General features: G+C 41.1%; 2 protein-coding genes, 1 long non-coding RNA gene and 3 pseudogenes across 10 annotated transcripts; 3 read left to right on the top strand and 3 right to left on the bottom strand.

Annotated features, from left to right (window-relative positions):
- Positions 1-16569: 16569 nt before the first annotated feature.
- Positions 16570-23188, top strand: LOC150067148 (uncharacterized). The gene is made up of 3 exons (XR_016539471.1): positions 16570-16866; positions 17374-17500; positions 23090-23188. It is a non-coding gene; the product is annotated as an uncharacterized LOC150067148 (long non-coding RNA).
- Positions 23189-50431: 27243 nt separating this feature from the next.
- On the top strand, positions 50432-249707 carry Ppm1h (protein phosphatase, Mg2+/Mn2+ dependent 1H). Of its 7 annotated transcripts, XM_090327900.1 has the most exons (11): positions 113233-113305; positions 114397-114454; positions 126834-126996; positions 139820-140164; positions 146681-146793; positions 179708-179792; positions 194527-194645; positions 215839-215902; positions 219664-219771; positions 232904-233055; positions 248918-249707. In XM_090327900.1, the coding sequence occupies exons 2-11, from the start codon at positions 114441-114443 to the stop codon at positions 249063-249065; spliced, it is 1311 nt and encodes a 436-aa protein (XP_090184026.1). In that variant the 5' UTR covers positions 113233-113305; positions 114397-114440; the 3' UTR covers positions 249066-249707. The 7 variants fall into 7 exon arrangements, with proteins under 7 accessions (XP_090184027.1, XP_090184032.1, XP_090184033.1 ...); XM_090327884.1 differs by lacking the exons at positions 113233-113305; positions 114397-114454; positions 248918-249707 and adding exons at positions 50441-50787; positions 239382-241348; XM_090327891.1 differs by lacking the exons at positions 113233-113305; positions 114397-114454; positions 248918-249707 and adding exons at positions 50441-50787; positions 237348-237564.
- LOC150067147 (THO complex subunit 7 homolog pseudogene) lies at positions 69523-70071 on the bottom strand (annotated as a pseudogene).
- On the bottom strand, positions 109086-112730 carry LOC150067146 (ATP-dependent RNA helicase DDX3X pseudogene; annotated as a pseudogene).
- Positions 249708-274229: 24522 nt separating the features above from the next.
- LOC150067144 (NADH dehydrogenase [ubiquinone] 1 alpha subcomplex subunit 1 pseudogene) lies at positions 274230-274611 on the bottom strand (annotated as a pseudogene).
- Positions 274612-279300: 4689 nt separating this feature from the next.
- On the top strand, positions 279301-280351 carry LOC150067143 (uncharacterized). 2 transcript variants are annotated; one of them, XM_090356979.1, is made up of 2 exons: positions 279301-279533; positions 279855-280351. In XM_090356979.1, the coding sequence occupies exons 1-2, from the start codon at positions 279398-279400 to the stop codon at positions 280007-280009; spliced, it is 291 nt and encodes a 96-aa protein (XP_090213105.1). In that variant the 5' UTR covers positions 279301-279397; the 3' UTR covers positions 280010-280351. The 2 variants fall into 2 exon arrangements, with proteins under 2 accessions (XP_090213105.1, XP_090213103.1); XM_090356977.1 differs by having other exon boundaries at positions 279301-279554.
- Positions 280352-288358: the final 8007 nt, after the last annotated feature.

The following is a 288358-nucleotide window of genomic DNA, read 5'->3' as shown; positions in this document are numbered from 1 at the left end:
CCCCACTTATTAATTGGGTAGTTTCCTCGAAGAATTGTTTCAGGGTGGTTTAAGTTTTTGAGCCCTGAATATATTTTAGATATGAGTCCCTTGTCTGCTGGATAGCTAGTAAAGATTTTCTCCCATTTTGTGGTCTTTCTATTTATCTTGCTAGCTAAGTCCTTTGACATGCAGAAGCTCTTCAGTTTGATGAAATTTCATTTATCCTGTCAGAAAGTAGCTTCTGATATCACTTCTGGACTTAGAAAGTTTATTACAGGACATGGGATCTGACGTTTCCAGAACAATCTAGAAGGACCAGGTAATACAACTCAGGGAACAAAGAATAAGAGTATTTCCTTTTGAACAGTGTCATCCCCTCCCTCATTCTCTCCCAACTTTGTTGATAATTCATGAACTGAAGACTGACTAATGTGTTTTCTGTCCACTGAAGATTGGCAACTGTGTTTTCTCTTGAAACTATCAAAATTGATTATGTATCACCTACATTCCTTTTCTCTTCTCTCCCTCACTTCTTTTTATTCTTTTTTTTTCTGTCTTGTGATTGTAGCCACCAGTAAATTTTGGTATACTAAGTATATACATTATATATATACATCGTGTACATATATACATTATTTACATTATATTAAGCTTTGCCTTGGGCTCTAATAAGGAATCTGGACTAAGTACTCTGTCTGTGTAAGTGTGTTTCCATATAATTTTTATGTCCGTGTAGGAAGATACTATTACAATAAGAAAACAACTCAAAGAAACTTGCTAGCCCTTGTTTATAGGATTAGCAAGCAAAATTTGAATGTGCATTCAGGTCTTTCTTTTTCCAAAGACTACATCTTTAACCTCCATGGTTAAAAATGATTATGCTGCCACTTACTATAGGAATTAGAGACTGTTAGCCAAGCAAGGTTCTCATAGGAGGCTTGTCCTCACGGTGTTAAATTGTAATAGATAATATGTTCAACACACTTACAAATATGCCTGAAAATTATTCAGAGGCCTTTCTAGGCACTCATAGAATCTTCATATCAATCTTATGAAGGAGCTGTAATTACACATATTTCACAGATATGGCACAGAGAAGTTCTATAGCCTGCCGAGGGTCTTTCAGCTACCATAGATTAGATTTTTTCAGGACTAGGCTCCATGTATCTGTGCAGTCCATGTTCTGACCAAAATGTTATCAGATGTTCTGCTAGTGTGAGTGGAGGGAGCATGAATGAACACCACCAGAAGCTCCTTGTTTATATCTGGGGGCCTGCTCTCTATATATAATAAATGCACATTAGACACCTGCATCAGCCTGTAGGTGGGTTTGTGCTCACAGTATCTAGTGATAAATAGATTTGATGTGTTGACTACCAATCAACAAACATTTGGGGGAGTGTTAAGCAATCTTGGATGAAAGAATATTTTTGCAGAATGGAGGGTTTTTCAGGTGGAAAATAGTACAGCTAAAATTGACTTGTATAAATCATTTGGAAAAGTCAATTGTGTGATATGAAAAACCACAAGATTACAGGATTAACATGTAAGATCATAATAAAGGGGTAACTTCAACTTGATTTTTTGAAATAGTTACAGAAAAGTGTTTCTAAAATGGAATTGAGGGAAGCTAAAGGATCTTCAACATGAGAAAATCGATAGCTATATAATGTCATAGTGTGGAGCCTGAAGAAGGCTGCACAGCCACTGCTGGTGGCGCATACCTGTAATCTTAGCTACTCTGGAGGCTGAGATCTGAGACCGCTGTTCAGAGCCAGCTCACTGGGGAAAATCATGAGACTCTTACCTCCAATTAAGCACACAAAAGAAAGCCAGAAGTGAAGATGTGGATCAAATAGTAGAGCACTAGCCTTGAGCAATAAAAGCTCAGGGATATTGCCTGGGCCCTGAATTCAAGCTACAGAACTAGCACAGATGATGATGACGATGAGAAGAAGAAGAAGAAGAAGAAGAAGAAGAAGAAGAAGAAGAAGAAGAAGAAGAAGAAGAAGAAGAAGAAGAAGAAGAAGAAAGAGGAGGAGGAGGAGGAGGAGGAGGAGGAGGAGGACTGCATTACAGTTACGTTGTGTGCTGTAAACTAGTAAGAGAGCTAGCATTTTAGCTCTATGGACTTCCCACAACTGTTATCTCCCTCATCTCTTATTTTTTTACAGAAATAGTTTAATTATACCTATGACATGGGTGAAGGTGTCACCAAACCTAATTAAGCTAAGGTATACATGCTACTAGAGTAATCCATAAATGCCAATTGCTATTCGTTAGCCATAAATGAAGACTATGAAATGCAGGAGGTTCATATAATTTACCTAAGTGATGGGTTAAGATTCATGGCTTTCACCCTGGGTTTTCATCTCCACACTAAGAGAAACACAAAGATAAGATAAAATCTTAAAAATAAGGAGTAAAATCCTGAAAATAAGGAGTGAAGAATGAAAGACAGTTTAGTTATAGGTTAAACTTCAGTAACTCTTCTTCCTAGGCATTTTTCACTGAGCTTGATGTTTGGATTTTTTTTAATAATGTCCATTCTTTCATGTGTACCATTCCTTCCTTAGGATTCTGCATCTCCCATGTATATCTAATACCAGACACAGCAGGAGGCCTAGCCCACTGTTTCCTTAAAAAGAAAGATAAAAATGGAGTTCATATCATGATATCTTTCTTTAATTTCTCCCTTGCCAAAATTGGGGATGGAAAGGAAACAGTACCCAAAGTAAGGCATATTTTTACAATAAGGTTAATTTAAAACTTGTTTTTAAACTCTTTTTCAGGATTGTGCAATCCACTGAAATAATACAACTGCTTTCAGCTAGCACTAAGTCATGGCTGGGACACACTGATGCCACAGAAGGAAGCTGTTGTCAATACATGAAAAGAATGTCAGCCTGATATGTTGAGCAAACATTCCTTGTAAGCAGTTACAGTTTGTCCAAGCTCCTCTTCTCTTGACTTTCATGGAAAATGTCAGTAACTTAGATATAAAGAAACAAGTAGCAAGAAGAGGTTAGATTTAGATTTTCACGTATTACTTAAAGTTCTTGTTTTATTTTGACCCACTAGTTTGTAATCATCCATAATATTGGTAAATATATTCTAAAAGATATTGAGATATAATTAAAATATTTCATTTTAGTTGTTCCCTTTAATCCTTAAATCATTTATAAGCACTGCTAAGGAAAAGGAAATAAGCTAATTTTGACTTGCACTTCTATTTTCCCTTCCTTTTCCTTCCCTCTTTTGAAATGATCAAAAGCAATACATCAGTGACACTCAAACAGAAAATAAGAATAAGAAGCAGAGTATATAAATAGCCAAAATAGATAGCTAGACTGTAGGAAAAACATGGAATGATTAGCTAGTAATGTGTTGCAATTGGTTGGTTCATTAAACAAGAAAAAACAAAATGGTTCTAACTCAGTGATGTTGAAATTTTAATTTGTGCTTTATCCTTGATATTTTAAATCCATGAAGCACATATTATAGCTAGAAGATAGATAGATAGGTACATGTATGGATGGATGGATAGATAGATAGATAGATAGATAGATAGATAGATAGATAGATAGATAGATAATAAATAGTCATCACTGCTGAGAGATTTAGTGAAGCCTGAATTTCACATTAATGTTTATTTTTCACAAAATAACTCAGATTAGCTGGAAAAGTCTAGCCACTACTGTTTTTCTAACAATTCTGATGGACTCAGCTTTTAACCAGCTGTCTATGGCTATTACCAAGTAGTGTGTTCAACCAATGTTTGTGATACTCATTATCATTTGAAGGAAGTATTCAACAATTCCTTCATTTCATTAATACAACCTTTGTCTCCACCAGAAAGTGTTTCCTTAGCTTCTTAGTCTGGATTCTCATCAGAGGTGTAATTATTCCCAAAAGGGTTTTAAATTTACTAAGCAAGGATTTCCAACTATCCACTGAAATGAGGAAGATAATCTAGTGAATGGAACTTAGAAAACCACAGCTCAGGTCATGGATACCATCCTGAACTTTGTTAGACTCCAGTGCATTCCATTCTCTAAGGTCCATGAGAAAAGTGCTGAGAAGATCTGGATCATCTGTTAAAAGAGATGAATAAACCAAATCAGTGATCCATACCATGTGGTAAACATTTTAGAACAAAATGTTTAGAACCTAAGCACAGATCTTCTCAGTGGGAAACATCTGATATGACATTGCTTCTAGGTGTGTTGGTGGATTTTAGAAATCTGTGTGTGTGTGTGTGTGTGTGTGTGTGTGTGTGTGTGTACTACTTCTGTCTGGTTTGTGATGAATTAATCTGCAAATCCAGGGTATTTATGTAGGAACAGTAAATACAGCCAGAGGCCTAAAAAGCCAAGGTCTTTTTTTCATGCACTTTATTTTTCAAAGATTTGCATGTGTGAAAGAAGGTATTTGGGGAATGCAATCTGAACAATCTTAATGACTCAGTTGTGCCAACAAAACCAAGTATAGAAGCTTGCAAAGTTAGTATCTTCTGTTTTAAAATATCTTTTTGTATTTTTACCTTAACTCTTATATTTGTCTACATGTAAACTAAAAACCTATACAAGGTTTATAGCACTCAGAGTCATCTCTAAAGTGATCACATTGCTTTGTTTCTCAAACATGATGCCTTTCTATAATTGCTGTGTGGGTATATGTACATGCATATCTGTGTTGACAGGCAACCAACAGCCCTTCCTACATGAAATATGGATTCATTTCTCTAAGTATTCCATCTGAGTATACATCCTGGAACATATGAATGGCTCTCTGTTTCTTCTTATATTTTGATCCTCATGTGTGACATCATTATCACTGTTGGATAAGTATTACTGACTGTAAACAAAGCATTAAAAAGCTAATAGATGTCTATGACTTCCAAAGACCTACTTTTGCAGGCAATATGTGACATGATGTTCTCTTGCTTTATGTTGGATCTCAATGAGTTTTAAAACCATCTCTTCATAGAAGGCTTTCAGTGTGTGAAAATACTTGGGGGTGGGGGAGAATCGGAGACAGCTTACATTGAAGGCATGATTGCATGCTCTTAGTTTAAGGTCTGAAATTTAGAGGAAAAAGAAACAAAGAATACATATAGAGAGAGGAATTTAGGAGAGGAAAAAAAGAAAGAAAATCTGTGGAAGAAGGGTATAGGAAATGTCCATGGCACGGGGCTCTTAAGGTAGAACCAGTGCACTGAATCTACCAAGGAACACTCACAAAGCACTTCTGCACACATTATTTCACAGAAACTGGATAAAATTGAGAATACTTGGTTCTCAGAGATGAGAAGAGCTGGGAAGGCTGAGTAATCCTCACAAGTACACACAGCTTTGAACAAGCATCTGACACCTTCATCCTCATTGCCACCCACCCCATGCCACATCACCATTTTCCTCCTGATCAGTCCCTATACTATTTATTTTACCAGTGTTTACAGATACTACAATGTAATAAATATATTCATAAGGGTAAATACCATTAGAGAGGAAGGAGAAACATTCTAGGTATTAGGCAAATGGTCATAATTTTTCTCAACCATAAATTATAGAAGTGTGTGTATATGTATGTAAATATGTGATAATGAGACATTAGATAATGAGGCATTTTATGTTGATATATTTCACAGTTTTATGCAGACTGCTTGAAACATAAGACAAGAATGATGATGGAAAATTAAAATATTCCAGCCTCTCCTTTGTGCTTCACACTCTGTGAGGTAGGATCAAGAACTGTCCTTGCTTAGCAGTTCAGGACACAGGCACTAAAATCCAGTAACTTGTCTAAATCACCCATCTAATAGGCTAGAATAGCTGGCTCAAAGAGTGCTCTGGATCAACACCATATAATGCAATGTATAGACTGGTGTTTTTTGTTTTTTGCTTTTGTTTTTGTTTTTGCCAGTCCTGGGCTTGAACTCAGGTCCTGAGCACTGTCCTTGGACTTTCTCAAGGATAGAACTCTACCACTTGAGCCTCAGCACCACTTCCGTCTTTTTTTTTTTTTAATGTATGTGGAACCCAGAAATCAAACCCAGGCCTTCGTGCATGCTAGGCAAGCACTCTACCACTAGGCTAGACTCTGGCCCTATAAATTGTTTTTTAATCTATGTTTGCTTTTACTGGAGCTTGACCTCAGGGCCTGAAGCTTGCATAGGTTTTTCACTCAAGGTTATCACTCTACCAGTTGAGTGACATCTCTGTGTTTAGCTTTTTTCTAATTAACTGGAAATGAGCCTCTTACATTTGTCTTTCTGAGCTTGATTCAAACCTTGATTCTCAGATTCCAGCCTCCTGAGTAGCTAGGATTACGGGCATAAGCCACTGGTGCCTGGCTAATGTATAAACTCTTAAAAATATAATTTTAGGTGAGTTTATAATGAGCTAAATCATTTTAACTATATGTGTCTATTCTATTATCAGTTCACTTAATTTTATACTATGTTTTTGAAACATTTTTAATTGGTAGGTTCTTGAAAGTGACTTAATGCCTGTAATTTCCCTAGAAATTTATCTAGAAATATTTATGGTGTCTTTTTCTGCTCATTAAAGTAGATAACAACTTTGGTATAAAAAAAGAAAGAGAACAAAACATTATAGAAATGCTCAAAAGACTGTTATGGTCCTTTGTAAATTTAACCTCTTTCCCCTGTCTTAGATGATCATCCTTAACACCCACCAATAATTAGTTCTAAGCTTTCAGCAAGGCACATTTACAGTGCCCAGTAAGTGCAGCCACTTAAGACTTTTCCAGCAATGACAGCAGGTAGACCACTCCCAAACAGAGCTGGTCACTGTGGTACATAGCCCATCAAGGGCTTTTATTTGCCTTCATCCTTCAGCCAACTCCCCTTCCCCAGGAAGGGGATGAACACCTACAGGCCTGCTCTGCTCCTATTACCTGTATCTAGGTAACCTCTGGCATTTGCTGTAACTGTCCTACAGAAGACGGAAAGGAGACCAAGTGTGGAGAGATGCATGGAGTAGTAGGAAGAGAGAGGAGGAGGAGGAGGAGGAGGAGGAGGAGACAGCAAGAGCAGCCAGACCAAGAAAAGCTCTGCACTCTTCAATTCAAATGCAGAAAGCCATTTTCTCTTGCAGGGAAACAGGTTCTCAAGACACTCCCACAGCAAAATCTCCCAACATAGTCAACTGAGATTCAATCCATCCAAAAAAAATATTCTTTATCACTTACTATGGACTGGATGCTAAGAATATAAAGATAAACTAAGTAGACACATTTTCTTCTCTTTTCCTCTTCTAGTTCGTCTTTTAGTTTTCTTTTTTCACCCCAAGATGGCTTTAAATTCTGAACCTTTCTGCCTCCATCTTTTAAGTGTTGGGATTATAGGCGTACACCACGATACTCAGATAGGCATGTTTGCTAACTCATAGTGAAAAGACAGATATTACTTAAATTGCCATCTGAATTGAATGAAATAGAAAATTAAAACTGCAGTAACCGTTCAGAAGGGAAGTCAAGTGGTACTATGAAAAGGATCTCACGTAGATGATTTATTTTGTCATTTGCTATGACTGGGAAGGAACTTCATAATATTAAAACAACTCTCATTTGATTTCTTACAAAACTCAGTAAATAAAGGGGAGTGTTGTGCCCTTGAGATGCATGATGTCCAGTTACAGAAAAACCTGTCAGACTGTGACAGACTTGATTTTATAGAGTCAGGGCCCTCGGCAAGGCTGGGCACTTTGAATTTGCCCACCTGTCAGCTACAGCTTTTGATACTGATAAATAACAAAGCAGAGAGGGATCAAAGAGCAGAAAGGCATAGCAAATAAAGAATCAGGCCATTTAAAAAGCTGGTGTGTTTTGCATAACATCAGAGAAGACAGAGCTGCTTGTACTAAAATGACAGTTTAAGTAAACATACACTGCTATCAAAATACCCAGGGCTTAGAACTAAGGTAAAGGCCCCAAAACAGCCAGCACTACCTCTGCTTCTCAAGATGACATTGAGTGATCTCCCCCTTAAAGAAAAACTCCTCCAACCATGAATGTAAGAGACAATGTATGACTGTTCTGCTGATTCACCAGAGAAGGAATATGATTTACATGTTATAATGATTATGATATGAAATATCAATACGCCCAGGAACAATTAGTTCTGATGGCTGTTTCCATTTGTTTGAACATCCTATAGAGAGTTTTAAAAGGTGCAAAAGATAGTAATCTATGGGTAGACATTTTGATTTCACAAAGATGACATCAAGTTGTTAGGCCAAAAGAAAAACAGAAAAAACAGCCACAATGACCCCATATGGCTTTTGCCAAGAGAACAGGACTTTTTAGATGAGCTGTGTTACTGGAAGGCTAACATCACCTCTAAATTTCCATTCATATACTAACCTCAAGAGTAGACCAGGTTCAGGGTGGTTTTGTTGGATGGTTTATCCAACCACTATAATGCATTCTGAAAATCAGCTCTGTTTGGTACCACATGCTTTCTCCTCAGCAACTCACATTCTTCAAGTAAATCTATTCCATTATATTCACATTCAAAGGCAACCTTTCAGTCAAGTGAACAATCAATTCACTATCATACATTCCCTAATAATATCAGGATTTCAAGTCAGAGAAGTTGGTGCACTCTGTTGGCAAGTGCAAAGCAGGCCTGGCTTACCCAGAAGTTAAGGCAGTTGTGCCAGGAATGGCTGCTGGAGGGGCTGGGACTTAACCAGAAACCTGACCTGGCGACAGCCTGGGGCCTCCCAAGCTGTCCAGAGCCAGACTAAATAATTAGGAGTGCGAGAGTATATTAAGACTTAGGCAGACATTCCTGCTGAACAATTTGGAGGGAAGGGGAAGAGACAACCAGATGCCATACTTTAACAATCTAATATCAGGAAAGAAATAGGTAACAGCTAGGGTCAGGACTGCCTTGCTGTGGAGACGGTCTAAATGGAGAACATCTGAAAAGAACCAGAGTCAGAAGCTATAGAGAAAGCATTAACGTGATGTAATAACGGCCAGGCTTCTTCCCTGAACTCTGGGTTGCGTTAAGTGTACCATGCTGTCAGGTGGGATAGTTTTCACCATCACCAAGATTCCCTCTGTATCCCCATCAGGGAGTGGACCTTAGACTCAATTATTCTAAAGTCAATGTGGTTGAACTAGACTACATTTGGCAGCTTCCTACTTTGCTGAAAGAGAAAGTGAGTATACTAAGTCTTCTGTATAGGATAAGTAGAATCTACTTTGATTTTCCCTGTAGAAAGCAAGTAAGGGCATGGCCCCAGTCACGTTTGAACAAGAGGCATGATCCAATGGCAAGAAACTCTGTTAAGAGTAAGAAAACATTGTTGGTTTGTCAAGATTTATGGCAAGTCCTACTCTTCCCAATTCAAGCTAAGTTAAGCAAAAGCAGCAACTCGTTATTTTGCACAATTAGCAAATCCAGTGATAATTTCTGCCTCAAGTGTAACTGAAGAAAAGCGTTCTTGACTGCCATTTTGGAGTACTGTTTCTCTAGGTTAACTGGCTTATCAAGTGAGCCTTTCCTACTCATATAATAAAAAAATGGATACCCATTCTGTAATTGCACTGCTAGAATTCAGCTGGCATTGACATTAACATTCAAAGAATGACTTAGAACTGGGGGCAGTCTCAGGCCAGTTCCTGAAACATTCATTATGACCATTTTTTCCCAGAATTATGGTATATAACTTCCACGGACAGTGAGAAGCTAATTAATGGCTTCAACAAAATGGAAGCACAGGCCTCTCTCCTGTGGTAGCTAGCAGGCAAAGCCAACACTACTGGGTTGTTCTGAAAGGCTGCAGTGAGTGATTAGAATCAGTGGCAGTGGTTGAGGTGAGACTAGCTGCCCAGCTGTCAGCAGTGACAGGCCAGAGGCAGCATTCCCAGCGACACTGAGCAGTGAAAGAGAAAAGCAATCCACAGTGAAATCTCTTTTATGTTAAACTCCATTGCCAGACATGAACTCTCACTTCACAGGTCACAAGGTTCACAAGCCACAGTCTAGTGTAGGATTGTTTCCTAGGAAGTTAACATGGCTACTGAAGACCTTCAATGGAAGCAATGAGTTCTGCCAAACCAAAGGGAAGAGCAAGAAAGAACAATTAAGCATGCTTCTGAACCATTGAATCATTTGCCTAAATCCTTTTTCTCTTTTACATTTCTCAGACAAAATTAGTACCTGTCAACAAAAGGGAATATGTTTGAACTTTTCAGGAATGCATAAATATTTCATGAGGTTCCTTTTCTAATTGTACAAGATCAAACAAAGAAAAAGACAGCTAAATCAAGATCTAAGATAATAAGTTAAAAATGATTTCCCTTCGAGCTAAATCTCCAAAGAGAGCTTGTATTTTTTGATTGTTTATTTCTACTTTCAGACATTACCTAGATTTTAAAACAATGATCACATAGGTTAGAAAAGCCAATTTTGTTTGTTGTCCTTAATGTACCATGTTATCTCTCATCTCTTTTGCTGTCCCTTGGTTATGTCATATTGTTACAGTATCTCCCTTTGTTATCTGATATATTGGATATATTTGTATTTGGCTATTTGAAATTGGATAGGGAAGGGGGAAAACAAGATAAGGGGTGAAGGTGGGGGGGAGGGAAATGGGGACCAAGACATGAGAAAGGGTATCAATGCATGTGAATTAATGCACCTTCTATCTGGCAAATATAATGTAACCCTTCTATTAATTACAATAAAAATATATGAAAAAAGTAAAGCCAATTTTGTGTGAATATTATTTGTGAGCCTGACATACTAAAATTATTCCATATGCATTGAGGAACTACTCTGTGACAACATTTGGGAACCCTCTGAACTAAGTGTTTCCCTATATTTGCACTCGCAAATTTGCCTCCATGTCTGTAGGACATGACTATCCCTCTGTGATACCTGATGACGGGACAAACAGTTTGTATTTGACAGTTTGGATTTCTCTTCATGAGAAATTATGTGCATTAAAGCACATAAACTAGCACTTCAACTAGGAGACCACATTATAGTTCAGATCTGAAATGCCTCCCCAAAAGCTCATGCATTAGAAACTCCATCTCATGCAGCCAGGAAAGGTGGCACCTGTCTATACTCCTGGCTATAGTGGAAGCACAAGTAGGAGGATCCCAGTCCAGGGCCAGTCCCAGGCAAAAAGTATTAAGAATCCAAGAAATAACTAACACAAAAAAGAGTGGAGGTCATGCCTCAGGTGGTAGAGAACAAGCTGAGCAAGTAAGAGACGCTGAGTTCAACCTCCAGTATTGTCGTATTGTCCTCTAAACCCCCAAACTTAATAACATGACACTATTAGAGAGTATCAAAAATCTTTAAAAGACAGGGCCTGGTAAGGGGTTTTAGGTCATTTGGAGACATGCTTTCAAAAGGAATGCTGGAACCACAATGCCTCCTCTTTCTTATTTTGTTATCCATCCATGATGAGTTGAGCAGCTTCCCTGTCTCTCTCACAGCTATATGTTTCCTCAGCATAAGCCAATTATGCCAATCAACCATGCACTGAAACCTCCAAAATTAAGCCAAAATTACCCTTTCTTTATAAAGTTGTTTTCTCAGGCATTTTGATATAGTGATAGAAAGCTTACTAGCATAGCACAACCCATAGAGCCAGAGAAAAGAGTCTACAATAATATTAAAGTACTTCATATGCATGTATTAAAATAGAATAATAGAATCAATTAAAATTATTTTAATAGGGTAAAAAGGAATAATGAAGAGCTATATCAAAGTGTGTGTATATATGTAGGCATATACATAAAATTCATGGAAATAGCACCATGAAACCCTTTATACAATTAATATTCACCAATTTGAAAAAAGAAATCAATGAAAATTTAGATGCTGTACAAAAAGAGCAAAACCCAGAGACGTAGCAAGTAGCATGAAATTTGAACTTTGCAGTTTCTGGATCAGGTAACTTATCCCTATAATTATTACTCTTTTCCTACTAGAAAAGAAACCAGTATATTCTGTTTTTTATCTAAACTCAATGGAATGAGCTTCTGTTCTGATTATAAAGTCATCCCAGCTTGATGAAGCACTACTGTTCTTTGTCCATTATGAAATTGTTTAGTAGGAAATTAATGAATGAAGGACAATGATAGCAAATGTGCAAGATTTGTAAAAATGTAATCCTCTTTTAGGAAAGACAATTTTATTTAAAATAGATATCTTAAGTTAAATTCAAATGTATGTGGCAGTCAGGTAGCAAGAAACAATGTGTGTTGGTGTAAGACAGTAATTCCAGGACACAAGAAACAGAAGCAGGACGTTCAGAATTGAATTCAATCCAGCCTAGGCTATAGCAAATCCTGTCTCAAGATTAGAAGATTAGAGGAGATGAAAATAGGTTGGAGATAGGAGAAAACAAGGCAGGACCCAAGTTGTTTCCTTTACCTATGTGTGTCCTTCCCCTGTATGGTTTTATGTGATTCTCAATGAAAGATAAAATGTTTGATGAAACTAAAATTTTAAAGATGAGAAAGTGTGGTTATAGACTAACCTTGAAATGAACACAAAAACAGTAACTGGACAAGCCAAGGTCTGGCCTTATATATTCTAGAAGAGGATATCACTGGGACATGCAAGAATTCCTGAGGCTCTAGTCAGAGTGGGAGAAGATCTTCACTAACCATACAACAGACAAAGGCCTCATATGTAAAATATATGTACAGCTAAAAAAATTAATTTCTCCAAAACAAATCTTCAAAGAAACAACCATCCCATTAAAAAATGGGCCGAAGACTTAGAGAGTCTTCTCTGAAGAAGAAATAAAAATGGCCTATAGACACATGAAGAAATGCTCGACATCTCTGGCCATAAAAGAAATGTAAATCAAAACAACTCTAAGATTCTACCTTATTCCAGTTAGAAGGGCCAGGATCAAGAAATCTAATCACAACAGATGCTGGTGGGGATGTGGCCAGGAGGGATCACTACTGCACTGTTGGCGGGAGTGTAAACTCATTCAATCACTATGGAAAGCAGTTTGGCAGTTCCTCAAAGGACTAAACATAGAGCCCCCCTATGACACAGCAATTCCACTACTTAGCATTTTCCCAATTGTCCAGAAACAAGGACATACTAAAGCCACTAGCACAATGATGTTCATTGCAGCACTATTTACCATAGCAAAGATAGTGAACCAACCCAGATGCCCCTCAGTAGATGATTGGATCAAGAAGATGTGGTACTTATACACAATGGAATTCTATGCTGCTATCAGAAATGATGACATCGCCCCATTTGGATGGGTTTGTAAGGAAATGGAAAGACTTGGGAAAAAAATCATATTAATTGAAGTAAGTCAGACCCAATGGAACATAGGTTCTATGGTTTCCCCCATTTCTAATAATTAGTACACACCTAGGACTCTCCTAGTGGAGGAGTACAATAATGCAAAACTTAGATACATAAGGCCATATACGATGAGGCTAAATGAAAGGATTTCTAGGATATAGAAACAAGAGCTTTATAGTGTATGATTGCTGTTCTTAATGTACTATGTTATTTCTCTTCTGTTTTGTTGCCCTTTGGTTAATCTCAATTGTTACAGTATCTGACTTTGTTACCTGCCATATTATGTATATATATATATATGTATGTATTTGTTAATTTGAAATAGGCAAGGGAAGGGGGAAAACAAGATGATTGAAAGGAGGTATGGGGAGGAAAATGGGGACCAAAACATGAGAAGGGGTATCAATGTGTGAGAAGTAATATACTTTCTCTCGGTAGAACATAACTGTAACCCCTCTATACATTACAATAAAAAATGAAAAAAAGAATTCCCAAAGCTCTGAAAATATGAAGAATTTGAGACATGATGAGAGTACAGCAACAAAGTGGGAATATGTGAGTTGACACATGGTATGTTAGCATGTAATACATGCTGGATGTTATTTATATAAGGATGTGAGAGGACAAACACCACTCATTACCTGAAAGAAAAGATTTAAAAAAAATAGAGGTGACTACATCTGGCCTGAATCCCAAAGGATTCTCCCTTTGGGAAAGAAGGGGTAAGCCCTTGACTAGCTTTCCAATTTCCATGTCAATCTCAGGAACTTGAAAACCAGGACCAAAAAAGTTGTTTAAGGGTTTCACAAAATAGGAAAACTCAAAAAGTGGAAAATCAGCAAAAGTTTATTTGTTACAGCAGGACAAATAAGAGAGAAATAGCATCGAAAGGAGAGAAAGAGGGAGAAATAGAAAGGAGAAAGAGGCATCCCTGGCATGCACTGGGGATGAGCAGACAAGGTCAAGAAAAGAGTCCTCGTCCAGGTGCATTCATGCCCTCTGAATTCCGAGATTACCTCATGTCTCTCCCACTACCTGGGGCTTTTCACCTGGCAACCCCACATCATCTTGCTAAATTTCCAAGCATGGAGCCAGTGTGTTTAGGGTAGATCTGTTACCCCACACGCAGCTAAAATGGGTGTTATTATTACTACTCAAAACCCAAAACAAGGGGCTTAAAATGAGCTTGTTATCATTCAAAGATAGACATGAACACAAAGGGTGCAACATTTTGGGCATTCACCTCTAGTCAAAGAATCCATTCACCAGGCATACCTGAGTCTCCTCACTCACACAAGGAGATTGGAACACAAGATCCAAAAAGAAGACAGAGGTCATGGAAAGAACATTTGCTGTGCTCAGTAAATTTTCAGCTTTACTTCCTGGTTGTATTCATTCCTGAACCTATTCTTTTAAATATTTTTATAATATTTCTAATTTCCCTGTGACCTCATAGTGTTTTACTCTGCTTCACTAGCTAGTCTCCTTCCTTTGGCCCTTGCTGATTTTCAGGATAGTCCTAAACAAAAAGACCCTTTGAAAACATCAGCCAGACCACATTCCTCTTGTGTTTATAATCCCCCAAGGGCTTGCTGTCTTACACAGAGTACAGGCCAAATTCCTTACTGAACATGTAAAGCCCTTTCATCTACCCCTGTTGACTCCATGCTCACCTTCTCTGTCTCTGCTTGGGCTGTTAACAACCACACTGGCTGTCTCAGATTTCCTTCAGCATTCCTGGCCTGGTCTCAGTACCCTTGTACTTGCTGTTCTCTCTACCTGAACTGTTCATCTCCAAATATCTGCATGGTTGGAACCTTGAGTTCTTTCCAGATCCATGCAGATTATTTTCATTGATGCTTTTCTGGACTCCATTGTCTAAACTTTTAGTCCCTTTTCCTGACATGTCCTATTAACACTGCTGTGCTTCCTCCCCTAGCCCCTTTATTACTGATTACTACCTAACATATAAAATCTTTGTTTGGTTACATTTATGTTGTTAGTCTTTTACATTAAAAATATGGGTTCCATGTGAGCAGAAATGACTGTCTGTGTGAGGTTACTGCTGTTTCTCAGAATCTAGTACCGTGCCTCTTGGTTGAAGCTTATATTAAATGATTGAAGTAAGCATATTGCATGAATGGACGGAAATGTTACAACCAAACCATTTTGATACTCTACACTAATTAAGAAAGAGAGAAAATGAGATCATATGCTATAGTTCTCTGTTCATGGACTAAGAAATTAATGCATAAGAATACTGAAGCTGCCAATACCAGTAGGACCAATACTAGAACACCGTCCCTACCTCTCAACACCCAGTCCTTTCCATACTAACAGAATGCTTTCCAATATTAAATTAAGAATGCTCCTTCCTTCAATGGGAAAAATCTCTGGCAATCAATAAATGACACTTTCCCTAAAATTGACTCTACTCAAACATTTACATTATCATTTTGCATCTGTTTATGTGCATTAAAATAAAAACATAAATTATCATTGAAGTATTTTATGGAAGACTAAAAAACGCAGAAACCCCTAAAAGTTCATCAATAGAAAATCAATTAAGGTAGTCACAGTGTCTCATGACTATAATCCTAGCTACTCAGGAGGCTAAGATCTGAGGATCACGGTTCAAAGTCAGCCTGGGCACTAAAAAACATGAGACTCTTATCTCCAATTAACCACCAGAAAACAGAAAGTGGCACTGTGACTAAAGGGGTAGTGCAGTAGCCTTGAGCTGAAGAGCTCAGGCACAATGCCCAGGCCCAGAGTTCAAGTCCAGTGACTGACAAAAAAAATCAATTAAATGAATTGCTTTACACCATATAATGTAGTATTTCAGTAAACACAAGAGATTGAAGTAGATAAGAAAGTACTGTTTAGATAGCATATCTCCAAGATGAGTCACATATCCTCCAATATTTCCATAATCACAAAGTACTCTGGAAACTAAAGGGCATTTGTTTTGTGAGACTTATTTGATAAAAACACCTAAAAAGTTAGAACTTCAATGTAATCATTTACCTATTCAGGAATTAGTGAAGCAACTGATTGTACCCATATTCCAGCCCACTTGGCAGCAAATATGTGTAAAGTTCTAGTTTATCTTGCTTAGTGTGAGTAGAATACTCATGTCCTCTAGTGGGTGGGGGAAAAATCCCTTCTTTATTGTTTATTTTGTTACTGATATTAAGTTAAGACTAATTTTCCTTTTCTCTTAACTTGACAGACAGGCTATGTGTGGAGGCATCCTTGATGAAGATGGAGAATAAACAGAGTTAGAGGAGTTTTTCTCTTTTTCCTTTCAGAAGTCCGATGCAGGAAAACGTAATTTATTTTCATATGAGATGGCCCTCAGACCCCACCAGGAATTTTGTGGAATATTTGCTGCATGCACTATATTACTGCCCTGAACCCCAAGGTTCTGAATTCCCAATGAGGATTTCTAACCTACACTGACTGAGCAAACAAGATGAATAATGTCTGTGGGAAGATCCAATTTACATCATTTAGAAAGACACATTGATATATGCCTTGAAATCTGAAAGGTATGTGTACTTTTCATAAGGAATTTGCAGTGTTTTTCTCTAAGGAATGGGTAGGAGATGTGCAGAGCCCATCACAGGAAGCACCTCTTCTCTCTGGGCCTCAGCAGCAGCAGCCTAGCTCATAGGATGATTCAGCCTCACGTACTTTGCATCCCTACGTGGTCTCAACTGAAGTCTTCATGTGTAGAGTAAGACACTTAACCTTGACCCCATCTTAAGTCACATCCTCTGGGGATGGGGTCGGGGAGGAAGGTGCAGAATGGTCACCTTTTGAGTGACATTGCAGACAATATTTCCCCCAAGGAAGGGAGTGCTGGAGCTGGTATAGACAGTCCAGGAATGAGCTGATGGACAAACAGCACATATCACCCACACATAGGAGAAAATCTGACTTGACTCTGTACCTGCTGCTAACCATCCTGTGTGTTCCTGGTCAAATCTCCTGCACCTTTTGAATTTTGTTTTTTCTCCAAGGAGAGAGGAGGACTGACTTCTTGGCTCTTACAGGTCCAGCTTTTGTCTAATGGACTTCAGACAGTATCTCCCAGATTGAGAAGTGCATATGTACCACGAAGGAATCTTATAAAAATCATAAATTCTGATTCAGTTATTCTAGGATGACCTACATACACAAGTAAGTGATGCAGAAATGCCTGGTTAAGAGAATAAACTTTCAGTTTTGAAAGAGAACCAAAGTAAGCAAACTCTGAGTTTTAAGTTGTATACTTTAGAATAGTGATACTGCTGCTCATACCATACTAGGTGACCCAGTCTACTACATACATTGAAAATAGAAAGTGGACACAGCTGTTAACGGAGTTTGTCCATTGTTGAACAAGTGGTTTTGATTTATCATTAATCTAATCAGTAAATCAACTGATTACAAGGCTACTGAGGCTCTGAAGTGCTTCAACTGAATTTGTAGTTGATAAGCAAAGATGTAAAAAGTTCTCATGACTTACATAATTAATATAAACGTCACAAAATATTTTGAGATGTAGATTCAATCAATTTTCCAATCATATCAGGACATTAAGCAATAGAATTTAGTTCAGAAGTTCCCAAGGGAAAGGCTCTAGATTTTCACATATGGCTATTCAGTTAAGGACACAGGTGCATTTCAATAAATTATTTATCATAATGGAACTGAGGTTCTATAAAGTGAGTTGAGCACAGCACTAAAATTAACAGAATGAGTTTATCTAAGGTTATACTTACATTAGGAATCAAATACCCCTCTGATCAATTTGATGACGTAAAATGTACACTGGGTTTAATTTGAGAAGTATGCTTGTGTCAGATGTCTTCCAAATTATACTTTCAGACTAGAAACCGCATCAGAAACCTGAGATGGCTGAGACATTAATTACCTCAAATCAAACATTCCTCTCCTCTGCCATTTTCCTTTACTCTCTATCTTCTCAGTGGCTTGTTTTAGGGGCACAGGAAACTACAAGAGGTTTTGAATATTGCAGTTCACCTAAAAGACATGAAATAGCTGTTTTTAACCTGAAAAGACATCACTTTGTCCTGTGCAGAAAGCTTAGAACTTCAGTTGTCATGTGATCCTATACAGACAGAGCCACCCATAACTATAAAGTATATGTTTCTAAGGGGAAAGAGACCAAAAAATAATAATAAATGGGTAGATATTCAGTACCACAGAGAAGTCTGGAAGTGCTCATCTGGGAAAAAGAACTTTTCTCCCTCCAAAGAAACACGACAAACCTTAGAGATAGAGGAAGAATATATTTTAAAACTTGAACTGAAATCAATAAAATGAAAATGGAGAGCTTAATAGAGGAAATAATTAAAACCCAAAGCTTGCTCTTTGAGAGAAATACAATTGATAAGTGTCTATCTAATTGAAACTAAGAAAAAATGCACATTAAATATATCAGGAATGAAAAGTGGACAGAATGCAGCTCAGTGGCCAAGCATTTACCTACCATGTTGGAGTCCCTGGGTTTGATCACTGGCACTGCAAAAAAAAAAAAAAGAAAGAAAAGAAGAGAAAAGAAAAGTAAAGAAAAGATGACAGTAAATTACAAAGACATTAAAGAGATAATAAGGTATGTGTGTCAACTGCTCATTACTGTTACAAACACCCCTAGAAAGAGAAAATATTTTGGCTCACAATTTGAGAGGCTGACCTTGTCTCCTTCTGGACCTCTTGGCCTGTAAGCCTTTTAGACCCAGGGCAGTACATGATGGTGAATGATGAGAGCTGGATGAAGGCAAGGAGCAAAGAGAAAGACAGGAAAGGGCTTGAGTCCCAACTTCCCCTTAAGGCCATACCACCAATAAGGTAACTTCCTCCTACTAGGCCCCACCTTTTCTGGGTTCTATAATTGCTCTTCTCACTCTAGGGTGGGAGATCAAGCCATTAACACATGACCCTTTTGGAGACACCCAAACCACAGAATTCTGCTTCTGATCTTCAAACACTCATATCCCTCACACAATGAAAAGTTGCATTTAGTTTATCTTCAAGAGCCTTATTGTCTTACTTATTCCAGAATTGCTTAAAAGTCCAATTTCAAAGTTTTCACCAAGACTTCTGGCAAACTCTGGGTTGTGTGTTCCTGAACAAATCAAAGTAAAAAAGTGAAGGCATGGTTCAAATGGTAGCAAAAACGTCTGGAATGCAAACCCAGTACTAACACACACACACACACACACACACACACACTCACAATAGTCAAAAGAATAAGTTAAATAATCTCAAGATACAATAACATATAATGTTACAATTTGGTTATGAAATGTTCAGAGAGTAAAGATTTTTATTCCTCAGCTTGTGAACGTAATCAGTCATTGAGAGGTAATTGTATCATGAGGGATTTGACCTAATCAATGGATCCATCCCTTGATTGATTCATAATCTAATGCCATGATTAGGAGGTAGTACAAGTTTGGGACATGATCTGGAAGGGCTATCTTCCTTGCGCATAGCTCCTTTCCATCTTACTGTTTCTGCTGACTGCTACTATGTTCGTAACTAAGCTCCATCAAGCCCTCCTCATCACGACATTTTACCTCACTGTAGACTTAAAAACAATGGAACCAACCATACTTGGACTGAAACCTCTCAAACCTCTTTCTCTACATTGATGCACTGAAGTATTTTGTTATAACCAGAAAAAAAAGGTGATTGCACCAAAGCGTCTAGAACTGTAAGTGATTTTGATAAAGTAGAGGATATAAAAATCAACCCACAAAAGTCAATAGCTTTAAATGAAAGGACCTCTAGGATATAGAAACAAAAGCCATACAATGAGTGATTGTTTTCCTTAATGTACTATGTTATCTCTCATCTCTTTTGCTGTCCCTTGGTTATCTCATATTGTTACAGTATCTCACTTTGTTATCTGATATATTGGATATATTTGTATTTAGTTATTTGAAATTGAATAGGGAAGGGGAGAAAACAAGATGAGGGGTGAAGGTGGGGGGGAGGGAAATGGGGACCAAGACATGAGAAAGGATATCAATGTATGTGAAGTAATGCACCTTCTATCTGGCAAATATAATGTAACCCTTCCATTAATTACAATAAAAATATATGGAAAAAATAAAAATAAAAAATAAAAAAGTCAATAGCTTTTCTGTGTACCAACAATGAACATGATAAAGAAATCAGGAGGGCTGGGAGTTTGGCCTAGTGGTAGAGTGCTTGCCTCTCATGCACGGGTTCCATTCCTCCGTACACATATATAGAAAAGCTGGAAGTGATTTGCAATAGAACAAAATCTTGATACATAAGGACATATAATGTGAAGCTAATTGAAAGGACCTCCAGGATAGTGAAACAAAAGCCATATAATGAATGATTGTTGTCCTTAATGTACTATGTTGTCTCTCATCTCCTTTGCTGTCCCTTGGTTATCTCATATTGGTATAGTATCTCACTTTGTTATCTGATATATTGAATTTATTTGTATTTGGATATTTGAAATTTGATAGGGAAGGGGGGAAAACCAAGACGGGTGGGGGGTGTGGGGAGGGAGGGAAACGGGTACCAAAACATGTGAAAGGGTATCAATGTATGTGAATTAATGCACCTTCTATCTGGCAAATATCATGTAACCCTTTTACTAATTACAATAAAAAAAAATAAAACAGAAAAAAAAAAAGAAAAGCTGGAAGTGGTGATGTGGCTCAAGTGGCAGAGTGCTAGCCTTGAGGAAAAAGCCCAACGACAGTGCTCATGCCCTGAGTTCAAGTCCCAGGACTGGAAAAATTTCTTGGATTGGCAGAATTAACACTGTGAAATGCAATATTCATCAAAGTCTCAATGTCTTTTTAAAAATTATCTTAAGTTATACAAAGCAGTTTCTATTAACAAAGCAGTCTATAATGCATCGTGAGCATTGCTATCCCTTGCAGTATTCTTACCCATCCCTTTCAATCTACTTCCCTTCCCTGACTTTTCTTAATTTTGTATGCTATGCATTCTCTCTAATTCTCTTCACTCATCTGCCCTTTTCTCCTTGACCCCACCCTACTCCTTTGAAGTAAATACTTCATGGTATTTATTTTATTGTCCTTTTTTACTTTACTTTTCTAAAAAAAAAAATGACACTATTTGTGTTCTTCTTCATTGAGAAAAACAATCCAAAAATGCACATGGAACCCCAAAGGTCTTGAATTGTCAAAGCAGTCCTGGGGGGAGGCAGAGTACAGGAAAACAGTGCTGGAAGTATCACAATTCCAGACTGTAAAGTACCACAGACGTACAGAAACAAAAGTGACCTGGTACTTACACACCCAAGAAATATGCCTAAAGGCCATTGGAATTGACTAGAAGGCCCAGAAATAAACTCATATACCTTCAGCCACCTGATATTTGATACGAGAACCAAAAAATACATGATAGGGAAAAAGAAGTTTCTTCAACAAATGGTGTTAGGAAAATAATGTCAGCTGTAGAAGACTAAAATTGTATCCTTGTCTGTCACCTTATACTAATACCAACTCAAATGTATTAAAGACCTCCATGTAAGTCTTGAAACCTGAATGTACTGTAAGCAAGAGTAGGAGATATATTAGAACATATTGGTATAGGCAAAAATTTCTGAGTAGAATCCCAGGGATCCAGAAAATAGAGAAAAATGACAAATGAAATTGCATTAAGCTTAAAAGTTTCTGCACAGAGGACAGAGTTGCAAAGCTAAAAAGACAGAATGGGAGAAGATCTTTGTCAGCCATGTCTGAGAAGGACGTAATATCCAGAATATATGAAGAGCTCAAAAAATAAACACTCAAAGAATCAATAACCCAGTTCCTAAATAGGCAAAGGCAACGTCTCAGGAGAAGTAAAAATAGACAATAGACACATAAAGAAATGTTCAACATTTCTCACCACAAAGGAAATGTAAGCCACATGACACTGAGATTCCATCTGACTCTGGTAAGAATGGCCATCACAAAAATAGATGCAACAGGCTAGGAATTTGGCCTAGTAGTAGAGTGCTTGCCTAGCATGCAAGAAGACCCGGGTTCGATTCCTCAGTACCATATAGATAGAAAAAAGCCTTCTGTGCTGAGCTCTAGCCTTGAGAAAAGTCCAAGGACAGTGCTCAGGCCCTGAGCTCAAGCCCAGGACGGGCAAAAAAAAAAAAAAACAATAGATGCAACAGATACTGGTGGGCTTGTATGTGAAAAGGGAAATCTATTACATTATTAGTGGGACAATCACTTATAGAAGACAGTTTGGAGAACCTTCAAAGCACTCAACCCATAACTACCCAATGATCCAATGATACCACTCATACACGTAATGTGTGTGTATGTATACCACTCATATATAACATTTATTTTAGAATATATGTGCTTATATGATATATAATATTGATTTATAAATATATATTTGTGAATATTTACATAGTATAATAAATATGTTTATGCTTTATACATAAGAAGTAGATTCATATGTTTATAAGTATTTTAAACACTTATATTTATAATATAAGAGTATAGTACAATAAATATATATAATGGAAATATATACAATGGAATTTTACTCATTCATTACAAAAAATAATATTATGTCTTTTTCAGGGAAATGGATGGTCCTGGAAAAAAATTATGTTAAGTGAAGTAAGTGAGGCTCAAAGAGACAAGGAATACATATTTTTTCTCATATGTGGAAGCTAGATCAAACAATTCCCTAAAGTATGGTATATACAAGAAATGATTCCAATGTCTAATTCCTTTACAGTTTTGTAAAATGAATACCAAGAAGCTGGAATATGTGCTGTTGGGAAGAGAGGAAAAGAGAGAAGAAGAATGGGGAACTACAGTTACAATACCCAATGTATATATGTGAAAAAGAAATGAGGTAAATCGAGGGGCTGGTGGGGTTGGAAGAGATGGGGAGAAATTTGAAGAGGATGGCACTGACCAAGATGTATACCCATATAGCACAAATGTGTAACAACAGTGACTCAACCAAACTGTCTCAACTAATTTCCATAAAATGTTGCTCAAACTAAATTAACTGATGACTATTTTTTTAAGACTTCCTACCAGATTTTCTACATAATATGGTTTCTGGAAGCTGCTAAGTTATCTACAAACGGCAATGCTCATATCCTTATGAAATACTTAAATATTTTTTTCTCATGGAAAAAATACTTTTCCTATGAAAAAGGCTGTATAGCTCCCACCTCCTCTTTGTCCTTCCCTTTCTTCTCATCTTCAAGATCTGCTACAATAACCAGAGAAACTATAACAAACTCTAGACAGTTATTTGCTCTGTAGTTGTCTTAAGTAACTGATCTTTTTTCATTGTTGTTTTTCATGTGGTCATGAAAACTGAAAGTTTAGTCTCAATGGGAACATTTACAGTAGGAGTGAAAGAGTGGGCAGAGGCTGGGAAAACGAGTATCTGAGCAATCTTACATAGGAGGGATTTTTCCACAGCCCAGAGCCACAAATATGCCTTTAGGAAACTTCTGTTATTCTGAGATTGGCCAAACCTAAGGTAAGAGCCAGGAAATTCTTCAGCAATGTCATTTTTAGTAACCTGGACATTAAAAGTCTATTGAAGAGCCAGGAGCCTGTGACTCACTCCTGTAATCCTAGGTATTCAGGAGGCTGAGATATGAGGGTAGTGGTTTGAAGCCAGCCTGAGCAGGAAAGTCCGTGAGACTCTTATCTCTAGTTAACCACCAGAAAATTGAAAGTGGAGCTGTGGCTCAAAGTGGTAAAGCAGTAGCTTCTAACAACAACAACAAAAAAAAGCTCAGAGGCAGCTCCTAGGCCCAGAGTTCAAGCCCCATGACTGACTGTCTCTTTCTCTGTCTCTCTCTATCTCTCTCTTTATCTCTTTGTCTTTGTCTCTCTGTCTCTTTATCTCTCTATCTCTTTCTGTCTCTCTCTCCCTCCCTCTCTCTCTGTCTCTCTTTCTCTCTGTCTCTCTCTGTCTCTGTCTCTCTGTCTCTGTCTCTCTGTCTCTCTGTCTCTCTCTCTCTCTCTCTCTCACACACACACACACACACACACACACACACACACTCAAAGTCTATTGAAAAGACTCTAAAGTAAAGACTCCACACTTGTAATCCTAGCTATTCAGGAGGCTGAGAGCTGAGGACTGAAGTTCAAAAACAATCTGAGAAGACAAGTTCATGGGACTTTTATCTTCAGTTAGTTGGCAAAAAGCCTGAAGTTGAGGTGTGGCCATGTATAGAACATCAGCCTTGAATGATAAACAAAAAAAATAGAAAGCATGAGGCTCTTAGTTCAAGCCCCAAGGCCAGCATTAAAAAAATAATAATAAAATCTAGTACAGAGAGACAAGAAAAGCTAAAATACAAGACACAGTGAGGGAAATAAGTATTTAAATGTTGAAAGGGTCATATTAGTAGCTTGTAGCTTTATTATAAATAGTGTCCATTTTAATGGTCTGCGATCTAATCCATTAAAAGGTAGGCTATTTGCATGATGATTCAATAACTGTTAGGAGCATCAAGTCTATTTCATTCCCGTAGACTATCTAAAAGACTCAGGACTACAAAAATAGAAAATTGTGCTTGGAAGTAAAACTGATCGTAATCTCCTGTCTACTTCATGCTGAATGTATGAACTCAGTCAAATTGTTCATTTCTGTGAGAATTTTCTAAAGAAGGTAATTCATTTCTGCTTCTCTCCTTTTGGCTCTTTATTTCCTCTTTGTTTTCTTTCCTTTATTTTTAGTGTGTGTGTGTGTGTGTGTGTGTGTGTGTGTGTGTGTGTGTGTGTATACTGGGGGCTTGAAATCAAGCCTTCAGTCTCAATCACATTATCCTTCTGCTCTTTTGTACATAGATGATATTCTACCACTTGAGTCACACCTGTAGTTACAGCTTTCGGTTGATTAATTGAAGATAATAGTGTTTCAGATTTTTCTGTGATGGCTTTGAACTGATATTCTCAGATCTCAGCCTCCTGAGTAGCTATGACAAGAAGCATGAGCCACTGCACCTGGCTGGCTCTTTATTCTTATTGATAGGTAATGAAGCTACAGACTGATTTCTAAGTGATTTTCTTTGTTAGGAAAGGAATTCTTTTACATGTTTATTAATTTATGTCAGAGTAGACATACACAGTTAGATATATTCATAACTATGTTTCCACATAATTTTGGAGGACCAAAGGGTCCAGCAGGCGCTATTCTGAGAATTGGAGATTTGGATGAAAATAAAGCTGTTTCACTATTTACCATAGCAAAGATATGGAACCAACCCAGATGTCCCTCAGTTGATGAGTGAATCAACAAGATGTGGTATTTGTACACAATGGAATTCTATGCTGCTGTCAGAAAGAACGACATTGCCCCATTTGTAAGGAAATGGAAAGATTTAGAAAAAATCATATTAAGTGAAGTAAGCCAGACTCAAAGGAACATAGGCTCAATGGTTTCCCTCATTTGTCATAATCAGTAGAAACCTTGGACTCTCCTAGCAGAGATTTGCAATAGAGCAAAACCTAGATACATAAGGCCATACAGTATGACACTAAATGAAAGGACCTCTAGGATATAGAAACAAAAGCCATATAATGAGTGATTGTTGTCCTTAATGTACTGTGTTATCTCATCTCTTTTGCTGTCCCTTGGTTATCTCATATTGTTACAGCATTTCATTTTGTTATCTGATATATTGGATAAATGTATATTTGGTTATTTGAAATTGGATAGGGAAGGGGGGAAATATGAGGGGTGGAGGTGAGGGGGAGGGAAATGGAGACCAAGACAAGGGTATCAATGTATGTGAAGTAATGCACCTTCTATCTGGTGAATATAATGTAACCCTTCTATTAATTACAATAAAAAATATATTTTAAAAAAATAAAGCTGTTTCTCCTGAAATTTATATTCCAGTGGCAGGACACAGACTCTTCACAAATACATAGACAGATAAATAATACCAAAAATTGTGACAAAGACTGGTTAAAAAAAATAATGAGGGTGCCTGAGGAAAGAGTTGGAAAAGCTCGACGTGAAAGAAATAGGAAATGAATCTTAATTCTGGGGCAGAAGCTACTCAGGCACGTATGTATATTACTGCTATGAATTCCATTTTGTGTTTCTTCTTACAAAGTTTGATTTAATTTGGTAACATTCTTGAAAAAGAATACCTCCTATGGAATACAAATATGAGTTATTTCAAAACTCAATTAAGTCTCTGTTTTCTAAAAATTTGAAATCTAGCTGCAACAATGAGAGACACTAGCAATTTCATGCTGTGTGTTACATAAGAAAATTTATTTCATGCCTGATGATCTAGATTGCCAGAGGGATGGGATTTGAATTGAGCAAGATTTCAGTAAGTGGAGATTGTGGAACTCGAGTCTTTGAGGCAGAGAAGCTGGAATTAATAGAAGAACACATACAGGAAAAGATGAAACCTGTTTGAGGTACTGCAGTAATGTGCGATCTAAGTGAAATTGCATAAATCCCTTTCATTTCCTGGTCAGATATTCAAAAGTTCTCCTACCACCAATTTTCCTTGGTCTCTGTCTCAAAATAATATCTCTGTCCTGAACAATGTCTCTTCTTGCTACCCACAGCAATTCTTATTCATACCAAACCTTTTAGGAATTAATGAATTTCTACTAGATTGCTTTAGTGGAATGTAGAGGGATGTCACAGTACCTTGAACAACCTTCCTCCAATCAGAAGCCTTGTCATCTGTCCTCTTTGTGTGTGTAGTGCTGGGGTTCTCAGCCAGGGCTTTGTACATGCTAGGCAAGCACCTTACCATTTGACCCATATCATCAGGCCTTTTTTTGGGGGGGGGTTCTTCTCTGCCCACCTTGGTCCATCTCAGCTGCTTTCCTCTTCCTCTTCCTTCTTCTCCTTCAGTCCAGGAACTTCACTGTCTACATGGTTCTTGGTTCCAAGTGTCACCATTTTCTCAGTCCTCAGTGCCCCCAGAACATTCTAGCCACCAAGAAGCACTCTATCTATTCCAAGCATTTGTCAGAAAACTCTTCCCCAAATCAGAGGTTTATCATATTGTAAAGGGTGGTGGTCAATTAATCTAAAGTGAGTCTAACAGAACAAATATTAGAAAAGAATTCTGGAATGTGAAGGGCTTTTGGAACAAGTCTCAATTGAGTCCAGAATCTGAGGGAAGTGGACCAGTCATGGATATCCACACAGTCAGAGATTTGACAAGGTTTGCAACAGGCATGAGAAGAGTGGGAAAAGAGAGGGCAGTGAAAAAGAGAAGTATGAATACTGGTGAACTAAGTTTAAGGTTTCCATGAAAATGGAAACTGAATTCAAGAAAGAAGGTCCTTTATGTCATTCAGTATTATGGTTACAAGGCCCAGCCTTCAGCACTAGATAAATCCTTGGCTCATCTAAGGGCTGGCATTTCTGCTTGCTAAAAAAGAAATATGGAGTTAATAGCTCTGCAGGGGGGCCAGGAGTTTGGTCTAGTGGTAAAGTGCTTGCCTAGCATGCACAAAGACCCGGGTTCAATTCCTCAGTACCACATACATAGAAAAAAGCCAGAAGTGGTGCTAAGGCTCAAGTGGTGGAGCTCTAGCCTTGAGAAAGTCCAAGGACAGGGTTCATATCCTGAGCTCAATCCCAGGACTGGCAAAAAAAAAATAGCTCTGCAGGTCCAAGTTTCTTCATCTGTACAATGGAGAGGATAGCATGACCTCTCTGGATATAAGAATTGATACTAATAAGTCATGCAACCATCTTTTATTTCTCTCTTTTTCAAACATACTTACAGGGCACTCTGTTGATCACATATCCCATATGTGACTTGACACTCTACTGCTTGAGCTATACCAATTTGCCTTCATGATATTTTGAAATAGGTCTTGAATGGATGACCCTAATAGCCTGTATGTAATCAATTTATTCATGCTTCCCATGTAGCTAGGATGACAGACATGTGTCACCTGGAGCAGCTATTGACTGAGATGGGAGGTCTCATGTTCCTGTACAGGCTAGCCTCAAACCTTGATCTTCCTGATCTCTGTCTCACAAGTAGCTATGGTAACAGGTATGAAGCACCAATTTGAACCAATTCCTATAATATCCTGTCAATACTTTGCCTGAGTCTCAATATTTTTTTGGTCATTTATATAGGGGCTTAACCTCAGAGCCTGGGCATTGTCCCTAAGCTCTGTTGCTCAAGTTTAGCACTCTTCCACTTTGAGTTACAGCTCCACTTCTGATTATCGTGTAGTAAATTGGAGATAAGGGTCTCATGGTTTTTTCTATCTAAGCTGGCTTCAGACCTCAGCCTTCTGAGTCTCTAGGATTATAGGTGTGAATCACCAGTTCCCTGCTTGCTTCATAATCTTTAGTCTTCATTTGCTTACAATTTAGCATCAAAGCAATCAGCTACTAACTCCTTACCTAGTTTTTACCCTTGTTCTTGTAGCCGCTGAAACTTTCAGAATAACATACAAGTCATTGCTCTGTTCAAAATCCTACAATGGCTCTACATTAAACAAAGTCCCTTTGGCTGTGGAAAGAGTCTTTCCTTGAGCCCCAGTGCCCGGTCCCATCAACTTCTTCCATGTTCATGAACTAAGTGAACACATTCCTGACTAAGGGCATCTAGGATGATTTGCCTTTCTGACCAACTCGTTCTTCCTACAGATAGTTCCACAGTTCTTGTTCAAATCTCCAAATCTCTGATCATATGTCATCTTCTCAGAAAGTCTACCTTCTACCCTGTTCAGATTGTTCCAAGAGTGCAGCCCAGAATCCCTTTATGTGCACTTTCCTTGCTATATTTTTTCCTTTTCTTTTTTTTTTGCCAGTCCTGGGCTTGAGCTCAGGGTCTGAGCACTGTCCTTGGACTTTCTCAAGGCTAGAGCTCTACTACTTGAGCCTCAGCACCACTTCTGGCTTTTTTCTATGTATGTGGTACCGAGGAATTGAACCCTGGTCATTGTGCATGCTAGGCAAGCAATCTACCACTAGGTCAAATTCCTGGCCCCTTGCTATATTTTTCATAACATCTGTCATTTTTTGTATACTATGTACTTTATTTGTTGGCTATGTCTATTGTTTACCGACTCTCTCTGCCTACTACTAAATATGTTGTGTGAGGCAAGACTTTGTGATATATTCCAAATACCAAGTGCAAGTCTTCTTAGTATATAGGATGTATTTAAAACTGTTCACTGAATAAATGAATAATGATGCATGAAAACATCATTATGAAAGCACTTGGCACACCACCTAGCATGTTGTAAGCACTTATTTCATGTTCATCCTAAGAAGGAGATGGGGATGGCTTTGATGCTGATAGGAGGCAAGGAATGACTATTGGCATGAGTCCTGGAATCAGAGATAGTGCCGGACCAGAGACAAATTCCAACCAGAGCCAGCTCTGTGCTTACAGATACGTGGGGGCAAAACTCAGCAGTCACCACACAGACTTTCTACACAGCATGCCAAATTCTATTTCATTAGGTCTGCCCTTGCTTAATACTTTTATACTTCTTTTAAATAAAATTACTTGGATTCATTTAACTTCTCTTCAAAGACATAGATTCCCACCTTTTATCTGTCTTATTGTTACCACTTGAGCCCTGTGAAGTTTGCGCTCTGATGGTCTTTATAAATAGAAGTGAAGCTTATGGCTGAATGTTGGGGATATATCAATCAAGCAATCTTCCTCTACCAGAAAGGCTGTTTTGAATAAAAGTCTGCCATTTCTTCTACCTGGGAAATAAAAGCACCGAGCAACCTATTGCGGGATGATGAAGCTGCTGTAAAAAGCATTGACCTTGCTCAGCACTTGGAAGATTCGGTATCTTTAACTGGAAAAGAATCTTGTCCTTTTCTTATCTGGGTATAGTGGTACATGCCTCCAATCCCAGATATCTGGTACCCTGACGCAGGAGGATTTCTTGAATTCAGCACTCAAGGACAGCCTTGGAAATGTAAGACCCTGTCTCAGATAGATAGGTAGAAAGATAAATGATGATGATGATGATGATGATGATGATGATGATGATGATGATGATGGTGATGAAGTAGATAGATAGATAGATAGATAGATAGATATTAAAAGATACTTTTCTTTGGATCTTGGGATCTATAGCTGCAACAAGACTGTGTGATGTTTCATCTACATTCTCTTTTCCCCCAAAATGGCTTTTCTCAGTGTGTCTACTGGACAGTGATTTCACAGGCCATTAATTAAAGCCTCAGGGATGGTCTAAGAATGTAACTCAGTGGTAGAACACTTGTCTAACCTGCACAGGGTCTCAAGTTCCATCCAGAGCAATACAAAAGAAAAGGTTTCTCAGGGGAGCAAAAGGTGGTAGTAGTCTATAGTCATTTTACCTCAATAAACAATATAACTAACTTTAAACAGATTTATTTACTACAAGCTTAGAAATTTCACCTTCTAATGTACAATGGCAAGTTAATAAGAGGATAGGGAAATGGGCAACTGTTCATAAACTCATTGGCTCAGAGAATCTTTTCTTGAAAGAGCTCCTTGAATGTCCTGTTTCACTGATCATTTCACTGAACCATGAATTCACAGTTATTTCTTAAATAACCACTCTGGGTATATATTGCAGGAATCTGGGGTACAGTGGAATACAGGTTACTACAGTCACTTAAAATCTGGCAGGGAGAATACACATGAACTTGTATTTGAAAGCTGGTGATTACCATGAGAAGTAGAACACAGAACCTAAGAACATTTAAAGGCAGGCACAACGACTCATACCTGTATTCCTAGCTACCCAGGAGGCTGAGATCTGAGAATCATGGTTCAAAGTCAGCATGTGGAGGAAAGTCTAGGAATCTTTCAACTCTAACCACCAAAAAAAAGTGGAAGTGGGATTGTGGCTCAAGTGGTAGAATGCTAGGCTTGAGCAAAAAAGCTCAGGGACAGCACCCACACTCTAAGTTCAAGCCCCAGAATCACTACTATCAGAAAAAGGAAAGAACATTTAAGAGAGGACAGTGTTAGTAAGTTGTGCTTTGAGAAAACTGGGCATAATGGTTTCATGAATAAGTTTTATCTTTAGGTGGATAATCAGAAATAGTTTCAAATTTTACTGTATACCTAACATTGTGCTAGGAATCCTGAGAGCTATATTTGTATAAGACATGAACTTTGCTTTAAAAATAAACTTCTTTAATTGAAATAGAAATCAATATGAATGAAATGAAGTAAACAATGCATGCCAGAATAAAATTTCATGAGCTTGAATGGCTCTCTTTGCCATGAAAATCCCTTCTGCCTTTCAAAGACTGAAGTTCCATAGATCCTGGGAAAGACTCTGACACCGGGGAGGGGGAAGTTATTTGTGTAGATCTCTCATCATCTAAGCTAGTCAACTTGATCTTTTACATCTGCATTCGACACAGCACAGCCATTTAGGGGAGCCAGACAGCTATAACGGGGAAAAAATCTGTTGGCACCATACTGATTGACACCTGGCTCTGGCATGGAGAATGCAACTTTGGGTAAATCTGGAGGAAGAGGAGAAGGAAAGGTGGGAGGGAAGGAAAGTCAGAACAGAGGATGGAAGTAGAGGAGGCAAGGGGAAGTGGAAGGAGAAGAGAAAGGAAGGGAAGGGAAGGGAAAGGCCTTATATAAACTAGTACAGATCTTTTTAGGATTGTCACTGTGTGTGTTACCATCTACATTTAGGCAATTCCTGCCAAATGACAAGTGGATTAATCATAGCAAAAAATCACACTTGGCATCCTCTTGCATAACCAATTTCCAAATTCAGAGACTCACAGGATGCCAAAGTTGGAGATATCTTAGGAGTTACTCAAGACATTCCCTCATTTTATATAAAGAAACTGAGGCCAAAGAGGTAAAATGGCATATGTACTCAAGTAGTTAGTAGGCAAACTGGGATGTTAACACAGTTACGAGATTCTAAGACTCCAATATTAGTCAAAAGTATTTATTTATTGTCATTCATGTATTAAAGGGAATTTATTGTGTGTCTTTAGTACACAGAATCTTCTGCTCGATTCTGAGGAAATTCAAACTAGTTCTCTCTCTTAATTAACTAAAATTGATTTGATCATACGGAGATTTTCAAAATGAATCTTAGAAAATGATATTGCTGCACCCAATTTACAGGAATGCATGAGTTATGCCAGCATACATGATTAAATGGGAGTAGAACTTTAGATAATATATTTTTACTTCAGAAGATAGAAAAATCAGGATATATTTCAGGGGTCCGGAAAGCCTTCATAAAAGGTAGAATTTAGACCTACTCACTCATCTGTCCATTCTGCCAACCCAGAGGAATTTAAGGATGAAAGATATTGTCAGTGACCTTCAACACTCCATCATCTCAAGGGGTAGAGAAAGAAGGCAAGGCTGGGCATGGTGGCAAACACCTATAATCCTAACACTCAGAACACTAATGCAGGAGATTGGAAGTTAAAGGATTGATGATAGCATTGAAAATATAAGTAAAAGCCAGGCTTGGTGGCTCACGCCTGTAATCCTAGCTACTCAAGGAGGCTAAGATCTGAGGATCGAGTTTCAAAGCCAGCCGGGGCACCAAAGGACCTGAGACTCTTACCTCCAGTTAACATCTAGAAAATGGGGAAGTGGGACTTGGCTCAAGGATAGGGCAGTAGCCTCGAGCTGAAGAGTTCAGGGACACCGCACAGGCTTAGGGGTAGGGCAGTAGCCTTCAGCAGGAGAGTTTAGGGACAGTGCCCAGGCTGAGTTCAAGCCCCATGACCCACCAAAAAAAGAAAGAAAGAAAGAAAGAAAGAAAGAAAGAAAGAAAGAAAGAAAGAAAGAAAGAAAGATATAAGTAAAAACAGGACTAGGATTAAGGTAAGGCAAAACAAAATACCTAGGGCATGAATTTTAAGGAAGCACTCATTCTGTGGACCTTACAGATGCATAGTTGACATTTGCCCACACATGAGAAAGGGATGTCTCCTTAAAGTCTGTGCCCTAGATACCTCATTTACCTCCCCTAGTCCTAGCTAATCAGCACTATTTTTGCCTTCCTGCAAAGTGAAAGGATGGTATATCCAGTGAAACAAATGAAACCTTGATAGGATCTTAACAGTAATCACTAAGTTGTTCTGAATAGGTTTTCAAATTCCAAATGAAATGTTGGCTAGGCCTAGGATAGGGCTTTTCAGACTGCAAGGACCCAGCACATGGGCTTTCCAGAAACGACTCAGGGAAGGAGGGCTATGTGGGTGGCATTCTTCCTCCCTTACCTTCTTTCTTCCAAGCTAATTGTGTGTAAGGTGATTCATTTTTTGTTAATATTTTGTTGATTTTTCCAAAAATCAGTTAGGAAAGTCAGCCATCAAGTTGATACCGGATGATTTCTAATGCTTTTCATAGTGGTCCATTTGCTTTTTTACTTATTTTTTTTTTGTCCATTGTAGGGCCTGAACTCAGGGCCTTGTCTGTGTCCCTGAGCTCCTTGACTCAAGGCTAACACTCTACCACTTTGAGTCATAGCTCCCCTTCCTGATTTCCAGTGGTTAGATGGAGATAAGAGTTTCATGTACTTTCCTGCCCAGGTTGGCTTCTTTTAAATAAGGGGTCTGGTTTCTTCCCAGGGCCAATGAGAATTATTATAAATAAACTGGCTGGTGGCACTAAGCAGTAACCTCAGGCATAGGTCTCATGTTAGGTCAGTGGTGATTACATGAGGTTGTTCCCCATGAGAAATGCCGAATTAGTCTTGGTGAGTTGAGTGGAGAGCAAGATTAGATCAAATTGAATTTAATCTAGCGGTATAATGAGAATGAATGATTTATGAATCAGATGGTATCTTGGAGTTGAAACCAAGCAATGTAGATGCAAACAGCTTTGTGCCTACAAAATGATACCTGAGATGGTTCTAGCACTGCAGTACATTCTACCTGTTCTCTAGAAAAATCACTTAGTCAATGATGGCTTACAAGGCACCACACATAAAGTGCTGCTTGAACAAATCTTGACCTAATTTTGAGGTTGATAGTGACATATATTATTTGCCCTATTCTAAAAAGCAAGTTAATGGTTTTAAAGACTCCTGTGTCTGCAATAATCCTAAAATTAAGAAGGTATGTAATGGGAGAGATGATAGGTAAATAAAATATAGTTGTCTCATTTGTATACCATTATTTATGAGGTTATTTAGAGTCTGAGTTTTAAAATGCAGCCAACAATACCATTATGTATAAGAAGAACGGATGTCTTTATGCTCCATATGGTAAATACAAAAAATGACTCAGTTTGAAGGACATGAACTACAAAGTCATTATTTTGATGATGAATCTCAGGTTTGTACTGAAACTGAGAATGATGCTTCAGAAGTAGGAAGAAGAGAAACTGTTGAGGGAGTTCACTTAGAGAAAATCCATTTCCCATTAGCCCTTTAAAGACACCACCATAGTGAGTGCAGTAATTTAAGGTGGTCAGCGTTAGCTTCTTTGGTAGATTAAGAAAAAGTCTCATAGAGGGGTTAGGTAGATTGTTGACATCACAAAACTCACGGCAGAGTTGGGCTTTGAATCCAGGTGTAGTCTCAGAGAAAGTGGTTTTTAACTACATCTCAGGGTGTGGTGGGCAGAGTACAAATTATAATCATTTTCTGAGTGAACCCAGTGTATAAAAATCATAATTCACAGAAAAACACACGTTCACCACTATAGATCTCAGTACTAACATATGATGAATCAATAAATACCAAGTGAAAGTTGAGAAGGTGTAGAGTTGTACTTACCAAGCCCATTACTAATATAGGACTTTTTATGTACACATAAATCCATCATATATATCTATACATATATATGGTACCTCTTAATAGATAGTGATCATACTTATAAGACTTTCTGCTTTATTCTAAAGCCAGTTTTACTCAGGTACCCTGCAGACAGTTCCTCATAGGGTGTACTTCACTCCAATGCTTCATCTAGGATGGTAGACACCCTTCTTACAAGGCAAATTTCCACAATATAGGTATTGGTTTGCAGACAATTTAAAATGTCAATACAATTATTATAGTAAGATTCTTTCTAACTCAGCTTTGTGTGAGAGTAGAGCAGCAAAGTAAGAATCAAAAGAGCCCCTCACATTACCATTTCCATTGACAAATAAGTAAATGTGAGAAGTTGGGCCATTACCCTTGAATCAAATGAAAACTACCCAAAGGGTTTAAAGAGTGGGCTGGTAAATAATTCCTCTGAAAAGGTTTGATGGCCTAACTCATCTCTTCACTTTGGATGAGAGGTACCAACTTCTGAACACAAGCTTTAACATGGCATTCAGAGTCCGTACCCCTTAAAGTTGAACACCAAAAGTACTAGTGAGTAATTCACACATGGGAAAGTTCAAGTCATTCTGCAGAGGAGTCTGAATTGCATCTAGAAAATCCTGGGTGACAGAGAATAATTTGCAAAGGAAGAAAATAGATGTGATTTTCTCATAAGTGTGTAATAAACATATCTCAACATGTGTTTTATTAACTCATGAGAGAGCCAGAAGGGCATTAATACTGGTTCAATGGCATTTGAGAAATTGAATATTTATAGGAATGGATGAAGATAGAATGTGGGAAGACTGAAAGAATAGGAACTAAATTGGCCAAAGTCCTACAGAACTACAAAGCCATAATTTGTGGATTTTTTTCCCAACAGGCAAATCATTTGCATCTCTATCGTACACAAATCTAGAAGTTAAAGGGCAATGTCATAAAAGGTGGGCCCTAATTGATGAGCCATTGCTCCTGTGTGACTTGGAAAACACACACAGCCATCCTCTTGCCACACTCAAAACTGGGTGAGAGGCCAGGAGTGTGGCCTAGTAGAAGAGTGCTCACCTAGCATGCATGAAGTCCTGAGTTCCATTCCTTGGTTCCACATACACAGAAAAAACCATAAGTAGTACTGTGGCTCAAGCGGTAGAGTACTAGCCTTAAGAAAAACAGGCTCAAGGACAGTTCAACCCCATGACTGACAAACACACACACACACACACACACACACACACACACACACACACACACACACACACTGAGTTAGAATCTGCACTCTCAGATCCATAATGATTCACAAATCAAAGCCTGCCCTGGAAGATAAATCTGAGAGATTCTTAGTCTCCAATTAACCAGCCAAACATTGGAAGTAGAGATATGGTTCATGAAGCAGAACACCAGCCTTACCTGAACAGTCTATGGGAGAGTGCCCAGGTCCTGAGTTCTAGCTCTAGTACTTACGTGCACAGCACACACACACACACACACACACACACACACACACACACACACACTCCTGGGTTAGAAAGGAATCGCCCAATTCTCTTCTCATTTACCATTATTAGAAATAAGCAATTATCAAAATGGGCATCTTAAGCTTTTTAGGAGAGGAGAGTCTTAGAGGCTTTGTATTTGCTCAGTGCTATAGGCTTCAATCCAGGGACCCTATGTGTACTAAGCAAATACTCTCCCACTGAGCAGGGTGTTGAGCTCACCCTGTAAAGAGTTTGTCAGGTCAATTTTAGTTGCAAGTCGTTACTCTTTATTATTTTTCATAACAATAAACATCAGCAAAATATCTCCCATCTCTAGGAGAAAAAAAGAAGGTTGGAATATGGAATGTGGTTTTTCAACATACTGGTTACATAATTTCAGCCCCCAAAAGATCACTCCTGGCTTGGTCTCCTGACCAGCCAGCATCATGGAAACTGACAATGTAATTCAGTAAACGAATGTAGGACATGGGCTGGTATGTATGTAACTATGAAAAGGGATTTATTTTATTTGGGGGAAAGGAGAAATTAACTAATAGGACAAGGATTAAATAACCAGGGGGAAGACAAAAGTCCAAGAAAGGCTAATTTCCAAAGATAGCATTTAGAGAGAGATACTCTCTGTGGATAAGTGTGAATACCAGGTGAGAGGAGATATTACAAGCCTCATTTCTAGTATTCTTTGAAGCAAAGATAGATTTGCTTGTTTTCAGCTCTACCCTGTGTTAAGTCAGCTTTTGTTTTTGCTACTAACCTAAGAACATTTCCTTAAAAAGGAAAATGGGGACACTGTCTACTTGACTAAACCATAAATGTGTATTTAGTATAATTTGGTATTGACAGGAAACCAACAAAGAAAGCCAATGTACTGGAGTCATTGTTCTTTGTAACTTAAGATAGCTAAGTGTTTTGCAACAATGGGAAACCCTTGTTCTGTTCCTCGTCACCAGCAGACTATATATAGCAGTCCTTCCTCTGCTAGGATTCTGACATTATATCAATTTTTGTGCCATTCAGTTCAAAGGGGCACATTGGTTGTTAAGAAGGTGATCCTGTTTTTCGTGATCAAAACATGGTAGTTTTATTTACCAACAAGCACAATGACATCTACAAGCCAACTATGCCTTTGTGCCTTTTGTAGAAAAACTAGTCCACTGCAGAGTTGTTGTTTTTTTTTTTTTTCTGGATGGCACTGGCCATGTCCTTTCCTTGAACAGTACCACGAAGAGTTAATTGTGCTAATCTATCCCTGGAACTGGACGCTGACTAAGCAGTAGAGCTTACTAACCCTCGCCCCCCCCCCAAAAAAAAAATAGGAAAAGATACGCCTTTCCCAAGCAAAGTGCCTCTGTGTGGAAAACTGTGGGAAATCAGCTGTGCAGGGATAACACTAGTCCACATGACAAGAAAGACAGCTCAGAGTAGCTTTAGGAAAGAGTGGAATAGAGAGTCATTTTAGGATTATGGTCCATTCTAACATAGAAAATGAGCAAGACATGACAGTTCACATCTATAATCCTAGCTACCCACAATCTCAAGGTTAAGGATGGCCCTGGAAAAGTTTAACTTAATAAGACTATCTCCAAAATATAAAATAATAATGGTTGTAGTAATTATGATGATGATGATGATGATGATGATGATGATGATGATGATGATGGCAGCATGATTCCAGTAGCAGGACATTTGCCTAGAATTATCAAATCCCAGGCTGGGAACGTGTCTTAGTGGTAGAGTATTTTCTTAGCATGCATGAAGCCCTGGGTTCGATTCCTCATTACCACCCACAGAAGTGGTTCTGTAGCTCAAGTGGTAGAGCACTACTCTTGGGCAAAAGAAGTTCAGGAACAGTGCCCGGGCCCTGAATTCAATCCTCAGGACTGGCAAAAAAAAAAAATGAAAAGAATGCTCAAAAACCTGGTTTCAATCCCCACTATCAGGGAAGAGAGTCTGCAGGGGGCCATGCTACCATCACTAAGTTGGTTTTTGTCTTCTTTTACAAACTTTGGTAGTTTCTAAAAGTGTTAGCCTATTGTTTTTATAAAGTAATGTTTACGAGGAAGAGAAAGGTTGCTGGATAACATAATATTAAGTGCTGATGGGCAGTGTTCCTGGAAAACTACAGTAACCTGTGAAATAATTCTGAATTTCACAGTTGGAAATTCAAATGCATATGTGTATGTTTCAAAGGAAGCAAAGATTTTCAATATTGAGCCATTCAAAATTCCATTATCTATTTTCAGTACTCTAAAATATATATCCAAAAGCTACGTTATCATTATATTATATATTATATTATATAATGTTTTTTGTTTAATTTTTGTGTCTGTGAGTATACCAGTATTAGGGCTTGAACTCAGGACCTCTCCCTATCCCCGAGTTCTTTCACTCAAGGCGAGTGAAAGATCAAGCCACTGATCTTTTTCCAGATTTGTGATAATTAACTGGAGGTCAGAGTCTCACTGACTTTCCTGTCTAGGATGTCTTTGAACCTCAATTCTCAAATTGAGTTGTTTTTAAATTTTTCAAGAGACCATACAGTTCTTCCCAGCAGTGACCCACTTTCCATTTCCATCAAGAGTACACAGGGGTCTAATCTCCCGGCACTCATAGGACACCTGCCCTTTTTAGTGTCCTTATGAACTGGCATTGTCCTTTGGCCATTTGTATGTTCTTGGTGACTGTTAAAGGCCTTTTCCCTTTTCTGAATGGGTGCTTGAATTTTTTTTCTACTGTGGAATTTTAGGGCTATGCATTCTATAAATTCTAGATACAAATTCCTTCTCAGACATATGAGCTAAAAATGTTTTCTCTCATATCCCAATTGCTCCTTTACTTTGCTGTAAGTATCTTTCTGTCTTTTCACTTTTCTTTCTTCTTTTTGTCAGTAGTGGACCTGGCTTTCACTTGCCTTGACTGCTTGCTAATGCTGGCCCTCTAATCTTTGAGTCACACCTCCGGCCCAGCTTCTTGCTGGTTATTTTGCAGTTGAAATCTTAGATTTTTCTACCCAGGTTAGCTCTGAACTGTGATTCTCCAAATGTCAGGCTTCTCAATAGAAAGGATTATAGGCCTCAGCCCCCAGGTCCATGAAAAGTGTCTTTTGTTGTGCCAGACACCTTGCACCACTGAAGAATCTTCATGCCCTTGTTAAAAATTACCAGATCTTGGTGGGAGGTGGGGGTGGGGGGTGAGAGGAGGGTAGTCTAGTGGAAAAGTGCTTGTCTAGCATGCATGAAACCCTGGGTTCAATTCCTGAGTACCACATACTCAAGAAAAGCTAGAAGTGGTGCTGTTGTTCAAGTGGCAGAGCACTAGCTTTGATTAAGTGTTCATAGACAATGCCTAGGCCTTGAGTTCAAGCCCCAAGACTGGCAAAAAAAAAAAAAATACCAGATCACTGAAAAGATAACTCAGCAATGGTGTATGTGCTTGAGGCTCTGGATTTAATCCTTGAACCACAAACAAAGAAATGGGAAATAAATAATAAATAAATGGGAAATAAACAAATGGAAAATTATTAGACCATCTACATAAGAATTATTTTCAACTCAATTCTAGTTGACTGGTATATGTGCCTATCTTTGTGCTGGCACAACACATTTTTGTTTACTTTAACTTTGTAGGGATTTATTTGTTTGATTGATTCATTTTGAACTCAGGGCCTCATACTTGCAACACAAATGTTCTACCACTTGAGAAGTATCCAACTCTTTTTTGCTTCCGTTACAGATTTATGCTACCATGCCCATGTTAGTTATTATTGAGATGGGGACTTTTATTGACTCTTTGTCAGAGTTGTCCTTGAATCATGTGTAATACTTCCAATACTTCCAATCTCTGCCTTCCATGCACCTAGGATTACAGACAGGGACCACCATATCCCCCACTGCAGTAAGTTTTTAAAATCAGGAAGTAAAAAAGAAATGCTAAGGCATCCAAATTTCAGACACAATTTTATTGCCCAAATGCATTACACTAACTACTTTTGCTCATGGAGGCAAGGCACCTGATAGTACATTAAAGATGCTTACATAAATTCAAATAGCCTGCCAAAATTAACATGCTATGTATATAGCCTAAGTTTGTGGACTTTTTGCTTCCATATTCTCTTGTGTCTAGAAAGCATTACTAAAATTCCTCTAGTTTGACTTTTAAATGAGACACTTCCTCTTTTTTCCTCCAAGCCATACCCATTCATCGACTCAACATTTATTTGATTCAACATTTATTTGATTGGTTATGCTGTATAGCCAATACTGTAGATTCAGAAGGACTGGGAAAAGTAATTGCCCTGTTTTTTTTTCTCATACAGTAGGTACCAGATAATTGCAATACAATGCAATGTGCTATAATTATGGATATATATAAAAGGAAGCTCTTAACTGCTGAAAGCGTGTGTGGGATAGGAAAACAATCAAGGTAAACACTGGAACTGCAGAAAGAAATATACTTATACCACATTAGGCAAAGGCTAGCAGCATTTTTCCAACAGAGAAAGAGGCCAAATGTCAGAGTCTCAGAAATAGCTAGTGATTGAAGGGCCAAAGTACAAAGTTGTTGCATAGAAAAGGAGTTAATCTGTCACCAGGAGAGAAAAACAGGGCCCAGGAAACCAAGGTCTATGTAAAGAATTATAAGCAATGTGAAAGGGTATCAATGTATGTGAATTAATGCACCTTCTATATGGCAAATATCATGTAACCCTTTTATTAATTACAATAAAAGAAAAGAAAAGAATTATAAGCAATAAGCCAGTTGAAGAGCCTAAAGCTTGGAGGGAAGTACCATCATTGAGTTCTGTGTTCTGAAAGCTCTTTTTAGCTGTTGTGTGGAAGACACAACACCACAAATCTGCCACGGAAGACTGAACTTGTGAGGAGCTTAGCCAAATTTAGGAACAGTGCAACAGATGGGAAGAGAGACTTGGAAAGCTTTTGGAAGACAGAATCAACAAAACTGGTTGACGACTGAATATGGGAATGTGAGAAAAGAGGAGGAATAGAGAAGGCTTTCCAGATTTCTAAATTGATTTAGCAAGTGCTGATGTCATTAGTTAAAATAATAGCACAAAAGAGAAGTGTGATGGGAAGATGAATTCTACTCATGACATGTTAAATTTGTGGTGTCTGTGGGATAAAGAAGTCACAATTCAGTGCCAGATGAAAAATCCTAGGAAGCCAGGCACAAATGATCATATCGTAGCTACTCAGAAGGCTGAGATTTGAGGATTGCTGTTCAAAACCAGCCTAGGCAGAGAAATCTGACAGATTCTTATTTCCAACTAACCATCAAAAAGCCAGAAGTGAAGATGTGTCTCAGGAGTACCAGCCTTGAATGAAAAAGCCAAGCAAGAGCATCAGACCCTGAATTCAAATCTTAGAGGGTACCACATGAGAAAAGATTCATTTTTTTCCAGTCCTGGGGCTTGAACTCAGGGACTGGGCACTGTCCTGGGGCATTCTTGAGGCTAATGCTCTACTACTTGAGCCTCAGCCTCACTTCCCACTTTTTCTATGTATGTGGTACTGAGGAATTGAACCCAGGTTTTCATGTATGCTAGGCGAGCACTTTACCACTAGGTCAAACTCCCAAGAAAAGATTTTTTTTAAAGGTAGATAGATCGATATTATGTATTAAACATTCTATATAGTGTGTATATATTTGCATATTTATTTCTGCCCTTGTTTGGAAATGACTGCCTATTGAGTAATCAATCCAATTTTGGAGTGCAGGAGGAAGTAGTCATTTTTTCCTCTCTGCAGCACCCCATATGCTGAAGTGTTCACATATCTACAAGCAAATCCAGGTTCTTCACTAACTGAAATCCATAGAAATCAAAGATAAAGGGATGGTTCCAACATTTCCAAGTACATGTTGCTTGTGAGTCTCATCCATGGAGAAGGGAAGCAGGCAGGTAACTAGTCATTATTACTGATGCATTCCCTGCACCCCCTATCTGCCTGTCCAGTAATAAATGGTACATTTCCCATAAGCCAGGATCTCCCAGGTGATCTACACAAGAATTACCTAGATGACTTATTAAGGTAGATGAGAGCAGTGTTTCCACCTTAGGTCTCAGTTGAGACCAAAGAATTATTTTTCTAATAACTTTGCAGGCATTCTTGCTGCTATTGCTGCTGGTTGCTGAGAATTTTTCATAGCCCAAATTATTACATACTTGACACAATTACCCCGCTATGTCAGGGGTATTTATTTTAATTCACTAAAGTAGATCTAAAGTAGAAATGATGAAAAATGGGAGATATTTATTATGAACTTCTAAACAGGAGGAGTACCCTCTGCTTTTAAATAAAATAGGAAGTCATTGTCATCATATTTCAATGTGTTTCAATTTTGAAAAGATACCTCTTCAAATATTAGCCTGCAAGCCTTTAAAAATCTCTCAAACAGGTGCAGGTGTGGTCAAGTGGATGAGCACTATCTATGATTTAAAAACAAACAAAAAAAAAGGGTAACTGGAGCTTCAGGCTTTGAATTTAAGATTTCCCCTTACCAGAAAAAAAAGAAAATTTTAAAAATCCATTTTGTATTCATAACATTCTAGAGCACTGTCATTATGTTTCCTATCACAGAGCCAGATGACCCTGTCACTAGAGAAGCTCTAGTCTATAGTTGTTAGTGAAAAAGCAGTCTATTTTTTCTTGTTTTAAAATTTTTATTGTAATGGTGATGCACAGAGAATTTACAGTTACATAAGTCAGGTAATGAGTACATTTCCTTTTAAACACTGTGAACCGCATTCTTTCCCAGTTTTTGCCAACTTCCCTCCCACCAAAGTTGTATAGTTCGTTTATCCCAAATCATGTCTAGTAGGTTTTACCTCTAAATTGGTTCATTTTTGTACCACTGTTTCTGTGCTTTCCCTTCCTCTCCCCTAAATCAGATAAATTTACGTACAAGTAAAAGGATACAGAAATTAAAAACAGCAACAGAAGTGAATAAACCAAAGAAAAGAGAATTGCAAACAGTATAATGAAAAATAAACCCTTGTTTCCATTTCTTGGAATTCATTTTGATAAGCATCATTTTATGACTTTATGCATATAGCTATTGAGCCCTGCGTTCCTCTCCTAAGAATAATCTCCTTTGTTCTCGTTGCGTGAGTGTTTAGGATTACTGCTTAATTAATCATTTCCAGGTATAATTGTTTGTACACAATGAATTGCCCAATTCATAAGGAAATGAAAAGACTTGGAAAAAATGATACTAATCAAAGTAAGCCAGACCCAAAGACACATAGGGTGCATAGTTCCCTCATTTGTAATCATTAGAATGTGCCTATAGATGTACAAGTAAACCAATGGATAGTAAAACAAACGTCTTCAGATGCTTGACTTTGGAATTTCTTCTAACTAGGTGTTCTTCTCTGAGGATACTGGCTTCTCCAATGAGTAAACAACCTTCATTATTATCTTGAGAAGATAATCCTGAGATTAGCAGTTCTAAGATGGAGTTGGACTTACAAATATATTAGTAATTAATCATTTTTTACAGATTTTTCCCCCAGTAAACAGAATTTGGAATTTCGGTATAATTTTAGCCTAACACAGGCAGCTTCCAACTTAGAAACAAGTTCTATCGAAAACTTCACTGAGATCAGGCATGATATCACAAGTCTAGAACCTCAGCATTGAAGAGATTGAGGTAGAAAAACTGAGTTCAAGGCTAGCTCAGACTACATAGAAAGACTCCCTCCCCCCCAAAAAAGAAAAAAAGTAAATAAATAATAAAAACTGTTAGAAAATAACTGGTCTAGAATTTGGAACAATTTCTAAGTGGCATGTTTGTGTTTGCCTTCTGGTTTCTAATGGATTGTTTTCTTTGCATAGCCACAGAAAATTCATAAAACCTTAAGATTAAGGAGTCATCAGTTCTTTGCTTGGACAAAGTAAGGGGGAAATCATCTGTGATGTGAATTTCCTATTTGATATACTGAAGGAACTGTGTTGCAGTGGAACTGTGCTGCTTAACAGATGTTGGGTTAGCATTCTCACCACCTCCCAATTTGACTTTCCTCCAAGGTGAATTAAGAGCCTTGAGCCAGAGCATTAGAAACAATGTTTCCTTTGCAGTGATAATTAGAAACACTGGAAACAATGTAATCAAACCTACACCTTGACTCAGGGTGTTATGTTTATGCTTCCTATCTAGTTAATCACCCACCAGAAAGAATTCTAGGAATTTACCCTCTCTTTTCCCCTTAATCATCAAAATAATCCTGTGAGGTAAGCATTGCTGTCCTTAAGGTTATAAGCAGAGAAAAGACAAAGGAAATGGTTTAAATATTTAATATTGAAAAGTTACAATCGGAAAAATAATAAATTCAAGTAGGGACGTTCTTAAGAATGGTCATCTTACCCATCCTTAAAACAAACTTCTAACAGACTGAATAGTTATGATTTTCTTTTTGTTTTTTATCCCAAGGTTCAGCTCCTATTCAGAGTCTGATTTGAACTAGATGTCACAGGGAGAATTATGAAGGGGGAGGGAGGGTTGAATATATATATAATTCCCACAGCAGTTACAAAAAAAATCTGCTTTCGGCATAGGACAAACGGTGACCAGATAGGACAGCCTGTAGAAGAAGCACCATGGGAAAGCTGGAGGAAGTGCCAGTTAAAGAGGCCAAATGTTCCTAAACCAGGTGTTAACTCAGGGCTTTCCGCATTTGACACATATGCACTTTGCTAATACCTTGAGCTCTATAATGTAAGCCCCTTAGTTTATAAATAAATGGCATTTATAAATATACAGTTTTATTTGCAATGGAGTAATGTCCATCATTCCTAAAAGGTCAAGGGTATCCATCATTACTTTATTTTTCCCTAATTACATGTTTGTTTGCTTGTTTACAGTAAAAGTGATGTCCAGAGTGCTTATGGCTACGTAAGTCAGGTAAAGAGTTCATTGCTTGCTGGGCATGGTGGCTCACGCCTGTAATCCTAGCTACACAGGAGGCTGGGATCTGAGGATCACCGTTCAAAGCCAGCCCAGGCACTAGAATACCTGAGACTCTTATCTCCAATTAACTGCCAGAAAACCAGAAATGGGGCTGTGGCTCTAGGGGTAGGGTGGTGGCTTTGAGCTGAAGAGCTCAGGGACAGAGCCCAGGCCCAGGGGTAGGGTGGTAACCTTGAGTTGAAGAGCCAGCGCCCAGGCTCAGAGTTCAAGCCCTACAACCAACGAGAGAGAGACAGAGAGAGAGAGAGAGAGAGAGAGAGAGAGAGAGAGAGAGAGAGAGAGAGAGAGAGAGAGAGAGAGAGAGAGAGAGAGAGAGAGAGAGAGAGGCATTGCTTTTTTAAAATAAAATAATGCTGCTACCCCTTCTCTTGCATTCTCCCAGTTTTTCCTTTCTATCTCTGTATAGTTCATTTCAGCATAGTGTCTAGTGAGTATCCCTGCTGCATTTGTCCACCCTTTCCCATCATTACTTTACACAAAAGTAGAATTCAAACTATTTCTAAAGCAAGAACAAACTCTAGTTTCATATCCTAGTTATGGTATTTATCAGGTTACCCACTTAGCATGGAGAGACCCAGGGAACTCCATATCCATATCATTACTAATTTGAATATTAAGTGGGGTCAGCAAAATCTGTTGCCAGATCTGATAAGTGAAGGAAACTCTGCTTACAGACAACAAAGGTCATGAAGGATAAAGTCAGAAATAGCTTTAGGAAAACAGAGGCTATGGCTCAGTAGTTGGCAAGTTACCTAACATGGTTAGATTCCCAGCTCCATGGGAGAAAAAAAGGAGCTGATATATAAAAGTAACAGAATTTGGTTGATTCAAACAGGTTATAGTCTTCCTTCTCTGAATTCTGAATTGGATTTTTTTTTAAGAAACACTATTCAACTGGAGGGAAAATTTGCTAGAGAGAAAGGGAGGGATGACATTCTCTAAAAAGAAATGTAGTTGAATAGGGTCTAAATAAAATCTACCACTAATTACTGGGTTTTTCAGACTTGTGCAAAGCTGTACATCACCTTTACAATAATAATTAAACTTGAAAAAGAGAAAAAAGGAACACTATTTCTACTTACTGCTCACGCTGATCTAAAGCGCCTGGTCTCAAGTGATCCTGCATCAGTATCTCAAGTAGCTAATATGAACTACAGTAAGTACTGGCATGCCCAGATATATGCCAGAGATCCATGTTTGTGGTAATGGGGGAGGATTACTGAGTTTGAAAAGCAAGTGCTCTACTAAGGATTTTTCTTTCTTTTTTTTTTTTTTAAAGAAAGCTCTTTACTTTCACAGGGTAGGCTAGATGGTAGAAATATAAAGATAAATATGCATATCCTTACCTTAGAGAACTTTATGCTCTAAAAAGGTACTGATTATAGCACAAGGAACCCAGCCCTGTAATTCAAGGCTGACTCCATTCATTGTTGCTGGTTTGATGCAGACATCATCACGGACAGACATCATTCACTTTTCTCCTCACTGATTTTCAAGTGTTTACTTACTTGCCTTGTGTGTTCATGCACATGTGTGCGTTTGGGCATACACATGTGAGTGTGTGCATATGTGTGTGTGTATTTGCAATCCCTTTCTACCCTTCACCCAGCTTCTCCTAACATTAATGCCAAAGCTAAGCAGTTAACATTGGTGCTACATTTCAACTGTCTTCTTTAATCTCTAATCTGTGGCAGATTTTCATTCTTGCAGGACCCTGACACTTCTGAAATCGCCTGATCAGCTGTGCATCCTGGAACATGCCCCCTCTTGGGTTTGACCCATGGCTTTTCATGATTATACAGAGGCGAAAGGTTTAGAGAAGAAGATACAAGATGTCAATTCAGCTTACTAATGGAGAGGTGAATTGTAATTGTATATGGTGAAATCTTCCAGGTTCCCCCCCACCCCCACAAGTTGTTTTTCCTTTGGTCATTAATAACTATTTTGACTTTAATCTCTGATATTTTGATGGAAGAAATTATTTATAGCTTCTTTTCTTCCAAATAAGTCTTGTTGATGGGATGAAGTCAAAAAAATAGTATGGAGATATGCAATGAGATTATTTGATATGAAAACCATCTAAGCAAGTATAGTTCTTTTATCTATCCCCTAAAAGACTATTCAATTGTCGTCTTCAAATTCATGTTATCCAGAAGAGAAACAAATGAATCAAATGAGATATACTTCATTAATGAACAGTATCAATAGGGTATCAAATAAAGATATACTATCAGTAGGTATCAAATGAAGATAGAGTATCAATTAAGATACCCTATTGATGACTGTCTATATAATCAATAACAAACTCATCAGGGATCTTTCAATTGCTAATCACCACATCAGGAATAAGACAGATACTCCCAGCCATTACTTTTGTAATAGGTGTGGGAGGCACTTATTTTGGGGAGATGGGTGACTAGACACATTTAAATCAGAAATGCCATTTCCGAATCTTACTATAAAAACATCCTAAGAAGAGCAAGAAGGAATTCTTGTTTGTTCACAGGGCAAAATATTCAGGGTTAAGTTTAGTGTGAAAAGCACTGCAATAACTAGATTGCAGAGAAACAGTAGGATAACGTTTTACAGAATGTTGCTGCCAACAATATTAATTTTACCAAATTATAATGTTAAGTGTCCTATTTGAAAAATGAATTGAAAGACAGAAATTATTAACAGTGATTAAACCCTGGAAAGTGTTACAGTCTTAGTTTTTCATTTGCAGTTCCATATAATTACAGCATGACCAGGTGAGACTTTTAAATTCAAAATAAACCAGACAGGAATATTTTAAATGAATATCTTTATTCCATATACACACTAAATCTTTGAAGCAAAGTGAAATGAGACCATATTAAATTAAACTCAGCAAAACTGTTAATGAAATATTCAAAAGACAATGTTGAAAGGCAAATGGACTACCACACAGATTTCAAGCATGTCTTACCATCAGATAGTGTGCTGCGTGCTCAACTACTGTAAATACATGAGCAGAGATTCCCTCACATAATTTATATTTTGATCAACCAAAGGTCCACATATCATTATTTAAAATCCTGACCCTGAGGTAGAAGGAGACAGACAAACACAGAGAGAAGAGCACTGGGAAATTTGAGGTTGGTATAGATGGAGGAAGAAGAGTGAGGGAAGAGGTGACACTGTTCAAGTTCATTTCACTCATCATGTGACATGTTAAATTGAAACCTCTTTGTACATAGATCTGAAGATACCTTTAAAAATGAAATCCTGAGCCCAATTGTACAATTAGAGGGAGAGGGGGAACGGAGATAAAATTACACTTCCATGAAAATTGGGGTATCTCACTGAACCTGTGTGAGTCGTCATTCCTTGGATAATCGTCTGGTACAGAGTCAATTGGAATATGTATTTGTGAAGAGGAAAACACCTTTTGATGAAGGGTAGTGGGTGCTGCAAAACACCCATTGGGGAGGTTTACCGAAGCTTCTCTTAAAGGCAAGAATTCCTTGGCTTCTGATTCCTCTCCAAGGTACTGACTTAGCCTCTTCTGACACCTGGCGGACTATTCCCTGCCCTCAACTCCAGAGGAATTGTTCAGTGTCTCCCTGCAAAGTTATACAGTCCTAGCAAAGGCAAACAGGATATATGTCCTATCCTACTTTTTATTTTTGCATATATATAGTTAAAAACCCAGTGAAGATAACATTTAACAAACGTTACCCTTCATAAATCACAATTATCATTCTGTTGGGTTTTAATATATGATCGCCAAAAAAATATAGTTGGGAAGATTTATTTTTTAACTTCCGTGTTTTAAGTGTCTGTCATAGATGTCTTCCGTTTTATCTGTTCCTTTGGTTAACTTTATACTTTTTTTTTGGTAAGAATAAATAAAACACGGCTGTACTACCTGTTTGACCCTGTAAAGGAGGCCAGCTTTGGAGAGAGAGAAGGGGGGGGGGGAAATGCATCTGTTCCTGTACTGAAGGAAAATAATAGATTCGCTAAACAAACGGGGAATATAAACTTGTTAAGCAACGCTAAAATAGCGTCTGTGATTTCCCTGAGAGCTTTTGTTCAAGTCTTCACTATGAGGCAGGCTTGCCTCTTCGTAGCAATAGGGTTTGGCGCCAGAGAGAGAAAAAAAATAAATGGAGAAGTCACGGGCCAGGTGCCGGGAAGGCTCTGCAGGGTCTCCCGAGGCCAAGTCCCTTCTCACACCAGGTGTTTGGTTCGGTGTTTTTGACTTGGAAGCTGCCGTCCCGTCCTGGATGCACCTGTCCGTCCACCCTCTCTCCCCCAAGCTCTCCAACTTTTCCTTTCCGGGTGGCCCAGGCAGGCTTCCCTGGGGAGCTGGAAATCCGGCCGCAAGGCGAAGGCCAGGCATCACGTGACAGCACCCCAACACCTGTGCGCACCCCTCCCTCCCCAGCCCGTTCCCCCTCCCCACCCCCACACCCGGAGCGCACTGCGCCCCCCTCCCCCGGCCGGGCCCACACTTCCTCTGCCGGCGGAGGTCACGATCGGGGGTGCCGGCTACGCCTGCAGGGGAGGGGCCGGGCCCGGGCCACCGCCGCCGCCGCGGGAGCCGGGGCAGCCTGATTATCACATGACTCGACGGCGGCTGTAGCCGTGGCAGCGGCGGCGGCGGCGGCGGCGGCGGCGGCGGCGGCGGGTCCTGGGGCGCGCGCGGTGGGCGCCGGGGGAGGTGGAGGTGGCGGCGGCCAGCGGGCTGCTCCCCTAGCACGCGGTGCCTCTCCGGCTCCGGCCCATGTCGCTGGCTGGCGGAAGTGTCGCGGGGGGAGGCGGCGGCGGCGGCGGCGGCGGCGGCGGCGACGCGGAGCAGGGGAGGCCGGGGCTCGGCCCCCTGCAGCACTGAGCCTGGGGAGCCGCAGCCTGCATGCCCCGCGCTGCGCGCCGCCGGACCGCCGCCACCGCCGCCTGCTGCTCGCCTCGCCGCGGCCGGGCGCCGGAGTAATATGCTCACTCGAGTGAAATCTGCCGTGGCCAATTTCATGGGCGGCATCATGGCTGGCAGCTCCGGCTCCGAGCACGGCGGTGGCGGCTGCGGAGGCTCCGACCTGCCGCTGCGCTTCCCCTACGGCCGGCCCGACTTCCTCGGGCTGTCACCCGACGAGGTGGAGTGCAGTGCCGACCACATCGCCCGGCCCATCCTCATCCTCAAGGAGACCCGCAGGCTGCCCTGGGCCACCGGCTACGCAGAGTGAGTGCGGCGCCCCCCTCTCCCACCCCGCCGCGGCGCCCCCAGGCTCCCGCCCCACTCCACCTCCCGGCCTCTGCCCGGCCTCGCGCCCGGGCTCCGGGGCTCCCGGCCTTCACCGATCGTTTCCTTCGCCTTTCCACTTCCCTTTCCCCTGCCTAGCCCAGGGACTCGGGGTTGAGGTGGGGAGGAGGAGGGGTGCCTTATGGCGGTGGACAGAGGGAGGGTCACAGGTTATACTGGTCCTGAATCTGTGGGTGACGACGCTTGGGGGAGAGGGGTGTCCAAAGCAAAAGTGGACTGAGCAGCTTTGCTGAAGTTGAAACACGGTAGGAAAAATCTGAGGTCTGTGCGACCACCCTCCCTCCTCACTCCGCCCACCCTCCCTCCCCACTCCACCCGCCCCCCCACACACACACCGGGTGAGGAGCGGCGGGGGCAGAGGCTTGGAGGAGCTGAGGCTGCGTCTGGAGGGGGTGATTCTGCTCCCCGGCGATGGCGGGGTTTGGGGACTCGTGACCCTGCAGTTTCCCCGACTTACAGCCTAGCTGTCCCTTGGCCTCGGGCGGATCGGGTAGTGGAATGCTGCGCGTCCGGAACGCGCCCCACGGTTTCCACCCCAATCCTAGGGGAGGGGGGGGGGCGGGAAAACTTACTCAGGTGTCTTCATTCTAATTCAGCATTTGGGGTCATCAGGTTTGGCGATTGAGTGAGCGTTTGAGTGCTTTGCTATTTTTTTTTTAACCTGATTGAGCTAGGCTGGTGGAGCGTGGACTGGAATTGAGAAGGGGAGCGGGGGGGGGGTGCAGATAAGATTGGGTCGCCCTCCCCTACTCCTAAGCTTCCTCTCCATTGACTACTAATAACCACCTTGTGAATGGTAGGATAAGTAACCGGGGCTCATCAACTGTTTTAAGCTTGACTAAATTAGAAAACTAGGAAAGGGTGATTTGGACCAGACTTCTAACCTTAACCGTGACCTGCGGGTACGAGGTGCACGCCGTACCCTGGTGCCTGGCACACCAGCCTCCTCCTTTCCCTTTAACCTTCTCCGCTTCTAATCTTAGCCCTCCCCACCCCGGGCATGGCTTAGCCTTTTGATTGGTCCATACGGGAACCAATCGGCTCTCCTTACTCCTAGGCGCCGGGATGCTGACCCGATTCTGGTGACAGGACACCCCGAAGTTGCAAGGCTCAGGGATGCTTCACAAGGCTAGAGATGGCTTGGCGGGCAGTCTGCCTGTATTCTCCAATCCTGTCTTTCTCTTTGCCCCATTCCGCACATGTCTTTCCCTAGGCGTGTGTGTTACTGGGTATAGACGCTTGGAGTGTGGGGAGACCAGACTAAGTGGGATGGGAGCTAAAACAGAAATAAGCAAACAAATAATAAAACCCCAGTGCCCAATAAGAAATCAGTGAGGAGACTGGAAAGAGTGAAGATGGCGTAGGGTAGCAAAGTAACTTCCAAAAGAAAGCTAAAAACAAAAATAAGCATCTGTGTAGGGAAAGACGTGATGCAGGGGGAGAAAAGGCCTGCTAAAACACACTAAGCACTTGGTGAGCCTGCGGGGGGTGGCGGGGAAGTGGTGTTTGAAAACCAATCCGGTCCTTTTGCAAGGCAAAATACAAAACCCCAAGTTTTCTCCTCTGTCCCTTAGTGGAGGGGGTAGAGGGTGCTTTGTACTGGAACAGTACGGATTTGTTGTCTTGTGCACTTGGCGCGAGAAGGTCGTTGGACTCACAGTGGGATAAAGATTCAGGCTAATAGTGACAAAGTTGTGCGAAGTGGGAAGATACTAAAAACACCGAGGACAGAAGATACACAGGTACAGTAATGACCAACTATATGCTGTCTGGATCTAGCATGGTAGAGAACGTTAAGGAATCTCAGATGGACAAACTAGGAAGGCAGAGAGCCTGCCTAATCCTTACTGAGCCTCAGTTTTCCTATCTCCAACGGGCTTATCATTTCCTAGACAGGAACATGAGAACTGTTTGATTGAAAACTAGAAAGACCATGGTAAAATGATTGATTTTCACAATTAGTTATGAAAGTAGTACATGCGTGTTGCAAAGACCACATAAAAATGTCAGCTCCTTTCCACTTCTCTCACCCTCTACCTAGTAGCCCAGTGTTTGGTGATTTGTGCTTTTGCAGACCATTTTGATGCCCCCATAAAAACATGTATTTATTCTCTTCCCCCAAAGATTCATACTAAGAATGTGCTTCTGTAACATTTTCTTAAAATGTCATGTAGACATTACTCTCATTCAATACATACAGAATTTCCTAGTTTTTAATGCACAAATGATAATCATAAATGCTAACATAGCTGGTTCTTACTCTTTACAGCTTACAGTGTTTTCAAGTTCATATTGTGTCATCTGATTTTTAGTACAGTTCTATGAAGTAAAGACTATCCTTTCCACTGGTGGATGTGGATTCAGTGGCTAAAGGTCTTGCCCTGGGGCATACACCTGTATTTTTTTTTTGCCAGTCTTGGGCTTGGGCCCAGGGCCTGAGCACTGTCTGTGGACTTTCTCAAGGCTAGAGCTCTACCACTTGAGTCTCAGCACCACTTCCAGCTTTTTTTCTATGTATGTGGTACCGAGGAATCGAACCCAGGTATTCGTGCATGCTAGGCAAGCACTCTACCACTAGGCCAAACTCCTGGCCCCAATACACCTGTATTTTCATCCAAGCAGTCCAACACTAGAGCCTGCAACTCCAAATCCCATTTCTCCGGTGTTGAATTATAATACAGTTGCCTGGACCCAGATTTGGCCAAAACATTGTCTTGACATCTGTTTCATCTCCTTCCTCTAATCATCTAGTGCACACTACCACTTTTGGGTTTTCTTCCTGCAAAGATATCCTTAGTCACCCAAATGGATGAAATAAGAAAAAGAAAAAAAGGAGAAGAGGGGCCAAGAGTTTGGCCTAGTGGGAGAGTGCTTGCCTAGCATGCACCAAGACCTGGGTTCAATTCCTCAGTACCACATACATAGAAAAAAAAAAACAGAATTGGTGCTGTTGCTCAAGTGGTAGGGCTCTAGCCTTGAGGAAACCCAAGGATATTCCCAGGCCCTGAGTTCAAGGCCCAGGACTGGCAAAAAAAAAAAAAAAAGGAGAAGAAACTCTGAGTGATCAGAAGTTGTCATCAGAAACACTGCCTTTCTTTCCCTGGGTTATCTAATATGAGGTAGAAATTCTCTGCCCTTTGTTCTAGAAGTTCCTGGAGGAAGATGAAATAAGAACATTGCTCTGAGAGTGGAGATAAGTGTGCTTTAATCAGAAAGGTTTTCCTTCCATGTCTAAGGCAGTCTAATTACTGAACCTTCCTCGGGACAAAGAGCTACCATCATTTGGTGACTGATTGAGAGACGAAAGTAAGAAGAGTGGCACTCTAATGTTGATGAACAAGCCCTTTATGAAGAGAAGGAGAAAATGTCTATTTTTAAATATGGATGTGAATCTCATTTTAGAAAAAGCATAGTAATGACCCTAACTATAAAAGTCTTCTTTTCCCCCTGTTACCTTTCTGGTAGAAGTATCTCTGGACAGGAGTACAAATAATAAGACTTTTATAGTCTAGTCTTCTCTCTTTTGCCTCATGCCTGTTGAACTTGCTTGCTTGACTGACACTGTACTGCTTGAACCATGCCTCCAGCCTTTTTTGCTGGTTAATTGGAAATAGAGTCTCTTGAACTTTTCTTGGGCTGGCTTTGAGCCATAATCCCCTGGAACTCAGCCTCCTGAGTAGCTAGGATTATAAATATGAACCACTGGCATTCAGCAGTATCCTCCTTTTATGCCTTTCCTTGAAATTAAGTTCAAATAAAATCACAGATATTTTTTGTGGTGGTGGGTTTGGCTTCATGGCCTTTTAATTGCTAGACAGGGGCTTTTACCTGATCAAATCTCCAGCCCTGTCTCCATACTGTTTTCTTATTGTCCTTTTGCCCAGATATGTGCCAGGACTATAGGCCTCCCATTTTATGCCTTCTTCCATAGCTGGGATGACAAGTGCATACCACCACACCCAGCTTCTTCCTTCCATAAAATGGATTTTTATTATTACTACTTTTTTGTTAGTTTCTGCTGGCCCTTCTAATCTGAGCCTCTTGAGTTGCTAGGATAACAGGCTGATACCACAAAACCAAGGACAGTAGTAAAATTTGGTTTTGTGTTTGTTGTTTTGGTCATAGCTTTATTGGTTTAGTGTTTCTGAGCAATTTTGAGTCTATAAAGGTTCTATGTCACACTGGGGAAGCAATCTGTATATTTTGTGTAACATTGTGATTACACCTGAAGGTCCCAAGACTTATGTGCACCTGCTGTTAAAGAAGACAGGATCTTATTCCTGTGTAAGCAATAGGGAAGACTTTATTTAAAATCTTCATAATGCTTAAGGTCAACCCTTGACAAGAAGGATAAATAGCCACAGAGCAGAAGTGAGGGGTTCAGTGGATAGAAAGTTACTAAGTTACATCACTCATGCTAAACTGAACTGACCTAGCAAGCTTAGGCTGAAAGCTAAAGACGTGTGTGTGTGTGTGTGTATGTATATATATACACATATGTATACACATGTATATATGTATGTATATATACATATACACACACATATATATGTATATATATATATCAAAGGCAAAGGGTAAAGGACTTGATTAGAAATCAAGGTTAGAGAATTCCTTCTGAACGGACTTTGCAAGATTCTTGGTAAAAAACTGCAGAAGTGATTTTGATTTGCATTTCTTTTATGGCCAGAGATGTTGAGCATTTCTTCATGTGTCTATAAGCCATTCTTATTTCCTCTTCAGAGAAGTCTCTCTTTATTTAACCCATCTTTTAATGGGTTGGTTGTTTCTTTGTTTTGGAGAGATTCAATTTTTTTTAGCTGTAGATATATATTTAGATATGAGACCTTTGTCTATTGTACGGGTAGTGAAGATCTTCTCCCTCTCTGTGGGCTAGCTACAGTTTAATGCAGTCCCTCACTCCAGTTCGAATGGCCATGATCAAGAAAGCTAATAACAACAGATGCTGACAGGGATGTTGGCAGGAATGTGAACTCATTCAACCACTATTGAAAGCAGTTTGGTGATTCCTCAAAAGAGTAAACATAGAGCTCCCCTGTGACCCAGCAATTCCACTACTTGACATTTACCCAATTGTTCAGAAACAAGAACATACTAAATTCACTAGCACAACAATGTTCATTGCAGCACTATTTACCATGGCAAAGATATGGAACCAACCCAGATGTCCCTCAGTTGATGAGTGGATCAACAAGATGTGGTATTTATACACAATGGAATTCTATGCTGCCATCAGAAAGAATGGCATGTAAGGAAATGGAAAGACTTGGAAAAATCATATTAAGTGAAGTAAGTCAGACCCAAAGGAACATAGGCTCAGTGGTTTCCCTCATTTATAATAATTAGTGCACATCTAGGACTCTCCTAACAGAGGATTACAATATTGCAAAACCTTGGTACATAAGGTATATAGGATGAGACTAAATGAAAGGATCTCTAGGATATGGAAACAAGAGCTTTATCTTGTGTGATGGTTGTTCTTATTGTACTATGTTATTTCTCTTCTGTTTTTTTTTCTTTGCCCTTTGGTTAATCTCATATTGTTACTGTATCTGACTTTGTTACCTGGTATATTGTATATACGTTTATTTGTTTATTTGAAATAGGGAAGGGAAGGGGGAAAACAAGATGATTGGGAGGGGGTGGGAGGATGGAAATGAGGACAAAAACATAAGAAGTGGTATCAGTGTGTGAGAAGAAATGCACCTACTATTTGGCAAATGTAACTATAACCCCTCTATATATTACCCCAACAATAAAAATAAAATAAAAATGAAAATACTGCAGAAGTCCCCAGAATGGGTGTGAGGGTATGTGGCCTAGTGGAGAAAAGACAACTTAAGGAACGTTTGGTCAAGGAAAATGGGGAGGAGGAGGGGAGAGAGGGGGAAGGAGGTTACAGATGTTCAGCCATGCTTTGATTCTTATTTATAGGTATTTATGTATCTTATTTATATGTATTCTTATTTATATATGATCTGCGATTGACTGGGTTCCATGCTGACCATGGGAAAAGCACAAATTGCTGGGCCAAAATGAAAAAAATAAAGCTGAAATAACCTAATTTTGTAAATGCAGAGACAAAAAAAAACAACAAGAAAAAAACTGTTATTTTACAGTTTTCACTAAGCTTTCGGTTTAGATTTCCAGTAGATACTTTTTCTTTAGCCCAGTGACTTTATGCTACTAAATTCTTCTCATGTTAATTTAAAACTTAAGTTTAAGACTTTTGACATCCTCAGTTGAGGAAAACCGGCAGCATTTGGGTTCTCCTCTGTGTGTGTGTGGAAAGGAGCACTCTAGACTGGACGTTTGCAATGCTGGCTTGTTTGATGAGCTGTATATAACTTAACATTCAGGTCAGTGAGGGTTTTATGTGGAATCAGATCAGAAAGTATCTCTTTACTTTGCCCCTGTTTAATTAATCAGTTGAAACTATGTTTAAAGCATGAATCATTTTCAGCTGGGCCCAGACAAGTGCATGCTATCCAAGAAGTACTTGATTTAATAAAGACTTCAGAATGTTGTGCTGGGAAGTGCTCCTGAGAGTTGGGACATCACTGCATGGTGTTTTTTCTTTTCTCAAAAGAAAGATCACACACCATAAATATCAGGGGAAATCAAGGCACTTGTTATGTTGCTCTTTTTCTGGTGTAGTCAGATCAGTTGAGTCTTCTAAAACAGCATTTTCTTTCTTTTCTTTCTTCTTTCTCTTTGTGCTAGCATTAAGACTTGAATTCAAGACCTGGGCACTATCTCTTGGCTTCTTTTTTTCTCTCTCAAGGTTATGTTTGTAATGCTTGAGCCATAGATCTACTTTTGGCTTTTTGATTGTTCATTGGAGATAGAAGTTTCACAGACTTTTCTGCCTTGCCTGGCTTCCAACCTTGATCTTCAAATCTCAGCTTTCTTAGTTATCTAGATGACAGGCATTGGCCACCAGTGCCCAGCTGAGAATCCATTTTATAATGTGTTTTTCAACACCTCTTACCTAAGCTTTTTTTTTTCTTAAAAAAAAGTCCATTTTTAAAGGGGATTTCTTTCTTTTTTTCAGATTAGTAGATTGGCAGCACAAAGTGCAGTGTGGGTTTACTGGTCTTTAGTAGTATGTAGTATGTGTATAGGGTATGTGTGTGTGTTCATCGATGACTTCACAAGCCAGGCCTAATGGAGATTTCGGGGTGGTGGGGTAATTAATCATCGTGGAGTGGGAGGCAGACAGAGAGATAATTAATTGCCTAACTGAGAGGCCAAAGTGGCTTGTGCACTCTACTGGCCTACCAGGGGGTTGAAAATAGATGTTTAAGTTTAAAAAATGATGCTTCTTTACCATGTGACCTTTTTCATATAAGAAGAAAGAAACCTCAAGTGATGGATTGATTTTTTTAAATAAAAAATGCAGCAAATTATGGAATTACTATAAGTATCCTGGTGTGGTGTATTAATAGTCATTTTGTGCCTTTTCAAAAAGGCGAGCATTAACAAATTAGATTCCAAGCATACAGCTGGCAAAAATAAAAGCTGGCATGTAAATGTTTACTGGGAAGCAAATTTGAAGGTATGGTGACTACAGAGGAGAGGCTGTGAGGGGACTGAGGCTGAGAAATCAAAAATGATAACACAAAAAGGGTTATTAGGGCTGGAAGTTTGGCCTAGTGGTAGAGTGCTTGCCCAGCATGCACAAAGACCCAGGTTCAGTTCATCGGTACCACATACATAGCAAAAAAAGGAAGTGGTGCTGAGGCTCAAGTGGTAGAGCTCTACTCTTGAGAAAGTCCAAGGACAGTGCTCAGGCCCTGAGCTCAAGCCCAGGACTGGCAAAAAAAAAAAAGGATTATTAGTGTTTGAGGGTTTTACGTAGTCTTAAGTAAAAATAAATATAAAAATAAATTAATGGGGGGAGGAAAAATGGGAGAAAAAACATGGGAAGGGATATCAGTATTCAAGAAATAACATACCCGTGACCTGAAGAATGTAACTATAACCCCAACAATAAAATATAATTAAAAAAATAAAAGGAATAAACATAAAAATAGATATCATACTTTGTTGTAAATAAATAGCCTGTGAGGATTAACTAGGAAATGTATTTGAGTTGGATGTTTAATGGCTCCTGCCTACAATCACAGCTACTCAGGAAACTGAAATCTTAGAATCACATTTGGAATCCAGCTAAGGCAGAAAAGTTTGAGAGAATTTCATCTCCAACTAACAACCTGCAAAGCTGTAAGTGGAGATGTGGTTTAAGTAGTAGAGTGCCAGTTTGTGGGGGAGGTCTTTATTTTTTTTTCTGTGGGTCTTGCAGCATGAATTCGGCCTGGGCACTGTCCCTAAGCTCTTCAGCTCAAGGTTACCACCCTACCCTTGAGCCAAGTCCCATTTCCTGTTTTCTAGAGGTTAATTGAAGAGTCTCCGGTCCTTTTGTGCCCGGTCAGGCTTTGAACCTGGATCATCAGATCTCAGCCTCCTGAGTAGCTAGGATTAAAGGCATGAGCCACTGCACCTGGCTAGAGTGCCAGTTTTGAGAGAAAAGGCCAAGTAAGAGCACTAGACCCTGAGTTTAGGCCCCAGTCCTGGCAGAAAACACACATACACACACACATTTGGAGGGTTCAGTCCATGCTCAGGTTGTCAAATTGACTTTGGCCTGTGAGCAGCATAGTACATCATAATAGGAGTTCTAACAGAAGATACCTGTTCACCTCATGGTGGCCAGTAAGCGCGGGGGTGGGGGGCGAGTGGGGAGTTGAGAAAGAGAAAAACAGAGAAGAGGGTATGAAATCTCCTCTAAGGGCACATCCCCAATGATCTAACTTCCTCCCCTAGATCTTGAAATCCTAAAAAAACTTCACTTCTCCCAGTAGAGCCACAGAGTAGTGAACAGTGCTTTGACACATGGCCTTAGGAACATTGGACTCTTAGTTGTGTTAGTACATGCTGTGGATTCCTGAATTTTCTCTGTTTAAAAAAAATTAGTCAGACATATCATTAACTCTGAGGCAGTAGGATTGGTCAAATGATAATATTAAACTGGTAACATTACAGCCAAAACCAAGGCATTAGCCACTATTGACTTTGAGCTCTTACTGCCAACAGCCTCTTTTTTTTTGTTAGCTCCAATCCTCCAATATTTAAAGTAGTCTATACTGCTCTCTTTTTTTTTATTGTAATTAGTAAAAGGGTTACATGGTATTTGCCAGATAGAAGGTGCATTAATTCACATACATTGATACCCTTTCACATGTCTTGGTACCCATTTCCCTCCCCCCCCCCACATCCCCCACCCGTCTTGGTTTTCCCCCCTTCCCTATCAAATTTCAAATATCCAAATACAAATAAATTCAATATATCAGATAACAAAGTGAGATACTATACCAATATGAGATAACCAAGGGACAACTGCTCCCTTTTTTATATTCTTGTTTGGAATCTGCCAATAGGCTTGACTTTTGTACTACCTTTGGGTTTCAACCCAGGTTTGCTCAGATTCATGTGGACATTGTTTTATTTGAGATTCAAATACACAGAGCTTTCCACAAGCACATTACAATGACTGTTTCCTTGTTGAAAACTGTTTTAATAGTTTTATTTTCTTGCTTTCCAAAGTGCTTCTTGTTGCCTAATAGGTCTGATGCTTGTCAGCTGCAAGTTTAATTAAACTCGTGCTGAGAATATTTTTCTAGCAGAGTTTGACCCTTGGGCAAAAATTTTTCTTGTAAAAAATGTCATTCATAACTGAATGTGAAGAATTTAAGAATATCTTTAAATGCCTACTAACCTGTCAAAACTAGAGGAAAGCATTGAGTACTAGAAATGTACTTAACGTTTTCTTCATTACAGGTTTGTTCATTGTAGTCACTTCAGATTCTCATAAGCACTATAAAGGACATAAACATTATACATAAATTTTATCATAATTTGAATTGATAATGTCTGTGTGTCTATCAGTATATATTTATTTGCAAATTGAGTTAATTGTATCTATTCATCGGTAGCTTTTTCACTTCAGAGAAATAGTGTACTCTATTAATAATTTCTTAAATTGTTTTTTTGTTGTTGTGTGTGTTTGTTTTTTGTCTTGAGATACAGGCAGGGTCTGACCTAGCCTGACCTAAAACTCATGATCCCAATGCCTCATCCTTTAAGATTATTAGCATGAGCTATAATACTTGGCCTTTACTATCATTTTTAGTAGTTGCATTGCATTCTGATTATAGCTACAGCATATTTTTTTACCTTATAATTTTTCACTACTAAAACCAATCCCTTTTCTTGGAATTCATTTTTATAAAATATTATTTCATAATATTTTATGAAATAAGTATTGAGCACATAAGTATTGACCCTTTGTCAACCACTCCCATACATATCTTCCTTTGGCCTTGGTGTGTGAACATCTTGAATCCTTTGTAATTTATCATGTCCCAGTGTGTGTGTGTGTGTGTGTGTGTGTGTGTGTGTGTGTGTGTGTGTGTGCTCCCATCACATTTTCTTAATCCATTCATCCACCAAGGGGCATCTGGGTTGGTTCCATCTCTTGGCTATGGTAAATGTGCTGTTTTTGTTTTCTTTTTCTCTGTCTTGTTTGTATTTGGGAGGGTAGGTTGGGGCACAGACAAGGTGTAACAAAAGCAAACATACAACAGTGGTACTCACTAGACACGATGTGGAAAGTGAACTACACATCTTATGGTGAGGAATGGAGGGAAAGCCTGGGAGGGAAGGGGGACATGGTTCAAAAAAACTCATTACCTAATTTACCTAACTGTAACCCCTCTGTATATCACCTCTACAATAACAATAAATAAAATGAAAATAAAATAATAAAATACAATTAAAAACAATAGCAATCCCTGGAGTAATAATAAATGTAATAATAATAATAATAAATGTAATAAATGTAGCATTTCTGAAGCCTTAGGTTTGGTCTCTGACATACATAAATATATCATAGTCATGGATGAATGAATAAGTGATTGAATAAATAAACAAGTAAATAACATTCCTGGGATACACAGACTTACAGATATGCCCTGCTTATGTCATAATTTGAAAGTGATGTCTTAGTAGGAATAATAGTCAAATGGGGATTTTAAGAAATATGATGTTTTATTTGAAAAGCCTTCTCGAATGAGTAATTTGTTGAGCTGTGCCTAACTGATGTGAAAAACACTACTAGTTCATGATAGCATTTAAGACTGCATTTTGAATTTTAGAGAAATGTTCTTTAAGGCTCTGAAGTACAGCCCAACAATTCTTCAGGACTACAGGAACTTCGTGGCTTTCATGTAGTCACTGCCATCTCTTATTTCCATTGTTTTAACTTTTAACAAATAATCCTGAGTGAGACACGTGCATAGCCACAGGTTCCTGAACTCCCCCAATACTTACAAATAGAGCTGTCTATACTACGGCACAAATAATGCGCCCGCTGAAAGAGTGGATATATAATGAAGTTCTTTCCATTTCAAATGAAGGAAAGTTCATCTTTGTTCTAAAGCTGATTTAATATGACCTGTTTTGTACCTGGGAGAGTAACAGTCCCCACTATTCCTACACATTTCTACTCCATCTGGAAATGAATGTTTGTTGGCAGCTTTGGTATGCTCAGCACCTGGTTTGCCCTGTGGGGGAAACAAATATGTCAAGCTTTCCAACTTTGTTGTAGGAAGGAAGCATGTAAGAATGGATGGTGCTGTGCAAAGGAGATTTCTTGGTACACAAGAATGAGAGAAACCCACTGACATTTCTGAACATGGGCTCGGTCATGAACCCATATTCTCTGGCCTTTAACCAATTTTTTCCTCTCTGCCTTATTCTTTCCTTTGTGTGGTTTTATTTTTTTTAACTGAAGCAATATACAGCCATCCCTTTTTATCCATGGTTCTGTGGTTTTAGTTTACCCGTGGTCAACTACAATTCAAAAATATGAAATGGAAAATTCCAAGGAAATGCACCTTTCCGAATAGTGTGATGAGATCTCACCCAGTCCCATCCACTCTGTGAATCCCTTTATCCAGTGTATACACACTATCGGTGCTACTCTACTTAGTTTTGGTCATCAGATGCATAATATCAAACACAGTGAACACAGTGCTTATATTCAAGTATCTCTTCTATAGTAGCCTGAGCATTACCTCAGTCCATTCACCTTATCACATTGGCTTTGCATCCTCTTTCCTCACAAAAAGGGCAGTTCTAATATAATAAAATACTTTCAGAGAGAAGAGGCAGCATGTACATAACTTCTACAGTATGAGTATATTATTATTATTAGTTGATTTAATTTTTCCTGTGTGTAGTTTCTAAATGCATAGACTGTAAACATAAATTATAATTGTAGTTTCAACTAGTTGCTGGAGTCCTTGGAACTTATTCCCTGTGGATAAAAAAGGATTACTGTATTCATAAATTGCCTGCTCATTAATCCTTTATGTACACGCTAAAATGTTATTGAATTAGGCATGGACTGGATTGTTCATGCTGAAGCAGCAGTTTGCTTTGGATACAAAAGCTCAGAGCTATCTAAGGCTCCTTCCCCTCTCTGTCCAACCCTAAGTCATTATCTTCTTATGCAGATATTAAAGTCTAGATTAAATTTCAGCAATTAAATACCCATCCTGATGCAGGCATTTATTCAGGTGGTGACTCTGAGGGCTTTTGTTTTTGTTGGCCACCTCTGATGATAATATATTAGAAATTAATGCCAAGAAAATTTTAAAATGCATAAATTCTTTTAACAAGTACATAAGCATATTCTTAATGGAAAAAAAAAGTTGGTATGTTCCCAAACAAAAATGTAAGAAGGTATCTAGCTGGGCGCCAGTGGCTCATGCCTGCAATCCTAGCTAATCAGGAGGCTGAGATCTGAGGATCACACTTCAAAGCCAGCCCAGGAACGAAAGTCCATAAAACTATCTCCAATTAATCATCAGAAAACTGGAAGTGATGTTGTCACTCAAGTGGTAGAACACTAGCCTTGAGCTGAAGAACTCAGAACTCAGGGACAGTGCCCAAGTCCAGAGTTTAAGCGTACCAATTGACAAAAAAAAAAGTATCTATAACTTGCAAAGTGCTCTAATATGTGTCATGATGGCAGAGGTACTTACCAGCTTACTCTGTCAGTTGGTGGCATAAGCCAGCCCAATGTATACATTTGTGAGAAAACGAGACTGAGAAAGAAAAAGAATGGGGAAATAGTTTTGAATTTATATATCCCTTGATGGGTTCCTAAAGACACCTGGCAGTTCCCAGACTGCCCTTTAAGGACTTCTGGTGTAATATGTGGTAGTGAGAGTTCACCATAGCACTCCATCTCATATTTTTACCATAGGGTACAGACAGGAAAACATGGAGCACTTGTATGTAAATTTAGGAGTATGCTTTCTCCTCCAAAGGGCTGCTTAAGATCCTTAGATGACTGAAGGAGGTTAGTATTATCCACTTGGACTGATCAAAATGATAGGAGCCCCAAATGATTATAGACAGAGCTAAAGCACACACCTTTACTCCCAGGCCCGTGGCACTTCTGGGATTACTTCGTAATATTCTGTACTGCTCTTTTTTGGATCATCATCATCTATTGTCTGTCTCCTTCACCCAGTGCTAAGAGAGAAAAGGTACAGAGCTTTGGGGGAAGACAGATTTATTAAACTTAAGCGCCATATGACAGTGGAATATCGTGGTGGTGGGGTCGCGCCATGATAATAATGTGAAGAGGCAGTTTGGGATCATCTTGGCTCTTCCCCTAGCCAGCCTGTGGCTTTTTGGCAAGCTGGCTTCCATTATCAGTCCTCAGTTTTCTTCATTTCAAAGTTAGGTCAGTGATTTAATCCTTTCTGGTTGAACAATGCTGTAGGAATAAATTCCAGGAAATAAGTGCTGCACAGACTAGCTTTTACTGACTTTTAAGTAAGACGATTGTATCTATTTCCTAAAAATTAGTGCTTTTCCATCTGCCTTATTTACTAGACTTTAAATGACATCTCTAAGAGAATCTGTTGGCTGAATATACATTAGGACAAAAGGGGGAAGGAAACTGAAAACCCATTGTCACTTGATTTAGTAGCATTAATTTAGTCACAATGAAAACCAATTCTGGTGTATTGGTAACTTGTCTTCTTGAATAGAGAACAGTCTGCTCTTCTCTACTTTTCATAACACTGAAGAAAATAGCACATGCAGGGATTATAACATTGTTCTGGTGGAAAATACAAACTTTTAAAAGCCTATCCTGAGGCTAACAAAGATGATACATACCGATAGTCACAGCTGCTTATCAGGGAGAAGTAGGAGGATCACAGTTTGAGGCCAGTCTTGGCAAAAGTGGGAAACCTTAGCTGAAAAACTAAAAGGGAAAGGACTAAGATGTATCTTAGTGGTTCAGCATTTGCCAAGCAAGCTTAAGGCCCAAGTTCAAACCCCTATACTATCCCTAGACTTCCAAACGTCTATCCTGCCTTTAAAAGTAATAAAAAAATCATAGATTCCCTCACCCTGATTACCATTTAAAGAGTATTGATGTTGTTACTGTGATTATTGTCTGGAAAAGTTTAAGTGTTTTGTCTATCTGCTTTAAAATCTCATCAATGAAATATATTAAACCAAGCTGTTAATACCATTTGGAGATGTCCTTTTCAATAAATCATTCAGTTATAGCCAAATTATTTTTATTTGTAAGCTCTTAGGTATCCAAATATAGCCTGCTGAAAGCTATTTAAAAATGTAAACTTGGTTAAAACCTCTTACTGATACTTCCAGGAAAGGAAGGACTATAGCTAGCAAAGAGTTTGAATGTTATCTCTCTGTGTCAGTCCTAGGTTGTTCAGAGCTGGATGACCTAAGACCATCTCCATGGTTCTTGGAATTGTGTTGTCGCTTGGCACAGAGTGAAGGTCTTCCTGTATTAGAAGCTAAATTGCTGTGGAAGGCAGCTATCCTTGATGTAATTTTAATCAATACCTTGTAATACTGTGTAGCCCTGCAGCCACTGTGTCACTGGCTTGCTGTGACCATCTCTGACCTAAAAGTAAATGACATGATGTCTTGCCTGAGATTTTGTTTAATAAAGCCACAATGATAAAACTGTATCTTAACAGCACCAAGAGGCTTGCTCCGAACATAGATATCACTTTGTGGCATATTTTACAAGGCTCTAAAGCATTTTGCTCATTTGTCTTGATTCTTTGTGGATTGAACCGTTCATGCACTATGTTTTTGGAGAGGAGGATAAGTAGCATGCTGTCCATTTCTAGCATTACGTAGCATCAGTAGCTCTCACAAGGTCACCAGGGACAGTGGATAAGGATGAGTGGTCCAGACTCTGTCGACATCAGCTTCTTCCCTAATGTGCTTTTTGATACCCTTATAGGATTGATTTATTTGCTTCACAGTATAAATGCTCATACCAGAACTGCTTCACTGCTTCACCCCCCCCTTTCTTCCTTTCTTTCTCACTTTTTCTTTTGTTTCTCTCTTTCTTTCTCTCTCTTTTCTTTTTTTTCATCTTTTTATTTCTTTTCTTTTTCCTGGAGCTTGAACTTAGGGCCTGGGCACTGTCCTGGAGAAATGTCCTGCCAGAAATGTAAACACATACACACACAAACTGGCATATTTGTGTCCTATCTATCATTTCCTTCTCTTATTTTCTCAGCGTCTTATGCGTATTCCTCAGTAAGAGCTGTTGCTCTGGAAGAAAACAGCGTTCCACTAACCAGCCTCAGCCTTTCAAGTTACTGGACACATTCTTACTGCCTCCTTTATTCCCTTTCTATAGAAACATGCATCAAATGCCTCCTTTGAGCCCAAAAACTCAACTGACTTCCTGGAAGCCAAGACATTTAAGATTGGCCTCCTGGCTCAAGTTGTAAAGAGAAGTCTCATCTGACTAAACAAACCGCTCAAGTGGGGTGTGAAGTTGTTACGCTGATATAGCAGCACAGGACACCAAGGCTAGGTTCTTCCTCCAGGAAGCCTAGAAGGCTTTTCTCCAGCACCCCAACCTTGAGCTGAGAAGTCAGGCAAATAAGTGAAGGGTTGGGGAGGGAGGAGCAAGGTTTCTGAGGATGGAAGAGTGAGTGTGCTTCCACAGCCATGGGTGGTCTCCACTCATTCCTTAGGGAAATGCCAACCAGATGCCACCAGTGACTTCTACATAATTCATCATCCTCGGGGTCTTCTTCCCTGCCCCAGTAATTGTTGTTCATGCTCCAGCCCAGGAGTCTTTGATCTCTCAACTCCAAGTGTGTTCCTTTCTTTCTGCATCTTTTTCTGATTTTTTTTTCTTTTCATTTCTCCAGTAAATACAAGTGTTTCTCAAACCTTCTGGAGCCCCTACTTCCCTTCTTCCCCATTGACAGTTTTGTCCAGGCCATTGTCTTAAGAATTTAAAATTGTGTTCATCCTTGCCTCTCTCTCGAGCTCTCTGCATGGTCCCCTCTGCTGGGAGCTTCCCTTAACTGTGTATGCTGGCAAGACTCGGAATTGGTACTCCTCTGAAATGCTGGTGTAAGTGATAAGAGTTGAAGACAGTCCGTGCCAGGTATATCAGTGTATCATTTACGAACTAGTGGGTTTTGACAGGGCCATGTGGAAGCAACTGGGTAATGCCAAGGCATCCTGTGTCTATATGTAGGAACAGCTGGGGGGCAAATCTGCTTTTAGTTTTTAGAGCCATATTAGTCTCTTAGTAAAATTGTTAGTTAGGTTATCAGGGAGCTTAGATATGTTCTCTTCTTGTGCAACTGGATTAGGGTGGATTTTATGTTTGGAAAATGCAGAGTCAATATTTGGCATTTGTCCTACTAGCTTTTGCAAAACTGTAACAACTAATTGAATCTATTGATTCAGTTACCTTTTAGTATGCCAGAGGCAGAAAGCTAACTACTGATGCAGTGTTAAATTTCTGCCAACCTCCTAGGATGGTCATTAGTGCTGCTCACCCCACTTCCAGTCCTCCTGCTTTGACAGCTGGTCACCCTCTTGAGTTGTGGAATGTGTCCTGAGTGAGATGTAGAACCAGCCTGACATGGACGACGACTAATTTAGCAGAGATTTAGTAGTAACCAAGGCAAAAACCTGGGCTTCCACTAGTTATAGCATGAAGGGAGAAGTGTGATTAGAGGGATAAACTGCCAGCAGCATGATAGCCCAAATGGAAAGGGAACTTAGGATTGAGTTTGTTGTGGAAAGTTTTTCCAGGCAAGTGACTGTCCATTTATTCAGCTAGAGAACTGTTAAAGAACAGTTGCTAATGCACATGAAAGGCAGGAGATGATGGCAGTTTTGATTATTGTGAGACATCCTTAAGTGGTTGTTAAGCCCTTTTCCATGGATAATCTTCTCCATTATGGTGGGTTAGCCTGGATAAAGTGATATAAGTCAAAAGGACACAGACATAATTGGAATGTCCTTAAAAATTTGTTCACGGGCATCTGATTTCTGAACCCAATGTGCTAAATTATTTTTATCTGAATGTCCTGAATATATTTCTTTTTTTATTTCAAACAACTCTTTATTCCATTACTTTTCTAAAATGGATTTTAAGGAACCATATAGGAAAAAAAAAACATAACAAAACACTTAACCAAGTTTCTCCAGTGTTACATACTAAAGCAAGTATTAAAATACTAAAATTTAGGAGGGGGGAGGGAAATGAGGACAAAAACATGAGAAGGGGTATCAATGTGTGAGAAGTAATGCACCTTCTGTCTGGTGAATATAACTAACCCCTCTATACATTAAAATAAAATTAAATTTAAAAAATACTAAAATTTATTACTAGCATTTAATACTCAAGTATAAAATACTTAAGATTTATCTCTTAAATCAGCAATCCCCAACATCATGGAACCCTTTCCCACAAGGAATATACAAGTATCATGCATATAGTTCGTAGGTTCTGGGTCCCCCAAAGTTTTATTCATGGACTTTACTACCTCATATACATACCAAAAATGCCACCTTCTTACAATCTTTCTTTATAAAACTATAAATTTTACCAAAAACTACCTAGAGTGGTAAGGAACAAAATCATGCAACTTTAAAACATTTTTATACATGTTATTTCCTACATTTAAGACCAAAAATTGAGCTGGCTACTGGTGATTCAAGACTGCAACCTGCCCTACTCAAAAAGCTGATATCTGAGGATTACAGTTCAAAAGAATCCTGAATAAAAATATCTAGAAAACGCCATCTTCAGCTAAGAAGTAAAAAATTCTGGACTGTAGGCACGGCTCACTCTTGAGCAAGAAAGCAGAGCAAGAACAGGTAGCCCCGAGTCCTGAGTTCAACCTCTGGTACCAATAAAAAGAAAAGGGTGGGGAAGGATAAAAAATACAGGTGAGAGTTGAAGTATCTGCCCAGCAAATGCAAGGCCCTAAGTTCAAACTACAGTACAATAACAGATAACCTCTCATCTCAATAATACAATGAAATATACAATGAAATCATTTTTGTGTGAATATGAATAAAATGTAAATATTTAAAACTGAAATATTTCACTGCCAAAACTAAATATTTCAAGAATATAACAAATTATAAATACACCACAGTCATATAGCTATTTTAATACTCTTGGGAATGAGTAACTAGCCTGTCTGTGACTTAGGTTCTATATCCATGAAAGCTTCTTCACCTTCTTTCACTTTCCAATGTTTGCTGAAGTTCATGGATAGTACTAAGAAGAACATGAAATTGTTTGCGTCTCAATTCCAACTTATCTTCAACACTTTCTTTAATATGTGAAAGATGTTCTAATTCTTTGCCCAGAGCCTCTAGTTCCTCTAATGTCTGATGCCTATCTGGGTGACGCTGGATCACTTTCGCCAAAGCATCATATTCTTCTGCATTCTTTTTGCTTGAAGAATCTCCTTTTTGCACTCAGCAATTTTTATGTGCTTCAGCAATGTTACCTTCTATTTCTTTGTAAATCTTTTCATAATTTTCCATTTCTCTGAGATTCATATCATACACCAGCAAAGTTTTGCCCATTGAAAAGTCACATTGAGACAAGCTGTTCAGCATACGTTGGTACTGGCCATATCCTTCTTCATGGGATCCAGAATTGCACCATTTAACAAAACTTTTCACTAGCAGATTAATTCACCGATCATCGCCCGCGCCGTCTCCATCAATTAGGAGACACTTCCATATCACTTCATCATCCGTTGAAGTTCCCATGGTGTCTTCCCCCTGAATATATTTCTAATAAAGAAATGAAGAAAAATTCCAAAGAATTAGTGTTCTTCTCCCCTTAATATCTTCCCTCCAATACCTTCCTTTTTCTGGAGTGCACATGGTAAAGGACTTTTGCTTATTGAAAATACAATTCTTTTGCCTCTTAAGGTAGGTTTTTTCTTTTTCTTTTTTTTTAATCAGTTGTGGGGCTGAACTCAGGGCCTGGGATCTGCCTTTAAGCTCTTTTGCTCAAGGCTAGTGCTCTATTACTTTGAATCACAGAGCCACTTCCAATTTCTGGTGGTTAAATGGAGTCTCGTGGGCTTTTCTGCCCAGTCTGGTTTCAAGCTGTGATTCTCAGATCTCAACCTCCTGAGTAGCTAGGATTACAATGCATGGCTAAGATAGGCTTTTTCAACTAAAATAAAAACAAGCAAACTCAATTCTGATGACCTGTTCTTTCTGAATGATTGAGATCATAAACAACCAAGTCAGCTGATTGTCCTCAGCTTGTCCCCAATACAGCTTTTCCTCTGTGTACAACATTGTAAAACAAATAGAAGGTTAATTTCTTTTCAGCTTTGAGCTTTTAAAAATAGTCTTTGCTCACCTGCTCAGCTATGTTCATCTCTGCACTATTCACAATAGCCAGGCGATGGAAGCAACCCAGATGCCCTACTGCAGATGAATGGATACAGAAAATGTGGTATATATACACAATGGAATTCTACACAGCCAATAGACAAGATAAAATAATGGCATTCGCAGGGAAGTGGATGAATCTAGAGCGAATCATGCTAAGTGAGACAAGTCAAGACCTAAGGAACAAAAGGTGCATGGTATCCTTAATATGCGGTTATTAAATCCAAAGTATACAAGAGCGAGGACTCAATAACTGCATACCCAAAGCAATGGACATGGTAATGGAAATACAAACATAACTATACAGACAAAAAAACTATGACTCTATAATCATAATATTTTATTTCATAAACTGATATGTTTCTATGACATACAAACCCTTAGCCTAATTTTGATTAAGTTCTAAAGACTAAGTCCCAGAGAATGTAATTAGAGATTCCCTCCTTGAACAATTGTTTGTTAAACTTGTCATTTAAAATATGATGTAGGCCGGGAGTTTGGCCTAGTGGTTAAAGTGCTTGCCTAGCATGCATGAAGACCCGGGTTCGATTCCTCAGTACCACATATAGAAAAAAGCCGGAAGTGGTGCTGAGGCTCAAGTGGTAGAGCTCTAGCCTTGAGAAAGTCCAAGGACAGTGCTCAGGCCCTGAGCTCAAGCCCAGGACTGGCAAAAAAAATAAAATAAAATAAAATATGATGTAAACATAAGCCATATAATTAATGATTGTTGTTCTTAAGGTACTATGTTATCTCTCATCACTTCTACTGTCCCTTGGTTATCTCATATTGTTACACTATCTCACTTTGTTACCTGATATCTCGGATATATTTGTATTTGTTTATCTGAAATTGGATAGGGAACGGGGGAAAACAAGATGAGGGGTGGGGGAGGGGGGAAGGGAAATGGGGACCATGACATGTGAAAGGGTATCAATGTGTGGGAATTAAGGCACCATTTATCTGGCAAATATCATGTAACCCTTCTATTAATTACAATAAAAATTATATTTAAAAAAATCTTGAAAATAAAAAAAAAATAGTCTTTGCTGGTGTTTCCCTAAGAGCTTCTTCACAGGCTGGTTTTAAAGCCTTTCTCCAGCCTTGCTAGTGCTGAGAAAGTGCTGTGAGGAGAGTGATGAAAGGAGAAGGGGTGCTGCTGTTCTATCAGCCTCTGGGAGCAGAATGCTTGTCTCCAGGGCCCTTCCCACACCTGACATTGGGGAAGGCAGATATGGAGAACTCGTTGCTCCTGTCTGGCTAGAACATGCAGAACAAGCTTTCGTGGTCCTTTGTGATACAGGCACACCAATTCTTCAGGTCACACCAAGAGTTTTTACAATCTGTGTTGGGGTTGATATAGTTTATGTAGGGAGTGCTGGTTGGATAGACGGAGGATACTTATATCAGAACATTTTATCTGCTACGTTTATAGGTGTTGTTTCAAATCAAGGTCTTTGACTTGTAGTTGATCTGAGAAAGTACAGCGGTTGGCCTAGTATAAAGAGTGAGGTATAGAAGGCAGCTCAGGTTTATAGAAGAGCAAGCAGGTGGTGGTAGCAGATCTGATGACCTGTAACAATTTGCTCATTTCCTCAGAACTCCAGTTTCTCCATGTAGAGAGCTAAGGTGATGATATCTGGCTCTGAAGATTCATGGTGATGGAATGAGATGATAGTGGAAATTTCCCTCTGTTGTATTTGGTACAGGTTGGTACACAGTACATGAATGCCAGCTCTTTCTTGTTCTCTTCCCATTCATGAACATGAGAGAGAGAGACTTTTCCATTGGTAGGGGGAAAGAGTGGTAGAGAAAAAAATGATTAGCCAACCTATCACAAACAAACAAAAATGAAATTCGTAAGGAATAAAAGTTGCCAGGAAGGAACAGATTCAAGGTTTCAGTGGTGAAAAAAAAAATGAGTCAGGAAAAGTTCAAAGCCTTTTTCAGCCCCACTTCCACCCTTCTCCTCATCTAAAACATCAGCATTTTATTTAATTGCTCCTAACACAGGAGCACTCTCCATCTTTCAGATTCATTTTACTTCAAAGCTGAGACTGGAGGAATGTGAATGTGTTGTTTGCTATGCATGTCTGACTGCATTTGTGCAAATAATTGGAGCCAGGGTCTGGGGTGGTTAATATCCAATTCTTCCCATGTCCTACTTTTAATAGATGGACGATTAAAGACCTTTTATCAACTGTGTAATGTTTCTCCTGTCTTTCCCTATTGTTACCTTTAGCTTTTGTTTGTCTTAGGGGGTATTGTGAAGGGAGAAGTGGATTACTGTGTATCTGAATAGTCTTTCTTTCATGTGCAGAAATACAATTTACTTCCCTCTGGACATTCTTGTGATGACCCACTTTATATATGCTTTCATACCCCAGGGGATTTTGTGCATGGAGAGAAGCACTATCTAAAATTGAATTTTGAAAACCAATTTTGTTAGTCTTTTGTAAACATGGATTGTAGACTTACATCTTACAATAATTTAAAGTACAATAATGCTTCATTCAATCATGCTAACACTGGAAACAGCCCACAAAAATCCAGAGATTACAAAACACATCACACATAATCCTGTTCTAAACTACCAAAAAATTCATGACAATTCGTTTGTTGTTCTTCAACTTTTTAAGTTTTGTAACAGCATATATTTTTTATAACTTCTAGTGTGACAGCAATATACATTTTGAGGCTTTTTCTAGGAATACAAATAACACAGTAGTATATTTCCACCATTACAGAAATCTTATCAGAGCCAGGAAAATCATCTGACCAGCTGAGATGGGAAAATCTGGTTATAAACTGATTTGATTTGGAGTCATAACTAAGTTCATCAGATTCAAGTCACTGGCTTAGACCCCATTTTACAGTTATTTGCCATTCATTATATTAGTCATGATTTGCATAATTTGCAAATCATGATTTGCATCCGGGTCCTAGCTTTTGTTTTCATGACAGCACAGAATGCTTTGGTTGCAAGTTTTGCTTGGCTGCCATTTCAGAGATCATTGCTCAGTCACTCTAATGCTTCCTGGTTCTTTGCATCATTGGGAGCTAACTCATGCTCAGTTATTTGCTTCGCTCTAATCATTAAGGGGGTGTAGGGATTTCATTTCCTAGGATGTGAGGGATGCAGTCTATAGTGAGTGTACCTCTTAAAGCATTAAGGTAATTCATCACTTTGACATGCTGTTCCATTTGCTTTCCCATGGATATTCAGTACATTAAGGCCTTTTGTTGTCAGTATATTCTGTACCTGTGTTAGCTCTAGCATTGCCAAGTTCCTTGAATTCACCCTTTACTTTTTAAAATTAGCATATATTAATTACACGGGAGAGTTGGTTGGGACATTTCCATGCATGAACACAATGTATCTTGATTATGCTCTCCCCTTCTGTCCCTCTCCTTTGCCCTCTCCTCATTTCTTAAGACAATTTCAAGTTTCATTGTTTTCTTTTCATACATGCAAACCCACTTGATTATTCTCTCCTTTGGTCCTCCCTTCCTCTAATACCACCGAGCCAAGCCTTATAAGCTAATAAACAATAGGAAAAACATTGCTTCCATCTCTTAAAATTAAAAATGAATGATCTTCTCTCTTTCATGTATTGACACCTTATTTTAGACTTTATGTTAACTTTTCTTGTTTCAATATCATTACAAAAAAAAATCATGTCTTTCACTTTTGGACTTGTACTTGTGTATGAGAAAGAGAGAAGTGGGGAAGGGAGGGAGACCGGAGCTTGAACCCAGGGCCTGGGCATTGTCCCTGAGCCTTTTTGCTGAGGCTAGCACTCTACCACTTCCAGCTCCCTTAGCGTTTTTGCTCAAGTCTAATGTTCTACCTCTTAAGCCACAGCTCCATTTCCACCTTTCCGGTGGTTAATTGGAGATAAGAGTTTTACAGACTTTCCTGCTCTGCTTGGCTTTGAACCACTATCCTCAGACCTCAGCTTCCTGAGTAGCTAGGATTTCAGGAGTGAGCCATGGCACCCAGCTGCTAGTTATATTTTTAAGTACTCATACAATGCTTGCTTTATTTTCCAGATGCTTTTTAAGTTCTTTACAAATGCTCTCTCTCTTAATTTTTCTAATAGCTTTACTGGATGGGTGCCACATTTACTTTCCATTGCTGTGACAAAAAAAGAAAAGAAAGAAAGAAAGAAAAAAGAAAAAGAAGCACCTGAGAATATGAACGTTAAGGGAAAAGTTTATTCTGGCCCCTGGTTTCAGAAGTTTCAGTTCATGATCAGGTTGCACCATTGTCTGTGGGCCTGTGGTGAGGGTGAACCTGTGCAGAAAGCACATGGTAGAGAAAACGCCTCCCTTCCCACTGCTGTGGAAGCAGAGCAAAAGAGAGGGGGAAGGAGCCAGTATCTCCTCCAAGGACATGCCCCTAAAGACCTAACTTGCCCCACCCCCTAAAGGTTCCTCCACCTCCCAATGTCACCAAGCCACGGGACTCTGGGGGAACACTCCAGATCCAAACTACAACAGCAAGTGTTATCCTAGTTTATAGGTGAGGAAATAAATTGTTCAGGGTTACACTAGTGGGTGTGGCAAAGTCAGAATTCGAACCAAAGGGCCTGGCTTTGAAGTCCCCTCTTTAGCTCCTAACTGTGCTGCCTGGCAGAACTCAGGATCATTGCACCAACTTAGGGCTAGTTCTCCAGAGCTGAAAACTATGCCTTGCAAAGTGTATAGTGGAGCATTGACTCTTTTCCCAAAGATTTAGTATTTCATAAACTAAAATGCCAGTTTGTACATACTACTATTGGATGTACTCTGACACACTAACACTCTTGGCAACCAGTGGTCACTCCAAGCTCTTTTCTTCCATCCCTAACCAAGAAAGGCAGTTTGTCCTGCCTTTTCTCTCACTGTTTGGCATCTGACAACAGCCCTATGAATTTATCTCATAATAAAACATGCACAGTTCTGTCTACTAGTAAGCTTTCTTCTTTAATTTTGTTCACAGTTTTCCATTAGTATCCATTAATCACTCAAGGAGCACCCAGGAAGCAGCTCGGGATAACAGTTCAGGAAAATATGATATTGCAGTCATTTATAAGAAACAGTTGCATTAAGGGCCAATCATAGTGGTACACTCTGTAATCTCAACTACTCATTAGGAGGAGACAAGAAATCATGGTTTAAGACTAGCTCAAAGTGACAGACTTTATCAGAAAAAAATTAAAGTAAAAGGATATGATGTAAATGTTATAGTGCTTGCCTAGCAAGAACAAAGCCTTGCATTCAGTCCTCAGTACAAAACAAAACAAAACTTCACTCTACTAAGAACCAGCTTAACATTTTGTACCTCCGTTTTGTCGCCTTTTTTGTACAAGATCACTTTTTGTTTTAACATTGTCATGGCTTTTGAAGACCTTTTTCAGTGGTACCACAGTTCCATACTGAGATAAAAATCCAAACAGTACCCATAATTCATTTAAAATGGTGCCAATATGAATAGTTTTAAACTATTCAAATTTTTATTCTTTTTCTGTACTTTTATTCTTGTGTATGCCTGTGTGTATGTGTGTGATTTGAGATTTTATCCATCACTAAGATTCACTATTATAAGATGACTTCAAAAGAAGTAAATCCTTTCTTCTCCCTTTTCAAAAATATTTTATCCAGCAATTAGGTCAAATATACAACCATGTCAAATATTACATTTGCTCTCACATTGCTCAGTTCTCTTCTAGAAGTTGATGATGTCTTTATAGATCTGCTGGGTTAAATGCTGAGATGTGACATAGTGACTGAGTAATATTTTAAAAAGTTTTTAGCTATGCGTGTTATCCCACCTGGCTCCACCAAAAATAAATGGCAGCTAGACACACTTCTGATTCCTTGCTACATATCAAGTTTGTACATCTTAAACTAAAGTTTTCAGTGGTGCTAGGGATTGAACCCCAAAGTCTTGTATATGATAAGCAAATGTTCTATCAGTGAACTTACAGAATTGCATCCCCAAAGCTTAAGTTGACTACATATGTCTCATTTTTTTCTGCCTTTAGAGGAATTAGAGGTGAGGGGTATGCTCCATCATTTTCTGAGTACATCTAAAATGGCACAGAAAGTTCTTACTCTCCACAGTTGACCTGTAGCCCACAGGTCTGGTTGTTACTTAGCCAGATTCATTTTATTCACTACTGTTACTTTCCTTCTCCTTCCTTCAAATACCACAAAAGCATTAAAATGTGCAGCATGAGAACACATCATGGGTGGAAGTCTTAAAATACTAATCCAGGGTATTTCTGGACCATACATGTGCCTGACTTACTGTTGCTTTGTCTTTAGCCACACTGTGTTTTCCTCCCACCCCATTCACCAGCTGTTTTTAACATTAATCTTGCATCCTTCAAGAGGCTTTCAGGTTTGATGTTGATGAAAGCAATTCTAAGGAAAAGAATTGTTCAAATGGGGAGGACTCTGAATTAGATGTCTGAAATACATGAAGTTTGATTTTTTCCCCGTGTATGATCTAATGTCTATGGGCATTCTAGAAGGAGTTAATATTATCTTTCAGCATTTCTACATAAAGTAGAGATGTTTATGATGAACAGTATAACTGTGTCATTTAAAAAAAAAACAATGATTCATTGCTACCTAAATATCTTATTAGGAAATATGGTAAAAAAAATAATTAGTAGGATTCGTTCTCTGTTGATCATAGGAGATAGGCCTATATGATTATCTCCAAACTGTTGGCTGAATGTTTATGATCTTGAGAGCTACTCTCTGAGGCTGGTCCTTATTGGTTCAATTTCCATTCTCATTTTGGTTCCTTTTTTCATTTTAGTAGTATTAATAAATATTTCAGCTGCAAAAGAATAGACTAGTTTTTCCTATGTGCCTGCACTGCTTAAAGGTTAAGTATTATCTTCCTTAATTCCTAAAGTAAATTTATGTCATGGCTGCTACTACAGTGAAGAACTAATACTTAGATGCTAAGTGAAGAAGAGCCACAGGGTCCTAACCCCCAAAGGCCACCTTATTAGAGCTTTGGCTCTTACTATCGTGTGCTACAGATGGACCAATAATTCATTTTGTGTTTGTGACCTTTGTCTCCATAATGATCTAGAGTTTCTGCTTTGTAATCTTTTTAAAAATCCTATTTTTAAAAACAAATAAAAGGACTTACTTTAAAACATTTTGTGTATTTGTGAATAATCTCTCTAAATTGGCTATAGAGCAACTCTCTGAAGTAAGCAAACCGTATTACAGTTTGATTAGTTTCTATGTGCTTTCCATTTTTGTCATTCCCATTTGATTCTAATCTTAAAGCTTATGTCAGAATTAGCTAGTAGAACTTGCCCTCCTTGCATTAATTTGGGACCCAAACTTGCTGCAGTAGTCCTTGTAGCTTCAAGGGATGGAGGCATTCAAGAGCCCTTAGGGATGCTCACAGAAAAGGCTTTCTGCTGTAATGTTCCTTCCAGGCACTTACTGCTATGGCAACTTACAGCATTTTAATAGTAATAGAAATGCTATCATATATAGGAAAAGTTTCTTTTGCCTTTAGGATGTGTCTCCCTTGGAGAAGAGCTCTGCTCTTGGAATTGGACTTGACTGCCTTAGTGGTAAGTGTATATGTGTTAGTGTGGATACATTTTGATAGAAGCAGATTCTATAAAGATGTCTATCATTTTAAAGCAGGTACAACTGGCAGTTCCTGTCAACACAGAAATACTATTTACCCAAAAGGCCTCTGTTGCCTGAGGCACCAACTGCTATGGCTTCTCTTCTGCTGGCTGCAGATTTCAAATGTGAAGCAATGAACTTTTTTATGAAACCAGACACCACATTCCATTATAAATGATGCTTTAATTTCAAGCAATTTAAAAATGGAAAGAGAAGAACCCCTTGGATTCAGCTAATGATAGTCATCGTCCCTTCATTATAAATGTAAACTTGCCTCCTAAGGGTTTTGAAAGAGTGGCTTTAGAGATTTGGCTTGTGTCCACAGGGGACATATGGCATCAGCGAATGCTACGACTCATTGTGCAACCGTATGCCTGCCACAGCCATTGGAAGCACAGACTCTCCTGAGCAAACTGTAACTAACACAAATATATCAGGCGATGGAGAAATAAACAGAGGTGTTGACCCTGACATTTTTGGCTTCCATGTTCTCTATTTATCAAAAGTTTATCTGGTGATGTTTGGAAGGCCACTTCACTTGAGAGGATGAGATCTGAGATGGGACTTGGAAATGATTATCACAGCATATGGAGATTGAAATATGTGGGAGCATTGAGAAGAAGATGCTCATATTTGGACTCTGAAAACAATTGGTGTTGCTTTGAAGCCAGAGAGACCAGGCTTTTGATCCTATCTGTACTACCCCAACAGTCTGGGAAGTTTCCTCTCTGGTCTCAGTTCCCTTTCTGTTCCCTTTCAGTTCCCTTTCTTGAACTGATATGAGAAGCAAATTGTTATGAGGACATATTGGCTACACAAAAGATTATCCTCCACCCTCCTACCCCACACATGCCCATCTTTCCTCTCTTGTTGTGACAAGGAAATCACTCTTCACAGAAGTTAAATGGGATATATGAGTGTCAGAATTGAGTCAGTTCAGATGCTGCAGCAAAATGCCACAGCCTGGATGCTTAGGAAGGAGAGAAATGTATTTCTCACAGCTCTGAAGACAGGCCTTCTGAAATCAGAGTGTCAGTACAGCTGGGGATTAGGGGAGTACTCATCTGGATGGTATACTGCTAACTGTTCACTGAGTGCCCACGTGTCAGAAAGACAGTGAGGGAACTCTTTCAGATTTCTTTTCAGACACTGATCTCATCATGCGTGCTCTACCTCTTGAGACCTGATTGTCTCCCATGAGCTGTACCTCCAATAGCATCATACCGAGGGTTACAATCTCTACATAGCTTTTTTTTGTTGTTTTTTGGATGGATGGATATAATTGTTTAGTTTCTTGAAAGCTCAGATTTTTTAAAATTCCTATTCTTTGATACTATACCGATATGTAGAGTAGGACTGTCATGCAAGCCCAATGAAGTCTTTGTGTGAGCTTTATCTCTTAACAGCATAATACAACATAGGCTCTGACTTCTATAGAACATGAATATTTGTGTTGTAGCATGTCTGCATGTATGAAGATGTGCTATGTTTTCCAGCTCTGCATGTGGATTACAACATATCCCAAATGAGAATCTACATCTCTTGATCACTCACCAGAAGTCGTGATGTTACCCATGTCCTTTCCGTGGCCTTCCAGTTGTCTTGTTCAGTTGCAGGCTGTTTTGCTTTTAGAGTCTGATCGCTCTCCTTTTCTCCTTTGGCTAGGTTATGGAGATTACAAATTGGAATGTGTGTAAACTCACAGAACAGATTGCCATAGAGCTGGGGTTGATAAATTTTGAAATTTGCATGAGTCACCCCAGCATTCAATAATATGTTTCAGGAAACTGTTGGGAGAAATGTGGGTTGATCGCTACCAAATAAAATTTTACCTCTATCTGGCTGCCTTTTTGATGCTTCTTTTGCAAGTATGCCTGTTTTCTAAATTTGGAATTATCTGTGCATTTGAGCCTTGAAAAAGGCAGTCTCTTAGCAACACATAAGAATTAAAGAACAAATTAAGAAGTTTATTGTGATTTGTGTGTGTTCACACTGTTTTAAAACCACCCTCATGGCAGGTTTACACCTTATTATAAAGGTGTTGATGACATCTGATGCATTTGGTGGAAAAATGCTCAAAAACTAGAATGCTTTTTGCTCTGTGCCCTTTCTTTTTGTCTCCCCACACTGTATTCTTATTTATTTATTTTTTGCCCATTTGGAGAACATACGTGGGCATTCATAAGAATTAATTGAAAATGTCTGCTTGGAGGACTTTCTTACTCTATTAACTTAGAAAACATTGCTTGATAAGCAGTGTTTCTTTAAAAAAGAAAACAGTTCACCTTCCTTCTGTACATATAGAGTAATCTATTTAATTAACCTTGGAAATATTTTGCATCCGTAATATATCGTAGATAAGGCCATGCACAAATATTTACTGCTCTCGGTTAAGGGTGAATGTGTGTTATAGTTCTGCTTCTTTGCTGAGTGATGACTGGTGGTTGGGAGCAGAAGGAAGGATCAACAGTGAGCTATTTCCTGGCCTACACAATCTATCAGAAGCCTGCCTGTTTGGAGCTAGGAGCATTTTCATTTTCTGTCCTGCTAGTGACAGGCTCAGTTTCCCTCTAATAACTCTTCTGTCTTCTCTGTGATAGACTGGCCTGTGGGGCCCTCCTGGCTTCTCTGAGAACTCCCCTAACATCCACTGCTCTTTTAGGTCAGTTTCTACTATTGTTAGCAAAGCTCTCTTGAGTCCTTTGGTTTAGAGTTGAAAGACTAAATCTACTTGATCCTTTTGAAATTTGAGAGCCAGGCCATAAAGGTTACTGGTAGATTGTGCTACCAGAATTTATGGTCCTTCATTGGGGTCAAATCCAAGTCCACTTAACCAGGCTGGGAAAGTCAAGATCTGTCTATGAATGCTTCATCACAAAGTTCTCTCTCTCTCCCTCCCTCCCTCCCCCCCCCCCCCCTCTCTCTCTCTCTCTCTCTCTCTCTCTCTCTCTCTCTCTCTCTCTTCCCCCCTCCCTTTCTCCCTCTTTCTCCCTTCCCCCTCCCCTTCTCCCCATTTTTGTTCTTTTTTCCTTTTTTCTCTTCCTCTTTTTTGTTACATTTTGTTTTTTCAGATAGGGTCACTCACTCTCTTGTCCATGTTGTATTCAGTCATCTGAGCCAAGCGATCCTTCTGTCTGCAGGCTCATGCTAGGATGACCACAGGCTGAGATTTTCCTAGAGTGTAGACACCTGCTTGATAGGTCATAATACACTGTATTCCCAAGGACTCAGCACAACTATTAACTTGTATGTCTAGAAGATTTGTGGTGACTTTTCACTTACCTATTTTCCTATGACAATAAATGTCAATTAAATCAATTCCACAGATAGTGCTTTCCTAAAGCAGTTAGCATACCTAGTGTGAATTGCTAAGTGCTATGGGTTTATTTGCTACTCATAATAGGGAAGATGAGGGAGTAGAAACAACCCTGGAAAATTATTTTACACTTAAATGCAAACACCACTGGAAGTATGGCTGGTTCACATCAAAAAGAATGATCTTCTTTAGTGAAACACGAAGAATGGATATTTTGTTATCAAAAGTGGTTGATTCTAAAAGTGCCTTTCATGCCTATAATCCTAGTTACTCAGGAGGCTGAGATCTGAGGATTGTGGCTCAAAACCAGACTGGACACTAAAGTCCGTGAGACTCTTATTCCAGTTAACCACTAAAAAACTGGAAGTGGGGCTGTGGCTCAAGGGGTAGGGCAGCAGCCTTGAGCCGAAGAGCTCAGGGACAGTGCCCAGGCTCAGAATTAAAGCCCCATGACCGACAAAAATAAATAAATAAATAAGTAAATATGCCTTTCCTCAGACTATTGGTTCTCAAGTGTTAACTCGTGTTAGAATCACCTATAAAGGTATACCATAATTTATTGAGTGGGAGTAGAATGAGACACAAATTTATGTTTCAAATAAGTTCAAAGTAACTTCAGTGTTGTTTGTCTGACCACTGCACCTTAAAAACTACTATACTAAGATTTTAGCCTTTATAAAAGACCTTCTAAGTTTAAATAGGGACTAACTTCACTAACTAGGACTAACTAGAAACCAGTGAAGCAAGAGAGTTTATCCAATGAATCCAGCAATTGTTTCTGGCATTAATTGTGGACTCATATATACTTCTTACTTTAAACCCTTTAAGAAATACAGACCTCTCAGAAGTGGAGTTGTGGCTTAAGTGATAGAGCATTCAAGCCTCAAAACTTGCACAAAAACAAAACAAAGCAAAGCAAAAACAGGCCTCTAGTCAGATTTGATCTACTAGACCATGGTTTAATTTGTTCCATATTAGCAGAAAACGAATATACATTTCCCTATTGACTAAAGTACAAGCTTTGTTCTGATTTCATCAGTTTTTCTTCCAATATAGTCTTTCTACTATTTCAGCATTTTCCCCAACATATTATCCTTTAGTGCTTTTATTCCTAATAAGTCAATATTGAAATAACACCCAGTATTTCATCATAACAAATTAGCTTGCTTATGCGAATCAGTGTCATCAAGAGGCTTCATCTAACTCATTTGCTGACGGTGGTGATTGGGGAGAACCAAGAGACAGTGTTCCAACTCTAGGAGCTGGCTTTCTCTTGTCAGTTGGTTCTGTCCCTGTCAAAAGGCCTTTCCATGTGATTTGTCAGGTGCAAACAGCTGCAATCAAATGCTAGGAGTCTGAGAACTAGGCCCTTGGTTCTTCATTCCTTTTCTTCTCACTGCCCAGTATCCAGCTGTCTGGATAGATGCAATTATATGAGGAAACTACTTCCTGCTAGCTTGAGTTTCTGACCTGTAAATTGTTGGTTTGGGGCCTGGTAAGATGTAGTTGAATGCTCAGACTACCATATAATCAGGATTCTGACATTCTACTCAGTGCATTCATTTCCCAGGTGAGAAAGTGGAAACTCGGGTATAAGGTCCACAGGGAAGTCCTCTGACTAGAATGTAGGTTATCTGGCTTCTAATATGCTGTCACTCTTTTGCATGTAGTTTGCTGTATGCTCATGTTAGATGGAGATCAAGGGTGAGGTTCCAGTTTTGTTTTGATGGAATGTATCCAAAGACTAGAAATGTTCCCATCATATGCTACCAGGCTCCATGCCCCACCACAAGGCCCTTGGATGCTTTCCACTGTGAAAAGTCAGAGCACCTTATGAGACACTCGCAACATTTCCAAACACCCTGATGTAGGGCAGGTAGAAAGCCATTGAGGCCATTGACCCATTGAGCCACATGGATGGGGACAGATCTGAGTTCCTGCCTCAGGAGACCCAGTCATTCCACGACTGGGAAAAGTAGTCTGTTAGCCTCATGTGCCCCTGTCCCATCACAGAAGCACCTACATTTCTGGTGGATTAGATATATAGGAGAGTTTGCATGTGTATATATGTGTGCCTATCTGGGAAAGGGGTTGGAGGAAAGAAGTGAGCCTAATAGGGAAGAAGAGAACAAAATAGAAGTTTCTTTGGTTTGCTATTTACCCTTGGATTTGGAGGTTTGAATTGGTCCTTTCTGCTGGCTATTAGAGTACCCTGTGTGATCCAACTTGAACATGTTAAAACCTGAATTGAGGAGCAAAAAATGCTCTCAAAACAGAAGAGGGTACTGGCAGGACAGTCCATTGCGTTTCCCTTTTAAAGGCTCTTTCTGGAGGTGGGAGGTGGGGGACTGTCAGGGATGGATCTCAAAGTGCCTCACATGCTAGGCAAGCACGCTACTACTAAGCTACGCCTCCAGTCCTCATAGCCTCTTCAGCTGCCCTAATCTGAGTCTATCTATTCCTGGCAGCTGCTTAAAGGTACACATGGGAACGAGGAGGCTTTAAGTGCACAGAATGTTTAAAATCATGCATTACTTCACTTTAAGCTCTCAAAATCAGGTACTTGAGGTAGAGCCTCAGGTGTTTGCTTGGCCCTGGTACCTGTGATCATCACACAGAATAGAGAGGTTCAAGTTGCATTGCTTTGTCCACAGGTGGGAATGAATCCCTTCACACACTTTTCTTCCATTTTTCTGACTCTCCTCTCCTCTCTCCTATTCTGTTCTTTCTATTCTGTTCTCTTCCTCCTTACTTCTCTCCTCTCCTTATCTCCCCTCTTAACCTTTCATCTTTCCCTTTCTCTTCTCTTCTCCCCTATCCTCTGCTTTCCTCCTCACTTGGCATGAACCTGGACTGGCTAATTCACATCCTCTGGAATCAAGCAGGTCAACCTGACATACGTCAAGTAGATACACGACAATTTTTTTGTTGAATTGCAAAGTTCAATTTGCAAAAAAAAAATCACTAGCAATATATCCTGTTATCTTTGGAAAATGCATAGCTTTGTGTTAATTTTGTTTGCATTATTGAACACTTTCCAATATTTGACTCATTTTTCCAGAAATGTCTATATTATTTAGCATGTTCGTTGCATTTTATGACAATAACCTAGATGCTCTAGAATTATGCCATTACATATGTAGTTAGAAGGGACTGTATAAGACACTATAAGGAAGGGAAGGGGGAAAACAAGATGATTGAGAGAGGGTAGGGGAGGAAAATGGGGACAGAAGCATGAGAAGGGGAATCAATGTGAGAGAAGTAATGTACTCACTACCTGACAAATGTAACTGTAACCCCGCTATACACTGCACCCAATGATAAAAATAAAATAAAAAAGACACACTAAGTCTAGAATATTTCTTTTTTAAACAAAGCTGAGTGTTTTGAAATGCTTTATTAGATTTTTCTGAGGCAGTTCTTTGTTATACCTTTTTTTCATTTTATTTTTTATTGTCAAAGTAATGTATAGAGGGGTTATGGTTACATTCTCTGAATAGTAGGTGTATTACTTCTAACACATTGATACCCCTTCTTATGTTTTTGTCCCCATTTCCCTCCCCCCGCCCCCTCCCAATCATCTTGTTTTCCCCCATTCCCTTTCAAATAAACAAATAAACGTATATATATAATATACCAGGTAACAAAGTCAGTCTTCCATTTTTCTGCCTCTCCTTCCCTCTCTCCTATTCTATTCTTTCTGTTCTGCTCTCTTCCTCCTTACTTCTCTCGTCTTTTCTCCTTTCTTAATCTTTCATCTTTCCCTTTCTCTTCTTTTCTTCCCTATCCTCTGTTTCCCTCCTTACTTGGCTTTTCTTTTCCTCTTTTCTCTCTTCTCCTAATCCTCCCCTCTTCCTCCCTCTCCTTTTGTCTACTTTTCTTCTCTCCCACACTCTTCTCCATCCTTCTTCTCTACTCTCTTTTTCCTCACAGGAGCACCTAGATTTATATCAGATATTTCAAAGAATATGTGCATGTGTATGCACACACACACACACACACACACACACACACACACACACACACACCATGTGCTGCAGGATTGCCATGCCACCCCTCCAAACTGTAACAGCCTCCCTATAACTTATCCTAACCAGAGACATCCTAAAAGGGGAATTGTGAAAAATTATAGTTTACTCTGGCCAAACTGACACCACAAAATCATCACAGATGACTCCCAACAGCTTGGGTAAGTATGAATACTGTTAGGTTTTACTGAAATAATAGGGTTCGAAGAGGAAAGCTATCTGAGGTAGAGGAGAGTAGCTGTTGGATTCAGCTGTGGTTTGCTGAGGTTGTAAAGTGCCCCTGGGTCATTATGCATCATCCTCACAAATGTGGCTCCAAGCTGAAGGTCTCTGCTCAGATGCATAGTAATTAGAACCAAGTAAGCATGGTAAATCATCTGAGTGGTACAAGAATACCCAGAATAGAGCAGCCTAACATCTAACAGTTTGATGAAGAAAAGGTGCTCCAACAAGCTAGAGAGGTGTTGAGGTGGAGCTGAGTGTGGACAAATGAAAGGTTGGTTATGGATTATGTGTATAGCATAACCATCCTTTTCTGAGGGCTAATGCATGCAACTGAGTAGTCAGATGGCATGACCTCATGTACACAAAGTATGTGTGCTATTTCGGAGCAGCCTCCAGGCAAGATGGTGCAAACTCAGGTGCCTGCTGGGTTCTGGCAGAGCCCATCCATCTTGGAGCTCAAAGAAGGCCTCAAGGAAGCATCCATAGAAGTTAAGTTTTCCAGGATTGTTAGGCAGTAGCCAAAGGAGGAGGAAACATTGTGCTCTATCTCTCCAATAATCTTACTCAAACATGATCTTCATAAATACATTGGTTTAGAGCGATGTTTCACAACCTACTCTGTTCCCTACTGAGAGTGTGCCTATTGTTTACAGTTCTTTTTAAACCAGAACACAGGTGGTTAGCATATATAAATAAAGCTTAATATGTATCGATGTGTGCATGTATGCATGTAAGTGTTCCATTTTAGCTACATTTTCCTTTATTGTGTAAATGAGCATACTTAAATCGAAAAAGTCATTTTCCTCCCCCAAAAAGTCAATTTTAAAAATGTGTAGATTTGAGAAATATCTTCACTAATGAAAGGTTTGCAGCCCTGTGGATGTTGGCCTCTGACAGAAATGGCTACAGAGCCAAACTGTCCTCCCTCAACTTCCCATCATAGTCAGGTGTTTTCTAGACTAGCTAGAGCCAACCCTGCTTCCAAGTGTAAGGTCATCAGAGGACCCTAGCCAGCAAAATCATATCCAAATACCAGATAATGTGCAGCCAGGGTTAAACCCCTGATTTGATCATCTCATTCTATTTTGGGGTGAGTGAGAAAAGGGCCACCACAGGTTTCTGAGGAGGACAGAGAAGGAAAACTATAAAAGGACTCTCCTCCATCTTCACCCTCCAACCACCAGCTTCCCCTCAGAGCCCTATTAGGACCAAAAGTATTCTTCAAAACACAGGGTACAAACCAGAGCATCAAGTGTTAAGTTACTTCTGTTTTTAGTAAGAGCTAAAAGTAGCAAAAATGGCATCAAATTGAAACCAGCTTCTCCATAGAGAGCCATCAGACCGTGGGCTATTATTTCCTCCTAAGGCTCCCCCACCCCACCTCACCCCCCCAGAGACCTCAGCAGATTGGCTTTTCAGCTCCACACAGAGCCCTATCCTGATAGAGACCCAGGAGGGATGAAAAGCCTCAACTCTTCACCACAAATAACATTTTAAAAGGAAATTGGTACTGAGGAATAAGTAAACCGTTGGTGTTAAGATATTAAAAAAATGGATTGCATCTTATCTGATTTACCCTTCTTCCTATTTTAAATGCCTGAGCTAACATCCCTGCAAAGACAAATAATAGTAATCAGTTTATAGTCTTGGCTGGCAATTTAACATCTAATAGAGCAAGCCTCTGTTAACCATTCTTTTGGGTCCCACGTGGTTTCACCCCACAGATGTGGGTGTGAGTCATTTGCTTGCCCTATGTGACTGTGCTGAGCTCTGGAACAGCCAGCATTACCTTATGATTATGATTATGGACAGTCTAGGCTCTGCTGGGCCCTTTACCTTCTCTGTGTTCTGTCTCAGGATGGATGTGTGTGTGCATCTGCCTGTCTGTCTCATGGGAAATTCAGCAGAATTAAGGGAGATCATTCCTATGAAGTGTTCAGAATGCCTAGCACACAATAAGCTCAAGTGTTATTAATTACTATTATTATATCGTACTTTGGAACCATACAATGCTTTCTGTCTTCAAAGGAGCTCGCAATCAAGGGTCACGAGAAGTTGGAGACAACTGTTCATATAATAAACATTTACAGATAGTTTGCTCTATGCCAAGATCTGAATTCAAGGCTGTGATTGCCAGCAAGATGGAAAGAAAAGGCTCTGTAGGGAGATTTGGGTTTTCTTTTTTTTTGAAAAATAAAAAAATTATTGTAATTAATAGAAGGGTTACATTATATTTGCCAGATAGAAGGTACATTTCTTAACAATCATTGCTACCCTTTATGTTTTTGGCCCCATTTCCCTTCCCCATCCCCTCCCCTCATCTTTTTCCCCCTTCCCTCTCCTATTTCAAATAACCAAATAAACATATATACAATATATCAGATAACAAAGTAAGATGAAAAATAACACAACTATGTTAGCTGATATATTGTATATATGTTTATTTGGTTATTTGAAGTAGGAGAGGGAAGGGGGAAAACAAGAAGAGGGGTGGGGTGGGGGGAGGGAAATGGGGACCAAGACATGAGGAACGGTATCAATGTTTGTTTGCACCTTCTATCTGGTGAATATAATGTAACCTTTCTATTAATTACAATAAAAATACATGAAAAAAAGAAAGTCCAAGGAATCAACAAGATATGGTATTTATACGCAATGGAATTCTATGCTGCCATCAAAGATTTTGGTTTTCTAAGGACACATGCATGGGACAAAGAGGCAGCAAGGGCGCTCTGTCCTGAAGGACCCCAAAGAAGGGATAACCCTTTCAGACTTGGGAGCATAGCCAGGTGATGGCTTTCGAGAGTTCCTGAAAGGATGATTTTAGTGGGATATAAGTCTTCAGGAGACCGTGGACCGGGAGTGAGGCTCAGGCTAGAGTTTACCCAAGAGCATTGACTATATACATGGGTATATAAGCCTCTCCACGGAAGAGGCTTACCGTCCTGCTTCATGAGGATGCACAGCAGTGTCTTCTACTCTTGAAGTTGGGCTTCATGCATGTGTGGGCCCATACTCACAAGAACAGCTCATAAATGGCAGGCTGTTCACACAGTGAGCTCTCAGAGCAAGAAAACAGCCAAGATTTTAAAAGATGTGGCCAAGAGTATACCTCCAGGATGGCCTAGACTCAACTTCTCATTAAAGCAAAATATGGACAGCCTAGGTCAGTAAACACACAGGGCCTGTTTTTGATATAAGACAATGCAAGAAGCAAACTGATCCACACGATGTTTGTAGGGGCCAAAAGAAATTGAACTTATGCTCATGATGGGCACAGGTGCCAAATCAAGTGACAGCCTTAGCATGTGGGTGTATGCCAAAAAGAGGGAGGTGGCAGTTACATCATTGCACTGGGCACCATTTGGAGCTCGTCACTGAGTTTATATAAGTGAATGTCAGATTTGTAAGAGGCCATTGTTGAGGGAGGAGGGGTAGCTCATAGGTCATCCCTACGTTCTTTCTGTCAAATGGCACCCGGTCTTCATTTAAAAATTCAACTGATGGTGAATTCAGGAGCAACTCCATGTGACTTTGGATGGTTGTTTTCTGCTTTGGATTTGGTTCTACCTCTCTGGCACAAACAGCTAAGACATTATGCACCCTCCCCATCTGACCATGTGTCATTTTAAGACAGCTGTTGGCGCACTTGCAGTTCATTTTTTTTCTCCCCAGTTAAATGTAGTTTTAAGTCTTTTTTTTCCCACCCTAGTTACTTGCCTTTCATACATTTATTTTTCCACTCCGCTTCTGTGTGGCAGCAAACTTGGAATGCATCGTTCAACAAATGGCCCAATTTGTCTTTAGCAGAACAAGAATGTGGATCCTCACCCCTCATCTCCCTGAATTGTGCTTATGTCTTTGGAGCTAGAGCTGTGGGTGTATGTATATTGACCTTTCATGTCTGCTGAAACCTGCACATGTGGTTGAGTTTTGCCTTTTCAGTGGTTTAGTATTTCCTAAGTGTCTGATCTCTTTCCTCTGTTTACATGCTTTGTTTTTACAGCCCATGTGCAGAATTTTCATTTGATCCCTCTTTCATTCTTCAGCTTATAAAGATGATCATGTTCTGATTCAGTGGGACAGGAAATGCACTGTCACCCCTGGCTTCCTCCTAGCACAGATGTGATAGATAGCTCTCTGCATGTTGCATTTCTGTTCAAGTCTCTATCAGGACAGAGAGGGAAGGAGGGTTTTAGAAGGGTGTGAGCAAGGCCCCTGCTCATGTAGACACCAAACTGCACTGGCATGTCTGACATGCTCATTATTCATCCTCTAGATTGTTCTGTTCCAGTGTAACATCTACTGACGACCTTCTCACAAGCCTTAATTTCTACCTCACTGACTGTTGATCAACAATGAATCAACAGTACAGTTTTAAGTTGTTAGAGTAAAGGATAAGACCAGGCCACTTTGCTTGACCCAGTTTGAGCCTTTAAAAAAATCCTGTACTGGAGCTTTATACTCATCTTGGACTTTCATTCTACCTTATCAATGTACCTTTCTGTTTTTCTATCTAAGCAAACTTTTCTTTATATTCTTTATTTCAAATTCCCTATCCTCCATACTTATCTCTTCCTTTGTTGGCTATATAAAAATACTCATAATGTTTTAACAAAAAGTTCATCCCTAAATACCTGATTTTATGATTTCTATAATCCTCAGTTCATTCTAGTCTTTGGATTTCTGTTGAAGCAAAACTTCTATTTTGAGACGGGTTTTTGTTATGTAGAACACGCTGGTCTCAAACTCATGATTCTCTTGCTTCTGCCTCTTAAATACTGGGAGTATAGAGGTGTACCATTGTACCTAAATTTCTGGGTAAAATGGCCACACCATCTCTGCCTGGCTTTGCCTCCATTCACTTTGATTCTTCAACATTCAGCACCACTCTTTAAGATCTGAGCAGGCTCACTGGTTTCCATAGCAACACTCACTTTTCTTCTCATTAGAATTTTAGGATTGCCTAGTCAGAGCTCTAACCTTCATGATCACTGTTCTGTTGTAGAATTTAGTGTCCTGTGGTCATGCCTCTGTTGCCTGCCAACTTCCAACCTAAGTGTTAGTTCTCTGCTCATGTGACCTAAGCTGGTTATCTCTAAACAAAGAACAAGAACTTTCTTCCAGGCTTGAATTCACTAATAAATATAACCACGTGGCCCCACTCATGCTTAGGTGCTAAATAGGTATCTTCTGTACCAGGGTAATAGTGTGGCTTTGGCCTTTAGGACCTTTCCCCTTTTATAGAGAATAGGCATCAGGGTAGTTGTTATTTACCAGTAACTGTTGTAACTCTTCCCCTGCTCTTGCCCACTCTTCACTTTTCATCTTGTAGGAACTCAAGGGTAAGTATTCAGCAGTCCCACAATTCAGTGTAGAGACTAAAAATGATAAGGCATATTTCATTCTTTTTAGCTCCCAGATAACTGGAGCTTGAACTCAGGGCCTGAGTGCTCAAGGCTAGCACTCTGCCACTTGAGCCACAGTGTACTTCTGGCTTTTTCTGAATAGTTTATTACAGATGAGAGTCTCATGGACTCTCCTGCCCAGGGCTGGCTTCAAGCCATGATCCTCAGATCTCAGCCTGTTGAATAGCTAAGATTACAGGTGTAAGCCACCAGCTCTGGCTCAGTTTTTCATTCTTACTATAAAGCACAGAAGCTATCCAAGTGTGGTTCTACCATTCTTAAAGTCATCATAATTTTCTTTGAGAAGAAGAGATGTCTGTGTTGCATTCCTGTTGATGAGAATTTCCTACTTTGGATCTTGGACTTTTCTAAACAAAATATGACCTCTGACCTTAGGAAATTATTCTTGGCAGCCTTGGCTCAGTTGTGGCCTAGTTTCTGAGTCCCAAGTCTTGGTAATAGCTTAGAAAGGTTATCGCAGGAATTGTTGAGGTATGTGTTCTGTATTTGACTCAAAGCAATAGCTCATTATTTTAAAGGGCAGCTGGCTGCCACCACCACCTCTGCTTTAGACTTGTGATCTGTTTTTAAATTTGGTTTGACAGGCTGGGAGTGTGGTTGAGTGCTAGGGTACCCTGGGTTCGATTCCTTGTTACTACATACATAAACAAAGCCAGAAGTGGTGCTATGGCACCACTAGCCTTAAGAAAGTAGAGCAGTAGCCTTGAGAAAGTTCAAGGACAGTTCCCAAACCCTGAGTTCAAGCTCCAGGACTGGACAAAAAAAATGAATTTGGTTTAAGGTTTGGGTTTTAAAGGTATATCCTCCTTCCTAGTTGCTCATGTGCTGCTGCTACTCTCCAATAGTAGCCACCATCTTGTCTGAAATATTTGTCATGGTCTGAGTAGTTGCCTCACCATTGCACTTATTTCCCTTAAATTCATTTTCTAGATTGGACAGTAGCCAAAATGAGCTTCTAAGAGTACAAATTAGGTCTCAGCAGCTCCAGGCTTGAAACTGTTGAGTGACAGCTCTTGTATTTGAGGACATAAACAAAATTCTTTACAGTTTCCAATGAGTCCCATGATCTGCTGCCTGTGATCTGTAATTATCTCATTCTCCCAACGGTGTTTCCTGTCTTAGGATCTTTGCACATCTCCTTCTTCAAGAACCACTCTATTCCCTCCCATCTTTCCATGATCAATTTTTTTTATATTTTTGTCTCTAGACACTGTAGTTTATGAGGCTAGTGATCATTTTTATACTTATGTGACCTTATGCATAGGATGTAATTAAGTATTTGCTGAGGAAAACAAACAAAAGAATATTGAATATTGATATAGATGAATGGATTTGTGTGCTACATCATCAACAAAAACGTGGTAAAATGGAAACTTCAATGTTGTTGCAATGAATATATGTGGATTCTAATCATTGCCCTGGCATTTATCAGCTTTGTAATTTTGGAGAAGTCTCCTGACCTGTGTGTCCTCTAATTTGCCTTTTGTTTAAATTGAGGACAAAGATGTTTAGCTACCTGGGGAAGATGATGTGGAGTTCAGATGAGTCACTGAGTAGGTGAACCTTCTTGGAATGGTATGACAGGGCCACCATTGATGCTTGCAGAGATTATGCTGAAGGACCTGGAAGTAAGCCAGCACAGTGACTTGGAACCAGCACTTGCCCAGCTCAGGGAGGGAGAGGGGGATAGCTGAAGCTGCTCAGAACTGTGTCAGTTTGTTCCAGTCAGTAGCTTGTGCCAAGGTCTCCTTTGGTGCACTTTGTCATGGACCCAGAGACTGATGCTCGGTCTAAGCAATTACAGTATCATATCCATGTGGAGATCACATGCTGTCCTGAAGATCCCAACCCTTAAACATGTATTGAAATATGGACTGAACCTCACCATGAATGAGGTTATGGCTTTGGAACTATGATTGCCTAAATTTTTTGTTATGAAAGAATGTTTTAAGTGTTCTTCTTGTTAGTCTTCGAGAGTATGATGGTTAATCTTGGTTGAGAATTTCATTAGATTAAAAAGCACTCAGGAACTTAGTAAGGCCCAACTCTGGGTGTGTATCTATGGAAGCTTTTCTAGAAAAGATTGCCTGATGAAGGAAGACATACCCTGAATGTGGCCAGCACAGTCTCATCGACTGGGCTCAGGTAGGGTAAAAGGGAAAGGAGGATGCCCACCACTGCAGACATTTACTCCGTGCTCCATAATAAGAACTGCTCAGATTATCTTATCTCTTCTATGTCCTCCCCACCACAATGAACTGAAACCACTTTCTTCCTCTTAAGGTGTTCTTCAGGTGATTAAAAGACTGACACAGAAGGTCACTGTGGAGGAAGATGTAATGAAATAGCATACAAATGGACTTTGTAAGTGTATGAGGTATTAGATGAGAAAGTAGTAAATTCAGAATGGTAGAAGAATCCATTTAGTAGCTTCGGATATTATTCCTTAGTAATATATTCTAGTTAAATCTTTTTATTTTCAGCTAGAGTACTGATGAACACAGGTACTTATGTGGACCTTTAGATCCCTTTGGGAAAATAATTTCCATATGTCTTGATTGGTCTAAGAGTAGTATATTTTAAACATTTGCTAGCAAGGGAGTAATGCATTATTTTAATATGGTGACTGCTGAAATGTGTGTAAATGTATTTGTTCTCACACAAAGAAATTATGCATGTTGGATATAAATATCTTGTGGTTGGATTGAGGAAGGAAATGTGCCTCCAGCTAACAGCATCTGAGTGGACAGCCTATCAACATACTTTGATTTTAAATTGCACCAAATGATGTTCAGTGAAACAGATGTCAGAATTGAAATGTTAAGAGCAATGTTAGCATCGAAGACGTACTTTATCTTCTTGTTCCTCACAGTGACCTGGAAGTTAAGAGCAGGTGTCTATAAGAATACATCCCCTTATAGTATTCTGCCATAATGTTGCTTTCTATTTTGAATCCCATCGGTCTCTTATGAATTAACATGGCTTCCTTGTATCTTTGACTTTTAAAGCTAGAGCAGAAGATGTATTTTTTTCAGTTAGCATGTTTATACCTCATCTCAGAAATTCTGATGAGATTGTAAAATCCATACTCACACCGAAGTATAAGTTTATAGTGAAACAGTTGGCAAGAAGCTAAATGCTGTGTTGATTTCCATAGATCTGAGTTTCCAAAGCTTAGTAAGAGCTTCTAGAAGGTTTTCATGCAAATTCTACTAATTAATATTAAAGTCTATGTCCAATATTTCAAAGTTACAAATGCTACAAGTCTGCTGTATATAATTCATGTTTTTTTTCTTTTTTTTTTTTATTGCCAGTCCTGGGCTTGAGCTCAGGGCCTGAGCAATGTCCTTGGACTTTCTCAAGGCTAGAGCTCTACCACTTGAGCCTCAGCACCACTTCCAGCTTTTTTCTATGTATGTGGTACCAAGGAATCGAACCCGGGTCCTCATGCATGCTAGGCAAGCACTTTAACCACTAGACCAAATTCCCAGCCCTAATTCATGTTTTTTAATTAACATATAATTTGCCCATCATGAAGTTTACCTACTTTAAGTTTACAACTCAGTGATTTCTCATCACATTTACAAGGTTATGGAATCATTAGCACTAAGTCTAAAAATTTCATCACCCCAAAGGAAACCATATACTGTAGCAGTAACTTTCCATACTTGTTCATAACCATTCATTAACTTGCTTTCTCTAAATTTGCCTATTCTGGAACATCATTATGAAGTGAATCATAGGACTTTTGTATCTGGCTTCTTTCACGGAGCATAATGTTTTAAAATGTTGTAGCATGGATCTTCTCTATTGTAGTTGAGTAATATTTCATTTTGTAGATAAAACACATTGCTTATGCATCCATCAGTTAAACAGTTGGACTGCTTCTTTTTACTCTTGTGAACAATACTGGGATGAATGTACAAGTACATGTTTGTATGTAAACATGAATGTTTTCAGACTGGTTGGGGACATATCTTAGAGTGAATTTGCTAGATGTTATGATTTTTTTTTTGGAGTGAATTAACTGGATGCTATGATTTTTGTTTAAGTATTCATTTATTTATTTTTATTTTTGGCCCATCCCGGGGCTTAAATTCAGGGCCTGGGCACTGTCCCTAGGCTAGCACACTAACACTTGAGCCATAGCTCCACTTTGGGCTTTTTAAATAGTTTATTGGAGACTAGAATCTCATAGACATTCCTGCGCAGTCTGGCTTTGAACTGTAATCCTTAGATTTCAGCCTCATGAGTAGCTAAGATTACAGACATGAGCCACTGATGCCTGGCTCTTGTTTAAGTTTTTCAGGAACTTCCACGCTGTTTTCTCAAGTATCTGCACCATTTTACACTCCTACCATCAATGTGTGACCATTCTATCTTCTTGACACCCTCACCCACTTTTTATTATCATCATTTTTGTTAAATTCATCGGAGTAGGTATGAAGTGATATCACATTGTGATTTTTATTTGCCTTCCTCATATGGCTAAAGATCTTGAGTATCTTTCCATTTGTATATTCTTCCCGAACACATATATTCATCCTTAGCCTAGATGTTCTGGAAGAACCTAGTATCAGCGTTAGGTCCATTAGTGTTTACTAGTATAAGAAACAACTTGTCTTTTGCCACAGTCTTTCCCTGATTAGGAGAATTGTGTCCAGTAGAGAAAACCAGAAGTGTGAGAGACTTGTCTACTAATATGCCCCATAGAGTCTTCCTTTTGGGTATCTCTCAAATCTCCTTTCCTTCTTTTCTACTGCTACCATTTTTATTTCTGAGTACTGAGTAAAAAAATATGTGTAAAGAATTTTAAAACAAATTGGCATAGATCAAGACTCCAATAAATATCTTCAGAGTTGGAAGTGAAGTACTTCAAAGCAGTGACTGGAATAATCTACTAGAACATTATTTGTAACGTAGATATTGAAACCACAATAGAGTGAAAATATTTTGAAGACAAAGTTGAGGCAGGAACTCTTCAGGGCAACTTAGACACTTGTGCAAATAAAGCATGGTAGGCATGATGATATACACGGCAAGTACTGGCTCTGGGAATACCATCACATGTTTTTTTTTTCCCTTTTTATCTTGTCAGGGTAATGTACAGAGGGGTTACAGTTATGTTTGTCAGCTAGTGGGTGCATACATTGATACCCCTTCTCACAGTTATCCGTGCCTCTACCTTGGACTTCACAGCATGTTGCAGGGACAGATATATGAATGGTTCACACCATGGCCTAGGAGTCTTTGCTGCAGGCCCTGATATTATTAGCTGGGTGATCCTGTGCAAATTTTACAGGTTCTGGGCACCTCAGCTTCCTGGGAACTCAGTGAAGGTTAAGTGTGTTGCCAGGGAAGTAATGAGAAGAAGCTAGTGTTTGGGAAAGTTGACCCCGCTGTGATTTTTCCTTCTCTCCAGAGCTTATTTGTGTCCCATACATATTTATGCATCATCATGTAAGTAAATATCTGGTAATATTTGTCAGTTTATTATAATGTTCTTCATGTAAGTGAAAATGGGGTTTCAAGAAAAATTCAGGTTGTCTGAATGAGATCAGTTGCTACAGAGGCAGTAAGTATATGACACTAGTCACTGAGTTTTTAAAATCTAGCTTTTGTTAGTCTGTTTTACTACTGTAATGGGATGAGGGTAGGATGATTGATTGCTTTGTACCTCAAGGTCCCCTTCACTCTTAAGGGTGGCATGGGGAGGGGACACCAGCTCAGGACCTGCTCTGCAGACACAGACGTTATACAGTCCTTAGACAGGATCTATCACAAATACATACATTTCAGGTCCTGGGAAGGGAGTGTATGCTGAGTGCAAGAGACCCAGCATTTTTCATAGACAGCTTCCAAGTAGTCTGATTGGGCCTTGAGCCATTGGTGGCATTGAGAGACTGTTTTTTAGTGACGCACTGCAGGGCTGGAGGCTGCTGTTACTGCAGCCCTGTGCCAACTGAAAATTCCATCCATCTAGGCAGAGCCACACAGTTCTCTGTTGGTCGACATAAGAAGAAACTGAGACTCTGATGGCAAAAGGAAAGTAGAATGGACTCTAGGTACCAACCCCCAAATAATATGGGAGCTGTGGTGCATCCTGGGAGAACATTACTCTTAGGGCAACAGAAGCAAGTTTGAAAACAATGTTTTGAAACACTGGCTTTGCTGTACTCACAAGGCCTTTCTAGATGAAGAAGTTGGTTTACAGGAACTGGATTTGTATTTCCAATGTCTTAAGTGCTTTTGTTTCCCTGCAGCTATATTTATCAGTAATAAGGGGCTGTGGGAGGGGCCAGGAAGGTCAGAGGAAGGTAGATAAAAGGGCAAAACAATCAAAGAGGAAAGATTTTTTTTTCCTTAAGTTTGAGTGGCATTGATCTGCCCTAAGAATTTCACATTCCTAATGTGTAATAAATGACTGGCAGGGTGGAGGGAGAGCCATGAACATAAAGGCATTGGAGTGCTGATTTAGCACTGAATTTGCAGACAGGGATAGTCGAAGCCAAATTTAATGCTCCAAATCCAGACTTTTATTAATAATAAGCTCTTTCCACTCAAAAGGCAGTTTGCAAATTACCATTTTATATCTTAAGTTCTGTGAGCATTTAAGGACCAGCTCAACATTCTGGTGCATTTTTCTCCCAGGCTGTAATGGGCCATAGGCACAGCTGGACATAGAGATCTACTGTGTACATAAACCTGAGGCAAGAGGGAAAGATAGGGAAATAGCAATTAAGATTGTCCTCAGTGGCAGAGCATGATGGCACACACCTGTAATACCAACTATCAACTATAGAAGATGACAATTGCACACTAGCCTGGGCAAAAATTAGCCAAGTTCTATCTCAATTAATAAGCCAGGTATGGTAGGACATATTTGTAATCCTAGCTGTATCGAAGGCCTAGGTAAAAATAATTATAGTCTGACTCAGGCCCTGGGGGGGGGGAGAATTGTGAGACCCTATATTTGAAAAATGTCAGATTCGAATAATGGCTTAGGAGTGTGGTTCAGTGGTAGAGTGCCTGCCTTACAAGTGCAAGGTCTGGAATTCAAACCCCAGTAAAGACCTCTGTGGAGCTTGTGATATAGAAGTGAGAGTCAGGCACTTAATGCTTAAGTAACATGTAACGTGCTGTTCAACACATTACATCTATTTTAGTGGCTGAAAACTAACATGTCTATGTTGCATATTCTCTGAGTCAAGAATCCAGGAGCAGCTTATCTGTGTTGCTCTGGCCCTCTCTCTCAAGAGTTGCCACCCAGATGTGAACTGAGTTCCTAATCATTTGAAGGCTCAGCTAAAGCTGAAGGATTCTATTGCAAATGGTTTCCTCACATGGGTGACAAATTTATGCTTGTTCAGTGTAGGAAACCTTAGCTGACTTGTTTAAAGCCTTTGACCCAAGGAGCAAGAGCAAAGAGGAAGCCATGATGGCTCTTCTTAGCTAGTCAAATACTAGTATTTTCTATATTAGAAAGTCTTATCCACATCCAAGAGGAAGGAAATAGGCTTCTTTTTTGGGGGGGGGAGAACCGATGTTACAAATTTTATGGAATTTATTTTTTCTCTTTTTCTTTTTTATTTTTAAAGGCAGAATCTAGAAACTTTTTTTTTTTTTTTTTTTGCCTAGGCTGGCCTTCAATTGTGACCCTCTGGATCTCAGTATCCTGAATAGCTAGGATAAATCTTAAAACCAGCAGATCTATGTGTCAGAAAGTACCAAAGACCTTTCTCTAAACTGGTTCTGGAAGCACAGGCAAAGGCCAGTGTGTCCTAGTGGCCTTGGGCAGCACAGACACCTGCTGAGATCAAGAAAGTTAGAAGGAAAAGCTTTGCGCATGTCTCCGTAACACCTCCTCTCATTTTGAGTGCGCAAAGTATCATCTTAAAGCTTAGCCTTAAAAAAATTCTAACCATAGTTACGAATGCTTTTTAGACTTAGAAAAGAAAGGCTGACTGTATTTGGTTATTTGAAGTCGGATAGGGAAGGCAGGAAAACAAGATGAGGGGTGGGGGTGGGAGGAGGGAAATGGGGACCAAAACATGAGAAAGGGTATCAATGCATGTGAAGTAATGCACCTTCTATCTGGTGAATATAATGTAACCCTTCTATTAATTACAATGAAAACAAGAAAAGAAAAAAGGCTGACTGGGTAATCAAGTCTATCTCAGTGAGTAGAGATGTAGAATGACGGTTGTAATTACTTCCATTTAAACAGCTCCATATTGTATAATGGAGTTTCAATGACTTTAAAGCTTTGAGAAATTCTCAGAATTGTATAACATCTTGGAGAGCAGAAAGACAAAACTTCATAAAAATGATTAAATTTTCACTAAAGCATTAACAGGGATTTCCATGGCACATGTTAAGTTTGACAAAAAGAGAGAAATTGATATCTTCCTGCACATGCTCCGCCTTCTGTGTATGAGGCGATGTTTGGCATCTTTGACAAATGGCTTTTTCTCAGCATACTTTTTCAGAGTGACAATTCCGTGAGTCACATATCTCTAAATAAAACATAAAAGCGGCTGACTTTCCTTGCTACTTCTAGGTTGATTTCATCAAGGAAGGTAGCTGTCTACATATTTATAAAAACACACCCCAAGTCACAAAGGTTTGCTACATTTCCTTCCCCCTAAGCTCTTCTTTCAGTTTTCCCCCTCACAGAATGATACTGTTATGTCATAATAAACAAAGTCATTGGGAGAAGCTTCAGAATTATATGTCACTGAGGTCTCTGAAAGCTTTGAAGAGGTGGAAAGAGAGGGTGCAGAAGTATTCATGTCAGCTTGCCATTGTGGGACTTTCAAGTTTATTTAGATCTGAGCCTTTCTCTAAAAGTCTCACCACTGCCACCACAGGTTCTCCCCTTTCCCATAGTATAGACTCCTGTCCTAGGGTGAGATGTATGGCCTGTGGGTCATCTTGTTGATGACCTAACCTTGTTCTGGTTTTATCTTTTTCTTCTCCTTCAGGTGCTACCAGAGTCAGAACTCAGGGCTCACACTTGTTATGCCCTCATACTGCTGAGTCACACCTCCAACCCTGATTCTTACATATACACACATGTTAATTTTAGCATGGAGTCCCGAGTCCCACCAAGGACTAAAGCCACAATCCACCTATTTTAGGCTCCCCATCTTCTCTGGAATCACAAGTGAATGCCACCACCACATCTTCCTCCTCTTCAATGAGATGGAGTATCACAGACCTTTCTGTCCTGCTGGCTGCCTACATTGCTTGAGATAACAAGCATCAACCATGGGTTTGAGAAGGGATCTTGAGAACCACTTTACTTCTTTGGCTAGCCTTGAACTTCAATCCTCCTATTCATAGTCCCTAAAGTAGCTAGGTTTGATTTCAGGAGTGCCCAGCATTTAACTCATGATTTTATTTTTATTTTGGTAGCCTATATTCTAGGTCTTCCGTAATCATTTCTCTTTGTCCACTTTTCCAGGCTAAATACTCCAGGTTTTTTTTTTCCTGCAGTTTGGTATACTATCTCTTAGAAGTCTGTAAAGCAATACTGGAAGTATTGGTGACCAGATTTTCCATAAGTGTGCTTTATTTGTTCTACACAGTATTTTCAAAGTCTAGAAATTTTCCACAGCACAGATCTTTTCTTGAAATACCAACTCTGAGCCATATTCCCATAATGAGCTGGAGCTAGGTACATTTTGCCCTCTTTAGAATGAGCATGTGCTGTATGTGTTGCCATACCCTAGGTGCACATTCTGGCCCAGGAAGCTTATGAGGCCGAGCCCTGCTCTAAGGGCTACAACCTACTTTTCTAGCTGGCCTGGCCCTTCCTTGCAGGAAGTCTTAGCAGTAAGAGTTTTCTTGTCTATCTTCCTCTATGGCCAAAGAATTTCTCCTCTGCAATGCAAGATCCTCTACTCAGAGTAAAATGGAGACTAAGACAAGTATTTGAATATACAAAGAGCTTAATATGTTGGGAGAAGGCAAACACAGCTTGCCAAAAGTAGTCTCCAAGTCAGTATACCCAAAAATAAGAGGGGCAGAGCTACCAACCCCAGGTCTAAAAATTTTGATTGTGTGTTTGTGTGTGTGTGTGTGTGTGTGTGTGTGTGTGTGACATACCTTCATGTTCATGAAGTTTCATAACTTTCATGTCTAGGTTGGCTTCGTTGCATAATCCTCGGTTCTCAGCCTCCTGAGTAGTTAGGATTACAAGTGCAAGCTATTGGTGCCAAGCAAGTTTTGTGGTTTTATTCTTGTTTTGTTTTTGTTGTTTTGTTAGTTGTGGGGCTTGAACTCAGGGCCTGCGCAGTGACCTTGAGCTCTTTTGCTCAAGGCTGGTGCTGTACCACTTTGAGCCACAGTGCCACTTCTGGTTTTCTGGTGGTTAATTAGAGACAAGTCTCACAGACTTTCTTGCCTGGCTGAGTTTGAACGATGATCCTTAGATCTCAGCTTCCTGAGTAGCTGGAATTATAGGCATGAGCTACCAGTGCCCAGCTTGAGTTTTATAGTTTCAATGACACTATTGCATGATCTAGTTAGAGTCTCTGTAATGTTGTAATATGTCTCAGTGTTTAATTTTAGTGCTTCATAATGCGACCTGGCATTCACTTGAGAGACTGCTGTTTCCCACGCTTTGTGGAAGTTCTGTCTAATCTTCACGGGGACCTGGAGGGAAGTTGGTGACCATAGCCCAGGTCACAGAGGACAGAAATGAGTTATAAGCCAGGATCTAGTGACTCTCACATGTACTTTTAGCCGTTCAGGAAACAGATCTGGAAGACTAAAGTTCAAGGTCAACCCCAAAAGAAATGTCTGTTAGATTCCATCTCCAAAAGTAACCAGCAAAAAAGGCAGTGCTGGAAGTTCTGAGCTGAGCAAGTGTAAGGTCTTGAGTTCAAACTCTAGTATTATCAAAAGAGGAAATAGAAGCTGGGCACGGTGGCTCACTCCAGTTAACCACTAGAAAACGGAAGTGGTGCTATGGATCAAGGGGTAGGGTGGTAGCCTTGAGCTGAAGAGCTCAGGGATAGTGCCCAGGTGCCGGTAAAGAGATAAAATAGGACTTTATCCCAGCCTAACTTGACTTTTAAATTGATGGTATTTTCAGTAAACCTCACGCCCAGTCTTAATAGGTTTCCAGGGTTTCCATATTCAGATTGTTGTTTTTGTGCTTAGACAGGCCAGACTCAGTTTTTTCTCTTATCTAGAAAAGCAAATATGTCTACTCCTCCTGAATTACAGTACTGTTGGAATGTTAATAAAGAGGGTGTACATAGAGGTGCTGGATAAGTGACAAAATACTAAGTGCCTAAAACAGAGGATGTAGCTCCATTTTCCCATACCCAACCAATGTTAAGCCTTATTCACCCAACAGCTCCATTATTTCTGTGGCCAAGAAACTTAACAGCAGTGATTAAAACAATTATAAATTGAAGAAGGGATAAGAATGCTTGAAAGAAAAAGGGGGTTGTTTGTTGAAGACTTAACCTTTTTTTTTTTTCCACTCCTGGGGCTTGAACTCAAAGCCTGGGCACTGTCCTTGGACACTTTTTGTTCAGCACCACTTCCAGCCCTTTCCGTGTATATGGTACTGAGGAGTCAAATCCAGGGCTTCATGCATGCAAGGCGAGCAATCTACCACTAGGCCACACTTCCAGCCTGAGATTTAACCTTTTTCTTGGATAGGACAGTGCTGAGATCTGCTGATCCTTCAACATTAAGTGACAGAAACAGCATGAGACAAGGAAGTGACCTTGGACAACCTGGACAATTTTTCTAGTTCAGTTTCCTCATCTGAAAGATGAGACAGTTTATGCAAATCATTCCCCAGGTCTCAGCTCTGATTCTCCATAATCATCAGTTTTAACAACACTGAGCTGTTGTGTCTGTTTCATTAGTTTCTTGATTTTTGTGATTGAATATTTATGAAGCCTTGTAAGGAATACTTTCAAAAGTTCCCATTGTTGATTCTTCTCTTGTAGCCCACCTCACCTCCCACACTTCTCTTACAGTCTCTTTGGGACTTGTGAAGTTTTCCTTTAGTTCTTGGTCTATTTGTTTATTCTGAATTCTGGGTTTCTGGTTTTTGAATGTCATTTGAGAAGTGAATGATTAGGCCTACTGAGGAAATCCCAGCTAGAAGCCCCCACAGCAATGATGGAGTTGACCCTTTCTTGCATTGTTTCAGCCAGCTTTGTCCCTTGGGATCGGAAAGGCCTAGTGCCAAGCTTGAGTAAGATGCTAGCTTGGTTTTTTCTCATTCAGGTGATCTACTTCTTAACTTCAGATTTTTTTTTTTTTTGCCAGTCCTGTGGCTTGAGCTCAGGGCCTGAGCGTTGTCCTTGGGCTTTCTCAAGGCTAGCACTCTACCACTTGAGCCACAGCACCACTTCTGGCTTTTTCTATGTATGTGAAGTGCTGAGGAATTGAACCCTGGTCTTTGTGCATGCTAGGCAAGCACTCTTACCACTAGGCCAAACTCTCAGCCCCTAACTTCAGATTTTTGAATGCAGAACATTGAAGGCTTTTCATTTGTGATTGTTCCATAAGACAATGAGTAGTACAAATTTGGAAGAAGAATTAGGCCTCCTTGGCTGACTGAAGTGAATGAACCGCTATTCAGAGCTTACATTACTAGCTGCAGATGTGAAAGGATCATTTTCCATCATTTCCTGAGACAGTTAACTTCCTCCAAATGCAGCCAGTGCTATTATTAAAGATAATGCAGCTGACTATCAAAAATCAAAGTCACAGAGGGGCTCATTTTGCAAGTTTAAACATCTGGGTTTACCTATGGAACAGGAAGTGGGACAGAAGTATGGACAGATTACTGCTTCTGTTAATTGGTTGTGAAATTGTGATCTCCACACATTTGGTGATCTAAACTTATTTTTTGCCAGTACTAGGGCTGAACTCTGGATTTAGGTGCTGTCTCTTAGTTTTTGCACTCAAGGCTGGCATCATCATTTGCCCACAGCTCTACCTCTGAATTTTTGTGGTTAATTGAAGGTAAGAGTTAGTTACATCGAGTTTCCAGCTAGGGATGGCTATCAACTGAGATTCCCAGATCTCAGACTACTAAATACCATGTCAGCCACCATCAACCAGCCTACCTTGCATTTTATGCAGACTAAGATTTTTCAATTGAGTAATAGATCAAATATGACTGAAAAAGTCAGTAGACAGTCTGTAAGTGGACATCTCAGACTTTGTAGAACACCAAGGAAATGTTTCTTTGTGAAACTGGGGACAATGGAAGAGAAAAGCAGTATGTATATAGGTGGTAAGCTGAAAGTACATTTTTTTTTTTCGCCAGTCCTGGGGCTGGAATTCAAGGCTTGAGCACTGTTCTTGGGCTTCCTCAAGGCCAGTGCTCTACCACTTGACCCACAGCACCACCTCTGGCTTTTCTATGTATGAGGTATCGAGTATGTGCATCCTAGGCAAGCATTCTACCACTAGGCCATGGAAAGTAGACTTTTAAAAGGGAAGTTGTAAGGCCTAGTGGTAGAGTGCTTGCCTAGCATGCATGAAGATCCAGGTACGATTCCTTGGGACCACATACATAAAAAAGCTGAAACTGGTGCTATGGCTCAACTGCTAGAGCACTAGCCTTAAGGAAAAAGCCCAAAGACAGTGCTCAGGCCCTGAGTTCAAGCCCCAGGACTGGCAAAAAAAAAAAAGGTAAAAGGTTGTAGAATCTGTTACAAAAGCAAGACAAGAAAGGCTTTTTCTACTTGGCAGTTACACATGGCAGGGTTGATGAATGAGTGTCTATTAGTCAACTAAGTCAGCTGTGCAAGATCCCCCAGGGAAGGGTCTAGCCTATATCTGGTGCCTGTTACAAAATATTAACTTATACCTGGCTACCAACCTCTGGGTAGCGTTCTCTGAAGAGCACAAAGATGGAAGAATGCAGAGCTCTGAGTCTTTGGATTGTTGTCGATTCACTAGGGTGGAAAGATACATAACTGTATAGTTGTAATAATAAAAGATGGTCTGTGGAAGCCAATGGATAAAAAACTATCAAATCAACCAGCACATGGCTCATGCATACACTACTAGCTACTCAGAGGGCTGAGATCTGAAGATCATAGTTTGAAGCTAGCCCCAGGAGGAAAATCTTTGAAACTCTTTCTCTCTCTGTCCCTCTCTCTGTCTCTCTTCCTCTCTTCCCCCCTCTCTCCTCCCTCTCTCTCTCTCTCTTTTTCTTCTTTTTTTTTTTTTTTTTTGCCAGTCCTAGGCTGGAGCTCAGGGCCTGAGCACTGTCCTTGGGCTTTCTCAAGGCTAGAACTCTACTACGTGAGCTATAGTACCACCTCTGGCTTTTTTTTTTCTATGTATGTGGTAACAAGGAATCAAACCTAGGCCTTCATGTATGCTAAGCAAGCACTCTACCACTAGGCCAAACTCCAGGCCGAAACTCTAACCTCTTAATCACAAAAAGCCAGAAGTAGAGCTGTGGCTCAAGTGATAGAGCACCAGCCTTACACACAACTTGAGGACAGGGCCCAGGCTTTGAGTCCAAGTCCCCCAAACCACCAAAAAAAAAAAAGATACCTGGTAGAAAATGGGTTCTTAGCAAGAGAGAGGACATGAAACATCTTATACATTCCAATCCTGTTGTTCTGCCTGCTTTTTCTTCTGCTTAATTTCTCTTGTTAGAATTTAGTTTTTCTCCTTAGGAAGCAGAAAAAGATGAAAAGATTGAAAAACACTGCTTCCTTCCCTATTCTCCTCCCTTTCACTCCTATGTTTCCCTCTTCCCTTTCTTGCTAATTATTCAGACTATGTGAAATACAAATAATTATGCCAGAACAAAGCTCAAAGATTATAGACACGCAAAAATATCCAATACTCATTAAGGTAAAATTTAAGATATCTGCTGCACAGTCCCATTGGGTTATCAAGGAGGAAAATAGGAGTCCCTTGGTTTTCACTAGACAGAGCCTTGGACTAATGTACTGAACTGTATTTTCTTTCTCTTTTTAAAGACAGGCTTTCTTTGTAATCCAAACTCATTATCTTCCTTCATCCATCTCCCCAGTGCTGGAATTACAATAATATACCACCATACCTACTTTATGTAGATTTTGTTAAGAAACTCAACTAATTTTTCACACGTTAGCATTTAGTTTTTTCTAGTTTTTTTCTGTTAATTCATTTTTTTATCTCCTTTGTTTCTTATGCACTAGACTTTATGCCTTGAGGCTTGGCTGGACTACTTTACATGTGATGTTATGCAGCTGTTTTGTACCCAGTCATAATGTTGGCTGTCTCAATCAAGGTATATATTTGATGGCTTGGCTAGGATGATATTCACCATTTCACTTGTTCAAATATGTTTATCTCCATAAAATTCAGAAGTCACATGTGAGGTGACACTACCTAAGGTTGATCTCACCTAAGGATGCTGGTAATTATTCATGATTTTTGCCCAAATCAGTTTTGGCCCTAAGGATTGCAAATGACTGTTTGCTAGCTCTCGATTCTTCTATAAATATGCTGGCACTTTCTATAAACAACTTTTCTTTACATCTTAGATTAGGCTACTGTTAAAAAGTATCACTTACTGGGTAGTTTAAAAATAAAAGACTTACTTCTAGAAGATCTGGAGGCCACAATATCAACTCAGGGATGCCAGTTCTCAGTAGGTTCCAATAAGAACCTCTTTCTGGTTGCAGCAGATGACTTCCTGTTGCATCCTCACATGTGGGAAGAAGAGCACAAGAGCTCTTGGGCATCTCTTTTATGAGAACATTAATCTCATTTATCCCTTTTCCTTGGTATTCTAACATTTCAAAAGCCTTACCTTGACATGACATGGGAGGTTATGACTTTAACCTGTGAATTTTGACAGTGACATATTCATTATAAAAGTGTTCACTATCATGAAAGTACAGTTTTTCCTAATTATCTAGTCACTGTTTCTTTCCTTTAATTATTTTAAATAAAATTGTTTTATTTTCAAAGAAGGTAGTGGCCTAATGGTCGAGTGCTTGCCTAGCATGAATAAAGCCCTGGGTTTGATTCCTCAGTACCACATACACATAAAAAGCTGGAAGTGGTACTGTAGCTCAACTAATAGTGCCCTATCCTTGAGAAAGTTTAAGCACAGTGTCCGATCCCTGATTTCCAGTCCCAGAACTGGTGAAAAAAAGAGGGGGGGGGAGGGAGGAAGGAAGGAAACAAGGAAGCAAGCAAGCCAGCCAAGCTAGGATGATAAATTATCTCCAATGGCAGAAATTTCAATTTTCATTTTAACTGTGGCTGGACTTAATTTTTTTTCTGCTAAAACCTGCTTTTGATGCTCGAATCATTATGAATTTAACCAGTTAACAGGCCCTTCAAATACATTCCTGTCCTTCTGAAATAGCCTCCATCTTTAAGCGATTTTCTTTCACTCGCTGTGTATTTCAATATCATGCCTGAAACCATTCTGCCATGAATCCCCAGCTTCCTTAGTTGGGGATAGTTCTTAGAAACCAGCCCCTGGAAGTTCACAATGCTCACTTTAGAGTGCCCTTACTTTCAGTCCCCTTAAGTGGATGCAGTTATTTCACCATTTTTTGTATTGAAAACTGAAATTAAGCATAAGGTTTTTCTTTACTTGGATTTTATTAAGATTTATGGCTATTTTCTCTATCCTAATGAGTAATTGTTTCAAAATTTCAGAACTGATGCTTCTACAGAAAAACAGTAAAAATGCAGCCCCTAGAAAATCAATTGGAATTGTGGCTACCCTTAATTGATGGAGTTTATTGAAAGAAATCACTTTGACAGAAAAAACTCTTAACTCCTGAAGGTGTGACCAGGAATATTCTCTAAGTACAAGTTATCTCAACTGAATTGTATGTTACAAAAACACACCAAGGCGCATTACCAACTAGAGGTTATGGTGTTGCACAGAGATCACAATACATTTTCAGTGTTTCAAACATGTCATTTTGAATAATTCATTTCCTCGGGCTTACTGTAAGACCAACAATCTTGAGATCAGGGAGGAAAAAAAGAAAACCCGTTGTATGAGAATGTGAAACCAGTGTCTTCGCCTATCACCTTTTCCTTGCAGTTAAAGAGCAATTCTTAACTTCTGTATTTAAGCCTGAAATAAAGTCTTTGTATAAGTCCTGAAAAATAAAATAGTAGAAATATTAAACAAATTTTAATACTTTTTTTTTTTACATTTTATCTCATAGTTATTTGGAAGTTACTTGCAATGGACAATGTTAGTGCACTTTGGTATGCTTTTGGTTTTTTCTCAATTACATGATCTATTTTTTCTTAACTTTTAAAATATGTACTCATGTATTTTTTTTCCTGCAGTGCTGGGGTTTGAACTCAAGGCCTTATACATAATCTCTATAAGATGCAATTATTTTTAAAGATGTATCATTAGAAAAGTTTAGTTTTCATTATTCACATTCACATCTTAATTTTCTCAGACAAATGTACAGCTGGGTACCTGTGGCTTATACCTGTAATTCAAGCTACTCAGGAGGCTGAGACCTATTTAAAAAAAGACTGAGCTTTCCCCAGGAGCCTCCTAACTCCATTACAACCAAAAAAGCTTAAAGTGTGTAGTTCAAGTCCCAGGACTGACTGGATCAGCATTTTACTATAACCTAGAGAACACAGTATTAGATTCCCCAAACAAGCAAAAACTTTTCATGAAATGTTAACACTTGTTAATGAATTGAATGAGCTTTAAAAGAATGTGAAATTTCAAAATTGTAAATCAGTTAAACTTTTAATTACAAAAACACATACTATGCATTTTCAAAGATTGCCAGTTTTAAAAGTTATTAGCTATCTGCTCATTCTATAGCTACAATAACTTGTAGAAATTTGTGGGCATGTTGTAAAGCAGTTATTTGGTACCTGTAAATTAGCACTAAAATCAGTTTATGAAATCATAGATACTATAAGGGTTTTTTTTAACCTTGGTATTTATGAAAGCACATGAAGTGTACATTCAATATCAGACTTGATGCTTTTTTTAAATTTTTATTTTAGCTCAAGTTCAGCAAATTTAGTCAAAACAATTGATATCTGGAGCATTACTGAGCCAACAAGATATCAAAATAAAAAGCTGTGTAAAGTTAAAGGCACAGTATATTAACAAACAAATGATTGTCAGTCACAAAATTATAAATGTAGTTTGAGGGTAAGGCGGGAGGGGAGTTAATTCAAACTAACGCAAAAAAAATTTTCAAACCACCTTCCAAAGAGGGCTGATGATTGTGCCTTTTTTTTTTTTATCTTTTCTTGTGACCTTGAGCTCTCAAAAAAAATTTTTTCCCATTGGAGAATCACAGCTGGTAATATACTTGGAGCTCTTGAAGCTACACAAGGTATAGTCTGGCTAAGTTATATGTGGTTTCCAAATTAGCTTGTTTGGCAGGTTGACCCACTGCACAGCAGGCTCAGTTACCCCACCAGTCAACCTCCTGGGAGTTATAGTTTCCTCCATATCCATCGCTGTTGTAAAAGCCTCCATAGCCACCTCCACCAAATCCTCGGCTGCTGCTATGGCCACCTCCACCACTGCGGCTGTTGCTCACACGGCTGTTGCTGAAGCTGGAACTGCTGGCACCACTACTCTGGCGATAGTCTCTAGCACCAAAGCCGCCACTAAATCTATTGCTCTTTGAACGTCCACGACTGCTTCCCTTGTAGTGGTATTCAAAAGCCATGTTTTCTAACCAAGATGGCACTTCTTGTTTTGCTTCAATAAGAAGATCCAATAAATCCTTAGTAATGTTTATGTTCCTCTCATTTAAGAATGAAGTGGCAAGGCCAAGGTTTCCTACACGTCCTGTGCGGCCAATGCGATGGACATATTCTTCGATATCACTAGGCAAATCGAAATTGATCACATGTTTCACATTTGAAATATCTAGCCCTCTTGCTGCTACTGCTGTAGCCACCAGGATTGGGCTTTTTCCAGAACGGAACTGTCGAAGGGCCTCTTCCCTATCTCTCTGCGAACGGTCTCCATGGATGCTGGTACATGCATACCCTTCGTGGTATAAGAAATCCTCCAGGGAATCTGCACCTTTTTTGGTCTCCACAAATACTAAGGTGAGAGAATCTTTCCCTGTGGCGTTGAGGAGGTCGAGCAGGAATGACCGTTTGTCTGGTTCTTCCACCCAGACGACTTTCTGTGTAATGTTCTCAGAAGTAGACCCAACTCTTCCTATGGCCAGGAAGATATATTCATCCAAGAAATCACGGGCTAGCATCTGTATTTCCTTCGGGAAAGTAGCACTAAACATCATAGTGTGGCGGACACCTTTTGGAGGCATAGTGTCTTGCTCAACAATCCTACGTATCTGAGGTTCAAACCCCATATCCAGCATCCGGTCGGCTTCATCCAACACCAAGTATTTGCAGAAATCTAATCCAATCTTCCCTCTTTCCATCATATCCACGAGACGGCCTGGCGTGGCCACTAGTAAGTGGCACCCACGTTCTAAGTCTCGAATCTGCTGGCCGATATCGGCGCCGCCGTAAACCACACAAGGACGAACTCTGGATCGGTACGAGAACTTTCTGGCTTCCTCATAGATCTGCACGGCCAGTTCTCTGGTTGGTGCCAACACCAGGGAGATTGGGTATTGCTTGCGTCGCCCATACCTTCCGTTCTCCTTCATGGCTCTCAAAGCCTCCCCTGGACCATCTGAATAAATCTGACTCAGGATAGGCAAGAGAAATGCTGCAGTTTTTCCAGATCCGGTTTGGGCGCAAGCCATCAAGTCTCTTTTCTCCTTGATAATGGGAATCGCGTGTTTCTGCACCGGAGTCGGGCGAGTGTACCGAGTAAGTTCAATGTTCCCCATGATAATTTCTCCCATCTCGACGTCGCTGAAACTCTCGATGTGTGGGGGGCAGTTGTTGCCCGTCGCTTCCACCGGAATGTCGTCGTATTTCTCAAAGTTAATCCCCGTGTTGCCTCCGGAAAAGAGTTCTTGCTCCAAGCGTTCGCTCGGCGGGAGGGGCTTGGACCAGTCGTCTTCATCCGACCGGTCGCACCAGCGACTGTTCCCGCCGCGTTCAAACTTGCCGAAGCCGCCGCCGCGGTCTCCGCGGCTGCTCCCGACGCCGCCATCGTAGTCGCTCCGCCCCCGGTCGTCAAACCTTCCCCGGGAGCCACTCCCGCGGTCGGTGAAGAAGCTGGACTTGCCCCTCGAATCACTCCGGGACCCGAAGCTGCTGTAGGCATCCTTCTCCTTGCCGGAGCTCCACCCTAAACCGTCCCGGTCGTAACACGCCCTGGCCGCGTCGCGGTTCCGTAAGTGAGGAGGGATGTAGCGGCCTTTGCTGGCCGTGCTGCCTCCGGCCTGATTCTCCGGAGAAGCGTTCAAGTCTAGGCCCGAAAGCTGCTGGTCCAGCCCAACAGCATTTTCTACCGCCACATGACTCATCCCTGAAGGGTACGGAGACCGCGAGTCTTCCGCCGCCGCCTCTGAGCGAGGGTTAGCTTCGCCACAAACGCCTTCCCGCACGAGCACGGTGGCGGCTCCGGAGTGCATGGCGTGCGTGCGCGGCCCACGGATGTAATCTAGCCACTTAAAGGCTGCGACGTCAGCACGTACGCACGGCCTCACGTAAGCACGTCGTCATGGGCTCCTCCCCCCGAGCCAACTCCCTCCTCTTCCTTGGCAGTCGAGCTAGCGTTTTTTTTTTTTTTTTTAATTCCTAACCTTGCGAGATTTCCTTCCCAGCCTCGCGAGATTTCCTCCTGGCTGCCGTCGCCCCTCCCTCATTGTCTTGCGTTGGAGCCCTCCGGCGGGGGGTGGGGGCTGGGGTGGGGGGGAGGGTGTCGGGTGATGTCCTAATTCCGTTTGAGTTTCCTTCCCCTGTTCTTTGTGAATACCCTGGTCTCCGTCTCCAAGATCTCGCGAGAACTGGACCTTGTCCGCCCTCCAGCCCTTCAGCTACCGTGCTTTCCAAGTTACCCTAGGCCTCCCGTCTCCGCTTTTCTCTCCTGCGCACCCAGCCTCATTTTCCTTCCTTCCTGCCGTTCTTTCTTCGCCCTCAGTTCCTGGGCTTTGGAGATGGCTGCGGGATGTTTCTGGTCTAATTCGCACTCACTGGAGCGCAGCGGGCCACGTGGCCACCGGGATCCAGCGCGGTGGCCATTTTGTGGAGCGGTGTGGGGGGGAAACAACACACGCAAAAAAACGGTGACTTGAATAGTGTTCAGAATGGGGGCGGGGAGGGGTGGGGGAGGGGTGGGGGCTAAGTGAGCAGGAGGAGCACCCCGAGATGGTGACGGTGGGGTTATCATCTTAAAACTTAAGAGAGAGGTCAGTGTTTCACCACTTTGTAAGTTATACGTCTTTGAAGTAGACTCGTGTTATCCACCACCCCCACCCCACCATCCTGCTAGCCTAGGCCCGCCCGGAACTCTCCAGCCTCCAGCTTCAGCCTCTGGAGTGCTGAGGTTATAAACTTGCATCACTATGGCTAGCCCAGTCACCTCATAATTGCCAGGGCGGGGGGAGGGGGGAAACAGGTGGGGGGGGCACTTGAACTTTGCTTAACCCCTGAAACTTGGTTCCTACTTAAAACTTTACCCACGACAGAGTCCGGGTGCTGGGGGCTCATCCCTCCCACATTCTTCCTTACTCAGAAGGCTGAGATCTGGAGATTGCAGTTCAAAGCTAGCCAGGGTTGAAAAGTCTGTGAGACTCTGGTCTCTAGCCTTTTGGCTCAAGTGGCAGGCCATCAACTTTGAGCACAAAAAAAAGCTCAGATTAAAGTGCCGAGTATAAGCCCTATTACACACACACACACACACACACACACACACACACACACACACAAACACAAATAACAACAAGCAACTCTTTAACTCAATAGGCTTCTTTCATCCCCAGATACCCTGGTGTTCCTTCTGCAACCAAAGCTGGTCTGCCTTCTTTCTCTGCACCGTAGGACCGTTGGTGAGACAGGCTTTGGGGATGGGGGAGGGGGGACCACAAGGCAAATTTACCACTGGGCCGTTTAAAATGAGTCCATTTTTTTCTGGACTCAAATTTCCATTAAATGGGACAAACCTTTTGGGGAGGTTGGAATAAGATATAGTGTCATATGGATGGTAAAAGTATTGTTTGAGTTAACACCTTTGACATGGGAACTGTTACCTAAGATGGCAATTTTCCATTCGGGCTAGACACTGCTAAATAATCTAAATGACATTTAACTTCTTTTATTGTTGCCACTTCCCTGATGAGAAACAAGTGTCCTATGCAATGGCGTTCCCTCCACCTCCTTGTTGCCATTTCTCTCTTGTTGCCCATCTTTTCCTAATGTGAATCTCATGTGTAGTAGACTCTCCATCAACATTTTTCAAGTCTCCCTTCTCCCATATACCTTTATGTTCATAATTTTCTTTGTTGGGGCTCTTGCTTGGAGCCTGAGTGAGTGCTGTCCCTGACCTCTTTTATTCGTGGCTAGGGTGTTACTTTGATCCATAGCACCATTTCCAGTTTTCTGGTGATTAATTGGAGAAAAGAGTCTTGGAATCTTTCCTGCCTGGGCTGACTTAGGACCATGATCCTCAGATCCTAACCTCCTGAGTAGCTAGGATTCCAGGAATAAACCACCAGCATGCAGCCAGAATGCTTATTCCTTACCTTTTCCAATCATCTTGTTTCCCCCCTTCCCTTCTCTATTTCAAATATACAATATACTAGGTATATACAATGTACTAGGTAACAAAGTCAGATATTCTTAATCACAGATTTTTGGACTATAGCATTTGCAGGAATGCTTTATAAGCTAGTATTTTGGAAAATGTAAGAAGAATTTGTGTGTTATTCATTTGGTGATTAATTTATACTTTGTGTCAATGCAGAAAGGTCATGTTGCAAGCAACATTCAAGGATATAATTTCAAAACATAATGAAATGAGAAAATTACCCACATGCCCTTTTTATGAAGAAAAAATCTTCCTCCTGATTTCCTGTCTTAGGCTCCTGGTTCCGCTATTAAAATTCATTCTCAGTCATTGAGAGCCTCTTTCTTATTACAGCCAGGATTCTGGGACAATGAATCTATTTTAATCTCGAGGATGAAATGCAGCAAGGAAGGTAAACAGTTACCTCACTTTGACTCTGGAATTTCCAGCTGTTTCTGCGACTTATGTAAGTTCTTCCATATCTCAGGGTCATGGCTAGGACTAGTGATTTCATTTCCTCGGTTGATAAAGTTCTAATGACTAAACATCTTAGTCTCTTTCTCGATGGTAGGCTTCAATAATAGCTTTCTTCATGAGTTTACATTTTACTCCTAGAATACAATTTACTTTTCAAAATAAACCTGATTAGCTCAATTGATAATCCAATGTTTTTTGTTGTTGTTTGTTTGTTTGTGGGGAAGGTCATGGGGCTTGAACTTGGCCTGGGGCTGTCCCAGAACTCTTCAGCTCAAGGTTACCACCCTACCCTTGAGCCAATCCCCACTTCCTATTTTCTAGACATTAATTGGAGATAAAAGTCTCTGGGCCTTTTGTGCCCAAGCTGACTTTGAAACTTGATCCTCAGATCGCAGCCTCCTGAGTAGTTAGGATTACAGGCGTGAGCCACCATGCCCAGCAATAATCTGATGTTTAAGAGCTTAAATATTGTTGAACAGTCACTCTCAGAGGTGTACTGACTGTTTTGGGGCACACTGTCAAAAAATCTTCTTTTTGTTCTCATGTTGTTTTGCTTCTTCTTAACACAGAATAATACCTGTTAATATTTAAGCTCATTTAAAAAATTTTAACTCCACATTATCACTATTACTCTGAAATAACCTTTCATTCAGCAAAAACTTACTGCTTGCATATATCAGGCACTGTTAGTTTATAAGGATCCAAAGTCAAATATGACTCTCTGCCTTCAAAGTGCTTATGGTTTAATAATTACAGTATAACAAACATACACTGCAAACTGAAATATAGATTCTTTAGCTTCCATTTAGCAACTCTCCAAGGAGAATTTATTATAGACTATTAGCGTTAATCAGACATTTCAAGGACAGTCTTCGGAACAGCTATAACTAGAGGCTCCATTTGGACTCTGTATTTCTAATCTCTGCTCTGTCCTTATATAATCTTCCTCTTTCACCTTCCTGTCTGTCTCTGAACCTCTGTCTTTCCTTCTCCCATCTTTATTTTTGATTTTCCATGCAAGGGCTCTTTATTATTATTGAATCAAGTGGCCTTTCATAGACCACAGAGCAACTTTATTTGTGGGGTAGAGGAGGGGAAGAAAGGCTAGACCTAAGAGATTCTGAGTAGAGAAAAACATGTCTTTGCCAGGTTTCTGCATTTTACTTTCAGTGATCCTCTTGATTCCCACAGTTGCACCATTTTATAGTTAAAGAAATAAATTTAGGGGATGGCAATGTGGCTTAGTGGTTGAGTGTTTGCCTAGCATGTATGAAGCCCTGGGTTCAATTCCTCGGTACCACATAAACACAAATGGCCAGAAGAAATGCTGTGGCTCAGGTGGTAGGGTGCTAGCCTTGAGCAAAAGAAGCTCAAAAACAGTGTATAGACCCTGAGTTTAATCTCCAAGACTAGCAAAATGTGGGAGGTGGGAAGAGAGGGGGTGAGGAGAAAGAAAGAAAAGGAGATAGAAAAGAAAAGAAATTTAGAGCTATTCAAATTATGATGTTATCTTAACTTGCTATGGTCTCTGACAAGCCTCAGCCACTTGCTTGAGATATTTGGGATTTACCAAGGAAGTCTTGATCCCAAGCTCATTTACTGATAAAGGTGCTTATAATTAAATATGTTTTTCCTTTGGTGTGTAGACTTCCATTGAAGCCAAGCATTAATAAAATTTATGATAGACTATAGATTTTGTACTGAGCTGGAACAAACCAAAGTGAAATGGAATCATTCCCCACCAGTGCCACAGAATCAAACAGGAACTTTAAGGAAATAGGAAAATCCCAATGCAAACCAGGTTTTGTGAAAAATGAGATTTTTTTTTCAGGAGTGAGTTAAACCAGGCTCAGTCAACCTAAGCTGACAGCTGACATTATAAGGAAGTTCCTCCTGCTTTAATCTTTACAAGAAAGTGTCCAAAATATTCAAAATAACTAATTAACCAGTCCACCATTTTGTTTGTTTGTTTGTTTTGCCAGTCCTAGGGCTCTAACTCAGCACCTGGGGCACTGTCCTTGAACATTTTTTTCTCAAGGCTAGCACACTACCAGTTTTGCCACAGCGCCATTTCTGGCTTTTTTTGTGTGTGTATGTGGTACTGAGGAATCGAACCCAGGGCTTCGTGTATGCTAGGCAAACACTCTACCACTAGGCCACACTCCTAGCCTAAACCAGTCTCCCCTTTTTTTTTGCCAGTCCTGGGGCTTGAACTCAAGGCCTGAGCACTGTTCTTGGGCTTTCTCAAGGGTAGCGCGCTACCACTTGAGCCACAGCACCACTTCTGGCTTTTTCTGTATTGGTGGTACCAGGGAATTGAACCCAGGCCTTTGTATGTGCTAGGTAAACACTCTACCACTAAGCTACACTCCTGGACACCTGTCCACTTTTAAAATGATGTCATACTGTGTTCTCGTTCATGCTCAAGCCACCTTCCAAAACCTGATTTTTTTCATAATAACAACAGAGCAGTTTTCTAATTTTAGGTAGGATCTAACCTGGTGTATGACTCACTAATAAAACCAATTAAGTGTTAAAATATAGGCAAGGGACCCGGGAGTTTGGCCTAGTGGTAGAGTACCTACCTAGCATTCACCTACCACTAGGCCAAACTCCTGGCTCTTGTTTGTATTCTTAAATTGCATATTTAAAATTGACTTTTCACTTTCTTTGAAAACAATACATTTCTTTAACATTGTTCATAGTGTTGGTACCTCTGTGACTCATTACCTTTTTAGAAAATTGCCAATAGCCACTAAAAGCTATCTAAAATTAGGTGTGTGTGTGTGTGTGTGTGTGTGTGTATATGCAGTACTAGGGCTTGAACTCAGTATCAGGGCACTTTCTTAGCTATTTTGCTCACGGCTGGCACACTACCACTTGAGACACATCTCTACTTGAGGCTTTTTAGAGGTTAAATGGAAATGAAAGTCTCACACATGGACTTTTCGGTCCAGGCTGGCTTTAGCCTACGATCAGAGCCTCCTGTGTAGCTAGGATTACAGGTATGACCCACCAGCTATAAATACTGTAGTAAACCTAAAGGGTTTTTTTGACTTTATTTAGAAACTTCAAGCTCATCTGGTCTGAGGTGCTACCTCACCTGTGACATTTGCTTTCCCTATTCTCTCATAGATTGTTTCCCTTTGTGTTCTATGATACACACCTCAATTATAGCATCCTTATAAAGGAAGTCCAATTTTTATAAGAAGATGCATTAGGACTGAAAATATGAGCCTCAAAAATTAATTCATCAAAAAAGAAAACAAAATCCCTTATTTTCACATGGCCCCTATAGAATAGCACTGAGGCTTTGCATGGGAACTAAGCCAGCATCTAACAAAGGACAGATTTCCTTAAATAAATATTGAAATTGGACATTGATAGTAGTGCTTTTGCCAAGAGTACCCAGAGGAAAATAGAAAGGAAATACCTAAAGGGAACTTTTTAATATTTACTTCACTATGTTAAAGGTGACTTCTAAGCAACCCAATATGAAGAAGAAAATGTTGATATGTACGTAGGGATATCACAGGGACAACACTGCATCTTCTTTTGATTGTTGGTATTTTTTTTAATTTTCAGTTATTATATTGAGAAGAGAAATAAAGTTAAAGATAGCTCCCAAATGTTAGTATCCAATCTCATTCCAGCTAATATTGCTAGTGAAACCTCTATACATGTTAAGATCTACTTAAACCTGAAGCTCTCTCCCTTGTTTCACTTGTGTGATATATATGACCATGTAAAATTGACAGTATACAGTGGCTTTTGGTCTACAAAAATAATTTCCTTCTTACATGGCACCAAAACATGAAATTCTTATCATAAGAAAGGAAAAGAAATTTCATCCTGTCTTTTTTCCTTCCTGATGACATCTGGCTGGTGTTAACTGCACTGACTGGAGTGACAACATATTACCCTTTCCTACCTGGAGGTGGCCGAATCTGTGCCAGAGAAACTGTCATTCTATTGACAATCTAGGTGTGTCTGTCAATGTTTGTTATCAAAAGATTGCATTCCTGGTCAGAGTTATGGTTCGCCAATACCCCAACAATGAGAAGTTATCTCCCTGGAAGCTCCAGCCTCCTTCAGTGGTCTATAGTTCAGAGAACCACACGAAATACTGCTTTAAAAGGTCACCTACCAAAAGGAACTCTGATAAATCAATGAGTATATTTGGTCTTCGCATAAATGATTCATTTCTGTACATAGTATTTTTCTGTGTGCTTCTCAGTGATTTATGCATCAGCAGATTTTTACTTCATCTAATGGCCTTTATAAATACCCTTGTCCTTATTTAGTATAATTGCTGCCTGCTCAGCAGTGTGAACGCTTCATGTAAATGTTTCAGCCTAAACTTTTCAGAATTTAAAACTTCTCAAAAACAACATTAAAGTCTCCATTTGGTCTTTTCTTAAACTTGAGTGACCTAGGACCCTGGGAGCACAGACTGGGCATTCATGGGCAGAAAGGAGTAGGAATTTGTAGCTATCTGGGATTTTTCCTGCGTAGTCCACATAATCACATGGGACTTGAGAACAGGGCTCAAATGAATGAGTGGTTTGCTCCAGGTCCCTATGCCACCTTAAGGCTCTGCATGTCTCTGGTGGCCCACATCTTTGGGCCAGCAGGGGAACAATGGTGTGAGGGTGGAAAAAAATTTTCTAGTCCCTAGGACAAAAAAGAAGTCACTGGGGCTGAGAGCATGGCCTAGCGGTAGAGTCCTTGCCTAGCATGCATGACGTCCTGCATTTGATTCCTCTGTACCACTAAAACAGAAAAGGCCGGAAGTGGTGCTGTAGCTCAAGTAGTAGAGCTCTAGCCTTGAGAAAGCCCAAGGAGAGTGGCCAGGCCTTGAGTTCAAGCCCTAGGAGTGCCAAAAAAAATGTCACTGGCTTTGTATTCAATGTTTTAATTATTAAATCATATATTGAATGCTCATTATATGCTAAGCACTGTTGAATTCATTTCATGCCAGAACATTTAATTCTCACTACTTGTTGATGATGAGAATTGACTCTTCTCCCCATTTTGAAAGTGATTTGCCCAGGAATGCACAAGTAAAGTTAGACATTACACTGAAACCATTGCATCTGACCATGGTCCCTCTTCCCACTACTGTTTTCTACTGGGTTGGAGTGGGAAAGGCTAGTACTTAATGACTTGACATCTGTCAGATACTCAGCATGGTACATGGGCACATAGAAATCTTTCCCAAAAAATCTCAACTGTGTCTGTCTTTGCTGATGAAGTATTTTTTATTTTTTATTAAAGAATTTATTAACATTGATTTTTACATCATATTTTAAATGACAAGTTTAACAAACAAGTGTTCAAGAAGGGAATCTCTATTTACAATCACTGGGACTTAGTATTTAGAACTTAATCAAAATTAGGCTAAGGGTTTGTCTGTCATAGAAACATATTAATTTATGAAATAAAACATATCTAAAGAGTCATAGGTTTTTATGTCTATATAGTTATGTTTATATTTCCATTACAATTTCCATAGCATTGGGTATGCAGATATTGAGTTCTCGCTCTTGTACTCTTTGGATTTAATAGCCACATATTAAGGATACCATGCGCCTTTTGTTCCTTAGGTCTTGACTTGTCTCACTCAACATGATTCGTTCTAGATTCATCCACTTCCCTTCGAATGCCATTATTTTATCTTGTCTGTTGGCTATGTAGAATTCCATTGTGTATATATACCACATTTTCTGTATCCATTCATCTGCAGTAGGGCATCTGGATTGTTTCCATTGCCTGACTATTGCTAATAGTGCAGAGATGAACATAGCTGAGCAGGTGTCCTTATCATATCTTGGGTTATGATGTTCAGGGTAGATGCCCAGAAGTGGTACTGCAGGATCATAGGGAAGGTCAATTTTCAGTTCTTTAGGAAACCTCCACACTGCTTCCCAGAGTGGCTGAACTAGTTTACAATCTTACCAGCAGTGCAGTAGGGTTCCTTTTTCTCCACAACCCCGCCAGCATCTGTCATTGTCTTGAGTTCAAAATCTTGGCCATTCTTTTTGGGGTAAGGTGGTATCTTAGGGTTGATTGATTTTATTTGCATTTCCTTTATGACCATAGATGATGAACATTTTCTCATATGCTTTTCTGCCATTTTAATCTGTTCTTCTGATAAGTCTCTCTTTAGTTCCTTTGCCCATTTAGTGAATGGTTTATTGGGTTTGGGGGGGATTAGTTTCTTGAGTTCTCTGTAGATACTGGATATTAAGCATTTGTAAGATGTATTATTGGTGAATATCTTTTCCCAGTTGGTTGGCTGTCTCTCTACTTTTACGACTATGTTTTTATCTGTACAGAAACTTTTTATTTTCAGGTAGTCCTATTTATCGAGTTTCTCTCCAATCTGTTGTGACCCTGGGAATCTTTTCAGGAATCTTTTGCCTGTGCTTATGAGTTCCAGTGTCTCTCCTACTTTATCATGTAGCAGTTTCACGGTTTCCGGTCTGATGTTGAGGTCTTTGATCCACTTTGAGTTAATGCTTGTGCATGGTGAAAGGCTAGGGTCAATTTTTAGTTTTCTGCATGTGGCTGCCCAGTTTTGCCAGCACCAATAATTGAATATACTGTGTTTGTTCCACTGTATATCTTTGGCTCCTTTGTCAAATACAAGTTGCCTATAGGTATGTGGTTCTATTTCTGGGTCTTCTGTTCTGTTCCACTGATCTTCTGGTCTGTTTTTGTGCCAATGCCAAGCAGTTTTTGTTATTATGGCTCTATAGTAGAGTTTGAAGTCTGGTATTGTAATACCACCAGCATTGCTCTTTTTGCCTAGAATTATTTTGGCTATTCTAGGTCTTTTCTTGTTCCATATGAATCTTTGGATTATATCTTCTATTTCAGTAAAGAATGTCTTTGGGATTTTGATGGGAATTGCATTGAATGTGTATATCAATTTTGGAAGTAAAGCCATTTTCACTATGTTGGTTCTCCCTAGCCATAAGCATGGAATGTCTTTCCATTTCTTAGTGTCCTCTTTAATTTCTTTTGGTAGGCTTTTATAGTTTTCATTGAATAATTCCTTTACATCTTTGGTTAAGTATATTCCTAAGCATTTTATTCTTTGGGGGGCTATTGCAAATGGGATCATTTTCTTGATTTGGCCTTCTGTTTGTGTATTGTACAAGAAGGCTGCTGACTTCTGAAGGTTAATTGTGTATCCTGCCACTTTGCTAAAGTAGTTTATTAATTCTAGAAGTTTGGGAGTGGAGTTTTTTGGGCCACTCAAGTAGAGGATCATGTCATCTGCGAATAGGGATAGTTTAATTTCTTCTTTCCCTATGTGGATCCCTTTGGTGTCCTTTTCTTGCCTTATTGCTCTGGCTAAGGGTTCCAGCACTATATTGAAGAGAAATGGAGAGAGTGGGCATCCCTGTCTAGTTCCTGATTTTAAGGTGAATGGTTCCAGTCTTCCACCATTTAGCATAATACTGGCTGTAGGTTTTTCATATATGACTTTAACTATTTTGAGGAATGTACCTCTTATTCCTATTTTTTTCTAGTGCTTTCAACATGAATGGATGTTATATTTTGTCAAATGCCTTCTCCGCATCCAAAGAAATTATCATATGATTTTATCCTTAGCTCTATTAATGTGATCATAGTGTATGATTTTTTAAATTTGTTTCTGGATTCTATTGGCTAATATTTTATTGAGGAGTTTTGCGTCTGTGTTCATTAGAGAGATAGGTCTGTAGTTTTCCTTTTTTGTTGGGTCTTTCCCTGGTTTGGGGATGAGAGTAATATTAGCTTCATAAAATGAGTTTAGTATTGCTCCTTCTGTTTCTATTTCTCGGAAGAGTTTCAAGAGTATAGGTGTTATTTCATCTTTAAACGTCTTATAGAATTCCACAGTGAAACCATCTGGACCTGGGCTCTTTTTGGTTGGCATTTCCCTGATTGCTTCCACAATTTCCTGGTAAGAGATTGGTTTGTTCAATTTGTTTACCTCAGCTGCTGAAGTGGCCTTTGTGACAATTATGAGTTCTCTAGGCCAATTAACTTTTTGGTTAGAGCTCATTACTTTGAAGATAGTTACTTTATAATTAATACAGGTGACATCAAATGAATGTATATAAAGTCATGCTTAGGAACAAGTGAAAAGTAGGCAAAAAAAAAACCCAGTTGCAATGAAAGGCAGGCAGGAATTTTTCTGAAATGAAGGTGGAGTTCATTACAGAAGCAAATTGTGAATAGTATTATTTCACCAGTAAAAAGAAGATAAACAGGTTTCCTAAAGGCATAAGGGACATACAGAATGAATCTCCTGCTGCTTTTTTTTTTATATATCTTCATGATCAGGTTCATACCATACCTAGTATTTAGGTTATAACTTTGAGCTAAAACTAACGTGCACAGGAATTTTTTACTTCCAAGTCCTTAAAGTTCTAAGTTTACCTGTTTTTATATGGAGAAAGAAACAAAAACCCTATGTGTGATTGAAAGAAGGTTCCTAGGTGAAAGCAAACTTTTCCATGTGTCTCTCTCCCTGGACAAATGCGATCTTTAGAGTTGAAAAACTGGAAATAAAGTTTCTGTATTAAAGCAGTAGCCACCCTTCACTATTTTTTCCTTCCTGAATTTTTAATTCAAGTTTGAAAATTACCTAGTTCCTTAGATGACTAAAGTCTTCCTGCCCCCATCCCAACCTTCCATACTCACACTTTCTCTCTCCCTCCCTCCCTCCCTCTCTCCCTCTCTCTCTCCCTCCCTCCCTCCCTCTCTCCCTCTCTTCCTCTCTCCCTCTCTCCCTCTCTCTCCCTCTCTCCCTCTTTCTCTCTTTCTCTCCCTCTCTCTCTCTTTCTCTCTCTCTCTCTCTCACACACACACATGCATACATGCATGCAGACATGCACATGCACACACACATCTTAGCAACTCAGTAATTTATTTCATGATTACAGCTAACGAACTGAGATTTGAAGAAGAAACTTAGCTAACCTCTGCCACTCACCAGCTGTGCTTATTCTTTAACAGACATTTACAATGGTAGCTAATTCAGAGTTGACCAGAGTACAAAGTAAGTGACTTACATGAGAAGTGCTGACCATAGCCTCTGGCACATAGATTATTCTCAACACATTACGTAGTTATTCTTCCCACTAGAAGTAGCCATGTCAATTCTGCCTCTTTCCTTCAACAGCGCCTGCTTTGCGCCATAATTCCGGGAGAGAGCCTGAACTGTTAACAGCCACAATTTACTACCTCTGGTTTAATTTCAAGGAAATATTTTCCTTCATTATAGGAGATTGGAAAATAAGATTACCAAAAGTAGAATGGTTTATGGTTCCTCAGCATTTTGTTATAAAGCCTTGAAAATTAGCGTTATAGGCAGGTGAAGTTCTAAAACAAAATTACCTGGTGACCCCCCAGGAGTGTAGTAAAAGACAAGGATGACTAACACAAATGTTAATATCTAAGTAAACCATTGAATCTACAAAGAAATGAGACCTTTCTTGATCTGCTTTGCCCTTAGTAAATAAATATTGACCTTTGAGGAGCAGTGTTTAAGTTGAATGTTTAAGTTGATAGTGATTAAACTTTTTAGAGACAAAGTAAATTGAGAAGAATCAGATCTTTTACTAAAGCTATTTGGAGCATGGAAGTTAAAATACTATAAAATATGGAGTAAGAGGACAGAGGTATAACTCAGTCATAGCGCACGTGCCTAGTATACAGAAGATCCTCAGTGCCCCAAAATAAAAGGAAAGAGGATGTGTATGTATGTTATTTGAAAGAGTTGACTTTGTTATTTAAGTAATTAGGTTGGTACTTTATCATCTGAATAATAAATATCTGACTAGACAGACTTATAGGGTTGGGACTACTGTCTTCCCTCGATATTGACATTTCTGAACTTTGGTATTTTGTTAGTATTTTTTACAAGCTATATTCAATGTGACAAGGCCACCAGTAAGTATTCTTTAACAGCCCTGTAGATCTGATGAGTCATTGAAGTAGAGACCTTTGAACCATGAGCTGCTAGGAATAGATGCACAAAAGTAAACAGCCCAACCCGAGAGTGGAAGCCTAAGGAGCTTGGGACATTGAAGTGTATTCACAGAAATGCTGTATTTAGCTAAGTCTTACAAGGTCCTGGGTTTCTCATGCATATAATAAGGTATGTGGAACCTCCTGGTGAAGGTCAACTTTGAAGTTTAATATCCACCAAGAGAGCCAGGAACCAAAGTACTTTCTGGGAACAGTGATCATGATTTGAGTAATTACAGTAGTTTTGTAGACTGCTGGAAAACAGCAGCAGTTGATGAGTCAACCTGGCAGGTAGCTATTGGAAATCAGTGGTGCTTTTGGCTGTTATTGTTATTCAAAAAAACAGCAAAAATCAAAACACATGACTACAGCACAAGGTGAGGTGCTGATGGTGAGAGTGGTGCCAAGTTCCAGGAATAGCAGCTAGGATCTTGTAGAGAAGACAGTATGAAGGAGTGGCTGTCACGAATGGGGTTTTTCCAGCCAAACCTAGACTTCAGCATCCCCTAAAGAAGGCCCTCTATGGGAGACCTTGGTAGTGTAAACATATTTGTAGTAAACTGTCCACCGCAGACATGTTGCTTGGAAACACTACCAGTAACTGAGGAGAGATGAATATTATTCCATGCTTCCTTCCCCTGCCTGCCTGGTTCACTTCTCTGGGAGTAGGCTTAATATGGATTTTTCTTGACAGATGCATGTCCCATATCATGAGCTGAAGCTATAGACCCCTCAGTGACTTGGCCTGAATTAAACATGAGCTTCCCTAGGAGCGGAAGATGAGAGCTACCCATTCTTCCCCTTTGCCTCTTCCCAGACTCCTTCAGTAGCCTGAAAATGAGGGTGAGAACTCCATTTCCTCTCCTCTCAAGCCTGGACTAGAGCTACCTACTCTGCTTATTACGTACAACTCTGTAATCCAGCATAGCCTGGTACAGACTATCTGATATCCCCAGAATATCCTGTAGGCTTCATTCTGAATTCCAGCTGTGCCACATGGTGTAAATTACTTAGTTCTGGTGTGAAATGAGGCACCATTTAGTAACTACCATGCACATCGCCTTACAGTTTATTTTCAAGCCATGTGAAAATCAGTCATTCCTGGAGGAGGGAAAGTGAAGGTAAGGCAGGAAAGCAGATATAAACATTCCTTTTCATGACCTCCCTGCCCTTAAGAGTGTATGAGTAAATACCAAAGGCTCATCTGACTTTGAAGAGATCATCTTTGCACATTCTCATCTTACACAGGCCTCTAAGCAATACTTTTAAAACACTGTAGACCATGATCTTCTTTTAAAATTTAAAAAGCACAGTATATGAAATGAGTTAGATTTTTATTTATAAAACATGCTTGACACATATTAAGAATAACATATATAAAAATAGCGAAGCAATTTTGTTAACCCAACTATTTGAACTAGGAGAGATAGATACAGAAGGTACCTGAATGAGGTGGTGTGTTTTTCTGAAACTGACCTTTTGCCTGTAACATTTAGTAATTACTAAGCCCACCTCAATATATCTATAACCCCATCACTTGAGGGTTGAAAGACAGCCTGGGCTACACAGTACCACACTTTCTCAAAAATCTTTGAAACAAAAATTGCTAATTAAGCCAAATCAGTGTCAACTTGCTATGTTATCTTAGTGCCTATCTTTGCTGTTCTAGTCAAAATGCTCTGTAGCTCAATGTGATGAGTGTTGTTCTTGAAGAAAACAGTTAAAATGAACACTTTTGTCTTGTTCAATTCTGTGTGTGAAGTGAAAGTGAGTGTGGAATAGTGAGGTAGGGTTCTCTGTTCCTTTGACCTTTACAATTTGCTATAATTCACTGCTGTGTTGTTTGATAAGATTTGGTGGTGGCTTTGCTCTTTTATCAGTTGAATAAGATGAAACAGAATTCCCCCTGAACCAAACTTTCTGATTTATTGGAACTGCAAAAAAAAAAGTTCTAGTTTTGAATTAATCAGAAAAATTCATTGCCTGATTTCTTTTGACTAGAATGGGTCATGGAGTTGATGCATCTATTATGATACATATAAAGGTAAACTCAGTTCAGAGCAACTTCTTCAGTAAGTGTTGTGCTGGGTGCCGATGTAATTCCATTTTTAAAACTCTGTTTATTTAGGATATAAAATGCCATGGCCATAGGTCTTTTGCATTGAGTAGGGTTTTAGTTTTATGCCAGATGTAGAGACTTGCCTTGGCTGACCCTAGAGACAATGACTACACTCTCAGCTTTCTGGATATCATGGTTTGATGAGCTTTCCTGGCTTTTTCTCCAGAGTCATCAATGCCGGGAAGAGTACTCACAATGAAGACCAAGCCAGCTGTGAGGTGCTCACTGTCAAGAAGAAAGCCGGAACCATTACCTCAACCCCAAACAGGAATTCCAAGAGACGGTCCTCCCTTCCCAACGGGGAAGGGCTGCAGCTGAAGGAGAACTCGGTAAGATTTTCCTTGTCCTTGGTTTTCAGAAGAGGTGGAGCACATGCTCTCTAGCCCCACTAAAGGGTGTTAGGGATTTATCCAGGTGAGAAATGGAAGTAATACAAATCAGTGTCTCCTAAGTAATGAATCTATATTCTGGGCATCATATAATCTAAGGCAAGGTTACATGTGTTAGATGAGCTGGTATTTATATGTTTAATAAAGTAAATACACGTATATATAATATCTTTGGTGGCTTCAAAGAAGCCATTTCTAGGTCTCTATAAAGGAAGTGATCTAGAAGCCTCTCACAAGGGGTAGAAATAACTGTAGCTGTTGGCTTGGAGCCCAGCTGTGAATTTGCCCCTTTTTTTCCTCTTGCCTATCTATTAGAATTGGCCAGTTAGAGTCTGTGTCTGACATTCTTCCAAATTAATATTTATTTCAGTTGGCCCAAAGCCCTCATACTCCATGGGTAGCCAAGCCCACTGAATGCCCTGCCTTTGACAAACCACAAAGCACATTTCCTCTCTCCAGTTTCTGGAGAACAAAGCAGACATATCCTCAGAAAGTTCTGTCCTCAGAAAAGGACAGAAACTCATCAGCATTCTGCTCATCGATAGATTATTTAGTCCCAGAAAGGAGCAATCACTGAGAAAATCAGAGAATGTTGAACAAGACAACCCAAACGTGACTACTGTCATAATCTTAAGGATACTTTTTTGTATTACATTTCTTGTAGATTTTTAAAAGATGTCAGAATTTCTTCATAGTCTAAAAAATAACACCTTATTTCATTTATGATCAGAGAATACTAAAGAAATGCTGGCTGACTCGTTACTACTAGGACATTGTATAATTAAGAAAATTGATTTATGGGACTTATTTTCAAGACTGAAGGAAACATTGTGTTAAGCCTAGCCAAAGAGCTAGAGCTGAGGCTGTACTGGGCAGCAAAGCATTGTAATGGTTAAATACACAGATATTAGAGTAACAGCTCCAGGCAGCCTACCAGTTATTAATTAGCTGGTTAATGTTGCCTAATTACTTATTCTTTGAGTCTTGGTTATCTTTTCTGCAAAACGGGAAGATTAACAATAGTAACTACCAAATGATAGAAGGCAGCTGGTTGGAAGAATGAAATCCAGTCATCTGTGGAAAATAGGAAACTGTCTTAATTGATACCTTTTTAATAGATATCAGCAGTAATATCATGGAAGCAGTCCCTCTTCTGTCAGTTCTCCTGGATAAGACCCACTGAATTTTTTGTTTTTTCACTTGTGGATAAGAGATTATATGATCTTCCTTCTTCTGCTCTTCTCTGTTCTCCTCCACTCTTCTGCTTATGCTGTGGTTTGAACTCAGGCCCTTGTGGTTACTAGACTAGTGCTCTACCACTTGAGCAATGCATCCAGATTTTTTTTGCTAGTTTGGAGATGGAATCTAGGGAACTTTTTGATCCTCTAGATCTTACCTGAGTTGGTGGTATCCTCTAGTGTTAAAAGTCTTATATAGGTGTTGGGTGCTGGGAACATCAGCCCTAGAGTAAAAAGTGTGACAGGGTGCCAGGGTCTTCTATGACCTATCCTCATTACTGCTGCTGTCTGTGCCACCCCATCGCCAGGTCTTCCATTACTACTACTACCCTTGCCAACACTGGTGGCTTTGTTGCCACTTTCGCTGTTGAAGCTGTTGCCATTGCCACCAGGCCCAGCTCCGCTGCTGCTGTTGCTGCTGCAGCTGGAATGGGTACTGATGCTCCTCAACCCCACTCCCCCCACCTACACAGAAAAGAAATTATCCAGTACATGATGACACAAATGTATGTGCTTCTTATCTATTCTTGTTGGTTGCCTTTAGCCCATCTGCTTGTGTTGATGATTTTTTTTTTGGTCAGGATAATGTGTAGAGGGGTTACAGTTACATTCATCAGGAGTGGCTACATTGCTTCTCAAACCTTAGTACTCCATCTCATGTTTTTGTCCCCCTTTCATTCCTCCCTCCCCCTCCCAGTCATCTTATTTCCCCTTCCCTTCCGTATTTCAAATAAACAAATAAGTGTATATACAGTATACCTGTATACAAATTCAGATACAGTAACCTCTTGAGATTAACCGTAAGTGGAAGGAAAAAAAGAGAAAAGAAAAGAAGTAACATCACATCACCCTCAAAAGATATTATAAATATGCAAATGACCTTAGACAGGGTAAAAAAGGTTCTCACCTGCCGGAGCCAGCCGGCAGCAAACCAGGGTTCGTGGATTGGGATTCCTGAAATAGGGGCAAGGACTAGGAAAAAATAGAAGAGAGACAAACAGATGGAGTTCGGGAGGACTACAGCCCAAGTCAGCAGTCCAAGAAGTCTGTGAGCTCCAGACTGCTGCCTAAGACTGTGTCGTTTATTTTAAGTTCCGACCTTAAATACTCTTCTTAAAACTAGGGAACTGCCAGAGGCTACATTCATACAAAATAGTAAACAAATCACATATAGGATAATTGAGAAAGGATTAACATTGCTTAAAGTCATCATGATAAGAACTGATTGACATAGCTTAAAGTCATCATGATAAGAACAGATTGACATTGCTTAAAGTCATCATGATAAGAACTGATTGACATTGCTTAAAGTCATCATGATAAGAACTGATTGACATTGCTTGAAGTCATCCTGATAAGAGTTACTTCCTTGTGTATACTGTTGTGTAGGTCCAAGGTCAGGTCCAAGGTCATTGATCCCACAGTCGGTCCCCAACACTCACCACTGGAAAGAAGAGCTGTGCTACGTTTTTACTTTTGATTGTGGTAAAATATAGATAACCTAAAAGTCACCATTTTAAACCATATTATTGGGTGGCATTAAGTATATTTACATATTTGTACAACCATCACCATTATCTAACTCTAAAAATGCTGGTCTTTTCAAACTGAAACTCTGTGCTCATGAGACATTACTCTTCCCTCCTCTAAGCCCTTAATAACTACATTCTATTTTCTTTCATTTCCTGAATTTGAGCATTCTACATACTGTATGCAAATAGCATCATATAGTATCTGTCTTTTGTATATGGTTTATTTCAGTAAGAATATAGTCCTTAAGGTTCATCCATGAATCATGTAACATGAATCAGAATTTCCTTCTTAAGGATGAATATCTCATCTACAAACATACCATATTTTATCTATTCATTGACAGATGGACATTTGGGTTGTTTTCCCTTTCAGGCTATTTCTGAATAATGATGTGATGAACATGAATATACAAATATCTCTTGAATTCCTACATTCAGTTCTTCTTTATATATTTCTGGCAGTTGGATTATTGGATTATATGGTATTCTGTCTGTCGTGGTCCTTTGTCCTCAGTCCCTCTCGATTAGTAGGAGGGATAGGGAAAAACATGCCCCGACCAGGATGAGCCGCAAGAGGAGAGGGCCTACTGTCCTCCTGTACTCAGCCTTCTTACCCCGGGGCACGAACAGAGATGCCACGCAGCTTCATCAAGGCAGGAAAATCTCTATATATTCCCCACATCCCTCCTCCTTATATTCGGTGCCATAGCCTATCAGCATAACAGGTGGGCAGGACAAAGAGGTCCACGTGTTTACCCCTACTACAGGTCTCAGCAGAAAGTTATAAGACATGGCGTTACTCGGCCCCCAACACTGTCTATTCTGTTAATTCTGTTCTCCATACTTTTGATACTAGTTTACATTCCCATCAGCAGTATTCAAAGGGATGAAGGTATGTAGAAGTTTATCAGTAAGGAAAGGGAGTTTTTGGTAGAAGGATGGAAAACTGTGGGCACATACTCTTAAAGCCAAAGTGGAAAAACAACAAAATAAATAACACCCTGATTATCTCACCATGAAAAAGTAAGTTGGCAGGTATGAAGAATGAAAAAAAGTGTGTGGGATCCCTCTTAAGCAAATGGAATTCCATTTGCTTAATTTCTCCCTCTTTCCTTACTTTCTTCCTCTTTCCTTTAGGAAAGATGCTGTGTTGAAAATAATATCTTACCCCCAAACACTCTTTTGCCTTCCACTTGAAGGCCTTTTAATTAATCAGACCAAGATGTTTGAGAACTGATCAGCCTTCCTCTGCTTTCTTTCTTTTGCTATGAACCATTTGCTGCGTCATACTAATTTCCATTAGCATGAAAACTCATTTCCAAGGAGCATTGGCTTTTTCAGTTCTCAAGTATTTAGTCCTTCTATGACTGAGATAATAAGGTGGAACTATAACAATGTAACTTCTCTGAGGAAAGAGGAAGCTCACTAAGCATCTTATAGCCTTAGTGTTAAGAAATGCATGTATTATAGAATATTTAAGTGGAAAAATAAATGATTATAGAAATCACCAAAACAATTCCCCTCCCTTATCACCCCACATATGACTCCCTCTTTGGAGCAGATTTGAGCTTGAAACCAGAGTTATGGACAAGTGCATTTGAAGCCTATTTCTTTAAAAGTATCTTTTTGTTGTTTAATTTAGTCAAAACACATCAAAGTATGTAGTTTCTGTATCTGTTAGTTCAGTGTCTAATTACAATAACAGGAGATGGCTGTGTCCCTATCAGGGACAAGTTCATCAGCAGGGGAGAAGGAATCTGATTATCTTTCTCAGCAGAAGACATGGTAGCCCAGTAGGAATTCAAAGCAGTGAGGGTAAATTGGAGCAGGAGAGGTGGTGAGGAAAAGAAGAATGGGACATTTTTAACTGTGAACTGAACGTCTGCCATTCTTCCACCCATTTTCTGTAAGAAGATTCTTTCAATCCAGAACATTACAGTGAAGGTTACTTATGGCTCCTCACTGACAATCCTCCTGGAATACTTGTATTCATTTGGAAAGTTAACTGTGCAATAATGTCATCACCTTATAAAAGGCAGTAGGAGTGCTATTATTCAATATCTACTTTGCTTATCGTAAATTTTGACTCGTTCTGTCAAGAGAATAAAATTAAATATACATAATATTTGCATATGGTATATAATATATATGTATACTTGTGAACTACCACTTGAGCTACAGCTCTATTTCCAAATTTTTGGTGGTTTGTTAGAAATAAAGAGTCTCATGGACTTTTGCTCAGACTGGCTTTGAACCACAATCCTTAGATCTCAGCCTCCTGAGTAACTACAATTATAGGTATGAGACACCAGTCAATCATATATATATATAGATACATATATATATACACACACATATATATACATGTATATATATCAACATATATCTATGTATATAGATTATATCAATTATATGTGATATATTATATATAGATACACATCGATAAATGTATATATGTGTGTACATATACATGGATACACATGTATATATTTGTGTATGTGTATATAAACAAACACACATATACATACATATACGGAAGGGCAATGGATTCTTTCCAAACACATATCTCTTAGTTCAGGGACAGAGAACTCTTGCCATTGTTCAAGCGGAGTGACTTTGACATTAGGTATTGATATCAGTCACTGTGACTTTAAAGTTATAAAATTATTGCCTAAGTGGGTGCTTATTTCCTTGAAGACCAGGATTTGAAAGAGATATATGCCATGCTAGAAACACAACTAAAGCTTGATTCCACAGTAGAATTCCCTGCTGTCACAACTCTTACAACCAGACTGAAAGAAAATAAATAGTGCAAAGAAGGAAACTTCTTGCTTCATTTGTAATCTAACTGCCTACAGCTTTAGGGATAAAGAACACGGGAAGGGAAATAGCTCTTGAGATTTTCTTTTCTTCTTTTTCCTTTTTTCTTAAATAGCATTTGTATGATAGAAATTGGTCTTAGTGCTTTGTCAGCATGAGTTCATATAACTTCATAATTCACCCATAAATATGCATTACTATCTTTACTGATGAAGAAACTGAAACACAGGGCTGGGAAGTGCAAAATCTCCACAGGTTAGCTTCTGAGTCTAGATTATAACATTCCTCTTTCTATATTTGCAGTTGAAGAATATAGTAGTTCTTAATGTTGATGTGAATACTTTCAATAAATATTTCTCCTTTCTATTTTAATTTCTCTCTTTGTTTAGGAGATAATCTCCTTTGTGAATTCAGAATTGGTATCACAGCTTTTACTGACTCAGGTACAGAACTGAAATGAAATTGTCATCCTTTCGGTTCATATAACTTAAAAGTCCATAACTTACTAAGTTATGAAACAGGCAAGAAGATAAAGGCTTCTCACTGAATAACAGCTATCTAAGTTTGAATCCTGGTCCTACCATTTACAAGATTAGTTAATTTCTGTAAGTTACCTGATCTAGTCATATCAAAGTTTCCTCAGCTGTACATCAGGAATAATAGTTTCATCCTCTCAGGGATAAAAATATGGAAAGCTGGCATGTGATACTTGATAAAAAATTAGCAAGTGGTTGTTATTACCCTAATAGCCACAAGGCAGCTACATTTCAGTATTATTTTATAATACTTATGATTTTTCTGTAATAATTTAGGGAGACATTGCTGATATAGTTGATATATCACAACATAAAACTTTCACCGCAAGTAAACTTTCACATTTGCAATATTCCTTTTACACTGTTGATATGGCTTCTTCTCTCAAGGTTGTATAATACCTGAATAGTTTATAAGGTAGGAAAAGGCGGGGGGAGGGGGAGGAGTCAAGTACTTAGCCAGGCATGGTGGCTTATGCCTGCAATCCTAGCTACTCAGGAGGCTGAGATCTGAGGATCAAGGTTCAATGCCAGCTGGGGCACCAAAGGACCTGAGACTCATATCCAATTAACCTCTAGAAAATGGGAAGTGGGGCTTGGCTCAAGGGTAGAGTAGTCATCTTGAGCTGAAGACCTCAGGGACAGCGCCCAGACTGAGTTCAAACCCCATGACCAACCCCCCCCCCCCGCAAAAAAAAGGCAAGTATTTGAAGCGTGTGTGTCTTTTTTTTAATTATTGTAAAGGTGATGTACAGAGGGGTTACAGTTGGAGAACAGTATACCCAAATAATAAGTACATTTCCTTTTGGACAGTGTCATCTCATCCCTCATTTTCTTCCAGGTTTTCCTCTCCCAAGTTACATAGTTAATTTCCAACACAGTTTCTAGTGAGTATCATTGCTGAATTAGTTTATCCTTTGTCCCACCATTTCTGTGTCTTCCTTTCCTCTACCCAAATCAGATAAACTTATATACAAGACAGAGGGTATAGAAATGAGAAACAAGGAAATGGGAATTTGGCTTAGTGGTGGAATGCTTGCCTAGCATGCACGAAGACCCGGGTTTGATTCCTTGGTATCACATACATAGAAAAGGCCAGAAGTGATGCTGTGGCTCAAATGATAGAGCTCTTCCTGGAGAAAGCCCAGGGACAGTGCTCAGGCCCTGAGTTCAAGCCCCAGGACTAGTGGGAAAAAAAGAAATGAAAAACAGTAACGAAGTATAAATGTGTGTGTGTGAGGGGGAGAACCATAAACCTCTTGTTTCCATTTCTTAGAGTTCGTTACAATAAGCATTGTTTTACATGATCATATGCACATAGCTATATAATCATATGCACATAGCTGTTGAGCCCTTGCGATCTTCTCCTAAGAATATCTTCCATGTTCTCACTCTTTGAATGGTTAGTGTCCTGTTTAATTTATCATGACCAAGTGTAATTTTTTTTGTCCTTTACTATCCATGGGGTTTACTTGTAGATTCATAGACACATTCTAATTATTTACAAATGAGGGAAAACATGCAGCCTTTCTTTGGATCTGGCTTACTTCACTTAATATAATTTTTTTCAAGTCTTTCTATTTCCTTACAAATGGGGTGATATTCTTTCTGGTGAAAGCATAGAATTTCATTGTGTAAATATGTCACATTTTCTTGATCCAGTTGGGCAAAAAGGAATACTATTACACTGTTGGTGGGAATGGAAATTTGTTCAGCCTCTCTGGAAATCATATGGAGGTTCCTTAAAAGACTAAACTTAGGGCTTCCCGTCAATCATATTCCTGGGCATTTATCCAAATGACCACAAAACCAGGCCACACTAAAGCCACCAGCACAATCATGATCATTGCAGAATTTTTTTTTACCATAACTAAGATATGGAATCAACCCAGATGTCCCTCAGCCTTTGAATCTTACCAGAAGGCACCCAAAGGATATTTTTCCCTGAGGATCACCCAAACCATCAGTAAAAACGATTTCTGGGACTGTATCCCCAATATGTTTATTCACTTGTAACATATGGTGTAAAACTATTAATAAATATAAATGTCTATTAAACTTACATAGTTTAAAAGCAGGATTTTAAAATAATAATGGTGAAGAGCTATATGATATTAAGTATATGAAAGGCATTTTTTCTGAGAAGTTTCTTTTTTACAGTCATTCTTTCTGTCTTGCTAACAGCACAGACTTTTTGTTATCCTGAGCTAATATCTCAAGGTACCTGATACCATTAGCTAATGTTCCACCAAGAACAATAGCAAGTTCTATTGCATATTTCAACTGTTCCCTTGAATGTTTTGGTTCTTTGGGCCTAGATATTATTTTCAGATATGACCATAATATCCTTATTAGGAATAAATGTACTTGCATTGACATGTTCTTAATTTGCTCATGTTTCCTATCAGCACCATTTTTTTAATCAGTCCTGAGACTTGAACTCAGGATCTGAGCATTGTCCTTGGTCTTTCCTCAAGGTTAAAGCTCTATCACTTGAGCCACAGCACCACTTCCGGCCCTTTCTATGTATGTGGTACTGAGGAATCGAACGCAGGTCTTCATGCGTACTAGGCAAGCAGTCTACACTAGGCCAAACTCCCAGTCCCCTAGCATCACAATTTTTGTTGATATATACATGTGTATATGTAGATATGTATATGCATATATATACATACACATATATATGTATATATATGACCTATTGCTCCTCTATGAGGGTTAATTTGGCTTAAAATTAATAAATTTTTGCATTTTTTATTGTAATTAGTAAAAGGGTTACATGATATTTGCCAGATAGAAGGTGCATTAATTCACATACATTGATACCCTTTCACATGCCTTGGTACCCATTTCTCTCCCCCCCCACACCCCCCACCCGTCTTGGTTTACCCCCCTTCCCTATCAAATTTCAAATAACCAAATACAAATAAATTCAATATATCAGATAACAAAGTGAGATACTATAACAATATGAGATAACCAAGGACAGCAAAGGAGATGAGAGACAACATAGTACATTAAGGACAACAATCATTTGTTATATGGCTTTTATTTCAATATCCTGGAGGTCCTTTCAATTAGCTTCATACTATATGGCCTTATGTATCAAGATTTTGCTCTATTGCAGATCTCTGCTAGTAGAGCCCAAGGTTTCTACTGATTATGACGAATGAGGGAAACCATTGAGCCTAAGTTCCTTTGAGTCTGGCTTACTTCACTTAATATGATTTTTTCTAAGTCTTTCCATTTCCTAACAAATGGGGCGATGTCATTCTTTCTGACTAAAATTAATAATTTAATTTACTATACCACTTAGCTGGGGAAACCAAGGGCCCTGTAATGGATCACAGTTTATCAGAACTATTGGATGTGGGAAAACACCCAAGGTCCTGAATGCTTCTAGATGTCCCATTTAATGTCCCAGTTAGTGAAAATGCAAAGAACTCATTTCTACCACATGAGGGCGCCTATGTCTATGAGAAACAGTAGAAACAGAGTTTCTCATTTTTAGATAAAGAATCTGAAAGTATTCCCAGAGATTCTCTTTGTGCAAACAGATTTTTAAAGCTCCTCTTTCTTATTAAAATTATTTCTGTGATTTTAATTTATCTATGTTTATTTTATTTAGACTTTTTTGTTAACCATAAGTGATTTATGAAGTTTAATTGGTAGATGAGGAAAAAACTGGCTATGCTAGTTGGCTGATGAGTGTTCTTTCTTCCTCATTAAGGAGAAACCATACTTTGGTCAGAAGTAGTATGTGTGGGGCTATAAGGTTGCAGCTTCAAAAGCTCAGACCTATCTTCCATATACCTCCCTCAGTAAATCTAGAGGGTTGTACCTTTTACCTTTTTGTACAGTATTATGTTTTGAACTGAAAACAATAAAATATATAGGAATGTTAAAATTAATTACATTGACGTGGTTATCAAAAGTTAAAATAACTTTATAATATATTTTACTCTTTATTAGTGCTGCAGATAGATAACAAGACCTAGCTTAGTAATGTCCATATACTTAAAGTAGTAGCAGGCATCAACAGTAATTCAATATATTTGAAGTGGCAGTGTATTGAATCTTTTGACAAGTATAGGTACTGGTATTAACATTGTCTTGTGTTCTTAGTAAGACAAAGTGCTAACTTTAAAGGTTTGTGAAAATAGAGATTCATGGACTCTCTGCATCCTATTTATAGTTGCCATACATTAAGAATCCTGGTCCAGGCAGTGGTGCTGTGACTCAACATAGTAGAGCAGTAGCCTTGAGCTGAAGAGCTCGGGGATGGCATCCAGGCCCAGAGTTCAAACTCCATGACCAAAAAAAAAAAAGAATCCTGGTTCGGGGATTCAGCTTCATTTTGTGTGCCTGTACCTTCCTTGTACTCCTCTCTCCCTTCTGTTCATGCCACAAGTTCTGGGATACTATACAAACAGACATGTTCTTTCTTTTCCATATCTCCAGCTCTTTTTGAAGATAACAGTTATAGCTTATCCAGATGTTGATGAAGCACAAAGGTAGTGTGCTGTGTGGGATTTGTGGGCCCTCCATTCCAAGACTACAAGGGCCCAAGCTTTTCTGGCTTCCTGTCCTACCACCCTGAACCTGCAGTTTCATTTGTTTACAAAGGGGTTAGTACACCTATATATGGGGCTTCTGTGATACAGACAGGAAACAGGAAGGAGAGAAAGCAAAGGACCAGGCCAATTAAATTGGGCATTTTTTTTTTACCAGGGAGTTCCATCCAGAAAACTCCCGCTTCATGCTCACTGGCCAGTGTATCACATTACAACACATAGCTGCAAAAGAGAAGAGTCTGGGAAGTAATGTGTCATGTCCCATTGCTGCCACACAGTCAGTTGTAAGATAAGAAGCTTTCCACCAGATTTTCCCACCTGCTACTCCCCTGTCCTAGGTTTCCAGGTTGATGCCTTCTGTGCCATCTTTCATTCCTTCCCAATAGTGTTCGGCCTATCTTAACATACAAATTATTTCTCTACTTCCACAACCCCCACTAATCTGTTTCTTCAAACAGAACAACTAGCAGAGAGGTATTAGAGGGGTCTTCTAGGGCCACCCCTCATTTTGGTAGAGGACTGAAGTCCAGATGACTCACCAGGATTGTGTTGTAATGGAGTAAAATAGGATAATACGCGCACACAATCCATACACATTGCCGAGCCAGGCACTGGGCAGCAATTACAGTTAGCCTCCCATATCTCGTCTCCATAAGGTAACTATCACTTGCATTTTACATATCTGAAAAACACAGCCAAGAGGATGTTTAGCAACAGGAATGTCCAACTCCACACTGCTATCCACTTAGATAGTAATGTGGAAGATGGGGTGAGAATCCAGATCTGCTGGTCCTTAAGCCACTGTTCTTTCCACCTCACTTTCCTCTGAGTTATACAGCCTACAGTGTGTGCTTCTGCTTTGCTGTGTTTTTAGTCATTTGTTTCTTACGTTTCAATCTGACTAGATTTTTTTAGGTTACAGTTTGCCTTCTGATATCACCCCCAGTTTCACTCTCCAGATCCTTGCTGCATTGCTTTAGAAACGAATTGCTGTCACTCTTACCTCACTCTTACCTCAATCATATGCCCTGTAAGGACTAAGTAGCATGGGCACTTTTCTCCCCTCCTTTTCTGTCTCACTCTGTTACTGAACCATACAGCCATGGTTAGTCTCCGATTTTTCAGTGCATTCTTCGATCACAGAGGGATGCACAGAGGTGCTTTCGCACCTCTTGATACTACTGCCTAGTATTCTCTTATCCTCTCTTTATCTTGTATAATGTGACCCTCTGTGGGCTTGCCTCATGGCACCAGGAATGACCAGATGTGTAATTTATGCGAGTGATTACTGATCACTGTCTATCTCCCTTGCTGGATTATGAAGAACAGGACAGGCCTCCAGTATCTCATTCTCTCAGTCTTTAAGCCCCACTGCTAGTCCAGGCTCTGTCCCATAGATCTTATGCATATGTGCTTTAAGCATAGCTTAAATTGTGGTTCAGATTATATCTTGAACTAGGCTAGAAGTCCACTGGTAGGTACTAAATCTATGATAGAGGAGGGAACTCAGGTACATTCAAGTAGGAGGAACCTGAAAGATGCCAGTGGCATCAACTGGAGAAGCAATGGAGGGAAGAATAGGAAAAGCAGATTTGAACCAGCTTCAGCTTGTGAGATCCTGTATCTAAGGGAAAAAACAAAAACAAAACATGTACCAAATACTTGGGGTTTTAAGCAAGGAAAATGGGGCAACTGTCCTGAACCTAAGGGCCCTACGAGGAGAGAATGTGATCAACCCTTTCCTTGTGTTTGAAAAGGGCTCGACTTTCTCCGAAGACTCCAGGCCAGACCGAGTCTGGGACTGACACAGACCGGAGGGGGAGAGTCAGAGGGTGAAGCGGAGTGTACGCAGTTCTGTTGCCATCCCTTTCCTGCCCATGGCTTCTGGGTAGATGGCCAGCTCCCAGTAGGAACCCAGTGTGCAAACAGCTCGGCTCCTCCCGAGGTGGAGAGGCAGGGATCCCTTCGTCCCCGATAGTCACCAGCAAGACTTAACGGGGGAGCGGGTGGGGGCAGGGGTCTGCCTGCTGCGGCTCTCACTCTTGGCGGTCACCCTCTTCCACCAGGAATCCGAGGGCGTCTCCTGTCACTACTGGTCCCTGTTCGACGGCCACGCGGGGTCGGGCGCGGCCGTGGTGGCGTCGCACCTGCTGCAGCACCACATCACCGAGCAGCTGCAGGAGATCGTGGACATCCTGAAGAACTCGGCCGTGCTGCCCCCAACCTGCCTGGGGGAGGAGCCCGAGAACGCGGCCCCCAACAGCCGGACTCTGACGCGAGCCGCCTCCCTGCGCGGCGGCGTGGGCGCCCCAGGGTCCCCCGGCACCCCGCCCGCGCGCTTCTTCACCGAGAAGAAGATTCCGCACGAGGGCCTGGTGATCGGGGCCCTGGAGAGCGCGTTCAAGGAGATGGTAGGTACCCCGGAGGGGACGGGACGGTGGAGGGCGGGGCGGGGCGGGCTGGGCGCCCGGGGCTCCCTCCCGAGCAGCCGCTGGCCCACGCAGACACGGGGTGTGAAGTCACAGGGCCAGGGTTAGCCGCGCCCGCCGGGAGGCCAAGGAACTGAAGGTTCCCTGCGCGCGCACGTCCAGGTCTCACGACCTGGGCAGGACGGACGAGGGATGAGCGTGTCAGGAGAAAATGGTTCACGCGGTCAGGCCTCAGATTCGCATCGCGTTGTTCCTCCGTCTCTGTCCTCCTCCGGCCTCAGCCTCTCTTAGCTTGTCCCACGCACGTAATTGGCCCGTTCGTTGAGAAGGCTGTTGAAAATGCCTCCCTCTCCCTCTCGTTCCTCCTCTCTCCTGGTAGACCGCACCTCGAAGACACCATAAGGGCTGGAAAGGTGGTCTGAGGTTATTAAAGGAAGTCAGGACAGGAGGAGCAGGGACTCCCCCCTGGGGCTCTCGTTGACGCCCCGAGGTCGTTCAGCATGTCCTCGCTCTGAGAACGCTCCGGGCGCGAGGTGTGGACGCGTGGTGAAGGTCTGACAGCAGGCCCTCACCGTGACGAGGGCAGCGACCCGTTTACCCGACGGGAGTGAAAAGATGGAGGAACGGATTTTCATCCCCCTCGGCAATCCCCGGGCCCGCCGCATTCCCAGTCTCCCCCACCAGAGGCCGCCGTCTCGCTGACGAAGGCCTCTGCAGGGATCTTGGGCGGCTCCCCTCTGTGGCTCAGACAGGGTTGGCACCCCAGATTGTACTCCAAATAAGAGCTTCATTGAGAAAAGCACGTAATGAGGAACCTTGGGATTATCTTTTTTTTTTTCAACCATAGGCTGGTCATTTTTCAAATATTTCTTAGAAAACAGTCGGCAATGCAAAAAAAAAAAAAATTCATCAAGCCAGAATAGGTAGTTCATATTTCAGTAGATGCTATTCAGACAATAAAGATTTAACAAAGAGAAAAGCATGCTTTGAATAAGGGGAGGTGGTAGCAGCTTTATGGCATGCTGCAAGTTCCTTTGGAAACATACTGCTTTGGTCTTTGACACTTGGGTTGCCTTGCACAGTGTGTGGGCTTCTGGGAAAGGTGATCTTTGGCCTTTAATAGTCACTGTGTGTGCTGTCAAAGGCACTCAGTGCTGAGTGCCATCTTGGATCTTCTGTCGTAGTGAGAAGACCATATACTCAATTCCCCTGTATCCACTGTGGAAAATGATCATGGCTTCCCAAAGAAACACATTCTCAGAAAACAATATTATTTTGAAAAGGGCGTTGCTCAAATTATTTTTGAAAGAGCAAATTCAAGTATGGACCACTCTTATGATCTTAAGCATCTTGGAATTAGTGGTTGGCATATGTTGATAGTAATAGCTATTATTTATGAACTGGTGCTTTGACAAGCATTGCTAAAACAAAAGTAAATCATATCTCAGAGGAAAAGTAACAATATGGAAAGTTCAGTAGCTTGTTCAAAATCACAGGTAGCAGACCGTGGCAGAGCTAGACTACAGATCTATATGTGTTATTCTAAAACTTGATCCCCAGATTTCATTAGGCAATCACTTATACTTCTTCATGTGTTTCTTGGTTGGTTGGTTGGTTGGTTGGTCATGGTGCTTGAACCCTGGGCATGGACACTGTCCCTGAGCTCTTCAGCTCTAGCCAGTATTCTACCACTTGAGCCACAGCACCACTTCTGGTTTTATGGTGCTTGAGATAAGAGTCTCATGGACTTTAGTGCCCTGGCTAGCTTTGAACCACGATGCTCATATCCCAGCCTCTTGGAGTAGCTAGGATTATAGGTGTGAGCCAGCAGCACCCAGCTATTTCTTCATGTTTTTAACTCTCCTTCCCAACAATGCTTTGTAACAATGCTTGGCTTAAGCAGCCAAGCTTTGTCATTTGTTACATTTAGTTTGTTCTCTTGATCCTGGATGAAAAAGGTCTTTGGAGCTGCAGTTTCAGATCTCACTATTTCTGCATGCTTCCAAAAGAATGGTTGAATAGAAATATTTCTGACTCATGGAGGTAGCCAATTCCATTGCTGAGGCTTTTAGTCTATAATACACATACAGGCTTTGCATTCTGGACATAGCCATCCAGAAGGGAGGGAGGGAGAGAGGGAAGGAAAAGAGAAGGAGAGAAAAAAGAAAAGTAACAATTTGACCAAATTGGCACTGCAAAGGCAAAGCTTATTCTAGTTTATAAATCTGAGCATTTGCTAAAAATTAGCATAAGTCAAAAACTTGTACTTCGTTTTTTTGAGACAAAGTCTCCCTAGCCTAAGCTGTCCTGTAATTTGAAATCCTCCTATGTGAGTCTCCAGAATGATAGGATTACAAGCCTGTACCACCACATCTGGAGGACAGACATCTATCTGTAAGTGATTTGTCTTTGTTTTAGTTAGAACAGGAAGCAAAGTTCCTTCAGAAAGGCATGAGCATGTAATTTCCATAATAGCCAGCAGATGGCAGTGTTTGTCAATCCACTCTCACCCCCACAACCCTCTGCTCTGCTGGGCTGACAGATGGCCTTGTTCTGAGAATAAACCTGGATGAGACCTGGATACTAAACCCATGCAGTAACTGACACTATTAGCAGTGTTTTCAGAACCATGTTTTGACCAACAGGATTTATTGAAACTATCCAACATTTTCTTTTGCTGACTGATAAGGCATTTTTTATTTTTCTAATTGAAAATTGGTTGGAGACAAAATCTGACCCTGAGATTGCATCATCAGTGAGATTTTTTAATTCTGGGTAGAATATTATTTTTTTCTTGCAGTTCTTTCCAATTGAATCAGTCTCATTTCAATCACATATATTTCTTTTCTGTTCCCATTCCTTGCAACAAAAAAGTTGAAACTCACATCCCAAGTCTTGAAAAGTGGATATGTTTTGTGACTTAGAGGTAAACCTAGCTTAAATTTCATACCTACACAGTCCTGCTGAGCAGATTAATCCTGGCAAGTAGAAAGTTACCTTTCAAAGTCTTCAGACCACTTGATTGAGTAGATAAATCAGTTATCTTGTGAAAGGAATTTTATGAGTCTTTTAATGATCTAGTGGATCATACTTGAAAAGGTTAATAGTGTCTCAATATGTTTTGCTAGTAAATTATTCTAGACTTTTGGGTTGGAATTTATTGACAGTTTAAAATGGAAATATTCCATAAGCTATTGCTTAGCCCAAAGCAGTAGACAATTTTTCTCATTGTTGCACTCCCTGATTTCAGGGGGAAAATGAACCTAAGGGCTTTAAAAAATACTGTGTAAAAAGCTTAAGCTCATTTGAGAGATTGAGGGTTTGAGGGGAAAAGGCAGTTAATTCAATGGTAAATACATCTTTATTGACTGCATTTATCATGTTTAATCTGATAGTAAAAGAACCATCCAGATGGTCCTTTAATGTTCCTTTCAGTACTGAGATTTTTCTAAACATCTTTTAAAGAGGAGTAGGTGGTGTATGTAAAAAAAAAATAAATGTGCTATTTTGGCTTTTAAGGAGGAGGGAAGGGAAGCAATTATTTTTAGAATCTGTTCTAGTTACACACAGTTTTAGAAGAAATAGAAGAGTATGTTTTAATGCCAGTGAATTCTTCGGGGACATAGAGTCTGCAGAAACACATCTTTTCTATACTTGTTCCCGAGATCTCAAAGAGCACACTTGCAATGAACCTGCGTGTGTTTGCACATGCATATTTCCTCACAGATGTGGAAAAGGCCAGTGAGAGCATGTACAGATTAGCACTTTTTCCAGTGAAAAGGTAGTGAAGACTTCATTCAGTCCACTCTTTATGAGGAAATTCTGCCAAATTTCATATTCCTTATTCAGAGGAAGCAACAAAGAGAATGCAACTGAATGTAGAAAAAGAGGAAAGAAAAAGAATGAAATCAAGTTAAAAAAAAAAACATAGTACTTGAGTCACACCATTAATATAATTTAATAAGGCACTAACAATTAACTGACTGGAATGATCCCCTAACATACAAAGGAAATGTGAAATGCCCTAATAAAACCTTGGTGTTGAATACCATGCCTTGTTGTTGTTGTTTTTTTCCTCTAAGAATTAAATAATTTTAAAATCAGACATTCTTGTGTTAGAAGGCCTGGTAAGAAAGCCTTCCTCCTATTCACTGTGATATGAAATAAACTTGCCTATCTGAATGCCAAAGAAACTGTATAGACTTTAGTCTATATGCAGCATGAAAGTACTTGGATACTCAAGGAATTGTTAACAGATGTCTCCCATCCAAACTTTAGGTGCACAAACAAATGTTTATTATAGTCGTGAAATGATACTTTCTGTACCTATCACAGTTCCTTCCAGTAGGTTTGAAAACAATAATTTGGAATGTGGACTTATAGACTATTCTATATTGACTAGTAAATGTACACATATTATATTGTCAACTTTGTAGAAGTCATTTAAATGAAAAAAATCTACCTATAAAAGATTTATTGGTCCTATTTATATATTTTGGAAGTGAAGCAAAAAGAATTCTGATACCTAGATGTTTTCCTTTTCCCCTTTTATGTCAGTGAGAAAATATTTGCCCCTCCTAGCCTTTTACCCTCAGCCTCTGGCCCTCCTTGTGTAGTGTCTGGTAACCATTCATTTTTGCCCATGGATTGCATGTGACTGAAGCAAGGGCTAAGGCTTAGTTAGCATTTCTGTGAGCATTTTCTTGGTAAGCTTTTCATTTATGAATTGTAGAATCTGTTCCTCATAATAGCACACAGATGAAATGATGGGAAGAAAATTTCAAAACCCGAATATTTTGTCACTTCTTCATTTGTCCATGTAACAGACACATATTAAACTGCCATTTACTTGACTCATTGTCAATGTTCAGAGTCTAAAATGAGTGAGAAAAGACACTGCTCTCAGTTGTGATGCTTCTAGACTGTGAGAAGGATCCATCTGGCCTGCTAAAGCCCGGCTCCATGTTTATCTAATTCAATCCTCACAACCATTGTCTAAGAAGGCTAGTTTATTGCAAGTTCTAGTAACTGTGTACTATCTGACGCAGTCCTGTGAATATCATCCTCGTGGCTCAGCCCCTCTGCAGCTTTCCATGCTGCCCTCCTTTCCTTTACTGGAATATTTTCTTCCTTGCCCTTAGATGATCATAACCTGTACACATCCTTGTTCCCTGCTCTTTCTCCTCAGCTCTCCTTCCCCTTCCCCAGTGTGATTTCTCATTCTAGTGTGTGGTTTCTGTGCTGTTTCTGTATGTTTTTTCTCTTACTTCTTAACTAGTTTGCTACTCCAGCCTGTCCCTCATCTTAGATGCTTCTATTCAAAGGTTTATGTTGATGATGTATCTGTCTTTATATCACCATCTGTGACCCTAGGAGTATAGCACTGGCTAGTAAAATGCTAACCTGAGTTCTCTTCCCTTGCTACACGAGGAGGCTGGTGGAAGTGTCTCGGTTCTAACTCAGTGATGTTTTAAGACTCAGAAAAATACTCAGGAATAAAACTGACAAACAACATTGTAAGAACAGAGTACCATTTTTCCTCTTTTCTTTTATCCTCATTCTCTTTCCTTTTGCTCCAATAATCAATGTTGACAATCAATGTTTTTCTATTTAATTTGTATTTTTCTACGGACACAGAATTCTTGGTTATGTTACTAACAGAATTTTTGCCAAGGCATTTGTCTTGATTTGTACAACCATCTATCGAAGTGTTGGTCTGTTTATAATTTTCTTGAAGATGCTCCAGTAGTTAACAAAGTGATGTAGGGTTTAAAGGAGCAAGAACCAGGTTGGAGTCCAATCTCTAGCCAGATACATATGGGCAGCCCCTACCCATTCCCGTGCATCTGGACAATGAAATTACTGATGATGGTCCTAAGGCTATAATGAGATTCTGAACTCACAATGCTTAGCATACTGTCCAATGTAGGGAAAGTACTGAATAGATCTTGGTTATCATTAGAAATATGTTTTCATTGTGAACCAGTGAGTCTAGAAAGCAGAAAAGTTAAGTCAGAGATAGATGAATACAGTTTTGACTCCTGCCTGTGTTTAACAGCAAACATTACTTCAAATCATCTCGTTTTATCTAGCCAAAAAAGAAACCGCGTATTAGAGACTCTGAAGTTAAAAACATTGATCAGATTCAAATACTTGGTATGTTTAGCCTCTCTAGTATTCTTCATGGCAGCTCAGATAGTCCATACAAAGACTAAATAGTCTGTAAGCTATAATGTTCATTGAATGTGATTCACATTTTATTCTTCTGCATTTTGTCTGTTGTGTCTGTTTGTTATCCTTTGTTTCCTGTCTATACAAATGGTCTATCATCTAGCAGTTCTGCAGTGAGTCATCTCTGGAAATGCTTGTTGGGTGGTAGGAAAGCAAGTAAAGGATTTCCTTGTCCTCATGGAATAGATGGGTGTTGAGGAAGTACAGTGAGAAAGCCTTTAATACAAATTCCTATACAACTAAACACTTGTTCTCTTTTTTCTCCAGGATCTACAAATAGAACGAGAAAGAAATTCATATAATATATCTGGTGGCTGCACAGCCCTCATTGTGGTTTGTCTTTTGGGGAAGCTGTATGTGGCGAATGCTGGAGACAGCAGGTAAGCAAACTAGCTACCTGATGCCTTCTGATAATATTTACCTTATCTTTAAAAATCAAATCACTATAAATAAAGTAATTCTGCTTGGGGTTAGATACTGAGAGGTATAATCCTTCTATCACTAATAAAAATGCAATTAAAACAATCAACTTGATATTAAAAGATAAAGGCAGTCTTTTACTTGTTTATAGTAGCACTTGTTTATAGTAATACCCAAATGTATTTTTGGCTTCAGAGTCTGCTTTTCAATGAACGCTTAGTAAAGGCAGAATATGGGAGAGTGATGGGATGGGATTTGCAGGTACACCTCGCTGCCCTTCCCACAGTGATTTTATACTCTCAGCTCCTCTTTTGTAAAAATACCCTTCAAGGCTTCTGGGGTCCAGCTAAAAAAGAACTGTGATCCAGAGATCACAGTGAAACTCTATCCAGCATTGCTAGGGAATAAGATAAGCTGATATTAATTTAATTTAGCTTTTAAATAAATGAATCTTTTTCACTTTTGGTGTGGGGAATTTTTAAATTACAGACTTTATGAAAAAGTGTTCTACTACATATTACGTACCTGAGTAACAAAAAAACTGTCTGTATAGTCGGATCTTTTCCTAAAGACTGACTGTTCTGTAAGAAACAAAACTCTAGGACACAAGGACAGACAGGGCTCATCCAGTGAGGGCTGCAATGCTGGTAACCCTCCCTCCTGATGCCCCCCACCCTGTCCTTCTCTGGCACCAGCTCATTTTGTTGCTTCTTCTGAAAGGCTTCCCTGTTTGAAGCAATCAAGAAATTCACCCTAACTTGCTTTCCATTTACAAAGAGATGTAGCCTGAGGAACTCGCCTTCCTTCCTCCTGGTAAAGCGCCCTTTCCTCCTGAGGGCTCCGGAGCACAGAGCAGAGCACAGTGCCAAGGCAGCTCTAGGAACTTGATGATGACTTGTCTTCTCAAGGTCTCTATGTGTCGAATTTCAATTTTACATGCAAAGTATCTCAGGTCTTAATGTAAAGGAAAATGTATAGGGGGAGGGAAGTAGTGACAAAAACATGAGAAGGGGTATCAATATGTGAGAAGTAATGCACCTACTACCTGGCAAATTAACTAAAACCCCTCCATACATTACTCCGACAATAATTTTTTTTAAAAAAAGAAAGAACTTCACACAGTAAATTAAAAGAAAAGAAAACCAAAAAAAAAAAAAAAAAAGAGAGAAAATGTAAATAAAATGCTATGCTTAGCTGGGCACTGGTGGCTCAAGCCTGTAATCCTAGCTACTCAGGAGGCTCTGAGGATCACAGTTCAAAGCTAGCCCCGGCACTAAAGTCCATGAGACTCTTATCTCCAATTAACCACCAGAAAACCAGAAGTGGCACTATGTCTTAAGTAGTAGAGCTCTACCCTTGAGCTGAAGAGCTCAGGGACAGCACCCAGGCCCAGAGTTCAAGCCACACAACCAATTGAAAAAAAAGAAGATTCTATGCTTATTGTATTCTTCAATGTTGGGTCAGGATCTGGTGTAAGATTGTAAGATGTATTTTAGCTCAGGTTTGTCAGCAGTGAATGAAGTAAAGGGGAACTGCCAAAGTGAGGTGGCCCCAGGAAGGAGCTAGCCCCACTAGGTGAAGTAGTTCTCATGATGGAGAACTACTAGTGAGGGGCCACTGGGCAGGAGTAGCAGCAAGAATTGAGGAAGGACTCTGCTTCCTTTCTTCTCACCCTTCCCACTTCGTGGAGGTTAGCCTGTGTCCAAGTATAAACACAGCCAAGACTGCATCTCCGAAATGAGGCCAATGGAAAGTAACCAGCACACTTGCTGTTTCATTGTCTTTCCTTCTCTGCCTGCCCCAGGGATGTAGCAGCTTCTAGGCAAGAATTGGGAACTTTTAATCATATATGGTAGGGCAAGACCTCAGCCTCTTGTTCAGTTCTAGATCACAAGCTTGTTGGGAGACAGACGGGTGGCTAATTGACTGAGAAAAACTGGGTGGATGATTCACTTGCCATGCTCACATTCACCTCTTGCCTCCGACTAACTCTCTGCCCTAGAGTGAGAACCTAGCTTATCTGAGGGAAGTGACTGAGTGCTTCCGGATCAAAGGCTGCCCAGGGGAAGCCCCTCTCACCAGATGACCTCAGACTCAGAAGTTAGCTCCACCTCCCTGCCTGCAATATTTTTAGGCTGGAGCCTTTATCAAGGCTGGATTCCTCCTCATTCCTTTTCCTCATTTTTAAACTTTTTTTTTTCCTACAAAGTTCTACCAAGCGCCTTAACAGAGCCACCTGTCTAGCCAGGGTTCTTATCCCAAAAGCTCCAGTGCCCTGTGCAGAAGCCTGCCATTCTCCTTCTGGGCTCTTGCTACTTTATTCCTAGGGTACTGATTTCCAGACCAACTTTGATTTCCTTATATCTAAAGATGATAGTGTCAGACTAGAAAACTTCTAAAATTTCTAGTGTCCTAAAGATTATCTTGGATCTGGGTGCTGGTAGCTCAAGCCTGTCTGTCATTCTAGCTACTGAGGACTGCAGTTCAAAGCAAGCTTGGGCAGGAATGTTCAAGAGACCTTTATCTCTAATTAACCACCAAAACGATGGAAGTAAAGCTGTAGCTGAAGTGATAGAGCACTAGTCTTGAGCAAAAAAATGCTTAGGAACAGTGCCCAGGCCTGAGTTCAAACCCCAGGACCAGCACAAATAAAATGACAGCCCGGAGTTTGGCCTCGTGGCAGAGTGCTTGCCTAGCATGCACGAATATCCAGGTTTGATTCCTTGGTACCACATACATAGAAAAGCCAGGAGTGGTGCTGTGGCTCAAGGGGCAGAACGCAAGCAAGCCTTGAGGAAAAAGACCAAGTGTGGTGCTCAAGCTCTGCGTTCAAGCCCCAGGACTGGCAAAAATATAGATAAATAAATAAATAAATAAATAAATAAATAAATAAATAAATAAAATAAAACAACAGTGCTTAGGCCCTGAGCTCAAGTCTGGGACTGGCAAAAAAAAAAAAAAAAAAAAAAAAAAAAAGTGTCCCATTATTTCCAAGAAAGAACAACTAAATTAACCACAAGAAGTCAGGAACCCAAAGGCTTAGTTTAAGGAAATGATGGGCTGGTAGAAGATCCTGGCAACAGTGCCCTGATTAATTAAGAGCTAATTTTTCTTTCTTTTTATTGCTAGCTATTAGCTGTCTTATGTTTACTTTAAGTCTTAACTTTTTGTGTGTGCCAGTTCTGGGGCTTGAACTTGTGGTCTGGGCCCTGTCCCTGAGATTTTTGTACTCAAGGCTACTGTTCTACCATTTGTTTTGTAGATGATTAGAAGAAGAATCTTACCAACTTTTCCTGTCCTGGCAGGCTTTGAACCATGATCCACATCTCAGCATCCTGAGTAGCTGGGATTACATGTGTGAGCCACCCACACCCAGCTAAATCTTAACATTTTTGAGAATTAATGTAAATCTTCGCTGTTTGTTCCTTAACCCATTATTCATACTCGAGGGAAAAAAGAAGCTTTGCCCATGGTTTGATTGGGAAGCTGCCAATGGTCAGAAACTACATTCTAAGACACTTAGTTGTAAGTCATCTAATTGGTATTTGTAAACTGAGGAGTTGTCTTCAGGAAATACTGCCCAGTGCTTGGGGCTCAGCAGTCAATGAGTCAGAGCCCATCCTCTGTGAAGGATCATCTGCAGTGTGCATGTCTGATTTGCTGTGGTCTGGCCCACCACTGAGGACACAGTTTCCTTCCTTCTCAGCTGAGCTCCCCTTGCCACTGAGGCACATGTAGTAATGGCATGGTTTTCCCCACTTACTTTATTCTTCCCCACAGAGGCAGCCAGCTCAACACCTAGGGATCTAGCAAAGAAGCAGGTGGTAGGCAGAGTTTCACTTTAAGCAAAAATGAACCAGTGGTGTGCAAATGGCACACAAAGCAAACTTTGACCCATGGTGTTTGAGTCATCAGCTCCTTAGGGCTATACAGTTGTTCAGTTTAGGAAGGTGCTTTGACTCCATTTTAGAAGATGATTTCATTTAATTTCCTCTCACTTTATTTCTCAAGAGTTAAGGCAATGAGAAGTGAAGCCATTACCACTTTAAGAAAATGTCTTAAGGTTTGGCAATGGAAACCAAGTGAACTTCTTAATTCCAGTATTACCAGAATTATAGCAATGGTGTTAGCCAATAAGTACCAGGCACATACTAGATAATATAAAGAATCAATTCAGTAACATAGTGAACAGTTGGCATTATTAATAATTTCAGGTAAGTGGAATTTACAAAAAATAAACAGAGGCATGGTAGGGTGAAATAGTTTGCCTAAGCTTCCCAGCTGCTAAGGGGCCCAGGACTGATAGTCAAAGCACAGTGTCCTCTGCTCTGTACCTTGAGCTTTCCTATCCATGCCAGACAGAGTAGGCCTGGTTGCTTTTCTCATTGGAACATCTCAAAATCAACAACTTCTGACCTTTTACCTTCTATTTATTTATATATAAAATAATGGCACACTTTAGAATCAATAGCATTGTGGAGTTTCCCTAAAATGTATTGTGGATAGATTTTAAAAAATTCAGAAGAATATGTATATATATACACACACACAAAGGAGCTTTGAGTGACCCAGATCATACATTTATAATACAGAAAAAGATGTTTTCCCAAAGTCAGAGCTGCCTGTTCTTCTGAGGGCCTCAGAGTTTTGAGTCCATTTTAAATGTTGTGTGTTCATATTGGTGATAATCAGTAGGTAATGATAACAACCTCTTCTGGGCTTTCCAGGTGTCTGTTGTGTAAATGGTTACTACCATGGACACAACATTCCCTTTACATGCTTTAAATCCTCCTGGGAAAGGCCCAGGGGTCTGATATGTTCATTAATTAGCTCTGTACAGAAAGAGTGAGCAAAACATCCATGAATTGTATAGATGAAATCTGTGAGTTCAGCCAAGTTGATGTTCTTTCACTTCTCCTAGCTCATTTTTAGCTTTTCACAATTATCCCATTTCTGTTAAAGCTCTCTATATTAGATCAGAGGTGAATTCCTATGACAAGTCTGAATTTTCTTGAGGATAGAAGTTAGAAATTAAACAAGACTTACATTTCTCAATTCAAAACCAATTACACATCTGTGGTGTCTTCTCTCTTAGGCTTCTCCCCTTCCCTGGTAGAAAGATAATGAAACATTATGTAACTGCCACCATCCCCAGGGAATGTAAAGAACTGTTCATTCCTTTTTATGTTGGTAGATTTCACCAGTGGCTAGTACAGGACCTTCCTAAAGCTCCTTATTCATTGCTTCTAAGTGGTTCATCTACCCACACCTGCTAGGGAACTGCCTCTTTAATAGGAGCATTCCTCTGAGTTCAGAAGTATATTTGATCTTCTTCTGTTGACTGCACTTAATTCACAACACCTCTCACTTTCTTTGATCTGAAAAATAGCACACTAAGAAACCAAGATAAATGACTATTCTCCACTATGAGAAGCTGAATTGCTATTCCAGAATATTTCTAATCTGTATTGTATACTCCTGTATATCTGTATACCCCTAATCTGTACTGTTCAGTGTATCTTTTACATAATCCCTTAGCTATGCCTAAACTGTAGAAAAGATTAGCAAAAAAAAAAAAAACCACAAATACTTTAGAGACATCAAGACGAAAGGATAGCGCAAAACAATGCTTTTCTTGTCAAGCTTTTCACCATCTATCACAGTGGGTATCTGCAGATTCTCTCTGTGGAATTCCTCCTTGCCATTCCCCTGCCCCGGATATTTTTTTTTAACATTTTCATGATATCCTTTGCTCTAACTGTGTAGTCATCTACCTAGGGTCCCCAGCAGCAACACCTGAGGACTTATGTAAAAGAGCAAATTCTATGTCTCTGTCCCAGACTTCTTGAAGCAAAAACATAGAGATGGGAGGACAGTGGTCTGTGTTGGTCCTCTTGATGAGTGGATACATGCTCAAGGTTTAGAGTCCCTCCTCTAAAGTCTATCCCTGGACATCTGGGAAAGCTAGGAAGGAGGCAGTGCATCCTTGGGGTTTAATAATGATGACTCTTCCTGGGCTGAGGGCTGAGGCATCAGACTTAGGGCAACACCACCAGTCTTGGACTCGATGGATGTTGCAGCAAGACAAGACATGCAGGGAAGTCGCTGTGACCACAGTTCCTCTTCCCTCCCACCACATGGCTGCCTGGGGTGAAGGGCCCTGCCCACATCTCAGTCCTGCTGATCCCTTTTTATCAGGCTGCTTTCTGGAACACGGATCCTGTTCATCTCGAAAGTAGGAGTCAGGTGAGAATTCTTAGATGATCCACCTCCTGTCTCAACCTCCGCTTGCTAGTGTGCAACCCTACACGGAGCCAAGAGTCCCTTATTTGGAATGAGTCAGAGATGCCTCAGTCAGTAGACTGTGTCTTATGGTTGGGCCCCTGAGAAGACAAAGTTGCGTTCCTAGTTTCTCCTCTCAACCAGTCTATGATTTTAGCCCCTTCCCTTTTTTTTTAGCCCACTGGGAGGCAAGGATGAGAAGTCTCATAGAATTTGTAGAAATGAAATATTTGCATTTAATGCAGATGTGAGGTTATTGTGGTCAGGTTAGTGACCTTTTCTATCCCTGGCCTCAGGAGAGGATAGAAGAGCAGATTAACGTCAGAAGAGACCACAGTAGTTAAAGACCCAAAGGCTCATTCCAGTATACACCAAGACAGAGTCTCAGGCAAAATCATCTGATTTTCAAATGATGTGAAACCAAATAAGATGAACTAACAAGCTTTGAGAAGACCTCAGTGCCTAAGAGGGTCGGCCAAAGCTAAGTGAAGTGTAGCTTAACCTCAGTAAGAGTCTCGTAGACTTTCTTGTCTGGGTGGCTCCTGAGTAACTAAGAAGACCAGCAGGAGCCATTGGTGCCCAGCTTTATTTCCTGTTCCTGGTGTCATCTTTAGTAGAGTTTTTAAAATAGCTACAACGAATGGATCATTTATAATGGATAACTTAGGTGTCAACCCATCCGAAGTTTATCTGTGATAAATGTGTATAATTCTTTTCACATTTGTAAAGAGCTTCAACATGAAGATCCAGAAAGAGATAGAATAAAATATCACCATAGGAGAGGATTGAACAAATATTTGTCTGGCTGTTATGAGCCCCACATCTGCTGGAGTCTGGAAAGGCTGGCCCCTTGACCCTACAGAAAACACCTGCCTTCCAACTTGTGGATAGAACTGTTGTCTGCTCTTCATGGATGCTGTGAGGTTTAGGAATGTGGCACATAGCTCATTCCTTTATTTGTTCACCAACTATGTACCTGCCTTGTGCCAAATACTGTCATAGGCACAGAGAACACAGCCATGAGTAAAACTACTACCCTTCCAGAGAAATATGAAATGATAATCAGTAAGGTACACAAGTAAAATGCTGGGTATATTGCATGGTGTTGAGACTACAGAAAAAAAATAAAACAAGGAAGTTAGTGGTCAGGTATGGATCCAGTTTTAGATGGGACAGGGAGGGAAGGGAGAGAATGGATCCCAGCAGTTCTTAAATGGATGTCTGAAGGAAGAGATTCAAGTTTCTTGAGAAAAACCTTCTGACAGATGCAGTACAATATCCTTCAGCCAGGAATGGGCCTTTTCCAGTTGAGGAGCTGAGAGAAATGGAGGAAGTAAAGGTAGTGGTGGGAGGGATGGTATGGGCACAGGTGAGCTGATGCACTAATCCAGTTCAAAACATATTTACCTACTGTATATCAGGCACAGCTCTAGAAACTAGAGATTTAACAATGAAGACAAAGCCTTTACTCTTCTGGAGCTTGCATTTTGGTATGGGAGAGACTCCATAACAAAGAAAGAAAGCATATAATTCATAGGAAGTCACGAAAGATTACTTGCTGACTGGGTTTATTTGAAGCGTTTATACAGGCACTTCATTGCTATACAGAAAGTACTCAATAAATTGCAACTATTAATAGTGATGACCAGTATATTATTGCTCCTGTATTGTATATTCAATTGCTCCTGCTACAAATTGTAAAGTTTGCCACTTTCATGTATCATAGCTCATAATGAACTATGAAACATGGAATAAATTTTGCATTTCAGTGTAAATAGGCTTGAAATGAAAGTGCTGCATGAGTTTGGGCTGGTATAAAAACTGTGTGTTATGAACTCCTCCGATTGCATTCTCAGCTGCTTCAGAACTCCAGTGTGGAACATAACTCATTTTAGTCAGCATTGATGCCAAATACTGGTGCAGGACCCCAGACTTACATTCTTCCCAGATTGGATCTGGCCAGCATATGCTGAATTCAGGTTGGCACATTACAGAAGATGAGTGTGTGTGTGTGTGTGTCCAGATAGGTTACAATGACGATGTGGCTCACCGGGTAATTTGTGGTATTTTGTTGTATTCTTTCTAACTCTCAAGTCTTGTGAATTATTTTTTTACCTAGTGTTTGGCAAGCAATGTTTGTCTCTAAGTAACATAAAAAGTCCTTTTCCATCAGTCCTTTTAAAAGGCTCCAAACTCAGGCATTTTCAAGCACGCAATGGACTCTGACTCACTCTCTGTCTCTCTCTGTCTCTGTCTGTCTCTCTCTCTCTCTCTCTTTCTCTCTCTCTCTCTCTCTCTCTCTTCATTTTCTTGCAAGACTTAGCTATGTTTTTAAAAAGGTGAGGGGGAGGTGGGAAGAGAGAAGAGAGACAGAGAGGGAAGGAGGGAGAGAGAATGTGAGAGAAAGGGAAGAGAGGAGATAGAGAGACTTAGCAGTAAGCAAGGCCATTGCTTCTCTGGGAGCTCAGCTGCACAGAAGCCTGCAGTGGTGCTGCTTGTCCCAAATTTCACCCAGACCCTCTGCACTGCACTGTGCTGGCTTCCCAGCACTTGGACCCTTGCACTTTTCTCCTGTGGCACCACTGGCTTTTGAAACGACAGTGTGGGAACAATCTGTACCCTGGGGAAATGATGGTGTGGGGACAATCTGAACCCCGGGCCCACCAGCCTTGACTGCAAAGATTGGTTTCGCACACCAGTTTATCTCTGTATTTGCTTCCACTCCTATTTCTTCTATGCCAGTGTTTCCTTCTTTCCTTTCTTCATTACATCTTTTCTCTCTCTCTTTCATCTTTTCTCCCTCCCTCTTTCCCTTTCTTTCTCTCTTCCTTTTTTCTCTTTCACTACCTCAATCATGTTTTTGTGATTCTCAGCTTGAATATCACAATATTTTAAAGACTATGTCAGTTCCAAATTGACTATTCTAGCTTTCAGTGTAGTTAAGAAATAGACTGAAGAATATCTACACTGCTTTGTGTACTTTCTAGACCTTTGATGTATTAATTATTCATTCATTCATTTATGAGACAAGATCTTGCTGTTTATCCCAGGCTAACTTCAAACTTGAGCTCCTCCTGCCTCAACCTCTTTAAGTACTGGGATTACTGGCATGAGCCACCATCTTCAGCTCAGACCTTTTATTTAAGTGAAAACGTATAGCCAAGGCCTATTAAATAAGAGAACTTAGTGTGGAGAAGGTTACCTTGTAGTTAGTATCAAAGATTCTAGACACAGGGAAGCTACACTCTGCTACTTATCCTAGTGCTGGGGGACCTTGCACAGATACTCAACCTTTTTATATCTTTTCTATCAGCAAAACTAAAGTAATAGGAAGTTTATCTAGGATACATATGGTGCAAAGATTAAATGGTTCAAATTGTATAAAATGCTAAACACAGTTTCTGGCTAAATAGGAAATGCTCAATGAGTATTTTACTATAATGATCGTAATAATTATCACTAGTGTTATATTATTTATGTCCCTCATCAGCAGTCTCTTGGTATTTTCTATGGAATTGTAAAAACTATAGTACAGTATCTTCAAAGCCATGGTTTCCATGTATTGCTTTTATCAACAGATAAATGTAAAAAGAATAAACAACATATCGAAGCCCCCCCAATCTTCATACTGCTCTTTAGAATGGATACTTATTTCACTTATGAGCATTCTCTTTAAGAGGATATGTTATAAGTTTTGCTGTGACTTAGCAACTACATCCTGTTTCCCTCTGCTTGTAGACCAGTTGCTTATGTACAGGACACTGTATTGTCCACCTTTGTACTTACAGCCATCGTGATTCTGCCAGAAAGGCTACAGTGGTGGGCCTTACCTCTCCCAAACATCCCACATGTAACCCACTAGCCTCTTCCTTCCAAAGCTGAGTTCTGATGACAGGAACATCTAGCATGCAGGAATGCCACACTAGGATGCCACTACCTTTCTCCAGAGCCACTGGGCTGTCATTAACAGGGGTATAATTACTTATACAGATATTAATTACTGTTTTACTTTACTGCCAGCAGGTAGTCTTCTGGTTGAGCTGAAATTTCTATAAGAATGTTTAGGCTGGAAGTGGCGCTGTGGCTCAAGGGGTAGGGCGGTAGCCTTGAGCTGAAGAGCTCAGGGACAACGTCCAGGCCCAGAGTTCAAGCCCCATAAACCAAAAAAAAAAAAAAAAAAAAAAAGACTTCAGGCTCAATACAAATGTTCAGTAGAGACATTTGGAGAGAGACAGAAGACAATAGAAGAGAGAAAAGCCACACTCATAGGTTTTCCTATGTAATGTAACTGGGTGTTTGACAATGAGAACTGAGCTAAAAATAAGTCTGTCCTCAAAGGAATCAGGTGTGATGGTACATGCCTCTAATCCCAGATACTCTGGTGGTAGTGATAGAAGGATCACGAGTCCAAAGCTGGCTCCTGTCAAAGGTAAGATCCTATCTGAAAAACTACAAAAGAGCTGAGGGTGTGCTTAAGTGATAGAGTGATTGCTTAGCAAGCTCAAGACCCTAAGTTCAAACCCAAGAAAGGAAGGAAGGAAGGAAGGAAGGGAGGGAGGGAGGGAGGGAGGGAAGAAGAGGGGAGAGTAATGCAAAGAAGGGGAGGGAAAAGACATATTTTTCTGCATCACTGGTATTTCATAAGATTTCTCACTATTTAGATTGAGGGTTATACTTATTGTTTGCACTACTGATCTTGGTCCTGTCTTTTCTTAAAAACAGTCTCTACTCATCATCTCTACAAACATGTCCAAAGTTCCCTCACTTAACTCATACTTGTCCTTGCTGCTGTCTTCTAGCTGATATCCTTCTCATCTCCCTCCAAGCGTGCAGAGTCTGACTCTGTCAGACTCCCCACATTCAAATGTCTAGTGGTTCTTGGAAGAGGGAAGGGGTTATCCTATTACACCTAGGAGACCCTGTGATGAGGGCAGTAGAGCCTCCTCTCATAATGGATTTCATTCTGTTTCTTCCATTTCCTTGACTCATGGTTTTCTTCTCCACCTTACATGCCATACTATGTCGGAGCTGCTTTCCAGTATTCCACATTTTCCTAGGTTCAAAGGGACTACCTTTCCCCTTCTGTGCATTTAGGCCATGAAGCTAAGTTTTAGCCAAGGGGAATGTGAGCGGAAGTAACCCCTATGGCCCATAAAAACCTCTTACACATTATGACTATGTTGCAATACCCAGCATCGGTGGTGAACTGTACCTTATTTGGAAATAAGATTCTTTGTGACATAAGATAAAATATAGCCATAACTGACTAAGTGGGTGGACCTAAATCCAGTAACTGTGTACCAAGGCCATGTTGAAACAGAGACAGAGGGAAGATGACCAAGTAAATATGGCAGAAGAGATTGCGATTAAGGTGACACAAGTTAAGGAACACTACAGGATGCTGGCAATATTGGAATATGGAAGAGAAAAGGAAGAATGCTTTTCCAGCACCTCTAGAGGTCCACGAGCTGGCTGGCATTCTGACTTTTCTGACTTCAGGCCTCCAGGAATCTCTGACAGACATGGATGTCTCTTATTTGGGTTCATGTGTGTGGTAAATTATCACATCAATCCTAGGAAACTAGTAAACAGAGCATCCACCTCCCAGAAGCTAGAGGCTGAGAAGCTCAGATGGCCTCTGCTGTACTAGCACAAGTGGGCAGAGCACCTGGCGTCTTCATTCCTTATAAGTCCATGGAGCAAAGCCTCTCACCTCACCTGGAGCCACATGGACTTTGTATTTCTTTTTGGCAATAACTATGGACTGAGAAAACAATTGAGATTTGGGGAGATTTATGTGTGTAGCAGCTGCTACTTCTTTTTTTCATATATTTTATTGTAATTAATAGAAGGGTTACATTATATTCACCAGATCGAAGGTTCATTACTTGACAAATATTGATATCTTCTTTTATTAAATTACTACCTTACAGAAGGGGTTCAAAGCAACTTCTGTGAAGATACATAACTGTGGGAAATCGTCTCTTTGGTCAGCTTTTGGCATCTCACTGTCTTCATTCTCTCATCTCCTTTCTGCTGCCCTGATCAGCTCTCCTCACCCCTGCAATACTAGGTAGCTTCTCTACCTCCAGTCCCTGAACCATTCATGCACCTTCATCAATCACTCTCATCCGTGGTTTTCCAAAAGTTATAAAGTCCACACTGGCTTTCTCCCATGCCTCAGGCCCTATAACTTCCTGCCTTAGTCACCTGTCAGTATCTCCTCTGAAGAACTTATCAGGGCTTTGCCTGAGCCCTGTGTCATTGTTGGATTTCAACTTTTCTATAATTTCACCATCCCACTTTCCTTCATCCTGAAGCCAGCGTTGCCAGGCTATGACCTGGCACAGAAAGTAACTAGTTTCCACATATTTGTTGAGCAAGGCAATTGGGAACTTGCTGCCTTGGGTGTTTCTGAAAGATGATGTTGAAAGGGACAGTGTGTGGAAGGATTTAGAAGTTCCCAAATCCATGTAATAAACCTCCATTGGAGAAGGCTGGGAAGATGCTCTGTGGAGCATCCTCTCTGTTTGTTGAAGGGTGCTGAGGAGGTATCTGTTCACTTTATCACACAGCCTGCTGTTTTTAAAGTGCCACAGAGAACACCTCCCTATGTGTCCCGCAGGGAGAGACCAGGGCTTGAGGCAAGGTGGTGGTTATTTTTCCATTTTGTACCCTGAATTCTGTTAACTGATCCTGTGTGTGTTGCTTGTTAGGAAGCATTTATGACCCACTTTAACAAACGTGGCACATGTTTTTTGCATTAGCTTAATTTCCTTGCTTTCTCTGATCTTTCTCATTTTATTTTCCACGCGTATCTATTTTTAATCTTACCTTTTGTGCCTTTATGTAATCATCCTTTCTGGAACAAGATAAGATATAAATAAATAAGATGTCTTACAAAATGCATACTTAAATTTTGAAGAACTAAAGGGATTTCCTTTTCTGAAATGTCTCCCTTTCTCCTGTGTTCCCAGTTTTGTTCTGTTCTAGGTGCCACTAAGTGCTTAAACCAAACACCCTAGGGTAATTTGCCAACATTCTTTCTCCCCTTCCCCCACCCTTATTAGTCAGCAATTCCTGTCAGTGGCCAGCTGCTGCTTTTATACCAGAGTCTCACTGGGCTCTGCCACTTCTCTTGCTGCTTCACTGGTCACTTCTCAAGACCACAAATACCAGGATGTGGGGGCTGCACCGCTTCCTACTTAGAGTCCTTCAGTGACTTCATACGTCCAGTGTCAAAGGTATACCTCTTAGTCTTCTTTGCCAGCCTCCTATCTTCTGTCATGTCTCATCCTCACTCCCCTACCCCCAGCAATAGAACATGTACTTGCATCTCCTAGGACTAAACCCCTGCTTCTTGAATTATGACCTTCGTCCACATCCAGCCCATAATGCTTCTTTCCTCCTCTATGAAGCATACTCTGGTATGTCTTCTAGAAGACCTGACTTAGGCATCACTTCTTCCTTGAGGTCTTTCCTGTTTCCCCATCCCAAATAGATACCTGTTCACTCATGCCCTTCCATGTGCCAAGGGCCCCAGGTTTGCTTTCTCTCTTCTATTGCTTCACTTTTCACCTTGTAGCACAATTAGGCTTTTCTCTCTGTCTCTCTCAGCTCATTTGTGGGGGAAAAAAATCAATTCTCATCCTTATCTTTCCTCAAAGTTCTTTTAGAAGCAAGCTCCTTTGGTATCCCTTCTACAAGTTGCTTAGAAATGGTATTGCTGATTGAAAAGATAATATTCATAGCATTGTGGGCTTTCCAGTGGTCTTTAAAGGACGCTGGGCAAATATATGCCCTCAGTCTAGGAACATCACTATTAATATAGCAGAAATAGCCAACTGTAGAGAAATATCCCCTTCTGTCCCCATAATATGGAGACAGCAAACACAGTCTCTACCACCACTTTAGCTTCTAATCCATTGTAACATCCATTCTGTCTATTCTGACTCAAAATTCATCTGAAATACAGTGCTTTTACTTATCTCCATCTCACCACCTTCCATGAGGTATCACTATATCTCAGAAAACTTGAATAGAGGTTCTATTTCCTTCTTGCTGATATCAGTCCAGTTCCTACCTACAAGCAGCATAACCTTTGACAACTTCTGCCTTCTTAAAGCCCTTCAAAACTACTAAGTGCATCGGAACTCTATAAATAGCCTGTAGGGTTCTCCCAACTGGCCGAGCCCCATCTCCCCAGGGTCCCCTAGCCCAAGCCAACTGCCCTTCCTCATTGAGCCTCTATATAGGGATTTGTCCTGCTCTTCACACACCAAGAAATCTTCCCACACTTAGCCTCCCTCTGCCCTACAGCTTTCTGTGTAGAGCCCCCACCAGTGATTCTCACTTCTGCAGCACTGGGCTCCATGCACCAAAGACGGCTGCTTCTCAGTAGCTAGCACAAAGTACCCAGGGGACGGAAGAAAAGTTGTCAAAGTCCTCATTTGAGTAGTAAAAGTGTGTAGTATTACTGGGTTTTTCATTTGACTGCAGGTCACCTGGATTTCATTTGAGTCAGTTTTTATGGCTAAACTTTTCAAGCTCCTTTGGTATCTGAGCCATCCATAGGCACAGACTGTTTTTGTTCAGTATAGCTGTTATCCCAACATTTGAGACAAATTTGCCTCAGATTGGTGGTTTGGCTCTGCCTCGTACTTGCAGTAGTAATCTCCACTTGCTAATTTAGGGCATACCTAGATTTCCAACATATGTTCCCCTCTCTGCGATCTAGGACATAAGCTAGGGGACTTCAGTATCCCCAGACAATGCTTTAATATGCCCGCTCTCGAGTAAGTGGTCTCTGTGGGTGTGCTCTCTCTTTTCTTCTGGGTCACTCCCATTTGTTCTCATTTCACTATTTTTGTCCCTGGTAATTGTCTGGATGGAAATTCACCAGAGTTCAACACTTTGAGTACTGCAAAAGCAATGCTAGTTATCTGCCAGGGAAATATTCCATAACTCCCTGTGGATGTCTGAAGCCGAGGGTAGTACTGAGCCTCATAGATAATTGTGCTTTGTCTATACATCACACCTGTGGTAAAAGTGTAATTTAGAAACTCAGGCATAGAAAATGATTAAAATAATGATGAAACTACTATAATTATATCTAATACTATAATTGAAGCTGCTTAAAGTGTACCATTTATCCCTGGAATTTTCCGTTTAATATCTTGGGCCAGTAATTGACTTGAGGTGACTGAAACTGCATTGGATTTTACAAAGGAAAGGAGAGGGTATGGTCACTACTGACACAGGGCAGAACCACAAAGCAGGCAAAAGAAAAGGTAGCTGCTAAATAGAAGCCAGCGTGGGGCCTGAGCTCCTCAGGGTGTTTCCCAGGAAGATGGCAGAGTGCATTAATTAGTGGGAGTGCCTCATAGGATGTCAACACTTTCCAAACTGTCCTTGATTGTTTTGTTTTAGTCTAGAGGTTCTGATTTTTCTTTGTTTGTTTTGTGGTACTGAAGTGAAAGGCCTTGTGTTTGGATAGATTGGCACACTACCACTTAAGCCACGCTTCTTGCCTGCTTAATTGTTCAAACCCAGCTGGTACTATAGGGAAGAAGTAATGACTCCTATGGAAAAGGAAGCAGAGCATAGGTCATAAAGGGCCTAAGGTGAAAGTTAATGAATGTTTTGATTCGGCCAGAGCTCACTGTCCTCCCAGACCTTAGTTTCCTCATCCCTGAAATGAAACAAGCTAATAAAATGTCTAAGCTGAAGACTCTCTATGAAGAAATGTCATTTGCCACCACCACTTTATGCACCTCTAGTAAATGTTTCATGATCTGCAGTGGGTTTTGGAGTCTCATTCGTGATTTTAACTTTCTTGTATTGACAAGTGTTCTCTCTAATTACCCATGGAGAGCAGAGATGCTGAGGATGAATGAGCTAAGGACTGGCAAGAGGTGGTAGCAATTTATGTTTTACTTTCATCATCTGTGTCAAGTAGTGAACAATTAGTCTCCCCTCTGAAAAGCAGCTTTCACATGAAAGGCAGAGCCCCTGCTCCTGCAGTTTACTCTACCTGAAGGTGTGCTCGGCTCTGAACGGTGCAGTGCAGGTAACAGCGGTGCTGTTTGCAGGTAACGAGAGGAAAAGTCAGCTCTCAACCAACCGGATCCACCAGACTCCTTCCAGTCACCTCTTAGGGTAGCTAGGCAAAAGATTACCTTGCCTGGACTGACAGATCTAAATGCAGCCCTGACTAATCTAGGAGGGGATATGTATTGGAGCCCAAGTAGACTTGTTTCTCCATCCTGCTCGGAGACTTCTGGCAAATTATTTAATGACTTTGAAATTAATTAATTATTAATGACTTTAAGATGACTTTATGTGGAGTAATGTGTGTGTATGTGTGTGTGTGTGTGTGTGTGTGTGTGTGTGTATTCACCTTTACATTATTGAAAAGAAATTAGGATAGGGCCAGGAATTAGCCTGGAATACATGAAGACTTGGGTTTGATTCCTTGGTATCACATACATATAGCAAAGCCAGAAGTGGTATTGTGGCTCAAGTGGTAGAGCACTAACTTTGAGGAAAAGCCCAAGGACAGAGCTCAGGCCCTGAGTTCAGTCCCCAGGACTAGGAGAGAAAGAGAGAGAGAGGGGGGGGGGGAGGGAGGGAGGGAGGGAGGGAGGGAGGGAGGGAGATATTAGGACAGAACCTGCTTCTTAGTAGGTGCTTTAAAACAAAAAATTAGAAGGATCGCATAAGATTCTCCCAAAGGAATCTAGCTCCAGTGGCTCACTTTAAAGCTCCTGTTGCTAGTGAAAGTCTGGTAAATGTACTTCAAATGCAGTGTCCATCACGGGGACCCATCACAGAGTTGTGCACACACTTGCCTGATCACTTGAATGAGACAGGAGCCTCTCTGAAAAGCTCCTATGACAAGCCACACACAAACAGAGGTCAGTTAGAAGCCATATGTGATACTTGATTGAATGCTCTAAAACAATGACTCTATTGTTGGAATACAGCAGGGCCATGCTGTTCAGACAGGAGCTTCAGAATGGGGTAGCCAGCTGGGCCCCTGTGGGGTGCTCTGCTTGCCTGTGGGTCTCAGGGTATAGGCTAGATCTTGAGGGTGGAGATCTCTGTGCCAGAAGCCGTGCCCACTACTTCATACCAGTCTGCGGAGGTCACTTCCAAGCTCTAATCCTTACAGCCGTTTTGCTTTGCCATTACCCATAGCTACAATGAAGGTAGGTCATATCCAGGAGTGCATGGCCTATGGAGAGAGTGTGCTTAGCACATCTTCTCCATAGGACATATGCTCCAACTTTCACAAAACACTCATGATAAGTGACCGTCCCTGAGGATCCTCAGTACCCTGTCTGGAGAAGGGGAGAGCACTAGAGACATATCTTCACTTGGTGTTTTGGTGTTACTGGGTTTGGGGTTTTTTTTAGAGTCTACATGGGAAAGAGAACATGTGATATTTGTTTGTCTACCTCTGGCTTAGAATAAGCCTTTCTTAATGATTCTAAGTCACGAATATAAACTTCTATTCCCTTGCTTTTGCATAGTTGTGACATCCTTAAGAGCTTTTAAATGGCACAAATTGTTTATTGTCTTCTTTGAGGTCTTGGCTGCTTATTTAGTTTCCCTACAACCTACTGTGTTGTAGTTATTATTTCTTACTGCTGTCATTGAGCCTCCAGGAGTAGACTTTATTCTGTCTCTGTCTCTGTCTCTGTCTTCTGCTCTGTCTGTCTGTCTCTCCTTCTAGGGGAGAAGGGATGGGAATAGAGTGCCTAGACTGGGACTTGAACTCAGACCCTAGATGCTTTTCCATAGCTTTTTCACTCAAGGCTGGTACTCTACCCCTGGAGCAACATAGCCACTTTCAACTTTTTGTTGGTTAATTGGAGATGAGTTTCATGGACTTTCCTGTCCAGGATATCTATAAGTTGCAATCCTTAGATCTCAACCTCCAAATTCATTCAAATTATAGGCATGAGCCTGGCTTTTATTCTCTTTTAGGTGTTATTTCTAGTTTTTTAACTTGGAAGTCTTGTAACCAATGGTATTTGTGCTGTGAATAAACAAAAAAATAAATAAAATGTTAGGGTGGAGGGCCATGAGTACCGAACGTTTTGTTGAACACAGTATGACTGCTGAGTGGTTAGAACATCATCTTCAACCTGGGTCTCAGAAATAATTTCTAGCCAGTTTATTCTCTTTTATAGGACAAAATAATGTTTGAAAGTCTTCTGAGAAGTGGCCTCACAGCATATGTCAAGGTGAAGAGAGACTCCTTTCTCTGTCATGTAGTCCAAAGGTGTGTGCCATGCCTGGATCACATGCACACTTCTTCCTGACACTTTAAAGATTTCAATAAAATCTAGCCATTGTAGGTGGTGGGACATTGCAGTTGTGTTGGTGGAAAGATAAGAAGTTTGAAGCTTTGGCAAAACATTTGTCTGTCAGCTACAGTACAGTCAAGCAATGGTTTGAATAGTTCTCTATAAATGTACATTGTAGATCCTCTCTCAGTCCCTTAGACTTGTGAAAACACTCAGCTACAACTAAAGCAGTAAACTAAATCCCACACATGGTGGGATGGCCCTTAGGCAAGAAGGCTGTAAGCATAGATGAATCATGCTCAGATAGTTTGCATCTGTGAGATTCTTGTGAACTTTGAGGCCACCAGACCTAGAGGCAAAAATAGATCCCCTTCAAAGACTTTATGGCTTCGATTGTTATTCATGTGGAAACCAAATGAAGATGCCGATTCCCATGATAGAGACCTCACAAGTGCATGAAAGATTCTGAGTCGTTCCAACTAAATAGAGAAAGGGTTAACTGTTTCATCTGTAACTGAAGGATTTGATTGTAGTTGGTATATTTTAGGATTCTGGGGTCATTTGAAGTGTATCACTCTGAGCACTATCTGAGCACTGCAATGTGGTTATTAAACAGCAAATCATGTTTTAAATTACAGAATGTCTCTATTGAGATTCTCTGTACATTTTACAAACCTCTATATCTTATGAATCTTCTAAATTGTACCAGGCCAAGGCTAGAAAGGTTGCACATGGACAGTCTATTTTTCTCCTTTGGGAGGTAGTTGTGAGTGAGACCCTCTAATGGAAATAGGTTAACTATGTTCTAATAGCTTCTTTTTCTTTTCAGTGTGTACCTTAATGATAGCTGCTAAGCATTTGAAACATAAATGTGAATACATCTCTAGGAACTGGGATAACAAAACACAGCACTTGCAGGCTACTGCTTCTTTAGCACATTTTCTGGAGGGTAATTATGGTAAGACATACTTGCAACTTGAACTCCCCTGTCCCTCCAAATCTTTTATCATTATTATTATTAGTAGTAGTAGTAGTAGTAGTAGCCCTGCTAAGAGCAAGTTCTGGTATTTTCTTAAAGTAAATTTACTTTCCTCATTTTTTTCTCACTTCCTATGAAACATAGGGTGATTTTGTCTTTCATTTTAGTTTGAGAGATTACGATCTAAGAGATTAAATAACTAGCTGTCTAGAGCTTTAGAATTTTTTTATGCAGCTTAAGGTTTTCTTTTCTTTTCAGACATGCCTGCCCATGAGTATTTTCCATCCATTCTTGTGTTGAAATGAGAATGGAAACTGGGCTTGTAATTTGGGCATAACTAAAACTAGTAAAACAGGAAATGGTTATTTATCAAAAATGATGCTTTTTATTTTATTGGTGCTTGCTTGCTTTTCTTTCTTTCTTTCTTTCTTTCTTTCTTTCTTTCTTTCTTTCTTTCTTTCTTTCTTTTTTGTAAGTCATGGGGCCTGAACTCAGCCTGGGCACTGTCCCTGAGCTCTCCAGCTTAAGGCTACCACCCCACCCCTGGGCCTGAGCATTGTCCCTGAGCTCTTGGGCTCAAGGCTATACCGCTCTACCCTTGAGCCAAGCCCCACTTCCCATTTTCTAGAGGTTAATTGGAGATAAGAGTCTCAGGTCCTTTTGTGACAGGACTGGCTTTGAAACTTGATCCTCAGCCTCCGGCTGTTTTTCCTTCTTTCTTGTCCACTACTGTCTCCATATAAACAATTCACAACCCAACATTACCACGATCATGAGGAAGCACGAAGAAGTATAGGAATTAAAAAAGCCACTCATTGCTACCCATGTCTGTAATTCTAGCTACTCAGGAGGCTGAGATCCGAAGATCATGGTTCAAAGCCACTCCAGGTAGGAAAGTCTGTGAGACTCTTATCTCCAATTGACCACCAGAAAACGGGAAGTGGTGCTGTGGCATAAAGTGGTAGAGTGCTAACCTTGAGCACAAAAGTTTAGGCATAACATCCAGACCCTGAATTCAAGCCCCACAACTGACCCTCCCCACCCACCCCCAAAAAATAAGTATCTGTAGCATCTCCCCAGAACAGTTACCCTTGTTGCTGTTGTTGTTTTGTAGAACTTAACCCTGGCTACCCAGCATCCTTTTCTAACTGAACCAGTCAGCACATTGAGTATCCCTTGTGAATGCTGAAAGATTGTTCTCTGTGAGCCTTTCTTTGGAGATACTTTCCTTTGAGTTAAGTGTTTGCAGACATCAGAATTTTGTTGGTTCCTGGTTAGAAATACTGGTTTCTCTATAGCTTGTGGCATATAGCTCTGACAGTTTTGCTCTTTCTTTCTTTCTTTCTTTCTTTTTTTCTTTCTTTCTTTCTTTCTTTCTTTCTTTCTCTTTCTTTCTTTCTTTCCTTTTTTTTTTTTTGCCTGTCCTGGGGCATGAACTCAGGGCCTGTGCACTGTCATTGGGCTTTTTTCCTCAAGGCTAGAGCTCTGCCTCTTGAGCTACAGCATCAATTCTGGTGGGTTTTTTTTCCTATGTATGTGGTATGGAGGAATCAAACCCGGGTCTTCGTGCATGTTAGGCAAGCACTCTAACACTAGGCCAAACTCCCAGCCATTGCTTTTTAATTTAAAAAAAATTTTTTTTTGCCAGTCCTGGGGCTTGAGCTCAGGGCACTGTTCTTGGGCTCTCTCAAGGCTAGTGTTCTACCTCTTGAATGACAACACCACTTCTGGCTTTTTCTGTGTATGTGCTACCGAGGAATCGAACCCAGGGCTTCATGCATACTAGGCAAGCACTCTACCACTAGGTCACACTCTTGACCTGGTTAAATTTTTAAATTTCTTTTGTGGTGCTGAAATGGAACCCCAGTGTTTGTATATGCTTGGCAAACATTGTACCATTAAGCTTACACTCCAGCCCAGAGCCCACAGTGGTTTTCTTTTCTTGTACCATCATCTTTTCTTTCCTTCAGTTAGCTCCTTCAAGATTCAGCTGCCCATCCTGATTTACCTCCTGTTTCCTCCTCATGTTTCCTGTCAATACCCACTACCCCCATGACCACAGCCCCTCTTTATCCTCCTCTTTGTTGATACGACTCCCCTCAGGGATTTATTTTGTATACACAAGGTCACATCATGAAAGTTTTGCTTAAAAATATGTCTTATTGTTACATAAGCAGTATTTGTGTGCAATTTTAAAGTTACCAATAAACAAGATTAGAAAAAGAAAACAGCAACCAATGACAAAGACTTGTTCTTCTACTCTAGAATAGCAGATATCAAAAAGGGTATCCATTGTAATCCTTCATAGGCCTTCTCATCCTTAACAGTTCCCTTTGGATGAAGGGCTTCAGCCCCTCATGGGGGGAGGGAAGTGTCTTTGTCCCTGGCCCTCTTGTGATTTCTCTAGTCATAGATATCACCACTCAGATTGAACTGCCCTGTGTGGCACAAAGCTTAAATCACAATGTCTCTCCACCCCACCTACCTCATAAAGCCCACCTGTACCTTTCCCACAGCCACAGCCAAATCACAATTGTCTTATGAATTGAAATCTTTAGTTTTATGAACATATCAACCATTGTGTGTGGGGGGCAGGGAGAGAGAGAGAGAGAGAAAGAGCGCTGGCACTGAGGCTTGAACTCAGAACTGTGTTGTCAGTACTATACGAATAATCCAACAGCAGCTAGCTAGCAATGTGGAGTTTTAAAGCTGCTGACTGAGGAAAACAGAGCTGTCCCTATTATCTTCTGTACCTCTACCTTCTCTTCTCTACCCTGGAAGATCTCAACATCAGAAAGAAAACAACAGTGGAAATTAGAATGCTATTTTATTATTAAAAGCCTGCGCAAAGAGCCAGGCATGGTGGCTCATGCCTGTAATCCCAGCTACTCAGGAGGTTGAGATCTGAGGATCAAGGTACAAAGCCAACCTAGGCACAAAAGGACCTGAGACTCTTATCTCCAATTAACCTCTAGAAAATGGGAATTGGTGATAGGTATCCTTGCAAAATAACAACAGTACAAGAAATGGATTATTTAAGTCCTTCTGCACATATACTCAGTCTGGGGAATGACATTGTCCACAAGTCTCAAGAGCTAACTCACTCAAGCATAATTCATAGATGAAGTAGACTTTGGACTCCTTGATGACCTTCTACTACAATGTTGGTGGTTGTTAAACACACAAGCCAAATAGCTTACATTTGATGGCTGAGAGATGGACATCTGAGGCCATTGCTGTGTAAGGAACTAACTTGGGGGGACTATCTCCAGGCAAAGAGATAAAAGTCATACAGGTTGGAAGCAACATGTAATCTGTGTAGCCTAACTGTGGGCCACAGACAAGTCTACCTGCCCTGCCAGATGGGATATGTTGCCACTTTTCAACAGAGCAACAGGTAGCAAAAGACGATGCCTATTTTCACAGGGTAGGTTGCAAGACATTCTCCAACCATTGATATAGACCATATCTGCTTATTCTTGGATTCAGTTTTGCTTTTACCCAGCAGATGTAGTTCTTGATTTATAGTATCATAAACAGCAGTGAAGGACCCTTCAAATTCTTGGCAGATGAACACAGACAAAGATTCTTCATGTTTTTTTGAATTCCGGAGATAGAGAGTGATGGCCATACTGTCAGCTGTATAATGTGAAGATCAAGAAATTATTTTCCCATTTCCTGCCATAGAATCTTACTGATTTGATTTACATAGAATTTCCTCATGTTTGTTTCCCTCTGCACATGTAGGACTGGTCACCCATCATTCTTCAAACCAAATGATTTCAAATGTGTGAAGAGTGTGATCCAGTCAATCCTGGTTTGTTCTTTCAGTGGGGAAATACCTCCACTGCTTTATCCACCTTCAAAGCATCTATTTTCCACCCTCCTTGAATTGATTTTGCTTTCTCTTAAATTTAGTTGTTCACTCTACATTGCCTTTTTAAAGTAAAGTGTAAGAATTGGACACAAATCTCACAATGGTGTGACAAAGGCATAGCAATAGGACAGAGGTTGCTTCCTGGAATCTGCAGACCCTACCTGCCTTGGCACAAAAACAGTGAGTGGTTGTGTTATCAGCTGTTGAAGAAGAGGAGAAGGAGGAGACAGAGGTGCAAGAGGAGAAAGGAAAAGAAAAAGAGACAATACTTCTCCAAAAATGACTTTGTTAAAAACAAAAACCAAGTACTTTTGTGGCCACATCCAGTCTGACTACTTGCTATGAGGGGGAAAATGTGGTTGCTTTGGAAACTGGGAAGTGGTTGTGTGAATTTGCGCAGGAGAACTGTGCAGTGTTTTGGGCACTGACTGTGCATTTAAGATGAACCAAATGTGCACTTTTTTATGCAAATGAAAAGTGAACCATTAATTGTTCAATGTATCCTTTGAAATCTAACCAAAAAAACCACAACTTTTCCAGCAAAGTGGTTTTAAGACATTGCTGAGAAAGAAATCACTGTGAGATTTTCTTTTTAGAAGTAAATTTAGTTTGAGTTCTGTAGTCCCTTAAAAGAAACTGTAAAAACCCATCACTTGGGAACATAAAATCCTAAAGGGGTGTATCTCCTTTGACAACAAGTCGGTAGTTTCTCAGAAGGTTAAATGTAGAGTTACCATATAAATCAGCCATTCACTCCTAGGCATATGCCCAAAAGAATTGAAAACATACCCACACATAAATTGGTATACAAATATTCATAGCAGCGTCACTCATGATGAAAAGAAGGGAGGGCAGAAGGAAGGAGGGAGGGAGGGAGGGAAGGAAGGAAGGAAAGATCTAAGTGATCATCAGCTAATAAATGAGAGAACAAACTGGCAAAGTTATGCAGTGGCATATTATTCAGCCACAGGAAGGGATGAAGCTTTGGTACATGCCACAATATTAATATAAAAACGCACTTAGTGAATGAATCCATACGATTCCATTGATATATGATTCCATGGTATTGAATATTGAGCACAGATTATTGCCTAGAGACAGAAAGTAGATTAGTGGCTGCCAGGGCTGGCAGGGAATAGGGATTTTTTGAGATAATAAAAGTCTTAGAACTGGGCCGGAAGTTTGGCCTAGTAGTAGAGTGCTTGCCTAGCATGCATAAAGACCCAGGTTCAATCCCTCGATACCACATACATAGAAAAAGCTGGAAATGGTGCTGTGGCTCAAGTGGTAGAGCTCTAGCTTTGAGAAAAACCAAGGACAGTGCTCAGGCCCTGAGTTCAAGGCCCAGGACCAGCAAAAAAAAAAAAAAAAAGTCCTCAAACTAAGTAATGGTGATGACCATTCACCATCAGTACCATGTACCACAAATTGCCAAAATATCAAAATAAAAGGGTGAATTTCTTGGTATGTGGGCTATATTTCAAAGACAACAAACCACCCTACTATTAATTTACAAATGGAGCTTTGACTGTTTTCTTTTTTTCCTTTTTAGAAATAATAAACACCTTGAAATTTTTAATGGCTATGAGGCTTTTACCTGGTCTGGAAATGTTTATGCTGGTGCTTTCATGTTGCTGGTATAGCAAGATGTTTGTAGAAACTGGCTGAATTATGACATTGAGAAATTCTTCTGGGTGGTATGAATACTGAGTGGGTTGTCTGTGAGGAAAGCAAGGAACATTTGACTCAGTTGTTGCTTTATGAGTGGCCACTCATTTTTGCTGCTACTTCAGCATCTGGAATTTCCCCCTTCCTGAGAATTTTTGCTGAGGAGTTCCATTGTGTATTTATGATCTTTTAAAACAAATCATTGTATTGCAAACTTCTTTAGTAGCCATTCTGAATAGGGAATGACTAGGAACATATCCAAACCAATTTCCAGCTCCCAGGATTGTTTCTTCCCTTTAACTGTTTTTGTCTGACACCTCTAATTAGCATCTGCAGCCAGATTCTCCTCTGCCAGTGGTAACTGGATTGTTCTGTCAGCCGCCCTCCTTTCTTCTCCAGCAACACATCTCTAATAGTTTTGAAGGAGACAAGTACTTGTACTCTTTCTGAGCGAAATCTGCAAGGTCTGATGCTCCCAGACAGAATAGACACCTCCCCTCATACCTTGGAATTGATACACACTGTCAAAAGGATTTTTCCAAGTGGTTTCTCTTTGTCACCTTGTACCAGATTTCTCTCTTCCCTTCTGGAAATGTGCAGTTTAATGTTGCGTTTCAAATCACTTTCAGCTGAAAAAGTGTGTAATGGAATCGGGCCATCCCATGAATACTCTTTAACAGTATGGAAGATGCTTTTTGTTTTGCTGCTCTGTGTTCCCAGGGGACTGGTTACAACAGAGAAATTACATTGGGGGCCTTGCTCAATAATGAGTTCCTTGTCCTTTTTGATTTAAAACAAGCACTAAGGGCAACTTCTCCCACCCTGGTGCCTTTGTGTGGGGTTTTATTTATTAGCATCTAAATTGTGATGATGACCACCTCCTGAGAAGAAAAGTAATAAAACTGTAGTAGTAGTTCCTGGTGTTTAAGGCTTTCTTTAGTAGCATTTCAGTATAGACCTGAAAAATGCCTAAGAAATCATTGGCTCTACCTTTTCTTCTTATAGAGCTGAAAGTTAACACCAAGGCTCAGGGTGAAACACCAGCCCAACACAAAGTAATCACTGAGAAAATCTGACTTCCTAACCAGTGTCACTTGCCTCACAACCAAGAGTCTCACTATTACCAATGTCTAATGTATTTGTGGATGTTCCTCTAAATCCATGCATTTCCAGAGCCAGAAGAGGACTCGATCAGAAAAGGGCTTGTTTGGATTTTACCCCTAGTCTATCATTAATGCATTATGCCCAAGAGAAGACATGCTGCAGCATTTTGCTCCTGCAGACATGTATGTTCTACACGGACACACAAGTAAATTACACAGGTGGGTAGGGGTTTTCACTGCAGGGATAGCTAATTGCTCAGTAATTTTAAGACTTTTTCTTGTTGTTATAAAAGTGGTGTATTGCTCAGTATTGAAATTCTGCGTAACCAGGATTCTAATAGCCTCAAAACACTTTGCTTTGCTGCCCAGAAAGTTCTCTTGCTTCAGGAAGAAGAAATTTAAACAGAACCAAATGAAGCAAGGTGGACTCTGGCTTTCAGTGTGAGCTGATCCAGTGTGCTTTGTCCTTTTGTGGCAGCTAGACTTGTATACATTACCTGTTCCTTGGATCCAGCAATTTTTTTTTTTTTTTGGCCAGTCCTGGGCTTGAGCTCAGGGCCTGAGCACTGTCCTTAGACTTTCTTAAGGCTAGAGCTCTACCACTTGAGCCTCAGCACCACTTCCCGCTTTTTTCTGTAAGTGGTACCGAGGAATTGAACCCGGGTCTTCATGCATGCGAGGCAAGCACTTTAACCACTAGGCCAAACTTCCAGCCCAGATCCAGCAGATTTTTTTAGCTCCTTTCCCATCTCTATTTTGAAGTCTTTTCTACTTTTCTACTCCTGCTCTACAGAGAAATTGTGCCTCCCTTTCTCCTTTTCATCTTCCTCTCCTCCTTCTACTTCCCATGTGCACTTAGGACAAAGCCTTCAAGGCTGAAAAGCAGTATATTTATCAATTACCCCATGCTGTGTGTTCACAGCGCTTATTTGCAAAGTCACTTGACTGAATTTGGAGATTTTGTTGGAGTTACGACAAGACAAAAAGTCTTTCTCTTTCTTTCCCTCTCTCCCTCCATATCTCTCTCTCTCCATCTCTCTCTCTCTCTCTCTCTCTCTCTCTCTCTCTCTCTGTCTCTTTCCTTCCTTCCTTCCTTCCTTCCTTCCTTCCTTCCTTCCTTCCTTTTTGGTGTCAGTCCTGGACCTTGAACTCTGGGCCCAGGGGCTGTCCCTGAGCTTCTTTTTGTTCAAGGCCAATGCTGTAGTTTATTGGAGGTAAGAATCTCATGGACTTTACTGCCTGGGCTAGCTTTGAATTGCAATCCTCAAATCTCAGCCTTCTGAGTTTCCAGGATTACAGGCATAAACTACTGGTTCCCAGCCAGACAAAAGGTTTTTACTCTTGAATGTGCACTGGAAACAAGGCAGAACACGGTCTCTTAGGCTTCCTGAGAGCTACAGAAAGAACATGCTTCAAAAAGGTGCACCTGCCTACTTGATTCTCCAAGCTTCGTCCTTTTCTTAACACTAAGTTCACTCCTTTTTTTCTTGAATCCAAAGTTTTCTTTATAGCCATTGATAATGATTTGGAGTGCCTCAGTAGAGTGAGGTAATATATTATTTTTTGTGAGGGTTAAAAATGAAGGAGCCTGAATGAGCCCCTGTGCAAACCTAAAAGCACCCTAGAGTGGGACCAGCTCTTTTGATAATGACTCTCTTGTAAGAGGGTAGTGTTCTCTTTCTCCCCCTCCCTTCCTCCACCCACTTCTCTCTCCCTCTACACCAACACAGACACAGATACAGATACAGACACACACACACACACACACACACACACACACACACACACACACGCACACATCCCAGAATAGACTCATCCCTCAAAACCCACAGGAATTCATTCCAGCACACCGCCCACCAGGATACCCAAATGTAAGGCTGCTCAAATCCCTTGTATGAAATATCATTTGCATATAACCTCCACACATCCCTCCCATGTACATTCAAGTTATCTCACTGCATTATTTATCACACCTAATGTAATGGAAGTTCCATGTCCTTGTTATGGAGTTGCAGAGCTGGAGAACCTTTATGTTTTCTGCTAAGGGCCGTTTGGATATTTATAACATCATTTGTGGGCTATACAAAATTATCCTTACAACAGATGGTGGCAGGCAGCCAATAAAAGCATACGAGAAGAATACGTGTCTGTTCCATCATGTACCAAGTGAGTTTGAGGGCCTTATATGGCCTGTAGGCCAGACATTCCATACCCATACATTGTTTAGGGAATAATAACAAGAAAAAAAGAACCCTATACATACTTAGTACAAATACTTTTTCTTTCAACTATTTGCTGTCGACAGTCAATTGACTGTAAACATAGAACAACTGTCGGTTGAGTTTTGCTTACCCTGAAACCAGAGAAATGCCTTCTTGTAACTGATCATTTGCCACCTCCCATCAAGGACACACCCCGCTAGTTTACTCCTGGTAGTGTAATCTGGCAGTAGGGAGCCACAGACAATAAAGAGTCGAAAATGGGATTTTTTTTTTCCTATATCGGTGGAACTCATTATACAGACTAAAAACCACCTCATGGCCAGTAACTGAATCATACATTGGTATATACTATCAATGCCTATAGCCATAGCTAAAAATCAGTTCATAGCTCTCAAGGGAAACTCCATGAATGCACAGGCTGGAAGGATACTGCACCTGCAGAGCTCCTCTGCTGGCTGAGATGACTGAGAGGTGACCATGAACAACAGAAGTTAATGAGCTCTTTATCACTCGGTCCATCGCTCAAAAGTGATTCCAGTTCTGAATCTTCTTGTATGGGTGCCCTCTAAAAATGCAAGGGATGGAGGGAAGTACAGATATTGTCAGAATTAATCAGTTCGCATTTGGATAGCAAAATTTTCTGGCCGGCTTTTCAATTATATTGACTCTTCACTTTCTTAGTTATGCTGAAGCACAAGTAATAAAGTCTAAGGCAGGACTGGTTCACTGGGTAGAATGTATAGCCTGGGGCCTGGAACACCTGGATTCATGAAGATGTTCAACTGGAGGGAATATGTGGCTGAATCCAAGCACTTCTCTTCAAGAGTACGAAAGAAGCACATTCCCCATTATGGTCAAATAATGCAAAGGTACATACAGGAAATGAACCATCTCTCCCATCTCCATGCCTCCCTTGCTACTTATTCATATGTGATTTATAATATTGTCAAGCTCCCAGCATCCAAGTGATCAGATAGGACAGTAAGCCAAACTGAAAATAATAGCTCTTTATGCATACATAGATTTGGATGTAATTATGTATTTCAGATCGCAATCTTTAAGCCAGGTGTGACTTAGCCCAGTAATATGTGCCTGTAATCTCAGCTACATAAGAGGAATAGATAGGAGAATCTCAGTCTGAGGCCAGCTGTGGGCAAAAACAAGAGATTCTATCCTCCCCCTTCCCCCCCACCAAAAAAAAATAACTAAAGCGAAAGGAGCTTGGCATGTGATTGAAGTAGTAGAGCATCTATCTTGCAAAAGCAAAGCCCTAAATTCCAAACTCTAGTACCCCTCCAAAAAATGTAAATAACTAGTCATAACTTTATTCCATATTCTCTTACCTTCCCACTTGACTCCTAAGAACACATTAAGCCTTATAATTTGTCATGTTATCAGTAATGCCCTATTTACTGTTTGAGAATTAAAATGAAAGTAGTGGTTTTAGTGGTGGTCTCTGTGATGAAAGGTTAGCATTAAGATTGGGGGATATGCTGAAGCATTTCCTCTGTAGAATCAGGGTCACCAGCTCCTAGGGACTGCCTCATGCAATTTCTCTAAACCCTGAATGTGTGCTTGCCATTCAGAGTCTCTCTAAGCCCAAGATATGTGAATGGGATGCTGTCCAGATTCTCACCACAGCATCATCTACTGGTCCAGGCCTGAGGTTCCAGAAGTCATCTACAGTGTAATTTTGACCATCAGGGCTGCCACTACTGTTGTTTAGGTTTCCATTTTCTTTAGGAAAGGCATCTTATAAAACAATGCAAATATGAAGTACGATCTGATGAGAAAATGTAGCTCTGAAGGCATTTGTAGTTCATCAGTTTTTGAGTAGAGGGTTGGTCAGCTTTCTTTATATGCCCGCTATTCCCTTTGAAGCCCTTTTTCTCTTGCTGCCCTACTGGCAATTGGAGACAAGCACTCTAACAAATTGACCCCAAGATCAGAGGGATGAAAAAGATCAAAAGCAAGCCAAGGATCCGCATGGAAGAGGGTAGGGAATGGGCACGTTGGCCGCCACACCATCGTCTTTAATCCATGGCTGTCTCAAGAAGGGACAACTTAATAGTTCAAACAAAAATGAAGAGCACTCTGTGCATGGGTAGGTCTGGTATCATTTGCTACCTAGGAAAAGCATGAAGGATGATACCATTAACTTACATTGGAATTAAATGTGACCACTTCATGGGTGAGTTTAAACTCTGGAAACAAAGTGAGTGTGATGGTGGCTGCTGCCTTTGTTGTATTCTCCCTCTCTCCACTCTAAGGAGAACAGCCTTGCTTCATTCGTCCTTGTCCTTCACCTCCCTTCTCAGTGAAGACATACTCTGAGGACAAGCCCATGGGGAAAATGTATGGATTTTTGAGGTCCTGGACTATATATAATTAATAAAGCTGCTACTAAGAAGTCTTGCTCATGGCCTTCATGGCTAGATATTTCTGTTCATCCACCCAAGTCTAGCTTGCTCTTCATCCATGAACTCACTTAGCACTCAGCAAACAGCTATTGCCTGTCACATGCCAGGCACTGAGCACTAGATACTCAAATGCAATGACTTAAGCCTTACAGGGAAAATTTCCTCAGGGTCAGTAGAGCGCCATGGAAGACAACAAGTGCAGTCAGGACTTATAAGCACAGTAACATAGCTAGGTATGGACCCTGTGAGGTCACAGCAAAGGAAGGTCACCAGAAGGACAATGGAGAACATTTAGAGCTGACTCAGAGAAGCAAATTGGCCATTGGGAAGGAGAACTAGAATGAAAGGAGCAGCAAGAATAAGGTTAAATTCAGAATTAATAGGCCAAAATATTACAGCAATAGGCTTCTTTTTCCCAGAATCAACTTCCCTAATTTTCGTAATGTCTGACTGTTTTGTCTTTTGGAGCCATAAATTCTTGAAAGACCCCCATACACACACTCCAAAGTTTCATTGTCATGTTCTGTCCTATATCTTATATCCCTCCGTGGTGGCAGCAACTGGGCACGGCTTGCAAGGAGTTGGGAGTAAGGTGGCAATAGCTGTAGCTGTAGGAACTCCCTCTCCTTTTGGCAAGGAAGAACACCCAAGGGTTTTCTAGTACAAAGAAGTAGCATCCCTAGCATCTTCTAAGTATCCCTTCGAGTTGAGCTCATCAAAGACATTTCCCATGTTTGTAGAGCCTCGCTGAGAAGTGTGACAGGTCTCAGATCTCTGGTTGCTGGTGGCACGGAACTGCTAGATGAGTATAAAATGCAATTCCCCAAGGTATTTGCATTTGTCAATCTTGTGCCCATCTATTGATGGGTCAATAGATGGCTAGAAAGTGGCCATTGGGAACCACTTCAGAATTAGAAGGTATGAACACAGAAATCACTGACTGCTACCACTAGGCCCAGGAAAGGCTGTTGCACGACTATCAATCTGACAGCCTCTTTCAAATATCAAGAGACGTCTTTGAGGAACTGTCTCTAACGTCCTTGAGTCAGCAATAGCTCTTGGACACATTTTTAGTGTGTGAATTTTCTGAGCCTTAAGAGTAGCTTTTCCTGGACTCAAGATTTGCCCTAGAAACTCAAAAGTCTAAGCCAGATGACCTCAGATTCTAATGTGCTGAAGAATTGCCTAGGGAACTCTCACTACAATGCACATCTTGATACGGAAAGTCTGGAATAGAGTCTGAGATTCTGTGTTTCTTCCCAATTCCCAAATGAGGCCAGTGTTGCTGACCTACAGATCCTTTTAGTAACTGAAGTTTGGTCCACTTCATTAACCATTAGCTAATGGGATGACTGGAACTTAGTTGAATAACATAATAAGTTTAGTTTCTTACTGAACTAACCACAGTTCAAATGCTCAGTATCTGCATGTGGCCAACAGCTACCTTATTGGACTGCACAGATATCACGATCACAGAAGGTTCTATTGGATAATCCTAGAATGGAGCCAGCCTCAGTTGCATTATTCATTCTTTTTTTTTTTTCTGCCAATCTTGGGCTTAAGCTCCGGGCCTGAGGACTGTCCTTGGATTTTTTTCAAGACTAGAACTCTACCACTTGAGCCTCAGCACCACTTCTGGCTTTTTCTAAGTATGTGGTACCAAGGAATCGAACCTGGTCTTCGTGCATGCTAGGCAAGCACTCTACCACTAGGCCAAACTCCTGGCCCGCATTATTCATTCTTTTATTCACTTATTTACTGAGTATTTGTTACAAACAGAGTAGTATGCTTCTTGCTGGGGCTTTAAGACAATAGTTCTAGCTAGCAGGAAAAGTGAAGTTATCATAAGCTAATTAGAATGTAGTGTACCTAAAACAGCATAAAACCACACATGAAATAGCATCCAGAGTGGGCAGCTATGAAGGTGGCAAGAAAACAAACATGTTCTAATCCAGGATATGTTGTCATAATGTCAGAGAACTTATGAGGTTGCATTTTTACCCTTGCAGGGCCATAATAATCAGAAATGGAGAAATCATCCCCATGTCTTCAGAATTCACCCCTGAGACTGAGCGTCAGCGACTTCAGTACCTGGTAAGAATCATAAGCTCGGGAAGACAGGCCCACAGCAGCTGAATGACTCTCCCATATATCACACATCTGGGCCTTGCATATGACAACACACTCCATTTCCATTGATTTATTTCTATGTCTGATTTTTTTTTTCCATCTACAATCAGTTGAAGCAATGTGCTCTGTTGATCTGAATTTTTGGTGTATACTGTTCTGAATGCCTGATACTCACTTTAACTCATGCTGGGGTCACTTCCTGTCACACTGCAGGGAGGATCCTCTGCCCTTATGACAGCTCTGCAATCACTCCTCCCCTCTCTCCTCTCAGTGTACCATGACCTCAGAGTCCTTTGGGGATACTGCAGATTCTGCCCTGAAAATAAGTTTGCTCTATAGTCCATTCACATAGGAAAAATAGGTATTTTAAGGGAGCTTTGCTTCTCTCAGAAACATTAAATTGCTGGGAGACAGAATAGACCCAACCTCCCTGTCCTCACTTTCTGGGGGCAGCATGTTAGCTTAGGGTCTTAGTTAAAAGGGGTTGTGGGAGCCCGATGCTGGTGGCTCATGCCTGTAATCCTAGCTACTCAGGAGGCTAATATTTGAGGATCATGGTTCAAAGCCAGCCCAGGCAGAAAAATCCATGAGACTCTTTATCTTCAATAAACTGCTAAGAAAAAGCTGGAAGTGTTACTATGGCTCAAGTAGTAGATAGAGCACTAACTTTGAGCAAAAGAAGCTTAGGGACAGCTCCCAGGCCTAGAGTTCAAGCCCCAAGACTGCCAAATAAAGTGGGGGGGGGAGGTCCTGTAGTAGTCATCCCAAGTTACTTTGGGGCAAAAATCTCTGGAGACTACCTGGTGAAGAAGTGCAGGAAGTCTTTCTTACCGAGCAGATTGCTTTTTTAAATAGCAAAGGTCACCTAGGGACTCTACCTAGTGAGGAAAAACTCAGTCTGTGCCATCTACAAATGGCTGTTTATGTCTCTGAATTTCAGCATGTACAAATGATCAGGAATTATGCTGGCTGATTTAGAAGGTAGCTATGTACTTTTCTTCTGTGTGCATGTGTATGTGTGTGCATGTTTTATTTTATAATGAAACTGTGTTTCTGTTGTCATCTGGTATATAAGACAACAAGATTTACCTTTACCTGTAATTGTTTCCTAAACTTTGTGGTGTTGTCTTCAAGCAAATAATGCAAAGCTACTAATAGGGAATTCAGGCAGGTGGAAAGGATTCTGTAGTAGCACACAGACATCTTCATTTTGGAACCTGGGTCTATTACTCCCAAGTTGGCTAGCCATATGAAAGACTTTTAGCTCTCAAAACCTTAGTTTGTTGCTTATAAAATGGAGAGACATACAAAAGGTTCATCAAGGGTCTTTGAGCTGCAAAGGTAAATTTCATCACAGCTGGCCTCTCTTCCATTTGGCTGGCTTCCACTAGTGTTATCCAGGGTCAAGGCAAGTGATCTCCACCTGAAAGCCTTTGACCGCCTACAACATACAGAATTCATGGCACACTCAGAATCCTGCTCACCTCTCCAAAGACATCTCCCTGTCACCACAATCAATGCCACTATGTATCCCATGCTTTCAGTTCCTAACTACCTTCTATTTCCAGATCTTGTCACAAGCACTGACCTCTAGGCCTTTAGAGATATTGCTTGGTCTAGGTGGCATTTCTGTTCTCTGCCAGGAAGGTCTCTTCCTGTGAGATCTCAGGAGAAATAACATTACTCTGGGAAGGGGTTCAGTTCCCAGGGCATGTACATACAGCAGCATCTAGAGGCCTGTGGCATGGCTCTCCCTGGATGTACCATTTTCCAGATCTCTGGATTGAGTTATATGAAAGGCATATCCCTTACCTTTAGTCACCTTAGAGAGCCAGGACCCAGTGCAGCCGCTGGCACAGAGATTTGAAGTCGAACCTGTGACTTTGTGTATGTTAGGCAAGCACTGTATCACTAGGCTACACCCTGGTCCCTGTACCCACTCTTAAAAAGCACTTCCCACCCTGCACTGGTGGCTCATGCCTGTAATCCAAGAGGATCGCAGGTCAAAGCCACCCCTGGCAGGAAAGTCTGTGTAATGCTTATCTCCAATTAATCACAGAACAAACTGGAAGTGGCATGCTTCCAGGTGATGCTTCCATGCTTGCTCAGGTGATAAGCTCTAACCTTGAGCAAAAGGAGCTTAGAGTCAGTTTCCAGAACTAGCATTCAAGCTTCAGGTCCAGCAAAAACAAACAAACAAAAACCCCCAAAACAACAACAACAGGGCCAGGAGTTTAGCATAGTGGTAGAGTGCCTGCCTAGTGTGCACGAAGATGCAGGTTCAATTCCTCGGTACCACATACACAGAAAAAGCCGGAAGTGGTGCAGTGGCTCAGGGTAGAACACTAGCCTTGAGGAAAGCCCAAGGACAGTGCTCAGGCCCTGAGCTCAAGCCCAGGACTGACAAAAACAACAGCAGCAACAACAAAAAAACTTCCTCAGGGATCTGTTTCCTAGTAGAGACAATAATAACAGGCCTATGTTTGTGCTCCTTTTCAAATGTATATTACTACTTGATAGTACAATTTAAGTCATTTTATCTATTTTTATGTAGTACTGAGAAATCGAACCCAGGGCCTCATGTCTGTTAGACAAGCACTCCATCACTTAGCCACATTCCCAGTCCTCTGTGTCCTTTATTTTATAATAATTTTTGTTACAAGAATGATCATAGTGGGGGCTGGGAATGTGGCCTAGTAGTAGATTGCTTGCTGAGCACATACAAAGCCAGAGGTTTGATTCTTCGGAACCATGTACTCAGAAAAAGCTGGAAATGTGCTGAGGTTCAAGTGGTAGAGTGCTAGCCTTGAGAAAGCTCAAGAATAGTGTTCAGGCCCTAAGTTCAAGCCCCAGAACTGGCAAAACAAAACAAAACAAAACAAAAAAACAACATAGGAGATTCACTTTTAAGAAGAAATGCAAATATTAAAATTTCTCAAATTCCATCATGTATCATGAGTGATTTAAAAATTCATCTCCCTGAGCTTGTCAGTTATTTAAAGTATAGATAATAGAGCAGTATTCCTTACAAATTGTCTTATTCACCTAGGTTTTTAAAAGTTTTTTAAATAGGTTTCTCAGGAATATTTCAAAGTAATGAATATTAAGAGCTAATTTGTAGCATGTGCACATTTAATATCCCTCAGTAATCACTTTGTTATCCCTAGATTTTCTTAATTTTCTCTCTCTGTATAAAATAAACATTTTTAGTAATGTAATGAAATTACGATGGAAGTAAATTGAAAATACTTCAAAATGTATCATATGAAATAAAGGAACATGATTGCTAAAAAAATTACTCATACTCAGATTCCTTGCACAATAGAAAGATAATTTGGAATGTCTGGAATGAAGTGAATTTCGGCTTTATCACAAAACTCTGTCTATAATTTCCACAAGGTACTTCACTGATCCCATCATGAGTTGGGGAGATAGAAAACCTTGGAAGACTTTATAGGAATTAAATGCAACAATGCAGAACTGCTAAGTCCCAGTGATTATACATAGAGATTCCCTTCTTGCGGATTCGTTTGTTAAACATGTCATTTGAAATATGATGTAAAAATCAATGTTAATAAATTCTTTAACCCTACATTAGCACTAAAAAAATGCAGAATTGTTTTGGGGCTCACAGTTTTTATAGCCACTATTTGGTGAGTTGAAGTCTTGGCCATTCCAATGAGTCTTAAACTGTTAGAGCTGCTCTAATAGCTTCTGAACTTATGGGTGGCTTATGAACAAGAGAGCCTTTTTACAGATCTAGAGACTGAGTAGTTCAAGATAATGACATAGGCCTATTCATTGTCTAGTCCTGGCTCACAGACAGCCATCTTTTCTTTGCCAAAAAAGATAAAGATACTCTTTAGAGCCTCTTTCCAAGAGAACCCAGATCCCATCGTGAGAGCTGTATGGTTACGCAGGTATCCTTATGACCTAATCAGCTCCCCAAGGCCACTCACTTCCACATTACAGATTTGGCTTTCACATATGAATTTTGAGAGCATACGAATATTGTTTCTCATGAAATCCTACTGTCTGCAAGATCATTTATTTAGGAGCCAATAGCAATGTTTTTATATTAAAATATATTTTGGAGCCTCTCTTAAACATTCAGTATGGCGTTTATTAGCCCACAGAGCTTAATGTTTGAATTTGCAGAACACTATCTATATTTTCATTGATCCTTACTCTAAATCACACTGGTTTCTCAAGTTGATTACTAAAACTTTTTAGTCAGGCATTAGGAAAAAAGAGGATGAGACAATAAATTGCCTTAGTTGTCCAAATTCTTATTTCTTCAGGATTCTAAAAATGTTGTTTTGAAATGACCAGATCAGCCAGGAGTTTGGCCTAGTGGTAGAGTGCTCTCCTAGCATGCATGAAGACCTGGGTTCGATTCCTTGGTACCATATACATAGAAAAAAGCCAGAAGTGGTGTTGGGGCTCAAGGAGTAGAGCTCTAGCCTTGAGAAAACCCAAGGACAGAGCTCAGGCCCTGAGTTCAAGCTCAGAACTGGCAAAAAAAAAAATCTGAAATGACCAGATCCAGTAATAGTAATCACATGGTATGAATGTTTGATACAAAGTGAGAGAATTAAAATATCTATAGCATAAAACCATTGTTGTTTTTTGTTTTTTGCCCATTATAGGGCTTGAACTCTGAGGCCTGAGCATTGTCCCTGGGTTCTTCAGCTCAAGGCTACCATCCTACTGCTGGAACCACAACACCACTTCTGATTTTCTAGTGGTTAATTGGAGATAAGAGTCTCTCAATCTTTATTGCCCGGGCTGGCTTTGAACTTCGATCCTCAGATCTCAGCTTCCTGAATAGCTAGGATTATAGGAGTGAGCCACCACACCTGGCTCATAAAATCATTCTTAAGGCAGAACTTTGAGAATTAGATTTCTAGTAAAACTAAGCTTCAACAATGAGAGAAAAACCAGAGTACAGGGTGATCTCTCCACCTTTCCTGATTCTGATTTGTCTGGCCTTAGTTCCCTCATATACTGGCTCTCAGTTCCCTCTTGAATTAAACAGAAAGCAATATTTTCCTTGAGATATGCATAGCATGGTGAAATAGAAATGAAAAATAATCCTATGGCACTAGGAAACACAAATGCTCCTCAACCCGCACTGTGGTTACATACCTATTAGTCCATCAGTAATTGAAAATAGCTTGTCTTCTAGAAGTATATTTAACACACCTAATTTACCAAACATCATAGCCTAGCCTTGCCTAATTTAAAAATTCTCAAAACACTTATATTACCCTCAAGCTGGTCAAAAATCATCTAATGCAAAGCTGACTTTATGACAAAATCTTGACTATCTCAGTATATTGCATGCTTACTAAAAATGAAAAACAGTATGGTTGTATGGATATGCTTTCATGCTCTTGTGAAGACAATATGTCCAACCATGACACAGAATGGATCATCTACAATATATTGTCTTATGCTTTAAAGTGCATCCACTCCTATTACTCATTCTTTTGAACATCCATCATTGGAACTAATTGTCAAAGTTTAGTACAATGATAGTTGTAGTATCCTTTTCCCTTTTGTGATCTCACTTAGTGAGCACATTGCTGGAAAATCAACAGTGCATTCTCTGTTCTTAGGTCAGACCAAATTTTATGGTTATAGTGTGTGAAGAAACATTTATGCTAGAATCATTAAAATTTCTATGTCCCTTGCCACTTGTTTTGAGCAGATGTCTGCAGTCCCGAGGCTGCCTGACTTGGATAATGAGGTTTGGGGTGGGGAAATGGTCAGAGCTCTTTGTCCATGAATCATTTTGATCTGCATCAGAATGGAATGTTCTTGGTATGCAGAGTCCGCACATTCAGGAATTCTGCGCATTCAGGAATTATAGAACCGGAGGCAAGTTCCCTGACGATGGATGTGGCAAGCTCGTTAATTTTGTTTGGTCTTGCCTCCTGACCTCAGAGGGCCCTGCACGGAGCTCTTGAGTAATGTGAACTTTGCTTCCTAGATTCTCAGGCAGAGTGATTAATTAAGCAGTCTTGTGGGTTTGACACATGCACACAGAATGTGGCAGTTGTGTATGGTGGGGATCAGAGCCTGTACTTCTGTCCTAGCAGCCAGAGAGAACTGATGATCCTACAGAAATGAATAAACTTTGCGCTTCTATGGTCTTGTATAGCTGGGCTTTTTTTTTATTAATATTTCCATGGTGATTGAAATGAAACATATTCCGAGTCTGTCAAATTTCAGAAAGTGTCTTGATGTAGTCAAGACTGAGCTAGAAGAGAAGGGGCCTGATTTGTAGGTATTCCTCAGCAGAACTGACTGGTCTGATTGAGTGCATTGGAGGAAATTACCCCTACCTGTGCTTCAGGTCATAGCCAGAAATGGACCTTCCTCAAAGGATCTTGATGCCCTTAAGGTGTGAGACTGATGGCTTTCCCTTTGTTCTGCCCAGACCTATTTATAAATTCTGATTGGATTACATTAAGATATGCTGGTATCATCAAGCTTTCAAATAATGCACTTCTGTCCTTGCAGAATAACCCAGTCTGCAGCTGGTTTTCATCAAGGGCAATGTACAGATGAGATGAAAGGGGGTTTCATACACACATCTGATATCCACAAGAGTGACATTATGCGAGGTGCTTTCTTGTGGTGTCCTTGGAACTCTCCCTGACTCTGTGCAGAGGCTGGTTCTATTTGTCTGTCATCTCCCTGGTGCTGGGCTTGGAAAGGCTTCAAGTAGATGGTATTGTACCTCTTGGCTTGCTAGGCTCTTTCATGCTTCAGGCATTAAACTCTAAAATTTAGAGTTTAAGAATTCCTTAAGCCTCAGTCTACTTTTAAGACAGGAGGTTTTATTTACCCAGGAGGCTCAAGGGTGATTCTGAGTTAAAATGACCGGCTCACCACCATGTGATCCCACTACACCTTGACAACAGGGATTAAACCCAGCCATGCTGGCTTTTGTCACAAAGAAACTGCTGTCCACTTTGTGCATAGGGGAACATCTGGATCATGAAAAAGAAAAATCCATTCCAATCCTTTTCCCCCTTTAACACTGTCTGGTAAATCACATGTTGGTTTCTTATTTTTTTTAATTAAACAATGGCAATCTATAAAGCAGTTGTGGCATTCTTCATACCCACTATAGAGTCCAGTGACCACACAGAAATATAAAAATGTGCTTTGCTTGAAACATGAATCAGTCAGAATTATATCAGTATTCAGTTCTGTAATAACTTTCCACATACAAACTTGGTTCCTTTTACTTTGAGATTTTTTTTAAAGGGAAAATCATAGGAGGTTTTTTCCTTCATAAAAAATCCAACCAATACATATTAAGAACTCAGCCATTTCCACTTTTTTCCTTCAATTTTAACCTAAACCCCCAAATAGTTTATTTCTATACAGTAAATTAAGTAGCCAGCCTTGCCTTCTGAAGACCCCTTCTGAATTAGAATGACAGTTAGTGAGCACTAGTGGCTTTGGCTGACATTATTAATTCCATTTCATTCTGACCTTAGATTTCCTATCATGATAAATCATCTTGAATTGTACAGCTTCCAATCCTCCTCATTTGATCCAATGAGATTTTTTTCCCTTGTAAGGACACACACACACACACACACACACACACACACACACACACACACAGTGGGGGAGGAGCTTACTCAGTGAAAGAAAATTTGCATTAGACACCAAAATTCTTCATTCTGATAACCTCCTCTCAAATACTCAGAAGTCTAGACATTTCTTTTTAATTAATCAAAAAAGTTGTAGAGGACGTCACAAAAGATTGCCTGCCATGGTATCTGCTCTCAACTTTACGTATTTTGACTTTCTATATTCTGCTGATAGGAGTGGAGACTGAAGCAACTCCTTTGGGAAGGATTTGGCAGTCAGAGCTGGAGCAGAATATGCTCTGTCCCAGCAGTCACACTCTCAGATATCTGCCTAGCAGAGCTGCGTACAAACCTTCATGTAAAGACTGGCACAGCAGCCCTGTTTGCAGTAGCCCAAATAGATAACTTAGAAAGTAGTATGAGCAAATAAATGGTGGCATAGCCTTAGCATGGACTACTATGCCAAGGGTAACCCAGGGTGTGGGAAATGTTCTGGTTAATTTAAGTGCTAGCTACATAGGTGTGTTCAGTCTGTGAAAATCCATCAGCTCAGACACATATGATAGAAGAACTCTACCATATGTATTATATTTCACTGAACAGATTTTTGAAGAAAGTACTTGCACTTTATGTAAGTGTATATATCCATTATTAACTCACCTATCACCCTTTGCAGGAGCATCTCTGATCAGCTTTCTACAGCTAGCCACACTTCTGCCATCCCTTAGCCCACACCATTCTCTCCTAGGAGTAGCTCTTAGGTACCTCCCAGCACTAGCTCTTAAAATCTTTTGCAGATTCTGTCTGATACCCACTGCCTCTCACCCTCAAGAGTGCCCCACTGTTCAGCCCTTAGTCCCTGGCTTTGTCATCATTTTGCCTATAAGCCTTCATCCAGTTCCTTCTCTACTGTATAAGCTCAAAGCAGAAGGGGCTCTTTTCTTTGTTCTTAGAATTCCTGACCTTGTGTACTTGGCACGTGCTGGAGCTCACGTCCGTCGCATGGATTTCTTTGGCTGGTCATCCCCAAACTGGAGGCAGTTTCCTTTTGGCTGACAACCACTCACTGGCTAGATGGCTACAAAGCAGCAGGAAGAAATTTACTAAAATTAGAAATAAGAAATGGCTGTTGTCATGATTTGATACCAACAGTTAGGAAGCTGAGGTAGGAAGAACATGAAGAATATGAGTGTGAGGCCAGCCTGACTATATAATAGGTTACTGGCCAACCTAGACTATGAAGCAAGACTGTGTGGGCATACATGCATGCATGTATAAACTAACTAACTCTCCTCTCTCTCTCTCTCTCTCTCTCTCTCTCTCTCTCTCTCTCTCTCTCTCTCTCTCTCTCTCTCTCTCACACACACACACACACACACACACACACACCATAATAAATAAATAATACAGCTTGTTTGTAAGTTCCCAATATCTGCATGTACCCAAGTTCACAACTTGCATCACAGTACAAACATTTTGTACAAATACAAACAAACTGCCAAAGAGGAAAACTTAAAATATATCCAGCATGTGCTATGAATAAGGAATGCTTAAGAGAGTACTTAGAATTTTTACTTTCCAGGTGAAAATTTGTTCTTAATGTGAATATTTGATCCCACTTTGGGTTTGGTCCACATTTTAATAGGCCATCATCTCCATGAATTTTGCCTGAGGAAGGGGTTCTAGTCATAATACATATTTATATGCATGAACTGCGTAGGCACCAGGAATAAAGTAAACCATGCAAAAATTATTCATGGATCTTACAAGTTTAAGGCCAGGAAATCATTAGACTTTATTACTTAAAGCAACCCAACAAATTCTGCCACATTTTTCAGACTTTATACTTGGAGCTTGTTGCTTATAGTGAATTTGAGGTAAAATCACATTTAGAATTCAAGACTCCAGAATACTGATGTAAGCAATCCTTTAGCAGGTTAGGCTAGTACAAATGAAATACTTCTAAACTGACTGTGCCTTTGGAATGCTAAAAAGGCGCTAAGAAGTTTTCAAATCCCAAATTGTTGAGCTATTTTGCATTTGGCAACCTAATGTGTTCTTGCTGCCCTAGTGGGAACCCCAAGCCTCCCCAGGCCCCAAATAGGAGGCAGGGTACATGAATCTTCCCTGGTTAAATCCTCCTACTAAAGACTTGAACTGTCCTTCAAATTGTTGAAACAAGGAGCAGTTAGGATCTTGTTTAATTTAATTTAATTTACTTACTTTCATGCCAGTACTAAGGCTTGAACTCAGGGCCTCACACTTTTTTGTTTTGTTTTTTCCACTGGTGCTGGCTTTTTCTGCTGTTTGACACTCTACCTCTTGAGCCATACCTCTATTTTTAACCTTTAAAAACCTCTTGTAACTACTGAGTTCTCAGAAAGCTAATATAATTTTCATTATGAAGAAAATTCAAAAGCACTGCTACGTGTCAGACTTTTGTTCTGTGTCTCAGGAGGCTGAGATCTGAGGATCACTATTTGAAGGTACCCTGGACAGGAAAGTTCATGAGATTCTTAACTCTAATTAACCACCAAAAAGCCAGAAATGGAGTTGTAGCTAAATGGTAAAATACCTGCCTTGAACAAAAAACTCAAAGACACTACGCAGGCACTGCATTCAAGCCCCAGGACATACACTCCTCCTCCCTCTCCCTCTCCCTCTATCCCTCTCCCTCACTCTCCTTCTCCCTCTCCCTTCCCTCCTGTCCCTTCCCCCTCCCTCCCTCTCTCTTTCACACACACATACACACACACACACACACACATACACACACATAACTTTTAGAGTAAAAAACAAACATGTAATTGGGTTAAGGATGTGGCTCAATGGTAGAATACTTTCCAATCACGCAGGAAGACCTGAGTTCAGTCCCAGTCACCATCAAAGATAAAGAGAAAAAAAAAAGTGATCTATGTTTAGTACTACAAATGTTCATCAATATGGATAAATGAAAAAGAAAACTTGTCAGTATTTTTCTAATACTTTGGTGATTTGGAAGATAATGTATGTTAATATGTGCATATAAAGACATATGTAAGCTTATATTACAGTCGAAAGGAAAGATGTACTAACAAGTAGATATATTTTCAACTAGAGACCAACATGTTGTTTTTAACCAATTGGATATTTTAGCATTTTTCATTAAGCAGTCTATGTCTGTTCTGTTCCTACTTGATTCTTGAGTTATGTTGTCTAACCTTAACACCATTAACTCCAGAGGGTCTGCAGGGTATGACAGTGCTGAGGACTCAAAGTGTTGGTTAAAAGGAGACCTAGAATTAAGAGGTGGATGATGATTGTGAAGAAGAGAAGTTGTAAAATCATGGCACATATATACAGAGTGGTAAAAATATGTCACAGCCCAAAGACTACTCATAATTTTACATTAGGCATGTTTATGATAGAAAGGGAGCCAAGTGGTTTCCAGCACTGCATAAACAGAAAAGAAAAGAAAGGAAAAAAGAAGAGAAGAGAAAAAGAAACACTGAAGTAGTATTTTCATCTTGGGGCAGCATCCGGCAGGATGAGACAGGACAAGACATCTGAAAATGAGGGGAATGGTCTATCTTCCTATCTCCCTTGGCCTGTGCAGGCTCCAAGCCTGGAAGAGGAGAACTCTAGATCATTTTGAATGACTTTTAAATTCAATGCCTGGAGGGTTGGGGGGACATCAAGGAAGCATAAATATTGGGTTTTACAGAGGTGAGTTCCCGGAAGAAAGAGAACTACTACTTAATAGAGAAAGTCCGTAGTGTGGGCTTACTCCTGACTTGTGCTTTGGGCTGTCATTAAAACAACTCTGATTCACAGCTCCCTGCATCCCTAACACTGCTGGTTTGATCCGGAGAGGCTTAAAGAGCTGCTAGGTCTTGTCTGCTGGATGTTTATTTCCCCTAGGCTTCTGGGCACCACTTCACAAGTTGGTGAAAAATGGAACTTAGGACAGATTTTAAAATGTTGTTCTGGCATTTGAGAAACCAATAGAATCTTGGTCTTGCTTTTTCCTCACCCTTCTCCCCTTTATTCAAGAAGTCCTCATATCTCTAAAAGGAACAAACAACCTTATTTCTGAAGACATTTGGGCCACAGAAAAATCTGAATCATCATGGTTTTCTAAGATTCCCCAGGCTATTCCCAATAGCTCCTAACCCCACTGTCCAACCCTCCGTGAAGGTCCTCTCATTCCTCAGTATTCATTTCTGGCCAGCATTACCAGCCTTGTGACAATTCTGCTTGCTTCCTTTGGATCCTGAGAATCAGAACTTTGGATGACTAACTAGTACTTCCACATTTCCCTGAGCATCAACAAGGTGGGGGGGAGGGAGTGTCTGATGGCACTGTATCCTGGGCAGGAGGCTATACTGATGCATGTTATAGGTTGAATATACCTAATCCAAAACTTGGAAAATCTGAAAACTTTGGAGGATGAAATGTCATGATGCCATTGTGGGAAATTACACATCTGACCTCATGCAAGAGATTGCAGTCAAAATTCAGGCATACTGATAATAGTAATAATGAAAGTATCTTCAGGCTAAATTTATAAGGTATATATGAAATACAAATGAATTTTGCATTTTTAATATCATGGTTTTCTTCTGAGGTATATATTAGATAAATAAAAAAGAAATAATATTTATTTGTATGGCTATATAGAGAGAGAAATATTGTATAAAAATAGGAATGTTTCTTAATCACAGATACTTCTAATCTGTAGCATTCTGGGTGCAGGCTACTTGACCTGTACCAATGAACTGAGAAGGCCATCTGTCCTGTGAATTCTGACAGTGCCAGCAGTGAGGTGTTCTGTCCTCTCTTTTCCATGCCAATAAAGAAGAGCTGATCCATTCCACCACACTGCTAACATGCAGGCATAGGGCTCGATGCAGGCAGTTTTGGTCCAAATGTGCTTAAAGTGTGTGACCTCTGAGCAAGGAAGTTAAAATATGAATGCTTCATCTCATGGATAGCTACATTTGAATTTTGAATGTAACAGTGAGATGGCTTGTTGTTCAAAGCAATTCTCTAAGTGGCCGTTTTTCTTAAGACTTTTATGAACTGAGATGTCGGGGGATGGGGAGAAGCCATCTGCTCCTGAATGGTCTTCCAATGACTGCAGAGCTTACTGGAGGGGCTCCAGCAGAGCATTCCTGTCTGCTGTGTCTAGCCCCACCCCATGGCCTCAGGCCCTCGTGTTTATTGAAAACTCTGTACTTTGTTCCCAGGTCTTGCAAAGTAGATATGTACAGTAGAGTGAGATGAGAGCATTGTCCATGTAGCCATCTCATCACTGAGCCACTCCAGAAAATGAAACCATCTTGAATTTGAACTTAAAAAAGAACTTTACAGGGCCGGGAGTTTGGCCTAGTGGTTAAAGTGCTTGCCTAGCATGCATGAAGACCCGGGTTCGATTCCTCAGTACCACATACATAGAAAAAAGCCGGAAGTGGTGCTGAGGCTCAAGTGGTAGAGCTCTAGCCTTGAGAAAGTCCAAGGACAGTGCTCAGGCCCTGAGCTCAAGCCCAGGACTGGCAAAAAAAAAAAAAAGAACTTTACAACGTGATCATAGTTAACATAGTTGAGTTCTGCACTTGTCTCGTTTTAATGTAAAGATTTGCTTCCATTTTCTCCCAGCAGTCTGTCTCCTTCCCAGAATCCCACTGTGCAGGTGCTAATGTTGCTCTTACATTTTTGGAAATATTATTTTTCTTCTATGTGAGATTTCTAGCCTGCACTTTGATGTCGTGTGTCCCCTTTGTCTTTCAAACTGTTAGGTTTCCTTCTGGTCCTCTCCCTTTCCCTGGGGAATTTTCCCAGAGACCTTACCCTCAGCTCTTTAGACTTCATATACTTTAAATAATTTAACTACCCTAATTACTTTTTTAAAAAAGCTTTATGATTTTTATAACTTATTGCTGATTTTAATGGGTTGTTAATGTCAGTCCTGTAGTTTTATTTTATGTTTAGATAGGGCTGGGCAAGAAAAAAGAAAACAAAGACAACCATATCTAGCAAAAAAAAAAAAAAAGAACTTTACAAGAATTGTGGTACCTATTATTATGGAATTTTACACTGCCATTAGAAAGAAAAAAAAAGTCATTTTCAGGGAAATGGATGGAACTAGAACAAATCACGTGAAGTGAGATAAGCCAAGATTGGAGAGACAAACAGCACATGTTCTCTCTGATATCTGAAAGTTAGATCTAAAATCACTGGGATATGACAAATTGCACAGGATTCTAGATCCTTACATACAGTGAGATCAAAAGAGGATAGTCTTAGGAGAGAACCACAGAGGTGCAATGCCGAAACACATCTTCATATTTACATAAATATATATACACACTGAAATGAACTCCTAAGATATGGGAACAGAAGACTGATGTATTCTTTTTCTGGTGGTTTTGTGTTTATTACATGCACATCTTCAGGAAGAGGGTGGAGGGCACAGGACTAGAGTGTGCAGCAGTGGAGCACTCTGGGCGTTGATGAGAGGGAGCTATGCACATTGTGGGTGGAGACTGGAGGGAGGGCTTGGGAGGGAATGAGAGAACAGATGACACTGTCTGAAAGGAAATGTACCTTTTTTAAAAAAAAAATTTTGCTAGTTCTGGACTTGGACTCAGGGCCTGAGCACTGTCCTTGGACTTTCTCAAGACATAGCTCCTACCACTTGAGCCACAGCACCACTTCTGGCTTTTTTCTATGTATGTGGTAGGGAGCAATTGAACCCAGGTCTTTGTACATGCTAGGCAAGCACTCTACCACTAGGCTAAACTCCCGGCCCCAAACTGATTTTTTTTTAAAAGAACCTTAGAAAAGCTCAATTTCTTCCTTCCACCAAAGTGCTACATGTACTTTGCTTACAAAATTTCTAGTATCAGATGAAAAACGTGTAAATTAAGTATATGAATTTTCTTTACTCATCCTCTATTAGTGTTGAAAGTCCAAAAATCTATTTCCCTTAAAATCTGAGACAATTTTCTTGTCTTTGAATGATGTTCTATCTCAATTTGCAAAATGTCCTTGAGACGTACTTTGTCCTCTAAATGTATGTATGGCTTTTTCTTTCTATTTAGGCATTCATGCAGCCTCACTTGCTGGGAAACGAGTTCACACATTTGGAGTTTCCAAGGAGAGTTCAGAGAAAGGAGCTTGGAAAGAAGATGCTCTACAGGGACTTTAATATGACAGGCTGGTAAGAGCATGCCTCCTTCCACCTGAGTACCACCTTGGAGAAAGTGCATGTGTGTGTGTGCGTGTGTGTGTGTGTGTGTGTGTGTATGCATGTGGGTATGTGTAGCATCGTCACCTTTATTGAAAAAGATTTATACCGTTGGGGTCAAGAGGTGGTGCTGCTCACATTTGTAAAGGATAAGGCTTTGCACCCACTCCTGTTCTTGCTTAGGACCAGCGTTCAGGTCCCAAGCATTCTTGTCCCTATGAAGATGACTTAATTCTTCATTTTTGCATGAAGTCATCATTTAGAAACTTGCAAATACATGAACTTTTTATGGTTATAAACCAGGGATGGAAGGGCTTTCACTGATCATTACAAGCCTATGTCTGTAATCTCAGCATCTTGGAAGTTCGAGGCACGAAAATGGAGACTGAGTCAGGCACAGTGGCTCACGCTGTAATCCTAGCTACTCAGGAGGCTGAGATCTGAGGATTGTGGTTCAAAGCCAGCCCTGGCACTAAAAAATTCGTGAGACTCGTATTTCCAATTAACCACTAGAAAACCAGAGTGGCACTGTGGTTTCAGGGGTAGGGCGGTAGCCTTGAGTTGAAGAACTCAGGGACAGAGACCAGGCCCAGAGTTCAAGCCCCACGATTGGCAAAAGAAAAAAAAAGACTGAGGCTAGCCTGAGCTACATCCTGAGTTCAAGATCAGTTGAAGCTATACAAGCTATACAGCAAGACCTTTTCTTTACAAAAAGAAAAGAAAAGAAGTAGAGGAGTTGAAGAGGATTTTTGCCAAAGGCTTCTTGGCCTAGACTGGCACAGATGTTATTCCTAACTGATTTTCTACATAAGCCAAATAAAATAAATACTTAACTCCTATTTTTACATGGATTAAGTAAAATAAAATAAAAGACTGCAACATTGTTGCAGACATCAGAAATAATGAGCATCATTTCAAGATTTCAAGCAGCCTTTGGTATCTGAAAAAGATTAGTTCCAGGATCCCTAACAGAAACCAACATCTGAGGATGTACAATCCCCCATAAGTAAAATAGCATGTTATTGTGTATAACGTCCACATATCTACTTTAGATCATCTTTAATTGCTGAAAATAGCTAACACAGGTAAATGCTCTGTAAGAAGTTGTCATACTGTATCATTTAGGGAATCAAAAAATAAAAATGGACATATTTACTTTAAAAAAAAAAAAGTCCACTCACCACTGTCTGAATCCTCAGCTACAAAATCTTTAGATAGGTAGAACCAACTGCACCTTCCATTGCACCAGATTGCAGCCAGATTGAAATAAGAACTCTTACTTAATGAAACATACCTTATTCCCAAAGTACACCTGTACTGACCCTTAACTAGCACCTTGTCTGCTTGTTCCACCTGAATAAGAGACATCTGAAGCACTTGGTGGCAAATGCTTGTCATCAAATGCTTCCATAATATGGGGTTGGTGCAGAGAGGAAATGAGAATTTCCCTTTATGCCTGGAGACCCTAATAATAAGTGAAACTCATGTCTGTTTAATACAAATCCCCGTCTCCTTACTATGTCTCCAACCAAAGCAAAGTAGTAGTTGTCAGGATTCTTCTCTATTGACTGAAACAACTGAAGGGAGGGTGATAGCCAGAATCCCCATGTTGACAACCTCCAGGCCAGAGATCTACTTTTGGGGATCATGTTGTCATAAGGAACAAATTGAACTGCCCAGGGAAGAAAAGATGCTACCTAGGAAGCTTCTGCTTGTCCTTTGCCAACTGAAAAAGAAGAGCCTCATCCAGATCTACTCTTCTGCCTTTCCAATGGAGTCAGCACTCTATGGTTGGAGAGTCAAAGCCTGCCCACCTCCTACTTTTACAAATAAGTCTTTAAAGAAAATACAGCGACATATGTTTGTTTACATTTGGTCTATGACTGCAGTCACAGTGCAGCCAGACAGTTGCATAGTCACAGCAAAGTCCATAAAGCCCACACAGTCTCAAATATTTGCCCTACTCTGAAACATGAATGGATTTGTCACAGAGTTTGCAGCTCTGAGTTTTTATGTCCTAGAGTCATTGTTCTAACTCTAGCTAAGTTTTCTTATAAGTTGAGTTACATTCAGTTAGCAGAAAAGTTGAGAGCAAGAACTAATGTATTTGAAAGCATGTAGAGGTTTGATCTTGGTACTGTAGAGATAATGTATCTGTCTACCTACCTACCTGCTGACCTATCTATTTGTGCCAGTGCTAGAGCCTGAACTTAGGATGTTGTGCCCTCACTTGGCTTTTTGGCTCAGGGCTAGCCATTTACTACTGGAGCAATACTTCTACTTCAGGCTTTTTTTCGTCCCTAGTTAATAAGAAATAAAAGTCTCATGAACTTTCTTGGGCTGGCTGGACTTGCAACTCAGTCCTCAGTGCTCAGCCTCCTTAGTAGCTGGCCATTATAGGCATGAGCCTTCAGCACCCAGCTACTATAGAATTTAGAAAGACAGTTCAGAACCTGTGTGGTTGTACACAATATTTTTAAGTTGATCTAAAAGGACAGTGAGTTTATTTCCTCTAAATAAACAAGAGGAAAAATTGTACTTTAAAGCAAAACCAGTTTGTGTTGAGGGAACATACAGGAGACATGAGAAGGCAGACAAGAAATTTACATTAACTGCAAATTGCCCTTTGTATATTTCTGAGAAAAAGAATTAGATGATAGCAGTGTTTGAAAAGGATATAGCTTAAGAGAAACTTGGAAGAGACTGATTCCAGAAAGCAGATTTGGGTGTTCCAGGAGTGGGCTGGGGTGTGGGGGGGATCTCATAGAAATATCTCTATGAGATCTTCAGAGCTAAGTATGGGGTTGAAAAAAGAAAGAAGTTTTTTTTTTTTTTTTTTTTTAAAAAGGAACAAGAAACAAGCTGACTTAAACCAAGGGATTTCCATATATCCAACTAGCCATCACTATCCCTTCTATCTACTTCATCTAGTATAGATGAGCTTCTGGGAGTGACAAGAGCCTTATCTATGCAGCTCTAGTAAAAAGATTGCAAGTGTTTATTGGCTGAAAGAAAAGGGGGTGTAGTCAACAGAATTTTAGGGGGCCCAGCTGATGATGTGGACAGTCAGTGTGAATGGTGAGAGTGGGGACATGGCTTTTGAGACACTGAACTTGAAACTTGTTTCTGTGACAGAAAGGCAAATCAGATCAAAGCCTTCAGAGATTGTAAATATCATGTCTAAAATGTTGCCAAACAGAAGAGTGTGTGTGTTGCAGAGACTCAGTGTCAGTTCATGGAGAGAACAACTTAATGCACTAGGTTTGCAAAGCACTTATAAGAGATGATAGGTACACATTCTACTTTAGTATGCAAATTGCTTCCCAAAGCTGTAAATAGTACACTCAAGCACTGTGATAAGGTTAGCTTTCTATAAACACCATTTCTTCAAGGTATGCCTTCTGGGAGGAGTGGCTTGTACATCTTTGCCATTAAGAAGTGGCTGAAGGCCAGAAGTGTGGCCTCATGGTAGAGAGCTTCCCTAGCAGGCATGAAGCCAAGGATTCAATTCCTTGGTACCACATACACAGAAAAAGCTGGGAGTGGTGCTGTGGCTCAGAGGTAGAGTGCTAGCCTTGAGAAAGCTGAAGGACAATGCCCAGGCCCTAAGTTCAAGCCCCAGGACAAGCAGGCAGGCAGGCAGGAAGGAAGGAAGAAAGGAAGGAAGGAAGGAAAGAAAGAAAGGAAAGCAGGCTGAATATTGCCTTTTTAATTTTTCAAATGCACATAATTTCAGAAACTATGTTACATCAAGCTTTATGTGCTCAAACCCCTATCCAAGCCCCACAGCTGTGGAGTGTGGAGTCCTGCAGCACAGATAAGTAACCATAAATGCCTGTTTTTAATTCTATGGAACTTCACAGAAACCACTAAATAATTGAGGAGCCAGAACTAAGAATGGCTTCTGTCAGACATAATTTGTTTCCAGCATAATTCCCAACATGGCTATTGACTTATAAGGTTAACTGTAAGCAGAGGTTTATACAACCTTTGTGTGTTTCCTACTTGTTCTTTCTCTGGATTTGTAATTGGGACTTACAAAGAAGGAAAACCCTATATATGTTCATTGAGGTAACTTGGGAACTTTACAGTTTAGGCCATAATTTTTGTAATCCCCCTTACCCATATTTAATGAGCTCCTTTTAATAGGTATTTCAGACCAAACAAATTTGTTTTCTGGGACTTAAAGAAGATGGAATCAGCTGTCGCTCTTATTTGTTCAGGTAGGAAAGGGCTGTAAAACTCAACGCCATAAAAATGAGATAAGAAACTCTGTTATTTCTTTCCTCAGTAGCGTCTTCAGTTACTACCAAGGTGTTGGAAAGGGTTGAATACTGGTGAACATTTGGAACGTGTCATGGGCATGGATGCAAATGAGTTCTTAGCTCTACTTTCGTTTCTTAGCTTCAGAGGTAGCCTTGCACTTGAACTCATTTCTCTGAAAACTGTCTGTTATAACAGGATCCACCCCGCTGCTAAGCCATTTAGTCCTTGGAGTAAATTCCTAATTGTGTAGATTTTTATGTCCCCTTTCTCTGTCATTAATTATGGCAGTAATGGGGCTGGCTGACAGTTATTAGAACATAGGCTAGGCACTGTGAACGAGGGCTTTGCCTAATTCCTCATATTGAACTCATTAGAGAACCCTGTGACTTAGGTACATTTCATAGATGAAGAAACAGGCACAGAGGCTGACGAACTCTCTCAAGGCTGGAATATGAAGCCAAGCATGTAATTCAGAGTGCACACTATTGGCTACTGCCAACTGTGGAATGATTCCCTTTGTTCCCATTTCAAAATTGACCAAATAGAGACTAAGCGATTCAGTGCCTACTGAGTTTTCACCAATAAAGAAGGATCTGAATAAGGGCTGTCCCATTTTATGACTCTTACTCCAGAATTCATTCTGATGCAGTGTACAAATATCTTCCGGCTAAGGCTAGACATCTTTACTCAGTTTTGAACTCTGGTATACATTTAGACGGGATTTCTTTCTACTTGGACAGAGTCTCCTGGATAATTCATTAGAGAATGAGAGGGTGGAGCGAAACATTTTAGGAACTGGATGCCAATGGCTTTTTTAGTTCCAATGATCATTGGTCAGATTAAACAGAGATACTTTATACTTATCCTCATGATCTGTACTTGATTTTGGGGAGATGGTGATGGGGGTATCCTAAACCTCTTCAGAAAATTGACTGCTTTCATTAAAGGAGCACCATGCCAGCATTCTGTGGTGTGTCTGCAGTAGGAAGGAAGTGGGAGAGAGGATGTCAGCTCCGGGAAGCTGTGTCTCATAATTAAGGATGAGTCTGTTGCCTCCTGACAGGGATCCTTCCCCACCCTCCTGATTTCTCAGAGACTGTGGAGCAGCTTGGCAGGCCCAGATTGTTTAGAGGACAAAAGGTTATTGTCACCATGCCTGTCATAATGAAATTGGTCTCTTCCTTGACTTCCCCACCTCCCCCTCCTTCCTCTCCTCTGATAGTTGGCTCAGTGGCTTGATTTACAAAGCCTTTGTCTACACCCAGCCCTGACTTGGTCCCTGGTGTGGCCTTCCTTTGCTCATTACCCTTCTGTACTCTCACCCTCTGTGCCTGGTGTCATTGGTCCTAATGCCAGAATCTCCCAAGCAAGGGCCCTCCCTTCACCCCCACCCTCCAGTCTTTTGTGTTGAGCTGCTATTGCAGTTTGCACCATAGCTGGCAGTGTGTCATCTTGAGAGCTCTGTGTCATGACCTGCAGCCCTTTGAGCTGTCTCAGGTCATAATTTGCTGGCAAGCATCTATGTTAGCGACTGGAAACAGCAATTTCTCACAGCTGGCATTGTGGCACCAGGTCCCTCTTCCTGTGAGTGCTGGTGATTTTGTTTTCTCATGTAGGACCAGTGTTCTTCATGCCCTGCATCCAGCCACATGGGGTGACAAGCCAGCTGGGGGCCCAGAATGACATTGGTGCGGGAGGGGGGCTGTGACTTCACCCTTGGCTTCAGGCCAGATTCTCTGGCAGCTGTTCTTGGGCTGATGGGATTTATGGAGAGAGCAAAGGCCAAAGAAGAAAAGTCTGTCATATGAATTTGAAATTGTTTCCAGATGGTTCTGTTCGCGAACAAGGCATACCAGAATCCTTCCTGTAAGCAACCAGAATTCTCCCTTTACGATGATCTTGTTTCCTGGGAGAGGTTGGAAGGAGAGCATTGCTTTGGGTGACAGGCTTTTGAATGCTTTGCCTTGCCAAGGTACTTTCTTTGTAAAAATGCTTCCTTTTACCACTGAGGCCCACTGTAGGGAAGGGGAGACTTAGTTGTGCATATTTGAGCTTCTGGAAAAGGCAGCTTACACTAGAAACATTCCAGAAATGGTAACCTTCTATTCTTGTCTCTTACAGCCCTTAACATTTTATGACTCTAACTTAATGATGTGTCAGGATAATTTTCCTTCCTCTGTTTCCCTTAAAACGATGGGCATATCAGGGGATTTTCCATGGGGAAGAGAGAGGAGTTGACCATTTTCTCCATCACTCCTGACTTTGAGGAAGGTAAAGGAAACGTTTTGCATTTTCTGTGCTCTTAAGCACATCAGCCAGTAGCCGTATATGGTTGTTTAAATTTCAATTTGCTAAAGTTAAGTAAAATTAAAAACAAGGTCTCCGCGTTTCACTAGCCAGGTCACAATTGCTCAATGGCTATTGAACATTCAACAGTACCATTTTGAAGAAGCCAAGCAGAGAGGGAAAAGCAGATGGCATAGGCTCCTGACCTTTCTGAATCCAATGGGGGATGGTCTTCACCGAGTCTTCCCAATCACCAGTATTGTGTTTAGAAATGACTGACTCTTCCCCAGCTCTCATTCCTGCTGGCCATTTCAGCCTTTCACCACTTCTTACTTCTTACAATGTATTTCAGACCCACAGATGAAAAGGCAACTTCCTTTCTAAGCCTCTCCATTCTGTTGGGAGTGACCTTTATTCTCAGTCTGCAGCCTGGAGCCCAGCTCAGCCATGAAAGGCACAGTTCCTTATCGAAATACTTTCTGGGAAGTAGAATTCACTAGAGGCACCCCAGGTGTGCTATGGAACTGCAGGGCCAAGTTTTACAAGTACTGTAGGTATAACTTCTCTCTTCTTTCTAGCTCTTCTTCAGTGCCCTCTGACAGCACGTTTGGGCAGGAAGACAAGGCAGTAGATGAACAGATTGAGAAATGCCATAGAGTGCTCTGGGAAGCCAACTCCAAAGTAGCACCCGCATTTAATACAAATTGATTTATTGAATCAAGCACAGAAACCCTGTTATAGAAACCCCAGGCTTCCTCCCTGTGACCATCTAATAAAGCGCTGCCCCAACTGACACTTCTCATTAGCTTTTCCACTGCTCCCCAGGCAGTTTTTAAAGGGACAGTGGCCCTCTTTGGGGACTGAATTTGTAAGTTAGCCGGAGCCTGTAGTCTTACTTGGAAAGTCTGCATTTTCTTACAGCTCAACTCTGAGTTTTTAAAGAGTAATTGAAAATTCCAGACTCCGTACTCTCCCCTCTTTTTGTCTTTAATCACTCTTCACCCAGTCTTTGGAAATTTACCTACAGACTTGTATTGGAAGGCACAGAAGACTCTTTTAGCCCCGCCCCGGTGCAAATCCTGATATTACTGTTGTACCACAGACCACACTGGCAGGCTTTTTAGACTCACTAGAGAAATATCACATTCTAATTTTATAATTACTCCACAAGAAAGCAGGCCTTTCCCTAGTGAAACCTGGTACTCATTTCCTCCAGCAACTTGTATTTTCATAATTTAATGATTACGGGCCACCTTGGCAGCAGTCTAATTGCCGAGAGCAATCTGAAAATCTGACGGAGAAGGGGAGGGGTGGTTATTATTTCAGAGAATGTTATCCTCGGAACCCTCAATGGATTATCCAGATTGGGGGTTGGCTAGAGCAGGGATTAGGTACCCCCAAATCCTCATTGTCTAAGTTCCAGTGGGGGCTGGGACTGCGGTCACAATGGGTCAACCCCACACAGGAAGGGGCCTCCCCCAGGCTCCAGGAACCCAGATGATGGATGGTTATTTGCCATGTGCATGTTCTGCATCTTTTCAAGATTTGCAGCTCTGGCTGCAGGAGCAGCAGGGAAGAAAGCTGGCCCTGCTGTGTGCAGCCCAACACCTGACACTGATGAATGACTCCCACTCCCAGCCCAGTGCAGGAGGCCACGGGAAGCTACAGGGTCTTTACAAATGGTTGCAAGACAAGAGCAACGGGCTTTGTCAGGCCATAGGGACAGGAAAGAAAAGTGACACCCCACCAGCTCACTCCATATTGATCAAGCACCTACCCTGCACACATGCACACCCACACACTCTCACATTTCTGCTTCAATGATAACTGGAAACCGTTATAACGGTTAAACTACTTCCAAGTCTTTCTTTCTTTTTGAGACCCTTTGAACAGTCACAGCATTGACAGTGTATCTACCACTCATCCCCCCACAACTGACTCTTGGAGATACATAGTCCACATGTAGTGGTAATGTAACTCCAGTCATAAGGGAACGTTTAGGAATATCCAGAGCTTCCAGAAATCCCTGTTAAAGAGGCAATGTACATTGGGCCACTGAGCCCTCCGGGCACTCATTTATATTTGGCAAACCTTGATTGTACACATGTGTGGCATATGAGAAATTAAGTGGTGTTAAGAACAGGGATAGTAAAGCTAGACTATGTGGCTGGGTGGGTTCCCACCTGTGCAGCACACATAAATCATGTCATTCCTTGCAGTTATGGATTCTCCATTTGTAAACAGGGCTAATTGTAGTAGCTGATAGTCATGCAAGTTATCATGGTAGGTGCCTTGAACAAAAAGCCTGGCATGTAGTAAGTGCCAGATGAATGTCTAAGTCTATAATTATTACATGCCATGGATAGTGGAAGGATCCAGAGGCTTACAACATAGTGTGTGTTTGATGCTTATTGATGGTAATGTGAAGCTAGAAACCAAAGAGGTTTAGAAAGGCACTTTAGTAGTGCAGGATCAAGGTGTAGCGGCCCATATCAGAACTGATGAAAAGATGGTTCAGCATAGACAAGGTGGGACCCAAATATATGTGATGAAACACCATCAATACAGACATGACGTCATGTTATGCCAGCCTCTCTTTCTCTAGACATTAATTGATTTGGGTGTTTTCTGTTTCAGGAGCCCTTCCCTCAGCACTTTATTCCAGTCTCTATGAATGATGTTACTAGGTGATTCAGCACTGGCATTTTGGAAACTTATTGAAAAATACCATTTTACCCTTAGATCTATACACATTGAGTGAAGGGCCTAGCCCTGAGGGAAGTCTAGAGGGGTGGAATTAGGATGTATATTTTGGAAATGTGGAAGCCAGAGGAAATATTACAATGTCTTAACCAACAGCATAGAGGAGGAGGCTCAGCTGGGCTGCAAAAGGGTCCTGGAAGTCCCTTGCCATGCCAGGCATTAATCCTTTATTGACTGCTTCATCATAGAGATCCCCAGCAGGGTCCTGAGAAGCATATTGGGAGTACTCGCAAGGCTCAAGCAGTCCTTTGCCCACCAGAAGAGAAGAATGTCAGTGTTTTGACCTTCCTAGGCAGTTCACATTGCAGTGTATCAGCTAGATAATAACCCTAATAGGAGCCTCTTAGAAGTGACTTGTTGGAGTAAGTGCTGCCATAGAATAAAGTGAAAATGAAGCCAATCCTTGAGATCAGTAAGTAGAGTCAATCGTTAGAGAACTTGCAATGCAAAGAGTGATGAAAATGAATACAGTTGTATTTTCCCACTCTTAAGAGTTCTATACTTCTGGGCCGGGAGCTTGGCCTAGTGGTTAAAGTGCTTGCCTAGCATGCATGAAGACCGGGTTCAATTCCTTGGTACCACATATATAGAAAAAAGCCGGAAGTGGTGCTGAGGCTCAAGTGGTAGAGCTCTAGCCTTGAGAAAGTCCAAGGACAGTGCTCAGGCCCTGAGCTCAAGCCCAGGACTGGCAAAAAAAAAAAAAGAGTTCTATACTTCTGTAAAGTAGGGAATGTATAGATATGTCAAAACAGAAACACTGAGTTGATACTACATTGAGGAGTCAATCCTTAGGGAACTTTGCAATGCAAAGAATGATGAAAATGAATGTGGTTGTATTTTCCCACTCTTAAGAGTTCTATACTCCTGTAAAGTAGGAAATGTATAGATATGTCAGAACAGAAACACTCAGTTGATACTACATTGAGGAGGACATGTGGGCCAGCCTCTTTATAGAATCCTATTTTAAGGAAACTCCAGAGAAGGCACTATATCTCTCCTATAGATTTTCCATGTATTCTACAAGCCTGCTCATTTCCTTGGACAATTCAAGCATGTGGAGAGGAACTATTTTGTATGTTAGTGTTGTTGGTTATATGTAGGCTTATGCAAATTCCTTTAAGACACAACAAACTTGAAATGCACCAAGGTTTGCTTTGAGGTATTCAAACTGTCCAGTGTAGTATCACCCATTTAAGGACACTTGGATGGGATTTTTTTTTTAAGTTGTGTCACAGAGTAGAGTCACAAGTGTGTCTTCTCCTAGGAAAGGGAGTGTCTACAAAACCCCTTGCTCAGATACAAATATGAGGACAGAGAGCTTTGTAATTTAAGTACGATAGGGGACAGCACCTGGCCTACACAGAAGGAACCCTGACCGTAACAATCTGTGTGCTGTTTTGTTACCACCATTTTTAGCTGTGTGGTCAGTTTTGGTCTTCTCCTGATTTGCATATACTGACTTGGTCTCTTAATATATATACATATATATATACACACACACATATATAATAATAAAATTCATGTTTGTTTCAGAATGAAAGGCTTCTGAGAAAGTAGAAATCACTCCATTTGTGGTCTCAAATGGTGTAATGGATTCAGATGCTTGGGAAGATCTAATGTTACTGACTAGAATATGAAGCTCTCCAGTGTTCATGTATCCCAAGAGAATAATGAGTCAGTAAATCTGGAATTTCTCTAAGCATCTTTCACAATGTTTCATAATGAAATATTATTGATTTTTTGCATGCACATGATTTTGTTGTTGGTTTGTTTGTTTTTTTAATTTTCAAATGTCTGAAGGAATTTTCTTTTTATTTCTAATTACAAATCCTTTTCTTGCTACTACACTTGGACCTGTGAGTCAACCTTCAGTTTATTTAACTTCATTAACTTCATAATTCTGCCAGTGGTATCTGGCACCCAATAGGTTTTCAGCAAATACTAGGAATGAGTCCTGTTGAGTTCTAGTGGGTTCATTGTTTTGATCTGCTTTGACAGAATTTACTAACAGCAGGTCTGTTCCTTTCCACCAAATTTCACTGTAGGTAGAATTCCTTAAAGGTTGTAAAGTCAGTTTAGTGTCCACATTTCAACAGATTCAATAGCATAGGTTAGAAAAAAAAACATTTAAGTATATATCACAAATAAGGGTAAATCTTTTCATTTAAGATATATTTTAAGATATATGTATATGTAGATACTGTGTTGTAAATTTGGTGTGTCTTATCACTGGTTGCAAAGTGTGAAACCTCTGCTCTAATCCAATCAACTTTCCTAGAGCACACAATAGACCAAGAAAAAACCGAAAACTCTATTGCATCTTGCTTGCCACCCAGAGGCCTGATACATTGGAGGAGGAAAATTGGGGTGGTCAGTTGGCTCCTATTTATATCACTGGAGAAATGATGATGGATGGTAGGTTATACATCCTATGTGTAAAGAACAGTATCAATTTAGGACTATACTTAAAGAGAATACCTGGAATTCCACTTCATTTTCCCTCCTATATTCCTACTATAGTACCAATGGTATATTATTGTATAACTCTTAGGGTCAGATCATGTATCATTTTCATTCCACGTATGGACAATGAGCAGGCCCAGTGGCTTATACTGTAATCCTGCCTATTCAGGAGGCTGAGATCTGAGGATTGTTATTCAAAACCATCCCAGGCAGGGAATTCCATGAAATCCTTAACCACCAGAGAATCAGAAGAGGAGCCAGGATGGAAATACAAGTGCAGTTACTGGAGTCTTCACAAGGACACCTACTTTATGGCTTGCTGTTCACTATCTTGTGGATCTTTCTAACAACTTTCAGGTTCATGTTCAACTAGAAAAGTGAGCTCATGACATGTCCGATTTAGATTTCATGCTTAGAACTTTGAAATGTAAGTTGGAAGTATACTTAATGACCATTTAGACTTAAGTTAATCTAAAATCAGTGCTTCCTCTGTTTTATCGTTTTTGCATTTTCATCCTAATTCAGCAGTTATCTACCTCAGTCATTACAGCCCCAAAGTTAAAAGGTGACATATGTGTGTTTGTATTGCCAGTCCTGGAGCTTGAACTCAGAACCTGGGCACTGTCCTTAAGCTTTCTCAAGTCTAGCGCTCTACCACTTGAGCCACAATACCACGTCTGGCTTTTTCTGTGTATGTGGTACCCAGGAATAGAACCCAGGGCTTCATGCATGCTGGGCAAGCACTCTACCACTAGGCCACACTCCTGGTCCTATATTTCATGTGTAACTCGAGAGTATTAAAATTTCCCCTTTCTTTGACATTTGACATCAGCTTTGTCATTCTAACCCTAAGAAAATCCCATGTTTATTAGGGCTGCTGATCCATTGCCATTGCCAATCCAGTCTCCTTATTCTTAATGTATATAGTTCAAGTGCCCTGTTAAGGAGAACATGTAGGCCCAATTTCTCCACAATGACAAGTTAGTAATGAAGGTAGAAAGATTTAGGTGAAATGATCAGAGGAATGGAATCTGTAATACTATTCATGGTCCTTGCATGTAACTAACAGATAAAAAGGAAAACAGCCAGAGGAAGAGAAATAGATGTGTGAAACATCCCAACTTAATAAATGAAAAACTTGAATGATTATGCCAGATCAGAAGAAATACATCCAAATCTATATTTGTTTGTTTGAATTTTTTTGAAGCTGGAGAGACTATGTAGCTGAGGCTGGTCTCAAACTTGTCATCCTCCTGCCTCAGCCTGGGATTGCAAACATGCATCACCATGCCTAGCTGTTTGTGCTTTGATGAGAGTGATCAAATAGTCTTTCGGGTAGAGATTAATGGCAATCTTTGCAGCTGGTGGCAGTGCATGCTAATCTCATGGCCTTATCTTGTTATCACCAAAAGGCCAACAGAGAATGACTTTGACAGTGGGAGAGGGCTCATCTAATACGCTCCATAGTAAGAACCAAAGCAGATGTGCATGGCTGCCAAGAAATGTTACCTACAGAAAGAGAAATAAAGGAAGCTAGGCTGTCAAATCTTCCTTGGCTCTGTTGAAGTTAGGAAGAAGTCAATAATTTACATGGAAAATTGAAAGTACCCTTTATAAATAACTTCGCTGTGTGAAAATCCACTAATCTGGTAGGTTGTTTTGGGGGTATGACTCCTATTAGAAATAGTTGGCTAGAATGTGCATGCTCAATTTCCTAATTTTGACAAATATGCTTTATTCATTGGGGGTTTAAATTAAAACATACAAGTGGAATAAAGTATGGACAATAAAAAAGAAGAAGAAGAAGAAGAAGAAAAGGCTTTAGGCCCAAAGAAAGGAAGGAGTATTTTCCACTCCAGAACTGACGCTGAGTCTGAAGCGTGCATACCAATGGAGTTAGAAAGGAGGCAAGCATTGTCCCAGGGATGAGGTGTCAGCCTTTCTAAGCAGGAGATGCTCTCCAGGACCAGAGCTTAAACCCTATTGTGAAAAAGCATTCTTGGAGAGGCCAGCAGGCTCCTCCTTTCACATGGTTAAGGAAATGTGGAGGTTTTCCTCTCATCACATGTAACCAGTGAGTCAACAAATAAGAATCATTTGCTGACAAGTCAAACATATTGTGTGTGCCTGGATCAAACTTGTTGGACTACGTGAACAGAAATGCATCCCACTTGTTCAGAGCCACCATCTCATTTAAAAGACAGACAGCAAGGGACCAAAGGAAGACAGCAAGATAGCATTTGTTTTGGAAGCTTCAAATTCACCCCATTGGGGAATTTTTCCAGGGAATTTAAAGACCCATTAAGCAGATATATATATATATATTTTTTTTTTTTATTTTTTTTTTGCCAGTCCTGGGCTTGAGCTCAGGGCCTGAGCACTGTCCTTGGACTTTCTCAAGGCTAGAGCTCTACCACTTGAGCCTCAGCACCACTTCTGGCTTTTTTCTATGTATGTGGTACCGAGGAATCGAACCCGGGTCCCCATGCATGCTAGGCACGCATTTTAACCACTAGGCCAAACTCCCGGCCCTTAAAGACCCATTAAAATTATCTACTTGTCCCTAAATTCAGGAGCCCAGTAAGTCAGAATATGATCCATCAAACTTAGGTTTGTATACAACTTTGCCTGTTACACATTTTGAGCACATAGCAGAGAAATTGAACTTGACCAACAATAATATAAAGTGTACTTTAAACCCTCAAACTACTTGCTGGGTATAGGATATTTCTTAGTCCCTGTCGCCTCTCTGGGGACAGTCCCATCCTCACTCAAACTCTGATGTGAACCTGCCCTTGTTACACCTGCCTAGATTCACTGTCCCTGACAGTTGAAGTCCATCTTTCCTACATACCAAGTTTTCATCCACAGGTAATTATGAGCAATTTCTGAGAGGTTTCAATGGAATATTCAAGCCAAGAAAAAAAAGAGGGTTCTTCAAAGACATTTGAAAAATATTGTAAGACCCACTCAAATAGCAAAATTGTCTTTGTGACTTTAAAACACATGTGCACACATTCAGGCATTGAGGAGAAGAGTTGGCTGGCTGCTAGGGCCATCTCCAGAAACAGGAAGCAGCCTCCATTTCTGGAACTCTGTGGTCAAGCATGGGTCTTTGGAAATACTGATGGCTCATAGAAAGCTGGGGCGGGGTTGGGGGGGAGGGGGGCAGGGAGGGAAGCATGAGGTAGTTGCCCAGTCCTACACTGCTTTTTCCAGGAAGGTCTGAGGTGGCTGGCTGTGGAGAGGTGAGTCAGGGAGTTAGGAGTAGAGTCTCTGAGACTCTAGACTCCAGAATTGCTTAGCTAGGGTCAAGCCAAACTCTTAAAAGCCACCATTGTCATTGGGCTCCAGGCACATGTGTGTTTGGACCTGCCAGGCCTGGTTGTTATTTCTTCCTGAGCCTCTTGAGATTTGAGCTGGTATTGAGACTTTGTCCTAGAAAGACAGGATTGGAAAAGCAAGACTAAGGTACTTCGATCTCTACCTTCCATCTAAGCCCCTGGGAAAAGTGCCTCTTTGTGGCTAGTACTTCGTTTCTGCTGAGAAGAAAACAAGATGCTGCCTGCATCTTTCCCGACCCTCCTGGAGGGACTCTGGGCTTCCAGCTAAAGAGGGGAAATATCCCATTAAGACTATTTCAAACTAACCTAGCAATAGCCTCAGTCGATTGTTATCTCTGATTCATCCTTCTGAGAATCTCAGGTTTCACATTGGACCAGACAATGGACTTTTCTGGATAAAGTTGCCTGTGTACTTCATGTTTTAAAATCTTTAGCAATGATAGAAAGAGCTTAAATTGGGGAGGTTCAATTATGTAGCAAGAAGGAGGTTTTCTTTGGATATGTGTTCTGTCTCAAAGAGAGTGGAGGGGAGAGGAAGGAAGGAAGAGAGAAAGGAAGGAAGGAAGGAAGGAAGGAAGGAAGGAAGGAAGGAAGGAAGGAAGGAAGGAAGAGAGGAAGGAAGGAAGGAAGGAAGGAAGGAAAGGCAGATAAGGGAGAGAGGAGAAACAGGGAAGAGGGAGGGGAGAGACAGAGAGGGAGGAAGGGGAGAGAAAAGGAGGGAGGGAAAAGACAGAGAAATAGGCAAAGAGAAAGGAAAAGAAAAAAAGACAAAAGGAAAAGAAAAGAAAATTAAAAAGCCAGACCCTGGTAGTTCATGCCTGTAATCCTAGCTGCTCAGGAGGCTGAGATCCGAGGATCTTGGTCCAAAGCCAGCCAGGGCAGGAAAATCTGTGAGATTCTTATCTCCGCCAGAAAACAGAAAGTGGAACCATGTGTTAGAGCTCTAGCTTTGAGTACAAAAGCTCAGGGATATTTCCCGGTCCCTTAGTTCAAGCCCCATGACTAAAAAAAGAAAAAGAAAAACTGACAATAGGTTCCTACGAACTGAAAAGCCACAACTCAGGATTAACTAGTACAGTTTCCTTCATAAAGGACCTCCCCAGATACATTTTCCTTTAATCCCGACAACTCTCCTGTGAAGAAGTATCTAGCTGAAGACGCAAGTTCAAGGCAGCTTCAGCACCCTCCCCAAGTTCCACAGCAAGTTCATGTGAGGATTGCAATGTGACTTGGAAACCTCTGATTCCAAGCCTAGTGTGCTTTAACGCATCAGTAGACTCTGCCAGGAGGGAGGAGAGAGTCCAAGAAGAAAGTTCCCTCAGGGGAGGAGAGGCATCTAAGGCAAAGTGGAGAGGTTAGCGGAAGAATGTGACTCATTTGTCCTTGTCCTTGGAACTGTATAAGAGGATTGTTGAGATTAGGCAGTCCCAGAAGGGAGAGAGTCCTTTCATTCCCCCAGATAGAATCATATTCTTTTTAATGACTTTGATGCTTTGCTAAGGAAATTCAGTCTTAGGGGCGCAAGTGGTTTTCCTCTTCCTCTTTCTAGTTAAAGGTCATGAGTTAGGAGAGAAGAGAGATCGTGGGAAGTAATCTGTGGGTGATGCAAAGCACGAACTCTGGGCTCCTGGCCTGTGAGTGAAAGTCGAGCTGAGAGCACTGGTTGGGGGTGGAAGAGAATGCAGCAAGGACTAGGAAGGATCTTCCTCTTCCTACTTCTTCCTCTTCTACCACCTTCTCCCCCCACTTCCATCTTTTTTCTTTCTTTTGAAAGGGGATCTTGCTGTGTTGTCTATGCTGAACCCTTACCTAAAAAATAGTTGAAACAAAAAGGTTAGGGGGAAGCGACTCAAGAATAGAACAAAAGACATCCAAGGTTGTGAAGACCAGATCAAGGAGTGCCTTCTGGTTGGGCTACACAGAAGAGGATGATGTGTAAATGTGTATGCAAAGAAGAGAATACCTGATGCTTCTACTTAGGAAGGTAGTATTCACTGCTTTGCTCACTCAATCAACTATTTCTTGGGTACCCATTATATGCTGGGTACTCTTGTAAGTGTCCTTAAATGCCAAACCAAAAATTTCTGTCCTCACAAAACTCATGGGGAATGAGAGGACAATCGAGAAGTAAGGAAGCAAAATATTTCAAGGGTTAAATGGTGTTCGATAGATACTATGGAGAAAAAAATCAATTGGTATAAGAAAGATGAAAGGGTGTGGACATTGTAGATTCACTGGTAAGTTGAGTTCAAGTAGTTCCCCATTGGATAGTGTTTCCAGGTTGCTTGATCATGGAAACAGCACACATAGCTATATTTTAACTTTGCAAGAAATCCGAAAGTTTCTTCTCTTAGCCTTCTGGATAAGAGAGAGAAACCCAGAGTAGATAATGTCTGTTAAGATTTCCTATAGCCTGAGAACTATCCCTGAAGAGGCTCAGTCAACAAGGCCAGTGTCTACATGGAACCCTTTTCAGCTTTTTCTTTTCTAAATCCTAAATATTCCCATGTTAAGTATTTAATATTTTATTGCCCTCCACTGTTGAGCCTTACCATTAGTGCATTTTTACTAGACAGAGTTCTGGTAAGCTTTTTACCATCTACCATTTGCATTAAGAAGGAAACTGTTTTTTTCATAAGGCGGAACCATGGTACTGAAAGTAGTTTTTGAATTGCAAACTTTTCCTTCACACATCTCCAAGAAATGTTGATAGCTCCTCATGTCTTGTAGTTCAGCCTGCAGGAAGGTCTGTAATGGCGTAGTCCACTTGGCTTCAAACTAAACATGTCAAAGCATAAGAGAGAGCTCATATTTTAGATAGAAGGACTTGAATTCCAAAAGCTCTGGGTGGGCTCAAAAATGAAATTAGCAAGATAAAATTAGTAAGAGCAGCAGAGTTCTCTATTCAGACTAAAGTATCTACTGTGTCAACATAAACTAGAAAAGGAAATGAGCCAAGAAAAATCTCTTCACATCCTCCTTTTTTATGGACTAGGGCCTGTTTTGTTTATATGCAGTCTTGTTTGTTTTTAATTCATAGTCTCTATAACTGCACGACACCCATATATGTTTCATTATTGTTTTCTGCTCATAATTATATTGTTTTCTGCCATACGATGTCTCATCAGCTTTCTGGTTTTAATTCTGGAAGGTGTGTGTGTGTGTGTGTGTGTGTGTGTGTGTGTGTGTGTGTTTCTGTGTTGAGAATGAAAGTTCAGATATTTCTCATTCTATACACACAGTCCCCACTACATCCTGCATTATTCCTTGAGACTCTTGTGAATGGAAATACACTTACTTTTTTATGATTTGTTGTTCTTAAGACCCAGAAGACTGACGGGGAGAAAGTGTTGTATTTTCTCTTCTTATAGTTATCCTTGCCATTTGTTGCTGTAGGAAGAGCAAGGGCTTATATTTTATTAAAATCTAACGCTGGTAACAACAGAATAAATCTTGCTTTTTCCAAGGTTGTCATTTCTGTGTTTAATTTTTTGTTGTTCCTGAAGATAAATAAGCAGAAGCTAGCCAGGCATGGTGGCTCACACCTATAATCCTAGCTACTCAGGAGGCTGAGATCTGAGGATTAAGGTTCAAAGCCAGCCCAGGCACAAAAGAACCTGAAACTATCTCCAATTAACCTCTAGAAAATGGGAAGTGGAGCTTGGCAAAATGGTAGGGTAATAGCCTTGAGCTGAAGAGCTCCGGGACTATATCCAGACCAATAGGTAGGGAGGTAGCCTTGAGCTGAAGAGCTCAGAGACAGTGCCCAGGCCTAGTTCAAGCCCTATGACCCACCAAAAAAATTAAAAAAGAAGAAGAAGAAGAGGAAGAAGAAAAGAAGAAAGAGGAGGAGGAGGAGGAGGAGGAGAAGCAGCAGGAGCAGCTAAAGTATAATATTAATATTTGTATTTGCTGGATAAAATCTCCAGGGCAAGTAGTTGTCTTTTAGAGCTATTGTAATATAGAAGTCATGTTCCAGAACTCTTCCTTGAGAGGATTCAATGGCCTAGGCCTGTGGTGGTATCAGAGAACAGGGTTGTCACTGTCCTTTTAAACCTCTTGGTCGACATTGAGTGAGCTCTAAAGAACTTCTTGTCCTTGATTCAAGGTCTACTTGTCTCTGTCTTCCAGCTTCAGGGCAGTGCTTTTCCTACATGTGGTCCTCACCACATGCTCTTAGTCAGAACTGTTCTCTGTCTCCACACAGCATCTCAAGTCCAGTTCATGCTCATTTGCAGATCTTTCTCAGACCGTTTTCTTCCCCTCCATGGAGCTATGTGTCTGTCTTCTTCAGGGTCAAGATGGTGAGAGGCTTATTGCTCATTTCAAATCTGATCTGACAGATGCATCAGGGATCTTAACCTTGGTGGCACATTGCAGTCACCTGGAAGGCTCCAAAAACTCCCAATAATCTGAGTCTCACTCCCCAGATATTCTGCTTTCATTGCTGATGCCTGGGCATCAAGAATTTTTATAGCCCTTACATGTGATTTAGTACGGAGCCAAGGTGGAGAACTACGGATCTGTAAACCCCATCAATCTGCATGCTGGGGCAGGCTTCTAATAATAGTTTTATTTGTTCTTCCAAGTGACTTGTATACCACATTGTTTAAAATAGTGCATCGGAGTATATAAAACATCAAAGTGGCTATTTCCACTTTGAGTTAATCCGATAGCTTCAGGGAAAGGAAATAGTATAGTTCCTTTCTTGAAAATATTCCTAGATTACCTCAGGGCTCACTTTTTAGGAGCAGCAGCAACAACTGGCTTTATTGGCCCTCAGCCTGCACTATGCCAAGCACTTCCTCAGTCCTGCTCGTCATGACCCCTCTTCAGTCCTCAGAACAGCCCACAAGTGAGCCCTGCCTGATGAATGAAGGGCCAAACTTGAACCTAGGTACCTTTGATGCCCAAACCTCACACATTCTCTGCCCTTCATTCCCACCCAGGGAAAGAACAAAGTACACAAGTACGGTTGCTTTAACTTTGGGGCTGCATACTTTCTAAATTATGTTGCATTCTTTTGTACCTCAAAGCTTCCATGTTGGGATTTCAACACTGCTTTCTAGCTGTCTTAAGTATGTGTAAGATTGCAACACTAAAATTCGTTTTTCTTATGCCTTCAGGAGGCATTATCTTAGTAAAGCATCTATATCACCTAACCTGTTCCATCTTTTATTTGTTCTTCTTAATAACTTAATATTCATTATGTACTAAATAGCAGCAACAGCTGCTACTAACACGGGCTCTTAATAAGTGCAAACACAGGCCAAGTTCTTTACATCCAATGCATTATTCTCATTTTTATAGATGAGAAAACTAAAAACGAGAAAGGTGACACTCTTTGTTCAAGGAGATATGGGTAATAGTTGGACATAGTGTTTGCTTTTTAACTTGCTTATGAGCAAATGACTTACTGGCCATTGAATTCAGACAGCCGTGTCTGGAACAAACCCATGAAGCATAAACTGGATTTTTTTTTCCTGGGTGTCAAATGGCTATCTAAATGCTATTGTGAAGCAAAGAATTTTCTGTCAACCTTGAATACCATGCTAAGGTCACGTGGACTCTTAAATATTCCTTCCCCGGGCATTCTAGTGTTGCTGCTTTAATGTAACTGGCCCCTGAAGGTGAGAGCTGGCTTGTGGGGCAGCTTCACACTCTGTTCACCTCTGAGCACTGCTCTATCTCACAGCTACACAGTGAGGAGAATCTTATTGCTGTGGCTGAGTCGAATCCTTAATGCACAGACAGTAAAAACAGAAACCTAACTGAAAATGCCAACTTCCTTCCTCATTCTTCAGACATATGAAAGCAGTGTTTTCTAGTTTGCTAAAATATTCTCTCTCTCTCTCTCACACACACACACACACACACACACACACACAATTCTGTAGGGAGAATGACTATCAAGAAAAAAGACAGTCAGCATGGTAAGTGGATGGTGTCATGGGGAAAATGAAGTGCCAAGCCGCCTGTGTCAGGGCAGAGGTCACTAACTGAGTGTCAACCTTTTTTTTAAAATGTTGTTTATCCTCCTACAGGGCATACAAAACCATTGAGGACGATGACTTGAAGTTCCCCCTTATATATGGAGAAGGCAAGAAGGTAGGCACACACCCTACTCTGGACTAAGAGGAGGAGGCTGTGTTCCTTTCTTGTTTGGCATAGCCTGTGGCAATCTGTATGTTCCACTCAGTTGCTCATGATTTTAAGGCCTTAACAGTTTAAAAGAGCCTCACAGCCATCATCCTTTAGGTCACCCATCTCCAAAGCTCAAGGAGTTGGCAGGGTTGGCAGCAGGAAGATGGGTTTGTGGTGAGCATGAGTGACAGAAGTCAATTTTGTGAAAATAGTCTCCCCCTCCATTCCTATGAGGAAATTTTTCACCCTTTCACATACACCAACTCCTTTTATAGATGACAAAAACAGGCACATCCACCTGGCTGTTATCCATTTGGTAGATGAGGCAGCCAGAACTGTGAGTTTTAACCACTCAGGCAGAACTACACTGCAGCGAGGGGCACTGTCGCTGGATCCCTGATTTTCTCCCCCTAGCTCTCATGTCCTCATGCTCCGCCAAGAAGTTCACATTCCACAAGTCAGTTTTCGACTTGCCAGTCGAAAGGACTCCAAGGCTTCACTACAATTAAGCTACAGTCATCTCACCCAGAGCCTGAGCCTAGGTGGCAAAAGCCATCAGTAGTTCTGAGGGACCCGATGAGGAGCAAACACAGTAGTACACAGCTGAGCTGAAAGAAGGCTGTTGGTCCTAAAATGAACAGAGATCTGAAATGTTGGTGCAGAGACCCTGGTCTCTGCAATGGATTCAAAGCCTCCTCGGCTTTGAACCTATTGCCCAGTTAAATACCTGCTGAGTCACTGCATTCTTCTGAGAAGTACTACATTTCAACTCAGTGCTAAGAGGTCCAATTTTTTTTAACTCACATTAAAAAGAATCTTCAATGACTTTTCCCTAGCATTCTATAGTTTATCATCAAGAAGGAATAACTCACAGAAAAATCAAGGTCATTCTTCTTGCATAGAATATGTGGGCATGTATGGTGTGTGTGTGTGTGTGTGTGTGTGTGTGTGTGTGTGTGTGTGTGTGTGTGTGTGTGTGTGTGATGAAGGGAGGAAGTGAGGAGAGGTAAAGGCATTTCATGGAGAGAAACAAAATGAAAATATCCAACCCACATGAGACCATTTTATAATTCAACAGGAATAAGCTCTTTTCCTGAGAGGAATGTGTGTGATCATGGATCCTACCATGGATTCTATTAATGTCTATCATTGCACTCAGTGACCTGTGCCTGAAGCTGCAGTTCCTAGTAGAACTTGAAATTCTGTGTTGCCATGCTATCAGCACGTTCCAGTGAACTCCAGACCACATTCTGTTATCTATGTATCTTAGTACCTGCCCAGCCGGTTCCCTGACACGTGGCAGCCCTAGGATAAATGCTTCAGTGTGAAGCACGCTGTTCAGTGTGCCCTCCTTTGTATAAAACAAAAACGGGTGGATCTGTTTTTAGGTTATCAGCAACAGGAATTAAAGGACTGGGGGCTTTCCCAGTTTTAATAATAATTAAAAAAAAAGTTCAGCTCACCAAAACATCATATTCCTCAAGCATTTCTGTTAATTAAAGCTTGATAATCCTATGCAAAGCACCTGGCCAACAACAGCCAAATGGAGACATTGTGGCTTTTAAAGAAGCCAATGACACAATTGGCCAGGTGCTTTGCATAGGACAAAAGTAGCACACACCCCTGTCTCTGGACTCCATGGCTTGACCCCAGAAGTCTCAGGGTTGTATAAATTCCAGAAACCTGGAAAAATTTCCAGGTTTGTATAACACTTACTTGTATATTTTGTAAACAGTTTTAGTCACTAGCAGGAACATCAGATTCCTTTGAACTTTTTCCAGCCAGAGAAGCAGCTAGTCAGGGAGAAAGCAGAGGACCACAGGAGACAGGGCATTCACACATAGAACTAAACATGCCTTAGCTAGAAGAGAGCCCATCCACCTCCCCACAGAGGACAGGGTTCTCCAGCCCGCCAGACCAGGGATTGAAGGCTCCTCTCTCAATTTGACTCTGGCCCTTAGAAAAATAATTACATATACATGTCAAGATCTCATTTCTACTCTAATGTAATATAAATGTAGGGAATATAAATGCTACCTAACTTCTGATCTGAAATCAGCGCCAAACTTCGCAGCCTGTTGAAAAGACTAGGGTGATGACAAAAATACTATTGGACTATAATTTGCTTCATCCTTGTCCCTGTGAGGAACTTTCTGGTTTTTGGTGGGGGGGTGGGGGGGTGTCAGTATTAGAAACTGAATTCAGGGCAGGTGCCTTACTGGTGAACCCACACCTTCAGCCCCTATGAGGTACTGTATTAGCCAAATAATAGAAGGACTGAAGTTCAGGCCTTTGGATCATGACATTGCACAGGCTGTATTATTGGTCCTAGGGGTCAGGCCGTTTGACCACCTTCTGCCCACATGACTTGCACTCTGTCTTTCCATATATCTGCCTGTTTGGTGCTGTCCACCCTTTGGCCATAAGCTAATGCCACTTCCTCCGGGGAATCTTCTCTCCATATTATTTTATTAATTCCTCTAAACTCACATAACCCATTGAGCATGTGCCTTTCAACATGTAACCACATCATTTAATCATGTTATTTGGCCAACATCTACTTAGTTCAACATGGATATCTCTCTCCCTTTCTTTCTTTCTTTCTTTCTTTCTTTCTTTCTTTCTTTCTTTCTTTCTTTCTTTCTTTCTTTGCTGGGACTTTAACTTAGGGTCTAGATACTGTCTGTGAGCTTTTCTGCTCAAGGCTAGCACTCTAACACTTGAGCCACAGCTCCACTTCTAGCTTTTTGTAGATAATCATAGATAAGTCTCATGGACATTCCTTCCAGTGTTGGCATCAATTTATTGCCCTCAGATCTCAGCTTCCTGAGTAGTTAGGATTACAGACATGAGCCACCAGTGCCCAGAGGCCAGGTTTATTTGTAGAAAAGATGAAGCTTAAGGCATTTGTGTCTCCTACTATATCCTTACTACCTGTATATAGTAGACATTCAGTAAACAACTGGATAAATCATAATTCCACTACAGGAGATATTTAAGCTGACTGTGTAGACATTATTATAATGTGTTGATTTCTTACACCATTTCCCACCCTGCAAAAAAAATGGCATGAAATCTCAGCCCCAGAAGTCTTTGGGTAGCTACAGCTTTAATGCCATTTTGTTCCTCTAAATACAGAGGAAGAATTCATGGGATTGTACAAGGATAGATCATGGAATTATGAACGAATGTTTTCTCTAGCTATAAAATGAAATAGGTGAGGTCTGGGAGGGCTGATGATGCTTCTGTCTTTACATCCTCATTAATACCTATTCCAGGACCAGGGACTGGGGACCCAGCTGGGATTCAACAAGTACTTATAGAGAAGGGTAGAAGGATAGAAGGTAGAACGGATGGATGGATGGATGGATGGATGGATGGATGCTGCTGGATTTGGTATAACCTGATTTCAGTAGCTATAGACATCATAGTTGTGTTAGTATGAATTATTGAACACTCTTCCTCTAGTCTCAATAAAAGAAAGCCTAGAGGAGACAAGAGCCACCCAATAAGCTTGGGATATGTAGTTGAAAACCCACTCCTTTAATACACAAGTGATTTTGGTGATCCTTCTCTGGTAACAAATACTAAGGTAATAGCAAAGACCATGGAAAAATGGGCTGGAAGAATTGGGAAACTCTTTCCTCACTCCTCTTCGATGTCATGTGGTAGGGTGCTTTCACTGCTTGTGTGTGTTTCTGATGACCCTCTTTCTGTAATCCTAGGCCCGGGTAATGGCAACAATTGGAGTGACCAGGGGCCTTGGGGACCATGGCCTGAAGGTGCATGACTCCAACATCTACATAAAACCATTCCTGTCTTCAGCTCCGGAGGTAACCCATGAGCTTCTATCTACATTTCCTACAATAGCGTGATCTCTTCATGTGCCTTCCCTTCCTCACATTCCATGTCCAGACCACATGTCCTCCCTTCCCTGTGCTCCTTCCCACCTTGGACTATCTCGGTTCATACCTTTCTCTCCAGAGAGCTGCACAGCCTTCTCATGGTCATCTCCATCGCCTTCAGTCTATCCCACACACGTCCATCAAGTGAGCTGTTCCCCCCCAAAACTACTCTGACTTCTAATTGCGCAGGAGTCTTCAGTGGTCCCTCATGGCTTGGGGAATAAAGACTTGCTCTTTTAATTACCATAGAAGGCTTCTAATTCTGTCCAGTGTGCTAATCTGGCCTTCCCTCCCCTGTGCTAGCCAGATGAACTTCTTCCTGTACATGACCTCCCATTTTTCCTATTTGCATGAAACTATTTCTGCTGCCAAGAATTCCCTCCCTCCTCATCCCGAAACATCCAATTCTTTTTCCTCTCTGGTGTGGTCATATATTTCTCCTGTGTGGACTTTCCTGACTTCCTTCTCCCCCAGAGAGAAGCAGTACCATTGCCTACTCCTGACTCCACTGTCATATGTTAGTCATTTATGTATGCTTTATCTTTTCATTAGATTTTATTTACCTGGATGTTTCTGTCATTCAGTCTTTTTTTTGAGAAAAATTGAAAACAACATGTTAGTCTTCTATATTTTGCTTTTAAAAAAAACAGGTTTCTGGGATCATGTATATTGAATTAGATCCTTAACAGTAGCATTCTATTTTTTTCTGACTTTCCCTTCATGTCTGTAAATGATGGCAGGAGCTTCAAGCACAGCATTTTCATAGACGATAGGAAGGGACTGCCTTCATCTCAACATCTCTTGCATCTCATCAACCACAATTGTTTCTCAGGATGTTCCATCACTGCAAAGGAGGTTAGGAGGGACAAAAAAACACAAAAAAACAAAAACCTTTGGGCTGGGAGTTTGGCCTAGTGATAGAGTGCTTGCATAGCATGCACAAAAACCACGGTTCAATTCCTCAGTACCACATACATAGAAAAGCCATACTGTGGCTCAAGTGGTAGAGCTCTAGCCTTGAGAAAGCCCACAGACAGTGCTCAGGACTGGCAAAAAAAAAAAAAAACAATTTAATTTCCTCCAGTTTTTAGTATATGGGAGTGAAAGAGGGCCCAGTGAGAAACCAGTGGTGTTTGCCATGCTGTGAAACTAATCACTAAAACTATGCTTTAAGTTGGGTCCCAGGGGCTGCTTATGCCTCTAATCCTAGCTGCTTATGAGGCTGAGATCTGATGATTGCAGTTCAAAGCCAGACTAAGCAGAAAAGTCCATGAGACTCCCATCTCCAAAAAAAAAAAAAAAAGACAAAAAAACCAGAAGTAGAGCTGTGGCTCAAGTGGTAGAGCACTAGCCTTCAGCAAAAAACACTTAAGTACAGCGCCTAGGCTCTGAGTTCAAGCCCCAGGACAAGCACATACACACAAAACTAGCCTTTACACTGGAAGTGCCCAGAATGTTTAGAAATACGTCCATCTGTGTGTAAGTGCTGGGTTTGGAATGTTTATTTCTGTAGGTTGTTCATTTGGTGCAATTGAATCTTGCACACTGTGCCACTGGTCTATACTGCCAGCCCAGGCTAGCCTTGGGATGGGACTTTGTTGCATTTCCCAGACTGGCCTTGAACTCATAATACTCCTTTTTCAGACTTCCAATTAACTGGTAGTAAAGAGACAAGTCCTTGTACTCAGCTCCATATGTACATTCTTGATATAATCTCTTTCCATTGGAGAAAGCTGAAGTCTATTCATGATAACACACATATACAACAGGGAGATGTTTTCATTGTAGGAAATGTTTATATTATTTATAAAAGAATCTTTGAGAAGCCAGGCTTTATGGGAATCAAAGCAGTCCTGCAGAGCTAACACTGGAGTGTGACAGACTTTATAAGGGAGTTTTGCCATTACTGAAGGCAGCCTCATTCCTTATCTCTACTCCCAGTCAACCAACCCAGTTTCATATTCTCTCATATCTATATTTTTAGACAGGAGCCTGAGTAGCCCAGCTCACCTTTCATATAAGACCATATAACTCATACACAACATCCCAGCCTAACGATTTCTACCTTTACATCATATGTCCATCCTCTTCAGTGTCTTGTATGGGCCTAGCCAACCACCTAGCCCATTTTTTGGTAGGTTTTGTGAGCAGGAATAGTTCCTTGAGAGTCCTTCCAAGCTTGAACTGGCATGCAAAATATATTTGGCTAAAGTGCTAACAGTCACTGAGACAAAAAAAAGAAAAGAAAATCTCAAGTGAACATTATGCATGAACCCTAGGATCTCAAATGAGGTCAGCTTGATAGATATAGTAACAGCTTGTCTAAAGTGTACACAGGCATTCTCTGGCTGGTTCTGTATCACTAAAACCAGTGCTATATAGAGATGTTCAAGGACCCCCAGAAGCTGATGAGCTCCTGTCTTTCTATTCTGAGGAACTAGTGCTAAAAGTATATCAAACTCTGAACTTCAAACACTTAGGAGACCTATTTGTCATCGGATTCATTCTCTACCCTCTCCCATGGGGGAAAGCATGTTAGTGGTACCTTTACCTATTTTCCAGAAGTTTCCTAGTATTACAGCAAACATTAATTAGACATTTTGCTCTTTCAAGAAAACATAAAATTTCTCTCTTATTTTCCATACACACATATATACACTTCTATGTGCATGTATATATAAATGTATATGTATATATGTGAGATTATATATATATATATATATATATATATAAAGAAAAGTTCAGTAGGCATGGTGACTCCTGCCTGTAATCCTAGCTACTCAGGAGGCTGAGATCTGAGGATCAAGGTTCAAAGCCAGCCCAGGCACAAAAGAACCTGAGACTCTTATCTCTAATTAACCTCTAGAAAACAGGAAGTGGTATTAATGTATGTGAATTAATGCACCTTCTATCTGGCAAATATCATGTATCCCTTTTACTAATTACAATAAAAAAAAGACTACATGAGAGGAAATGAACAATAATTTTAAAAGAAGAATAAATAAGTAGTCTTTTCAGAAAAAAAAAAAAGAAAAAGAAAACAGGAAGTGGGGCTTAGCTCAAGGGCAGGGTGGTAGCCTTGAGCTGAATTGGTCAGGGACAACACCCAGGTAGAGTTCAGACCCCAGGACTGACAAAATTCTCTATGCAAGTTATATTTTTAGATCTAATCACTCTGCTACTATTGACCATAGGAATAGACCAACTCTAAAAATATACTCATAACAATTTAGCAATCTATTAATACAGTACTATTAGCCAGAATCACCACACTAGGCAATTAGTCCTAAAATTTGTTTCTTCCTCCAAAAATCCAATTCCCTAATCTAACACACAGAAATGTTTATATGCAGGATCTCATTTAATATTCTTATCTCTGGAGTGAAGTATAGCTACTATACCCATCTGAAAGTATACAGATGAGGAAATTGCAACTCAGAGAAGTAAAATAACCCCCTAAGCTTGTACGATAGTAGCAACCTGGTACAGACTAAGGTTGAGGAAAATGATATAGTAGGGAGGGTAATTGGAAAAGACAGTAATGGTCTTTATGTGTGTGCAAGCCTAAGCCAAACAGAATTGTGCAAAATATGATTATGTACATGTAATTTATCTTAATGGTTATGTAGTATATATCTTAAGATACCTTGCATGGGATTAAAAATTGTTGCACATTTTAAATGCTTCCAGATGGAAAGGACTTAGCCAGAGCCAGGAAGAGAGGGGAAGGGGGAGTACCATTAGAAGAGGAGAGGAACAGCATGAACAGGCTTTTATGGAAAAGAGCAGAAGAGAGAAGATAGGTTTGGCACCCAACCCTCCCCCCATAGGTTCTGCATATACTCACAGCCCCATCCTGGAGGCTAAGATGCCTTTGCCTGAGGGGGTGTGGTGAGTTCATATTTAAGGGAAATGGTTAGAGGGTTCTGTAGGACTGCTGAAAGCCAGGTTAATTTATTTCAGCCATCTAATGAAGAATAACAGGCTTCCTCCCTATCTTCATTATACCCCCCACCCTGCACACCCCGCCCTCACTTTCTAACTGCGACTTCCTAAGAACATTCCCCCACTTGGCTTTGTCTTTGCCAAGCCTGGATCTTTATTTCACATTTGGGGTTCTAACTTTCAAATCCAGCTCAGTCTGGTAATTTTAACGGTTGAGGGGGGTGGGTGAGGAAATGTGATTTAGTTCTAAGAAAAAGGACTCAAAAACCTTCTTGGAAATTAGCATTGTTCCCATTCATCATTGTAGTTCCTAATTTGATTTGATGACTTCAATATAAATAAATCAAAAACATGTGGATCAAATTTGCATAAAAAATGCACAGGGGTTTAAAAATTAGAGAAGGGTTTCTTAGCCAAACACATTTTCGGTTTCACTGAACACAAGGCGCTGGAAAAATCTTTAGTTTGCCAAACCCAAAGAGCAGCCGCCAGGTTTGTTAAGCCTCCCCCAGACCTTCTGGGGTCGAAGGCAGGGAGTTCTGGCCAAGACCTAAATTCCACAGGAGGCCCTGCCATAGGAGCTTAGGCCTATTGGCTACAAGCTACAGTGAGACATTTCTACTCTGGTCCGTAGCACCTTATTTTCTCTGTGTGACAGCCCCAGCGTGAGCCCCTCCTGTAGCAGGAAGGAAAATATGCCCAGCTTCGTCTCAGTCTTCTTGCTTATACAGCTCACTATTCCACTTTTTCTTTTTTTTTAAAGCCCATCCTGAAAGGATTCGAGTGGAGAAGGAAAGGATTTGTTAACTCGCAGGCACTAGGGCCCAGGCCCTCCACATTTCCCTCTTCCCTCACAATTCTTCCACCTCCAGTCCAGCACATACAACGTGTCCTATTACTCACCCAGGCAGCTTAGCACAGGCCTGCCGCCTGGATTTCCAGATGTCTGATCCACGCCCCTTTTGGGCCTGTGACAGGCCCTCTATAGTCTAGAGCTTGTCTTCGTTTCACTCTTCTTTCCAGCCTCCAGTCGAAGTCTGTGTTGTCTTTAGCCCCAGTTTGGGCTCTTGGAAGAACAAGGCCTTTTTCTGCCTAAGGATGATTCCAGAGCCAGTTCCCGTCACCATCCTTTCTTCTTGCCCTTGCAGAAGGAACCTAAAGTTCCTTGTTTCATTTTTCTCTTCTGAGTTTTCTGGATTCTTATCAGCAGTTTTTTTGTGGGTTTTTTTTTTTATTTTGTAACTCTAGATTGCTCATGTAGCTCATTTCAAGGAATTTTTAAAAACCTCAATAACTTTTTTGTTTAAATCTGCAACAACCTATTTAAAAAGGACAAAGAGCTTAGACTCTAAGACACCCATACCCCAAAACAGTAGTGTGAACCTTACATATAATTTTATTTATTTATTAATTCACTTACTAATTTATGTAAGTTATAGGGTTTATACTCAGGGCTTGGGCTCTGTCCCTCAGCTCTTTAGCTCAAGGCTAGTGCTCTCTACCATGTTGAGCCACAGGACTAACCATTTCTAAATTGGAGATAAGAGTTTTACAGACTTTTCTACCTTCCTGGACTGGTTTTGAACTGCACTCCTCAGATCTCAGCCTCCTGAGTAGCTAGGATTATAGCATGAGCCACCAGTGCCTGACTATGTAAGTCGTTTTAACCTGCTTTTCCTCTTCCTTAAAGAAAAAGATTTACACTAGTATTTTATTGGAAAAAGCAATAAGATCCAATGATCTTACCTGGTCTGAGGTCTGATGGATGGTCAGAAGTGCTCAATAAATATTATGGTTCTTCTCTATTGGCTCCTGGAAACCTTTACAGTCAGAGATTACCAGTGTCCACTCTCACAACAGGAAACTGACTATTTTGGGGGGACTCTTGTTCTCTTCCATGAAAACATCTTAACTTGTAAAATCTTCTACTTCTTGATATGATTTTCTTGTGTGTACTGTAAGCCAAAACATGTTTTGTTCTATTTTGTGCTCTCTTGATCTGGCCAATTGATAAGAATTGGTACATAGGTCATGGGTAAATGTGATAGTGTGTTTTCTATAGCTGTGTTACAGTAAGTGAAGCAGAGCATGCTTGTATACACAAGAGTATAATCATGGGCAGGTAAAGAATGTATAAACAAGCTGAACATCTTGAATCTTTCTGAAAGAGTAATATCTTTGAATGATAAAAAAGAGTAATTATCTTTGAATGATAGCAAGGCAAATCCTGTTTTAAAACAATTCCCTTAACCACTCAAGATAACCTTAGAAGGAAGAATGATCATAAGACTAAAAACCAGACTGGTATTCAGGTACTAGTGTCTCATGCCTGTAATCCTAGCTACTCAGGAAGCTGAGATCTAAAGATCACAGTTTGAAACCTACCTGGGCAGGAAAGTCTGTGAGACTCATCTCAATCAACTATTTAAAAAGTTAAAAGCGGAATGTGGAACTGTGTTTCAAGTGGTAGAGCATCAGCTTTGAGTGAAAAAGCTAAGGGACAATACCCAGGCCCTGAGTCAAGCCCTAGTACCAACACAGAGAGAGGGAAAGGGAGGGAGGAAGGAGAGGGGCGGGGGGGGGGGGGAAGAATGAGAGAGAATATAGCTTGTCTCAAGTTCCAAAGCTGGAAGCAAAGCCTTTTCTTTCTTTTTCTCTGCCACAAAACCTAGCCTGAGCTTCAGGAGCACATTGTCCTATACCGAGTACTGTAAAGGGAGAAAAGACTGGAGAAATTTGCCAAACAGATGAGGTTGAAAGAGCTTTGAGGACATCCCAAAGGAGCAGTCAGAAACACAAAAAACTGATGAATTGTTTTATGAAAGTAACTTGAAGTCACAATACCATCTTTCTTTTTACGTGCCGCCAGAATATCATCGATACTAGGACAGATGGAAGCCCGGATCTGACAACACTGTGCAGTCCAGTGCACATTGGAGGTGCTTTTACAAGCTCCTGTCCAAAGCAGGTGCCAGTGATGACATCAGGAGTGTCTCTAAGTGCTGTTAGCTGGGAGCCCTGGGAGCAGTCAGCACTGGCTTGTTCAGACACGTTAACCAGGATCTTATTTGCCCCTCAACTCACTCCTGTTCTCTAACAATAATTCGGCAGCCACCCTGAGGATGGGAGGAAAGGGGAAGCATGGGTTACTGCTGCTACCTGTGAGCACAGTACATTTTCAATACTATTTGAATCTTCTCAATTTGTTTTTCTTCTCCCTTTCTTCCCTTATTTATGTTTATTTTTTTAATCACAGAAAGTACACCCTGGAGCATTCTCATGAAAGATAGTTGTAGGCCCATTGGAGAAATGGACAATGGGCTCAACCAGAAGTTGAGTCTTTGGAAGAATATAAGTCAACTGACTGCCTTCAGGGTCATGGTTTACTGGACAGGCAAATATCCCACAAGAGAAATGTTTCCTCTGATTGTACAGTCCTTATAAAGTGCTAGCTACGCGGGAGGCTGAGATCTGAGGATCCAGGGAAAAAGCCAGCCAGGAACAAAAGGACCTGAGACTCTTATCTCTAATTAACCTCTAGAAGTGGGGCTTGGCTTAAGGGTAGGGTGCTAGCCTTGAGCTGAAGAGCTTAGGGACAGCACCCAGGCCCAGAGTTCAAGCCCCATGACATACATAAATAAATAAATAAAAATAAAGTGTTAAGCTACATTCAGAAACAAATAGGACCTGGAAAACCATTACTCCTTCCTTCCCTCCCTCCTTTTTTTCTTCCCTCCCTCCCTTCATTCCTTCCTTCTTTTTTTGCCTCCTTGTTTCTTTCCTTTTTTTTCTCCCTCCTTTCTTCCCTTGCTCCCTTCTTTTTTCTCTTTCTTTCCTTCTCTGCGACACTGGGCCTTGAACTTAGGACCTTGAACAGGCCAGTACTCTACCACTTGTGCCACATTCCCAGTCCATTTTTGCTTTTAGTTTGTTTTTCACATAGGCTCTTGAACTAACTGTGTTCCAGCTAGCTTCAAGCTTTATTTCTTCTGTCTCATGAATGGCTGGAGTTCTAGGCAAACACCACTATGACTAATCTTTCAAAGGGAGATGCCCTCAGCATTTGCATTGAATTACCTGGGGTTTTTGTTCACACTGATGCTTGACCCCAATCAGGCATACAGCTAAAATTTTTAAGAGTGGGATTACTGAATGTTAATTTGGTTAAACAGGACCCATATAATCCTTAAGCAATATTAAAATTTCAGAATAGTAAGTCTTATAGAAGGAGCATACAGATGAATGTAGATATACATCTATTAGTGGACTTCAAGAATTTTACCTGCAATTACAATAGCACAAAACCTAGATACATAAGGCCATATCGGGGGGCCGGGAGTTTGGCCTAGTGGTTAAAGTGCTTGCCTAGCATGCATGAAGACCCGGGTTCGATTCCTCGGTACCACATACATAGAAAAAAGCCAGAAGTGGTGCTGAGGCTCAAGTGGTAGAGCTCTAGCCTTGAGAAAGTCCAAGGACAGTGCTCAGGCCCTGAGCTCAAGCCCAGGACTGGCAAAAAAACAAAACAAAACAAAAAAAAAAAAAAATAAGGCCATATCGGATGAGGCTAAATGAAAGGATCTCCAGGATGTGGAAACAAGAGCTTTATTTTGAATGATTGTTGTTCTTATGTACTATGTTATTTGTCTTCTCTTTTGTTGCCCTTTGGTTAATCTCATATTGTTACAGTATCCTACCTTGTTATCTGATATATTGTATATATGTTTATTTGAAATAGGAAAGGGAAGGGGAAACAAGATGATTGAGAGGGAGTGGGGGGAACAAAATAAGGGGTATCAATGCGTGAAAAGTAATGTGCCTGCTATCTGGCAAATATGACTGTAACCCCTCTATGCATTACAATAAAAATAAAAAAGAAATTTGCCTGCAGAATGTTAGGAAAAAGACAAAAGTATTCTTTGGTGGCCCTCACAATTTCTGTGGCTGCATACAGTGGCATCACCTGTTTTAGCCCCACTTCTTTACCACCAGTCTAACACTGTGTCCATACCCTAGTAATCCAGGTGCTCAAAGGGAATCTGCAAAAAGGGACCTTCAGGAAATGCCCTGACATGTTCCAAAGCCAACATCCCAGAGACATCCTGTTAGCCACTTAGAACACTTGAGAGACTGTCACTTTCACTTTTGTTTACTGTCCCCAAGGGCTTAGCATATAGCAAGTGCTCAATAAACACAGAATAAAGGCAGGAGATCCAAGAGGCTCCAGCCCTTCTTAGCTGAATCAGAAACCCAACTGATCTGACTTAGGATTTTTTGCTGCTGTTGTTTTGTGAAAGCATAAAATCGATACATAGTAGGAAGCATGTTTTGAGTTCTGATGTTTTCCTAGGCTGGCACTACGCAGTAGGATCCTCATCCTCCCTCTGGGCCAACTGAGCAGCAACACAAAGCCAGAGCTTCCGCCCAGCCACTCTTTCACGAGGAGAAATGACTGATGTTCTTCACAGTACTGTGTGGCTGAGCCATGATGTTCAAGGTCGATGTATTTGACCTGCAAATTTTCAACTCAACAGTGGGTTCATTGGGACATAATCCAATTAGAAGTCCAGTATCATCTGTATATTGTTATAAAGAGCAGCAAGACATCTGGGGATTCTTGTGGCCTTTCCCTCCCTTTCTTGGCAGATAGGAATCAGGAAAGAAAGCATTAGAGGTGCTTACCACATGCTCCAGTGCCCTTCCCACAGGATGATATGCACTCTTCCCGTGCCGGACCTGCAGATACTCTTCCAAATGTTCAAGTCTCAGAGAGCCTCGGCACTCTTAATGTGACGTAAGAGACGCTATTTCAAGGGAACTTTGGGGAAGCGAGTGGTCTGACTGAGGAAGGCCAACAGCAGCTCCAGGCAGGGAAGCCAGGACTCCAGAGCCCCCTGGAGCCCTATGAAGACCCTACTGCTGGAGTGGAGGGATGATGACTTGCATGGCAGTCCAGTTTTCCTGAAAGCATTTTCACAAAAGCTTCTGCATCATAGGTTAATGTATAAGACAGGAGTGGTAAGTGGAAAGTTGGCAGAGTCCTCTGGAAATTGGCTAAAGGGCAGGAAACAAAGGGTAGCAATAAAAACCTAAAAGGATGTTAATTGAAGAGTGCCTCAGGGAATGGGGTTGCTACTAGCTTTTTATTATTCACATAAAAATTACGTGGAAAATGGTATTGAAAGGGATTTTCAGGTTCACTAATGAAACTGCATTGGTGAGCTGTGAGTGGAAATGTGACTAGAATTAGGGATGGAGGGATTCCATTTACTGATGGAATTGAAGAGTAGTGTTTTCCACCAGGTTTGTATGAGTCCCTGTGACTCTGTGGGCCAGATTTCCATTTGAGTCCTGGACTGGACAATGTCAGCCCGAGGCACTCAACCTCTCATGTTTCTTAGGTCAGCAGAAAACATTTCAGAGATTTTGGCTCTCTACTCATGGGACAAGTCCTAAAAATGAGCTGGATGTTTTCATCAGACCTGGAAACTCCTCCTTTGGAAAGGCCTTACTCTTGAGCTACAGCCCCAGTCCTTTCATGTATTTTTCAGTTAGGATGTCTCATGTTTGCTTCCAATCAGCCTCAGGCCTCCATCCCTCCTGTATTAACCTCCCACAGAGCTAGAATCACAAGCACTACTGGCTTGTCCCACCACACTTGCCTTGCCCAAAACTTCTTTTAGCAGGCCCTAAAGAGGAGTAGAGTATACTATTTAGTTTCCAATGTTAAGATCGGGGTACCTGACACCCATCTCCCCACCTCCTTTTTCTCAAGATTCACTGAAGCGCAACAGAAATTTCTAATAGCTATGCCTTGGTAGGAAGCTGGCAATCTTTTCTTAAACAGTTATTAAACAACTGGACACAGTAACCCAGTGCGCCAGGACTTGAAAGTTGGAATGCCAGCAGTGACTTTTGCCATCTTTTCCATAGCCCGAGGGAACCGCCTGTGTGGTTTTGAGAGTACACAAGGCCCTCCATTTCCTTCTTCTGCAAACTTGGCCCAGTAAGAACCTTCTATAGCATTGCTAAAGGATGTACCATTGAGCTGCAGCACTGGCATCAACCCTCACCTCAGAACTAAGTAAAATACACATGGTAATGGGATTCCCGGCTGCACGTGTGCATATTTAACACTTGAGAAAGCACTGCTCCCATACCCAGCTGCCTTCAAAAATAAGGCAAAGGGACTTTGCTTCCCCGTTGGGAAAATCAGACATTGTTTAGTAGTTTCTGAATAGAGTTCTGGCATTAGGAACTTGCCTGTCTTCCTTAGTCTCTGTCCCAGCTATTTGGCTCTGGACACTCAGGGTCTTCTCCAGAATGGAAGTGTATTCTTAGTGGAAAAGAAGATGTTAAAAGGCAGTACCATGCATCTCTGGGTGCTCTTCCCCTGGGAGTGGTTCGTGTACTGGGCCATTAGCTAATTCTTTTTTTTTTTTTTTTTTTTTTTTTGCCGGTCCTGGGCTTGGGCTCAGGGCCTGAGCACTGTCCTTAGACTTTCTCAAGGCTAGAGCTCTACCACCTGAGCCTCAACACCACTCCCGGTTTTTTTCTATGTATGAGGTACCGAGGGTCTTCGTGCATGCTAGGCAAGCACTCTACCACTAGGCCAAACTCCCGGCCTCATTAGCTAATTCTTATCACAGAAAACCTGGTGGCCATTTTTCTTTGGAGCTTAGTGACCAAGAATCTGTGGATAGGCATTCATTGTTTACCAAGAATCTGAGGCTAGGCATTTATTATTTTCTGCCTCTTGCCTCGCTTCTGTCCTCTTCCCCCTGCCCCAGCTATAGCTTTCATCTGCTCTTGCTTTTAGAAAATAGGATAGAAGAATGAAGTGGCTGATTGGATTAACCTAAGTCCCTAGTTCCCTGAGTGGTGTAGGCATGGGCTATACTGCCAAATCAGTATATACACTGCCATAGCAGCAGTGAAACTCCATTCCTCCCTCCCTCTCCCAGTCCTGAAGTAGGGGAACGTGGATATAGAACTATACTGTAGACTAAATGAAGTCTTTCTTTTCTTTTCTCTTCTCTTCTTTTATTCCTCCTGTCTTTTTTCTTTTTTTCTTTCCTTTTTCTTTCTTTCTCCTTCTTTTTTTCATGTCGGTATAGTGACTTGAACTCCAGGCCTGCTGGCTAAGCATGTACTCTAACTAGATCCAACCCTATTTTCTGCTAGTAAGTTTTGAGAAAGGGCTTCCCTTCCTTCCCAGGCTTGTGCCTGCGCCTGACTTGCCTTTGTTAGGATAACAGTCGTGTGCCACTGAGAAAGTATCTTGCGAACCTTTCTATCCAGGCCAGCTTCCAACCATAAGCCCAGTGATTTCAGTGCTACAGTCCACCAGCACCCAACTATGAGATTGACTTGTATTAGGCTCAGATCCTTTTTTAAGGGGCCTAGGTAGATGCTGAAATATCCAGATCTTTCAGGGCTCTAGAGGTGATGGGAAACTTAAAAGTTTGTCCAGACAAAAACACATTTTGGAGGTTAAAACTGAGCATGCGTCCTTTGAAATCTGTGTTGAGGCTCATCAAACCCAAGTGTCAGATCAGATTCCTGTCCTTATGAGGGAACCTTGTTCCTTGAACCACAGGGTAAAAATGAGCACATTAAGTAAAGTGTGTCTCCTTCGTTCTAGACAAATACTTGTGGAGCTGTTATTGAAGTCTAGCTTTGTTTCTCCCAGGGACTGAGAGATCATCTGCAGCAAGGGATTTATAATTCATCTTTGTGTTCATAGAGATTGGCAGAGGATAGGCCCTTAGTTGGTGGCCTTAGTTGAATGATCCTTTGGCTAGCACAATATCCACTAGGATGACAGCATTCAATCTACATTTCAGACCTTCAAATTTCAGTTGATTTCTTTCTTACAATTATTAAGCCCTCTTCTTAGACTCATTTATAGCTATGATTGTTCCCATAGGTCTATACAGCAAGACTCCAAAGGAGACTGTCCTTGTCACAGAGCTCCCTGTAGAATCAGTAGTGCATCCATGGAGACCTCTAGACTGGACAGAAACAAGCAGGAGGAATTAGAATTAGATTTCTAATTCACATAAAACTGAAGGTGCTATTTCTGAAACAGTAATATTCCTGTTTTTTTTTTCAGGTAAGAGTCTATGATCTCTCCAAATATGATCACGGAGCTGATGATGTGCTAATTCTGGCCACTGATGGACTCTGGGATGTTTTATCAAATGAAGAAGTAGCAGAAGCAATCACCCAGTTTCTTCCTAATTGTGATCCAGATGATCCGCACAGGTATGTGACTGTAGCGTTATTTTTTAAGTACTCTTAAAATAAATAAGCCCATACAATTTCCTCATTTATATTTTATAATACAGTCCAATATAGATGATTGCAAAAAACCCGCTAAATATCTTATTAGAGTTATTTTCTTTTTTTTAATTATTTTATTTTCTCATGTATTTTTTATTGTAATTAAGAGAAGGGTTACATTATATTCACCAGATAGAAGGTGCATAACTTCACATACATTGATACTCTTTCTCCCATTTCCCTCCCCCAACCCCCGCCCTTCATCTTGTTTTCCTCCCTTCCCTATCTGACTTCAAATAAACAAATACGCATATATACAATATATCAGATAATCAGGTGAAATATTGTAACAATATGAGATAACCAAGGTACAGCAAAAGAGATGAGAGATAACATAGTACATGAAGGACAACAATCACTCATTATGTGGCTTTTGTTTCTATATCCTGGAAGTCCTTTCATTTAGCATCATTCTATATGGCCTTAAGTATCTAGGTTTTGTTCTATTGTAAATTAGAGCTATTTTCTTAACCAAATATAAATCTTCTTAAACGGGTGTCATGACTTATACCTGTAATCCTAGCTACTTAGCAGGCTAAGAAAAAGATTATAGCTCATGGCAAGCCAAGGCAGAAAAGCTCACAAGACCCCTTCTCAGTCCATAACTGGGCACTGTGACACTTGTCTGCTATCCCAAATTAGATGGAAGTCAGAGATGGGAAGCTTCATGGTTCCAGTGTCCACAACACCCATCTCAAAGAAAGAAAGCAGATGTTATGATGCTTACCTGTCATCCTAGCAGTGAAAAGCCTGAAACAAGTGGATAACAGTGCAGGTGCATGTCCAGACAAGTAGCATATAAAACATAACCAGTTATGTCAAACATAACCAGCACAAAAGAAAGCTAGGAGCATGGCTCAACAGTTGGGCTCTGATCTATCAAGCAAGTCCTGCATTAAAACCCCAGTGGCCCCAAAATATATGTACATATATTTATTTTTTTTATTTTTTTAATCTTCCTTAAGTTGAACCAAAATGTAGATGGTAAAACATTCTATTAACATTGTATCTTTCTCACACTTTTATTTTATTTTTATTTATTTATTTATTTATTTGCCAGTCCTGGGCTTGAACTCAGGACCTGAGCACTGTCCTTGGACTTTTCTCAAGGCTAGAGCTCTGCCACCACTTCTAGCTTTTTTCTATGTATGTGGTATCAAGGAATTGAACCCGGGTCTTCGTTCATGCTAGGCAAGCACTCTACCACTAGGCCAAACTCCCGGCCCATCACACTTTTATTTTATATCACTCAAAACAATGTAGACATAATCTCAATTTGATCTGCTGATAGAAGAAAAATTCTTCCTAACACGGAGTTTTATTCACTGGAGGACTGTTTCTTTTGAGATATATTGAGTAGAGAGAGCCTTCTCTCTACCAGCCTTCATAATAAGATGGTAGTGTGACGATTTTAAACAATACTAGCTGACTGTCAAAAATAAACAAAAAAGAAAAATGTTTTATGAAACATAATATGGATGGTGTCAACATTTAAACTGATAGCTAACTTTTTGAAAGCAACGATAGAAGCCAAAACACCACAGAATGATGTATTTTCAGTTGGCTAAGAAAAAAGCTGTCAAGTTAGAACTTCTTGGCCTGGAGTAAAACTATCAGTAAAGAAGTCAGGCTTAATAATAAAACAACAACCAAAAACAGAAATGTAACTGCTAATCTCTGAAGGGAATTCTAAAGAATATACTCATAGAAGGAAAGGGTCCTAAATGGAAGTGCTGAGAAGTAAAATGGATTATTAAACTCAAATCTGAGTAAATATGTGGGTATAGTTAACACATTTTCTACATAAAATAGTAATAGGGAATGTGGGATGAAAAATGATAGAGCTAAATTACTGGATAAAAGCAGCATATAATTAATAAAGGGGTAGTAATCCCTTATATGAGCTATGATTTTTCCATTTGAGAGCTAGTTAAAAGTATTTATCTTTTAAATTGCTAAAGAAACTACTAAAATGGTAGTTTCCAAAATAATAGTAATAGTAATAGTAATTTCGAAAGTAGTAGCTTCTGAACACTTTATAAATCAAGAATGGTAATCATAATGAAAATTAGATACTTGTTATTAAAATTTTAAAGCAGAATTTGAGCCTTCTGTTTTGAGCTAAGCCTAGATCAAGACTCGCTCACCTCTGACCTATCACAAGGTATGTTTATCTAAAACTTCCCCTGAATCATGAGTATATAGCCACAAGCTCCTGATTCCTGGCCACAGAAAAATAAAGCTAGAAAGAAAAACCCATAAGAGCAGAACGATGTTTTTTGGAATACACTCTTGAGGGCTTACTGTTGAGTTCTGTCTTTATTCTCCACATAAACATGTACAAAAGAATTCTTTTTAAATGTAATTTACAAAAGAATCCTTACAGCTTCAAGGCTCTAAGGAGACAAAATATGTCTATCTGTAGGCCATATGGTTTTTGTTTTTCTTTTTTCCTTGTTTCAGGCTATGAATACCTATCTTGATTTAAAAGTCTTAAGTCTGTAGTCTTCAGCTCAGTAACAACATCTAATATAAGAAACAAAAAAGAGCAGAATGAGGTCGGGGAAAGTCATGACTCATGGGCGGAAAAAGCAAAGATAAAATGGGAAAGAAATATACAGTAAAGGTAGATTGCTATAAACCCAAAGCTTAATTTGTATTTTTGCAAATGATGAAACCCCACTTCACAGTAAATAAGTGGAGTAAGGCTCTCAGAACAGGACAGACATCTGTGATTCCATTTCAGAGGGCCTTGAGTGGTCAAATTCTTAGAGGCAAAAAGCAGAAATGGTTGCCAACAATTAGGAGGAAAAGGTGGGGAGTTAGTGCTCAGTGAGTTTTCATTAGAAAAGTGAACAGCTACAAGCAAGGGCTGATGGCAAAGATCATGAAACAACGTGTCCTAGATTAAAAAAAAATATCTACTAAAGGAGAATAAAAATTTAACAAGCTGGGTGCGTGGTGGCTCACACCTGTAATCCTGGCTACACAGTAGGCTGAGATCTGAGGATCATGGTTCAAAGCCAGCCCTGACACTAAAGTCTGTGAAACTTTAGTCTCACAGTCAACCACCAGAAAATGGGAAGTGGTGCTGTGGCTCAAGGGGGGCAGGGTGGGAGCCTTGAGCTGAAGAGCTCAGGGATACTGCCCAGGCCCAGAGTTTGAAGTCCCACCAAAAAAAAACCATAAAATAAAATAAAAAATGTAACAATATAGATGCTTCTGAAAGACTAATAAAAATGGGTGGACAGTGTGTATTAGTATTAGAAAAATTGTAATTACACATGTAGCAGAAGTTAAAATAATAGAAGCTACTGTTTTCATATACGTATTTTTAATAAGAAATCAATTTATTATAAATCAAGCTATGGAAGCAATTTAATTATAGTTTTCATGAAACTTAAGCTGGTTCTCAGATATATGTGGGAGAATAGAATGCCAAGAATAACGTGTATAAGGCTCTGTAGATCTTGCCGTGCCAGATATTAAGATAAAGAAGCCAGAGTCATTTAGATAGTTGAAAAATAAAACTTGATCATTACATCCTTTAAAAAAATCAAGTTTTCTGGGCACAGAGGCTGATGCCTGTAATCTCAGTTACTCAGGAGGCTGAGATCTGAGGATTGCTCAGTTCAAAGCCATCCCGGGCACTAAAGACCAAGAGACTCTTATCTGCAATTAACCACTAGAAAACGGTAAGTAGGGCCGTGGCTCAAGGGGTAGGGTGGTAGCCTTGAGCTGAAGAGCTCAGGGAAAGTGTCCAGGCCCAGAGTTCAAGCCGCATGACTCACAAAAAAAAATTCAATTTACCTGAAGTAGGAAAATGAAAAATACAAGTTTTAGAAAATAGCACTTAAGCCTGCTAACAGTGGGTCACATCTGTAATTAGGAGGCTGAGGTCTGAGGATATCAGTTCAAAGCCACCCCAGGCAGGAAAGTCTGTGAGACTCTAATCTTCAATTAACCACCAGAAACTGGGAAGTGGTACTGTGGCTCCACATGATAGAGCACTGGCCCTGAGCAAAAAAACAAACAAACAAACAACAACAACAAAAAAAACACAACTTGGGGACTACACTCAGACCCTGAGTTCAAGCCCCACAACTGACAAAAAAAATGATGTGGGGGCGGGAGGAAATGGCAAGCCTTGAACCAAGAGAAGATATTTTTAATTTGAGTGACTAAAGAGGGATTGTTATTCTTTCTGTATAAAGGAATCCCACAGATCAATAAAGAAAGAAAACAATAGGAAAAGGAGCAAGAACCAGACCATCATCACACAAAAGACTGTGGACGTGGAGAAAAAATTAACATCAGCAATCAGAGAAATATAAAAAGCACATGAGATATGTTTACTCACCAGAATGATAGCATTTTAAAGGTCTGGTAAGAGTTAGGAGGGATGTGGAGCAAGTGCAGATGGACGAATTTTTAGGAATGCTGGATACAGTTTGGCATAGCGGATGAGGTTAGGCACACATGCTATAACCCAGCTCTGTAGTCTGCATAAATGGTCCTTGGACCACATGGCATCAGCAACACCTGAGAACTTGTCAGAAATGTAAATCCTCAGTTGAGTAGGACACAATGGTAACCCAACCATTCTCAAGGCAAAAGGAGTTCAAGGCCATCCTGGGCTACATAATGAAACTGAGTCTAAAAAAGGGTAAGAAGGGAGAGAAAGAAGAAGAAGGTATGGAGGAAGGAAAGGAGGGAAAAGGGGAAAGAGGAAATCAAATGGAAAGAGTAGGAAAGAAGAGAAGGAAAGAAAATCTTTTTTTTTCTTTTTTTTAAATATTTTTTATTGTAATTAATAAAAGGGTTACATGATATTTGTCAGATAGAAGGTGCATTAATTCACATACATTGATACCCTTTCACATGTCTTGGTCCCCATTACCCTCCCCCCCATCCCCCTCTTGGTTTTCCCCCCTTCCCTGTCCAATTTCAAGTAACCAAAGAAAATCTTAAATCTAGCTTCAGGTCAAACTCCAGTGGTAAGACCAACAATGTGTGTATCAACAATGCATCTGGGTAATTCTGATATTGGTAAAGTTGCTGAGCCTGCTTCCCTGGAGAATATGTTTCATCATCAATACTGTGAAAAGATAGCCAGAGATTTGTGTATATTACTACAACTGAAATTACTTTTATGTTCAACTATAGAATGGATAAACAAAAATATTGCCTCAAAGGCAATAAACCAAAGCTCTCAATCATTAACAGGCTAGAATTTCAAACATATGATGTTAAGCTTAATAAACAAGTCATAGATAATAAGAACATGATTTTAGTTACCCATCTGTCATTTGGGGATATAGTATTAAATCTAAATGACCCCAAATTTCAGGCCAGGTTGTCTTAGGAGGAAAAGTGGCACAAGGCATCTGTGCTTCAGAAGGGGCCCACTGAGCCTCTGCCATACTTATGGTGATGTTCTTCCTTTAAGAAGACAGCAGGTATTAGGTCTTAACTGTAAATGTTATATACATCTGTTGGTTTGTAAAATAAAAGAGGCTGTGAATCCTGTGGCTATGAACAGGAGATCATATACTGGTCCGTGTAAATGCAGATGTTTGCTCTTTTTCTTCTAGCCTGTAATCTTGGAGAAATGAATTGATTTCTATACTTCTGGTTACTTGTATATGAAGTGGGGATGTGATATACAGACAGAAGGTGAGCTGTCTGATACATAGTGGTGCTAATAGAGAAGTGTTTATGTTTATTATTATCATAGGTTTTCTATATTTCACAACAAAAACAATTCTTCCTGGAAAAATGCAAATCTAGTCCATCTTTCTCTTCCTGGACAATTTGGTATAACTTCGTTCAACTATAGAGGAACTGCTGGTAGAATGAGAGACTGTTTTATTCAAATTATGCTTTTTTTCTTTGCAAGTTTTTAGTTTTAATCTGTGAATCTTTTTTTAGCCACATTCTCATGTTGATTTTCCTCTACTGTGATTTTTTAATAAAGTTTTTACAAAACCAACTGCCAGGTAGGAGTTAAAAGGCAACCCCCACTTTTTAAAATTTCTCTAAATTGGCCTGGTTTCGTATATCAACCCTTCTCTTTCCATGGCAACAAACATGCCTACTGAGGATGAGTAACCCATGGGCAGTGTGCATGCACCAGGCAGAGCAGGCTTCTGGGGTTCATGAGAACCATTGCTTATGGAGACAAGGTATGCTGGAATTTTCTTGAAACAGGGCAGAAATGAAAAACTATTGTTCGGTTTGCTTTTCAGGAAAGATGGCAAACCAAAACCTGAGAAAGAATCCTGCGTCCGATAGACAAACGAGTGAAAGGAAAAGTTCAACAAGAGTATATCATCTTCACAAGAGAAAGGCTGTCAGTTTAATTCTGATTGGGTTTTGAGCTCTCATGACAGAGCATCAGGGGTGATGCTTTCTTTGCCATATAATTCCTATTCAGATTCATTCATCTGAGAGATGATCTTAAGGACCTATTTTATGAGCCAATGGCTTCTAGATACTAGGAAAAGAATCTGTGAATCTGCCATCTTGGAACTTGTAATCCAGAAATTACCAGATGAGCAATCAAGTGGGAGCTTAATCTGAGACAAGAGCTGTCTACCGGTTGAAGAATTAAGCATGAGCCAGACCGTGTAGGAATGGGGCAGAGTTGGAGAAGACAAAATGGCACGTTCATTGAGCCCAACAGTCAATCAGTATGGCTGACCACTAATGCAGAATGTCGCCAAATAGGGTGTGAGATGTCAGTAGGGGACAGACTATGTCAGACTTTCCAAAATTGCTAGATTAGCAAATGTGAAAAATTCTTTGTAAGAAAGGAAGTCTGTGGTAACGATGCGGAATTTATGTAATTCGTTCATTATTACCCACAATCAGGAAACGTTCCGCACAATCTGACAGTGAAACACAATAAGAGGTCGTTTCCCTACCCTGTGGTCTCCTGGGTAATTAAAGCCATATTGAGAAATCATAGAAACTTAACTAGCAGTAATGTAGGATGGCGATCTCTTTCCTATACAGCATGTTTGCACCTATCTGTGTATAACTTGGCAGAAATGGACCACTCTGATGCTTAGCATGGTCTCCTTGAGAGACCCTAAAAACACTAAATGCTCAATCCCAGGAGTCCAGCACTTCCTCAGCTGGGAGCTGTCCTAATCATGTCACATGAAATGGAAATAAGAGGGGAAGTCACTTCAACAGGACTTTAACCCAAGTCTTGATTTCGGGGACAAGGAAGGCCCACAATAATTTTAGAGGCCCTTAGCCAGAGGCTTCGTTTCTTTTCAAATGTAGCCCAGGACCATGGGTTAGTGTGCAGTCATGGATCCAGGGAAAGGAGAGTGTCTGGGTTCAAATCCAGCTGTAGGCACAAAGTGAGAAAGGAAAGATGCACTGAGGGCAGCCTGGGGAGGTGGCAGAAGAGAACAACAACCTGTTTCTACCTTTAAGGCTTTGCGTGGGTTTGCTTTACTTTGAATTTTACCAGGTTTTCTCCAGCTTTGTGTACAAAGGAAGCAGATAGAAAGACATAGGGTACAACATTTCTAGTGATAGGGAGGAGTTTGGAGTTTCTTAATTGTTAGCATTTGTTTATATTGTATGCAGGGATTTTTTTTGGTCATCTTTTTCTTTGGCCTCCTAGTGACAGCCATTCTCAACAAATCACTAACTTTATATCTTCCCCATGACATCTTTCCCAAAAAGGAATTCAAAATAGCGCGCGCGCACACACACACACACATACACACTTTTGAGAGAAGAGATGATTAACGTAAAGAGGCGTTTGGCTACTTCTGACCCTCACACCTTCCTCTCAAGCTGGGATATGGAACGAATGAGCTTGTGTGAGCTTCTTGACCCCAATGTACCTTATTAAGTTCTTTTGCTCTTTTTGAACTGTCTCCACAAAAAACAACAACAACAACAAAAAACCAGAGAAGTAAAAGGCAGCTTTGTAGGCGAGCCAGAATATGAGTACAGTCGGATTCTGTCTTTTCTTTTTATTGGAGTTTGCCCCGAAGTGTAGCAGAGCTGGCAGTTTTTTGGTTCTTTTGTGGGGTCATGAAATGAACCGTTCATAGGAAATGCATCATGCTACAAGGAGAGTCGGGTAGTCGGGGGGTCTTGAGGTGGCCTGCACAGAGCTCTGGTTCCCTAAAATTCTAGCAAGACACCCTCTTGAGACCTAAAAGATGCTGCAGGATTTGGAAAAGGTTCTGGAAGGGGGTTTTGAAGGCACTCTCTCTTCAATTGTCTGTCCCCTCTATAATGTTTGTTTGTTGTTTTTTTTTTTGCCAGTCCTGGGCTTGAGCTCAGGGCCTGAGCACTGTCCTTGGACTTTCTCAAGGCTAGAGCTCTACCACTTGAGCCTTAGCACCACTTCTGACTTTTTTCTATGTATGTGGTACCGAGGAATCGAACCCAGGTCTTCATGCATGCTAGGCAAGCACTTTAACCACTAGGCCAAACTCCCGGCCCTGTTTTTTTTTTATATAATGGATCTCTGTGGGTGATATATTCAAAATGGAAGAAGTACATAAACACTTAGAGAAGATTCCTAATACTTGTCAGAAAGAATAAATAGTGGGCTGGGAGTTTGGCCTAGTAGTTAAAGTGCTCGCCTAGCATGCATGAAGACCCGGGTTTGATTCCTTGGTACCACATACATAGAAAAAAGCCGGAAGTGGTGCTGAGGCTCAAGTGGTAGAACTCTAGCCTTGAGAAAGTCCAAGGACAGTGTTCAGGCCCTGAGCTCAAGCCCAGGACTGGCAAAAAAAAAAAAGAAAGAATAAATAGTTACATTGTTAATATTACTCAAAAGGAATGGGAGTAGGCAAAAGCAACAGATACCAGAGAACAGTTAACCAAACAAAACCATGGCATGAACTCACATTCCAAATGCTGACCCAAAACTTAGCAAAACCTGACTGTGTTGTTGTTGTTGTTGTATCTCAGACCTAATAACCATCTATTTCCCTGCGCATGTGGAGATTTATTTAACCCAGGACCTGGCACTGTACCACAGAGTTGTCCAGTCTTTCCCCGGCACTTTACTACCCAGCTTCATCTAGAAGGATTATTTAATGGAATATAAAGCCTGTACCCCAGTGCCATAATTCTCTTCTCTCTATGGGGAAGGTCTCTGGAAGGTCTCCGTGGTTACCTGCAGGCCTAAAGAAGGAAGATGTTAATCCACGGAAGGTTAGAGGTCAAACGCCCATGGACACCAATGCTAGTTTGTATTGCCTTGCTCACATGAAATTTATTTTGGCAAAAGACAGAGATTCTTTTTCCTGAACTCTTTCCCTGAGTTAGCTGAACTAATTTTTTTTTAGCAGCACCATATGGTTTTCAAGAACTATGTATGCCTCAAATGCAAAAAGGAAAGAGATCCCACATACACACACACCCTATCACTTGCAGGTTTTCAGAACAAATTCGTGAGTGTTTGAAGACCAGATAATATCTGCAGCTTTGTTTCTTGGGAATTGTTGAGTACATTCAGATCTGTGGGAATTTGGAAGGCAGCCTGAGATTCTGGCTGCATGGCCTCTGACTGCATGCAGACAGTCATCCTTCTGTCCTTGCTGTTATTGGTGTGGCTGGCGGAGCAAAGCTGGCTGTGTGGCCACACCAAGACATTCCAGAGTTTGCCAGGGAGGACTGAGAAGGAGCTGGTTTATTATGCCCCCTTGTACTGAAATGTTTGCTGTTTGGGACTTAACCTAAAATAAACATTCGACCCCTAAGAAACCAGGGAGCCACTGGCTGCCTGGATGCAGAGGTAGACAAGCCTGGCCATGGAGGCAGAGGGGGGCAGGAGGTCTCACCCTTCCCATGGGGGGTGGGGCGCTCTCTCCAGTCTATGGCCTTGTTCCAGGAGCTCAGGGTGCTTTGCCTGGTGGAGGCCCTGTACCCCAGACTGGCATCAGAAGTCAGTCTCACCAGCTTCAGAGGTGTGGCTCTGCTTCTCTGCTAATTTGGTTACTGGTAGAATAACTAACATTTACGAGTCACCAACCATGCTTGCCTCCTGGGAGGTATCCCTTTCCAAGTATGACAAAGGCCACCTCCAAGCCAGCCCCCGGCCTCTACCCACCCAGTCACCATAGACTGGTGCCAACATCCAGAGCTTGGGGAAGCTTTTCTACCTCTTAAATCTCCAAGGCCTGCTCAGAATGCAAAGAGGATTCCTGTTCCCACCACACTGAGCTACTGCAGGGGGAAGGGTAACCGCAGATGGAGGCTGCCTTTTATATGCAAATATTTGCAAGCCATTAATTCCCAAGTTCCTGTCATCTACCCACCCTCTTCATAGACCTCTCTCTTCACCTTCCAAAAGGTGAAGGGAAGTCCCTACCCAGTTAAAGGCTATTGGATTGAGAGGTAGGGTTAGAGGCTGAGGCCTGCAGCTACTGCTTTCCGACACTCCTGTGCTGATGTGGAGGTGGTCTTGTGGAAACAGCCTGGATAAGGCAGACGACTTAAGGCAAAAACCTGTAGAAAGGAGAAAGACACATGATGACTAACAAGGAAGATGCTGATGAATGCTTTATGGGAAAATTTTACGTGGTACTTGCCACACCCTTTACCTCAGCACTGTTATTCCAGATCTACCCCGAGAAAAGGGGATTCCACATCCCTCCAGGTGGGGATTCCACGTCCCCCCAGAGTCCACCACACAGACACAGTCTCATGCAAAAAGAATGAATTCATTGGGGAAGTGGATAGTGAGCCAGCCGGCCAGGAACACAGTGCAGACTCCGGACCCCAAGTGGTTTTCAAGCTGGATTTTTTTTTTTTTTTTTTTTTTTTTTTTGCCAGTCCTGGGCTTGAGCTCAGGGCCTGAGCACTGTCATTGGACTTTCTCAAGGCCAGAGCTCTACCACTTGAGCCTCAGCACCACTTCCGGCTTTTTTCTATGTATGTGGTACCGAGGAACCGAACCCGGGTCTTCATGCATGCTAGGCAAGCACTTTAACCACTAGGCCAAACTCCCGGCCCTCAAGCTGGATTTTTTTAAGGGCAAAATCCATGCGGTCAGGCCCAGCCACACGCAGGTGGCCAATAGGATCGTAGCATACACAGAGAACCCACATAGTCCTGCTAGGCCACATGCAGGTGATTATAGGGTTACAGCCTGCCTCAAAGTAACTGTTTGAACTAACCTACCACCTTGGTTTGAATTGGTACGTGAGTTTGGCGATGGGTCCCCACACCCTCCTCTCTCATGGGGGCAGGGGAGAGGCTGCCCCTTCCTGGAAGGGCTGTTTTACTATTGTTAACCTTCAACATTCCACTACGAGGCAGGGGAGCGTACAAGATGGTGTCAGTGTTTGCTCCCCTTAACACAAAGAGTATGTTTTCCAGAGCCACGTTTTGGGTGGTGAGAAAGCCAGGGGAAAGCAGCTGAGGATTTATTGACTTCCTTTGCCCTGGTTGTGAAAAGAGCTTCGATCTTCCCGCACTTCCCACCCCTCATCCTTTTTTGTTTTCCCTGTGGCCCCTGCGGTCCTCTGTGCACCCACCCTACCCCACCCCACCCCCCTTTCAGAGCACAGGAGCTTGCCAAGTCCAATTCTTCCCTGGCAGCCATTTCTTTCAGTAAAGCATTGCTGATCAATGTTGAAAGCTTGGACCAGTAGAAAAAAGATGCTTTCAAAATTCAAACCCTGTCCCCTGGGTAGAGTCTTCCTTAAGAGAAAGTGGGCACTTTACTCCTGCGGCTGTCTGATGCAGCCTACCCAGGCATCTGTGAACAGGGCATTCACTGATGGCCCTGAACGGGCTACTCCACGGGCAGCTTCCAGACTCACAGCTCTGGTAGGTGAAGGAGTCCCCTTCCCACACCATCCTTCGCTGGTCTTTGCACACTGCTGTTTTCTGCGGTTTTTGTCAGTGGTTCATGTTCTCATGTATCCCCCAATCTAAAGCATACGGATGTCATTTTTTCAGCCCCTTTACCAAAGTCTTTGAAGCCTTCCTGTTTTCTGACATGCATTACCAAATGCCGGATCTTCCATAGCATGAAGAGCACGCATCATGAAGCTGGTGCTAAAGTTCAAGTGTGGTGTTCACTTACAGAATGCAACGTCTATCCACTCCTCTGCACTTGTCCCTCAGACAGGGAAAAACATACATGTACTAGTGAAGTCTCATGAGTCGTGCAGAGGAATCTGGACTCATGAGAACAGTGTTGAGCTGAAAGGTCCTAGGGATTCTTCCTAAACTTCTTCCTCAGGTTGGAGCTGGCCTTGCCTGACATACATGACTGAAAACAGATACTTGACACAATCAAGGCTCCAGGAAAAGGAGAAAATATCTGGGTAGGCCTAGTACACAGGGAAAGTGTGAAGCTAAAACTTGTAATACTCTTGAGGCATAGGGATCCTGAACCCTCACACATTAAATTTTTTTAAAAAGTAGCACACACAGGCCGGGAGTTTGGCCTAGTGGTTAAAGTGCTGGCCTAGCATGCATGAAGACCCAGGTTCGATTCCTCGGTACCACATACATAGAAAAAAGCCGGAAGTGGTGCTGAGGCTCAAGTGGTGGAGCTCTAGCCTTGAGAAAGTCCAAGGACAGTGCTCAGGCCCTGAGCTCAAGCCCAGGACTGGCAAAAAAAAAAAAAAAGTAGCACACATACATTCTAGCACTAGAAAATCTGAGGCACATAGGAAAAACAACTATTTTTATGATTTTATGATTTTCCCATTATATTTAAATATTTGTACAGAGGAGTAATGTTTACTTTCTGAAGAAAAATTTGTATTCACCATCACTGGAGTTTCCCCTCTGACCTTTTAAAGAATACCTGCATGTAATAAAAACAAGTTGAAAGAAGATTGAAGCCAATGCCAGTAGAACCCTAAGATGGATCTGAAGCAGAACCAGGTAGAAATTCACATGGAGAAATAGAGCACTGAATAAAGTAACTTGCCAGGTACTGGGTGACTCTCACCTATGATCCTGGCTACTCATGGAGGCTGAGATCTGAGAATTCACGGTTCAAAGCCAGCCAGGGAAAGAAAGTCTGTAATACTTTTATCTCCAGTGAACTAACAAAATGCCCAAGGTGGAGGTATGGTTCAAATGGTAGAACACTAGCCTTGAGCAAAGAAAGCTAAAGTTAAGGGAGAACACAAGGCCCTCCAGCCTAAAGCCCCAATAGTGGCACCAGAAAACAAAAAAAGCAAGATTCTTTATCAGACCCGAACCCACCTTAACCAGGCTCACAAGATTAAGCCTGGAATCAAAATAGCAGTTAATATTTATCTGGAGAACTGATATTAAAATACAAATGAAAATAAAATACAAATGACTAATTTACTACAAGGGAGGCAGATCATAATCAGGTTATTTTCTGATCCTGAAAACAAAGAAAATGAAAAGGTGAATCGTATATTTACTGGTATAGACTAAGAAAGTAATCCATCCCATACCAAAGACTTCTTTGAAGTCTGTCAGCTGAAAGTACTCCCTCCACCTCATCAGTATTTATAGTCATCTGACCAGGTTTGGCCCAGTTTTCTAATGCCTCATAGGTATTCAATCTGCTACTTAAAAATTCTCTCATGGGGCTGGGAGTTTGGCCTAGTGGTAGAGTGCTTGCCTAGCATGCACGAAGACCCGGGTTCAATTCCTCGGTACTCCACAAACATAGTAAAAAGCTGGAAGTGGTGCTGAGGCTCAAGTGGTAGAGTGCTAAGCCTTGAGAAAGTCCAAGGACAGTGCTCAAGCCTGAGCCCAAGCCCAGGACTGGCAAAAAAAAAAAAAAAAAAAATTCACAAGGCTAGGAGTGTGTTCTAGTGGTAGAGTGCTTGCGTGGCATGCACAAAGACCTGGGTTCCATTCCTTAGTACCACATACACAGAAAAAGCTAGAAGTGGTGCTGTGGCTCAAGTTGGTAGTGTGCTAGTCTTGAAAAAGCCTAAGGATAGTGCTCAGGCCCTGAGTTCAAGCCCCAGAGCTGGCAAAAAAAAAAAACAAAACTGCGATAATCATCTAACCATCTTACCCCAGTTAAACTAGCCAATATTCTAAATTCAGACAACAACAACTGCTGGTGGAAATGTGGAGGAAAAGGAACCCTAAGCTGGGTGCAGTGGCTCACCCTGTAATCCTTGTAATCCTAGCTAATCAGGAGGCTAAAATCTGAGGATCGAGGTTCAAAGCCAGCCCAGACATGAAAGTCCATGAGACTCATCTCCAATTAACCACCAGAAAACTATAAGTGGTATTGTGGCTTAAATGGTAGCCTTGAGCTGAAGAGCTCAGGGACAGTACCAGGCCCTGAGTTCAAGCCCCACGAGCCCCAGCGTATGATAAGAACACCTGCATATCCGTGTTCATTGCTTCATTATTCTTAATAGCCAAGATACAGAAACAGCCCAGATACCCCCACAATAGATGAATGGATCCAAAAATGTGGTACCTATATACAATGGAAATTTACACAGCCATTAGAAAGGATGAAATAATGACATTAGCAGGGAAATGGATGGAACTAAAACATCTCATGTTGAGTGAAGTAAGCCAAGATCTGAGAGACAAATGGCAGATATTCTTCCTGATATGTGGAAGTTAGATTTAAAATGCAATGAAATATGACAAAGTATACAGGATTCTTCCCCCAACCCCAGTCATGAGACTTAAACTCTGGGCCTGGGCACTGTTAAATAAGAGACTCATGAACTTTAGTGTCCCAGTTGGCTTTGAATCATGATCCTCAGATCTCAGCCTCCTGAGTAACCAGGATTACAGATGTGAGCCACCGGAACCTGGCTTTTTTTTTCATAAACTTGTCTTTTTTATTTAAGTTTATTTTTTTTATTGTCAGGGTAATGTATAGAGCAGTTACAGTTACATTAGTCAGGACGTGGGTACATTACTTTTTGAACACTGATAACCCCTTCTTATGTGTTTCTCCCACTTCCCCTCCTCCCACCTTTTCCCAATCCTGGGGCTTGAACTCCAGGCCTAGGCGCTGTCTCTGAGCTTCTTTTGCTCAAGGCTAGTACTCTAACGCCTGAGCCACAACACCACTTCTTTTTTCTGCGTATGTGATACTGAGAAATCCAACTCAGGGCTTCATGCATGCTAGGTAAGCACTCTACCACTAGGCCACATTCCCAGCCCGTATACAGGATTCTTGACACCCATACACAGTGATACCCAAAGAGGCTAGTCTTGGGAGAAAAGCACCAAATTGTGATACCCAAGCACCTCTTCATATGTATAGAAAATAAGATACATACTGAAATGAACTCCAAAGATAAGGAAACAAAAGACCTTTTCTTAATTTGTCTTATTGTTCTTAGATGACCCTGTATTCTTTATCTCATTATTCGGAGTGTGTACTCATGCACATCTGAGGGGAGGTGGGGGGGCACAGAATCCATGGGAATGGGTGAAAATGTGCAGCGGCAAGCCCATCACTGCGCTGGACAGTGATGGAAGTGAGCCAAGCAGCTCACCGGTGGAGATGGGAAGGAGAGAATGAGAGACAACGAGGTAACAGATGATGCTAAGCAAAAGGAAAGAAATGTACTTATTACCTGACATATGTAAAGCAACCCTGCTGCATATCACCTCTAAAACATCGATAAAGTAATAAGATAAAGAAAAGTTCTCTCACATCAGTCCTCCTACATTTTGGAGAGAAAAAAAAAAAGATGAGCTCAGCTTCTCTGGCCTTGGATGCCTCCTCCTTCCCAACCTTGCCTAAGCCTGGCTTCTGCTGCATGCCATCCTGATGTCTTCTTCCTGCCCCTCCCCTGTGCAGGTACACGCTGGCAGCTCAGGACCTGGTGATGCGTGCGCGTGGCGTCCTGAAGGACAGAGGATGGCGGATATCAAATGACCGACTGGGCTCAGGAGATGACATTTCTGTATACGTCATTCCTTTAATACATGGAAACAAACTATCCTGAAAACAACCCCAGGAGATTGGGAGGACTGAGGGAAAGAAAACCAGGATGCCTCTGGGTGGGATGGAACTGGAAGTACCCTTGCTGGTTTCCAGGTGATAGATCTCTCCCTAGCCCACGTAGGGAGTTTGCTGCCAAAAGGCCTCTAGCTATGCTTCAAGATGACCCTTAGATATCCATTTCTTCTTTGGTAAGAGGTCTGGACACTCAACAAGAGCAAAAGACAAAGAGTCGTGTTATGTTTCTTCTGGTTTCTTGTCTAGGCCTCCCAGGTGGTTTTTGCCTATTTGAGGGGGCAGGCACAGAACTCATATTTATTTTATCTAGAATGGCTGGGGCAGCTATTTTCAGGTATAACGGACAGAAGATTCTTTAGCCTGTCAAGTTGCCAACTTCTCTCTGGATTGAAAGTGCCACATCTGAAGTCAGGGATCATGCCTCAGAAAACCGAAGCACCCACCTTCTAGGAATCATAAGTTTTATTTCAGGGACTCTGTCTTCCCCTGCCTCCCTGCCCCTTCTTCCCTCCTCTTTCTTTTGATTCCTTTGTAGTGATGAGGGGCTAGGATGAGGATTTTTTTTTTCTTTTTGAACATTCCTTGAATCTCATTTCTCTCATGTGGAATAAGACAGACTTTCCAGCTCCTCCCTGAGGAATTTCTGTGTCGGAATCCAACCCAGGCTGGTTTGGCCCCGTGTCCTGCGTCCCACACCACCCAGCCAGTGGGCCCTGGCAGGGGGCGGCAGAACAGAGTGTCTGTTGTGTAACACTGGTTCCTGCACTGCATTTCACACCAAATCGTTATGCTTTCTTGTCAATGTGGGTGTTTCTTTGGACCAGCAGTTCAGTTCCTCTATCCTCCGGCTGGAGGTTTTGCTGTGAGCAGCAGGCTTTTCACTTCTGGGATGGGTTTTCCCTCCCCACCCACTGTGCCACGCGCCCTGGGGACATGGGGAGCGTCCTATGTACACCTTGAGGCCATGCTCACTTCGGTTCACTACTGGAGGATGGCTTTGAGTTCAGGTTTCATGGGCTGTGACCTCGTTTCTGCAGCTCACACCAGCTCAGCTGTGAGTCCTGCCTGCAGTTCTCTCTCTGTCTTTGTGCAAGGTCCGCTGTGGCGCTTTACTTCAAGACATCCTCATGCTATACTCCTGTCCACCCTGAATCACACCTTAGCCAGGGAAGAGATGGGAACCCTGTTCCTAAGATGGGCCTACTTCTGTGTGTGCCTCACAAGCATGGACACACACACACACACACACACACACACACACACACACACACACACACACACCAGAAACCCATGTCTGCCCAGATATGGACAGAAGGAACAGCCAAGTCAACTTCTAAAATCACTTCTTTCTCGCAGGCAGATTGCCTGTAAGGAGCACAGGAACATTCCAGAGCAGCATGTCATCCATTCATCGTTTTCCTGTAGTGCTATTGGTGTGTCATCACTCTGTGTGTGTGTGTGTGTGTGTGTGTGTGTGTCTATGGCAGTATTGCAGCTTGAACTTAGGACGTGGATGCACTCCATTAGTTTCTGTGCTCAAGGCTGCCACTCTTGCCACAGCTCCACTTTCAGCTTTCTGGTGGTTAACTGGAGATGAGATTCTCACAGACCTTTTTGTTTTAGGCTGCCTTCAAACAGCAACCTCCAGTCTCAGCCTCCTGAGTAGCTGGGATGACACGGGTAAGCCACTGGCACAGGGCCACAGTCCCTGTGTTGACAACTCCTTTGTAATTAAAACGTTCAGCCTAACCCAACAACAGTCATTCATGCCATTCCCTCACATTCTGAGCGCCAGTTCCAGTTCCCATGTTTGTGTAGATTCCTTTCCAGAAGTGAGTGTAGGAACCTTTCCTCCAGGTGATGAATTGCCTACATTCCTGGAATAGTAGATATTTTCTTCGGGAAGGCTTGGAGCCTTCCTTCTCAGGAATGGATTCATTCCACAGCATGGACCCCGTGCCCTGTCTGCCCAGTAAAATACTGTAGGAATTTATCCCTCTAGGTGTTTGCCAACATGTTGCCAGAGAGTTGGGCTAGTTCCCAACCTGTCAGCAGCCATCTTGATCCTCTCTGCCTCAGCAAGTCTGAGCTCCCCTGAACATCTCTGCAGGGAGCGGTTTGTGGTAAACCATTTGCTTCCTGGCAGAATGTGATGCTGTAGGAAAACTTCCAGGCATCCTACAGCAGAGAGGCCCATTTTCACTTCCTTATCCCTTATCCCCCACCCCACCCCACATACCCACAGTCACACACAAACTGAAAACAAGAGACTTCCACGGAGAATCCTGAGCCGCCTTTTGGGAGATCTTTCCTGTGTCCCCAAACGCCTTTCATTTTTGTTGCTTTTCTGTACCTCTCTCTGGGCCCTACCTGAGCTTCTCTAGTTTTATGAAAGCCACCAGTCTCAGAACTTGGGTACAGATACCATGTAGACATTATGACGACTTTCTACTCAATTCACCCATTCATTTGCTGCCAAAGCATGTCTCATGAGCATTTCATCCTGGTTTTAACTACAAAAAGGTATCCAAGAATTCTTTTTAAAAATCTCCTTGGAAGCTGGGCACTGGTGGCTCTCACCTATAATCCCAGCTACTTAGGAGGCTGAGATGAGGAGCGCAATTCGAAGCCAGCCTGGGCACAAAAAGTCCTTGAGACTCTCATCTCCAATTAATCACCAAAAATCAGAAGTGGTGCTGTGGCTCAAGTGGTAGAGAGCTAGCCTTGAGCTGAAGAGCTCCGGGACAGCACCCAGGCCCAGATTCAAGCGACCAACAACAACAACGAAAAATCTCCTTGAGTTGAAAGCTGTAGCAAGCCAAGGCCATGTTTGTTTGTATTGGGGGGATGGGGAGAAAACGACAAATGAGGTAAATCGAAAGTGGGAAGAAAATGATTTGTGAATGCCCTGGCAGATCTACACAAGACTGATATTGCTCTGTGAATTGAGCTTCCTCCATTTTGCCCTTATTTTTCACCCAGGCCCCCAGTCATCCTGGGCTAGCTCAGTAACTGAGTCCACATAATGAGTGGGTCCTTGGAGCATTCCTGGAAAGGTCAAAAAACAACACACTCAGAATTTTGCCGAACATATTTAAACATGGTCCTGGAATCCTGCGTGTCTGACTTATAGCCAATTCTGCTGGGCCTAATAGCCTCCGAGGAAGTCTTGTGTAATGAAAAGCTTTTGATTTCCTGGTCAGGTCTTTATGGTTGTCTTGGGGGTTGTGTGGCCACTTCCTTTAATGAAAGGCCCTTTCAGCCCTAAATCTCTTTGCTGGGACAGTGCCTGCCCTGAATCTCTTGGCGGGCCCAGCCTGCTTATTGGACTATGTAGTGACACTTAAGGGGTGTGAACTCAAAGCCCATCCATCTCCCTCAGCATTTTGTCAGCCAGCCACTAAAGCTGTGTTCTTGTCACACTGAGTCAGAGCCTTGCCAGCAGTCAGGGCAGGTAGCTCGGGGCTCCTGTGATGGTACAGACCCAAAACTAGGTGAGACGATACACTCAAACATCTACTGACACAAAGCCTAAAATGTGGAGATTTCAAGGCTGAGGGGGGAAGAATGAGAGTTCACACCAACCTAGGCTACCCAGTGAACTTGGCTCAGAAGTTGCGGGGAGGTGGTCTTCCACTGTTTTTCACCTGTTCACCTTTGGGAGGTTTGAAGTGTTTGCTTTTTTGGTCTCTCTCTTTCTCTCTGTATCTGTGTGTGTGTGTGTGTGTGTGTGTGTGTGTGTGTGTGTGTGTGTATGTGTGCCAACTACTGGGCCAAGGTGCCATCCCTTAGCTTGTTGTTTTTTTTTTCTTTTTCCCTCAAGGCTTAGTGCTCTGTCACTTGAGCCCACATCGCCACTTGCTTTTTGGTGGGTGGCTAACTGGAGATCAGAGCCTCACAAACTTTGTCAGACTGGCTTTGAACCAAGATCCTCAGATCACACCCTCCTAAGTAGCTAGGATTACAGGTGTGAGAGCCACTGCTCCCCAGCAGAGTGTTAAGTTTTTTCTAGTAATGGACCTCATGGGGCCATGTGGAGTCAACTGAGTCCTTTTTTTTTTTTTTCCCTAGTCCTGGGCCTGAGCTCAAGGTCTGAGCACTGTCCTGGGACTTTCTCAAGGCTAGAACACTTGAGCCTCAGCATCACTTCTGGCTTTTTTCTATGTATATGGTTACCGAGGAATCAAACCCGGGTCTTCACTCTACCACTAGGCCAAACTCCCGGTCCCCCAAAAGCGAATTTTGCTGGGCAAGACTGAAAGTCCCCCAAGCCAGATTTAGCCCCACAGCACTTCCATGGAAAAGTAGTGTATCTGGGAAAGGTCTCCCACATCTTATAAATGCTGACAGGTCCTTCGCCATCCCTCCCCTCTCCACCCCGCTCCTCATCTGGCCATCAGCTACATTTAGAAGGCCACAGCAATGGATGTATTTGTTTCTCCATGTTTGAGGATCTTGCTTTTTTCTAAGTGATCCAGCAGCGCTGCTGAGTCTAGGGTGAATATGTTACAGCTCTGGTGAGATTCGAACTTCCATAAATAAGCGCAGCTGGGACAGCTGGAGAAAGCACTGAGACTCATTCTCTATGCAAAGAACAGCCATGCTAACTCTACACGTGACCAGACGTAGAAGAGTGAAGCAGTCTCTGATCGGCAGAATGAATTGTGTGTTAGGAACTCAGAGAAGTCTTGCTGCCTCTGCACCACCAGCACCCCTGGGAGCTAACTTGGCTTTTGTGAGGGATATATACCCTGGCACACCCGGATTCCTACAGGATGACCCGAGCGGTTTGAGTGCCAGTCTGAAGAGAGCTGCTTTCTACTCTACAATGTTTATCTGTGTAAATAGCTTTAATTCTTTTTCTTTCCCTCCACGTCTCAGATGAAGTTTTGTTTGTATGACAAGCCAGGTAGACAGTGATGAAACAGGGCTGTACATGTGCTGTCATTTTCAACTGTGATGTACTTGAAGAAGGAGAGCTGGGCGTCCTTCACTCTTCCAATCTTCCCAGAGCGTTCTGTGTTTGTTTGGGGGGAGTTGAGCTTCTGCTTTGCGTCTGATATTTTGTTCGTTTGTTTGGAGACCCAGGAAGGTCCAGTTGAGGATCATTTGTCAGACTATGCACATTGCTGTCTGGGTTTGCAAAACTCCCCACGTACAGTGAATTGAGAAGAACCTGCTTGGAATGGTCTCGGGACCATGTACCCTTATGCTTTGTGATTGTGAAACACTGATTTTTGTAACCCCCAAATAAGAATCGTTTAGTAAAGGGGATCTATTTTGTGTGTTTTGAAACTTAGGTGCAACGTCCCCTAGAAAAAGCTAAAGAACTGTATATGCTCAATGACATTTTAAAATAAAATATTATATATATATGTATATAGGACATCTTCGGCAAAACCTTTTTGTGTCTTTGGATTCACTGAAATTTTCATATGAGGTGATAGGATGATACAGTTGAATTGATTGTGTGCTGATCAAATGGGAGCACAGACTTACAGTGAAATCTAATTCATTATAAATATGCCTCTAGGGCAGCTACCATGGGCAGCATGAATAAACACACACACACACACACACACACACACACACACACACACACACACACACACACACATACAATGGAAGAATTATTCCCGAAAGATATATATTTTTTTTATTTTTTTTGTCAGTTGTGGGGCTTGAACTGTGAGCATAGATGCAGACCCTGAGCTCTTCAGCTCAAGGCTATCGCTCTTCAAGGCTATCGCTCTATCCCTTGAGCCCCAGCTCAGGGTTTCTGGTTTTTATGGTGGTTAATTGGAGATAATAGTCTCACGGACTTTGATGCCCATGCTGGCTTTGAACCTTGATCCTCAGATTTCAACCTCCTGAGTAGGCAGATGCCCAGCTTCCCAAGAGGTCCTCTTGAGTAAGGGGCCAGCACCTAGTCTTGCAGAAGAAGGTAAGATTCAAGATTCCCTTAAGCCAGGTGCCAATGGCTCATGCCTGTAATCCTAGCTACCTCAGGAAGCGGAGACCTGAGAACTGTGGTTTGAAACCAGCCAGAGCAGAAAAGCCCTTAAGATTCCTATATCCAGTTAATCATCAAAAGTGGAGCTGTGGCTTAAATTGCCAAGCCCCACAGCAACCTGGAGTGAATAAGCTAAGGGACAGGGCTCAGACCCTGAGTTCAAGCTCCAATATCAGCAGCAATAGAAAGAAACGAGGAAAAGATTTCCTTAATCACCTGCACATTTTTAAGTACTTGTAAAAAAATATCTCATACAAGAAAGTTAGCTAAAGAGCCAAGATAAGGTATAAAGGTTGCTGATGGTGCTTAGTTCTAGAATCCAGGAAGTGAAAAGCAATCTAGAAAATATCAGCAAAACAGTTTTTTAAAAAATTAAAGTCCTATAGTCCTCCCTTATCCTCTGAGGATATTTCCAAGGTCCTATCAGATGTCTGAAAAGGCAGATAGTATTTACTAAACTCTACTTGCAAGTTATCATCTTGTCTATGCATACATACTTAGGATATTTAACTCATTTAAATTAGGCTCTATAAAATAGTAACAATGATAAAAAATAAAACAATAAATTCATGTAGCGTAAGTACAGCTCAAGTGGCAGAGCACCAACCTTGAGGAAAAAAAAATCTAAGCAAGAATATAATGAGTTCAAGCCCTTGAACCAGGGTTCACACACACAAAAATGCCTATGCTATTCAGAGTCCTGAACTGTTTATTCCTGGGATTTTCCACTTAATATTTTGGGCTCAAGTTGCAAGCATCCAAAAATATGGAATGCAAGACTATGAAGAAAAGGGAACACTGTACTGATTCCCAAAGGCAAGTTAGATGTAGTCATAGCATCCCCTGACTCTCAGGGAAGAGCTGAAGGCAGCCATGTAGGTTCCTCAGCTAGGCTAACCTCTGCTTGAACCCTACTGTTTATGCTGCCTCCTTCTCCCTCCATTGCACTAGAAACCCGGGGAGACAGTTAACCTTAGGTTATGGACTGAAAGATTGGCCCACATAAAAGATAGAAGACATGTACATAAAAGATAGAAGTCATGTACCATCACAAGGCTCATTTACTTCATCCAATTAGCTCTTGAAAGCAGTGGTAAGTTTCTCTCCAAAAAAAAAGAAAAAAAAGAAAAAAAACCTGGCTTTCACCAATGCCACCAAAGCCCTTTACCCTTTACAGAAGTGTCTTTTTGCTGAAGAAAGAGATGTTGATTCTCTATTCCTTGAATCTAGCCTAGCTTGTGATTTGTTTTTGCTTCATGGAAACCAGAAGTGACATTCAGAGGCTTCTGAGCGGAGATCTCTTGAGGCTTCATAGCACCTGCTTTCACTCTTGGATGCTTATACCCTTTCATTGTCAGTCCTGATTACTGAGTGATGGTGGAAAGCCACATGGGAGAGAACCAAACATGTCCAGACATTGGGAGTTAGGTTTCCAGGCCCCAAGCCCTAAGTGAGTAACTGTAGGTGACATCGAGGAAACAAGCCCAGTCGGCTCCCTCATCCAGGCTGCTGCAGCTGAGGCTCCAGGCATTGTAAAGCAAAGGAGAGGGAGCCCCACTGCGCTCAGACCAGATTCCTGGCCCACAGGACCATGAGCAAATATAACAGTTTTGTTTTTAGTGATTAAATTTTGGGTAATATTGTACAGAAATAAGTAAATGAAATAAGATATATATAATTTGGACCTGGAATAACTAAAAAATAGAGGAGAAGAAGGGAGAAATTGAGAAAGTGGGGGGGAAAACTAGCTTTGAGAAAATACACTTGTAACTTGGGAAATAATTTTTCTTTTCTTTTTCTTTTTTTTTTTGGTCAGGTACAGATCTTGAACTCAAGGCCTGAGTGCTGTCCCTGAGCTTTTACACTCAAGGCCAGTACTTTACCACTTTGAGCCACAGTGCCACAGAAAACATGAGAGGGGTAACAGCAAGAATTAAGTTTTAGGGTTATGCTTTTGCGTTTATGCCATTCACACTGGCCAGGAAAATGCTGACCATTTACGCCTCATGCCCCAGAAAAAGGAACAGTTCTATAACTCCTTGTGTATAGTGAGACTATTCTGAAGGTGTATCACTTATGAAACTTCCAATCAAGTAATTTTTGCTTCCTAAGATTGTTGCTTAAGAGTAAAGAACAAGTTTTAAAAATCCTGTGTGAGCCAGGCTCATACCTGTAATTCTAGCTATTCAAAAGATTGAGATCCCAGATTTTTGGTACCAAGATAGCCTGGGCAGGAAAGTACCTGAGATTCTTATCTCCAATTAACCACCAAGAGGCCAGAAATGGAGTTGTAGCTCAAGAGATGGAGCACTAACCTTGAGCAATAAAACCTCAAAGGCGGCACCCTGAGTATTGGCCCTGAGTTAAAGTCCCAGGACCAGCAAACACACACACACACACACACACACACACACACACACACACACACACACACTAAACTGTAGAACAATAGGTACATGTTTATGTGTGTTTAAGGAACTATTGTCAGGCTGGGAAGGTGGCTTAGTGGTAGAGTGCTTGCCTAGCATGCATGAAGCCCTGGATGTGATTCCTCAGTATTACATTTAAAAAATCAGAAGTGAAAATAAATAAAAAGTCAGAAGTGGTAGAGTGTGGCTCAAGTGGTATAGTGTTAGACTTGAGCAAAAGAAGCCCAGGGACAGTGCCTAGGCTCTGAATTCAAGCCCCACAATTGTGATATATATATAGACTCATTTAAAAAGTCTCTTGCTTTAAAAATCCCCATGTGGGGCCAGGAGTGGTAGAGTGCTCACCTAGTTTGCATGAAGCCCTGGGTTCAATTCCTTGGTACCACATACTCAGAAGAAGCCGTAAGTGGCACAAGTGGTAGAGCGCTGGCCTTGAGCAAAAAGTATCCGAGACAGTGCCCAGGCCCTGAGTTCTAGCCTCAGGACTGGAAGAAAAAAAATCCCCATGTGTAAAGTACTTCAGACTTATATTTCCCTTCACCTAAATGACTGGCCAAAGAATGAATTATGTATACTAGCAATTACTCTGCCTTTCTAATTGCTTTTTCTGTCATTCGAGCCTTGAAACCACTGCAGCTTGCTCAGTGTACTCTCTCTTCCTTTTCCATCTCTTGTCTTTGAGTTCTGACAAAATTTGCCAGCCAGCTAACCTCCTTTGCTTTACTAGTCCTAATTAGCCTGCCTACAAGAGATTCAAACCATGACTGGACACCATGACTGGGGCAGGGCAGGAAGGCTCAAGTCATCCTTCTGCCTCAGCCTCTGGAGTAGCAGATACAAAGCACCACAACCAGCCTCACTCTAATTCGGACTCAGAACTCTATTGGAGCTCTATGCCAGCAACGCCTTGCCACTTGCTACAAAGATTGTGGGAGTGATTGAGCACCAGACCTGATTGATTGATTATAAGTCCTTCATTCAGCAGAGTGAATGCTGTACAAGCTCAGGATTTGTATAAACCAAAGTGCCTAGATTTTCTAGGTGTTCGTAAAAAAATAAGAAACACGTGAACTGTAACTTTCCATCCATTTCTACCCGTAGTATAAAAGGAAAGATGTCCAGTGTCTAAAAGCCTGGATAGAATTATGTGTGAATCCTCTTGAACCAGAAGGGTACTTAAATAGACCCTTCATTCTGAAGCACAAGCCTGTAATAAAAGTAATGGCACAAGGTAAATCTTTTGTCAGGGTGCCTGGATGTACTGTTTATTACAAAACCTGGATGTCAGGATGGAGAGCCATTTGTCAGAGCATCAGTATTCTACACCTCTTGACATCTCTTTATGGACTCGGTTAACCTGAAATAAGATGAATGCTTGTGTACTAACAGCTTTTTTCTTTTTTTTTTGCTTTTGAAGTGAACAGATCTCCAACACAGACTCTGAGCTATAATGTGAGGATTTTATGCATCTTTATTAACATATATTAATTGTACAAAATTATGACTTTCATTCAGACATTATCATGCATGTATATACATATGTACATATTTATATACACACACACCCATACCACCCTCCTCCCCGATCCCCTATATTTCCATACTAATCTTTTTTTTTTTTTTTTTTTGCCAGTCCTGGGCTTGAACTCAGGGCCTGAGCACTGTCCTTGGACTTTCTCAAGGCTAGAACTCTACCACTTGAGCCTCAGCACCACTTCCGGCTTTTTTCTATATATGTGGTACCGAGGAATCGAACCCGGGTCTTCGTGCATGCTAGGCAAGCACTTTAACCACTAGGCCAAATTCCCGGCCCTCCATACTAATCTTAACATGAACATTTTCCGATGCTCTGTTTGGCCTTTGCCTCAACTCTGCAGTAAGAAGAGTGACATGAGGACATGAATTTCAAGAAATTCCAAGTATTTTCACATGAGCCTAAATCCAATGACATGGGAGCCAAAAACATTGAACACCTGTCCCTTGTTAGAGTGGTGTTTCTCCCGGGCTGCACGGTAAATGAAATTGTGCCAGGCCAGTGCCAACCCAGGGAGACAAGAAATAGGCCAGAGGATGCTCCAACTGCTATGATTAGTTTGCCAGAACTGCCATGAACACAGCCTTGGTGTCTTCAGCAACAGAAATGTCTTTCTCACTCATTTCTCACCCAACAAGTTCCAAAGCCAGGTTTCTTGCCTTGTGGATGGTGGCATCTCTTCAATCTTTTCTCATAGCCTTACGTGTTTCTTTGTGGGGTCCAAATATCCTTTCCATCTAAGAACCAGATTGCATTCGGGTCCCCCGTGTGACATTGCGTAGTATAATTACACCCCTTTATTAGTTCTGTCTCCAAATACAACCACACTCTGTGGCACCGGGGGTGGGGGTGTAGTTACAGCTTAAGTGTATGGATTTTAGTGGCCATAAACTAGTTTATAACGGGGTCCCGCATTTGTCTCCACACCTGGGTGACTGTGGGTGTTTGGGTTGCAGGGTCAAGCATGTCTGTCCTGTGTTGGCTGTTTGGTGCCATCCCTTTGCTTGTTTCTCCACGCTGTGCACAGTGGCTATCTCCTGAGCAAAGTAAGGAAAGAAGAGGCTTTGGGGGGGGGGGGGGGGGAGTGACAGCTGAATGCCGGGCCGAGGGCAGGAGAGGGATCCCCTCTTGTAGGAAGGGAAGAGGAGGCCTCGGAGGAAGGGATGCAAAACAAAAGGGCCCTGAAAACATGGAGGCTGAAGAAAGCAGGAAAGGGAGCGGATAGGACACAGACCACAAATCCTGGTCTCTAGCCCTGGGGTAGGAGGGACACCCAGCCCTGCATGGCGGGACTTCTCCAGGGCTGCTTTTGTCCCTTCCAGAAAAGGACACACAAAACAAAGCCAGCCTCCAGCACCAAAACCGTGCTGTGGTTGGGGGCCAGGGGGAGGAGGCAGCCCTTCTTCACCCCATCTTCATCTCACCCGGGGCTGGCGCCCCTGACCTGCCCGCGGGCCTGACCCGCCGTGCCCGGCTGCACGCGGGGTCCAGGGACGCACGGCTCTCATGCGCACGCGTGGGCTCCCGGGGAGACCCCCGGAAGGGGGTGGGGAGCGGATCCCCGCGAGTTTTGGAAGCAGGTGGAAACCCCATCGCTCTCTGGCCTTTGCTGAGGGACGCGCGTGGCCGCGAGGGCCGGGAGGAGGGAGCCGAGCCGCAGGGCTGAGCGCCCGCCCGGGCAGTGGGGAAGCGGTTCCCCGCGGGCCAGGAGCCCCGGCCTCCCCGCGCGCCCTGCCCTTTCCTGCGCCCCGCGCCCCACCGCCACCCTGGCTGCCATCCCACCCAGGGCGAAGAGGCTCCACCATAAGACTGTAAATAATAGCCGCACGGAGAAACGACGTTTCCAGCCCAGCCAGTGCCGGCTTGACCCCCGCGCGGAGGCGCGCGCGTGGACGCCCCACTCCTGCGGGAAGGAGGCCAGTGCCCAGCAGGGCGCGCGTGTCCACAGCCGGTGCCCACCGCACTGCGAGCCCGGCCGGCTGCGAAGACTCACCACCCCCTTTCTCCCCTGAGGATCAGAGTCTGCAGTCCTCCGGAAGGGGAGGACGCATCCCTCCTCCCCACCAGGGCCCCCTAATTTATGGTCATTGGTGTAACAGCTTTAGCAGTGATTTATCTAACCGCAGAGACGGATGACATCAACCCCTGGGAGAATGATTGGCTGTCCAGGTCCTGTGCATTTCTGATTGGCTTTATTAATTTAGGGCAGAGCCAGGGAGCAGCCTCTTGGCTGAGCAGGGAAATCAACTTGGTAACAGCTTTAATGTAGAATCCACGGCAGCTGTGCGGTCTAGCTTTTGCCGAAACAGAAGAATTTATGGCTTTGAAAAGTCGGAGAGTTTGACAGAATGTGCTAGCTTGCTGATTAAAGCACATTTCGCCTGAGAGAGGGTGAAGATCGTTTGGGTTGGCTGAGACATACTCTTTTTTTGCTCCTCTTCGTGTTGTACAAATCAAAGACCTCAGAGCTTGCAGGGTTGACCGAAAAGGAAAAAAAAGTTTCCCTTGCTTTGTTTTTATTGGGAGGAAAAAAAATTCAACGCAGCTTAGAAGCAAAGAAAGGATTTGAGGGAATGGGGCCAGTTATTAGTCATGCTTTTAGAAATATTTTATTTCATAATCTTGGTGTAGAAAAAATTAGTTCTTGCTTCTGAGTGTTCAATAGACATCACTAGTATTCATGGTATCTATACATGATTGGCAAAGTGCACCACACCCTTTCCAAGGTCATTCTTGCGGAGGTTGTCATGTAAATGTCATCATGGAGTGATGGGACTTAGTCCCATGAATAAAAGACTAAGAATTTTGGGGGGAGTTATGTACTGGAAAATGTTTTCATAGGAATGACTTGCACATTCAGCAGGGCTGAGTATGTGGTTTTTGCGCATCCATTGGTTTGTGGCATTGTGGAAGGGAGGACTCACGTGTGGTACACACAGCAGTAGACAACTTCCCCTTACAATCCTTAGCACTTGCTCCTCTGGGCCACAGAACAAAGCCAGATCATGATTACTTAGGGGAGAGGGCAGCTTGGTGTCACTCTTGCTGTGGCACCATCATTTCTTTTATTTATAGCCTCTAACTAGAAACATTGACTAGGAGCAGCTGAATACCAATTTATTTTGCTGCCTGAGTGGTTGCCTTAAATGTCACTGAGTTGGAAGGTTGTACATTTCACTCACTGCAGGTTACAGGAAGTGCTGAAGCAGGTCTGGAAGGCCTTTGCTAACTGTCCTGCTACTATCACGCAGGAAAAGAGAAATGCTATCAGATGGAACCTGCTCAGCAGGATGAGGGCAGCCTGGCATGGGTCAGTGTTAACTAGCCTCATCCAACACTGTTTGGGAGGAAATGAAGGTGGCCCACTTAGTGCTGTCACCAGAGCAAAATGGAGTAGAAAGAAGGGTGGCCTCCCAGAGCAGTAATGGAGACCAGTAACCTGGACCTGTTTGAGCCACAAGCCACAGAATGTGCATAGGACACACAGGTCCTGTGTCTGACCTCTCCAAATGTGTGAAACCTGATAGGCAGATAACAGATGGAACTAGACACTGTATGGGAAATCAGAGTAGACAGATCTAAGAGTCTGTCTTAAGACTTAAATCTTCCAGGCATAAAAGTATGGAAGGGAAATTGTGCCTGGGTTGTGGAGGAAGAGGAGTGCATGAAGGACAGAGTAGGTTGGGCACTGGTGACCCACACCTGTAATCCTAGCCACTCAGGAGGCTGAGATATGAAGATCGTGGTTCAAAGCCAGGCCAGGCAGTAAAATTCATGAGGCTCATCTCCAGTTAACCACCAGAAAACCATTAATGGTGCTGTGGCTCAAAGAGGTAGAGTGCTAGCCTTGAACACAAAACGCTGAGGATCAGAACCCAGGACCTGAGTTCAAGCCCTTTAACCAAGAGAAAAGAAAAGTAGCTGTTGTAGGATGCAAGCATGAAAGGGAGACAAGGAGATGATGATCCTGGCTGTGCAACTCTGTGAGATGCTGGTGAGGCTCCATGACATCTTGACTGACAGCTGACTCCTCTCAACTTCACTCCCGAGGACAGATTCTCAGTCAGGTGTTCTTGCTAATCATATAAAGAAAATAGTAGCGAACTGTTCATATTTCTTTGAGCATATCTAATCATCACAATGACAGGGAATGGCGAAATCACAAGAGAGAACTAACCCCCCCGCCAAAGAAATCCTAGAATTATTTTTAGCTCCTTCAATAGCATGGTGCAGAATCAATCAAAATACTGTGATGTCAACATTACCACGAACCCTGATGGTAGTTTTCTCCAAGGACAGTCAGCATTTGCTACATCCACCACCCTGGGTCCATTCTGCCCTTCTGTCTTTCCCTGCTGGCCTCTTCTCTACACATGGCAGGACACTCCTCTGTCATCACAACCCAAATCAGCTCTGGCCATTGCCATTCATTTGCTCACGGGGTGGCTTCCTCTCTATTTGTCTCCCGATCTCCTCCCTCTGCACAGTTCCTTGTCTGCGATCAGAATTACCACTGGCAGCTGCCCCCGCTGAAGAACAACAGAAGCCACCTCTTTGTCTAACTTCCTTGCACCTCATGGACTGTGGGTGGCCATGGCAGCTCTAGTTTGTTCTATAAAGTTATGCTGCTTGTCTGAGCTTGTGGACTGTTGCCTGAGGTTGGTTTGGTTGTGGATTCTAGGCCATGCTAAACAAAATTTCTAGGATCCCTGCTCTTACACACTGCCCATTTCCTGTCTTTGCCGACAGTCCTCCCTTCCCTCTGGGGCATGCTTGGACTTGAGCCTTTGGAGAATTTTTCTTGGGCAGGAGGCTGCTAGACCAGGGGCTCAAGCTGTGCTAGTGAATAGCAGTTCTGGATAACTCTGACAGATCCCTGGGTTTTTATGTATTCATGTTGCAAAACATTACTGAAGCCCTTTCATGTGTTTCTGTGAAGATGACTAAGTAGCCTAAGGTCTAAGGAAATAAATACCTAAATATTGAATGTTCATGAGAGGTCGTAAGAGGTGAAGACACCTGGGGAAAGAGTCACTTAAAAGTGCGAGGATGAGGGGTGGCTCTGCCCCTGCTGAGCCAGGCACTGGGTCATGAAGGACCAGAGGAACTGGCAATGGGAAAAGGGTGGATGGCTTTCCCAGTAGTAGGTGGAAAATAAAGCTCATCTGAAAGGAAAAGGACAGATGGAAGGAAAGAGCACAGAGGAGGAGGATGGAAAAAGAGAATTCACATGCCGGCCGAGGTGGCTCACTCCTGTAATCCTTGCTACTCAGGAGGCTGAGATCTGAGGATCAAGGTTCAAAGCCAGCCCGGGCACAAAAGGACCTGAGACTCTTATCTCCAATTAACCTCTAGAAAATGGGAAGTGGGGCTTGGCTCAAGGGTAGGGTGATAGGCTTGAGCTGAAGAGCTCAGGGACAGCGCCTAGGCCCAGAGTTCAAGCCCCATGACCAGCCCCCCCCCAAAAAAAAAGTAAACACAGAAGAAAGTCCGAATGTGAACAAAATGAAATGAGAAAAGTATAATGTCGTCAGTTACAGGACACCAGACACCTCCCTCACAGATCCATCTCAGTGCTAGTGAAGCTCCAGGAAATAAGGGTCTAGGAATGTCCATAAGATGCTACTAAGGGGGTTGGGTGGGTTAGTGCAGGTGGAGGTTAGACTAGGGGGATAAACAGGAGTCACACTTTTGCCCACTGGGATGGGGTGGGGGGCACAGGGAGTTGTTTTGTTTTGGAAACATGGTTTCACTGTACAGCCCAGGCTGGCCTCCGGATCTGGATCGCTGGGAAGAGAGGTATGCATGATCACATCAAGAGTGAACATGAATCCTACACATCAAGTGAGGAATGAGATGATAATTGAATGAATTCTAATATAGAATCATTTAAATAAAAGGTTAGTTCAGCTTATTTATATTCGTGGATAATGTCCTTTGATCTACGTGTATTGTAAGTAAAAAGTTAGGATAATCGCATTTGCTCATTCACTCTGTAAAGGCAGACCCCTGTGCCGGGGAACTGACCACCAGGCTGGCACAATCTGAGACCTCTGTTACAAGCAGATGGCTGCAGGAGTCAGACAGACCCAGCCTGTTTGCTCGGATTCTTTGGTAGAAACTGCAAGATGACTCCCTTTCTCACCAAATTTCACTATTCTTCATTATAGGAGTGTTCACTGTGCTGTGATATGACCTAACCACTGGCTCACGATGCCAAATGTCCAGCAATGTCCACCCCTGGTGCCCAGGACACTTCAGACAGGAGCCTCCACAGGGCCTACTGCCTTCTGCAAAGGCATCCAGCTCCTTTCTTAAACGGCAGCCCTTTTAATCTGCTTCCAGACTCCCAATCTTACTATTTTAGGCATGAAAAAACTGTAGCCGTTCAACCATCTCCCTTTACAAAACAAAGGCCCAGAAACTGGAAATGATTCAGTCCACGAGTGCACTGGAGTTAGGAGATGGGTCCTCCACTCCAGTGCTGGCCGGGCGTGCGCCCGCATGCTCCTCGAGCGAGCAGCCAGGGCTAATGGAGCAGTTGTTTCAGATTTCTGATGGGACTCCTAGACAGCAGAGCTGGTTTCTCTGTGGGTTCTAGGTTCACTGTGGATTCGCCATCTTGGGACTTAGTGACCCCCAGTGTGGACCCCCTCCTTGAATTCTCCAGCTCTTGGTTGCTGATAACCTCAGTGTAGTCGTATTCTATTATCTCATCTTCATCGCTCTGTCCTCCCACTTAATCCCATCACCTTTCATCACCGCACGTGATGACTGAGTCACAGGTACCACACTTTCTCTTCCCATTTCTAGATGGATGACAGGGTTGGAATTATCATATTACAGGTTTTTTTTTTTAAAGGAAGACAACTTTCTCATACACATACAACTCGTATCAAGACTAAATAGTCTCAAGTCCTTGGCCACATACACAGGGATTCTTTCTACCACAAGAACATTTCTCCTGCTTTAATAGGCACCGGAAGGCTCAGCCCACCCACAACAACCTTTCATTCCGTAGCTAGGGAGCAGGCCCAGGAATTTATTTTATTTTTCCCAGTGCTTAGTAGTAGCCTAGGGCCTCAGGCATGCCAGGCCAAGTATGGTGCTGAGCTACATCCCTAGCTCAAGAACCTGTCCATCAGGTTCCCAGGGGCTGTGGTTTGAATGTGTATCCCAAAGGTAGTAGTGCTGGAAAGCTAACCCCAGTGCAATAGCTGAGAGGAGGGATGGCCTCTGACTCGATTAAGTCATCCTCAGGACTTCCTGGTGAGCAAGGCGGCAGCAGCTGATGCCAGCACTGTTCATCACAGACCACTTTTGAGAATTGCTGTAGCATTACATGCTGCTTTTAAGTAGACCGATCCTCAGGGTTACCTTCCTTTTCCTAGCTGTAATCTGAAGGAATGTTCTTAAAGACACTACAAAGAGTCAAAGCTAAAGTAGTAGCTGGCAGAGAGCTAAAATGCAGAGGGATACTTTAATTCTATTCAACAGTTAAAGTTCTGTCCAATACTGGTAGGACTTGCTGAAGAGATTACAAAAGATGTATTTTCATTGTTTGACATTTTGAAGAATATATCACTTGGTCACAGGTTCCTGGAAATGTCATGAGAAATGTGTGGTATAGTGAGTTCATTGGAAATTAGAAAAAGAAGTCAGCAGTAACTCGAGTAGTAAGGTAAGGCATTATGGAAACATCTAGTTTGGAGTGTTGAGGATATCTCTTGCTTTAAAACCATCTGTTTTCTTTTCCCTCCATTTCCTTGTTTTCTTCCTCCCTTTCTTTCTTCTAGATTTTTTTTTTGTTGGTTCTGGGATTTGAACTCTGGATCTGGGCGTTGTCCCTGAGTTCTTCAGCTCAAGGCCACTACCCTATCCCTTGGGCCACAGCACCACTTCCAGTTTTCTGGTGGTTAACTGGAGATTAGAATCTTATGGACTTTAGTGTCTGGACTGGCTTTGAACCTTGATCCTCAGATCTCAGTGTCCTGAGTAGCTAGGATTATAGGCATGAGCCACCCTGCCCAGGGCCTTCCTTCCTTCCTTCCTTTCCTTCCTTCCTTCCCTCCTTCCTTCCCCCCTCCCCTCCTCCCTCTCTCCCTCCCTTCCTCCCTCCCTTCCTTCTCTGTCTATCTGTCTGTCTGTCCTGCGATTTGAACTCCAGGCTTTGTGCAGTAGGCACTCTACTGTTTGACCCATGGTTCTAGTCCCCGCCATGGTTCTCTAGAACGGTTGTGTGGAGTGATGCACCTGGAGATTACAAATCCCTCGGGTAGTTACAATCAGCTGGGACTAGAGTCACATCAAGGCTCAGATGGCGTCTTCATCTACCTCAGACTGCTCCACATGGCTTCTCTCTCCAAAGGAGTGTCAGGACCACTGGATGGCAGCTCAACACTCTGAGAATAATAACAATAGTTCTCCTAAAGCTCGGGCAGAGGCAACAATTCACAGCATGAAGAGACAGGAGACAGGTGAGGGCCAAGAAGGAATGGGAAAACTTTTCTACCACAGAACGTTCTTAGATTTGTTCGTAGGTAGCAAGGTGTGTTCCTCTTAACACACCCAGTACCGAGTCTGAGGGATGACATACAAATGTGCACAGAACAGGCACAGAGCGCCACTATGTCAGACTTGAGTGGGAGATAAAGATGAGTAAGACGACCATCACACTTCCGAGAGTTACCCTGACAAAGGGAAGGTGGAGGACGAGTGAGAACATCAAATTCAGGGAAGCAGGGGGTAGGGGGCAGCAGATGGTGCAGTGCTGTTCTCTTATGGTTATGGGTAAGGTGGTGGAAAGATAAAGAGGTATATGAGAGGGCTGTAGCAATATTGTGATTAGAATTAAGATACTTTAAATCCCTCCTTCCATTTTTTTTTCCAGTCCTGGGCTTGAGCTGTCCTTGGACTTTCTCAAGGCTAGAGCTCTACCACTTGAGCCTTAGCACCACTTTCCAGCTTTTTTCTACGTATGTGGTACCAAGGAATCGAACCCGGGTCTTCATGCATGCTAGGCAAGCACTTTAACCACTAGGCCAAACTCCCGGCCCCCCCTCCTTCCATTTTTAATGAATGGAAATGCAGCTCCAATGTATGCCTGTTAACATTCAGGTGGCCCTCTTAAATATTTAGTTTCATCTAATAGAATGGCATCTGATGACACCTGTCACATACTGATGGGTTGAAACAATATCATAGCATTATCTGGATGTGGAGGACATCACATCAAAGGTAATACAGCATTCTTTTTTTTTGTCAGTCCTAGGACTTGAACTCAGGGCCTGGATGCCATTCCTGACCATTTTTCTTTCTTAAGGCTTGCCTTCTACCACCAGTTTATTAGGAATAAGAGTCTCATAAACTTTCCTTCCTGGGCTGACTTTGAATCTTGATCCTCGGATTGCAGCCTCCTGCATAGCTAGGATAATAGGCAGAGCCCCCACTACCCAGCTTCCTTGTTTCTTGGAAGCACCTGCTAAATTTCAAAGAAGTAGAAGTTGTTGTGCACCCAGAGATACCATTACAGGAGCAATTATGATTTTAGACGTGCTTTAGGACACCACTTCCAATAAGTTACTTATATATGATGCCAGGGTAGGGGTAACCACTAGTGATGATAGGAGAGGCTTCATCTCAACACGTTACTGATTGCCCTGGACTCAGAGCTTGTCGCTTACCACACTACCTCTGTCAGTTTCTTTGCCAAATATCTGTTGAAGGCTCTGTAAATATCTGATTTATAAATGTGGATCTGATTTTGAACAGATCACAGATGGTGCTGGGCCATGGTACAATCAAGTGCTTAACTTTGCTTTCTAAGCCCTGCCAAGAGCTCTTACTGTGTGCCATTAACTATTCTATCCAGAGATGTGGAGGACTTTCCTTTTACTCCAAGGGCAGAAGAAAAATTAACTCTTCCATAACTTCTCAAGGGAAAAGTCATCCACATGAGGTGGCATCTCCTGTCTGTCACCCTTCTTGTGACTGTTTTTGTCCTTAGTGTTTTCACATGCCTTTTCTACTTCCTACATTCTTCATCAGCTTCCTGACTCTTCTCCAGGGAAGTGAGGGTGTGGTAAGGATGGAGTAAAGAGGCAGAGATGATCATTTTCTTATTTTCTTTCTTCTTTCTCCACCCTCCTCCCCCTCCTCCTCCTCCTCCTCTTCCTCCTCTTCTTTTTTTAACTTTATGAGTCCTTGGGCTTGAGCTAGAGGCTTGGGTGCTGTCCCTGAGCTCTTTTTGCTCGAGGCTAGCACTCTACTACTTGAGCCACAGCACCGCCTCTGGCTTTTTCTGTGATTAATTGGAGATATGTCTCACAGACTTTCCTGTCGGGGGTGGCTTCAAACTGCCATCTTCAGAACTTAGCCTCCTGTGTGGGTAGGGTTACAGGTGTTAGCCACTGAATGCCTGGCTGTTTTCTTCTTACTTGTTTGGGTCAGGGTGGAGGGGGAAACAATGAGGAAAACAATGGGGACCATGGAAGAGGTAAGAGTGCAGAAAGAAAAACAAAAAATGAAAAGAGAAATGGAAGCAACCTGGAGACTAAGGTTTCAGGGAAGGGAAGCCTGTCTCAGGCAGTCCATGTGATCAAGAATAACAGGAACTGAATGGAGTACTTCTGTACTCTGCAGCCAGTTAGTCATGCCTGTCACCCATGCTTTCTTCTTTGCCTTGTCATGTCACTATTATCAATATCTGGTCATTATTAATAATATCTTGCTGGGAGCTGGGCGCTAGTGGCTCATACCTGCAATCCTAGCTACTCAGGAGGCTGAGATCCGAGGATCGAAGTTCAAAGCCAGCTTTGGCACAAAAGTCCGTGAAACTCCTATCTCCAATCATCAGAAAACTGAAGTGGTACTGTGGCTGGAGTGGTAGAGCACTATCCTTGAGCTGAAGAGCTCAGGGGCAGCACCCAGGCCCAGAATTCAAGCCCCACAACCAAGAATAAAAATAAATAAATAAATAAATAAATATCAATTTTAGGTCCACTAATTTTACTTATTCATTTATTTGTGCTGATTATGGAGCTTGAACTCAGTTTCTGGAGGTTGTTACTTAGCTTTTTGTTTTCTTTTCCCTCTGCTCAGGGCTGGCACTCTACCATTTGAGCCACCGATCCTTTTCTGGCTTTGCTGGTAAAATGAAGGTAAGAATCTCATGGGTTTTCTTGCCCAAGATGGCTTTGAACCATGAGTTTTCAGATCTCAGCCCCATGAGAGCTCTTAGGCTTGAGCTACGAGCACCTGGTTTATGTTCTTCAAATTCTGATATTTAGTTTTTCAGTTAAACATTATTCTATTGCTCTTGCAACCAAATATGGCAAACTTAATAAGTTACTATAAACTCTTATTTTCTTAAAGCTCTTGGGTCTTAGAGGTCCAAAATAGGCCTCAGTGAACTAAAATCAAGGACTAGAAGCCTCCCCAGAGTGTTTCCTTCCTCCAATTTTCAGGTTTCTAGAAGCATCTGGAATCACTTGGCTGTCTGCCTCTTTCTTGCATCATCACAGCCGACTGTGGTAGGTGTAATGTTCACGTCAACTTACTCTCTCCTTGCTTCTGCATCCTGTGGGTTCTCTGATTTCAACTTTTCCACTGTGGTTGTGCTGGGTCCACCTGGGCTATTACAAGGTCATCAAACTAGCCACCTCAATTCTGTCTACAACATTAGCCACCATTATTCCCTCTTTGTCATGTAATCTAACATAGAACTAGGTTCTGTGACTCTGACCCCTCACAGGGAACTCATTACTCTGCAGACCTTGATGAAACCACAGGATTTTCATTTTATGAAACACTAATATTCTTGAAAACCAGGAACCCTGAATGCTACTTGTTTTTTTCGGTTGTGGATTTGCTGGAAACCATAACAACCCTAACCATCTGTCATTGAAACAGGTGATGAAATATTGCTTTCAATTAAAAAGGCACTTGTGGGCCAGGAGTTTGGCCTAGTGGTTAAAGTGCTTGCCTAGCATGCACAAAGACCCGGGTTCGATTCCTTGGTACCACATATATAGAAAAAAGCTGGAAGTGGTGCTGATGCTCAAGTGGTAGAGCTCTAGCCTTGAGAAAGTCCAAGGACAGTGCTCAGGCCCTGAGCTCAAGCCCAGGACTGGCAAAAAATAAAAAATAAAAAAGGCACTTGTCACAATAACAATACTATACACTGCAGCAAGGACAAGAGTCCTTCTATAGCTCCCTCCCCTCCCCCCCAGCCATGCCATCGGCATGCCACCTGGCCCCACCCTCCCTTTCCAGTGTTGCCGTTCTGCATCCACACCCTGGATGATCTGGAGGCCTGACACTAATGAGGATCAACGTGCAGATCAGAAGCCCAGTGGCGTCAACCATTTGGTCAGTCTCATAGTTTCTATAGAAGGAAGGCTGTCAGGCAAATCTACTTCTGGCCACTTACTTGGCAACTCAATGCTATGTAGCCCCTGCAGTGACAGTTAGCAAGCAAGGAAGGGGTTCAAATCCCAAACTCCCCTAGACCTCAGTCAATAAGAAATGATGCAGATTGGTTGCTGTGTTGGGCAGAGCTGCCATCAAAATGAGGCAAGAGTTTGCTAAAATTAGCAATGAAGAATTTGAGAAAATAATATTTTATGTTTTATCTCCTTTTCTGAGTTGTTTCTTTGCACACTTAAAGCACATCCGTTTGCCATTTCCCTGGCCACAAAACCCCACTGTTATAGTAGGGTAAAGATGCAACATGTAGCGGGGGAAAGGAAGGAAAAAAAGAAAGAAGAAAGGAAGGAAGGGGAAAAGAGAGAATGAAAGAGAATTATTGGGCTATCACAGCATTTGAAAAATACCTTATAGAGTGATATTGATCAAGATGCATTGTAATAATCTGACTTGTTGAATTCAGACTCCTTTGTACAACTTAAGACAAAAATATGAAAAACCAAAATACCTTACAGACTACTTTCAATAGTACCTTTTATGAAACATTTGTCTTCAGTAAGGGCTTTGCTACGCCCTTAGGAAACTCTCAGTGTGGGTATGGCACACAAGGAAAGTAGGGTAACACCTGATGCCGGGGAACTAACCCTGTTAAAAAGGGGACCCTCTTCACCTGACCATCACAGCTCACTTAGCAATAAATGAAGAAATTAGGCAAGTATTAATAAGGCATACAATGTGCAAAGAAGACCAGGGGAAATGTAGTAAGAGGGTGTTACTCAATTATAAAAATACTGAAAAAAGAAACAATCAAAAAGAAAACAAAACACCACACAAACAGCATGCCATGAGAAGATCAGGGAACATTGCAAAAATTGGAAACTGTGATTTTCCGTTATTTACATGGCTGGCCTTTTCAGCTGTCATCCTCAGAGGAAATGGATCTTTGAACTCAAATTCAATATTTGATCAAACCAAACAAACGTTAATTAAAAACAAGCACTGCAAAAACCAACAATAGCATAAATGCTGAGGAAAATTCCTTTGTGAATTAAACTCAGTAATAAATTCATTCCTAAAGTTAAATAGCCTCTTTTTAATTAAGGTTTTGTAAGCCTTCAGTGTATGGGAGGATGTTATTATTGATGGAAGTCAGTTTTTCTTGAGAACTCTTATTTTCAACTTAATAAGCAAATAACTACAGTAAGTTGGGGTCTAATATCACACAAAGGCCCTCACTGAGGTTTGGCAAATGAAAACCTTTTCCCAGGCTCATCAAGGAAACCAATCAATCCGTCAGAATAAAAGTTTCTCTTATCCCCTTAAGTAGCCAGCACACTGAGGGGTTCCACAGTGAGACTCAATAATATTTTAAGAAACGTGTATTTTGGTTCACCATTGCTATATCTGATACATCATTATATGAGCATAATATCCCTCAAGACAGAACAAGTCAGGTAAAACTGTCTTCTTCCTTCTGGGTTCTTCATTTAATTAGATTAGACACACATTAAAGACAAAAAATACATTTGACCTAAACTCTAAGGCTTTTCAGAAGGCCCCTTAGAGGAACCAGGTTCGCACGGACTGCATTCTAGGTAGAAGTATACTCCCTGTCCGTTAGAGAAGAGCAGCGATGGTATGACTTCATTGTCCACTGTCCACTTCAGCGTCCTTCTCAGAAGCACATCTGAGAGGCCTACACAAGTGCTGGAAATGCTCTTTTCTTCGTGGGGGAAGTACTGAGGATTGCTATTGTAGGTATCTAGGCAAAAACTACCCCAACCTTTTTTGTTGTGTTGGTACTAGGGCTTGAACTCAAGATCTCATGTTCTTACATTTTTTTTTTCCCCTCACATCTGCTACTCTACCACTTGAGCCACACCTCTGTGTTTCTTACTGATTCTTTTGTTGTGGTGGTTGTTGTTGGTTGTGGTCGGCTTGAACTCAGGGCCTGGGCTCTGTCCCTAAGCTTTTTTTTTTTTTTTGGCTTTCAATCATGCTTCCCATGTCTCAGTCTCCTGAGTAGCTAGGATTACAAGTAGGAGCCACTAGTGCCTGACATTTCTTACTAATTCTTAGGGGTATTTTTTTGTGTTTGTTTTTGACAGTCCTTAAACACTTCTTGTTCAAGATTAGCACTCTGCCACCTGAGCCACAGCACCACTTCCGACTTTTTCTGAGTATATGGTACTGAGGAATCAAACCCAGGGCTTTGTGCATGCTAGAATACTCTACCACTAGTTTATGCCCCCGGCCCACTAATGCTGAGCTTTAATTACAATATATAATTTGACCAGGCATGGTGGCTCACATCTGTAATATCTATTTAGGAGATAGGATCAGCAGTAACAATGTATGAGACTGGCCATAGGCCAAAACAGAAGATCCTATGTGAGAAAATAAAGCAAATAAAATTAACTAAAGCAGAATAAAAAGTGCCTGAGGTAGCTCAAGTGGTAGAGTGTGAGGGCATGACTCAAACCTCAAGATGGCCAAATAACATAGAAAAATTATATATACAACTATAATAGACATTCAAGCAATGGTACCATGATGGCATGTATGAACTTATAGTTATCGATCCACGAATATGATCTGTATTATAATGAAATGTGACAGAACTGCTATTTTAGAGGTCTGTGCGACAGTCCATACCACAAAAACAATAGTATAACCATAAATACCAGCACAAGGTCACACCTCTTCCACATGGAGTCCTTTCTATGCACATCCCTTTACCCCTTTTTTTTTATGCTTCTGATATTTCTTTATTTTTGTTAAGTATTACATAGTATAATGCAAAAACGTTTAGCAAGAGCTGATAACTATAACTGAGTCATTTTTGCATCAATCAGGAAACCGCTTTCTTAGTCAATGTTCTCCAAGCCCTTGGACTTATAATACAGGTTGACTCCAGAGACTCGTCTATCTCTCTCCATCATAGCCCAGTGATAAGGAAAAAAACACATCCTTTTTTCCTTGCCTCCGTTACTTAACTTATGGATGTAGGCAGTGGCCACGCCAGGAATGACCAGGAACGTGCTCATGATAAACACTCCTGGGAGAATCTCGAACCACATCTCTGATCGGTTTAGAGCCAAATCCTCCTCTCCAATGCCTTAAAGGTGACCGGACTCTACCCCTTCTTTTCTTTTGGGCAATACTGGGGTTCAATCTCAGAACCTCACACTTGCTAGGCAACTGCATTGCCACTTGAATAACATCCCCAGTCCATTTTTTTTTTTTTCTGAATAGGTTATCCTATTCATGCTTGGGTTGGCCTGGAAATCCTTCCTCCTATTTACATTTTCCATGCAGCTGAGATGAGAGGTACCTACCAAAGTGTGTTTTCTTTAATCACTGAGACAGGGTGTCTTTAACTCTTTTTTTTTTTTTGCCATCAGAGCTTCACGTCCCAGGTAGCTGGTATTATGAGTAAAGCCTCCCATGCTTTCTCTGAAAGCCCGAAGCAAAATCCACCTCTTACAGTACCCACTGGTAAATTTCTCAGTGTGCATGTAAATAAACCATGTCTTTATAAAACAATGACATTTTAACTTCAAATATTCAGGCATTATTTAAAGTACTCTAATTGGCTCCTATTTACTGGGTGGCTTTGATCAAGTGAGGATCTTAAGGTGTTCACATTGCAACCAACTGACAAGTTCATTTTAATCTGCAGGTTTTTACCATTTTTTTTCTTGCAATTGATTTATTTTTAAAAACACAGATCATCTGTCCTGTAGAATTTTCCTGTGTCCCTACTCTGGTTACTTCCTGTTTCCCTGCATCTTCTTGTGCATGTGGGATTGAACAGAGTAGGAGATGGGAAGAAAGGGGAGAGAGATGGTTTACATGAGGTCATTTAGCTTTCGCTGGTACTGGAGCTTGAACTCAGGGCTTCTCACTTGACTAAAGCTCATGGCTAACGCTATACCACATGAGCCCTGCCTCCACTTTCAGCTTTTTGCCAGTTAAAGTTTTGTATATTTGTCTTCTCAAGCTGACTTTGAACCATTTTTCAGATCTTGGCCTCTCTGTGCCAGGCCCTCAGCATTATTATTTTTTAATGTGCCAGTCTTGGGGCTTGCCCAGCTAGGGCATGGGCACTGTCCTTTAGCATTTTCAAGGCTAGCAACTTTACCACTTGAGCCACAGCTCTGTGGAATCAAAGCCAGGGCAAACTTCATGCACACTAGGCGTGCACTCTACCACTAGGCCATGCTTCTGCCCCACCTCAGCATCTTAACCTTCTTGTAAATGAGTGGTTATATCTACAAGCTTGATGAGAATGTAAGCTGACACCTAAACTTCGTGGAGGGATCTTCAGCTACATCACCATGAGGTGAGGCCCTAGATATCTCTGGGGTGCAATGTGAAAACTGATCATTGTACCTGGGTTTTCAGCCACCACACCTCTGAAGTGAAGATAGGCACTAGAGCATTATATGCTTTTTTTTTCCTTTCTTTCACTTCTCCACATTTTGATTCTCAAACATCTCTTTTGACATCTTCCCACCCTTGGGTAGTAGTTATGTGCCTTCTCCATGATGCCTAATAATATAAACAAAAACGCTATTAAATTTTATTAGAAAACTAGGTAATTTTAATTCTTCAATTATCTGTCAGTAGTACCAATGGCTTGCAGATTTTTTTTATTTTTTTTGGTCAGTCATGGGGCATGAACTCTGGTCTGGGCCTTGAGCTCTTCAGCTCAAGGTTAGCATTCTACTTGAGCCACAGCACCACTTCCAGTTTTCTGGTGGTTAACTGGAGATAGGAGTTTCATGGACTTTCATATCTGGGCTGGCTTTAAATGGTGATCCTCAGATCTCAGCCTCTTGAGTAGCTAGGATTACAGCATGAGCAACTGACACCTTGAGATTTTATGACAATACAATTCTGTTTGGACACAGCAAGAGTTTCTGTGCATACAGTGGGCATACTGAGTTAATCTTTACCATCAGGTGCCTCTAGCAGGAGTGCTTTGGAGACTACACCACAGACAAAAATGTGTTGGCTACCTGACAAAAGACCATTTCACATAGTTTTGTGTGTGCTGGTACTGCGGCTTGAACTCAAGAGGCCTGGACATTGTCCCTTGGCTTTTTGCTCAAAGCTGGCTCAAAACTGCCTGAGCTACAACTCAACTTTTTTTTGCTGGTTAAGTGGAGTTTAAGAGTTTCATGGACTTTCTTGCTGAAATTGGTTTCAAACTACAATCTTCATATCTCAGTGTCAAGAGTAGTTAGGACTACAGGAATGAGACAGCGGTGCTCAACAAAAGGTCATTTCATTTCAAGTCTGTGAGTGAAGCTTTCATCTCCACCAGCAACTCTTAACTTTAAGGCAATGAAGCAAACTGCTCCCCAAGTATCTTCTCCACATGCTACATCCTTACTTACACTGTAGCTTGTCTAGTTCTAGCTTAATATGGAACTTATTAAAATGTCATTTCCACAACCCATCTTCTTTTTGGATCACATTCAAAATGCTGCCTTACTTCTTCCCAGCAGTGCCTTTTGACTACTACAAATTATTTAAATGCTTGATGGTAGATTACCAAAAAGTTAATTGCACCAAGTAAATGTCAATCACATGACAAAGCTGTATTTTTGATAAAGCAAATTCATCTTGCAGGAAAGTCAAGAATGGAAATGTTCAATTGGTAGTTTTCATCACCCTGCAGAGAGCTATAAAAGTAAAAAATGGATTTGCTTCTCAAATAGCTTAAAGAAACACAAGTATGGGATTAAAACCAAGTCAGGTGCTCATAGTATTTACTCTGCTCACTTAGTAACAAGAAAGTAACAATATATCCAACATACTGAAATGTTACTCTGTGGGCAGTATAAAGTTTTAAGCAAAATTTAAAAGCACATGACAAACCACAAATAGCATGTCAGCATAGGCCAGGGGGGTTTCTTCTCTGACCCACTTAAAAGAGCAGTAAATTACAAGAGTAAAGTTAGGTTGATAGATGTTAGGTGACTGGCTTAAAGTACTGTACATAGTATCCACAATACTGTTCGTAGAAAAGTTACTTAATAAGTCTAGAGTTTTCCTTGCTGTTTGTCATCAAAAATAAAGCAAGCTGAGTGCCAGCACCAAGTATTTAAGATTCAAAGCAAGAGTGTTTTTTCCTTTCCAAAGTGATAGCTTTGTCCCCATGAGATTTTCTCTTTCTTTTTTAAAATAAACTCACCCAGGAACGCATAATTAATCAATCTAAACTCAGCTGTATTCCATTTTTTTTCCTTAGAAACTTACAAAAAAACCCCTAAGCGTCCAAGTACCACATAGAATTATACAGCTCTGCACAAACCATAGACAACGTTTTATGAAACGTTCTAAACTTTATCATGTTATCCACACTACCGTGGCTCCCTAGAAACTGCATATTCTATGGGCACTCATTCAGGAATCAAACTGTATGTTATTAGGCTCGAAATCGTCTAGAAACCTTCCTTCCAACCCAGATCCTCTACTCCCACTCTAGAATGCAGTGACACGCGCTACCACATTAACAGGACTCCAGGGCTCCCCAAACCTCCCCCTCGGGGGGGGGGGAAAAAAAAAGCTACCCTACCACGCCACCGAGATGTGTTAAAACAAAAGTCACTGCTCGCTGTAAAAAGAATTTTATTTTCTGTCTCGTACATGGGGAGATCTTAACAGTCACAGTTGCGTATCCGTCCAGCCTTCTCCAGGAGTTATAAGCAAAGTTTAAACCCGAAGCTCTAGACTGCTTTTGGCTTACAGCTTTGTCGTTTGTTTTTCCTCCAGAAGACTTCGGGAAGACGCAACTTCGCCATCGCGGGGTCTTCTGGCCCCCGCCCCGCCAGCAGCGCCCCTCCGCTCGGCCCTCGCAGCCCTGGGAGGGAGCAGGACGCGCGCCCCGCGCCACGGCCCCGCATTCCAACGCAGCGGCGCTGGAACCACTCGGGGTGAAAAGTTGTGTGTGTGTTGCACAACTGCACCCCTCCCTTCGGCCGGGGGTTTGGGGGTGGGGGGACGGACTCGGAGACGCGGCTCTGAGAGCGGATCGCAGCCCCGCGCACGGCGTCCCCCCACCCCCCGCCCCAGCGAGGGCGCGTCCGGCCGTCCCCGCGCCCCGCCACACAAAGCGGGTCCCCCGGCCATTGTCCTCGGCGGCGCTGAGCGTCTCCGGCACTAGCAAGGCAGTAGCTTGCGCAGTTATCTCCACAGCGGGCAATGTCACAACCCGACCAACAGCACAAACTACTACCTCAGCCAGGACCGGGGTGTCGGGGCCCCGCGCCGCGCTCCGTCCTCCTCGCCGGCTCGCCGCGCCTCCGCCTCGCCCGGGCCCGCCGCGCCCTCCCGCCGAGCCTCGGGGGAAGAACCGCGTCCCCCGCGCTCATCGCCGCTGCCCACGGGCTCCGCCGGCCACCCCTCGCCTTCCCCGCTGGCCGCCCGCCCGCCCGCCCGGCGGCGAGCGAGCCTACCCAGGCAACCCGGTCCCCGACACCGCGGGGCGTGCGGTGACACGACTCCTTCCAGAAGCGACCGCCGAGCGTGGAGACCGCGTCCCGCCCAGCCGCGGGCGGCGTGGCGGCGGCCCGGCATCCGCGGACACGCCGCCGCCCCGCGCTCCGCCGCCCCAGTGCGTCCCCACCAACCATAGCGATCACTTAAGGAGGCGGGCGCGCGGCGCGCACCACGTGATCCCCCCACCCCCGCCTCCATCTTACATCCGGGGCCCAGGCGGCGTCCGCGCCCCGCCTGACCGCGCCGCGCCGCGCCGCGCCGCTGGGGATCGGCCCGGTCGGGAGACCCGGGCTACGTCACCATCACCTGGGGGCCGAGGCCGCGGCCGCCTCCCCTAGCCTCCGAGGCTGCTTCGCCGGGCGAAAAGCAACCCGCGCGCTCCCCGGCCTACGCCTGCCAGGAAGATGGCGGCGCCGCCAACCCACTGGACACGTTGTACTCCGGCCGGCGTGGAAAGTTTCCGGCGCCTCCACCCATCCGGCCGGGACCCGGCCCGGTGCCCCACCCCGCGGCGCTCCGCACAAAACGGCGGGAAAGCGGGTATCGCAGTGCGCAGGCGCGGTGCGCTCTCCTTTTGAGTCCCTTTGGATGTGGCCTTGGGCTAGGGGGGCACTGCCCAGAGCCCAGTACTTTTCATCGTGTTAACTTTTTCCCTTCCCCTTTACACGTGTGTGTAGGATGGTAAATGATTTTAAAGCAGAAGTTTCTAAGGCCTGCCTGGTGTAACACAGCATGCCCCGTGAAATCAGAATTGTAGAGAAACGTGTGTATATACATATATACTATATGCATTAGCATAAGTCCCTAAGAAAATGTCTGAAATTCCAATGTAAACATTCTCTTTTTTCCTTCTCCATCTAGCAATCACACTGTGTAGAAGCTTCCGAAAAGACAAACTGTATATTACAAAACCAAGTTCAGCTGCAACTGAGAATGAGCTTATCCAGACATGGCATCTTTTTAAAGTACCTGGAAGGCCCTATAAGTTCAGAGCAAAATCTGACAACAAAGCATAAGACACACGGAATGTGTTTAACTCCCCTTTACCAAAAAACCGTAACCCCCCACCCCAACCCACACACAGCACAATACAATGTTGGACAATAGAACCTGAAGTCAAGAGTCTCACTGCAAATTTGATAATGATATTGATTAGTAGAAAAGCAAGCCTATATATATAGAACTTGCAGATGGTAGGATAAGCTGAAAAACCAAAACCAGTCTGACGAGGAAATGGGGGCTAGGAGCTACAGAAGAATGAGGAAATAAGGCTTGGACAATAAGTCTTTCGCACAGTACATCTTTGGTATAGCAATCTTATAGGAAACCATTCAAGGATTTTAATTGTTTAACCTAAAGCCAAGATAGCAGGAGTGAGCTAAAGTGTTGTAGAAATGCTGCATGCTCTTTCCCTGCCATATTTCTGTAATAAAATTTCCTATCATATGTTCATGTCTTGCTCAAATAATTCTCTGGCCAGATGCGAGGACCCAGGTAGTTTAGCTTCTGTAAACTTTTCTGGTAACACACCATGGGCCTAGAAGTCTGGAATCAAGTATGTCTTTCTTTCTTACTGAGACTCACTGAAAGATTATGATAGCATGTTTCTCAGCAATATTAACCTGAGTTATAGGTGAACAGGCTAAGATACTTTATTTTATGATTCTATATTAATCTACACTGCATTCCACCAAACTTGTGCACTTATTAAAGGTCTATATTCTCTTCAAAACTAAATTTTCTAAGGGCAGAGACTAGATGCCTATCATAAAATAGGCTTATGTACCGATGTGTTGGTACATAAACATGTCTTATATTAAGGGTCATTTTAGGTATGTGATTTCCTCAACTACTTACAAGTACCCTAGAACTGGATGACTTCTGTCACACTGGAGACGTCATATATTTAATAAATAATTGAGGTAAGTAACAGAACTGAGATTGAAAGTCGGATCTCTGAGCCTCAGGTCTTAACCACTTATACCTAATGCTGTGTAACAGTCTCTGAAGTAAATTAGATCTTTGAAATGGGTGAAGGACATCTAGTATGGAGCCCATGCAAAGCCTTGAAACCATCTGGTGCACAACTGATGATGAATAATGTCTTTAGTTGGGCACCTGAGGTCAGTCTGCAGATTGACAATTTTATATAAGGATGTCTAAAGAGCCTTTAGAAGGATGAAAGTTCCACACCTCATGTTAAAATACCCTAAAGTTGGACTAATAAAGACCCAGTGCAGCTCATGTAGAGATTGCAGTTATTACACAAATCTTTCTTCTCCTATTTGACATTCTTTGTTAAATATTCAAGTGTATGTGCCCATATTTCATACTTATAGTAATTTCCTCAAAATATTTCCAAAGTATTTTAGTAAGCCTTGAAAGTGGGAACCATAATTTATGAAACATTGAATTAGCATAAAATAGAATCGCTGTTGAATTCATCAGGGCATGCTGGTTCACCTAGAGGTTAGGCGTGTGACCCTGATGAGTCACCTCTAAACTCTGACTTCTTCTTCTGTAAATTGAGCAAGACTGCAATGGGAATTAAAAGAAGTGGTAATAGGTAAAGTCCAGGCTTATTTATATAATGTACTCCAGAAATGTAGGTTAAATAGAAGGTAGAAAAAATTTATTTTACAGAAACAAGCGTCTCAGAATGTTGCTGAGACTGGTCCTGAATTCCTAGACTCAAGTGATCCTCTGGTATCAGCCTCTGGAGTAGCTGGGGATATAGGTGTATGCCTTGCTAAAAAAGAATTGTGAAACCTAATAATCTTTGAGTTGTGAAGGGATGGTCTGGCATTAATAGGGAATCTTAAAATAATTTGACCAAATATGAAAAAGAAAGTTATGTAAGTTTAAGGCCAGGGACCAGTGGCTTATGCCTATACACATTCCTAGCTACTCAGGAAGCTGAGATGTAGAGAATCAAAGCTCAATACAGCAGAAAGATTTGTGAGACTCCATCTCTATAACTAGCAAAAAGCCAGGCTGGAGGTGTGACTCAAGTAGTGGTATACAAGCCAAGAAAGCAAGCCAAGAAGAACAAAGCCCTAGTTCAAACCCTGATTCCAGCAAAAATAAAACTATGGATGTTTAAAGGGGTATACGCTAGGACAGGAGGGAGTGTATATAATTTAGTAAGCAGGCATGAGGGCCTAGGCTCAATGTCCAGCACCCCATCCTGTAAAACATCTAAGATGTATGAGGAAGTTTTATATTCGACCTAGAATTTTTACTCAAAGTTCCAAATCTGCTTTCTTTGTAAAATACTGACTTTAAAAAATGTCTTCCTACTGTACAGACACAGACACAGACACACACACACACAGACACAGACACAGACACACACACACACACAATTTAGTGCCAGTACTGAGCCTTAATTCAGGAGCTAGCTGTAAGATCTTTTACTCAAAGTGGTGCTCTAACTTGAACCACAGAGCCACAAGATTTTGTCTGCCTTGGATGACTCTGAATCATAATCGTTAGATCTCAGCCTCCTTAGTAGATAGGATTACAGGTATGAGCCACTAGTACCTGGCTTGTATATTCTTTCTCATTCTACATATTAATAGCTTTAACAAGGCTCTCAAAAAATTCCTTTTACCTCTATTTTCTTTCCAAACAGACCCTAGATATAAGCCATCCTAAACATATTTCAATTATATCTATATCGGCTTTGAACAGAGTCAAATGATATGTAGTCATCAGTGCTTTAAAACTAGTAAGAATGAAAAAGCAAGCAGAGAATATAGGAAGAAAAGCTAAGATACTGATCATTTATGAAGGTAAAGTATCAAAGAGGTTATGATTTAAGTTGTAATGAGAAAACTAGTACTGTTGGGATATAATTATAGCCATAATGTGTGGTTCCTATGAAGCAAATTAAGTATCTATACAATTGCAGTTATAACCATGCAGCTTTTTGTGTGTGGGGGAGGGAAGGAGCTACTTAAACCACAAAGTAAATTTAAGTGTGAGGCCAAGAGACTCTCATGATTACAAGATATAACTGATACATCTCAACATAAAATTGTACTGAGAAAGGAAAACAACAGCGGTATTACTTTCAAGAATTGTGTTGGGAACTAAAAAAGAATCACACAAAATTAGATAAATATATCCAGTCTGACATAAACACCATATGGTAACTGCTTTAAAAGACAGGAGCTATATGTTATGTGTTAAAATTATGACACAGAGGTAGTAAAAGCTGGAACGAAAATGAAATTGGCACAGTTGGGCCTAAAGATTAATATTTTTTTCTACATATAAAGAATAAGACTGCAACTGGAATTTTTCTTTCATCTAATTCTTCTTTCATAGAAAGAAGAACTTATATTGCAGCGAGTTTCCAAATAATGACATGATTTAGAAGATCTTCCCAAGTTGAACTATTTATTGAACTTTAGTTTTAAATAAAATCTAATGTAACTACGTTTACAACTGAAAATGGTCTCAAAATACAGTGATTTCCTTTTTTTTCTCTGAGGGCCTAGCATCAACCTCATGGTATAATTAGGAGTGTTTCAGTTGATCTCAATGTCACTGTAAGAAAACCACACACAGAAATACTCAAGCATGAGAGCTGTAATAATTTAGGTCCTCCCTCAACATTATTGCCTTGCAGTAGAAAAACAAACAGATGAAATATAGGAGCAATATGCTACATCGAATCTTGAAAATGGCTGTACAAAATTTATCTGTAATATTTAGGTAACATAAATCTAAAGTAGTTCAAAGCACTTGTCTCCAAAAAACAAGAGACCATCCCTAAAGAATCCCTCTCTACCCCAAAAAACTCACGTAAATTGATATTAAATATTCCTCTTTGAGAAAAGTGGCATCTTTACATCATTGTAAAGAGTGTTTCAAGTGTAGCTGCTCAATCCATCATATTTATAGCAATCCAAATTTGTGAATGTCTTGGCTGCTGAATTCTGTGAGTTCAGAAAAACAGAATGAGCTAGAGTCACAAATTACTTTAACTTCTTACTATACTGAAATGGCAGGAGAACTTTACCTTTGCAAAGGGGCAACAGATGCTAGAGTGGAAGGTATTTTTAAAACATTATTTAAAAGGGAAGGCAGCTAGCAAGGCTACTATCACTAACAGTTCTGTCATGTTCAAGAAACAGTAAAATTAGAGAAAGGTTTGACCAAAGATAGAGAATAGGGAAAATGAAAAAATAAAAACCAGGAGAGTAAGGTAACTTCGTGTGTGTGTGTGTGTGTGTGTGTGTGTGTGTCTGTGCACGCTCGCGCGCGTGCCAGTCCTAAGGCTTGAACTCAGCCTTTTATGCTCACGGCTAGCACTCTGTCACAGCTCTACTTCTGACTTTTTATTAGCTAATTGGAGATTAGAGTCATATGGGTTTTCTAGCCTAGGCTGGCTTGGAATTGTGATCCTTGGATATCAGGAGCAGCTGAGTTTAGCAGCTATAGCAGAATATATCTGAGCAGCTAGATTCACAAGAGTGAGCCACTGGCTCATGATATCTATGAACAAGGAAGAAAAAAAATGAAGACAGCATATGAAGATCCTGGACTTTCAGACTCCCAGAGAAATGGACTTTGACATTCTTGGGTCCCAAACAGATGCTGACCTAGGACATATACATAAGTCAATCGACAAGATCACTGACTCACTGTGGTCCCTAGCAGAAGTTATCCTCCAGAACAGAAGAGGACTAGATATATTGTTCCTAGAGGTTTGAGTGTTGCCCTGGGAGAAGAATGCTGCTTTTGGGTGAACCACACTGGAGTAATAAAAGATAGCCTGCAGCTGTAAAGAGGAGACTAGATAAGTGAGAAAGGGAGAGACAGGGGTCCCAAGGATGGTATGAGAGCTTGTACAACTGGTCCCTGTGGGTAACTTCCCTAATCTCAGCCATAACTGGCCCCTGGTAATTATTTTAATGTTACTGTTGATTGGCCCATGTGTAATTAATGCAATAATGTCCTTAGTAAAAAAGAGGATCAGTTATAAAACTGATGATCCTATGCATCCAGTATAACCCCATTTGTACTGCGGTAAGAGTCAAGGATTTGACTAGGCTAAAAGAAAAGGGGGGAATGTTAAGGGGAGCAAAGACTGGCACCATCTTGAATGTGCTAAGAGATTCCCACCCCATTGTGGAAGGTCAACAATGGTAAAGCAGCCCAGTCACCTCCCTTCTAGGGAGGGGCAACCTCATGAGGCAGGATATTCGCTTGGTTTGTGGGAGGGGAGGGGCTGCTTTGTGTGGAGATCTGCCCAATTCACGTGCCAACTCCAACTAAGGTGATAGGTAAATTCAAACACTAGGCTGTAACCCTATTGGCTACCTGCATGTGGCTGGAGCTGACTATATGGGCCCTCTGTGTATGTAACAATCCCATCGGCCACCTATATCTGGCCAGGCTTGACCGCATGTTTTTTGCCTTTAAAAGCCCAGTGTAAGAGCGGCTCAGGGTCACAGTGTCAGCTCCCGAGTCTACCCTGTGTCCTTGGCTGGTCAAGTTCACTATCTACTTCCCCAATAAATTCACCTTTATATATGAAAAAAAAAATCTCTCTTAGGATATAGTAATACAGTATTAAACAAACTAAGTACCCCATTAAGTCATTTTGTAATAAATTCTACACTCAAATAGTACATTTCTTTTTCTCTTCTTTTTTTCCTTTTGGGTGGTCCTGGGGCTTGAACTCTGGGCACTGTCTTTTGCTTAAGGTGAGCATTTTACCACATGAACTACAGCACCACTTCCAGCTTTGTTGTTTGTTAGAGATAGACAATTCTTATAGTTGCCTGCCTGGGCTGGCTTTGAACAATGATCCTCAAATCTTGGCCTCCTGAATAGTTAGGCTTTTAGGTTTGAGCCATCAGCACCCAGCTATCAAACAGTCCATTTCTTTTAAGAAGTAGTAACTTATTTATTTCAGAACTAAAGGAACTGACAGGTTTTGAAAAGTTAGTATGTTTAAATAAGAATCTAAGCACATCGTTGCTTATAACCAGTCTTAATTACTAAGAATATTCATATTCATAGTTACCACATGCTGTTAAACAGCCAATAGTATTACTATATTAAAATTACTGGGTTCTTAATAAATTTATTTGATTAAATCCTCTGAAGTAGTTTGTATATAAACCAAGAAATAATGACATTATTATTATATTATTTTTTTGCCAGTCCTGGGGCTTGATTTCAGAGCCAGAGCACTGTCCTTGGGCTTTCTCAAGGCTAGAGCTCTACCACCTGAGCCACAGAACCACTTCCAGCTTTTTCTATGTTTGTGGTACCGAGGAATTGAACCTGGGTCTTTGTGCATGCTAGACAAGCACTCTACCACTAGGCCTAGGCCATTAGCTTTTTGATCTATAAGCTTTTCCTTCAAAATGAAAGCACCATACTACCTTCCAAAGATACAAAAATTTTAATGCATATGATTGAAAAGTATTAAAAACTACCATATATAATCTACCCTCTTATAAATATGAGGGGAGGAATAAAAGGCAAAACCAATACTCAGCATAGTAAGCACTAAGCATAGAAAATGTACTATACATAAATCAATATATCTGCCAAAATGCCAGATCCAGCAAGAGGAGGATGCTAGTCTGCTGGCAATGCTTCAGAAAGATCTTTATTTTTATTATTGTTGGTTGTGGGCTTGAACTCAGGGCCTGTACCTGTCCCTAAACTTGAGCCACAGCACCACCTCTGGTTTTCTTGTCATTAATTAGAAATAAGAATCTCTGGACTTTCCTCCCCAGGATGGCCTCAAACCTCCATCCTCAGATCTCAGCCTACTGAGTTGCTAGGATTACAGGCCTGAGCCTCGGGCACACAGCATTTATTCTGTTTGCTTATCAGTTGGGGGGGGGGGCTTGGACTCAGGGCCTGGCACTGCCCTTGAGCTTATATGCTGAAAGCTAGCACTATACCACTTTTGAGCCCCAGCACCACCTCTGGCTTTTTGGTGGCTAAAGATTAAGAATCCTTGTTCTGGTTAGCTTTGAAGCTCGATCCTCAGACCTCAGCCTTCTAAAGGAGCTAGGATTATAGGTGTGAGCCACAGTGTCTGCTCAGAGACCATTTTTGCCAACATCTGTGGTCCTTTTCTATTAAACAATCCCCTCCCCTCTTAGAATCCACAATTATCTAAAACTGGACAGTGATCCATTCTGAAGATTCTAAATTTCCAGTTAATTTCTGTGACAATCCCAGGTAGGCCTGTTCCTGAAAGTCTACTGCCTTAGACTATACTTTACTCGTAGGAGTGACTTAAGGATTTGGCTGCCCACCTAAATTATTTTACATTTGCAAATACTGGTCATTATACAGTAATTATTACACTGCCACACTATAATAAAGAGTGTAATAATAACCATTACATGGACAGAAGATATGCTTATTTTCTAGCTTTGTTCAATAATTTATGCTAATTCGCCTTCAATCTCTTAACTGAACTTTTTTCTATTATTAATTAATTCTGTTGGTCATGGGGTTTGAATTCTGGGCTTGGGCACTGTCCCTGACCTCTTCAGCTCAAGGCTACTGCTCTATGGCTGGAGCCACAGTGCCACTTCTGGTTTTCTGGTGGTTAATTGGAGTTAAGAGTCTCATGGCTGAGAGTGCCCGGGCTGGCTTTGAACCGTGAGCCTTAGATCTCAGCCTCCTGAGTAGCTAGGATTACTGAGGACCAATAACCTATCTACTGGCCTACTTAAAGTGAATGTTATTCTCTAGAATAACATGCAATTCCCTAAATTGTTGATCTCTTGCTTCTCAGGCTGTATACATTTTAACAACTGTTTCAACAGCCACAGAGCAAGTAAAACAGATGAGAAACAGTGCAGTCCTTAGCTACTAAAGTAGTAAAAATAAAAACAAGTTTAGTTATCTCTTAGAGAGACTTACCAGCATCCTTTGGCAGCTGACAGGCTCTTAACAATGTTACAAACATATACTTGGTATAACTAATAGGAATCTATGTAACACAGGAACTGTGGAGGACAAAAGTGATGATATGAGGGTTAAAACTTTCAGAATGTCTCTGAGAATATTATTCCTACTGTTCAAGAGTAAGTTAAATTGTGTAACAGAATTTAGACAGTTGGTTGCTTCCTTTCTGAATCTCCTTACATTGAGTAGTTCACAAAGCCCATGTCTAGTTACTGGAGAATCCAGTTTTTACTAACAACAAGAACTATGTGTTTATCTCAGCATATTTTTTGAAAATGACAGGCACAGGAATTGTGTGTGTGTGTGTGTGTGTGTGTGTGTGTGTGTGTGTGTGTGTTCTGGGTATCATGTTCTCATGTTCTTATGTTTCCCCCTCAAAGCTAAAATATTACCACTTGAGCCATACC

The sequence above is a fragment of the Megascapheus bottae genome, chromosome 2 (genome assembly GCF_031878675.1).
Source record: "Megascapheus bottae isolate mThoBot1 chromosome 2, mThoBot2.hap1, whole genome shotgun sequence".
Classification (NCBI taxonomy): domain Eukaryota; kingdom Metazoa; phylum Chordata; class Mammalia; order Rodentia; family Geomyidae; genus Megascapheus; species Megascapheus bottae.
The sequence above is the reverse complement of the archived record's forward strand: the minus strand, read 5'-3'. Positions and strand labels throughout refer to the sequence as shown.

Coding starts and splice junctions, on each gene's coding strand:
- Ppm1h (XM_090327879.1), top strand. CDS start 50,543: ATGCTCACTCGAGTGAAATCTGCCGTGGCCAATTTCATGGGCGGCATC. Junction 146,794..179,707: donor GCGAATGCTGGAGACAGCAG/GTAAGCAAACTA, acceptor TTACCCTTGCAG/GGCCATAATAATCAGAAATG. Junction 179,793..194,526: donor GTCAGCGACTTCAGTACCTG/GTAAGAATCATA, acceptor CTTTCTATTTAG/GCATTCATGCAGCCTCACTT.
- LOC150067143 (XM_090356977.1), top strand. CDS start 279,398: ATGGCGGCGCCGCCAACCCACTGGACACGTTGTACTCCGGCCGGCGTG. Junction 279,555..279,854: donor TATCGCAGTGCGCAGGCGCG/GTGCGCTCTCCT, acceptor TTCTCCATCTAG/CAATCACACTGTGTAGAAGC.